The sequence below is a fragment of the Ixodes scapularis genome, unplaced genomic scaffold (assembly GCF_016920785.2).
Source record: "Ixodes scapularis isolate PalLabHiFi unplaced genomic scaffold, ASM1692078v2 PGA_scaffold13__105_contigs__length_92229423, whole genome shotgun sequence".
NCBI classification, from domain to species: Eukaryota; Metazoa; Arthropoda; class Arachnida; order Ixodida; family Ixodidae; genus Ixodes; species Ixodes scapularis.
The window spans coordinates 33,415,630-33,703,987 of NW_024609839.1; the positions used below are offsets into that span (position 1 = coordinate 33,415,630).

The following is a 288,358-nucleotide window of genomic DNA, read 5'->3' on the forward strand; positions in this document are numbered from 1 at the left end:
TCAGAATTCGAAGCAAAGTTCAATGCAGAGAGGTTCTGCGTGGATCTTCAATGAAGACTCTCTTCAGTTTGTCTCCGTGCTGCCGGCTATAGAACCATTTGGCTAAGTTTAAGTAGTATGTCTCCGTCTGTCAAATATACTTTTATTCAGCAGCTCACCTAATAGCTAGTCAACTAAGCTCATATTTCAACCCGAAGGATATACTAATATTGCGTTAGTTTGACCCCCCCCCCCCCCCCATAGTACGTAATATAATACATAACCCGCTCGTCAAAATGACTTCTCGATTGCTACTAAAACCTGAATTGAAATACAAGTATCAGCTGCTTAGTAGGGCGGCGGCGGGTTAACATGGTCCTTGGCTCAAGAAGCGGTTGCTTAATTTTCGTGATTTTCCTGCAGCCTGTGTTGTTGGCCGAGCAGACGACTGGAGCTGTTTCGTAAACGCGAATACGCACAAAAGCTCGATTTCGCGGACAGATAAGTCGCATGGTCGAGGCACGCGAGTTAGCTGAAAAGTTACTCTCTGTGGAACAATTCTATAGTCATCGCCGCTTTCCTCAGATGATCAATACTGATTAGTATATTACCGTATCTCCCGAGCCCATAGTTTCGGTTTTGAACGAAATCTCCGAAACGAAAGTTTGACATGAAAAAAAAACAAAAAAAAAAAAAAACACCGGCAAAACAAAACTATGCTTTGAAAGTTTATCTGCACCGGCTACACTTAACCGTCTCAGTCCAAATACCTATAAAATTGGGCATTAAACAAAAGAAAATCTGTTAAATTGAACGCGCCACCTGTTCAGGCGGCCCGGCCGAGCCGCCGCGACCTGGACTCAGCCGCCATGTTTGTTTGGTGGTAGCGCCCCCTATAGGTCGCTGGAGTCGCGAATAACGGTTCATTGACTATCAAAATTTATATGCATAATACAGGCCATTAGCTAATGATCGTCACTTATGGTAATCACTAGCCCACCATGTATTAATTTATTATTAATACCTCAAATATGCACAACTAAAATTATAAATGAGTCACTTTAAATTTTATGGCATATTACATGTATAATTTTTTTAATATGAATGATGTCCTGCCGAGAAGAATAAAAACATAAAAATTATGTAAAAAAAGGGGAAAGACAAGAAAAAAACAGAAAAAGAAAGAGAAAAAATAATGTAACTTGCCTAATTCATTTAGATTCATTTGTTCATATATGTAGACGGTATATCTGTAAAGAGAATAATAAAAAACAAGTCCTTAATAAATGCAAATCATTCAGTTCATCCTAGGTGAGCCGCGGTGTTTGGGCTGCTGGCGCTTTGCCCTGCCTCGCCCCTGGTTTGCGCAATAGAGCGGGGGGCGGGGCTGGGCTGTGCGCCCGCGGCAGTGCCGTCGGTGACGCGGCGCGCTGGGTGCAAAGCGGGAAATAGATAACACTAAAATTACGATCCTTCCTCGGCCCGTCTATTACAACGGACGAAACAGAAAAGGGAAAGAAAAATAAAAAGGAAAATGAAAACAAAATTTGAACTGTAAATTAAATTAAACCTCAACTAATAAAATGAATAAACATTCATTCTTTAATAAACTCAATATGATATATTTGTCTTCTTTTATATTACGGATAAAAAATAAGAATAAAACAAGTAAAAGAAGCTAGTGAAGAAACCTCGTCCTCGTCTCAACCTCGTCTCGTCCTCGTTTCGTCTCGTCCCGTCGATAAAAGCCCGCTGACAAAACACAAGCCTGTTCTCGATCTAGTAGTTTCGCTGCCTCCGGTTTTTTTTTTTTTTTTTTTTTTTTTTTTTTTTTGATTGGCTTTTAAATTAAAGTTTTCTTTTCTGGTCATATTGGACCTTATTTAAATATTTTCAATTGGTTTAAACCCATTATACCGTTTTGTGGTGCAGGTAGAGAGACACATTTTAGTTTCATTCATCGTAGTTCTCTCTTAGAAATTCTCCCAATTGTCGAGAAAAAGAAAACGCGCACACACGCAACGTTTCGCCTGTCGAAGTTGCTCTGGAGAAGAAACAGAATATCGTCAACATGAACGGATTCCAGACTAGTTCTCCTCTCTTAAATTAATACCCGCTAATGGGAAGTCTCTTTCCGCTGGTGCACTATATAGATGCTACTGGGGTGGCATACTCGAACTGCGCTACAAGAATGAGGTGTGGAAATTCGTGCTAGCTTAAGTTCCGCCACTCCAGAGGATCGAATTTAGTGTCCGCGATTCACTTGTAGACGAAGAAGCCACTTGCAGGCTTTTACTTTCTTGTGGGTTGTACATTTTGGATTTTATTTCCCAAAGAACGTTTTCCACTCCTTCCCGGCTAAACAAGAACACGTTTTCCCGGGACGACGGATGCTCCTGCACTCGTCACTTTTTCTAAGGAGAGCATTTTTGGCGCGAGAGAACGTTCTATAGCGATCTTCGCTGATAATCAAATCTTTCTTGACGTAAAGAATAAATTTCTCTCCGACTGGTACCTTTTATCTAAGAGAGTTGTTTGCTCTGGCAATACAGCCAATGAACTACTTCATTGTATCAATCACTTATTAACTCTACACTGCGCGGTCGCACCCATTTATGGGCCACCTCGGCAAAAATATAGATCCGAACCCGCGGATATCCGCATCCGATCCGGATCCGCACCCCCTGGCATCCGCATCCGATCCACAATCTGCCAAATCTGATTTATTTTATCCGCATCCGCCAGTTTACTGCGGATATCGGCGGATGATCCGCAGGTAATCCGCAGATATGCAGGGCTCTACGAATCAATTTGTTAGATAGGAAAATACTATAAAATTTTCAAAAGCCCTGATTTTCTAGACAGTTAAAGGGCCTTCTTAATACAAAAAAAAAGTCTCTTCTAGAGCAAAGAAACTAAACAGTACTACTTTATGGGACAAATATTTAGAGTATTCCAAAATCTGTAAGCAACCATTTGAAGATGCTAAACAACGATTCTTGGGTGTAACACCCAAGAATCGTTGTTTAGCATGTTCAACTGCCTGCCTGCTTACAGATTCTCGAAGATCTCAGTAGGTCATAGAGACCTATTGAGATCTAACCCTAAAATATTTTGAAAGATCATTAACTCCCTGAAATATATTATAACGCCCCTGGTGAGCGTTCTGATATTCACGGGAGCACGCCATCTGATTTTGAAAGTGCAGCCGCTTTCAATCAATTCTTAGGTGAGGTTTGCACTGATGCGTCATTTACCTTGCCTGTCTGCGATGATAATTATAATGATTCTTTTCTCGATCGAATAATCGTTGACCCTAACGGGATTAGCCAGCTTATACTCAAACTTTCCAACTTATCTAGTCCGGGGAGCGATGGAATAACGTTTAAACTACTAAAGCTCTGCCGGTGCAGTATATGCTTCTGCAAATGTTGTTTCAACAAAGTTTGGATCAAGGAAAACTACCAAAAGATTGTAAACACGCAAAAATTATCCCCGTTTTAAAATCTGGTGATTTTGCATGCTCTGATAATTCCATTTCCCTAACAAGTGTACCCTGCAAATTTTTAGAACATGTGATCTACAGCCATATCGTCAATTACCTTTCGGAAATTCGGATATTTACTTCTTTTTTCCCAACCAACATGGTTTCTGTGAAGAAAAGCTAGGTGAAACCACTGTTGTACACGTTCCTCAAAAAAAAAAAAAAAAGGAACGATAGATCGTTCCTCGTTCCTTCTGATTTCTGAAACGCGTTCCCATTACAAGTTCCATATCAAAAAGGAACTCGTTCCCGTTACATTAAAAAAAGGGGACGTATCGTTACATTTACGTTACTGCATTTTGCTGATTACCATATTTAGTTAGATCGCGGAAAGTTTTTTTTTTTTTTTTTATCTATCCCATTAGATGGGAAGATAAGAATTTGAATGCCGTGACGGAAGGGCACCAGTCGAAGAAAACAAGAGGAATCAGGGTGTCATTTTGTTTATTACATTCACCTTTAAAAATCTCAGCTTTTAACCACATTAATGTTTATGGTGGGCGATTCAGACGAGCCAAATGTACTGTCACCCCACACTGCACGAGTATTTTACAACAAACTCAAACGTTTCAATCTACCAAAATCCCTAGTTCGAACTTAACAACAGTTCCTTTTCGATTTTGCTGTCCGCAAGACGAGCAAGTGGAGAAGAGGGTAGTGCTTTTGGAAGGTGAGTCTTGAAAACTACAAGTTGTTCTTCGTGGAGGCTGGATTCGCTGATCATTTTGAAGGTGGGGGACAAGAAGAGAAGGAAGAAAAGTTTTTTTTTTTTTTTTTGCATATTTTAAGTGAGAAATGTTCGGTATACAAGGGTGTGTTCGATGCCTGCTAACTTTTTTTTGTTTTTTTTTTGTAACTGTAGTTTTTTTTTTTTGTGGAAGTTCAGTGATGGCTGTAGTCGGCCTTAGATCTTGGGGCGTATAAGGACTTGTGGAAGCAAAGAAAGCAGCTGACCATTGTGATGTTAGCCTGAGACTGAGGCAGGAAAAGAGGAAGTTTCAAAGTAGAAGAAAAAGGAACAGTCGAGGATCCTCGACTGTTCCTTTTTCTTCTACTTTGAAACTTCCTCTTTTCCTGCCTCAGTCTCAGGCTAACATCACAATGGTTAATTTCCACCAGCTCGCCTGCGCACTCGCTACAATATCAAAGCAGCTGAGTTTGAAACGCCCCTCTCTCTGTGTGTTTTCCTTCAACTAAATGTTTTGCTTTTTATACCGCAGTCTTGGGCACTGAAAAAAGAATCGATGTCCACTAGCTGTCCTGCACCCGACTGTTACCAAGCGAGGACCACACAAAATAAACACTAAGATAAGCTACCAAAAAGTTAACGAGATCCTGCTCTTCGTAAAGATGTTGTTTCTATGCTTAAAAAATCTCCCGCTTAGAAATAAAATAAAAATTACCCCACTGGACGGAAAAAAAGAAACGCCGTTCCTTTTTCCGTTCCAGTAAAAGTGTAACGCGTTCCCGTTCCAGTTCCATCGATCCAAAATGGAACGACGGCGTTCCTTCGCTCCTCCTAAAAGGAACGCGTTCTAAGAACGCCTTTCCTTGGAACGCCGTTCCGTACAACACTGGGTGAAACTCAGCTATTTGAATCGATTACTGATATTTATGATAACATTCGTTCACAGACGCAAACGGACGTTGTCTTTATCGATTTTTCAAACGTCTTTGACAGAGTCCCGCACCTGCAATTAATAAAAAAAGAACTTGAATTTCTTAATATTGACAAGTCTCTTGTCAGTTGAATGAAGAATTCCTTTCTGAGAGTACGGAATCAATCTTAGTTCGTAAAGCCTCTTCTCACAGAATTGCAGTAAAATCCTTAATTCCTCAGGACTCAGTCCTTGGTCCTTTTCTTTTTTTAATTTACATAAAAGATCTTTCGACTTTAATTTGTTTGAAAATTCGGCTCTTTGCAGACGATTGCGTAACATATAGGCGCATCGTTACAAAACATAAGATAGCTTGACCCTTCAGCGTGATTTGGATTCCTTATCATCAGGGTGCGAGAAATGGAGCAAATTTCTTACTTTTGCTACGCTAAAGTCAAGATATATCTTTGACTATAAAGGTAATGTTTTAATTCTTGAAAATGTAACATATTATAAATATCTCGGAGTAATTCTAACTGAGAAACTCGACTGGAAAATGTATAATGATCATATTGTGAGCAAAGCCAATCGCACTCTAGGGTACTTTAGAAGGGTTTTATTTTTGGCCCCCGGTGACGTCCGATTTTTAGCTTATACATCCTTTATTCGTTCACGGGTAGAATATGCTAGCATTATTTGGAGTCCCTGGAAGGATTGCTTAATACTAAAATGTAGTCTGTTCAGATTCAGAACAGGGCTGTTCGTTTTATTTTTAGAGATTATTCGTTCATGCCTATGACAGCATTAAAGTTCGGAGCTGCCTCGATTCCTTATGCAATAGGCGAAAAGTATCACGGCTAACGTTTTTTCACCGAATGTATTATTATAATCCATACCTTAAAAGTGAACTTTTACTTCCTCCGCATCGAATCTTTCCTCGGCACGGCGCAAAATCCCTTATATCGCACGAAACAGTTTTCCGGATACCCCTTAATGTTGGGCATTCATGAGTGGAATGAGATCTTTGAAAATGTTGTAAGAATATAAGATTGCACACAGTTTAGGAGTGCATGTGTGGAATAATTTAAATCCTTTTGATTTCATGTGCTCTTTTGGCGTGTAGCTATTATGTATATGCTGATACGTTTGTGTATAAATGTGCACGATCTGTCACATCCTGTTTTCTATGCCAAGTGTTTCTGTCTTTTTGCTACAACCTTTTCTTGTATTCTATCCCCCCCCCCCCCCCCCCCCCCCCCCGATGCAATGCCTTCGGGCGCTTCGAGGGTAAAATAAATTAAATGAAATTCTTCCTGTCTATCAATCTCCTTTCTATCAAACTGTTTGTTTTATGGTTGATTGTTTTTCGAAGTATACATGTTTTAGACGTAAAACGAATTTTTTCTCTCTCTCCGATGATCAGATTTTATAAGAAGTAGCTCGGAAACCGTGAGACCTAGACGGAGTTCCCTAGGACTTTAAGGGCCGAAGCACACTTTGCGCTTCCCACCTTCGCCCGCACCCTCCTTTCCTATATCCTCTCCACTTTAATGCTTTCGCCCTATGCGGCATTTCTCTTGCAACAATTTAATTTCCTGTTTCTAGTTGTGCAACGTACGACTACTGCACTGTTCATAGGTTCACGACTCACGGCAGAAATGGTTCATAATTTAAGACGCACAAACTGCGAACATCCACGTAGGCAAGATTGAAAATAGAATTAGAAAACCGAGCGGGATCCTTAACAGAGATATTAACTTAGGACAATAGCCTACTTTGCACCGGGGGTGGGGGGTCAAGGAATAAAATAAAAGACAAATGTAAAAGAAAACACAATACGTAAAAAAATGCATGCTCACACACACCGTTTGGAGGGTAAACGAAATGATTTAGAAGAAAATGTCGATTGAGAAAAAGAACGCTATGCTGTGGAAAGCACACATTTGGTCACGGTACTGTCCTAGTAATCATGAAAGCACGACTAACGTTCACAGAGGCAATGGAGCCAGCAAAATACGTCAGTACTGGGAAGTCAATCGTTCTCTCAATTCGTAGACCGGCAGAACTTTTCCCAATTCGCCATCCATGAAGAAAAAAAGTAATTAGATTATTATATATTATAAGTGACTGACATTCGAAGTTTTTGTTTTCCTTTCGTGGAAAAGACAGTACAAACTTATGCTGGTGAGCGGGGTTCGTTGTCCCTTTCTGTAGGGTTCGAGGTCATTGCAAAACTAAAGCGACATACAACCAACATAATACGAAAACAATTTTCTCGTTAATTTTTTTTAAATTATATTTTTATAGCTTGTACGGCGCCAACAAATAAATAACTTAATTCGCAACATGAAAAGAAAATGAATAATGTTCCAAAAGGCGCCATTTTTTAAACTATTTTTTAGTTGAAGACGGCTATACTTCGTCTCACCCTAGCATGGACTAACCGCGAAGGCTGTGCTAGCGCGAGCGGCCAGCCTTGACTGCCTTGTCTATACTTCGTTTCAGCTTCCGTCCGAGCGCGGCAGATGTTACGAGCAAAAGGGCCAATCAAACAGCGTAAAGAGCGCAACGTCATGGTGCGCGCTCTGCGCTTGATAGGACTAGCCGGCGAAGGAGCACGCACAGAGAGCACGCTGGTCCTATCAACTGCAGAGAGCACGCCATGACGTTGTGCCTCTTTCGCTGTTTGATTGGCCCCTCGGCTCATAACATCGGCCGCGCTCGGACCGAAGCTGAAACGAAGTATAGAGCACTTGCTGCACGAGCGCTCGTGCAGCCGCCGCGGCTTCATTCAAATCGACTAGCTCGCGCTTTTAGCACGCGCGGCTAACAATAGTTCATACTAAGGTGAGACGAAGTGTAGCCCTTTTACAGTCAGGGTCGCCTATCTGCGAGTTGTCGTCAGCGTCGGGAGTTTCGAGTGCAGAAAAAAATGCGGAGGGGTCTGGGCGAGATAAAAGCGTCCACGGTAGGCGCTTTCAGACCTGGGCTTTTTTTAATCTTTTCCGAATAAGCTGCTTCTTGAAAATAGTTTTTTCTTCTTCTTTTCTGTTGCTATCGTGAAATTTTTGCGAAAGTGTAATCTACCGAGATGTTTTTCTCACAAAAAAAAAAATAATAAAAAGAAAGCACGCATCGCCGAAGGCTTATTCTCCACTCAATGTTTGTTTTGGGGGAGTAAGAATCAGAATCCCTACTCCCCCCTTCCCCCCCCCCCCCCCCTTTCTTGTGTATGGCCCTGCTGAATCACTTAATCATTCCAGGGCAATGACACTGTACAGGTTCAAAAAGAACTGTTCTCGATATTCTTTCTTGCCTCGGACAATTCACGATTGAAATGAACTCACAAACAACATTGTGATTGGACATACTTTTGATCAGTTTGTTACGGCAGTTGACTCGCATTCTTTTATAGATTGTTGTTTGGTTTGACTAGCATTTTGTTTAATTTATGTTGTAACCACTCCTACTATGGCTCCTAGAGTGGAGCCAGTGGTACTCTAAATAAATAAATGAATAAACAACATGGGTATAGCAGGAGCACGGAAAGAGCGCGTGCGTGCAAGCAGCTTTCGAAGGTTCTGTTGTGACATCACAGGTAGGCCAGCTACACTGTTCAGAAACCGCACTTTCGGTCATACAAACAACATCGCACGAACATCTGCCCAGTGTTGTATACCTCTCCTCCAAAACAGCAACGCAAAATTGTTCCTCGTTCCTTCTCAATCTGAAAACGAGCTCCCGTTGCAAGTTCCAGTGGGTCGGAAGGAGCGCGTTCCCGTTAAATAACTGACATAAGAGCGTGTCGTTAGATTAACGTCGCGTTTGCGTTTTTCAATTAAGTATCGTGCTGGATAATCCGTATATAAAGTAAACCCAGCGATTGAAAATATCCACATCCAACGACGTGTCGACTCGTCACAATCACATTTGTACCAGTTCTTCGTTTTCGACTGTCACTGGGACACTTCCTCATACCGAATGCCCACAAACGAAAGTAACATCGCAAATAAATGTGGAAAAAAAAGAACACTGTTCCTTCTGTCATTCTCCCGAATACGAAACGTGTTTTTCCGTACCATTTCCACGGATACAAGATGGAACGGCGGCGTTCTTCACCTTCTTCTAAATGAAACGCTTTCCAGGAACGTCGTTCCTGGAACATCGTTCCGTACAACACTGAATTTGCCCCTTCAAAACAACGCAATTTGGATTCTCGCGCGTGCGTGCGGTTCGCGTGCGCATTTTGTTCCCGCTCGAAGCGGTAGTATCGTACTGTTTAGACCGATTTGGGAAACATGACTCTTCACTTTTTGTTCATTATTTTCATTCAATCTCTTCTGCGTGCAACGACGTGACACGAAGCAATGCGTTGGAGCAGCGGCGGGAACGAACGCGTCTCAGACTCGTCCTGCGGAGAACAATAAGTCGTCTGCTTTTTGCGCAGGAGTTGAGGTGATGTCAGAACGACGCCTAGCTCTGGCTGGCTTGCATTGAAAGGATAGTGGGTAGACCTTAATGTTAGATGCCTTGATGTCTGCCCACTATCTGTGTCATTCAGCCAATAGGAGCTCGGTGTTTTGACATCATCGCAACCCCCGTGCAAGAAGGACACCTACTTGCGTTCCGCATAGACCGTTTTGGAAATACGTGGTGCCCCCAGAGCCTTTTATACTAGGAGAGTTCGGCGGTTCTTTGATCCAGCCGCCAGTCTGGCAGCACTGATCAAACAGTCTGGCAACTGTGCGCATCCACCATGATGTGCCTTGCCGTCTAGCTTGATTGCACCTTTGCATTTAATTGCATTATAATTATAACCTTAAATTGCAAGCTTCACCCTTGTTTGGTGTAAGGCTGGTGGCGGCTGATAAAACCCGTTTGCCCTACTGACTCGAGCCGGCAATCGGCTCGCTAGAGTCCATGGAGCGAGAGACGACGACGAAAATGATCGTTCTGCGCTGCGCTCTGCCAGACGTTAGATGAAAAAGAAATGGGGGGCTGCAGTGCCGTTGGGTGCTCGAACAACGCGAAAAAGGGGTTCAGGATGTACCGTTTCCCGCAAGGAAAAGAAAACCGCGCAAGGCACAAGATCTGGGAAACCAAGAAGGGCTGACTGGAAGCCGAGTTCTCGATTGTGCGAGGTAAGTTTAGGATTAACGTATGATTAACGTAACAAAATGCTTGATTTTTCGACTTTCTCCTTACGCCAACAAAAGCGCAAACGGCAAAACCTACACGCGTATAGACCTTTCCAAAAAGAGCGCTCTGGCCGCCGCCGGTGGTGGTGGTGGTGGTTTGCGGCTGTTCCCTTTTGAATCGGGCGGTCCCGTAGAGTTTGGAACCTAGCCAGTGGGAATTCGGTTATCCCCGTTGGTGAACTAGCATCCACCAGTTCTCTAATCTTCGCTTCGTGGCTTCCACCTGCTCACGCCACCCTCCGTTGGTTCTCGGTGTAGCGTCGGTGTTGTTGTTGCCGTTAGTCCCACCCGCAGAGTCTGCCACTGAGCTGGAAGCAGACCCAAAGCCGAGTGCCTCTGCCAGTGCGAGCTCCCGGGTTGCCTGTCCACACTCCGCCGGTTGAACTGGTTGCAGACCGGTGCACGACAGCACAATGTGTTCAATTGTCTCATCCGCCTGACCACACACACGGCATGCTGCAGATTCCACCGTCTGGTCGAAGCGACGGCGATACACCTGCGTTCGCAGCCCTCCTGCGCGTGACTCAAAGAGGAGCCGGCTGCCCAGGCTGTTGTCGTATAGTCTGGTCTCTGCCGAAATGTTGTGCTTATATCGATTGTAGATATATAGCGTCGACTTGGACTTCGCCGTTTCTGCCCACCGAGCTGCCTCCTCCTCTCTCACCCTGTTTCGAATCTCCATTTCCCACTTCCTGTCTGATGTAATAGTTACAGGGGTTGAAAAGAAGCCGTATTTCTTCTCTAACTGATACAGCCGCTTCCTCCAGCCAGTCTGCATTCCCGTGAGATATGTGTAGACGAAGAGTCTCTTGGCCCACCGGCCGCGGTCCATGAGACGGAGACGACTGTCGTAGGTTATCTTGCTGGTCGCCTCCCTGGCCTCAAACGACGACCACCCAAGATCTCCCTGGACAGCTTCGGTGGCCACCATTCCGTGACAGCCCAGAGCCTGCCTCCTGACCTCTCGTTGACGACGTTCCATTACTTCCCGCACTGTGCCAGGGACACAAAGAACCGCGTTGGCGAAGGTTAGTCCAGGCACCACAACCGCCTTCCAGAGTTCGCGAGTCACCAGAAAACGATTGCAACTCCAAAGATTATGTTTTCGGAGTACATTCGTACCTCGCACGGCTGCCTGTCGGAGGTGGGTGTAATGATCAGACAAGTACTCCGGCTTGTTGACCAGTACAACTTCCAGGTATTTGTACGACTCCTGTATCTGTGCTTGCTCGCCGTTCAGCACCAGACTGTTTAATTTGGCCTCATCGGACCCGGCTAATTGAAGGACTGCCGACTTTTTGGCGTTGAAACGAAGGCCCAACGTAGCCGCCTCCGTCTCACATATACATATTAAACGCTGCAGGTCCTCCACCGTCTCCGCCGTCAATACAATATCGTCCGCATAGGTGAGGCCCGGCAGCATCCACCTCACCTCTGCGCCTCCTTCCATGTGTGTCAGGGAAAAACCCACCTCCGACTGGATCAGGCATTCCTCCAACCCTGACACATACAGGATATAAAGAAGCGGGGAGAGTGGGCACCCCTGTCGGAGACCCCTCGTCACTGTGACTTGCTCTGAGTCGACTCCCTTCAGTTGCGTCATTACTGTATTGCGTGAGTATAGGCGCCGTATGACAGATAGCCACCGATGAGGAAGGTGGAGCTCCTCCAAACGTCGCACGAGTTGAGCGTGCGGCACACTGTCATATGCTTTTGCCACATCTAGAAAGCAGCACAGCAGTCTTCTTTCCTGTTTTCGGGCAATTTCAATACACTGCGTGAGGGTGAACAGGTTGTCTTCCAACCTTCGACCCCTCCGAAATCCGCCCTGAAGTTCGGTGAGCAGTTGGTTCTCTTCAGCCCATGCTGCCATATGTTCCTTGATAATGTGGGCGAAGGTGCGGTATACCGTAGAGGTCACGGTCAGGGGCCGATAATCCTTGAGGAACTGTTTGTCGCCCCCTCTCTTCGGGATCAGAACCACGCGGCCGACCCTCCAGTCTTGGGGCACAGGTTCCTCTCCCCTTAAGATTGCTCCAAAAATATCCGCCAGCTGCTCCACTGCATCTTTTCCCAAGGACTTGAGAACGCTCGCCGGGACCCCGTCCAATCCCTGGGAAGTAGCCCCTTTCAAGCGTGCCAGTGCACGCACAACCATCACTCGGCCGATATCCCCCTCTTGGTTGGATTCCGATTGATCCGGGGCAAGTCGGCCTTGTGGTGTGGACACCTCCTCAGGAGCAAACGTCTCCGTCAGGTACTTGGTGAGGTGGGTTCCAAGGTCTTCTGGCGGATTCCCCGTGCTCTCGTCAATTATGGTAACTTCTTGGTCCTTTCCCTCCAGCGATCCAAGGTACTTCCAGAACTTTCTCGCTGCGTCCCTTCCGCTAGATCTAATATCTCGGACGGTCTCCAGATCCGCTGTTCTCATCTTCTCTTGGGTTAGTCGTTTAGCATAGCACTTGCAGTCGTGGTACATGGTCCATCTTCTAGCAACCTCACTCCCAGATTCAGTTCGGAGCGATTGTCGATGTTCCCTGTTGGCTTTCTGTCTAGCCAGTATAGCTTCTTTAACCTCTGTGTCCCACCACCTCTTCCTCACTCTCCGTCCACTGGGCTGCCTGGATGCATGTTGCTTGATGAGACGCTTGAGCTCTGTGATGTACTGTCTGTAACCAGACGCTTGTATCCTTATGTTGCTTCTTTAAAATTTCTTCGTGACCCTTTCCACCTCCTTCTGAGCCAGATGTGTTCGTCTCTTGTACTGAGGACGGGTTTTCGCCTTTGTCCACATGTTTTTACTGAAGTCCAGTCGCAGGCAATTGTGGTCGCTGCCGACGCTGTGCTCGCCTTCCTCGTCGATGGAAACACAAACTAGGCTCTTACCAAGGCGCGAAGACACCAACGCGTAATCTATGCAGGTTCTGCTTCCTCTGGCACACCACGTGTATTGACCCTTGCATGATGCCCGTAAGTTAACTAGTTCAAGTTGAAACTCGTCTGCTAGATTCAGTAGCCGACGCCCGTTAGCATCTTCCCATCCGTCAAGTTCATGGAGATGGCCGTTAAAGTCCCCCATGATCAAGACATTTCTGCCTTTCTCCAGTGCCTTAATATCTTTGGTGACACACTCAATAGTAGCTTCGTTCTCCTCGTCGCGCGCACTCCCCACCGAGAGATAGACAATACACACAGACACTTGGGTTTGAAGCAACTCTCCCTCCACCCAGATGTGATCTCTGCACTCGTCAAGCGTCCTGAGCCACACTGTCGTGTCCCGCCATAGAACCCCAACACCACCACCTCTTCGTTGACCCTCTTGGCGGTTGCACCCAGCCCAGTGCCAACCCGGGCGCACCGGGGGCTCCTCTAGGTCTCTAAGGTGCGTTTCGGCCACCCCAAAGATGGCCATTCCTTCAGACTCCAACTGGGTAAAGAGTTCCTCCCACTTTTGCTCCCGTCGTGCTCCTTGCAGGTTGAGAAACCCTACTGTCACTGTCATGCTCCTGTAATGTTTCTTCCGTTTCCTCCTCGCAGCTCCACGTTGCAGTGCGCCTTTGTTGGAGCCGCGTTGCCGCTCTACTACTTCATGGGTACATGAACCCCGATGCCCAGCTGCTGGCGCACCGTCTCCGCTACCAGGCCGCTGAGCCACAAAGGAGGCATTGCTGGAGGGCTCATGTGCATAGGGTGTCGGACAAGCGGCGGCGGGTACACGGGGGTTCGTCCATCCTGGACTGGCGTCAGTTCTGCAGTGATGTCCTCGAGGTGATATTGAAGATTTGGGTCTTCTTGGATCCTCCTGGAAGCGTCTCCCATTGAAAGGCCGATTCTGGTCGGATGCCGCATCAGCCCCGGGTGGACCCAACCCCGCTCTGGGTACGCCGATGTTCCTCCCCTCATCGACGGTTGCCAACCACTGTGGGCATGCCGCTCCTGCATGGTGGTCCCCTGTGGCGTGGATTGGTCTTTCTCTTCTCCACCCTGTTGGCGTCGGACGTATGCTCCCTGCGACAGTCGTTGTTGCCACAGCTCTCCGCACGGCACGTGACCCACTAGCAGTGGGGCAGTCCTGGTCTGCCCACACTCTGTGCCAGCTGTCTGGTTCATGGGTTCGTGTATTAGCCGTTGTTGGGCAGGATTTACAAGTCCACCCTGCTCGCGGTCCTGTTGTGCCTTCATTCGTCTGTCTTTTCCTTGCCTGCCTAAAAAACGGTTGGCGAGTCCTACTAAGTGGCCAGTCACCATGTTGATGCCTTGGTTGCTGTACCGGAGCCCGTCCTTTTCCATAAAACCGTCATTTACCAAATTCCTGCTCAGGTCCACGTACTTGGCATGGATCTTCTTGCACATTTTTCTAAGCCTAGAGTTCAGCATCATAGCCGCTGCTTGGGTCTCCTTTCCTCGGCTCGTGACTTCGGGGACAGAACGGACTGTCAGGGCAACTTCTCTGAAGCACCACTTCTTCTCCAGGGATTCTACTATGTCGTCTGGCTGCTGCCCTTGTAACAGGTCCTGCATTCCAACGTGCAATAAATACATCCTGGGGATTTTCCGCGCCGTCGCTTCGTAGTCTGCAATCATCCTGTGCGCTATTTCGACCGTCGCCTTTCGGTTGAGTAGGACGTCGAAGTTTTGACCGCCACCCATCTGTTCGGAGAAAGCCGGGGCAATCCTCCCAACGTTACTGTCTCCTACGATCAGGACCTCTTTCTTCACTCCCCATGGCGGTCGTACCACTGACTTAGCACTAACCTTGCTTTTTGCGGGAGTACTGGTGTCCTTCTCCCCTGGACACTCATCCCTGTTGTCATCTGAACCTGCTAGTAGCTTGACGGAATCGACCACACTGTCTGGTAGCTTATCATCGTCTACCGTGCTCGAGGGACTTCCACTCTCTTTTCTTTCAATCGTCGGTGCGCCACGCCGCTGGTCTTGTGCTCTGTTGCAGCTTTCCGACTTCCTGCTTTCTCCCACCCAGCCACTTCCCCTTGAGCAGTCTTCCAGTGTGTCGGCCAAGCATTCCTGTTTGTCATGGTTGTTATCAACAGCTTCATGTGGGACACTCGGCCGATTTTTTTCTTCCGTAGGCGGTGCATTTTTTCGTCCTCTAGACGGTGGTCCTTCGTGCTCTGGTGCGTTTCTTTGGCCTGGTACCTTCACAAGCAGCCCCGACCATTCTTTCTCTAGCCCTTCGCATCGAGCGAGCAGTTCCTTCAACGCTTCCCTTTCTGCCGCATTTTCTCTCCGTTCCCGCTCAGCACTTCCTATCATCTGGAGCAGTTGGTCGACCTTGTTTTTATCAAGCCCTGCTTGCTGTAAGCGCTCTGTTAGGCTAGTCACCTGGATCTCAAGTTCTTCGATCTTCTTCCGATGAGTTGACAATGACGCTTCCATATAGTTGCAGATCTTGCACCTCTCAATGGAGCTCTCATTTGACGCCATATTTGTCGTCGCATAGTCTTCAAGGGGCAACCCCCCACAGTTGTGGGATAGGACAAAACCTTCACCCACCTCAGACGGGCCTTGTGTGCTCCCTGCGTCACAGTCCTGACGCCAGATTTCCGGGAACCCGACGATCTGTACTGTGTCCAGGAGCGTTCCACTAGGCGAAAACTGTTCAGTTGTCTGGGATTCCAGCCCATCCTGGAGCCTTTTGGGATCAAATGTGGTCCCCGTAGCTGGAGACTCATCAGCACAGTCAACATACTCTTCGGCATCGTCCTGGCTCGCCGTTGGAGGAATCAGCTGTCGCCCAGAGAACACTTCATCCTCCTCGGCCGCTGCGGTGCTTGCCAGGAGTTCCTCGGAGGAAACACCAGACTGTAGATCCAACAGGATATTCTTGGGAGCGTCCCCGATGGCTTGTAAACGTTCTATGAGTTCGGTTTTGTTCCCGGCAGTAGAAAGTCCACGTGCCCTGAGCTCCTTTTTGAGATCCTGAACCTTCCTGCTCGCCATGTTGCGACCAAAGCACCCACCCTTACCCGCCATTTTGCGAATCGAGCGACCCCTATCAGCCAGAAATTTCTGGCACCCGCCTGAGCTGTGGAAACCCGGTCAGCGTGACTCCCCACCTGCATTGTGCATTCGAAGTTCGCCGGCTTTTCTTGGCAGTTTTTACTTTATTTGTCTGTTTAGGATGCTTAGCCTTTGTATGTTATCTTCCCCTGTGAGAACCAGGGAATACCAGGGCTCGTAGCCTGCTCGGCCTTCGAAGGAAACGAACGAAGAGAGCGAACGTCAAGCAGCCGGCGACGCAGGCACTTCGACGTGCTTGGAGGATTATTTCTGTCGAGATAATCACCAAAAAGCCTTCCAGGTTGTGTTCCGGATCTTCGAAAAACTAGCTGATAGGGTCGGGTCCGGGGTGTGGCGACGGAATAAGCACGATCGTTCATTTGCTATGAAGCTGTGCAAAAAAGGAGCTCTCTTCTACATGTTCCCCGAAACACGCCGGATTCCGTCCGATCGTCGTGAAGTGACTATCGTCGACACTGTATATGGATATGCTGTGTTATTTGAGACCTTCCTCGAATCATGTTCGGATAACGCGGCGCCGAGGGGTACGTACAATATATTTTTTGTTCGATTGATGAGACTCATTGAATTTTATGTTGTGGGCGGAGAATATCCATGCAGTACGGTTATCCTGTGTGGTCAAATATTTTGACCTTTATAGATTGAGACGGCTGAGTGTACGGTGCCGTAAAACAATGAACATAAAATGAAACAAACGTTCCAGTTGCATTTGTTCTGTCGCGGACGGACTCACCAATACAGCTTTCATTTCTTTTGTTTTTGTTCCCAAAAATAGAGCACTGCTTTGTTAAAGACCTCTATAAAGTATGTTCGCCACAGAACACAAGATAAAAAAGAAAACGCGGCAATTCAGCCGCCACCAGCGTCCGGAATTGCGCCAACGCAGGCTGCCACAGCCCACTGACGAGAAACTCCACAGCTCAGCGCAGTCGGGCAACACTGACGTACACTCTCAAAACCAGGGACATGCGCTGTAAATCGGTTCGTTCGAGACTGCCGCTGGAAAGGTCTATACATCGCATGTCCATAGGGACCCACTCGCCGGGAGGCACATCATGGCGGAAGCGGCGCCCGCTGAGTCCGCTAGACCTCGGGCCGTAAGCCCCTCCCACCCGCCGAACTCTCCCAGTATAAAAGGCTCTGGGTGCCCCCAGCGCCTGATCTATGCATTGTGACGTTCACATGTACGGCACGTGGAATTATTCAAGAAGCGAAGACGAAGTTGACGTTGGTTTAGTAGTTCGTGATTTGAGGGCGCAGAGAGGGCAGACGGAAAGCAAAACAGAATGTGTAATAATCTTCTTATCCGTTCGCTTCATTTTTTTTTTTTTTTTTTTGTGAGTTCTGAGCTAAGCAAGCGTTCTTGACAGGCAGCGCTTGTGATCAGAGGGGAAACCGGCGAGCCCCAGCCGAGCCGGCCGGACGCACGTATGACGCAAGGATATGACGCCACGCGCAAGCCACGTATACGAAGAGTAATATGGTCGTCACGCTCAGCGTGAACCGCAGCTGCTCTTTTGTGTATTCTTTTCATCTCTATTGAACTGTCACGTAAAGTAAGGAATACAGCTGTGGCCGTCGCGTCCGTCTGCAGTTTCGAGAAGCAGCACCTCCGAAAGTTCTCACCGCGGTGGTCTGTCCTAAAGACTTTCTTGGACGCAGCGGCGGACGTGCACGGCCTCATTCACTTCGGTCTTAAACTAATAACAAAACAGAAGTACATTGGATAAAGGTGAACTATGGTCTGAATTACATACTTCTGAGAAAGAGAGGCACTTCGTACTTTTTTTGGGACGAGAGGCAGCAAGGTGCATGTTTAATTGGCAGATACAAGCAGATATATCTCTAACCTCCGGGTACATCTTTGCCACCCTAATAAGCCCTTTTAAAAATGGAAAAAAAAGCTCAAATTATCTGGGTTTTTCTATGGCCTCCGAGATTTTGGGCGAGTCAAACTTTCCTCAGGCCCTTCCAAGCGCACATTTGCATAGCACCAGGTGCGTATAGCACAGCTTCTGCCAACATAACTAAAACACTCAGTTGGGAAACTCGCCGTTGAAACCTGGGCCGCTGGCGTCCACCGAGACCGAGCTAAATGCGACAACAGCTCCACTCTTTATCGTTTGTCTGTACTGTGATCACCTTGAGCTTTTTGAAAGCCTGTTTTTGCGTAAAAACAAACGGAAAAGACTCTTTTTGTTTGAAATTTATTGGAGTTTAGTACAAAAAGAGGGGCGCGTTATGTTTTTAAAACCTTTAGTTTGCAGGGTTTTGCGGAACAATTGATATTGTTTTTATACAACCATGCCTCAGCGGTACTTTCAGGTAGCGCGTCCTGACCTAGGTGCATTTTAACTTCGGTAGTTCGACGCGGCGCATCCGCCGGGGAGACGGGGGTGGCACCTCCGTACCCTCTTGCGCTGTATCTGTTCTTGAAGCCAAAGTATATGTCATGTGCAGTTTCTCGAGTGCCCGCTGCGGGAGAAATGGTGGCGTTGTGTTTGTCATTAGCTCGGTGCTCGGAGACAGATTGGGGCCACTTTTCCAAAGCTGTCTCTATGGGAGTTTCCCAACTGAGTGTTTTAGTAACGTTGGCTTCTGCAGAGCTCAAGACGATGCTGATACCGGGCCGGCATCAGCGAGTTTGGAAGACGAGGGGCAGGGTGGGCGCCAAAGATGACATCTTGCGACAAACATATCATGTCCCGCCAAACATATAATAATGTCTTCCCAAATTGCATCGTATCTATAATGCTTCAATGAGTTACACCTTTTGCCAACGTTTTTTATATAAGCTTTTTCATATTTTACTGTTATTAATTCATAACGCATAAATGGGAAATGGGTGTGCGGAAAACCTCAGCAGGGCCAGACTCAAACGCAAACAAATGGCCCAATTGAATCTGACAATCGAATCTGACTGCCAATGGCAGAATCTTAATTCTGGAATGCTGCTCGCGTGAATAATGATAGCCGGCTGCTAATATCCCAACCTGTGTTCAAAAGCGAGTGGCAGTCTCCTCCGGGGCTCAGGAATACGAAGTGCTCAAATCACGAAGCGCTGCAGTTTCTAAAGCTTTAGAGGTTTCTACGAACTGATATTTGTTAGGTCCGTCGAACGAAGACGGTCCCTGCATCAGAAACCCGTTTCTTCGTGCATTCACGAACATGCTTCGAAGTTGACGCCTTTCAATAACTGCCCCAGCAGCCGAAATTTATATGTTCGCATCAAGTCTGCATTACCGTCTTTTTTTTTTTTTGGCATATTCCTTTCTTCAGTACAGTCGCCCCAGCACTGTGTATTTCCAAGGTGTAAACTGAAGCAAACAACATACCTCTATCTGAACCTCTGAACCGCCTAGCGCGTGAAGAGGGCACCGCCTGCCACTGCAAGCTATGCCCGTTCACAAACGTCGATATGCGATTGACATCTCGTCCTACAGCCCGACAGCAAATGCTTGCTCGCCCAACTACACGTTTCAGTTATCCACAGCTGTTCTAAAAACGTTGTTCATTGAGCGTCCTCCGCGGCCACTAAGACCACACACACACACACACACACACACGCACACGCACGCACACACGCACACGCACACACACACACACACACACACCTCGCAGCGCAGCCATCTTTGAATCATCACGTGACTTCCACTCAAAAAACAAAACAAAAATAGCGAAATGCCTTGTGACGTCACTATGGTGCTCCGCCTTAGGAATCAGTTGTTTTCCGCAAATACGGACCCAGGCCAGCGCAGTTGAACCCAATGTTCATTAGCGGCTCAATGACAGTTAGTGCCGCCGTGTAACTCCGGCCGATCGCGATTGTAACTAGGGCACAGGTGTAACTAAAAGTGTAACTAGGGCACAGGGCCTCTCCAGTACCTCTTCTCCACATCGCGTGACGTCAATCGATGCGTCCAGCTTTCCCGGTCATCTCGACTCGGCTCGGAGCCGCCGGGCAACTTCAAGCCTGTTCGCCACAGTGTTCGCCCGTCGTGAAATACGTCGCGTGAAGTTCGTCGAATGCGCAGTCGTCAAAGGTAGAAGGTCAAAGGTACACGGAGCTTAGAACGTCCAGATCGTTGAGTGTTGCACGGGGGTTCGTCGTCGTCTTTCGTAAGTTCTCGTGCTCAGCACGATTCTAACGCTAGACCAAAACCAGTTAAGGTTTAGTCATTTATAAAAGGCACGTATAAATACCGTCACAGGAAGTTACATATATAACTAAAATTAGCGTTATAGTTGTTAAGAACAATTACCATCTGCTGATCTCAAATTTCTTTCTCTGCAGCTATCCAGGGAGCCACGTTCCTTGCACGTTTCTTCCATATCACAGTACACATCACCAGTGGCGTAGCCAGGATTTTATTTCGGGAGGGGTTCAAATGCATTATCATCCCCTCCCCCCTCCCTAATGACGAAGCGTGGTGAACTCGGCGATAGGGACGCTCAAGCAAAGGTTAAGGAGGCGCTGTAAAGATAAAACGGGTAAAGCTGCATTGTTATTTTATTTTTTTTTTACGAAGCAGGCTTCATTTCGGCTCCCTGTTTTACTGTCGTCCGTAGTTGCGGCCCACCAACTTTAAAAGCGTCCTCACAGCACACAACTCACTCCGCTTTTTGAGGTAGCACTGCATTACCAACGCATGCCGGCCAGACAAAACAAAAGGATAGCTATACTGTCACAAAAAAATTAAAACAGCAACACAAAAAAAATAAAAAATCTCGACGTTGAAAATCAGAGCAAACGTCCACCCACAAACACTAGGCCATATTGCAAGCCACAATTAAAATGTCTGAGATAGCGGAAGTTGAAATTCAGATGCCGCGAGTAACAAGTCGACAACGTCACCGCTGTAACATCCCCGCTAGAAGCACATAACAGCAGTTTGAGCGCTCCGTGTTCCTTTTTTTTATGGATTACCTGATCACGCAGTTAGATGTGAGATTTAAAAAGCAACGGCGTACGTTGCATTTACTTTTGTCGCTTCTGCCTGCAAAGGTCTTGGAACACGAGACAGCTCTCGGCGCTGAAGAGTGTTTCGAGCTCTCTTCAGGCCTGGTTTCAGTTCCTGCATATAGGCTTTCAAATGCAAGACGGAGAAACGTGAAACGCCCGTCACGTCCGCGCTACAGGTGGTCGCCCTCTGTCCGGAGGCCCTATTGGGGACGAGATGTTTTTGGTTGCGCCACCTCGCGGGCGCCCTCCTGTGACGCAGCTGGTAGGATGCGAACAGACGACGCGCTGTGTCAAAGCACGGAGCGGGTATGTTAGTTCGCAACTATGCAGATTAAAACGGTTTATTAATTAAAGGAACGCGTATAACGTTTTTGTGAGTGATCTTTCTAAAAAATAACAGCGCCTCGAGGTTCCTTTCTTATTAGAAAAACTTTAAAATGTTAAAAAAAAAAAAAAAGCCTGGAGCATTACATTTCAGCGTGCGCGGCGTGCGTCAGGGCTATTCAAAGCCTCTCTGACTCTTGTTTTTTTTTTTTTTTTTTTTTTTTTTTCAGATCTGTGAGGTCGTTTTAGAAAAAGGTTTCGCATTCACCAGAGTAATTGACGTAGTGTTTTCTTAGCTGTACACGTGCGCACAGTTGCGTTGAAAAGCGCCGCTCACTTGTTTTAGCTGCATTGAGTTTGCCGATACCGACGCTTCTATCCAGGTGTGACTTGACAGTTGCTGCCGAGCAAACGCTCGTCAGCAACCGAATCGAAAACGCGGCAAATAGGTTTGTCACATCGCGACTTTTGCTCAAAATAGAAAACATTTTCATAAATTCTTAAATTGTCGGCAATGGTCCGGCAAATTCGGGCGATTGATTAATTTGTTCTATCCTATTTTTGCTAAGAATTGTTTACAAATTAAAAATCGCTCGCTGAGGACCGCATCACGCATTATGCGCATTTGGGCTCGCAAAAACTAAACATAGAAACGGTAGTAATTTATAGCAGATACATTCCTCATTTTCTAGGGCGGTGAAGTGCCACCGTCTTACTAGATTACTTCGATCGCGAGGGGGTCTCGCCCGTTTCGGGTCGGACGGGTGAATAAGGAGGAATTTAGTCGAAACAACTCCGGAAGCCAGCCTCCACTTCTTCCTGACAGTTATTTTGAGGAACAAAACACACTGGAACCAAGAGGATACACGGAGTTACTTTCACTGAAGTGTTCACTATACACACGCGAGAGGTTCTCGCATGTCGCTTTTCCTTATTCCAATTTGATGAGATCTCTCTTTTTTAGTTTTATCGTGTCGAAATCACAATAAAAAAAAATACACCCTATTCGCCGTTGTAGACGTTGCCGTGCGATAAAGCGCTGGATATTCTATTTTCCTCGTTCAGCTTTTTGTACGGGATAGAGAAAAGCACACCACCGATTGACCACTTCGACACCTCAGCTCCACAAGTGTTTGCTGGTACGACTACGCGTGCCACATGCGGTTTAAAGCTTTGGTAAAATATCCTACTACAAATATCACTTTACCAAATAAACACAAAGCGTGAAACATGCTTTGCCGCGCGTTACCCCAACAGCGCATGAATCGAGCTGACAAGCCGAGGGATCCAAGAACGGCGCGGTCTGCCTCAGTCCGTCTTACCCGTGACGTCCCAAACGATGATTATGATAGCGAGAGAAGCGCCCACTGCAGTTCGCCCACGCCGCCAATTCGCAAACGTCCATGCATCGTTTCTTCGAGATCCTAGAGACTCTGCGCGTAACAACGGCGGGAGCTGAGCGCTTGATCTCTTCACTACGGCGGTTGAAAACGACCTGAGAGCGCCCACCTCGAATGAGCGACTGCTCGGTCTAGAGCTTTTGGATCTTCACAGCGACATTGAAGTTCAAGCGGAGGACGTCCTGGGTATTCTTTATTGTGAACGCAGACGGCTCCATCTTAATGTGCAGGCGCTCGGCCTATATGAGATGATCTAGAGAGCCTGTAAATTGCTTTCTGAAATAACTAGTCACGCTTACTTTTTTATTCGTGGTAATTTCTAGTCGAAAGCACGTAATTCTGATCAGTACTCAAGGTGTGCGTGAGCGCGGTGCCACCCCTTGCTCACACTGCAGTTGTTTTTACAAATCATTTAACCCACAACTGACATTGTTTTATATTATAACCATGTGTTCGTTTTATTATGTTCGCTGCGATCATTCACCCCACAAATGTTTCAAAATATCCGTTCTCTATATATCTGAGATCAAGTTCCGCATCCCTTCAAATAAACATGAATGAAGAAATATTGCTTACTTTATTTATTTGAGCATTTTTGCACATAAAGACACCCTAGTCCGCACTCCCCCTTTGCTCCATGCCGCATGCAAAACCGACTGCGTAATCAGGGGAGCAAGCGGGCCCGCGCGGGGGTGGGGGGAGGAGGGTAGATTTGGCATTTCGGGAGGGGTTGCGACCCCCCAACCCCCCCCCCCCCCCCCTTTTGCCTACGCCACTGCACATCACACCACACACAGTCACGTAGGGGTCATCCATATTTCGGTAAAAAATCACTGTAAAAAAAAAAAAAAAAAACGAATTCGAAGAAACGAGTTATTTCATGGTCTCCACTCTCATCGCCGAACGACTGAAAAATATAAATCTTAGGCGATCGGGTCCCTAGCGTGGGAGAGCGCCTTTAGAGCGCGCGACAATAGAGCGCCGACGTTAGAGCGCACGACACGAGGGCGCATGACCAGTTGAGCGCGCGATACAAGAGCGCACCCCATTTGAGCAAATATCGAAAAATCTGTGATGAACCCGCGGCTCCGCAGACAGAACAAAATTGTGCGACTCATCGGATTGAAGCATTGGTGATTTTTGATTAATTAAGTATGCCTTTGATAAAAATAAAAAGGGTACGACTCTTTCTAACTGATTGTTTACTGAGATTGGAGAGAAAAGGGGGCAGGGGAGTGGGCTGGGGCATAGAGTGCCTTCATACACACGCGCGCTTTTGCTTGAGTGGTGACATCTCAGCCATTTTTCCGCCCAATCGTTTTTTATGCATTTTGAAGTGCGCGCAATCCGGTGTCACGCAGCTCGAGCGCGTAGCTTTGGCTAATGCATACACGCCATTTTACCGCCCAAGTCACGCACCGAGTGCGGGAGAACGTCACGCGCTGGCAGATTCAGGGCAACAATGGATGTCTTCACCCTGAGACAGACAGACATGTAGGCACCCTACTGGGGCATATTGGTACCGGGAAAGGTTGCAGTTGAGTGTAGCAGCGAGTTTAAGATTTCTTCACAGTGCTGCGGTGCGCCTCTCGGATATTCTATAATTAGTTTACATTTTGCAATATTTTGTCTATTCTTGGCATGCTTTTGGACTCCGATCTATTTGTTGGCTATTTAGACACCCCTCGCATAAGCTTAAATGGTATTCTGACGTCCATGTCCGTGATGAAGAAATATCCCACCGCTAAAAAGTATCTGCAAAAACTCATCGAAGGAAAGCTCAGCGCAATTTTATCGCATGCAGGTCTTTTCAGCCTTTGAACGGATACAGAAAAACCTCCCCTGAAAATCTGTGATGTACAAAATCAAAGAACTATTGAAGCCCTCATTAGTACTTTGATTTAGAAGACGTTAGAGAAAAAGTAAAAAAAAAAATTAGAGAAAAACATGGCAGTTGACCTTGGCTAGGTCACCGGCATTGTTTTTTTTTTTTCTTTTTTCTTTCTGCAAAAATGCACGCTACAGATATTCTTTTTTTTTTTCTGTTAGCGTTTTGTTACACATTTTGGTTTGTCACATGCTAAATTCCGCTGCATACGTCCCTGCCAATTGTACATAAAACACGCGATGCCCGAAGAAGAGGTCGGTCCGGTCGGGCTACTCGCGCTAGACTGGTTCAGCGCTCTCGTGACGGGCGCTCTAAAGGTGTATTCACACGATGCACCTTGTTGGCGAATCTTGTGTCGCGAAACTAGGTTTCGGGAAACAGATTCCCCGTCTGAACGCGACCGAAAAAGTGGCGCGTTTTCGAAATAAGTGGCGCGTTTCTCTCGCTTCTAGAGCAATTTTTCGCTAAAACCTCACCGAGGCATGTCAATCACCCGAAGGAGAAACGCGGACGCCGCCAATGGGCGCTTGACTTCGCTATGACGTCTGACCTTCGAGGAGGAGCGAGCTTTTGGAGGAGTCTGATTTCTGGCCGATTCCTTATCTGAGCCAAAGCCGAAAGAAAAAAAGCGAACATGGCGACTGACAAGTGGAGAAGCGGTGCGTACGGGCGACGAGTCTTGTTCCTAGTTTCCTACTCAGTTGCAGGTAACGGCGCTTTAGCAGTACGGGATGGTGGCGCAGTGCATGTTCATCAACAATCGCGACGAGTGCAAGCACTGCATATATAGCCTCGTTTACATGAAAGCGACTTCAGCGGATCAACTTTACTCGTTCTTCAAACGAAGCCGACGCGGCAACGTTTACATGAATGCGCACCGATTATATTTTGATGGGTCATTGTTATAACTTTGTGATTTACTAGATTTTGATATATGTATATTTTGTATATCTTGTATTACTGCGCAGCAGTTTTTCCACCATTGTTTTTTTGTTTTATGTGCAACCATTGTTTTTTGTAACGTTATTTATGTTTACCGCCCACCCTGCTTGGACCTCGAAAGGTCCACCAGTATGTACTAAATAAATAAATAAATACACGAAGGTGGCGCCACGCCATGTCAAAGCTCGAAGTTATGCAGTTCCGGCACCAGCCACACCACGTTTCCCGGTGCATCGCACTGGAGGCCTTTCGACGCGTTAGTGAACGTAAAGATCGTGCCTGATGTCTTCGGTGCTGTGGAAAAAGTTACGAGACGGAAAGGACATCAAAACCCAAGCGTTTCGGGCTCGAGGCCGGGCCGCCGGGTCACTCTGGACCAAAGGCGACGTGTGTGCGCTCGCTTTGAGGAAGCCTCCGCGCTTCGCCGCGCCAGACATGGCCGCGACCGGACCAACTGGACCCCGAGTCCGAAAGGCTCCTGCGCAGCCATGGGAACGGCACCGAGGTAGGAGCTGCCCGTTCTGCACTACCATGCAGTGCTATACAGTGCTCGGAGCTCTCGGTGTCGTTCGTGCTTGCGCCGAAGCCTTTGGGACCCCTTCGGACGCGCAAGTCGTATTTCGCAGGCTTGGACGGGGGCCGCCCTCATCGAGCAGCTCCGCTATATTCCGCTTACTTATGATGGCAATAAAAGCTCGCGTTTGTTCTCGGGAAAAAATTGCGGGCAACCATATGGGACCGCTCTCCGCGCCGCCGACGAGGATGGCCGCCACCATGTTCTCAACTGTTCACTAGCTACCGCAGCGAGCGCCCATAATCTTCCCCGTTCCAAAATGCGATGCGACCTCCGCGCGCGCTAACGTCGCGGCGCTCTAGTGTCGCGCGCGCTAACGTCGTGGCGCTCTACTACAGCTCTACTGTCGGCGCTCTGATGTCGGCGCTCAAGTGTCGTGCGCTCTAGTGTTGTACAGCCGTTCGAGAGGCCTTAAAGTATATTGTTGTTGTTGATTGAGGGCTCCGTCAGCGTTAGGCGTTAACTTGGATCCAATCACGCGCTAGGTGCCCCCAAAATGGCGATGGCCATTGTTGCTTGTAGGGGTTTTGAAGAAAGTACCGAGCTCTTAACTGGTATAGCACATAGTGGATCAACTAGCGAGTAATACATCGTTTATTTTATCGTTTTTATAGCGCGTATCGAAGCGGTCGACTTGAGCTCGCGTCAACACCGCGAGCCTCGGGTCCCTCCTATCCGACGGCCGTCTCCTTCAGGTTCTCGAAGAATTTGGAGAAGCAGGTGCGGACGCAGTCCTCGAGCGAGGCGTGCCTGTTGACCCCCGCCAGGCACGGCGTCGTCCAGGGCACGCACGCGTCCCTGGCCTCGTCGAAGTAGGCCTTGTGCACCTTCTGGGACCGCCGGCACGGACCCTCCTGGCGGGGCACGCGGCACGAAGGGTCTCCTCCTGTGTCGTCAAGTTGAAAGTCCACATTTTACGCCTTGCAGACTATACATCAGGGGTGGCCTAGCCGCGGCTCTTCGCGTGTTGAAGTTAATAAATAAATAAATAAATAAATAAATAAATAAATGTTTATTTCTCCATCACATCCATGATGGAAGGAGACCGAGGAAAAAAGCTGCATAAATGCAGGCTCGCGGCTCCCCCCGCCCCTTTCCCGCACTTCCCCAAAAAGAGAAATAGTTGGAACGTGTATTCAATCAAAAGATAGGTTGCTGTTCGGTAGCCTTGTGCTGCTACGTGCGACCTTACGTACAGTTGAACTGCTTTTGACTTGCATAGATTGAAAGTAGTTCGAGTTTTGCATTCGCCTCGAGATCGAACTAAAGGTGGAGCTACTGTCGCGTTATCATCATCATCAATGCGTGGATGGTAGATGGCGGCCCCGTAGGCTAAACGCGGTCGCGACCAAGAACCTGCAGAATATCGCGTTTACTGCCTCGTACAGTACCATTGTGAAAGCAATTTCAACAGAAAATGGCCCCTTACTGTTCATTGGCTCAGCGCAATCTATTGCACCGAGGTGGAGGTCAGTTTTCACCGATATCCAGTTGCCGCCACGCTGAGGAAGCTAGGAGTGGCTCTCGAAGTTGAGATCTGATTCACGCGATGGTTTGATCTAAACATTTCAGCGCCGAAGACTTCAAACCAACGATGCATGACAACCAAAGTAATTGGGAAAATAAAACTGTTTACATATGTGTCACGTGTGGCCTAAAGTATAGTACGCGTACAATGGCGTACCAACTTGATTTTGAGTGGGGCGGGGGGGGGGGCAAACCAAACCCCCCCCCCCCCGCCCCCCCCCCCCCCCTTCCATGGCCGGGCGGTCCCTTGGTATGTCTGTGGCACCGCCGGCTAGTGTTTGCCGTGCCCAGTGGCGACTTTTTCAGGGGGGGGGGAACGCATGCCTTGCCCCCCCCCCCCCCCCCCACTCTAAGGACTGGGAAGCAAGCGCCCCCCTTGCCCCCCCCCCCCCCGGTTGTAACGCCTATGTACGCGTACTCGCTCGCTGCTGGGCAATGTGATCGTTCTTAATATGGGTTCTCCCGCTGCGGCGTTTTTAAAAAGAATGCGAGTGCAACGAACTTATTACTGCGCAAGAAACCGACTTTTGAAACATTGTGGAATTGTCACTCCTACGAGCCCCCCAACACAATGCCACACTAAAGGAGGGATCGACCGCAGCGGAAGTGAATTGCGCAGTGCCTGCGTGTGAGTCGGACGCACCTGGTCAATTTCCTTGAAGTTCGGTCGGAAGTAAATGATAAATAGGGCGGATGGCAACTGGTCAATCTACCGAAGGAGCAACAGGGACTATTGAGCCTAATCAGTTCCTTGTTTATACAGTATACTCCATGGATTTCGCTTACCCTCCACGTGACGAAGGTTCTGTGTCACTTCGCTTGAAAAACAAATTTTCAACGGAAAATCACGCTACATATAAACGGCATGATTACATCTAAAATTAACAGCTTACTAAAGGAGATGGGTGCCACGTCACGTACGAAGCTCGAATCATTCCTTTTCCGAAGTGACTGCACCGCCTACTGCAAAACCCTTCGCGAGCCCCATATTTTCGAGAATTACAAAATTAGCGAAAAATAAAGGCACGAATACCTTTTTCTTTTTAGGCCGAAACTCAAGTCTTTGGAATTTTCGAGTGAGCGGCCGCGAATAGGTTCCTATGCCGAATTTGCGAATAATGGGAATCGCAAAAAAATAAGGGTTTTGCGTATGCAGCATTTAAAACAATCGGGAGGAAGAATAGTGCGGTTCTCTCAAAGACGTATCCGGCCGTTGGTCTTACAAACAATAGTTATTCGGCAGGGCGAGTGCACGGAAGTTCATCAATCGTGGCACTGTTCGTGATTTTCAGATATTCTTTCTTTCTTTCTTTCTTTCTTTCTTTCTTTATTGGTTTCCATTTCATACAGAATGAAGGAGGCCGAGGAAAAAAGCTACAAACGCAGCTTGTGGGGCCCTCGGCCCCCTTTAAATGATGGCAGCATTGGACTCACAAGACACTCACACACACTAACAAAACACTTCCTGGTCAATCAGATTCACTCATTCGATACAGCTCCACACATTAGTATACAGTTGCAATTTAACATGATTAGGTCGGGTAAGGAACACAAAACAATTCTAGGAAATAGCTCGTTTTCATCTCAGGCAGTTCTAAGGGCACCGGTATCAGAAAATGAACATAAAAGATATCTCAGTTCAGAAGGGGTTATAGAGGATATATCGGTGCCAAACTCCTCAAATGAATTTAGTAGTCGAGGCAAAGTATTCTTAAGCATTTGGTCGCCATAATTTGTCCGAGAACGAGGAACTATCCATGGTTCTGGAGTTCGTGTTTTATGCGAAGGTTGCCTTTTTTCTAAGTTTCCTATTTCTATATTCCTATTTCTATATTCAGTGTGGAGATCCTAGCTGAGAGCCGACGTCTGCAGTACGTAACTTCGCAGGTGTACGCTTGTCGACGTGGTCGTTGGGGCCAACGCTGCACTCAATAATGTGCCCGGCATTCGCAAGTTTTTCGCCTTCGATAAGGCACCGCTTTCCGTCGGCAATGTACTACGTAAAAGTATGCAATGGCACTGAAACTGAAACAAATAACCGCATCACAACAACAACCACAGTAGCAACATCATATAAGCATCCGGATTGGCATTCCTTGCCTTACGTGTTTCCACTATCGTGGAACGGTACAATATTGTCGAAGAAACAAGCACTCACAACGTAAATAGCGCAGTTTACCCGAAAACAAGCCTTCATCGTCGCGAGGATCCATGTTTCAACTTGCGCCGAGAGCAGACGACGTGCGGCGGTATCCACACTAGCAGTGTTTCCAACATCGGCCGCACGGTGGGGACTTTGTTCGATCTCGAGGCGAATATTGCTCTGGACAAAATTTGTACCCCCCCCCCCCCCCCTTCCCGCGGTTCTTGGAAGTTTTGTGGTTTTGTTTGCGGGCTTTGGCCGGGTCAGCCTGGCCACCCCTGATATATATAAACATGTGCGGACTACACGAGAATTTTGTTTTTCAATAGCGTTCCTTGTGACGAAACGTGACGAATTTTGTGAATAAGAGAGTATATTTTAATGATCAGTTATTTATGCTGCAAACTGCTTCGAGAGCGAGGAGAGCCGACGCATTTGTCAAGGTGTGCTGTGTATAGACGCTTTACACACGCGCCAGATTACAGCCGCCATTGCTGACCTTCTTTTGTCTTATGGATATGCCGAGCCGCTCAAACGGTTGTTGACGAGCCTCCAGAAAGGTCAATGCTGGGTAGAAGGACGCAATAGAATTTAAGATGGCAATAACCTTGCCTGCTATGGTAATAATGAAGTGAAGAAAATTCAATAAGAGGAAACAAAAACTGAAGGTCAGTTATGGCGGCGCCCATGCACAGCTGCTGCAAAGCGTCTATAAGGAAGAAATTTTCGTGTCGACCAAGCAAGGCAGTTTGCTTTGATGTCTACCCACTATCCTTCAATCAGAGCCAATCAGAGCTCGGCGTCTCTTTGACGTCAGCACAAGCCCTGCAAAAGAAGCAGACCAACTTGCGCTCAGCACAGGAGCGCACTCGTGAACGACGGCACTCCTCGAAGCGCGTGCGGGGAGCTGACCTTTTGACTGGCATCTTTTGAGACAGTCGCTTTGGTCGGCGTATCGGTTGCCTCCGTAGAGGCAGAGGGGACCCGTCTGTTTGGTGCAGTTGCCCTGCTCGAAGGCGTAGGCGTAATCTCTCGTCAGAAAATCAGTTTCCTGACAGAGCTTGGCTTCCACCTTGGCCGAGCAGCCCTTGTCCCTCGGCACTAGAAGAATGTCATTACGTTTTTGTTACACACACAAAAAAAAAAAAAAAGGAAAAAAAAATTTCAAACAAGCACACAAAGATTTCTGCGTTTGAGAGTGACAACTGTTGCGTTGTTGAGGAAATTTGCTTTTGGTCCATGCGTAATTTGCTTCAGGAACTCTGCGTTTAGTACGATGGTTGTAGGAGATGTGCTAGACGCGCCGGCGAATTTTCGAAAACCCCAAAGCAGCGACGGCAGTGGTTTCGTGCAGTGGTGTACCAAGTTGTTCTTGAAGGGGGGGCAAACGAGACCCCCCTCCGGCCCAGGGCCGGGGGTCGGTGTCCTTAATATCCCTTGGGCGCCGCCGGCCAGTGTTTGCACTGCCCAGTGGTGACTGTTTCGGGGTGGGGGGGGGGGGGGGGGGGGGCGAAATACATGCCTTCCCCCCTCTGAGAACTGGGTTGGGGGGGGAAGGGCAAGCGTCCCCTTGCACCCCCTGGTTGGTACGCCCATGGTTTAGGAGCTGCCGCTGTGCGGTAGGCAGCGAAAGAGGCGGAGGGGGCAAGAGAGAGACAAAAATAGAGGGGGAAAGGTAGCGGGTCTAGCTGTGCGAAGGGCGATGGGGACAGGGCGATAGCGGAGCGGCGATAGGACGGCGCGTCCCGCGATCACGTGGATTTTTGCGTATGGACACCACCGGATTGCGCCGGAAAGGGGAACTAACAGCTGCCGCCGTAAGAATACAGTTTGTGGCATTTTGTGAACGTGCACACACACCGACTGGTGTTTGTGACGTCACGGCGGGGAGACCGAGAGGCGGAGATTGCGGGTTCAACTTGCGCGAGACATAATACCGGTGCTGCGTCAGCGGTCCGATTCGTACTCTCACTGACGGAACGCCGCCGTCTTGTCCAATCTGTTATTGACGTAGCGTCCGTAATTTCTGTCCCCGTTGGGGAGAGAAATTCCAGCGCTGTGACCTTAGTATTTAGGAGGCGTTGCACTGGCCACAGCTCTGTGGAATTTCTGCGTCCCCTTTGCCCTATATGTGAAGTATTACCACAACCACGTCCACTCGCCCAACATACCACCCACGCCAATAAGCAAGCCATGCTTAGAGCGCAGGCCACTCCATTCGCCGAGTTCTTGGTGGGTGGCAGCTCTATACTGCAACGAACTGTTTACAAGCAAGCCCGCGTTATTCGCCCGTCGGCGCATGCACAGAACTTCAGATTTTCGCGAGGCAAAGCTTCTGCGCATGCGCGCTGCCGACAGCAGCGCCACCACAGTGCCGTGACGTCAGAGAGTTGAGTTGTTCTATATATGAATAGGATGTCGGGAACTACGAGCGATGTGACTTGACTATGTCGCGGATTTTCGTAATCCTTCTGGAAGACGGAAAGCCGTTTTTCTACATACTCGAGTGGAATTATGTGAAAGCGGCCGATTTTTTAAGTCGCAGTTGCACCGGTCTACATCGTATACAAAAGGCGCTGTGTTCGCGACAGACGTGGCGATACCCTCACCTTAAGAATCAAGCATATTCAAATCATGTTTACTTCGTACAGTACAAACATATCTGCTGATAGATTTTGTACCTCCGATATGACCTCGGACAGTGTCGGCAGACTGTCTTTTGTACGAGGTAGTACCAGCGTGACTGCATGCGGCTTAACGTACTAGTTAACCGTAGGCTGTTTCAATGGCTGTAAACGAGGTCGCGGTGCTAAATTTTCTACGCCATCTGGTGGAGGACAGCGTGTGAGACACAGTTGGGACAGACAGCAGTGTTGCGTCGGCGATCAGAGCGGGCTCGTGTTTCGGTCAGTAGAAAGTTTTCGGGAAATGTTTTTGCACGTCTGATACGGAACGATGGGCTCTACGGTACAAACTGCGCATGTGCGAGTTTTCTGCGGTGGGTGACACATACGCAGTTGGTACCGGAGGGCCCATCGTACTGCATCGGATGGGGAAGAAACTGTTCCCTAAAACCCTCCAATGGGGACACGAGCGCTGCGTCCGCGTTCAACTGGGACCCGTTTTGAATCAGTGATGGCACGAGTTCCAGCCTGCCGAACTCTGACGCTGCAGTAGCACTCGTCTGACGCTCCTTCTGTTGCTGGAGAGCCGATCCGGAAACTGCTACAGTCCGTTTCCCTTTATCACCAAGTCTTAGTAGATCGTTTCGTTACCTCCGATACACCCGATAACGACGATGCATGCGCAAAAGCGGCGGTGAAGTATCGGGTATTGTTATCGTAGTAATCGGAACAACGTAACTAAAACTCTCTAAAAATTGACCATAGATGTCGCTGAGAGGCATCGGAGCAAATCCCATGCCGCGTGAGTTTCACGTAACCTTCAAAACGGGCTAATGGCACGTGGCCGGGCGCCTAGTCACGCGATAAATTCACAGCACGAGATTGGCTTACTTGACTCGTAACAGATTGGGAGTACCCCCCCCCCCCCCTCACTTCAGTCCGCTTCCCATCGTTTGAAGTATTATCTAGGTTGTCGTTGCAAAAGTGTGCATTCCATAGAGTACTGTGAAACGCCATCTATAGACGCTGCGCATTAAAACTTATGCATTTCCTAGAGTACACTGCAGCTACAATAGTGGCATTCTCAAACCAGTGGCATTTCGAACGATGGGAGGCGAGCCATGGGGGCAGATAGCATCATTCGTGCAAGCAGCGTCCATTAGTAACGTTTTTTAGAGCGCAGCTCTTAGGCACCCGTTTCCGGCTTAAGCGGCGTCGCCGTCGCCGTCGGTGTTACCGCGCGGTGCATTATGGGTAAATTTCCCCGCTAAATCTAGTGGAAAAAATTCCCCGCTAAATCTAGCAGAAAAATTTCCCCGCTAAATCTAGCAGAAAAGTTTCCCCACTAAATCTAGCGAAAAAAATTTTCACCTGACCCCCCCCCCCCCCGACAACACGTGACACGCCCCCTCCCCAAGGTAAACGTGAACACCCCCCCCCCCCCCCCCCCCCCGAGAACAGGTGACCCTCAGCACCCTTCCCTCCTCCTCCTCAAGAGCTGCGCTCTAATTCGGAGTTAGAGGGAGTTGTAAACGGCTTTAATTTTTTTTTTTGTTGGTCTTTATACTTTTCTGGAGACAGTCCTGTTCGCATTTCTGCTCGCTTTCGAAGCGGTTGTCTCCCGCCAGGCAGCCGGGGTCCAGCAGCCATCTGGCCACGCAGACCCCACGCGACGGGTCGCTGTAGTACGGCCACTGCTCGGTCTGCGAGTCGCACGAGGTGAGCACGGCCGGATCACGGCACTCCGGGCCAGCTGCAGAGACGGCAAGACGTCAGAAGAACGGGCGCGCGGGTCAGATGAACCAAGAGGCACTTTTACAGTCAGTGCCATGGGCGTACCAACCCGGGGGGGGAGGCAAGGGGGATACTTGCTTCCCCCCCCCCCCCCAGTTCTCAGAGGGGGGGGCAAGGTTCTTTCCCCCCCCCCCCCCCCCCCCCCCCCTGAAACAGCCGCCACTGGGCAGGGCGAACACTGTCCGCCGTCGCCCAAGGGATACCAAGGGCACCGCCGCCCGGCCCGGGGGAGGGGGGGGGGTTCAGGTTTGCCCCCCCCCCACTCAAAAACAAGTTGGCACGTCACTGGTCAGTGCCATCTATAGAAAGTATTCACTGGACGCCATACTTGAGTGCGCTGTTTGTAGCGCATGCTCAGAATGAGCTCATATTACTATAGGCTTCTACGACCGGAACTCTTGATGCTTTGAAGTGCACGTTGCAAAAGAACTGCGGATGATCACCGTTAGCACGCGCTCAACAGTCGCACACGCATCTATGGCCGCCAGTGAATGCTCCCCATAGTAGCTCAAATATCGCTCTAAATTTGGGTATGCTAATGCTGGTTCAAATCTACACCAATCAAAACAAATTAAATGATTTTATTACCAACATCTATTAATCAACGGCAGACGTACGAAAGTTATTATTTCTTGATTTGTTTTAGTTTCCATGGTGCAAAGAGACTTTACGAGGCGATTAGTTGAGTAAAAGTCTCCATAAAATTGCTTACATTTTATTGTAATGAGCCGTCGAGGGCGTGCCGAAGCTGAGCATTCCAAGGATTTATAATGAGTCCCTCAAAAGCGTAGCGCCTGGTTAAGATTCAAAGACTCGTAACGACGACATTGAACAACGATACAGCCAACAAACGTCCGGTATGTTCAGGCTCCGTATCAGTGCCAGTCTTTAAAATTCTCGCTTCACCCATTCATCAGAGCACGCCATTGGCATGTACAGATGATTAGATTATGATAGCTATCGATCTGGAAAGACGGAATTTCGGAAAGAGTCTATACCACCTAGAAGAGAAGCCGTGCGTATGACGTCATCGCTAGTGGATGCCCGACCCGCCCCAAGCGGCAAACCCGCTGAAGCTCGACCAGAGTGCGACGCAAAGCGGCAGACGAGTCCGTCTTGGCGTCGCCGCGTGATAGCGTCGCGCACGTTGTGACACTCTGCGAGATGCGCCGGCGACGACGCTGACGCAAGCTAGGCGGCGCTACGTGGATCCACTAGGGATGACGTGGGGGTGGACACCCGTTGGGCCATATAGACGTCTACAAGTAGTCACGCTTCAAAAGCTAGCCTGACCACCATGGGCGGAAAACGCTTCGTTTGGGTGCCAGTCTGGAAACCATGGGCACGCTTTTAGCAGGACGGCAAAACGGCAGAAATAGACCATGTAGAAAAATACACATATCTGGGAGCATGTCTCAATGAGGGAAGGAAATATCTAGAGAAACATAAAGAGATCATAATTAGAAAAGGGGAAGAAATTCAGCTATCATGAAACTCAAGGCACTGTGGAATTATAATAGAAACCAAGTAGTCAGTGGTATATGCAAAGGACTGATGATGCCAGGACTCTCTTTAGGGATACGGGTACTGTGCATTAGATGCTGTGTTCAATCAGGATTCGAAATTCGACAAGAGAGAGGGGGAGGTTAGCACTGGGAGAGCGTGGGAACATCAAATGAGGGGAGTGCATGAGGACATAGGCTTTTCGTCATTTGGGAACAGATTGAGATTAGTGAATTAAAATTTGAAGAAAGTTTAACTGAAATGGATGATACCCAATGGGCTCGAAAGGCATTCCAGTATCTATACATGTAGCGTTTAAACACAAAATGTACAAACCAAACCCGAAAGCTGACATTTTGAATACCAGACACGAGTGATGGGGCTGAGAAGACTAGATGACTCAAGAAGAGAGTGAATTGAGCAGAAAGAAAAATGTAAAAAGGAAGAATGCAAAAAAAAAAAATAATAATCAGTTCTCAAAACAGGGCGTAAGAAGGAAAAAGGTGTTTGATCATTCACGTGGAAGTTCTTTTCTTTTCCATGGGAGAACGGGAGTGTTAAGAACAAAGACGCATACGCTTAAATTCCAAGAGGCGGCACATTATGTGCCGCCTCTTGGAATTATGTGCCGCCTCTCACTATGGCAGGCGGCACATTATGTGCCGCCTGCCATAGTGAGAGTGAGACACTAGAACATTTGATTTAGAAGTGCACGGGGCTTTGCCCTGCCATCCCGGAAAGGGTAACGGATCTGTTAGGGGCACTGGGTTTTACTGGTGATGATGGAAAAATGGAGGAGAAAAAGATTGCAGTCACAAGTAGGATGTTAGAAGAGTGGTGGAAATTACCCAAGGAAAATTAAATGAAGAAAAACTACCTAGCACAGCTGAGGACAGGCGGAAGAGAAAAACATCGGGACTCCCGAAGTCTCAACCATGTCTCCCAGTGGGCTCGGTGTTGGAGTCACGCCTACAAGGTTTGTTCATAAGAAAATTGACGACTCCCTCGCCAAAAACAAAGGGAAATTTTTTAAATTTCTTTTTTGCCCCATTTATTAGAGATCATTTTGCCAATATGCCTGTTGATAGTTGAAAGGTGCAGGGGGGGAGGAAAATTGGCTTGCAAGGGCGAGGGAAGGAATTATACTTTTTGGTATTTTGACATTTTGGTTTCTAGGCTAGGTGGTACAAGCTATCGCCCATTATAAAGAGTATAACGCTTTCCGTATGTATGTTCATCCTAAGTCATTGACACTGAAGCCTAGTGGCGTCCGACAAAACCACCGCCAGATCAGAAAATCATACTTTGCACCCTATTGGACTATGTCCATGACCCCTCCCAGGCTGTCTTCCAGGGTTTGTCGCAGCCAAAGACTTCCCCAACCTTTTTAGGCCTCTCATTAAACGCGCCATCAATCAATCAATTTTGTAAGTGGAGAGGATTCGATGGTCTGTGGTGTTGTCCTTATTCTTGACTGCCTTAATGAAGTATTACTGAAAAACACGCTGAATGGGGGATATTTTCTGCTTTATCGTTATCGTATTATGCTTAAAAACAAAAAGACTCAGAACAAAAACATAAAAAACGCACTTACTTTCTTTTACAACCGTCGACGTTGCTAGACAAAAGCGAAAAGGAAAAAAGATCGATGACGTCAGGTTTGTTTACACTTCTACTCGTATCCACCTCAAAAACATTATAAAAAAAAAAAAAAAAAATCCGACTCCTCGCGGAAGTCTTTTTTTTTTTCATTTGCTCAATTAGATATATGCACGCGAATTTCAAATTAGATCTATAATATTTTATCAAGACGTACGCGTTTCAAACACCAAGAACGTCGTCCTTTCACTCGACAACCAAATCTTGTAAAATCTACTTCGTGCGGCGCATAAATAGTGTGCAAAAGCTTAATTTTGTTTCTTGTTGTGACAGCGAGTATAAGTAACCCGCTTTCGTTTTAATCAATGAGGCATGATAATTTCGATCTATTGAATTAATGAACCATAATAAACTAATTAATAGAATTCATGGCATCGCAAACACACATTGCGTCTTGATATCGTTAATTAAAAACGCTCTCCGTCCAAAATAGTACAGGGTCTCCTAAAAAAAAATACAAGTACAGTGTTTTTGTCCTCGCAAAAATAAACCACGCTTATCCAAACGCTCAGTCTCTGCCAAAGTGCAGCGCCAGCGGTTCAGACTAGATGCCAGAAAGTTTCAGAACCAAGCGTTATAGTCTTCAAATGTTGTATGCGATTTTTGAAGCTTTTCATGGGAAAATGGGAACCCTTCCCGGTAGCTGACAGCAATCATCTTCGTGTAATCCTGGGCTCCGTCGCCCATCTAATTCCCATTAAAAATGTCCGACAATCATAAAAAAAAATATTAAAATGCACAACCACAGCATCTGTATTACAGTTACACTACTGTAACACCGCAGCAACATTACAGCAACGTTAAGGCAACATTCTACACTGTTAGCAAAAATAACACGCCCAGACGTGTAAACCGTTGTCCCATAGCGGACACGTCGAAACGTGTTCATTTTACACGAGGCTACTGTGTTTTTCGTCTACACATGAGTTGCTGTGTAAACTTAACACGCTACACCGTGTCTGCCTTCCGCAAAACCGTTTCGAGCGTGTTCCTTATGAAGCATGGCGGCCAGCGGCCGAGAACAGGCGAGAGACGAGCCCAGCGAGCCGCGCGTCTTTCAGCCGAATTGAAAGCACACAGGGCGCGTTAGTTCTCGTTCGATGTCTTTTATACACAGTAAAGTATCCAAGCGGCGGACGTAGCTACTTGCAAAGGTACGTACGTGCGTTGTCGGCGGTCGGCGGCGTCAATAGCTTCAACGAGCCGCTAGACAAAAAAAAAAAAAAAAAAAAAACGAATGCCGAACTCACATGGATAAATAACTTGAGCAAACTAACTATTTAGAATCGGGCGGTAACTTGCGCCACCTATCGAAATTTCTAGCAGCCTGTTTTTTTTTTAAAAAAGACGGGTCTGTTAACACTGGGAACGACCACGGCCACACAGCAACCCTACATACAACGCAGGCAACACAGCACACAGCTACACGACACCGACATATACACAAACACAACAACCGACACACCGCCCGACACTTCCTACTCGATATCCATTTCTCCCCGCGGCGCATATAAGCTTGACATGTGCGGGTGAGCTCCTTGGTCACTGACCATTACAGATTTATAGAAGAATACACAAAACACGGCGCAATGGACAGCCGTGTGTTAGAACTGTTTGCATTTAAAAAGTATGGAGGCAAAATCTATAATGCTAGTCCGTTGCAATAAATAATGATATGTTAACAATAAATCTTAAACCGGTCATGAAAAAGTTCAAATTTTTGTTATTTTCTTGCTTGACCAGTGTTATGAGCAGTCCGACTAGCATGAATCAGGTAGAAAAACAAATTATTGGGATTTTGTCATTACGTATACAATAATAAATGAAAATGATCCTTGCGCAAAGCATTTTTTATATATTTTTGTGAAGGACATCCGGACATCCGCCCAACACTTCACTTCCGCTAGTTGCAGCAGTTGCAGTACGGGAGCAGACGCCTTCACTTTTGGGGCGTTTTGATGCAGTTTGTTGTCGTATGTCGTGTCGGTGTCGAGAAGAGCGGTGGGGCTTGGGAGTTTGTGACCGGTGTTATTCGTGAACACTGGTGTGGGGCGCTGATGCGTCTTTTTTTTATACTGCCACCACCCCGAACTTTGAAGATACACGGGCCCGCAGCAGTGTATTATGCTGAATCGCGAGCTCCTTCTCTGTTGACGTCGCTTTCCTGGTACCACTCGTGGATACTGCAAGCGTTTAAACAGTGTGCACCGTCTCGCCTACATCCCCGGTGACGTACTCGACCTGTTGAAACTTATTGCTTCCGTCATTTTAGAGTACGCAAGGCAGATATCTCGTTGTTCTGGTTTCGGTTATAAAAGCAAGGCAAAACGCTCGTAGTTCCCGCCCTCAGTACACGTTGGACATCTTGCACACTTTGACACCGGATAACTGAATGAACGAGGATTTACATTCACTTCCGAGGTTACTCTTGCCGCTTCCTCACCGTTGAGCAGCAGGATGAGCTGGCGACAAGCCGCGGATGAAAGGCTGGAGCATCAACAGCCCAAGCGCACTCGGTGCCGATGCGGGCGACGCGGGTTTCTGTCAACCGGGAGGCCAGCACAAACCGTAACCATTCCAGCTCTTTGTCATGACACGGTGTTGCAGAGAGCAGGGTAAAATACAGCTACACGGATCACCGAAGCAAACGACTGCTATCTTAAATCTTGGCTTGTGATTGCGCCTTTGTAGTAGATCATCTTATTGGTTTTGCTGGAGAGACGCAAACGACGGGCGTAACAAAATCGCTTGCATATTCCGCATATCTCACAAAAGCATTTACCCTGTCACCTTGCGAAAAGCACGAAACACGGAGTCCGCACCGTCCTAGCTTCCCGTTTTTTACCTGCTTTAGAGCAGTTTGTACCTGCTAGTAGATATGCCTACTGAAACTGAAACAGGGCAGTGCCAAAGAGAAAGAGACAAAGTTGAGAAAGCTTGCTCGCTCTCTAATTTCTCAACTCTCAAGTGATTGTACCATAATAAATGCACCAACGCGTCTTCCAAAATAAAGAAAGAGCACTACGTTCACAACATAAAAAATGGTCTCAGTACATGCATCTGTGGGCAGGTAGGAAACCTTGCCCTTATTTATTCACGCCGCATGATTGCCGCAACAAACTCGTTGCAGGACCGAATCATACTCGAGCGGTGTGCGTCGCTATGCAAACGCAGTCCAACACGAAGCATAAAAAACGGCAGATTTAAGACAACAATCCGGAGTCCATTATTCAATTAAAACAACGTAATTTTGTTGAAAACGCCCGCTGCTTCTTACTCACGGTATGTGTCGGGATACTTCCACAGTTCGAAACGGAACGAGGGAAGATTTACTTTTAAAAACGCTCGCTGCGTCCTCCAGGACCAGCTGGACCGGATCAGCTGACGACGACGGGACTGTACCCGTTGAACCTCCACCACGCAACAAACAATTTGCGCTCCGTGTTAAAAGCGTGGTTCAAACAGACCCGGAATACAAAGCACCGCACCACACACGACGAATGTTTCAGCTCTTTTTCGCATCGCCGGGTTGCACCAAACAGAACGAGATCGCCGAAGTCAACGCCGCGCTGTCGTGAACCTTGGCTTGTGGTTGCGAACTCGTGGACCCTGTGACTCCCTTCGCTTTCAAAGCACACACGACGATTACGAATGCTACTTTCCGTCTTCCAGGAACATCACAGGGGCACTTCTCCGGTCACGTCTTCACTATGTGCTCGCAAACTCCGAAGCTCTATGCGAAGCTTCTCGCGTCCCGTCAAACCAAAACAGTAGCGACGCCATGCGTACTTGCCAGATTTTCTCCGGTCAGACAAAAACAACGAAAGCCAACCGGCGCTTGCTTCCAGCGTACATCGGCGTTGCGTTAGCGCCGTGGCCAGATCGCTTGCAGTTGAAGGTTGAAGCAAAAACGAAACCAACTGCAATGTCACGTGTTCACATCGAGGACACGCTTTTTATATCCATTTTAACTGTTTGGAACGAATAATTAGACCCATAACTTTATTTGTGGTGTCTAAGAAACTGTTATCAGGACCCCTAAACTAAATACAAACATGGGCGACATGAAGCAAGCCGCATTGCCATCGACCAGAAGATGGCGGCGAGCCCGGTAAGCGTGGGTTTCGCCAACGTCCTGCGACATGGCGCAATTGCTTTTGGTGCATATCTGTCTCCGAGACATGTTTCTTTCCGCGGCATTTGTCTCGACGGTCCTTTCTAAGTGTGTCCCCAAGCATTCCGGTGCTTCGATAGCCGGCAATGCCGCGGTCGTCGACGGGGGCGATGCGTGTTATCGAGGTCGGCTACACGGTTATGCGTGTATGACCGAACCAAAACACGTTTTTTACAACCTCGCGTGATTTCTGAACGAATTATCCGTTACTCATCGTGTAAATTTATGGTAATTTATGTAAATGGCGTGTTTTTCACCCCAAATATTCGCCAAATACACGGGACTTGCTAACAGTGTAGTAAAGCAGAAACGTATTTAATAAAATTTCCGTAAAAAAAAGAGACATGGCAGCAACAACGACGGTTTAACATTTCAGCAGACTGAGCATCGGAATTCGGTTTAGTAAACTTATGGTTAGAGTTCGCAATTTTCATCTGATAACAATTATGCAGGGTATTTTCCGAAGGCTTTAAATATCTGTTTAAAAAAAAAAAAAGCAGTGGAAGCAACCCTGACGCAATCTGTACGGTTAGGGGCACATAATGTAAAAGGATCATCATCAAGATAAGTCGAATAATTAACTAAAATTGGTTAATACCCTTTTTTCAATACTTGAAGATGAAGATGGGTTCCCGTCAGAAACTTGCTGAGCGATATTGAACACCTTCAAATTACCAAATTCTGGACTGGTTTGGGGCGCGTGGGAAAAGCGGTAGTTAACATTCGTGCAACGGTGACAACTACCGCATTTTGCACCGTCAGCATATGGTAACTTTAGCTTACCACCTCGTTTCCCATGCACCCCAAATCTGCCATCAAACTCTAGGTAATTATGCGACTTATCGTGACTCTTGGCCCCATATACTACGTCCTACTCGTCGTATACTTCACCTGCACAAATAGCATTGGTGTAGCTTTCATGGCTTTCAACGTCAAACGTGCTTTGGCTGGGAGTTCGGCATTTTTTGAAACCCAGATAAAAGCGTGGCCGCGAGGCTCGCTACTGATAGGTTGACGGGTGGGAAAGGAGGAGCGAGGTGCTCGACGCTGATTGGTTAACGGAGAGGTCATGTGAGCTGAGTGGTAGGCGAGGAGGCCCTCGACCACCTGTGCGCACTGAGGGAGAGGGGCTCGAGAGAATGGAAAGCTCAGGAAGGTAGCCAGGTTCGTCAGCCCAATTTCCGGTAGTATCGCCGAATTCTAGGAACGACTATCAAGTGTACACATGCTACACGTTAAAGGGATGGTGAACCGTAATTTGGATTTAAAAAAACAACAACAGAAAAACAATGCTGGAGATTTAGGAAGAAGGGCGTCCGCGCGAAACGTCGTGTATACCTCCTTGTCTGCGTATTTTTTCGAGAAGCACAACCTTATTTCTTGTGATTACGTATTTTCGACGCTACAATCCCTAGAACACTACTAGTAAGGCGATATCTCAAATGGACGGCCGTATTTTCGGAAAAAAGAAGTAGAGATTGAACCAGGCCGACGAGGCGCGTGACGTCAAGATACCTAGTTTCCTCCTCTTTCGCTTCGCTCCCTCAAGGCGGCGAGGCGGAAAAGACGCGAGGACGTTCCCTCTTAAGTACAAAACGAGCGTGTTGGTAACGGTAATTAGACATGAGGAAGATACATAGAAAGGGGGGACGGACAACGAAGACTTCCAACTAGCAACAACATTTATTGACCCGAAGTTTGCATATATAGGTGAAGGAGGGGAGGGTGAAAGACGCTACACTGGAAAGTGGGAAAGCGATGGGAGTGGGTGTAGAGCCAGGGAAATGAGGGACGATCTCGTGGGGTAGACATCTAATCGCTTGGAGCCGCGGAAACGTTCCCTCTCCTTCTCGGAAAAACATGACGTCAACATTCCTGCCAAATGCGCCTCTTTCTTGAAAAAAATTCGGTCATCCGTTCGAGATATCGCTGTATGAGTGATGTTTTGGTGTTTGTAGCATCCCGTTGCACGCTTTTGCGGCGTATTTTGGGGAATCCAGATTTCGGTTCAGCATCCCTTTAAACGATTTGATGCGTCTGGCGTCTGAAAACTCAGAGTATCGCTAAGCGTTTCTGATGCTAGAATGTTTCACGTGTGCAATACAATTACCTAGTAATTTGCCTTAATTAAAAAAAATTGTAAAGTTTAAAGTATATCGTAACAATATTGCGGCCATATTGGCAGCACGAGTTGAGGGTTACCTGAGCCGATGATGTAGACGATGAGTCCGGCCAGAGCGATGAAGACGGTCATGACCAAGAAGCACGAGCCGAGGCAGATGAAGCACACATTCCTCGACCCTTCGTGGACCGAGACGCTGCGCGGCACATGAGCCCGGTCAACACCTGCCTACACGAAGAAAGGCCTGCGAACATCCTCCTTTTCCCCCATGGAACATCATCACAGTTGGACGTCGCCAACTCGGCGATTGGACCCGAGTCCGATGCCGAGCGGCCTTCGACGCGTTGATTGGACACGAGGTCCAGCCGAACGCTGATGCAGCGCTCGTGCCTATGGCTCAGCCCTTCGCTCGATCTCGAGGGGGCAATCCCTATGGATCGAGGGGGCGGTCCCTTCTTATAAAACGGCTTCGCTTGTTTTTTTTTTTCTTTTTTTACATTTGTTTTTAAGAATGCAGGAACACTCTTGTTTACCGGAAGTGACCAGTTGACTTCGCGATGTACAACAGCCAAGCCTCATGGGTTATTTCAAGTTTTGTCATTTCTCTCTAGAGGGGAATGTTAGCCGCCGCTCTGAGGTCTTTTTGGTTTAGGCGGCACCATGTGACACGTCTGCGACGGCCGCGACGCAATCTCCTGGGCGCCCTCCGCCGCGACTTTCATGGTCGCTCCCGCCGCCTTAATTATACCCCCCCCCCCCCCCCCCCCTAAAACCAATGTCTGGGACCGCCTATGATCCGGAGATGGCGTCACAAGTCTGATAGAAGAACTGGGTGGTTTATTTAGGAACGGTTGTAGTAACGTACATTGGTACAAACTCGGAAACTTGGGTGCAAGCCGGATGCCCATCCGACCACCTCGATGGTCTCGGTCAGTGCTTCCTCTATAAGTTACACTATGCCTGTCAGCTCCGAGCACTGGCCAGCGGAAGGGAGAGGGCAAAAGTACGTGTGGTTGCCGTGCGGTGGAGCCACCTAGGCGTACAAACGTGCCGTGTAGTGAAGCCAACGATCTCTTCAGTACGAGATTCAATGATGTCGCCCCAGCAGCACCGACACCAAGAAATCTAAATGTTTTTGACTGACAGCTCGGGACCAGCTCGTCGTTTTCAACGGAATAATACTTATTTTCCTACCTTTTCACCCCCACACGACCCGGCGCCAACTATTTCTATGCACGCGATGCAAGGTGACCGCCAAAGCCCCAAACTGCCGCAAAGCAGACGGTCAAGCGGCCAAGCGTTCTCTGCGTTCGCGCTACAAAAGCGAAGCCTGGCCGTGTTTGTTTCGTAGTTTCGTATTTTGTCTCAGCGAAACTCGTTTGAATCAGGGCGGTCACATCCAGAACAGTGTTCGGCATGTTGTTGAAAAAACGTATATATGATATATCTTCAATAATAAGGTAAAAACAACATGCTAGCAAAATAGACAAAACGAACATCCGCCAGGCGGCGCTACCTAGCTGTACGTGCGTGTTGTGAGGTGAAGCATCGGGCCTGGACACGTCCTGGAGAGAAGCTGACAGGCATAGTGTAACTTATATAGGAGGCACTGTATCGGTAAACACAATACGGGGAATACTTAAAAAGGGGGGGGGGGTGATGTCCATCATGCTTATGCTGAAGCTAACACAAGTTACATTCATCCCTAACTCGGTCGTCTGCGAACACATTCACCATTGGCCTTGGTAAGTTTATTGGTTTCATTCATTTCACAAAAGAACTACGCCTCGACATTTCACAGGGCAAAATCTGCCTCTCCCATCCACATTCAGTAAAAGTTAGAGCTTTCTATGCTCAGGCGCCATTTTTTTCGGTTTGTTTCAGAGCATAGCAACACTTTGGCCAACCTTTATGGTGTTTTCACGGGAAGTCAATCTGCCATTTGGTTGTTAGAGGGAGAAAGAAAATGTTCTGTTTATCAGAAGAAGAAAGAAGCTCGACCAAACTTATAAGCTTTTATGCACTACCGATTTCAAATGACGCTATATTTGAGTGCACTGTTCACTGGGCAAGCTCAGAACGAGATCGCATTTAAGGCCCGTACACACACTCGTCTCAGTCGGTCGTAGTCAAACGTAAGTATGTGAACGCGTCTTTATAGGTTCCCAAGTTCGGCAGTCCTGGTGACGTGGAACGCCTGTTACAAAAGCACTGTGAAAGCTCACCGTCAGCACGCGCTCAGCTGTTATGCACTCAGCTATGGCTGCCTTGACTTGCACGTGACATCAGTCCGCCCTCCTGGTGGCCAGAAACGCCTCGCTAACGCAGCGAAAGATACGTGGTGGCAAGAAGCGTCTCGTCAACGCAGTGCAAGCACGTGCCCTTCTCCCCATCATGTCTGACGTAGTGTCACTGAATGCTTTGCCGAAACCCGAGCCGCGCATACAGAGAGAGTTTTGCCATTCATTGAGGAGGCGCCATTGGCCGAAAGCGGGCTGGGCGTGTTCCAGGGTGTCTGTAGAGGACGCTAGTGTAGCGACAGAACAAGTATGAATCGTGGCGCCACCTTCAGGTTTTGCAATGGTGTATTTAAACGATGTGCGGAATAAACCGGGGGCTTTTTTCTCAACCGACCCACGTGGCGGGCGGGTCTACTCACTTTCAGCCGCCTCGTCCGCTCGCGCCTGATCCTTGCGCGCTCGGGTCTTCTTCATGGTGTCAGACAAGCCAAGATGCCCGATACCCAGGAAACTTCCGCTTTCTCGCCGCTCCTGTCGTCAGCTGCTGCCTTCTCGCTACGGGCCCTGTCGCCGTTCACGTTCGACGAAGCCAGCCTGTGGACTGCATGGCTCCAGCAATTTGAAGATTACTCCTTTGCATCGGGCCTGTCCGCCGCTTCGGAGGAAACCAAAGTGCGCACCCTCCTATACTGCATGGGTCCCCAAGCTCGCGTGGTCCTTTCGTCCATCATGCCGGACGACGAGGCCTACCGCTCGTATACGCCGACGTTGCAGCCAAGCTCATGGGCTACTTCGTGCACCCCGTCAACAAGGTGTATGAGTCAAGTCGCTTCCACAAGCGCACGCAGTTGGCGAGCGAGACCGTCGACGCGTTCTTCACGGCGTTGCGTAGTCTCGTCAAAAAGTGCAACTACCCGGCACCGGAGGTGGAAGACCGCATCGTACGAGACCGGTTGGTCGTCGGGCTGCACGACTCGCGTCTGTCCGACCAACTTTGCCGGAACCCGAAATTGACGCTCCAAGAAGCGCTCCTGCTGGCTCGACAACATGAGGACGCTGAAAACGAGAAGAAACGTCAAGCAACGACTTCGCAGCCGAGTCCCCTCAACGTTGACGCTGCGTCGCGAAAGTCAACCAAAATGGCGCCTGCCTCCAAAGTTCGAGAACCTTCTCGAAGCCGGGACCAGGGCCTGGACAGCTACCCTCGTGGGTCGAAAGCGTCGTGCGACTACTGCGGCAACGCACCACACTCACGTTCTGAGTGTCCAGCCAGGAGGGCTACATGCAACCATTGCCGAAAAAAGGGACAGTTCGCAGCAGTTTGCCGCTCCAGAACGAAGCGACTCAGCCATATCCAGCTGCACTCCGTTGAATCGTCGCAAGCGTCCGGCCGGTACGTCGTTGTACGCGTCAACGGCCTCCCCCTACAGTTCAAGATGGATTCCGTCGCGGACGTTTCTGTTGTCCCCCGCTCTTTTCCGGGATGTCCTGCCTCGTTGGACCAACCCACGGGCGAGCAACTCGTCGGTCCGGAACGCTGCCGTCTCAACCTTCTTGGTACGTTCCCGGCTACCCTGACATGGCGAGGTCGGACAGTGCACCAGAAGCTGTACTTTGTCGGCGGCGTAGACACTCCTCTGCTAGGCTACGCCGCAATCGTCGCTCTAGGGGTCGTCAATTTTGTCGATTCGATAACCGACGCCGACCTGCCGAAGACGACACCGTCGCCGCCCGCCCCGTCGTCGCCCGCCCCGACGCCACTTGCAGCTGCGGCTCCGCTCTTCACGGGACTTGGTACAATGCCTGATCTGTACCATATTCGCATCAAGCCCGGAGCTGTGCCCTTCTCGCTAAGCGTACCCAGAAGGATCCCCATTCCTCTCCGCGGGGTGGTGAAAGATTAACTCGACAGAATGGAGAGAGAAGGCGTCATTCGGCGTGTTGAGACGCCTACGGCGTGGTGCGCCGGACTTGTTGTGGTACCCATGGCTGCTGGTGGCTATCGCCTCTGCGTTGACCTGACCAAGCTTAATCAGATCGTTCTGCGGGAGAGACACCTGATGCCGACCATCGACCAGGTCCTGGGACTACTGGGAAACGCTGTCGTCTTCTCGAAACTCGATGCGTCGTCAGGGTTTCATCAAGTTCGTCTCTCCGTAAGCAGCCAGGAATACACAACATTCATCACGCCCTTTGGGCGTTACTGCTACAGGCGCCTTCCCCTCGGCATCACCTCGGCCCCGGAGGTGTTCCAACGCCAGATGTCGCGCATTCTCGAGAATCTCGACGGGTGCGTCAACATTGTGGATGATATCCTCGTTTTCGGCAGGGACAGACCGGAGCACGATGCTAGACTCGACGCCGTCCTCAAGAGACTCCAACAGTCTGGCGTCACCCTTAACGCCTCCAAGTGTCAGTTTGGTGTGTCGTCCGTCAAGTTCCCGGGGGTGATCGTCAGTGTCAAAGGCATCGCACTCGCACCAGACCCAGACAAGGTCTCCGCCATCACGAATATGCAACCTCCGACGGATGTACACGGGGTGCGACGCCTCCTGGGCCTTCTAAACCACGTTGGACGATTCTTGCCGAATGTGTCGGCCACGACTGCTCCGATCAGACTCCTTCTCAACAAGGATACAGTATGGAGCTGGGGATCAGCCCAAGCTTCCGCCTTCGAGTCGCTGAAGAAGACGGTGGCCTCCAGCTCTTGCGTCGCCCGCTACAACCTCGAGTACCCCACGACTGTGTCTGCTGATGCCAGCTCGTACGGCCTGGGCGCCGTACTCCTACAGGAGCAACCGTCAGGGGAACGCCGAGCGGTCGCGTTTGCGTCGCGTGCCTTGACAGCCGCTGAAGAACGGTATAGTTGATCAGATCGAAAAAGAAGCGCTCGGAGTCTCATGGGCGGTGCAGCGCTTTGAAGAGTTTTTGCGTGGCCTCAGCTTCACTGTGGGGACTGATCACCAGCCACTCGTCAGGTTACTAGGCACTGCCGACCTCGACCCCTCCCCGCATCCAGCGTTTCCGCATCAGACTTCTGCGGTACCAGTTTTCAGTACGGTACGTTCCGGGGAAGTACCTGGCCACTGCCGACACGCTGTCACGGAATCCCGAAGGCCCCTCTCTAGCTGCCTCTTCCACCGACAGTGTCGAGCTCTTTGTGTCGCAAGTCGTGACAGCCCTTCCTTCGACTCTGGCGATGCGCCTCGACGACTTCAGAAGGCATCAAGCGTCAGATGCCGAGTGCTCCGCGCTGAGGGTCTACTGCACTAGAGGTTGGCCAAGACGGGATAGACTCCCCTTGAATATGACCCGTTACTGGGACCACCGGGGCGACTTCTCCATTTGCGAAGACCTGCTGCTCATAGGTGGACGACTCGTCGTGCCTTCGCTGCTCCGCAAGGACATCGTGGGCCTGTTCCACGACGGACACCAAGGTGTGAACCGGTGTCTGGCCCTGGCCAAAGACTCTGTGTGGTGGCCGGACCTCAAGAGTCAGGTCAAGACTGCCGTTGAGAACTGTACTGCGTGTGCAAGCACCCGAGTTCAGCGGTGCGAACCCATGCTTGCCACCGAAACCCCTTCAGTGCCATGGGAGCGGGTTGCTGCTGACTTGTTCTACTTAGATGGCCAGGACTTCCTTCTCGTTGTGGACTACCGTTAGAGGTACCCCGAGGTCTTAACGCTCCGGTCAACGTCTGCGGATGCAGTCATCTGTGCCATCAAGAGCATTTTCGCGCGGCACGGCATTCCACAGACCTTCTTTAGTGACAACGGGCCGCAGTTTGCCTGCAAAGCGTTCCGGGACTTCGCGAAATCCTACGGATTCACACACCTCACGAGTAGTCCTCGCTACCCTCAATCGAATGGTCAGGCTGAGAGGATGGCCCGCACAATCAAAGAACTGTTCCAGAAAGCGGAGGACCCCTTCCTGGCACTGCTAGCGTACCGGAACACCCCCGGTGTGTCGGGATACAGCCCGGCCCAGCTCCTCTCTACGAACACGCCTACCCGTCACCGCCGCAAGCCTGGTTCTGGATTGGCCTCAAGTCAAGGACTTTAACGAGCGCGGCGCTGCCCAGCGTCATAGACAGCAGAAATACATCAATACTCGCCACGGTACGCGGGATCTTCGCCCTCTCCAAGTCAGGGAGGAAGTGTGGGTACAAGACGCCCAGTCCACAGCAACGGTTCTGAGTCCTCCTCAGAGGCCACGGTCGTATGTCGTCCAGACGCCCAGCGGTGTCCTCGTGCGAAACCGCAGACACCTCGTCCTCTGCAGCAGCCCTCCATCATCTTCTGCAACTCCTCAAACAACTGACGAATCGGCAGCTCTGCAGCAGGCTTCCGAGGACAGCGACAGCGGCGGAGCACCTCTTGCATCTCCGCGAGCACCTCCAGCTTCTCCAGCTTCTCCAGAGACTTCACGACCGCACTACTCCCGTTACGGGCGGCGTGCGATTACCCCTAAACGACTGAACTTGTAGGGCATGTTCTTTTTGTTCTGCTGTGCATAGAGCAGGACTATGCTGAGCATATTTCTGTTGCTCTTTTGTATTTAGGCATTGCTTCTCTTTACGGACTGGGGTGCGTAAAGTCTGCCAAAGGTTTCATCGTAAGGCTTTCCTTTAAGCTTCTAAGTTTCGTAAGCATAGGGCTCCCGAAGGGGGGATGTAGAGGACGCTAGTGTAGCGACAGAACAAGTATGAATCGTGGCGCCACCTTCGGGTTTTGCAATGGTGAATTTAAACAATATGCGGAATAAACCGGGGGCTTTTTTCTCAACAGACTCACGTGGCTGGCGGGTCTACTCACTCTCGGCCGCCTCGGCCGCTCGCGCCTGATCCTTTCGTGCTCGAGCCTTCTTCAGCGTCTTCTCAAATTCGAATGTGGCCAACTAGAAGCCGGAAGTAATGCCCTGGTGGTGGCCGCGAGAAACGAAATTAATAAGTGCGTCGGAGTAACTCTCGGTGACTGAAAATATGGTGCACGTGATGTTTCAATCACGGTCATCTTAAAGCACGGTGGAAAAGCGCGACTAGCGGACCGATTGACATAACCCGTACGCCAGGCGCCGGCCGGGAATCTGCCTTCCGAGCGGCCACACTGTGTCCGAGCGAAACAGAGTTCGAGTGCATGATCGTTTCTTACATCTTTTTGCCTCATTATAATCGAAACATCACTTGCACAATATTTTCAACCACGGAAAGTTACTACATTTAACCCTTACACCCTTATTAAAACTGTTTCTCGCTACACCGCTAGAGGGCTCTTCTCGTCTTCTGGTTGGCCGGGAGAGCATGCCAAGCCCTCTATCTGCGTGTGGTGCACGCCCTGGCTCTGCTCGCTCCTCCGAAACTCTCTCTATACATGGCCCTGCCGACAACAGCCTCACTCTAGCCGAGTATGTTTTAATTTCCTGCAGCATCATTTGACGGCAGCGGTCACGTCGTACATGCACCGTCACTATCATCATCGTTGTTTCGAATCGCCGCGTGAGCCAGCATATATTGTGGCCAGCCAGCTTCTGCATGCATCAGTCCTTGTCGCTTCTCAGCCGTAACGCACGTATTTTTAGGGAATCGCGTCGTAACGTTTCGTATTTCATGGCCCCTACATGCCTGCTCTTTGTGCCTTCGGATGTAGAAGCCTTCGGGAAGTAGATGCAGAAAGACTCTCCGCTTCCTGTCAGTTTAGAACGCTACTGAGAAGCAGATGAGTGCCTGGCTTGCCATTCGAAAACGAAATAATTTCGAGACTACTTCAGGAAGCAGGCTTTGTGAGGTGAGGGAATTCGCTGGTCTCCTCCGCGTATCGCTCATCGCTTCGCAGCCGACTGAGCTTGCTTTGGCCACGAACGATGCTTGGAAGAATGGCGACTTCTGAATACAATTTCTATACTTCGTTTGAGCTTGAGTTCAGACACAGCCGATGCTACAAGCGCGAGCATGTGGCCCCGGACAGTGTTTGCACTGCACGAGCGTGCTTGACAGGGACTGTGAAAGCCCGGAGCTCGCGCTTGTAGCATCGGCTTCGTCTAGACTTAAGTTGAAACGAAGTATAGTGCAGTGTGCTTTCTAATCAAATAGCTTAAAGGCCTGTTCACACATGCAGCGGAGCGCTACAAGCACAGAGCTGACCTCGCGCTCAACGCGTGCTGACGGAAGCGTTCGCCAGCTTTGTATCGCACCGTCAAAACAGTCGCACATGGCAGTCGATAAGTAGCTGACGACACGTGAGCAGCTCTACATCTGCGCTTTGCTGCATATGAGAGCCGGCCTTTAAGGTGATGTAGTTTCAAAACCGCTTCTAGAATCACTTTGACGATACACAGTTTGAGAATAAACTAACCGATGACAAAAAGAAGGCCAACGTACAGTATGTTTGTGACTAACAGGGCGGTTGTGTAAGGGGTAGCTTTGCACACGAAATGGGAAGCGCTGATGTCCGGGGGACTTCCAATGTAACTAAAGAAAACGTAAGCAAATGCTTCTGTGTGAAAGCCATTTAACAAGAGCCTTTACTCACGTTTTCATATGTAAGGCTATGAGTCACCGGGACATCCGCACTTTGTCGCATGCACAGCTACTCCTTGAATTGGTTGCTTCTGGTGCAAAAACACTAAAAGGTAGTAATTGTGGAGACACGAGCACAAACATCCTGGATGTTTTAGATTTAAATATCCATTGATATCATATAGATCCATGTTCGAGACTCACCGTCAGTTCAATTTGTCTTCACAAACTATTGGCAGATATCAAATCCACTGCACCAACTGTCAAGTACCTTGAGCAGCGTTATGAGAAAGTTGTCACTGATCTTCCTTTTGGGAAACAAAACAATTGTCACGCTATCGCAAGAGGTTCAGCCCCTTGAAGGTGTCATGATTTGTAGCTATAGTGAGACCCTGCAGCTGACTGCCGACCCAGCAGCAAATATCGAGACGTGGACGTCCGAATATGACGCGGGATTCACTAATCTCGGGAAGTTGTCGGCTTACCTCGGTGCCTCCTCTGAAAAGAGAAAGCGGCACACTGCGTTGACTGCTCTGCTTGGGAAATACCTAACAATTTACCTTGGCGTTCGGACATGGCTTGTAGTGCTGGGTACGTTGCTTCTTCTTTTTCTTCCTTCTGAACGTGCTGAGATTATCCCTTCCTTGTCATCGTTTTCGGTCGTGTACCACTACCGTGTGATGCATGTTAAAAAGTTGTGGTGTTACAGAAGATTTAAATCACCTACTGTGTGATTGTAATAAGTTCGAGAGTCGTTGAAAAGACTTCGCTCAAGACCTTAACAGACATAACTTCATGATCAACGATATTACAGACTTAAAGGGGCCATGAAACGAATTTTGGGTTGGGATGAATGATTTTAAATTGGGACTTTACTAATCGCATATCGTTTAGTTGGTCAAAAGAAAGAGGCTAGAAAGTCAAAAGCCAGCTTTTCGGTACGAACTTTTGAAAATATAGCGGACTATTTTGTACCTTCTTGCCTTCGAAAGCTCTCCGCCTTTTCACAATAATACATCCGCGGTTCCAAAAGCGCGTCACCGGCGCCAAACTGACGTCAGCAGAGCCCAGTTCACGCATTGGACACGAGAACTGCGTCACTTGGACGTGTGCGCTCGTCAACAATCAATCTGTCGACAAATATTCGGATTCGCGTTCGTGGCCAATGAGTGCCCCGACGGAACTTATTGTCACTGTGGAATGACAAGTTCTATGGTGTGCATAAAAAGCACGGTGGAATCTAGGAGTCATCGCACCGGTGCCGAAGGAATGTTACGACAACGTGATTTCACAATTCGCATTTGAGTTGAGGATTAAAGCTAAGGAGGAAGAAGTAGGAAAATCGTTTCATGACCCCTTTAATATATCCAACTGTAAGAAGAGCTCGGAGAAAGCTACTACAGACCCTTCTCTTAAACTTCCTCCAGGAGACTTGACTACAAGCACAACTATAGAATGAAATACTGAGTGCCATTTACACTTCAAAGACCGGAAGTGTGCGTGACTGGGCCTGTGACTTATCTTCGAAACGAGACAAACACAAAGTTTTTTTGTGCGTGTGTGAGTGTGTTCTTTTCTTCTTCAATCATCATTTATTTTAGTTGGTTTTATTAATTTTATAATTTCATTTTCATTTCCGGGCAAGACAATGCCGGCCTAATCGGCAAGGCTAAGTCAGCCCTAATATTTTTAATAAAATGTCTCCTCTCTCTTTCTCTCAGCCCACGCTTGCAGTCATACTGCAGTGGCCAGATTTCTCATATGGCGTATAACAGTATCGTCATACCCCTCAGAAATATAGACCAGACTCACGCACTCTCAAAATCGAACGTCTACTTTCCATTTTTCATCTGGTTTATTTGGCCTTGGAGAGTCGGGAGTTTGTAGAAAGGCCAAAGGCCCGTAACGGTTGATCTGCAAGCGTACACAGTTAAAATTTTTAAACTGGCTTTTTTCACTTATAGGGGGATTGCTGGCTGAGGAGCACGTGTAGCAAAAGTTCGCGCTGCAGAACCCAGGGATCCTGGGCTCACAACGTACTGCCTGGGCTAATCCACCCCCTCCCCTCCCTCTCTGGATGAGCCCCGTACGCTCGTGTTATCACGACTGTGTGGTGCACGTTAAAGACCAAGGCTAGCAATCATGCTGCACTGCCGAAATTTCGCTGAGCCTTGGCAAACTGAGGTAGGTCGCTCTGTCTAACAACAAACGACGAATTTACTTTTTTTTCGTCGTCAGACTTTGGCAGACAAAGATCACACTGCCTAAACCTTTGTTTTAGACGGGCGATTAATTTTTTTTTTTCGGCGTAACAAAGGCGCTTAGCAGCAGACGCACAAACTAAATGAGGCCAAAGGCCTAGCTGGTTTGGTTCCAGTCTCGCGCAACATATAGGTTTTCTTTTCTTTTTTCTGCGTTGACTCGTAAACTAATTGCTTTATAGATCTTTTCAGCCTCGGTCTCATAGGCGCTGCCTTCTTGGAATCACGTGACACGGTCGCCATAAGGCGGCTTCAACGAGCAGCTCCGGCGGCCGTTCTCCCCCTCCGCACCATGGCGAAGGCGTTGTATTCGTGTTTTTCTTCGCGTTTCGCCTCCTTTCTCGCCTTCTTTTGTAAAGTGTGTTTCGATGCTTGCATTCACTACAGAATTGCATCACATCATTATGGGCACAGACTCGGCAGTTAATTTTGTTACACGTTCTGGCTACTTTCACCGTCGGCGTACCGGATACGTGTGAGGAGGAATAAGGACATATAGAATCGGGCGTTGTCCCTGGCGCACATTGAGCCCAATTACTTATGACAACTCAAGTTTATTCAGTGATAGTGGCGCAACACGAGAAATAAGTAGCGTAATGTGTATTTCTGATCGCGCATTTAGAATGCTAAGGAAGGTGACAAAAGCTGGAGAGGAGGTCGCCTCTTACCTGTCACCGACTATAGGAATAGTGGTCACTCCAACATCAGGCAATGTGTTTGCTCATGATATTAAGACAAAATTTGTTAGACGTTCTTAGTGGCTTTTGCGATATAACTATTCGCTGCATCGGTGTATTTATGAATTCAACGAGACTGTGCACTGCGCTCGGCTACACGTCTGCAGTCGCTCAAACGTTTTAGCGAATTTCTTAGAACGTACAGTTCAATTAATTTATTTCAATTATTTCAACTTAAAGGCCGTGACTATCTCGGTGAAAGAAAAAAAAAACTGTCACGGGCAGTTTGAGAGTGTTTAGGGTCCGCAATATGTGATGCGGAAGAAAACCGTATGGACGAAAATGAACCGAGTAGAGCGTTGTCGATGGCATGCAGGTACGGCGATTTACTTTGTATGGCTTGTGACGCCGAAATGTACAAAGCGGATCTACTGTTTCAATAAAAATCAATTCGCGCCGGTTTATAAAGTAGTGCCTAGCATTCAGCTTCAGCCAAACTTGCCGGAGGTTACTTCTCGAACCCCCTTTTTATTTATTTATTTGTTTATTTATACACACTGCGACCTCATATGAGGTCATTGCAGGAGTAGAAAATTGATACACGAACAAAACACAGAAAAACAAAATGACCTTGAAAATGTTCATTGAAACCAACATGGATTAAGGAAAAGAAAAATGGTTAATTGCGTTAATAAAATCAACACTAAAGATAATAGGTATCTGTACGTCAATTTCATTCCCGTCATCCATAGTTTCCGGGAAAAGGGAATTTTCGAAACAATTTATATGACACTGAAAAATAACAATATTTAATGGATGAGATCGTAAGGTGCGCGTAGTAGTGGAAAACGAAATATATTTTGTTCGCTCGATGCCGCAGTGTTTATTAACCATTTTGTGGAACATTTTGAGTCGATCTATCTTTCGCCTCCAACATTCAAGGGATGACAAAGATGTTCGAGCCCAAGGGATGACAAAGCTGATAAAGGATAGAATTTACGGTCATGCCCATTAAAGATAAATCGGACAGCCTTAGCTTAGATAGATTCAAGCAGATCGACATTTTTTTCTTCTTCCATGCTCTAGAATGGGCCTACCAAGGAATTTGTAGGCGATTAGTTTGACTTCCCCGGTGGAGCATTTGAGAATCCGCTCGACATATCCGAACTTGTTAAAGGCTCGGGAGCAGATAACGTCGACATGGCTACCCCATTTAAGAATGGGCGTAAAGAAAACACCTAAGTATTGTTGTGGATGTGCTGCGAATGAGAAGACGACGAAAAGGAGGACAGGAAGAAGGCGCGAGAAAAAGGACGGATGGCGATGAACGTTGAGCGCCGAACGCTGGGATTTTAAACCGTCTTGATTTTCCTAAGAATTGGTGTCAGAAGTGGGGTTATGGAAGATCCCAACACCTCTCAGCCTGACCTGGTCATGAGAGCTAACGGCGCGCTACAAGCTTCGTTGGCCAGCTTGCGAGAGGAGCAGAATCGTCACCGAGACGAAGACCGGCGAGCTTTAGCAGAGCTACGTCGGGAGGTTTCCGCGCAACTCCAGCATCATCCTGGGACCGGGTCATCACGCCAATCGACGGGACCTCGAGGAGCGCTGCACCCACCATCGCGGTCCGGCGAGACTACTGAAGGTACGAGCGAAGGCGGCACTGCTAGCGCGGCAGATCTCTCCTTGCAAGCCCCAGCAGAAACCAAAAATGGTGACAGACAGCAGATACTTCCTTCGGGGGATGCTAACGAACAGCTGGCTTTGGCTTCGCAGAAGATGATTGTCAAGCTCGACACCTATGATGGACGCAGCCCCTGGAATGCCTTTCAAGTGCATTTTGATTTCGTCGCGGACTTAAACGATTGGACTACCGCATCGCGAGGAGCGTTCCTGGCATCTACAATCCGAGGACCAGCTTTGGAGCTGCTTCAGAACCTTCCTCTTGGCAACCAGCGGGACTACAAGGCGCTTGAGGAAGCACTCGAAGGGCGCTTCGGTGAGAGGCACCTCGGGCGGCTCTACCACGCCACTCTCCGAACGCGGATACAAGGACGAAACGAATCGTTGTCTGAACTGGCCATGGACATCCAGAGGCTTACGCGACTCTCGTATTAAGGCTGCACAACTGCGACACTGGACTCTGTGGCTGTGGGACGCTTTTTAGACGCAATCGGAGACACTGAAGTACAACAGTTTGTCCGCCTGTCGTCACCTGTCTGCATGCGTGACGCTGTTGCACAAGCTATGGAGGTGGAGGCAACGACGAGGGCAGCAAGAGCCACCCGGTGGGTCACAGTGCCAGGTGGTTATCAGCCAGGCACGTCGTCTGCTTTACATTCAGTGCCGCTTCTCAACACGGATCGACAAACTTCTCACGAGGCAACAGGGATGCCACCACATTAGAGGCCATCTCCAACATGCTGGCGCTGCGGCCAAAAAGGCCACATCCAGAGATATTGCAGCTGGCCTAGTAAAGGAGAAAAAGGCTATTCCACTCCGGAAAACTCCAGCTGAGCTTACCGGCCAAATCTCGGCTGAGAAAGAAAAGAGAGAGCCGGTTCCAACGCTGCAAGTTCAAAAGTTACGAGCTGACAAAGACGGGCTTTTTGTGGATGGGGAAGTACAAGGTGTACCATGGAAGATGCTTGTTGACACTCGTAACATCATACAAACGCCTTTCTGGGTGCTCACTGCACACTGTCACAGGAGAAACGGCGTCATGTGAACTTACATTTCTTTTTGGCACGCAAAGGTTTATGCAAGTTGCCTTTGTGGCTGGAATATTTGAGGAATGCATCCTTGGACTCGATTTTCTACAGGCGAATGGTTGTTCACTGGATCTCAAGAGTCACACATTGGACGTGAGTGACGAACACGTCATCTTGTACAGCCAGCGAGCAATTTTAGAAAACGGCGGGGGTTTCCTTCTATGCTCCAAGTCCACTTTGATTTCTCCACAAAGCGAAAACGTTATCTGGGTGACGGACAGCAATAACTGCTCGGATGGTATTGTGGTCGCTGAAGGAGACGCCACGTGCGATACTGTCCCAAAAATTATTATAGCAAGAACGCTAATAGATTTCGGCAACGAAAAGGTTCCTATCCGCATTGCCAACCTAACGGATAAACCTATCAACCTAAAGAAGGGGTGTCGCATTGCGAAGTGGTCCTGTGCTGTGAGCTTTACTCCCCCACGAAAGGATCTTGTCCATATGACACAAGAGGAATTGCCGGCTTACTTGCTGGATCTAGCAGACCGCTCCAAATGCCAACTTGATCAAGCACAGCAAGCACATCTCCTGAGTTTACTCAACGAATACAAAGATGTGTTTGCTTCTTCTTTGAAGACCGGACGGACAGGTGCTGCTCAACACCGCATCGATACAGGAAATGCAGCTCCGATTAAGCAACAGCCCCGGCGAATTCCGTTGACAAAACGTAACAAAGTCGGCCAGATGATCCAAGATATGCAACAACAAGATGTTATTGAGCCTTCATCGAGCCCGTGGGTGTCGCCGGTCGTCTTGGTAAAGAAAAGAGATGGCAGCACGAGGTTCTGCGTTGACTACCGACGATTGAACGATGTCACCAAGAAGGACTCCTATCCACTCCCTAGGATTGATGACACATTCGACACGATTGCAGGGTCTTCCTGGTTTTCCACATTAGACCTCAGGAGCGGATACTGGCAAGTTGAAATGGACCCAAGAAACCGCGAGAAGACGGCATTCTCTACTGGAGGTGGTCTGTGGCAATCCAAAGTAATGCCATTTGGCCTTTGTAATGCCCCTGCAACGCTTGAGCGTCTCATGGACCAGGTCCTAAAGGGCCTGCCGCTCGATGTTTGCTTGGTTTATCTGGACGATATACTTGTGCACGGCAAAACTTTCCAGGGAGCACTTTGTAATTTGTCATTCGTATTTGACCGTCTGAGAAAGGCAAACTTGAAGCTAAATGCCAAGAAATGCATTCTATTTCAAAAGAGAGTGCATTATCTCGGTCACATCGTTTCTGAAAAAGGAATGGAGACGGACCCTGAGAAGACTGAGTGCGTCAGAAACTGGCCTCAACCTCAAAATCAGCGCGACGTTAAAAGCTCCCTTGGACTGTGCACCTACTACCGGCGATTTGTAAAAGGTTTCGCCACAATTGCCAAACCGCTGTACGCTTTATCAGAACAGAATACGGCGTTCGAATGGAGTGTACACGCACAAGATTTTTTCCTGCACACTCAAGAATTCCCTTAGCGCCCCTCCAGTTCTTAAATTTCCTCGACCAGACTGCAAGTTCGTCCTCGATACCGACGCGAGTAACGTCGGTTTGGGTGCTGTGTTGTCCCTGATTCAGGATGGCTCCGAAAAAGTAATTGCGTACTATAGCAAAGTTCTAAACAGGGCAGAACAAAACTACTGCGTTACGAGAAGGGAGCTCTTGGCAGTTGTAAAAGCCGTGACCCATTTCCATCATTACTTGTACGGCACAAAGTTCCTCTTAAGGACTGATCATGCATCCCTCACTTGGCTTTTAAACTTCAAGAACCCGAAGGCCAAGTAGCTAGGCGGTTAGAGCGGCTGGCACAATACGAGTTCAGGATTGAGCATAGACCCGGCAAGGGACATGCAAACGCCGACGCACTTCCGCGGCGACCTTGCTTGTCTGGCAACTGTCGCCCATGCCTGAAAAGCGAGCAGCGCCTTCCATTGGACTGCCAACCGTTGTCGTCCTCCCAAACGACTACGTGCCCTGCGATGGTAGAACACCAGCAAGATGACCAAGACCCGACAAACTGGACTGCAGATGTTCTCCGTGTGCTTCAAGAAAACAATAGCAATTTGCAACCTATTTTGCGGTGGAAGCGGGTGGGAGAAGTACCCAGCTGGGAACGTGGTTGCACCATACAACAGCGTCGTGAAAGCATACTGGGCACAATGGGATTCCCTCATTCTACAGGATGAATTGCTGTATCGTTGCTGGGAGAGCAAAGACGGAAGAAACCGCACGCTTCAGCTCATTTTACCTCAAGTCCGTGTCGACACCGTCTTGCGAGAACTTCATGACAGCCCTGCTGGCGGACATCTTGGGATATACAAGACCCTACAACGAGTTCGAGAAAGGCTCTATTGGGTTGGATCAACTCGAGATGTGCGCGAATGGTGTAAAAATTGTAACCTCTGTGCGTCGCGTAAAGGACCACCATCACGAAACCGAGGGAGGATGGTAACCTACAACGTCGGTGTCCAGTTTGAAAGAGTGGCCATTGATGTTGATAGGTGCACTACCGAAAACGACGCAAGGAAATCGGTACGTCACAGTCATTGCTGACTACTTTACCAAATGGCCAGAAGCATTTCCAGTACGAACGTACGACGCAGACACTGTAACCAGGGCCTTGACGGAAGACATCGTTCCAAGATACGGGGTACCGCTGGAAATTCATTCTTATAAGGGTCGGACTTTTGAGTCGCAAGTGTTCAAGAGCATGTGTCAGACACTCGGAGTCAGGAAGACGAGAACCACGCCCTTGCATCCTCGGTCAAATGGCATGGTAGAAAGGCTCAACCGCTCACTCAAGCAATACCTTTCGCTCTTCGTTGACGAGCACCAGGACAACTGGGACACTCTAATTCCATTCTTCCTACTTTCCTACCGGTCAGCCGTTCATACAGCGACAAGCTACACGCCAGCGATGTTGTTAATGGGCCGGGAGCTAAGGCTACCTGCGGACATTACTTTTGGCACGCCAGTGCTTCCATCGCGTGAGACAACACGCAGAGTTCTTTACTCTGACTACTCCCGCCACCTGCGAACGAAACTGAACTGTGTGCACGATTTTGCACGAAGACCTTTCCACCTGAGCAGTGAAAGTGCAAGAACCCGCTAACCGAAGCTGCTCGGGTCGCATACTCCAGCCTGGAGACAAAGTGTGGCTGCACCAGCCACGCCGCACCAAAGGTCGCTGCCCGAAACTTCAGGCCCCTACGAAGTTGTCAAGCGACTAAACGACGCCGTGTACCGGGTTCGGCACCTGCTAAGCCGGAAAGTTCACGTAGTTCATTTTGATCGGCTGGTTCCCTATCAACCTGACTGAATATTTTTTTTTCACCACCTCGGGACGAGGTTCATGTGTTGTCGGGGGGCAGTGTTGTGGCGGTGCTCTGAATGAGAAGACGACGAAAAGGAGTACAGGAAGAAGGCGCGAGAAAAAGGACGGATGGCGATGGAACGTTGAACGCCGAACGCTGGGATTTTAAACCGTCGATTTTCCTAACGGTATTTAAACTCGCTAACTTCGTTTAAAAGTACATTATTAATACCATAACCAAAAACAAGGTGTGATGTTTTATGTATAAATCTCATATAGTCTTGTCAAAATTTAAGTCTATTTGCCATTCCATACTCTAATTAAGAAAGTAAGAAAGTGCAGGAAAGATTCGTTAAGTAAGAAGTGATCAATAATGGACGTAATATCATTGTACAGAACGCTGTCATCAGTATAAAGACGAACTTTGACCCGTATGTTTTCAACAACATGATTGATTATGAAATAAATAAAAGAGGACCTAACACCGATCCTTGCGGCACATCTGAACTAACCGAAACCTCCGAAGAGATGGCATTCGCAAACGAAGAAAACTGCGACCTGTAATTCAGGTACTCAAAAATTCAGTCTAGTAAAAGAGGATTGCTTTAAACTTCAAAAGTAACTTGGGGTGCGATACTTTGTCCAAAGCCTTTGACTAATCAATGAAAATGTCGTCAACTTGTCCTCTTTTATCCAAGGATAAAGCGATGTCATGAGTGAGTTCCACAAGTTTCGTAGTGGTTGCAAAATGTCGGCGGAAACCAGGCTGTCGACAAATAAATTAATTGCTCGTAGGATACTAGGAAATGTATTCATATACTATGTGTTCAAGAATTTTACTGGATGAGGGCGTAAGATAAATTTGTCTATAATTATTAAGGCTCTGTTTGTTACCATGTTTGTGTATAGGGACTATTCTTGTTGATATCTAAACCAGAGATACCGTTCCGGAGGAAAGTGACTTCTGGAAAATAATAGCTAACTATCCCGATGTCCAATCAGAATAACGATGCAAAAAGGAATTCTATTATCCGGGCTTGAACAATTTTTGTTGTCAAGCTTCAAGAGCAAATTGCGCACACCGTCAACACTAACCTGGATATTTGCTAACGAACTAAACACAATATCTGAACGAAAACTAGGTTAAATGCAGTTGTCAAAAATAAAAACTGAGTAAAAATATTTATTAAAGCTATTAGAGATAACCACAGGGCCACTAACACACTTATCTTGAATAATAAAACTACCAGGAGTGTCATTTCTGTAAAGGATATATCTCCAAACCTTCGCAGAATTTGACATCAAAAATCGAGATAAAGTAACACTAAAATATTAATTATTTTATATTAAAAAAGCGTGTCCTGTTTGGACAGCTGTATAGGGGGAGGGGGAGAGAGGAGGAGGGGGCGAGACAACAATTTAACGCGCTTTAAAGGGGCGGTGCAACAATTTGCGGACTGTGGCTAATTAATTGCGGGAATTGATCCCGGCCACATATAAAACGAAGGACCGAAAACTATTCTTTCCTGCTTGCCCTAGTTTTCATTAAAAGAAATAAAAGAAATTGGTATCTCTGGCACCTCTCAACTCAACATTGAAGCGGCACCAGCTTCGCCTGTGACGTCATTCGGAGTGGCGTTGGCTTCCGGTTGGGTTCTTCTGGCTTCCGTTTTCCTAGCGCTCGTCGGCTCGCCAGGCTCGCCGCTCTCCCGCTCTCCCGCTCTCCCGCCGATTCCCGACCAACATGGCGGCATGGGCGGACGGCCTCAGCGACGTCGAGCGCAAGATGTTTGCGACGCGGCGGGCAGTCGAAGTCGAAGTCGAGGTCGAGACACCAGTAACAATAACGATACCACGATACTACGGACCACGACCAATGTACTCCGTCGAGCGAGGGAAAGACAAAACGTCCGGGATGCTCGTGTAGCCGCCGTAGGTGCCTCAGGTGTCGACGGATGACGGCGACGGCAGGTTTTGTTGACTTGCGGTAGATGGCGCCACAAATCATTCGTACCCTTTTAGCGGCAATATTAGGCTTTTGAAGCGTTTCTGCATGCCTAAGCAACAAGATTTTTTAAACTTAACCTTAAATCAAACTTAGAATTGCCTAACACTATCACTTACAAAAACCACTCCGAATGATGTCACACCGCAGGTTCCATTTGCGGCCACCACAGGCTCCATTTGCGGCCACCATGCCGCAGGTTGGGAAAAAAAGCGTTTTTTTCTTTTGCGATTACGCAGCGAAATAGAGGTATTTCGGGGTATGGTGGCACTTTTTCTCTTACTTATGCCGAAGTAAACAATATAAAAAATACAAGCTGCACATTCGTTCAGTGTTAAAATCATTGCACCGCCCCTTTAATGGTTCCCCCTCTCACAGTCGGGCTAACAGCATAGGAGACACATCCCTGATAATGACGTCATCGCTAGTGGATGCCCGGCCCGCCCCAAGCAGCAAACACGCTGAAGCTCGAGAGTCGACGCAAAGCGACAGACGCGTCAGTCTTGGTAACGCCTCATGTTTGCACAGCGCTGGTTGTAAAACGCTTTGAGATTCGCTGGCGGCAGCATACTGACGCAAGGTAGCTGGCGCTGTGTGGATTTACTAGTGATGGCGTTCACTAATGAATCCACTGGTGATGACCCGCTGCTAGTTGCCTCCGGCGTCCTTCCCTGGCTCCGTGCCGGGCGGCAGCAGCACTCCGTTGACGCAGTGCACGATGCCGTCCCTGGCCAACAGGTCCGGTCGAAGGACGTGCACCCCATTCACGGTCAAGTTGGAGCCACGCATCCGCACGCGGAGTGGGTGGGCTCGCTCGCTGACCAGGTCGTAGCTCAGCTTCGGGGACTGGAACGAGCCCGTGGGCACCAGGCCATCCACGATGTGGCTGAGCACCACCTGAAGGGGTGGAGACACCCCGGTCGTCAGAAATCAATCAGTCAATCAATCGGTAAGTAAAGCTTGGGAGAAGAGCGTGTTGGTTGAAGTGATGGATGAAGAAACAATAAAACAATTCAAACTGGGGCAACACAACCACATCTTTCAACTAGCAACAGATCTCGTCTGTTGCTAGTTGAAAGATGTGGTTGTGTTGTCCCAGTTTGAATTGTTTTATTCTGTCTTCGTCCATCGGTAAGTTACAACATTTCCGCTGTTGCGTTTTATGAAACGGTGCCACTTGCCTCTATGTTTTTGTTACCCATAACCCCGGCAGCAACTTCGAGCACTTTCGTTGGTACTTATGGGCCATAAGTACCAACGGAAGCGCTCGAAGTTGCTGCGCGGGTTATATTCGTCCTTCCATTCCCCGACGAGAATATTGCAACTGGCTCTCGCTTGTGTTTTTATATAGCGATTTCAATATGCAAATGCGGGCTTATGGATGGATTTTTGCTGCCCCGACCTTTCAGTATACATGGTGTTTTTTTAGGCTATGCAGATTTGTTTTAAAAAGTCATGAAAGATACTATAATGCCTTTTGTGCAGGTGAGTTATGTGGCCAGAAACATATAATATTGCCAGGTGTGACAGTGATAATATTTATTTTTTTATTTATTTCAGAATACTGCCAATCTTTCTAGGGATTATAGCAGGCACTGGGGTAAAAGAGAAATCACAAATATACAATTTGAGTTAACCAAGGTTAAATAAAGAACGAAAAAAAGGCGCGCGTCTAATAAATAACATACCAAGTCTTAGATTGTCGAATTAGTTGGTTTTAAATGGCACCAATAAACATGTTAACACTTGCATAACTAAAAGAAACTGCCTTTGTTTTGTTCAGATATCTTATAGTATCTGAAACTGTTAATATTAAAGGAATACTCAGCGAGCGTATTGTTGTGCTTGTGTCTAGTGGTTCTTACTTCCGAATGCTTTACATGCTTCGTTTTGTCAATTTTATATAAGTCATTTAACAGAGGTAGAAAAAATTTAATCGACCAAGTTTTGATTGAGCAGCAAGTCAGGCTTTTCTTATGAGCTTTGTTGGCGAATCATGGCGAATCATGAAAAATCTATCTTGCCGCTTTCTTTGATTATAGATCGATGAATCAGTGGGATCAGTAGATTTTTATATAAATTGTCTAAATTGAAATAAATAAAAAAATATTCAGGTCATTCAGTAGGTTCATCAGCCACAGTAGGTTGATATATCCATTCACGTACAAAAATCCACAAAGCAATTAGTCAATAATCAGTAAGTTAATAACTAAATAAGCTAGTACCGAAATAACTAAGTTATCCAACATTCATCTTCACGTAAGAAATTTAAAAATGATTATTCAGTCAATTATATCAGGGGTCTCAAACTGATTTGAGCGTACGTGCCAGACAGCCCACCCCCAAAATGTCGAGGTTCAGCGTAGAGGGAAAGGGGAGGGAGGGGAGTAAGTCAGGAGGTTTTATAGATAAGGTGCCTCGTCGTCTCTACGTTTATGAACTCGCACTTTTGCAAGTGACATCATTAGCTTTGATCTATTTATTGGACTGCTTTAGGCCCTTACCCATGTGATGACAAAAATTAAACGGGCATCGCCCCGCTAACGTGCTGAAAATTTTTTTTTATTAAATCAAGTGAGGAAGCACGCTGTCGTTCCCGTTGCTCAATCCACTCGTGAATGAATCGACCTCAACAAGTGTAAAATAATGTCCTCATGTGACATATTAGGGTTTCTTGACGATTTAAATAGCAGCAGCGTGAGAGACTAGATGCATTTTAATGGTGATATTTTCTGTTTTGAGGTGACAATCCCAAGCCTGTAATTTTATCTTTGGCAGAATTGTTCCCGCTGGGCGAGAGTTCGTGCATTCGACGAACGTCCTTGAGCAAAGAGCTCGCGCTTGCAGCCTATATAGTAGCGCATTGGCATGCAGGTGATTAACATGACAAAAAGCTAGAAAGCACAAATTGAAAAGAAACACAAGGAAAATAATAAGAGAACATTATAAACTAGGTGGATACGTTAGAACAGCAGAGCCAAGTTTCGGGCAGAAATGAATCGGCGCCATGAGATCATTATCGCGCGTGCCATTAGTGCTCGTGCTTAGCCTCCTCTATACTCACAAAGTCCGTAAGTTCGACGACATAGCCATAGAGTGCCAGTCGCAGCTTTGGAGCGCGAGGATCTGGTAGCACGGAGCATTTCTTGAGGGCACTGTAGTCAGCGCACAACTTTTGCAGCGGCGAGTACCCGAAACATGGTTTTCAAATCTGACGAGAAAAGAAGCAGTAACGCGGAGAACACGAGAAGCACGAGCGGACATTCCATCGCTCGAAACAAGTGTGTTTCGGCGTCTCGCCGCAGTGGGGCGCCCGTTACATAGCTCTCCTTTCATCCGTTGTTTGCCGCTCTGCCTTTTCACTTTCAGCGGCCACGTTTCGTGGCGATCTGCCAGGCTTTATCAGTATAGATGAGGCTATGACTCGAGACATGGGAACGGGGGCTCGCAGCCGGCTTCCTGCGGGCCGCGTCCCAGCGAGCAGAGGGCCACGTGCGGCCCGCGAGCTGCAAGTACGAAACCCTTGAGTTATATGATATGTCGGTAGTAATCCAGTTCATTAAGCATTATTTAACAGGTCGGCTACGATCAATACGTTTTTGATAATCAACCAATTAGCCAATAAGTTAGAGAATTAAGAACCTATACCGGTCAAGTAAGTTATTCATCTTTTTATAGTTCATTTTGTTCACAATTTTTATGTGCCTCGTGTGAGGGGGATGCGTTTGCTCAGATTACCCGCTAGTCGCTGCACAACTTTGACGTGAAACACAATCGTGACTGCCTCTTTAATCTCAGTGTGGCAGAAAACTGTAACCAATCGGCGACTATTTCCGATGCGTTAACGCGGCCGTCACAAGAGATCATTGAAGAAATTATCAGGAAAGCGAGGAAACGGTACCCAAAAGCATAAAATAACTTTTGCCAAAACCGACAGAAGACGTATATCACGTCATAAAAGAACAAAAGCTCGAATAAAGGCCCGTTCACACCCTGAAGTCTCCTTAGGACCGTATGCCTTGAAGCCTCTTCAAACCTTTCACGACGAGAGAATACAATGGCGCCACCTAGGGTGCCTACATGTTTCCGCACATGTAGGCACCCTAGCGCCTCCTATCGCGTTAACACACCTATCGCAAAAAAGGAAATTTACGGAACTTGGCAGTTCCGTAAATTTCCCTTTTTTTGTTTTTATTTTGTTTCGCGTATTATTATTATTATTTATCTTTTTTTGCTTGACGAACTTTGGTTAATATTATGAACGACCGCTTTTCCAAGGTAGTACTAGAGCCACTAAATGAGCTGCGCTCACAGTAACATTACTCCGTTCCCCGATCTGATAATGGGCGCCTCCATATTGTGCTTAGTGCAGAGCAGACGCAACTGCCGATCATCAAAATTAAAAAAAAATGCGAGTTTCTTAGCTTCAGTAGGGTGTTAGGAAGCTCAGACGAAATAGCTTTGTTCTGTCAAGAAGTATTTCAACATTTCTGGAAGACGGAATAGCGTTTCCTGCGATTTTTGTTAAGGCTTCAGATAACTGGCAACCAAAGTGTCGTTTACTCTGAAGGGTAGCTTAGTCAGTGGCTCTACGTAGTTCGTACATCTAACCTCGCATATACCGCAGAACTTGGTAAATCCTTCGCTCTAGTGAAATGCAGTTGCAGGGTCTCCGGATGGATGGCGCCAGCGTGCCAGTGTGTTCTCTCGCCGAACATCAGTTCGGCGAGAGAACACACTGTAAGTAAACACAAGTAAACACAAAACGCTGCCGCGACCAGGATTCGAACCTGGGTTATTGCGGCCACAACGCAAGGTACTAACCACTATACGATCACGGCTGTCCGGGGGACGAAGATGGGCGAGATTCGTGCCTGCGCTCTGCATATCGGCGCTCTTCTCCGAACCGGTTTCACGCCATCGATAAGGGAGCCCTGGTACTGCGTATAAATAGACTGAAGGTTTTGCGCTACTTGCGAGTTCTAATCTACTTACAATTCACGAGAAGTTTTCGCTCATAACATTGTCAGAAGTATTTCCAGCCCACAGTGAAAAAATGATGAAAGAGAAATTAGGATATGTGTTTCTTATTTAGTATTTTGTTGCACCAAACCCTTTTGAATCAGCGTGGTCGTCCCCGAAGGACACGAACGATAGATGGTACCAGTGTGACAGTGTGCTCTCCCATTGTAAGCGGTTACAGGCGAGCATAATGCACTCGATTACACTCAAACGCAGAGGTTCTAATCAGCTTTCATTTGTCCATTCGAGTCACGTGACATTGTGGGCTGGTGACGTTTGTCCGCCGCCATTTGCTTACCTAGGGTGGCGCGGATGTCGTTGGCCACACTGTTGTTTCTCAACATCGAATCTGAGCTCCGGCGAAATTTTTATTGTTACACTGATTTGCCTCAAACTAGGTTCAGCGCATTTGTACACACATCTGAACTAGGAACTTAAATTGCGAGTGACAATAATTTCTTTTTTCGGCAAAGTTTTTAGAGTTCCGAATTGGGTTGGAGGGACTCTACGGGAAACTGAAAACGTGATGTCAGACGTCGTAATCCAGGGTCAGTACAGCTTGTGCCCGAAGAATAACAAGATGCTTTATGGTGCGAAATAAATGATGGTTGAGCTCACGCCGGTAAAACAAAACAAAATGCGCAAAATACTGCTTTTTTAGACTGTCTACTCGACTTTTGCAAGTTATACAACGCTTGACGTCATCCCACTCGAGAGCGCGGAAAATTTGGATGTTGTCTTTGGCATAACCTTTATTTTCCGCTTTCTGAATAACTATCTTTGAATTTAGAGATAGTAACTTTCCATGCCGGGACGAGCAAAGCCTGCGTGGTTATTCCGAAAATGTGCTTAGTTTTGGGTAACTCAATTGAGACACCACAAGCTCTTGACATGGCGTGAGAAGATCAGCGATATTGTCTCGCTGTGATGTGGATTGTTTTAATTATTATAAAAGTAAATAAAAAAGGTCGGAAAGCACTTTTTACGTCCCTCACTTGGCACCTCAGTGGAGCCTGGTGATAAATAGAGTCACTGATCCGACGAAAAAAAAAAAAAACTGGTCGAAGTGACGTTACTTTGACTGCTGCTTTAGTGTCTAGTCCAGACTTGTGCCTATCTCAAATACTGTACTCAAGATGCTGCATTTCAAATACTTTTTGAAGTATTTTGGTATCTTGAAAATGCTTTTGATCGAGAGTATTTGATACTGTATTTTAATTACAATTCCAAGTATCTTGTACTCATTATCTCAAATACATTTTTGACATTCCGCCATTTTCACAGTTTTTCGGTATGAAGTGGCGTCGGCGTGGCACGAGCAAACGTGAACATTGTTTCGAGCAACCAAATCCTGTTGTTAGCACCGATAAGCTACGGTGTCTTCGATAGAGCTCGTGAAAAGATCGCTTTTGTGCCGATTGTGACTGATATTTCGCCCCAAAGTTCATACAGTGAAGGTTTTCCTCTCTCCTTCCCAAAGGCGTCTTTTGTTTCCCAAAGTTTCTTTCCAAATATCATGAAACAAGCGGGTAATTTTACGGAAGTAAAAATTGCCACGGCTGAGGCGCAACACAGAACGGAAAACAACCCAAGACAGCAGTGTAGACTTCAGTATCAAGAAAATAACAAATAGAAAAAAAAAAATAGAAGTGAACACAAAAAGAAGACTTTTTTTTTTGCTTGTTGTACATTTGACCCCGCTACAAGAAAACGTCGAAGTTATATTTTTCTTCGTTTTGCTGTCAGTCCGGCACTTATTGCTCTCGGGAACACTGTCGATAAGCGAACATTGATAAGCAGGGAACAGGACAGGAAACGAACTACGAGCAGGATCGGACCTCTCAAAATGCCAACAAAGCGTACCCCAACGTTGAGTGCTTTTCTGAACGCAAACTACTTGAAAAAGGCGGAACCCACACTTGTACACGCTACTGAAAAAAGTAATCGATTACAATTACGATTACTTCACTGTTAAAAAGTAACCAATTACGATTAAAATTACAGCCTAAAAATAATAAAAAATTACTCTAAAGTAATCGATTACTTCCCACGTACGTTACTTTTCATTCAACTCTTTCTTTATTATGATAGCATAATTCTTGGGGTCTCGCGCTTAGTTGTTCCGAAAATAAGAAAAAAAAAAGAAAGCCTTGACAGTTTTTGTTTAGTGCTGAGTGAGTGGCACCAACACGCCCAATCCGTCTCGTGAAAAAAATAAAATAAAAATAGCTCTCTTTAAATACATTACTCACAAGAGGCTGGATAAGGTCATTTTTCATACCCAGACATAGTCACTGGTGTATCCAGAAAAACAAAAATACCCAAGAAACGTAGCATAGTGAAGTGGCCTAGTAATGCTGAAGGTCCCGAGCTCAGTAATTTCGAAAAAAACAACAAAAAAACTTGAACGTTACCCAGAGCTGAGTACTCCAGCACACCTACCCCCCCCCCCCCCCCCCTTCCCCCTCCCCCCAAAAATTGAGAAAAATTGAGTTGGGGAATTTCGGGCGAAAAAGTAATTCAATTAGTAGAATCATTACTCCTTAAAGGAAGTAATTGAAGCGTTACAAAACTGCGGTAAAATGTAATCGATTACAAGTAATCCATTGCTTGTAACGCGTTACGTACAACTCTGGAGCGACCAGTGCTGTGGCTATTTATTATGTGGGCTATCATTGTTTTCCATTCACTGATTTCCGTATCCTAAGTTCGTTTACAGTTAACTCCTCATATAGGGAATATGGACTGTAGTTAAACGATGCGCCTAAGGTGCGCCGCATGCCGCAGGGCGTGATATTCAACGATGTCATCATAACTGAAGTGACCTTTTTTTTCTTGTCCCAGAAATGTCTTATAACATGTATCAGTGATACCCTGCTCCTTATAGATGGACTGCATAAAATAACCCTGCAATGCTTTTTTTTTTTTTTGCAGTTTTGTTATGTTGTTTGTTAATAAAATATTCTGGTAAACTAGATTTCCGGAACTGTATAATTGTGCTTGTCGCTGACGTCGTTACAAATTACGCAATGCGGAAGTATCTTCAAAAGTAATTGAATTACATTTCTAAGTATTTGTACTCTCCTCAAGATACTTTACAGTGAAAGTAACTTGAGTAGTATTTTAAATACTTTATGAAGCAGGTGTTTAGTAACTTAACTTAAATAGTTTTATCGAGTATTTCGTCAAGCACTGCTCTAGTCGCGTCACATGGTGAAAAAAACACCTGGGAAACCGGGACGTTTTTTTGTAGGGGGGTATTTTATATACAGTTGAGTAACCAGTGCGCTATGAAATAACGACATTAAAGCGATAAGGTCCAAAACCATTTGAAGGAATGCCAAAAAGGTGAATTAACTAAGAGAACTATTAAAAAAATAAAAGGTAACAAATTGTTCAGACGAAAAACGTCATTCTTGTCCAGTTCGCGTGCACCTAGCATTAATGACATTATCACCGTAATCTTAAAATGTAGGCCGTTCACCCGTGTCGATGTTGGACTTGTGGCAGCTGATAAAACCTGTTTGCTCTACTGACGTCTAGTTTCTGGTTAACTCAGTTGGTAAAGCGCTGCACTGGAAATGGAGAGGTCCCTTGCTCGATACCAGGACCACGTAGATTATTTCGGTCGCGCACCAGTCACCTAGCCGTGTTTGGAGTTTTGTGTTTGTTTTTTGTCCTTCTTGTTGCCCCTTCTCTAGAGAATATTATTGTCATCCTTGTCCAGCTCGCTTGCACTTTTGCATGAATTGCATTATCACCAAGCAACAGATTGCTCAGGTTTTCGCAACATAGTTATTTTGAAGCAATAAGTAAACGCTTTAATTTTGAAAGTACTACATAAAGTTAGCTACACGCCTTTTTATGTGTATCTTAAGTACCGTCTACGATGTGCCCAAGCGTGCATTTTTTCCCCGGCAAGAAAGTTTTGTTAATGTCGAAAATAAAACTATAAACGCTTTGCAGCAGCTGTGCATGGGCGCCGCCATAATCGATCTTCTTTTTTTGTTTTCTCTTATTCCGTTTACTTGCCTTTACTAGTTACCACAGCAGGAGGGGTTACTCCCATTCTAGGCTATCCTTTGTCTTTTTCCGCAGCATATTCCTTTATGAAGCATCGCTAACGCCCGATTCTGTAACTTGGTTTCTCGCTAAGAGGTCAGCAACGGCGGCTGTAATCCGGAGGGTGTCAAAGGGTCTATAGAACGGATAAAACAAAAGGAGTTGGTGTGACCAGGTTTGGAACTTCTTGAGGTCAAAACAACGCAAGGTACTAATCACTATACGATCACGACTATCAGGCGAACGGAGGTAGAGAAAACTCGTGCCATTGAAAAGAACGTGACTTGGGAACTGGGGAAGTTTTTTTAGTTTTTTCTCGATTGTCGTGAACCAGTCAGATTCGACCTATTGCTATATTACTCAAGCATCAAGGAGAATCTAGGGAATAATGTTCCACGCGCCGCACGTGCTGGTCTCAGCAGTAGAAAATTTTCTCAAGCAAAAAACTAAAACAAATTGCATCTTGCATGGGCGTTCGTCAACCCTTTATTTTGGTTATTTACTTTGAATCTTTTATACGGGGAAAGCGTGCGCGTGTGGCATGTGGAACACAAATGTCTGTATTCTCCTTGATGCTTCGGTAATATAGCAAATGGTCTATTGCCGAGTGTGTCGATTAGAAGATAATATAAATCAGAGAAAAATAATTTTGTTTTGTTTGACCATTCTCTTTTTTTTTTCTCAGTTCTTGATAATTAAACGTCGGCCTCACATCTGGGCCGTATAGCCGGGGTCCCACTCCTTATACATCATACAAAAGAGAGCATGCACTGCATACAGATTCAAACGCGAGTCACCGCGAGATCCGTGCTTCGAATGCCGCATGGCAAGGAGTTCTACGAGGAAACTTGGCACGGCGGCATTCGAATCACGGATATTGTGGTGGCCTGTGTCTGCAGACTGTGTTTTGTAAGATTTATGAGCTGTGCGACCCCGGATTTAGTATTCCTTTTGTCTTCGTACCAGTCGACGATAGAATGCCTCGAGAGTGAGAAACATATGCATAATAACATTTTCATCGACGTCAATACGTTGGAATTGTATGACAAATTTTAATAAACCTTACGGAGATGACCATCTGAACGGAATAATAATGGTACACACAGCGAAGAAGGGAAATAAGCATACACATGGAATAAGCTTTGTTCGATACAGAGCATACCACTTGTACTGACCATTTCCGCAAGGATCGATAAGAACAAACTCAACTTCAGCCCGTTACAAACGTTAACAATACCATATAATTGGAATCTATCAGGTTCTCGTGTCTTATTGAGGGGAGGCACGTATAGAATAATATTCGATCATGCGGCGGCTTGTGTAGTAATTCGAAAAAAAAAATAATTGGGAGTAAAAAAAAACTTCTGCCGTGACCAGGATTCGAACCTGGGTTATTGCGGCCACAACGCAAGGTACTAACCACTATACGATCACGGCTGTCTGGGAAACGGAGGTGGAGGAAACTTCTACCATTGAAAGACCTGCTCAGAAACTGGATCGCTCTTTATTTTCGCGTCCGCTTGCTCCATTTTGTTTCTTGCTTTAATTCTCTCGTAGTGAAAACAGAATAAGAAAATCGTTTGTCTACTCAGTGGGCAACTTTCGCTACACAAAGCTGAGTTTCAGGAATGCACGATAGTATTCATTCTTTTGCAGGCTACTTTTGATAACCAAATGAAGGTTGTACGGCCCTTGGATTTTTACTTTAGAGATTTGTCCAGAAATATGACAGTTTTATATAATATTAAATAAATATCTCACTGTCACATAATATTGCCGGGTGTGACAGTGACAATATTTATTTCTTTACTTAATTTAGAATACTGCCAATCTTTCTAGGGATTATAGCAGGCATTGGGGTAAGATATAAATCACAAATATACAATTTGAAATGACCAAAAGTAAAAAAAAAGGTTGCGCGCCTAATAAATAACATACCAAGTCTTAGGTTCACAAATTAGTTGGTCTTCAATGGCACCAATAAACATGTCAACACTTGCATAACTAAAAAAAACTGCATCAGTTTTGTTCCAATATCTTATAGCTGGAGGAGGAAGTGAGTATCTGAAACTGTTAACATTAAAGGGGGTACGGAAACGAAATTCTAGCGCCGATCTTTCTGCATAAATATGGGCTAGGGACAGGCACCACCTCGGAAATATCAATATCGCGGAGTAAAACACAGGAGAACTAATTTTAAACCTAATTAAACGATTTCAAATTCACATCTGGTGGATGGTGGGAAGTTCTCGTGACATCCCTTGTGGCATAGGAGCAGCGCCGTTCTGCGGCAATACGGCATGCCGGCAGAATTAGCCTAGGCCTGAACGCGTTTGCAAAGCCTTGGCGGAGAAAGCCAAAGCGTAAGTGGCCACAGTGAGCTCGTTCTCGTTGCGGCTCTTTGCACGACAAGACCCGAGCATGCTTCTGGCACGGCCGGTGTTAGTTGCTGCGAGTCGGGAGCTGCGAGCCGACGTTAAAAAAGATACGTTTGAACTACGAGAGTGTCAGCAAGAGCCACGCAAACACCTGTTCACACTCGGAGCGGACACGCGCGTTTGATCGAAGTGCTGAATTCGCTCTGTTAGACCGCGTTTCGGTAAGCTCTCCTGGTCCGATCTTTTACGACTGAAACTCGATACTGACATGACACTCGGCAAAGAAAGGTTGAACCGACATCGCGTAGCTCCCGCGAACTGCTATAGCTCGACAGTGACGTAGCGTCGTGTCAGAATAAAAATGGCATACTAACAACAAAGTGTACATAACGTGTTGCGAAGGTAATCTTTATGGCGTTTATTTGAGCTCAATATCACACAAAACAAGGAGATAGAATCGATGAGAGTCCCTTTTCGACGACAGCGTTCGTCACCGCTGTCTCGGAAAACAAGGAGATCGAGATGACTAGGGGAAAAGATTAACCTCTGAAATTTAGCACAGGGATCAAACTATTCATCCAGGAAGGGTCCACAAGGGTCATGCGGCCATATTCCATTCAGCAGGCCAGTCGGTCATGGGCAGACGGTCTTGGCCAAGGACCGCCGGAGCAACGGTGCGCCGAGTCGGTGTTGCTGCTATGCCTACTATATTCTGCCGAGCTCGCTTGGTCGGAGGAATCGTGGCCGCTGTAGATCTTCTCGGGTGTTTGTGGATCCTGCGTTCTTGATCGTCGTCATCTGTTTCAACTACTCCTTCCCTTTTTTCTTGCTGGTTGAAGTCGGGACGCACGAGAAGAGCACGTAGAAAAATAAATGTCCGTTGGTCGTCGCTACCAAGTAACTGAGCGACGCTGTCGGCCATGTTGATTTGATCGTAAAAAGTGCGTAAGACAGCTGCCGAGCTATCGTAGGATTCTGTCGTAATCTGTGCAAAAGTTACGACAATTTCGTTTCGAGAATACGGGTTTTCTCTCAAATTTGTCGTACGCACTTTTTTCGTCGTAAGTTCGCTTTGAGAATCCGGCCTCAGAACTGGTTTTGTCAGTGGTGCCGTGGTTGCCGACTAGCCGTGGTGCAGCGTGCGTGCAGCCCTTGCACATCTCAAACAGCCACGTTGTCACAGGTCGTAAATCGTCGACGCGCCACCAAGTGGCAACGCTCGTAACCATAACATCCACGCCGTAGCCTTACCCGGCTGGCACAAGTGACGTCACGAATGCGCCCAATATCCCAAGACGCATCGCGCACTCCGATGGCTGATTTTTGAGCGCGCGCTCAATCGGGCCCCTCAGGGTGAAAAATATAGCCATCCTTTCAAAATACAAACGCGCGATTATGATTTACGGATATCTTTGATCATATTAAACCTATTTCTGACCATAACAGGTGTATTTCAACTTTCGCTTCAGTATCCCTTTAAAGGGATACTCAACGAGCGTATTGCTGTGCGTGTTTCTAGTGGTTCTTGCTTCCGAAAGCTTTACATACTTCGTTTTGTCAATTTAAATTAGTACTTTAAAAGAGTTACAAAAATTTCAATCGACCAATTTTTGCTCGATTAGCAATGGACACTAGTCAGGCTTTTCTGAGGAGCTCTGTTGGCGAGTCATGACGACCGTATTTGTGAAAAATATATCTTACAGCTTTCTTTGAATATAGATCGATGAATAAGTGGAATCAGTAAATTTTTTTATAAATTATATAAATTCAAATAAATGAAAAAAAATATTCAGGTCCTTCAGTAGCCTGATCAGCCGCAAATGGGTTGATATATCCATTCACGTACAAAAATTCGCAAAACAATTAGTCAATAATCACTAGGTTAATCAGCAAATAAGCTGGTACTGCGTTGACACGTGTTTAGAGGATGCATGGTTTTCCTTAAAAACAAAATATGCTACTGTTGTGTTTCGCGACTGTTACAGACCTCCTGATTATAAATTGGGCTTTGTTTTAGCTTTTCATGATATACTTTGTGATTTGTCATTACGGTTTCTTGGCTGCTGCTTTATAATTTCCTGTGATTTTAATTACCCTTCTATAGATTGGTCTCAAAGTCAACCTTCTTGTCAGGGTAACATTGCTGAGTGTGAAAGTTTCATCGAGGCTTGCCTTGACTTCAACCTCTCGCAGCTTGTAACGATACCTACACGCTCCACTCCTTCGACCTCGAATATTCTTGACCTCATCTCGACTACACAACCCGACTTGTTTCATCCAATTACTCCCCTTCCAGGGTTATCTGATCACAACGTCCTGTTTGCGCAAATCACTCTCCCAGTAACAAGGAAGGAAACCATTCGGAAACCCATTAGAAGTTATGACCGGGCTAACTACGATAAAATAAACAGCGAAATGGCACTTTTTTTGAACAGGTTTTCTTGCATAACTTCGAAAGCCGCACATTGAGCAAAACAGGGAGCTATATAAAAATAAATTGAAATATCTTATTTATAAGCATATTCCTGTTATTTTCACGAAGACGTCAAATGTTTCTCGTGGTATGATGCAAGCCTGAGGCGCCTAGGGAATAAGAAAAAACGTCTATTCAGGCGTGCCTAATGCAGTGACAGTTCCTCCGACTGGCATGCATACGATGTGAGTGCGAAGCAGAATATAAGCAAAAAGTTGCTCTAACTAGAAATTTTTACTACCCAATCACTCTCCCCAATATGTTGCGTACAAACCCCAGAAACATTTTCAACAGTAATAAATCCTAAATCGGCTGATGCATTAAATCTTATTGATATATCAGGACATTATTTATTTGACCTCGAAAGTGCTCGTGTTTTGAATTCTGCTTTTTCTGCAGTATTTTCATGTGAGAATACAGCCCTGCCTATTTTGGATACGTTTTTTTTTTTTTAACAGGATCAACTGAAAAGTGTAACGATTAATTCATCTGGTGTTGTAAAACTAATTGATAACTTGAAGGTTTCTTCTTCGAGTGGCGAGGACGAAATTAATTCGAAGGTTTTAATGAATACTAAAACAATTTCCAGTGTCATATTGTCCGCAATTTTTTCAAAATCTTTGCTTTCTCATCCAGTTCCTAGTGACTGGAAGGTCGGTAAAATTATCCGGTTATTTAAATCAGGTGACCGCAGCTCCCCCTTAAACTATCGGCCTATATCCATTACAAGCATAGCCTCAAATATTTTGAACATATAGTACATTCGAACATCATTCGTTTTTTAGAGGGAAATCAATTAATTCTTAATTACCAGCATGGGTTCCGGAAGGGTCATTCCTGCGAGACTCAACTCGCAGGAATTCATTCATGATATCCATCTTTCTATTGACTTCGGTTTCCAAATTGATGTTATTTTTCTTGATTTCGCCAAAGCGTTCGACCGGGTCCCACATAAGCGTCTGTTGCAAAAACTTACCCATCTGAAATTAGATAGTAACATCATCCTGTGGATCAAAGACTGGCTTTCTGATCGAAGTCAGTACACGGTCGTGAACTCTCAAGGTTCAACTTCTATTCCTGTGTCTTCGGGTGTTCCTCAAGGCTCTGTCCTTGGACCCTTGCTTTTCTTAATATATATTAATGACTTACCTTCGTGTATTCCCTCCCGCATCCGTATTTTTGCGGACGACTCCGTTGTATACAGGCAAATTTCTAGCGAAGAAGATAGCATGAAACTACAACATGACCTCACTAACCTAAAATTGTGGTGCTCGACTGGACTCATGAAGCTTAACCCTTCTAAATGCAAGCTCACATCATTTGTTAGGAAGAGACCTTTTTTTTTCATAACTATTTTAGTGATTCTAACGTTGTTGAGTCTGTTTCCTCTTATAAATACTTAGGCGTTCACGTCGACTCGCATCTCCTGGAAGTTACATATTCGGTCACTGTTATCATCGTGCAATAGTTCTTTGGGCTACGAAGGAACATACACTTCGTTGTGCTCCTCCTCACTTAAATAAAACTGCATACCTTTCATTGATTCCGACGAAACGTGAGCACGCATCGAGCATCTGGGATCCTCACCAAGCATATTTGATCACTGAAATAGAAGCCTTTCAAAACCGCGTCGCGCGTTTTATTTTTTCTGATTAATCTCGACATTCCTTATTAAAACAGAAAGCCGACCTTCCAGAACTGGCCTTAAGACGAAAGCTTTCTTCCTTCTGCCATTTTCATCGCATTTATTATGCGCCATCTCTCAGTCAAGGCACCTTAATACAGTCGCATTTCGTTACACCTCGTCTTAATCACTCATGTAACATTGACCGTTTCACCTGCCGCACTTCTTTTTTTTTTTTTTGTATTCTTTCTTTCCCAAAAAAGCAGTGCGGTGGAATGATCTAACAGAGCGCATCGTCACCGAGACTAACCCTGATAGCTTTCGTTCTCTTATCAGCAGCCATTTAGGTATTGTGTGACACGATTTCTTGTATGTTGGCAATACTGTAGAGGATTTTATTTTTTGTTGCTTGATTTATGATTTTTTATATGTTTGCAATGCTGTGCATCTTTTTATTTTATTATTTTTTGTGTGTTTCATATATGATGTACTTATCTCCCCCCCCTTTATGTAATGTCCTTCCCAGAAGGAGCTTTAAGTTATTTCAATAAACAAATAAATAAATAAATAAACTCACTTGTTCAACATTTTTCCTCAAATAAAAAAAATAAAATTGATTATTCAATCAATTATATCAGGGGTCTCAAACTGATTTGAGCGTAGGTGCCAGACAGCCCACCCCCAAAATGTCGAGGTTCAGCGTAGAGGGAAAGGGGGCGAGGGTGTAGATCAGGAGGGTTTTATTGATAAGGTGCCTCGCCCTCTCTACTTTTATGAAGTCGCACTTTTGCAAGCGACTTTATTAGCTTTGATGTATTTAGAGGACTACTTTGGGCCCTTACCTGATGTGATAACAAGAATCAAACGGGCATTGCCCTGCTAACGTGTTGGAATTTTTTTATCGAAACATGTGAGGAAGCACGCTGCCGTTCCCGTTGCTTCGTGAATGAATCGACCTCAACATGTGTAAAATAATGTCTTCATGCGATAGCAGCTGTGTGAGAGACAACATGCATTTTAATGGTGATATGTTTTTGTTTTCAGGTGATAATCCCAAGCCGGTAACTTTATCTGTGGCAGTTGTTCCCGCTGGGCGAGAGTTCGTGCACCCGACAAACGTCCTTGAGCGAAGAGCGATCGCGCTTGCAGCCTGTATAGTAGCGCATTGTCATGCAGGTGATTAACATGACAAAAAGCTAGAAAGCACAATTTGAAAAGAATCACAAGGAAAATAATAAGAGAACATTATAAACTAGGTGAACCCGCTACAACCGCAAAGCCAAGTTTCGGGCAGAAATGAATTGGCGCCATGAGATCATTATGGCGCGTGCCATTTCTTGTGCTCGAGCTTAGCCTCCTCTATACTCACGAAGCCTGGAAGTTCGACGACATAGCCATAGAGTGCCAGTCGCAGATTTGGAGCGCGAGGATCTGGTAGCACGGAGCATTTCTCGAGGGCACTGTAGTCAGCGCACAACTTTTGCAGCGGCGAGTACCCGAAACATGGTTTTCAAATCCGACGAGAAAAGAAGCGGTAACGCGGAGAACACGAGAAGCACGAGCGGACATTCCATCGCTCGGAACAAGTGTGTTTCGGCGTTTCGCCGCAGCGGGGCGCCCGTTACATGGCTCTCCTCTCATCCGTTGTTTTGCCGCTCTACCTTTTCACTTTCAGCGGCCGCTTTTCGTGGCAATCTGCCACGCTTTATCAGTATAGATGAGGCTGTATGACTTGAGACATGAGAAGGGTGGCTCTCAGAGGTTCACGTGCAGCCCACGAGCCGCAAGTACGAAACCCTTGAGTTATCTGATGGGTCGGTAGCTGATCCAGTTCATTAAGCATTATTTAACAGGTCGGCCAGCCAAGTAATCGATCAATACGTTTTTGCTAATCAACCAATCAGCCAATAAGTTAGAGAATTAAGCAACTATACCGGTCAAGTAAGTTATTAATCTGTTTATTGTTGATTTTGTTCACAATTTTTTATTAACTTTAAGAGACACTGATCTGACTCGTGTGAAGGGGGCGCGTTTTCTTAGAGTACCCGCTAGTCGCCGCACAACTTTGACGTGAAACACAATCGTGGCCGTCTCTTTAATCTCAGTTTTTGCAGAAAACTGTAACTAATCGGGGACTATTTCTGATGCGTTAACGCGCCCGTCACAAGATTTCATTGAAGAAGATCTCAGGGAAGCGAGGAAACGGTACCCAAAAGCATAAATTAACTTTTGCCAAAAACCGACACGCGACGCGTACCACGTCATGAAAGAACAAAAGCTCGAATAAAGGCCCGTTCACACCTTGAAGTCTCCTTAGGACCGTGTGCTTTGAAGTCTCTTCAAACCTTTCACGACGAGAGAATACACTGGCGCCACCTAGGGTGCCTACATGTTTCCGCACATGTAGGCACCCTAGCGCCACCTATCGCGTTGCCGTGGAACACTTGGCAGTTCCGTAAATTTCCTTTGTTTATATTCTTTTTGATGTTTCGCGTATTATATATATATATATATATATATATACTTACATATATATATATATATATATATAAATATATATATATATTTGCTTGAAGAACTTTGGTTAATATTATGAACGACCGCTCTTTCAAAGGTAGTACTAGAGCCACTAAATGAGCTACGCTCCCAGTAACATTAGTCCGTTCCCCGATCTGATAATGGGCGCCGCCATATTGTGCTTAGTGCAGAGCAGACGCAACTGCCGATCGTCACAATTAAAAAAAAAGCGAGTTTCTTAGCTTCAGTAGGGTGTTAGGAAGCTCAGACGAAATAGCTTTGCTCTGTCAAGAAGTATTTCAACATTTCTGGAAGACGGAATAGCGTTTCTTACAATTTCAGTTCAAGCTTCAGATAACTGGCAACCATGATTTTAAGCACCAAGATCGCTGAAGTGTCGTTTACTCTGAAGAGTAGCTTATTCAGTGGCTCTAGGTAGTTCGTACATCTGACCTCGCAAATACCGCAGAACTTGGTAAAATCTTCGCTCTAGTGAAATGCAGTTGTAAGGTCTCCGGATAGATGGCGCCAGCGTGCCAGTGTTCTCTCGCCGTACATCACACTTCAACATTTTCATTTAAAATAAAAAAAAAAAAAGAAGTAAGCAAAAAAACGATGCCGTGACCAGGATTCGAACCTGGGTTATTGCGGCCACAACGCAAGGTACTAACCACTATACGATCACGGCCGTCCGGGGGACGGAGATCTGCGAGACTCGCGGCTACGCTCAGAATATCGGCGCTCTTTCTCGAACCGGTCGAGCCCTGGGGCTGCGTATTAATAGACTGGAGGTTTTGCGCTCTTTGCGAGATCTAATCCATAATTCGCGAGACGTTTTCGCTCATAACATTGTTAGAAGTATTTCCAGCCCACAGTGAAGGGATGATGAAAAAGAAATTAGGAAAGGTATACGCACGTCGGATATGGGTTTCGTATTTAGTAGTTTGTTGCACCAAACCCTTTTGAATCGGCGTGGTCGTCCCCGAAGGGCACGAACGGTAGATGGTGCAAGTATCACAGTGTGTTCTCTCATTGTAAGTGGTTACAAGCGAGCGCAATGCACTCGATTACACTCAAACGCAGAGGTGCGAATCAGCTTTCATTTGTCCATTCGAGTCACGTGAGATTGTGGGCTGGTGACGTTTGTCCGCCGCCATTTTCTTACCTAGGGTGGCGCGGATGTCGCTGGCCACGCTGTTGTTTCTCAACATCAAATCTGAGCTCCGGCGAAATTTTTATTGTTACACTGATTTGCCTCAAACTCGGTTTAACGCATTTGTACACACATCTGAACAAGGAACTCAAATTGCGAGTGACAATATTTTATTTTTTCGGCACAGTTTTTAGAGTTCCGAATTGGGTTGGAGGGACTCTACGGGAAACTGAAAACGTGATGTCAGACGTTCTAATCCAGGGTCATTACAGCTTGTGCCCGAAAAATAACAAGATGCTTTTTGGTGCGAAATAAATGCTGGTTGAGCTCACGCCGGTAAAACAAAACAAAATGCGCAAAATACTGCTTTTCTAGACTGCCTACTCGACTTTTGCAAGAATACAACGCTTGACGTCATCCCACTCGAGAGCGCGGAAAATTTTGAATGTTGTCTTTGGCATAACTTTCATTTGCCGCTTTCTGAATAACTACTTCTGAATTTAGAGATAGTAACTATCCATGCCGGGAAGTGCAAAGCCTGCGTGGTTATTCCGAAAATGTGCTTAGTTTGGGTAACTCAAGACAGCACAAGCTCTTGACATGGCGTGAGAAGATCAGCGATATTGTCTCGCTGTGATGTGGACTGTTTTAATTATTATAAAAGTAAATAAAAAAGGACGGAAAGCACTTTTTACGTTCCTCGCTTAGCACCTCAGTGGAGTCTGGTGATAAATGGAGGCACTGATCCGACGGAAAAACACTACTCGAAGTGACGTTACTTTGATTGCTGCTTTAGTGACTCTAATCGTGTCACTCGGAGAAAAAAACACCTGGGAAACTGGGACGTTTTTTGTAGGAGGGTATTTTATATACAGTTGTGTAGCCAGTGCGCAAAGAAATAACGATATTAAAGAGATAAGGTCCAAAACCATTTGAAGGAAAACTAAAAAGGTGATTTAACTGAGAGAAGTATTAAAAAAACATAAAATGGTAACAAATTGTTGAGACAAAAACGTCATTCTTGTCCAGCTTGCGTGCATCGTAGCATTAATGGCATTATCACTATAATCTTAATATGTAGGCCGTTCACCCTTGTCGATGTTGGACTGGTGGCAGCTGATAAAGCCTGTTTGCTCTACTGATGTCTAACCCCTGGTTAGCTCAGTTGGTAGAGCGCTGCACTGGAAATGGAGAGGTCCTCTGTTCAATACCAGGACCACGTGGATCATTTCGGTCGCGCACCAGTCACCTAGCTGGGCTTGGAGATTTATGCTTGTCCTTTGTCCCCCTTGTTCCCCTTCTCCAGAGAATATTATCGTCATCCTTGTCCAGCTCGCTTGCACTTTTGCATGAATTGCATTCTCAACAACCAGCACGTTGCTCAGGTTTTCGCAACATAATTAATTTGAATTGTTAGATAAACGCTTTAATTTTGGAAATGCTACGTGAAGTTAGCTACACTTCTTAGGTGTATGTTAAGCACCGATTTGCGATGTGGCCAAACGCGTATTTTTTTTCCCGGCGAGAAAGTTTTGTTAATTACGAAAATAAAACTATAGACGCTTTGCAGAAGCTGGGCATGGGCGCCACCATTATCGATCTTCTTTTTTTGTTTTCTCTTATTCCGTTCACTTGGCTTTATTAATTACCACAACAGGAGGGGTTACTGCCATTCTATGTCATCCTTTGTCCTTTTCCGCAGCATATTCCTTTGTGGAGGCTCGGTAACGCCCGGTTCTGTAACTTGGTTTCTCGGTAAGAGGTCAGGAATGGCAGCTGTAATCTGGAGAGTGCGCAAAACGTCTATAGAACAGATAAAACGAAAATAGTTGGTGTGACCAGGTTTCGAACTTTAGTTATTGCGGTCACAACAACGCAAGGTACTAACCACTATGCGATCACGACTATCAGGGGAACGGAGGTAGAGAGAACTCGTGCCATTGAAAAGAACGCGACTTGGGAACTGGGGAAGTTTTTTAGTTTTTTCTTGATTGTCATGAACCAGTCAGATACGGAGAGAATACAGAATTGCCGAGTGCGCCGATTAGAAGATAATATAAATCAGAGAAAAAGAATTCTGTTTTCTTTTATCCTCATATTTTTCCCCAGTTCTTGATAATTAAACGCCGGCCTCACACCTGGGCCGTTAAGCCAGGGTCACATCATGCAAAAGAGAATATGCACTGCATACAGATACGAATGGGACTCACCGCGAGATCCGTGCTTCGAATGCCACATGGCAATGGGTTCAAGGATTTGGTACGTGGCATTCGAACCACGGATATTGCGGTAACTCGTGTTTGTACATTGTGAGATTTATGAGCAGTGTGACCCCGGATTTAGTTTTCCCTTTGTCTTCGTACCAGCCGACGAGAGAATACCTCGAGAGTGAGAAACATGTGCATAATAACATTTTCATTGACGTTGATTGAATTGGCAAATGCTGACATAGCGTTTCGAACGGAGACTTAATTATGTCCAGAAATAAAAGATATAGAAAAGTTCCTTCGCAAAAAAACCTGAGTTTCGCATTGTTTAGGTGTGATAGAGACGAAAGAAGGGGTGGGGTGTTGGGCGTTCTTATCGCCGTAAAAAACACAGCATCTTGTAATCGAGTAGCAGTGCCGTCATCTTTGGAAATGGTTTTAGTATTTGAATCATCCCGATCTCATCAGGCCTTACTAGGAGTTTGCTATAGACCGCCACATTATTCGCATGATTTTGTTACGGAACTTCATGACGCACTTTTTTTTTCTTTCTGAAAAGTTTCCGAGAGCTAGTATGACACTTGTTGGTGATTTCAATTATCCGCATATTGACCGACTTTCTTTGTCGTCACGATGTGCTACGTCACGTGCATTCATTGACACATGTTTCACCTTCAACTTAGTTCAAATGATAAACCAACCAGCCAGGATTCCAGGTTCTTCTTGCAGCGCCCTTGATCTATGCCTATCGTCTCATCCCAGCAACATCAACAGCATCTCCTATCTTCCGGGGCTGAGTGATCACTTAGGAATACATTTTTCGCTAGAACTCCCTACATCCCAAAAGTCTGCATATCATACATACATCATGGATTATAACAAAGCAAACTATCAGGCAATAAACGAGGGCTTAGAATCGTTTTACTGTTCGTTTATGTCCATTTGGACCAGAACTCAATTAATGAGATCTGGGGCCGCTTTCAAAATATGTCTTCAGTTTGCAATTCCTACGTACCACGAGTATGAATACGATCAGATAACGTCAATCCATGGTTCACGAAAGCAATTAGTCGTATGAACAACAACAACAACAACTACAAAAAAAGATGACTATTTAAGAAAGCAAAATCATCGTCTTCGAATAACAGCCTTTGGGATAAATATGCAAGTCATGCGTAAATATATAAAAATGCCGTCGCGCAAGCAAAACTGAAGTTTTTTGAACACGACTTGAAGAATATTCTTACAAACAACCTAAAACTTTTTTTGAAAATTATAAACCCGACGCGTTCGTTGACGACGGTGTGAAATTTGAGGATGAAGAGAGCGCACAAGAGCTTAACACATTTTTTAATTCAGTATTCACACCAAGAGGATCTTGACACCATACCTAACCTGGACACATTGGACCATGCACCAATGAACTCAATCGATATTTCGTATCCCGGCATCATGAAAACAATTGAAAATCTAAAAAATTCTTCTAGCGCTGGCGATAATTTGATAAACTCAAAGATTTTGAAAAATACAAAGCAAACAGTGGCTCATTACTTGTGCAAAATATTTAGCCGGTCATTAAGTTCGGGGAGGCTACCGGATGACTGGAAAGTAAGAAAATACTGGCGATTCACAAAACGGGGGACCGGACCCAAATAGCCAAGTATCGCCCCATATCAATCACCAGTGTTCCTTGCAAGCTTCTCGAGCACATCATATATTCGAACGTAATTAACTACTTGGAATCTAATAACTTGCTATGTTCGAACCAGCATGGGTTCCGCAAAACGTTTTTCTGTGAAACCCAGCTGTTACACTTTACACATGACCTCTTTTCTAACCTAGATAACAAACTCCAAACTGACGCCATATTCATCGATTTCACGAAAGCAGTTGATAGGGTACCTCATCAACGCCTCATTAAAAAGCTATCTTACCTTAAACTTTCTCCAAACATAATAGACTGGATCAGAGAGTTCCTCACAAATCGTACGCATTATACAGTCATCAATAACAAAATGGCATGCAGGTCCTCTGTCACCTCAGGCGTCCCACAGGGAATCCTACTAGGCCCATTATTATTCTTAGCATACATCAATAACTTAACAAAGCTTCTATCATCCCCCCGTGCGTCTCTTTGCAGATGACTGCGTCATTTACAGAGCCATCAAAACACCAGATGACCATATAATACTTCAAAATGACCTCAATATAATTAAACAGTGGTGGAACGGTTGGCCGATGAGCCTAAACATGAAAAAAGTGAAAGCCGTTTACAATTCCCTGTAACACCGAATTAGAGCGCAGCTCTTGAGGAGGAGGAGGGAAGGGTACTGGGGGGGGGGGTGAAGTGACCTGGGGGGGGGGGTCACGTGACCTTGGGGGGTCACGTGACCTTGGAGGTCACGTGACGATGCCGATGATGTCATCAGTGACGTCACTGATGACGCCATCAGTGACGATGACGATGCGGACTCCGATGACGTCATCAGCGATGATGACGATGGCGATGCGGATGTCGCTGACGTCATCACTGACGTCACTGATGACGTCATCCGTGGTGATGACGATGACGATGCGAATGCCGGTGACGTCATCGTTAACGTCCCTGATGACGTCATCAGTGCTGATGACGACGACGATGCGGATGTCGGTGAGGTCATCAGTGACGTCACTGATGACGTCATCCGTGATGATGACGATGACGATGCGGATGCCGGTGACGTCATCGTTGACGTCACGGATGACGTCATCAGTGCTGGTGACAATGACGATGCGGATGCCGGTGAGGTCATCCGTGATTATGACGATGACCATGCGGATGCCGGTGACGTCATCGTTGACGTCACTGATGACATCATCAGTGCTGATGACGATGACGATGCGGATGTCGGTGAGGTCATCAGTGACGTCACTGATGACGTCATCAGTGATGATGACGATGACGATGCGGATGCCAGTGACGTCATCAGTGACGATGGCGTCATCGGGGAGGTCACGTGACCTCGGGGGTGTCACGTGACCTCGGGGGGAGGGGGGGGTCACGTGACTTCGAGGGGGGTCACGTGACCTTGGGGGTCACGTGACCTTGGAGTGACCGTGGGGGGTCACGTGACCTTGGAGTGACCGTGGGGGTCACGTGACCTTGGGATGAACTTGGGGGGTCGGGTGACCTTGGGGTGACCTTGGTTACGCCGACGCCGACGCCGACGCCGCTTAAGCCGGGAACGGGCCCCTAAGAGCTGCGCTCTAAAAGTACAATTTACTAACATTCACTCGTCGAACCACCTCGTCTAATTTTAGAGCGCAGCTCTTAGGGGCCCGTTCCCGGCTTGAGCGGCGTCGGCGTCGGCGTCGGCGTCGCCGTCGGCGTCGGCGTAACCAAGGTCACCCCAAGGTCACGCGACCCCCAAGGTCATCCCAAGGTCACGTGGCCCCCAAGGTCACGTGACCCTCAGAGGTCACGTGACCCCTCCTCCAGGGTCACGTGACCCCAAGGTCACGTGACACCCAGTCACGTGACCCCCGGTCACATGACCCCCTTCCAAGGTCACGTGACCACCCCCAGGGTCACGTGACCTCCCCGATGACATCGTCACTGATGACGTAACCGGCATCCGCATCGTCATCGTCATCATCACTGGTGACGTCATCAGTGACGTCACTGATGACCTCACCGGCATCCGCATCGTCATCATCACTTATGACGTCATCAGTTACGTCACTGATGACGTCACCGGCATCCGCATCGTCATCGTCATCATCCCGGATTACGTCATCAGTGACGTCACTGATGACGTCACCGACATCCACATCGTCATCGTCATCATCGCTGATGACGTCATCGGAGTCCGCATCGTCATCGTCACTGATGACGTCATCAGTGACGTCACTGATGACCTCACCGGCATCCGCATCGTCATCGTCATCACTGATGACGTCATCAGTGACGTCACTGATGACGCCACCGGCATCCGCATCGTCATCGTCATCATCACGGATGACGTCATCAGTGACGTCACTGATGACATCATCGGCATCGTCACGTGACCTCCCAAGGTCGCGTGACCCCCAAGGTCACGTGACCCCCCAGGTCACTTCACCCCCCCCACCCCACCAGTACCCTTCCCTCCTCCTCCTCAAGAGCTGCGCTCTAATTCGGTGTTACAGGGAGTTGTAAACGGCTTTCACTTTTTTCTTACCAACTAGGTATCAATAACATGGGTCACTGAACATCATATAAGCACTTAGGACTTCTCCTCACCAGCGATCTCGCATGGAACAACCACGTTAACGAAGTTGTCCTAAAAGCCAACCGCACACTTGGATACTTAAAGCGTAACCTCAGACTCTGTTCGCCCGAAATTAAAAGGCTAGCCTACACAACTCTCGTTCGTTCCCAAATGAAATAAGCATCATCGATTTGGTCACTATTTCAAAATTATCTCTGTAACAAAGTAGAAAAAATTCCAAACAGAGCACTAATTAAGGTACATTCACTCCGACTCCTCCTCCTACACTAGTATTACTTCACTTCGTAATCGATCTGATCTCGAAACACTTTCCCTTCGCTGAAATCTCTCCCCACTTGCCCTTGTTCATAATATATATATTATCACAATCCGCAGATGAAAATAGCCCTTCTCAGCGCCCCAGATCGAATTTCCGCTGGGGTTGACAATGTGTGTAAATACAAATTCATCGGCTCTTCATCGTTGTTTTTCGCAAATGCCATGCTACCTATTGCTATTGATGATTGGAATTCATTACCCAACGATATTGAACTAGAAATTAACACATCTAAGTTTTGCGAGCTTGCCACTGTTTTTTTTTTTTATGAAATGAGCGAGTTATAAATTTGTATAGTGATTTGTTAACTGGTTATTGCCATTTAACATTTGTACCATATTTTTTTTCTTTTTCCGATTTTTATTTTTGTGTCAAAACAAGTGTCTTTTAATTTACCCACCCTTGTGTAATACCCGGACACGGGTCATCAAGCTAAATAAATGAAATACGTTGTAATTGTATGACAAAGTTTAATAAACCTTACGGAGATGACCATCTGAACGGAATAATAATAGTACACACAACGAAGAAGGGAGATAAGCATACACATGGAATAAGCTTTGTTCGGTACAAAGCATACCACTTGTACTGACCATTTCTGCAAGCATCGATATGAACAAACCCAACTTCAGCCCGTTACAAAAGTTAACAATACCATATAATTGGAATCTATCAGGTTCTCGTGTCTTATTGAGGGGAGGCACGTATAGGATAATATTCTATCATCCGGCGGTTTGTGTAGTGATTCGAAAAAAGAAACAAAAAAATAAAAATTGGGAGTACAAAAAAAAAAAAAAAAAAGCCTGCCGTGACCAGGATTCGAACCTGGGTTATTGCGGCCACAACGCAAGGTACTAACCACTATACGATCACGGCTGTCCGGGGGACGGAGGTGAAGGAAACTCGTAGTATTCAAAGAGGTGCTCAGAAACTAGGTCGTTCTATTTATTTTCGCGTCCGTTTGTTCTATTTTGTTTCTTGCTTTCGTTCTCTCGTAGTGAAAACAGAATCAGATAATCGTTGGTTTTATGAAGGATTCAACCGCTCGTTACTCAATGGGCAAATTTCGCTACACAAACCTGAGTTTCAGAAATGCACGATGGTATTCATTCTTTTGAAGGTTACTTATGATAACGTAATGAAGGTTGTACGGCCCTTGGATTTTTACTTTGTAGCGCTGGAGATTTGTAATAAAGTCCAGAAATATGACCGTTTTCACTGTTTTTAGCGCGTTTTGAGGCATTTCTGAAAATACAATTATTTAGAAGACAAACGTGACAAAACGCTTGGCCGTACGTACTAGGGGTGCCTCTAATCTTAATTTTAAGACCATGACGAGAAAGCAAAATATTGTTGTATTTGCGTCTTTGCGTAAATAAAATCACCCTGTTCATTTTCTTTCCAACTTGTTAAACGAGATGGTGACACTAGTACTAAATGCCTGAAACCGGAGATTTTCTTGCTGTTCCTGTTGTTGTTTTTCTCTCAAGCTCGAATTCGATCGCGATGTCTCGTTGCTCGTGGATCGGTAGCACGTGTAGCGAAAGCTCGCGCTGTAAAGCACACTGATCGTGGATTCAGTCCACCGCCTCTGTCCGTTTCAATCTGGATGAGCATCGTACCGGCGTGCTGTCATGTATCACTATTGCGTGGTGCACGTTAAAGACGTCAGACTAGCCGCGATACACTGCACTTGGTTTCATCTCCAACGAAGACGCCAGATGCCCTCAGAGCTGGCTAACTTCCCGCTGTATAAACATAGACACAACAGAATTAAAATTGATGGTTCCGTTGGTCGGCACTTTTTGAACGTTGCCAAAAAGAATAACAAACGTGCCCATTAGTTACCGACCTGAGGTTCCGCAGCTTTGTCGCGAAGCTGCCACACACCTGCGACCAACTTAGACCCCTCCTTCGTGATGCCTCATCGTGCATTATCAGTGCCTCAGATTATATCGCACTGTATACCCCTTATACGGGCCTCTCCGGCATTTATTGTACGGGCTACGTGCATCTCTGTGGCGCCTGTGCTTACGAGCACAAATAAGTACTTACCTACCTACAAACGAATATTTTGGTTTTATGTGACAGCGGTCGTGTTCTTTGATGACACGGGGAAAATATTGATGCCTGCAAGTGCTGGCGAAACCAGATTCTGAAGAACAGTAAGAATTAATGCCATGCGTAATAGGTTGTTTAAACGCCCATACACGCAGTTGCGTTTTAGTGCGTTTGACTGCGCTGTGTCAAGAAACGGAAGCGAGTCACTTGCACATCTATACTTCGTATGAGGCGTGGCATTCAATTCAAAGAGTATCTTGGCACGTGACATACGAAGCAGGGATGTCCTGGTTTTTCGCAGCCGCAACGCAGTCATACTGGTCAAACACACCTAAGCGCTCTCAAACGCAACTGTTTATAGGCTTCTGGAAGAGCGTTACCGTGTCCGCGGTAGGCAACGGTAACACTCTTCCAAAAGCCTATAAACAGTTGAGTTTGAGAGCGCTTCGGACTCTGAACTTAAGTCCAGATAAAACCTTTTCTCAATGGTAGCGCTTTCTCGTGTGACTTCCTCGGAGCGAGTGGAACTCGGCCTGATCGGGCGGTATTGACAGGCGACCCACAACCTCCTCAAAGAAATCAACGCGACGAACCTTTTCGAGCACCCAGAAATATGGATGTTGGCAGCCAAGAACGTTGGCGACGCCGTCGAGCCCAAAAAGGTGTTTACCGTGCGGTCGGTACGCGAGCGGTGCGACCTATTGCTTGCATACTTCCAGGCAAATGACTAGGCCAACATAAGATAGGGATCCCACAACACACTGGAGCGAACCATAGATCAAACTGCTGGTCGCACAGCCCTAAAAAAAAAAAAAGGATAAAACACGTTCACAATAGGCAACTGGAAAAAGATTCACGTACTGGAGTTCCCCAGGGTTCAGTTTTAGGTCCGCTACCTTTCCTCGTCTATATTAATGATCTGTCTGAATGTATCTACTCTAATATTAGTTTATTTGCTGATGATTGTGTACTATATAGAGAAATAACAAATAACTCGGACGTCTCTGTTTTCCAATCTGATCTTAACTCTGTATCTAACTGGTGCGACAAGTGGTTGATGCAACTGAACCTTTATAAATGTAAATCAATGAGAGTTTCCCGTAATACTAACATGTGCTCGAATTACTACATTCACGACACTCCGTTTCAGTCTGTGTCCTCATAAAAATAGTTAGGTGTTTACACAACTTCTGATCCTTCCTGGGAAACTCACACTAACTACGTAACTAACAACGCCAATCGCATGTTTGGATATCTCAAACGAAATTTCTCACAGTCACCAGTGTCACTAAAGCTCCTCTTATATACTACTTTAGTACGTAAGCTTGAATATGCATGTTCTATCTGGGACCCCGGTTATAACACTATCATTGCAACATTACAATCAGATCAAAATCGCGCAGCACGTTTTATACAGTGTAATCACCATCGTTCATCCAGCGTTACTTCAATGAAAATAGCCTTGGTTTACCCACACTAATTAACCGTAGACGCATATTCCGCCCGACTTTATTTCATAAGATTTACCACAATGACCCTTTCATGCGCCGTGAACTTCTAATTCCACCTAGTTATGTTTCCTCCCGCGTAGATCACCAGTACAAAGTCAGTATCCCCAACTACAAAACTAACACTTATTATATAACTCCTTTGCTCCTCGCACTAGATCTGATTGGAATCGACTTTCCGCTGACATAGATTCCATAGCCAGTATTATCAATTTTAAAAATGGCCTGTTCGTTAGTTTTGATTCACCATTTACTAGTTGGTATTACTGTTATAACATTGTATGCCGAAAGAGGTGCTGTTCTGTCCGTCCTTATGTTTCTTCTTTCCGTTTCTATTGAATTTCACCAACGCGCTGACGTCGAATTATGTCGGAACAAGCGCGCATTAATTATTTTTGCATCAACAACTGTAGCTTTGTCACCTCCAGCCCCCCACTCCCCTCTGTAATGCCCTTCGGGGCCTTGAGGGTAAATAAGTAAATAAATAAACTACTGCGCAGGGTGGACACCCACAAAAGCTTTGAACTATATACCGTTTGAAGTTAGGATTCACCCAGCGGAAGCTACGGGCCATTTCGGTCAATTCAGCACTGCAAATGTGTCAGGTGGACCCGAAGTCCACGCGACACTCACGTGGTTTTGGATTGGCTCGGACGAATCGTGGTACACGTCATCGTTCGGTGAAACAGACCTCATACGAGTAACCTGCATGCGGCGTCCAGGGGTCTGTCTGCAAGCTACAGATAAGGAACGAGGGAAAAAAAAAAACGCGTAATAAACGAGGGACGAGAACAAGAAGAAAACCAGCGATGTGTCCCTTTACTTCTCGTTCTTTTCCCACGTTTATTTTGCGCTGTTTTTGTGTCATTCGACATGCACCAACTAGCCCAACTACATGCCTTGCTACAAATGAAGGGTATAGTGCAACGTGCCTCCGCCCGTCGGAATACATGATTTTGCTCTGTCGAGAAGCGTTTTAATATTTTTGGTAGACGGAAAAGCATTTCCTGCGCTTTCAGATAAAGCTTGAGATAACCGGCCACCATGACGGCTGAAGTATTGTTACTCCGACGTCTCATCGTTCAGTCGACCTTCAAAGTCAAGCGAAAACACGTCGGAGACATGAAAGATACCAAAACGTTTACGTGACCACTCAGTGGATGACCATGCGAATCAAGATGATGACTCAGCACTTTGAGAAGGATGACTCAGCGCAGTAAGAGAGATGACTCAGCGCATTAAGAGAGATGACTGAACGAGTAAATCATGTTTGTATGCATCGGCGCTTGCGCTTTCGCCTTCAAATTGTCTTAGGGATATTATTTAGTGGTTCTAGGCAATACGTACATCTGACCTCGCGAATACCCTGATACTTGGTAAAATCCTTCGCTCTAGTAAATGCTGTTGCAGGGTCTCCGGATAGATGGCGCCGCCAGCGTGCCAGTGTGTTCTTTCGCCGTACACCATACTTCAACATTTTCACTTAAAATTAAAAAAAAGTATAAACATAAAAATGCTGCCGTGACCAGGATTCGAACCTGGGTTATTGCGGCCACAACGCAAGGTACTAACCACTATACGATCACGGCTGTCCGGAGGACGGAGGTAGAGGAAACTCGTGCCGCTGAGGAAAACACGTCTTGGGAACTACGCTGTTTTTTTTTTTTTTAGTTTATTATATAGACCGTTTTCTCGATTGCCACAAATTATGTCCCTGTCGAATTAGGGGGAAATGCAAAATTGCTGAGTTGGCCCACCGCAACGAGAGACAAATTAAAGAAATAAATGTTTTACAACTGGCTCCATTTTCTGCCCGATCTATGGTTCTTGGCCAATCGCATGCCTACTTCAAATCTGGGCCGTTAGTTTTCGTTTTTTTTTCGTAGCAATTACGGCTCAGATACTATATGCCTGATAAATTGAAGGGATTGCCCCGTCATATCCGGAAGTTAATAAGTGTTTGCGCTGGTTGCAAAGAGAGGGTCTGAATATAGTGATATTCATTTCATTAAAGGGCGCCTATATATTCGCTAAACCAGTTATGAATATCAATACGAAACTTCACGCAAAATTTTTCAAGTATCCATGGCTGGTCGTGTCGGGACGTCACATCAGACGAAATCACGTCAGAGTCGCGGGCATTGACTTATTCCCGGTTTGGGTCAACATGGTTGATGGTGCGCACAGAGATCATCGTCGAAGAATTGAGCTTCCGTCAATACCGTAAATCTTGTCTTAGAACGAAGTTATTTTACTGAGACAGCACTCAAGAGCTGAAATGGCTCTCTGTGCCTGATGTTACATCAGAGCTTCCGTTGTTGCCAACAAAAACGCTCTGTGTATTGCAGGTGTATACTAAGCACGTGTGCTCTGTTTAAAATTGAATTATTCGTACGGCGGTGGATTCAAAATTCGGATCTTGTGCAGATCATATTTCTAGGAGAAATGACACAAAATTTAATTATTTCCTGAAAGAAAAAAAAATTACCGTACGATCCCTTTTATTTATTCGTTCTTGGTGGCAACCATACAATTCACTTATGTCGGTTTGCCATAGAAAACTTCGGCAGTGAGAGACACGTGCATTCTAAAACGTTTAAGCGACGTCAACACGTTCGAGTTAAAAAAAAAAAAAAAATAAGCCATGCATTTGGAATTTTTGGGTTACATCTTCTTGAGCGGAGGCAGGTGACCAAATGTGTTCGGGCCAGCTAAAGACAAAACAATTTAGGATCCCCCCCAAAAAAAGCCTGCCGTGACCAGGATTCGAACCTGGGTTATTGCGGCCACAACGCAAGGTACTAACCACTATACGATCACGGCTGTCCGGGGGACGGGGGTGGACGAAACTCGTGCCTGCGCTCAGAATATCGGCGCTCTTTCTCGAACCGGTCTGGGGCCGTCGACAAGGGAGTCCTGGGACTGCGTGTAAATAGACTGAAGGTTTTGCGCTATTTGCGAGATCTAATCTACTTACTATAGTCACGAGAAATTGTCGCTCGTTACGTTGTCAGAATTCTTTGCAACCCATATTAAGAAAAAGTATCCGAAGAAAACAAATTAGGAAATGTATACGCACGTCGGATGTGTTACGTATTTAGTATTTTCTTTCAATAGACCCTTTTGAATCAGCGTGGTCGTCCCCGAGGGGGACGATAGGTGGTGCCAGTGTAACAGGGTGTAAGCGGTTACAACCGAGCGCAATGCATTCGATTACACTTTAACGCAGAGGTGCCAATCAGTTTTTATTTTTCCGCTCTCATCACCTGACATCGTTATCTAGTCACGTCTGACCGCTGCCATTTTCTTAGCTACAGTCGCGCGGATGTCGTTGGCCACAAAATCAACGAAGAGCTCCGGCGAAATTTTAATTTTCACGCTGATTTGGCTCCAACTCGGTTCAATTCATTAGTAGACACAGATGAGGTTAGCGATATGCCTTCTTAAGGTGTATGCTAAGTACCGTCTTACGTTGTGCCCAAACGTGCAATTTTTTTTTTTCAGGCAGGTAAGCTTTGTTAACGTCGGAAATAAAACTATCGACTTTGTAGCAGGTGTGCATGAGCGCCGCCATACCCGATCTTCTGTTTTTGTTTTCTCTTATTCCGTTTACTTCACTTTATCATTATACACAGCAGGAGGGGTCTTGCCATTCTGGGTTATCCTTTGCCCTTTTCCTCAGCATATGCCATTGTGGAGGCTCCTCAACGTGCACTTCAGTAGCTCAGCTTCTCCGTAAAAAGTCAGCAAAAACGGCTGTAATTTGGGCGTTGTGCAAAGCGTCTATTTTGTAGGCCGCGAGAAGGTTTCGGCGCAGGAATTTTGGAACAATGAGTGGCGTTATACCTTCCCAGTATAGAGTGACCTTAGGTGCGACCACTACCGTGACTATTATGTGGGTTCTCTTTGTTATCCATTCACTCATATCCGTATCCCAAGTTCGCTTATACACCAACTCATATTTACAAACAAACCGGAGCGCCCCTAGTGGACACCACCGGCGCCGCGCATCCGCGATGGAGTGTGGGCAAGAAGCTCGCCGTCGCCGATAGACAAACCATTGGAATACGATTTTGTCGGCGTCGGTGTGAGTCCCCGTGTTCTTTTTTGCGTTGAAATTGTTGATTCTACGTCTTCCTGGCAATGTCCGACTACTTTAGCGGCTTAAGCAAAATTAACGAGGCTCGTTACACCACAAAATTTCGCGTGAATAATGTGACATATCCGGCGATTTATTCCACCTGGACGCCGCAAGAATGGACGCTAAAGCCTGATTCGCATGATCAGATTCTGCTCGCTATTTTCAGTCGCGACAACGCTCGGGCTGCAAAATTGTGAACCGTAGCTGAGATGGCAGACGTCGATATTAGAAATCGCGAGCAGAATCCGACCAAGTGAATCAGGCATAACAAGTCGGTGATGGCCACGGGTAACAATTATCAACATCTCCTTGTATCTTCTGTTTACACCGATCCTACTTACCCCAACAAACCTTCAAACTTAGAAGTCTTTTGAGGCCTGCACTTACTTCTGATCGGAATTATCGGGTCAACGAACCGTCTACCGGACGTTGTCGTTTGAACAAGCAGACGACAACAAGCAGAAACGTTTTAAAGAGCAGACAACAGTTCGAGCGATCAGGCGGCCGTTTTAACTTGAAGGCGCACTGAACGTAGTCCGCAGGCGGTCCGTGTACCTTGGTGGTTTTCCCGCCTTCATGTTGGAACAAAACCAATAAATCTGACGACCACAAGTATGCGTGAATTCAACCCAAAGTGCTTTCAGCATCAGCAATCATGATCCGACGGCGTCTGGTTGTCCTGTTTCACGGCACCTATCCACGTTCTCGGACGAACCGAGCAGGCAGAAAACACATGAAAACTGATCTTCAAAACTTTCCCGACTCTTTTGGTACAGTCCCAGCCACGGCGTTTCGACGAGAAAGCGGGTTTTTGCATGGTTTCTTCCAAAAGAGCACAGGAATGCACGTCCCGTATGGTGATTTCTGGTGACTTCCGCCCACAGATCCAGACCGGAAGTGCGCCCGACGCGCCACCACCACACCGTGACGTAACAAAGCTCAATTCATGTATAGAACAGATAAAACAAAAAAGAGTTGGTGTAACCAGGATTCGAACCTTAGTTAATCCGGCCAAAGCAACGCAAGGTTCTGACCACTATACGATCACGATTCTGAAGAGGTAGAGAAAGCTCGTCCCACTGAGGAAAACTTTTTCTATTTACCTCTTTTTTTATTATCGCGAACCAGTCAGATTTTGGGAAAATATTAAGTTGCTTAGTGTGGCGATTAGAAAATGTTATACATCAACGATATTTTTTGTTGTTGTTGTTTTTACTACCAGCTTTGTTTCTCCCCATCTTTTATTCTTGGCAATAAAACGTCGGCCTCAAACCTGGGCTGTTAAGTTGGGGTCACACCACTTATACATCCCACAAAAGACCGTCTGAATAGAGATTCGAACGCGAGTCACCGTGAGATCCGTGCCTAGAATGCCGCGTGGCAATAAGTTAAGGAAGAAAACTTGGGAGGCATTCGAACCAGGGATATTGCGGTGACTCCTGTTTGCAGACTACCTTTTGTATGACGTATGCTCTCTCATGCGATCATTAATGCATCGCCCGGTGTGCCCAATCTACTTTCGGCCGCAAGTTAGCGGAACGTGGTACACCACCTCTTTGTCGCACGGGGCGCAGTATGACTGGTGAGCTGTGCCACAACCGTTTACGTTGTTGTTTCTCCGCGCCTGGTTTGCCTTGCGGAACAAGGGATAAGCTTTGTTCGGAGCGGAGCATACCACTTGTACTGGTCATTTCCGTAAGCATCATGAACCAAGTAAGCTTCAACCGGTTACAGAATTCAATAAACCACATTAGTGGAATCTATCAGGCTTTTGTGTATATTTGAATGGAGGCACGTGGATAAGTGCATAGAATAATCTTTTATCATCCGGCGGTTTGTGTGTCGATTCAAAAAAAAAATTATATCGATAAAATAATTTGAAACACACACACACACACACACAAATAAAAAAAAATTGCCGTGACCAGGATTCGAACCTGGGTTATTGCAGCCACAACGCAAGGTACTAACCACTATACGATCACGGTTGTCGGGGGACGGGGATAGAGGAAACTCGTACCACTGAAAAAGCTGCTCAGAAACTGGGTCGTTTTATTCACTTTTCCGTTCGTTTGTTCCATTTTGTTTTCTTGCTTTCTTCCTCTCGCAGTGAAAACGGAATCAGATAATCATTTGTCTTAAAGAGGCCGTGCAACAATATTCGCTTGAAATGTTTTACTTTTTTTTTTTTACTTTACAGCAGCTTATTGGCACAAGTGGGACCCAAGTACTCTCGCACGCAATGCGATGTCACTTCAAGAACAAAAGCGAGTGGTTTCTTTTATTTCCTCCTTCGCAAAACCTGGTGACGTAGATGGGGGATCGCAGTATGTCCCAGTGACGATATTTCATTGCGGCTCATAGATTGAACCCGAGCATCGCATGAGCTAGCTAAATATGCTGCACTGCGAAGTTCTACAGAACTTACGCGTGAACAGAAAATGAAAATTTTCTTTTCATTTTCTGGTCACGCGTGTGTTCTGTAGAACTTCGCCGCGCAGCACATTGAGCTATGTACAATGGGGGAAAATGAAATGCGAACAGAGGAGCGCGTGGCTCGTGGTACTGGCTGCGCCACCTGGAAGTGAGTCTAGAGGCCGAGGGTGTGTGGCCTACGTGCCGAGCTTCGGCATTGCGCCGAAGCTTGAGGAGCGCGAGGCGCGAGAAAGCTCGCCGCTATTAGCGCCAAAATGTTTCGGTGGCGCCCTCTTATGGTTTCCATCCGTGACGTCACGATTGGGATTTGCCTTGCCGTGACGTCACCAGTTGTTATCCCGGCTACTTACCATCAGGTGCGACGACGAGTTCGGTGGTCTGTTTAAAAGAGCACAGTGGAAGCTAGGAGCCATCGCAATCCGAAACTAACACCGTCGAAGTTGAGAACCTGACAATGCACATATGCCCATGGTTTGGCCAACCGCAGCGGCGTTTTCGGTCGCGCACTTCGCTAATACTGTTTGACCTTATGACGTACCAGAGGAAAGCCTACAAGCACGAGCTACTTGCTCCGGGGCACATCTCGGTGGCACAAGCTCTCGTGCGTTAAGAGCAGCTCCCAACGCTTTGAGCTCGCGCTTCTAGCCTTCTCTGCGGTACAGCATAAGGTGAAACGGAGTATTGGCGACGTTAGTGATCGAAAGCGTCGTTGTGGTCGGCCCTCCACAATTGGCCGAATGCTGACTATACGTCAGCAAAGGATTTCTCATCGACGCAAATAAGAGGTATGAAAGAACTTCAATTTTGACGGTGTTGGCAGTGTTGCTTTGAGAGCGCTATGATTTCAGGCTTTCACCATGCTCATTACAAACACCATCGAACTGGTTGCTCGCAAGGTAATGACGGCACGAAAGGTAACCAAGCGAGGGCGCCACCGAAACATCTCGCCGCTAATAGTAGCAGCTAAGGAGCCTTTATGTGTGCTGCGTAGTAGCAGCTAGAGCGCGCGAGCCAGCGCGCGCTCTAGCTGCCATACCAGGGACGAGCTTCCTCGCGCCGCAAGCGTCGAGCGAGCAGAGATAGCGGGGATAGCTTTCAGCGTACCGAGAGGCGCAATGCCGAAGCTTGGGAAGCGCCGTGTGAGGTAGGCCACACAGCCAACGTTACTGGAGCAAGCTCAGTTTCGCAGCTCTCGCAAGGAGAATAGAAGGGTAGGAGAGCCCCGAGAAGTTCGCGTGGCGCCCCCTTACGGCGAACCGGGGTGACGTCACGGCGAGGAGAGAATTTTTCCCCGACTCGCCCCGCTCGCCCTGTGGAGGCTGTGACGACGCTAGCTGTCGGCGCGCTCGTTTCTGTTTAATTTGTTTTGGCGTCTTTTTCGTAGGAAGTGTAAATTTTTATATGTGCCTTTATTGAGGTATGGCCTGTAGCTACAGGCGAAACTTCAACCAACATTTTAAGCATATTTGACAGGGCAGGCAACGCATGAATCACAGCTGGTATATGAAAATAAAGAAATATGGCCACAATCGCAGGAGCATCACTATAGATTTACGTCTCGCGCAATAAATGCTGCTGATGGTCTGAATGACTTGGCAGGTTATGTATACTATTTCTTTTGTATCTCTGTTTTTAAGCAAGATAGCCGAAGCAAAAAAGCTGCATGCTGCTCGAGCAACATGTTAAATACAGTCTGGGCCATGGGGAGAGAATCACAAGTAAGACAACCCAAGTGCAAGGGCAAAGTAAAAAAAAAAAAAAACAAGGAACATTTATTACATACATTGCTCGCATTTGACCTTTGCTGGATTCGGATAATATTTCAATGGACTACACGGGTCTGTGGACTTGTTTATATAAACCCTCAAGTAATGTATAACAAACGTAAGCGAAGGTGTCTAGCTCGTTATTAGTCCCTTAAGCCCTAAAATTTAGATTTTACTTAAATCGAATTGTCTGAAGCTAAAATACCAGAAGCTTTTCTCACGCAGACTGTTGCCCTTCACATGCTCCACATTTTCTGCTACTAGTGCTGCTTCTACCACTAAACAAACGTTCGAATGCTTGCTTTTACTCCTGCTTTCCTCTGTTGTCAGAGAGCCCAGCTGTAGGGAGTTTGGAGGCTGAGGAAGCTTTTGGAGACCTGCAGCAGTGTCTCTTTTAATTTGAAATGACAATTCAGTCTAAACTGTGTATTTTCCGAATACCCAAGTCTGGAATAAAGAATGTCAGAAAAAATTATAAACATTCTAAATTACGACACTATTGCTGTGCATATTTTGGGCAGTTCAATACATATCCTACAGGCAACTGGGGGCAATCCGGCCGTTCTTGCTGCTACCATGCAAACTAATTTCCAGTAATTCTGCATCTTCTAAGAAATATGACTGAATACGTGTATAAACCATTCAATTAATTCACGAAGAAGCTACATTTATGTAAAACAACCCTGTTCCACGAGCACTTCAAAGATCATCAGACGCAGGGCTTTCAAAACATCTGCGAATCAGCGCATGGAGAGTGGCAGCGCAGAGTCGGGGTCGCGAGCTAATTTGCCGACCACTCAAAGGCCCATGATATAAATGCCACTTCAAATGCTTTGAAAGCGGGATGTAATATCGTCCTAAATCACGAACATGCAAGGAACAGAATTCCAGCGTCTGAAACACTTGCGCCACCGCCTTCACCGACCCCTCGCAAGATTGCCTTGTGTCGTGTGGACGGACGGGGAGGCTCATCGGCGGAATCGCCTCCGCCGATAGCTTTCGGGATTTGTAACCCAACTTTAAAGGTAAAAGGGACAAGCAGGCTTATAAAATGTACGGAAGCACGTCAATATCTGCCTAACTCAACGTCTTGTACACCGAGTAAACGAAGCCCAGCACCTCGAAGAGCATGCGGCACACAACGCCAAACCAGGAAACCGGTGCTGGGAAGCGAGCCGATGCGAGATCGCGGAGCGGAGTCCTCCCCCTGACGTCACGGTACACCTCACCGAAACAGGGCGCGGCGACCGCAGCGACGCTTGTGTTCGCTCTCGGGGCTAATAGCTACCTACGGTAGCAGAGTTGCGCATTCAGCCTCGGTGCGCGGCCGTAGCGCCGGCTTTCCCGCACGAGCTGGATGCTTTGCTCCTCACATGACTAAATTCGGCGAATAGCGGCGCCGCGCGCGCCGCCGCGCATGGAAAACAGGAGAGGGGGAAAAGGAGGCGGAAAGCAGGGAAACATACGCCGGGGCAAGAGAAACGTCGGCGGAGCGACCGTAAAAGTGGCTTTCTTGCACGCCACCGGATGCTTTGCTCCTTACGTGATGGATCTCGGCGAATAGCAACGTGGCGGCGCGGGGAAAACAAATGCGCAACTCTGGCTCCCGTAGGGAGCCTATACACCAACTCATGTTTACAAACAAACCGGAGCGCCCGGAGCGCCCCTAGCGGACGCCACCGGCGCCGCGCATGCGCGATGGGGGTGTGGGCAAAAAGCTCGCCGTCGCCCATAAACAAACCATTGAAATGCGATGTTGTCGGCGTCGTTGTGAGTCCCCCTGCCCTTTTTCGCGTTCGAATTGTTGGTTCTACGTCTTCCTGGCAATGTCTGACTATCTCGAGCGGCGTCAGCGAAATTACCGAGGCTCGTTACACCGCAAACCTTCGCGTGAATAATGTGACATGTGGCGATTCATTCCGCGTGGACGCCGCAGATTGTACGCTAAAGCACTATTCGCATGATGAGATTTCGCTCGGAATTTTCAGTTGCGACGCCGCTCGGGCTGCAAAAGCGTGAACCGTAGCTGAGATGGTCGACGACGATACTGAAAATCGCAAGCAGAATCGGACCAACTGAATTAGGCATAACAAGTCGGTGTTGGTCACTGGTAACAATGACCAACATCTCTTTGTATCTACTGTTTACATCGAGCCTGCTCACCAACCTTCAAATTTAAGTCTTTTGAGGCCAGCACTCACTTCTTATCGCAAGTACCGGGCCAACATTTGGTCTACGGACCGGCGTCGTCTAAGAGAGCAGACGACAAGCAGAAACGCTTGAAAGAGCAGACGACAGTTCGAACGATCAGGCGGCCGTTTGAACTTGAAGACGCACTGAACGTAGTCCACAGGTGGTCCGCACAACTTGACAGTTTTCTGGCGTTCATGTTGAAACAAAACATATAAATCTGATGACCACAAGTATCCGTGAATTCAACCCAAAATGCTTCTCGCCCAAGCAATCGTTGTCCGACGGCGTCTGCTTTTCCCTTTTCACGGCACATATCCAGATTCTTGGACGTACCGAGCACGTGAAAACTAACCTGCAAACCTTTCTCGACACTTTTGGTACGGCCCCAGTCGCGGCGTTTTGACGAGAAGACAGGTTTTTGGCTGGTTCCTTTCAAAACAATGCAGGAATACACGTCTGGCATGGGGACTTCTGCCCACAGCCCTAGACCGGAAGTGCGACCGACGCGCCACCACCGCGCCGTGACGTCACAGAGATGAGTTCGTGTATACAGGAACTCTAGGAGAGAGCATGGCGTCAGCCGTGTAGCCTCCACAAGCCATGCTCCCTTGACGCCTCGCCTCTTTCTCATTTTCCTCCTTATTCTTCTCACTTACCATGCCAACGTGATCACATCACGTGACCGTAGCTAGACTTCGTCTAGCCTTCGATCTGATAAAACTCCCGGATGGACTAAAAGCAGAAGCTATGAACCGTCAGATCCAATCACGAGCCACTTAGACATTGTGAGTATTTCGCTTCGAAGCACGTATCGGTGCCCACGTCTCAGATCACTGATGGGGATGGGTTGACAGTGGTTCGGAACCAGAAATGAGTGACTCAACAATTTCACATTGCAAAGAAAGCCATGGCTTACTGGCTCATTGCAGTGTCGAAGCTATAAAAATGACGCAGCGTTTTAGGATTCGGAGCATTATTCGTCCAAACCTAACCAATGCTAAGCGTGTCATAGTTTAGCGTGGAACGTGATTGGACCTGGCGGCTCGTGGCTTTGGCCTTTGGTCCATCGTAGGATGAGACGAAGTATAGGAATTCTACAATGAACCATCCCTCTCGCAGGTGACATGTCATGCGCACCAATCGCCAGAGAGATCTGCGGTCACGTTGGGTACAATATCGTTTAAACTTTTTATGTATAGGCTTCACCACTATTGCAACGTGCCCCCTCCTAGTACTTATAACCTCCTTGTATTCTCGCCTCCAGAGGCGAGTGGCCCAGGTGGCGGTCACGAGAACTAACGGCGCTGCAGTCGGATCTTGCTTCCTTGTCTCGCGCGTTGTCTGCTACCTCTGCGTTGACAGCTACTTTTTTTTCTTTTCTTCCTTTTTTCCCCTTCCATGTGTATAATAGAAAAAAAAAAAAAAAAAAAGATGATGATGAAGGTGAAGTGTAATACACCACAGAGATCAGAGTCGGCGCATTGTGAGTGTTTGAAATTTATTTTCGTTTACGTCTGTTTCCTTGCGCTGTGAAGTGTTAGTATGAATCACCAACTCGCCCAAGCTCAAGTATTGCTATTCAAGCTTGGCTGGCTGGACAATCCGGAGGCAAGACTCGACTGCAGCGCTGCTAGTTCTCGCGACCACCACTGAGCCCACGTCGCAGGCGGAGCTGTGAAACTGATCTTGCTCCAGTAACGTTGCACTCAGCCTCGCCCCTAGGCTCACTTCCGGGCGGCGCAGCCTGTACCGCGAGTCACGCGCTCCTCTGTTCGCATTTCATTTTTCCCCGATGTACAACCAGCTAGCCAAACCCAAGTCCAAGCTTTATTAAAGGGACCATGAAATGACCTTTTTACTTTACTGATTACTGATCACACCGGGCTTCTCGTTCTGGGTCATTTCGTCATGGAACACTCGACACGGGGATCCGCTCGTCGCCGGAACACTGATCACAAAGTCATCTGTGTTTTGAGGTGAACAGGGTTAACACGCAAGAGTACCCGCAACGCCCGGAATTAATTCTACTGTGCTTTTACCAACAAAATTAATCTGAACCCGGCTTAGAAATACGCGGGAAGACTTCGCTTAGGAGAGGGGTTTGAAGCCAAGGAACGCTTAACGTACGTGACTTCAGTGCTGTTGTACCAGACATTGTCGTGACAATGTACAAAGAAATTCGCATACAACTAGTAGAAAATGCAGCTCTGTATATTTATTGGGAATGTTGGTATAAAAACTACTGCAAGGCAATCAATAACTTTTATTGAGACCGTTAGTATTGTGACTGTTAGTGGCACCCATACTTATTTTGGGGATCCAACAGACCACTCTACTGTGGCGCAAGTACAACAAAGCATATAAAAAAAGCGCGCGGTGAACTTGTTTTTTTTTTTTTTGTTTTATAAGCAGGATAGTGAAAGTGCGCTCTTCCTTTGGTTGTCGTTTTTGTACCTGCTTCCTTACTACTTTACGCGCTTTTTTTAAACTAAATATAATAAAGCTGCCTTTCGCATAAAAAATTCTACGTGATGCCGGATGTTTCTTGGTATTCAAAATCATTTCCGTAAATCATTTCCCCATTCAGCACACCCTGAAATGTTGTAAGAAATATTCATTTCTAAATCCGAGACATTTGTATAATCTGCTAAGTTCAATGAAGACAGATTTGGTTCCATGATGTACCTTTTAATATGTAATATGGCCCAGCTTAGCATCCTAACATCAAGCCTAATTGTTGATACAATAATCATTATAAACACACACACACGCAAGGACGGACGCATGCCCTCACGCACGCACGCACACGCAGAAGTTGTTTCGCGTGCTATGAAAACGAGGGCTCATGCGACAAGAGTTATTCCTCAAAGGTCTACGCCTGACCTGTGGTTTTTGTTTCTCAGTGTATAAATTAGAGTATGATCACGAGCATATCAATTTATTCGCTGCGTTATTTCAAGTCGGCGTAAGATGTCCGGGAACGCACATGCCATTATAATTATTTTGCTTGCAACTCAAATGGTGGATCTTACTGTTTTAGACGTTGACTAATCCTATTACAAAACCCAAGACACTCGCGACGCTGCTTAAAAAACGAAGTCCTAATACGAGTGTTTCGCGTGACGAGTATTCCGGCACGACCAGAATTCCTCGTACGAGATGCCCTGTGACGAGTTGGCCTACCGGACGGGTTCGCCTGTGACAGGCACGTAGCCAGGGGGAAGGGGGGGGGGGGCATGGCCCCCCCCCCCCCCGAAGTTTATTTTGCTGAACCAGCTTCTTGTACACGTTACTAAAAAAAAGTAATCGATTACAATTACTATTACTCTTGGCTAGAAAGTATTCGATTAGATTACTTGATTACTCGACGGAAGAAAAAATTGGACATTACTTAAAGAAGTAATCGTTACTTTTCCGATTACTTTATTGTGTGAAGACATATCTTTAGCGCTCATAACAATGAACTACTTTAAACCTATATTTCACATTTGCACAAGTATTCAAGAAGAAAAACTGGCTTCCTCTTCGTGGTCGTTGCACCTTCACAATGCGGACACAAGCATAGAATTCGTTTGAAGACATTTAATGATTTGGGCGTTCGCCAGTGTGTGTGTGCGGGGGGGGGGGGGGGGGGGGAGCAGAGGGGGTTCTAGATCTTGTTAAGCTTGAGGAAGGGTTGTCAATCAAAGTTTGCGTCGCTCATTTTATTATTCACATGTGGATGAGCTCGCATGTTATACAAAAGAGCTGCTCTAGGATTTGAAACCGATCATGTGTAGTATCCATTAGCGGAAGAGATCGCTCCGACCACTTCTCCACTCGAAACATTGCTTGTCACAAAGACCACGTAGGGGAAATGGGAAAATATTTCAACTGCCTTTTGCATCCGCTTTAGGCATTCTTCGGTTCTGGTTCTCCTACGGGCTGCGAGTAGGTACCTAAGCAGGATTTTTTGATTTTTTTAATTTCTGTGTGTGTGTACGTGAGGGGGCTAGTTTGAACGAAGGATTCACAAAGCTACATTCCGCTTCCTCAAACTTCGCCCTGAATGGCCTTTGTCACGCACTGTGCTTCCCTGGGGCTTCCCACTCCCAGTCCCAGCTCGAAAAAAAAAAAATAAACGGACATTCCACAGAAACTGTACATAGAAAGAGATTGACCTCGTTTCCTACAGCTCCGCAAGAATCTTTCTTTTTTCCGTTAAAAAAAAAAAGCAAATTTTATTTTTGCCATTTCGTAAAAAAAAGGCCTGTGACCGGAAAAAAAGGGGGGGGGGGGGGGGTCCCGTGGGCAAGTTGTAACGGTTACAGGTAATTTTATTACTTCAAAAAGTAATCAGATTACTCTTGTGATTACTGCCAGTCTTGTAGACGTTAATAAAAAAGTAATCGATTACAATTACTATTACTCTTGGCTAAAAACGTATTCGATTAGATTACTTCATTACTTGACGGCAAAAGTAATTGGACATTACTTTAGGAAGTAACCGTTACTTTTCCGATTACTTTATTGTGTCAAAACTTTTATCTCTAGCGCTCATAACAATGAACTACTTCCAACCTTGAAACCTTGCTTGTCACAAAGACTACGTAGGGGAAATACGGGATCTCGACGTGTATCTGAACTGACTTGGTTATATTTTGCATCCGTTTTAGACATTCTTCGGTTCTGGTTCTCCTATGGGCTGCGAGTAGGTACCGTAAGCAAGATTTTCTTTTATTTCTGTGTGTGTGTGCGTGAGGGGGCTAGTATGAATGAAGGACTTACAAAGATACATTCTGCTCCCTCAAACTTCAAACACTCACTACAATATCACTCAAACTTCGCCCTGAATGGCCTTTGTCACGCCCTGGGGCTTTCCTGGGGCTTCCCTATCCCAGCCCCAGTTCGAAAAAAAGGACATTCCACAGAAACTATACATACAAAGGGGGTGGACGTTGTTTCCTACAGATCTGCAATTTTTTTGCTCGAAAAAAGATGCAAATTTTATTTTTGTCATTGCAGAAAAAAAAGTATGTGCCGGGGGGGGGGGGGGGGGGGGGGGGTGTTTCGTGAAAAAATAGTAACGAATAGAAGTAATTTTTATTACTTCAAAAAGTAATCAGATTACTCTTCTGATTACTGCCTAATAAAAGTAATCAACTGATTACAAAATTACTCCAAAAAGTAATCGATTACAAGTAATTTGATTACTTGTAATGCGTACGGTTCCAGTCTGGAGCCTGGGACCTCCTCTCCCCCCTTGCCCTCATATAGCATTTTGTCATGGGCGCCCCCCCCCCCCCCCTTCCCTTCCCCCCGAAAGAAAATCCTGGCTACGTGCCTGACCTATGACGAGATTGCCTGTGACGACTGAACCTGTGACGAGTTCTCATAGACACGGGCCGAAGATAACCCCCGATGAGGACAAGGGTGAAGTTGGGAAGAACCGTATCTAGGTCACAGCGGATCAACGGGCAAACAGCATGTAGCTGACGTTTTAAAAGTCGAACAGCCTCGAACCCAGTCGCGTGTCTGGGTGGCAGCACATATTTGGAAGAAGGTGGATTATGGGCCTGTCCATCCGTCGTGCAGCGGCCCGCGGCCGCCGTCGCCACGGGAAGGCCAAAAAGGCCCGGCCGTTCGGGGTTCCGCTCGCGCGAAGGGGCTTGGCCTCCTCGCCTTCGTATCTTTCCCTTTCCCGTTGTACGGCAGTGGAGGCCTTGACTGACAGTGATAGCCAAAAGAGGGTGTGAGTGGAAAATACAGAATACTTCTGACCTCGCACATACCGTAAAGCTTGGTAAAACCTCCGCCTCCGGGTAGATGGCACCAGCGTGCCAGTTTGTTCTCTAGCCGTGCATCACACTTCGTCATTTTCAACTAAAATAAAAAAAATAAAAAAAGTTGCCGTGACCAGGATTCGAACCTGGGTTATTGCGGCCACAACGCAAGGTACTAACCACTATACGATCACGGCCGCCCGAAGGACGAAGATGGGTGACACTCGTGCCTACGCTCAGAATATCGACGCTCTTTCCCGAACCGGTCTGGCGCCATCAACAAGGGAGCCCTGGGACTGCGTATAAATAGACTGAATGATTTGCGCTATTTTGGATCTCTAATCTACTTACTATTCACGAGAAATTATCGCTCGTTCATTGTCACAATTATTTCCAGCCCACGTTAAAGGAATGATGGGTAAAAATGAGAAAAACTAAACGCACGTCGGATGTGTTTATTCTTGAGTATTTTGTTGCACCACACCCTTTTAAGCAGCGTGGTCGTCCCCGAGGGGGACGATAGATGGTGCCAGTGTAACAGGTGTTCTCTGATTGTTAGCGGTTGCAAGCGAGCGCAATGCAATCGATTGCACTCAAACGTAGAGGTGCGAATCAGCCTTTATTTGTCCGCTTGCATCACGTGACATTGTGCGCTGGTGACGTTTGACCGCCGCCATTTTCTTACCTACAGAATCGCGCGGACGTCGTTGGCCACGCTGTTGCTTCTCAAAATGAGTGAAGAGCTCCGGCGAAGTTTTAATTGTCACCCTGATTTGCCTCAAAGTCGGTTCAGCGTATTAGTAGACACATCTTAACTAGGAACTGAAATAACGAATGACCACAATTAATCTTTTTTTTTTTTTTTTTGGCAAAGTGCTTGGAGTTCCGAGTTGGGTTGGAGAGACTGTATGGGAAACTTTGAAAACGTGATGTCAGACGTTGTATGGGGTCAGTACAGCTGGTAATCGAAGGGTAACAAGATGTTTTGTGGTGTAAAATGTTATGTTTTGTGGTGTAAGTTCCGCGAGTGCGCCACTAGCGTCACGCACAAAATTCCCCTGTCATGCGGTAAGGTGTACGTTTGGCGAGATGGGGAGGTGCATCAATGATAAGGTCAGAGAGCATGCGTTGGCGATTAGGCAGTCCCCGTCTGGCCACCTAATAGACCACTGTGACCGTTGCGAATGTAGGCCCAACTCTGGAAAGTGCAGCCCCATCTTTGGTGACACCTGTGCCGTTACAAAGCAAAAACGGCCAGAGAAATTCACGAAGCTTTCCTGATTAAGTCCTACCATGACAATTCATGTTATAGCGCACGCTCTTTGTCCTTGTCTGGTAAAGAATTCTACTATATGAAGAACCAATGACGCTGGTATTTGAGGAGTGTGTGTTTCTAGACCATATCTTTGTGCTCTGTCAAGTGTGCCTGCTTTTATGCTTTTTTTTTGTTAATTGTGTCATCGAAATAAACCATTCAGTTGAAAGTTACGCCGCGTCCTGTCCAGTTATTCCTTCGTTTTCTTCCTTTTTGTTTTGGCGTATTACACCATGAATAAATGCTGGTTGAGATTACACCTGCAAAACAAAACAAAATTGCGCAAAATGCAGAGTTTTCTCGACTGCCTGCTCGACCTATTCAAGTTACAGAAGGCGTGACGTCATCCCACTGGAGACGCGGAAAATTTTGAATGTTGGCTTTGGCATAACCCTTATTTGCCGTTTTCTTAGTAGCTATTTCGAATTTAGAAATAGTAACTGTAGTATGCCAAGAAGAGCAAAGCATGCATGGTTATTCCGAAAATGGACTTGGTTTGGGAAATTCGAAAGACCACAAGCTCTTGATATGGCGTGAGAAGATCTGCGATATTGTCTCGCTCTGATGTAGGCTGTTTTAAGGAACCTAAAAATAAATGAAAAAAGGGCGGAAAGTACGTTTTACGGTCCTTTCTTGGCACCTCAGTGGAGCCTGATGACAATTGAGGAAGTGATCCGAGGGAACAAACTGGTCGCTGTGACGTTACTTTGACAGCTGCTTTAATGACCCTAGTCGTGTCAGTCGGAGAAGAAAGCTGCTGAGAAACCGGGACGTTTTTTGCAGCCCGGGTATTTTATATACATTTTTCTAACTAATGCAAAATGAAATATCGATATAAAAGAAATGAGGTGAAGAAACATTTGAAGCTATGCCGAAAAGGTAAATTCACAAAAATAAGTCTTAAAAAAAAAAAAAAAACGACGTGAAAGGTTACACGTCGCTCAGGTTTTCGCAACATAGTTAATTTGAAACAACAAGTGTGCGCTTTCAGTTTGGAAATACTACTTAAGTTAGCTATTCGCCTTCTTGGGCGTATGCTAAGTACCGTCTCATGCTGTGCTAACGTAGCGATGCAGGCGAGTTGGTTATGCACTTTGAAATGCAGTGAAAGGGCGCAATAAAGACGAATACGAAGACGGAGCAGGTACGTCTTCGTATTCGTCTTTATTGTGCGCTTTCACTACTTTTCAACATGCATAACCAACTCGCCTGCATCGCTACGTTAGTTCAGTTCATTTATTTTACGGCAGTCTCTTTTACGTGTTTCAACGATAACAGCAATCAAGCCATCGCAGCTGTGTCAACTTAATCGCCAGATCAACGTGCCGTGCCCGGTGCCTTTTATCCTGCATAAGGAGCGGTCAAGCACCACCTGAGGTGTACAGCCTCTTCGGCTGTCTGCAGGCTTCCAGCCGACACACCAAGCCGACACACCAGCGGACACACTAAGCCACCTTCAACTGGTGACACAGGTGACTGAATCCATGTGGCAGCGCGTGAGACTTGGGATTCCCAAAAAACACTCGGTCAGGAACGACAAGTCAAAGCGGTCTGACAATTCTGGGGGATGTTCACGTTCCTAAAGATGTCGCAAGCATATTAGAAAAAGGACCCAAGTGCAGTGTTGAGCCCCGCATGAAACCGCATGAACTTTTAGCCGAGGTGCGGGCTGTTTCTGAGAATGCACCAACAGAACAGCGGAGGAGATGCGCTTTAGAGGGTGTATAGACCTTTCCAGCGGCAGTCTCGAACGAAGCGACCGGGCAAAAAATGGTGAGTCACTGAGCTGTGGACGCATGCGCAGCGTCCGATATACCGCACAGCAGATCAACAGCGCATGCTTGGATGGCGTTCCACAGCCCAGCAGCGAAAGATGGCAGCGCGCAGGAGGCGATTTCTGCAAAGGTCTATAGATTGCCTGATACGGTGTGCCTCACAAAAGGCCCAGGCACATATAATGGCAGGTTAAACAAAGTCGTTTCGTTTTTCTAGAGCAGTAACCTAAGCCTATTACAGGCAGACAAAGAAGGGGGGTTCTTGGCCCTTCCAGTAGACATGATGGAAGTCAAGTCGAGGAACGCGATCCAGAAGAACTCTAAGATCTTGAACCCAAAAAGATCAAAAGTGCTGCGCTCAAATTATGCAATGGTATTGAGCTTGCAACGTTGCAAAAGAACGTACGGAAATGGAAAATCGCGCATCTTGATGTTTTTTTTTTCTCGGCAAAAACCCAGAAACCGGATACGCGGTTTCGAGCAATCGTCACGGAGCGGGGATCGTGGGAAAAACACGTTAGCCTCTATTTGCGGAAGCACCTGAGCGCTCTAGATATCAGTGACCCATTTTTGGTAAGAAACTCTCAATCGGTGGTGGAGTTTCTTAGGAAAGATGTTCCAGGGGATGCCGTGGCGTTTTCTATTGACGTAGAAGATCTTTATTACTCTATCCCCCACGAAGAATTGTTTAAGGTAGTGCGCGATTGTATTGAGAGAAACGGCGTTGTTGGTTTCCAAAACGCCTGTGGTGGGGGGGTTGACGGTTTTTTGGAACTTTTAAAGTTTTACTTGGAGTCGACTTTCGTTTTTTCTTTTTCTTAGGGCCACCATTACCTGCAGAACGAAGGTATCTGCATTGGTTCCTGTGCTGCCCCTGTGCTTTGTGATATTTTCTTGTCCAAGTATGACCGAGCCATTCAAAATGCCTTGGAAGGTAAACCTGTGACCAAGCTGTTTAGGTGTGTAGATAATTATTTAGTGATTTCGCAAAACTGTGAAAATATTACTGTATGTGAAGTTGTTGAAGACGTGAAGAGTGTGTTTAAACACAGATCTAGAGGCCTGAAGTTCACCCTTGAACGCCAGGATGGACAGTTTCTACAGCTTCTGTATTTGAGAATGCAATTCACAGGGGAACACGTGTGCTGGAGTTACAAACCGCGTACCCAGAAGGGAATCCTCCCATATGATTCGGCGCATTCGAAGTTCGTGAAACGGAGCATTGCGTCGTCTTGTTTACAGACGGCGATGGAAAAGTCGTGTCACCATGCCATGCACGACAGCTTTTGTTGTCAGGTCCAGAGACTTGGAAGCGCAGGGTATCCAACTTCCCTTAAGCTCGCAGTGGCTGAGAAACTTCTAATGATGTTCAGGAGCAAAAGCCAAAAGGACAAGCAAAAAATGAGAGCAAGACTACACGTGGATGCCATACTTGCACAGGGTTTCAGACAATTTAAAAAAGTGGCGGAAAGGTTCGAGGTACAGTCAGCACAGAATGAAACCCGTACTTTGGAACGCGTGGCCGTCGACGCAGCTGTTCTACCCGGGGGGGGGGGGGGGGGGGGGGGGGGGGCCTTGAGAACTATTGAAAATGCGCCGGGGTGCGAGTGTGCGTGTCCTACTAAGATGTGCTCGACCCTCTCGCGGCGCGTTTGGGACTTCCGCGTTTCGCCGGTGGTGCGCTGTAAGCGCCGCCACTCGGGGTTCTTTTGTGTCGCCGCACTGTCGCCCGGTCAACACCTGCGGCTTGCGCGCGGCGCCAGTAGGTCGATGCTAGAACCAGCAGCAAGATGCTTGCGTGCGCGCCTGTAGAGCAGGCCCATTGTGTCTTCTCCTCCTGGCGTGCGCAGTGTTTGTTTGTTATAGACCTTTTCACCCTCCGCCGCATGGGCGCTGCCATCTTGGAATCACGTGATGCGGCCGCCATTAGGTTGCTTCAACTTGTTGCTCTGCTCTCCCGTCCGCGCCTTGGCGGATGCGTTGAATTCGTGTTTTTCGTCGTGTTTCACCGCGTCTCTTGCAAGTTGCCTTACTCCGTCAAGTGTCTTCCATGCAATTGCATCACATCATTATTCGCACAGTTCTGTGGTTGATTTTGTAACACGTTTTAAATATTTTTTACCGTCGGCGTGCGGGATACGCGTGAAAAGGTTTTAGAGGAACAGGAATCAGCGTTAGCACTTGCGCACATTGAATATCGAGGGTTCAAAAACCAATAACTTATGAGAACTGAGGTTTGATTACTAATAAGGGCGGCACATTTGCAATAGGAAACCCAATGTTCTTATATATGAGTGCGCATGCATTGGTGTCAAGGAAGGAAAGAAAAACACTCAGCGTAATTAGCCACGTGTTTTTCCTGAAAACATGGTGTTTTGTAGTTCCGACAGATCGAAAACAGTTTCTTTTGATTACACCAGGGAACTTGTGAACAAGACGCGCGGGAACAAAAATTTCGTTTGAATTATTTTTTATGCTAGGAACAATGGTACCTTAACATTAGGCAACTTGTTTATTCGCAATATCACACCTATATCTGTTTTACGTTCTTAATCGCGTGTGTGATATGAGCATTCGCTTCATCGGTTTATTTAGGAATTCCACGGAATTGTATATCGTGCTTGGTCCCATGTCCATAGTGTTTCAGTTGCTTGAGTCATTTTTTAATAGAACCATGCAGTTTCAATTAATTTATTTCAACCCAAATATTTGAACTTCCCGCGTAAGAAACTGTCACAGACAGCTTGATAGTGCCTATGATTCACAAAATGCGGCGCCGAAAAGAATCCTTCTGCATAAAAATCACCCGAGTGCAGCCGGTTGTCGACGGCGAATAGGGATTTACTTTCAGTAGCTGGCGACGTCAAAATGTGCAAAGCGCATCGCTTCAAATCAGTGAACAGCTTTCTACACAGGTCCTTGTCTACGTGATTATATGAAACTTTTCTAGTCATAATAAAAGACGTTTCGAGCCTCGAAGTTAGAAAAGGTTGGTGTACGGAAACCAAACATCGAACAGTAAACTTGCGAGTTCATCTGTTCTTGGTGATTCAGCATATTGTTAATCATGTTGTCGACCTGCTTTTTCACTAAGCACTCATGCAATTTAGTCTGTTGCAATATAAGATGATCAGTTCAATATCTGACTTGAGCGCGAGCTATCTACCTTGCGTACCGCTCGGTGCACGCACAGCCAAAGCACGGCGGCAGGCAACGAGCGCACGCCGGATACCGTAGCGGAGGAGAAAAACGGTCTACTACAATTCCCTAGTCACTATGCCGCTACGTAAGACGATGCGTTCAAGGTGCGTATCATAAAATCAGCTCAGAACTGGGGTTTTCGCGTCCTAGAAATATTAATTGAAAATAAGTTTATCATCTTGTAAGATGTACCAGAGATACCATTCGTTGTACAGGTACTGAATAGAATAATAGAGCGGTTTTGTCTGCTTCTGTTGAGTGCAAATAAATCATTGTTGTGTCACCGAAGCGGATGCAAATTGCGCAATGTGGGAATATCTTCAAAAATAATTGAACTATATTTCCAAGTATTTGTATTCTACTCAAGATATTCTGCAGTAAAAGTAACTTGAGTAGTACCTAAGATACTCTACGAGGCAGGTATTTCGCAACTTATCTTAAATACTTTTGTCAAATGTCTTTCATCCGAAGTAGCTTTCATCTGGTACGGTCTAAGAATAAATGCGAAGAAATCTAAAGCTATTTCATTTAGAACCACGCAAAAACAGTAAGAAATATTAATGCATTTGGTACTTGGTGACACAGAGATTGAAATAGTCGTTAAACATAAGATCCTCGGTGTTACTTTTTCTTCAAATATGGAATGAACAGATCAAATAGAATCTTTAGGTCGCTTTATCAGCCAGATCAGCATTAGCACGAACTCGTTATTTCATTTCCGGCAATGCGAAACTTCAAATAAACCATGCCTTGTTTACTTCAAGTATAAATTACCGTGCGCTTGTCTGGGGCGCAGCCATGGGGGAAAGGATACAGCATTCTACTTTTACGGAAGGAATCCCCGATCGCTACCTTGCTAATGCACCACGATAGCGTCAAAACATTATAAGTGTTGAAAATATTTATAAATTTCGACTGCTTTACTTTTTCTCCAATTAAAATTTCAAGACCTGAAATTTGCCTCTCAATTAGCAAAAAAAGTGACCCTCGCATCGGCAGCCGTGAGAGGTGGCTAGTGCCACGCCAGGGCAGTGATTATTTGGTTGGGTCAGTAACATATGAGGGGCCGGTTGTACTAAACAAATATAACAAACAAAATATTGATTTTAACGCGAACCGGACATTACATCGAACGTCATTTCATTGAACGCCGTTTCGTCGAATAAGTGGACATCTCATCGAATGCCGATTCATCGAACTCCGTTTCATCGAATCACTTGACGCCGTTTCATGTAATCACTTGACGCCGTTTCATCGAATTTCCCTTTACTGATTTTTGGAGGAATACAATACTTTTTACATAATCCTATCGCTTTTGAAATAGTTTTGACGCCGCTCTAAATTCACCAGAAATAGTATTACTACCCGGTTAATTTTTTGTCGACCTAAACGTTGCCTATACTGAATCATAGAAGGTAGCTATCATATAAATAATTGAGCGGATACGCGACTTATTCTGTTCTGGCGAGGTAGGCGGCTGTTCTCGGCCACAAACTATTTCCCAATTCATCCCCCTATTTATTTACGCGTGAAAGGCGATTTCCTAAAAGGGAAACGGCTATTCTCCGCGGCGCCTTTTTTATTTTGTATTTGTCGATTTACCCGTGTTTTAATTTTATCCCAGGAGAATAGCTTTATTTTTAAGAAATATAGTTAATTCTTAAAAAAAAAGACGCGTCTCCCCGCTTCGTTAATTTATTATAACCGACAGAACCGTGAACACGTCGGATCTTCTACATGCAGTATATACTGTATGTCGAATATCCGGCAGGTCCATATGGTTCCGTCGGTTATAATAAGTTAACTTTTTTTTCCAGTATCATGGGACGCGGAGACAGATCACTGCATCAAGGACGGCTTCATCTTGAAGCAGAATAGGTCTTTTCAAGGGCGAAAATAAAAAAAAAAAAAAGAGAAAAGATGGTGACAGAAAAAAAAAAAGGTTTCTTCATTTTATATCTGTATAAGTTTATGAATTATAATAAATATCAAAACACTGGTATCCACCCGGCGCTAAAAAGAAAAATATTTCCTAGGTATAGAATTTCTACTGCTCAAATAGAGGCGTTCAATGAAACGGCTTCGATGAAATAGCGTTCGATGGAATGGCGTTCGATGAAACTGCGTTCGATGAAACGGCTTAGATGAAGCGGTGTTCGATGAAACGGCGTTCGGTGAAGTGTCCGGACCCACATTTCAACACCATCACCCGAAAAAGGATGCGAGAATATTTCGTTAACCAGAGTTGGTCTACTTATCATCTGTTTATTATTATTATGTATAAATATATGTTCAAAGGCATGATTGTTTGCTTGTCAGACTTCAATTTGTGTAATGAATAAATATCACGACTGTTTTATTATATTACTTTACATATACACAGATATATATATAGTTATTGATTGTTTCTTTGTTAATTACTCCCCAAAAGTGTCAAACTCGTGCTATATAAATTTTTGTGGTTGAAACGCGGCTGCTGGTACAGTCAATCAGGCATTCCCAAGCAGTCCGTGACAGCTTTTTGTCTGTAGGCCCCCAGCGCCGTGTTTGAAAAAGAAGTTTAATTGAATTGATATGACAAATCGCTCTATGGCGTTATCATTTTGGGGGCTTTCTTTCGTTTCTGTGGGCTTCCAAATAACCAAAAAGCGTCACGTGTTGTCTCAATAAAAAAAAATAAAAAAGAAAGGCGTTTACGCGCTAGAGCGCAGCTCTCTAGGAGGGGAAGGGAAGGGTATGTCTCTCTTCCCCCTCCGTACCCGCCCCTGCTCGCCTCCCACTCCCCTACCATATAGCGGGAAATTTTCGCTAAATTTCCCGCTAAATTTAGCGAGGAAACTGAATTGGTGTTGAGGTCACGTGATTTCGATTTCCCCGCTAAATTTAGCAGGTAAATTTTCTGCTAAATTTAGCGGAAAAGTTTTTCCGTTAAATTTCACGTGACGTCACACGTGACGTCACTGTGAGGCAACGCAACGCAGTCGATGCAATAATGTGTGAACGAGCCTTAAAGGGACACTTCAACGAAATTTGAAATATTCCCGTCGTGTTCAAAATTAGGTTGAATATGATCCCCAATACCCGTAAATGACAATCGCACGTTTTATTTTGAGCCTGGTGGCTGTATTTTTCGTTATAAACGGCCCACTTTGTCAAGCGCTCGGAGGAGGCCCAGCGGAGACCAAGTGACATCCAACGCAATCGTGACGTAGGTCGTCTCAGGACGAGCAAAGCTACGGCGAAGCTGACGTAGAGAGGATGGCCTAGTCGTTCCAGCCACCGAAGCGGCTGCTTTTGTACGAACTTTGAGTGACGGGTGAATCTTCTATAATCCTGTAGGGGAACAATAGCGACTTCTGCGACACACAAAAGGCATTCTCGGGAAGACTGGAGTTCCTCCTTCCCCTCTTCTCTCGTCGTGGCCGGAGGCGAGACACTCACCGTCACTAGCCGTCAAGGTTCCTAGACGGGCATTACAAGCGAGGCGTTAGCGACATCCACCAGGTGCTCTTTGCTAATCGTTTAATTAGTTTTAAAATTCCTTATCGAGACTTTTTTAACGAGACATTGGTATGTTCGATGTGATACTGCTCCTTTGAACACATATAGAGCAAAAAATGAGCGCCGAACTTGCGTTGTAGTATCCCTTCCCACAGAACACGTATTCTACTGGGTACAGAAAAACAACCATGCACGCTTCTAAAAGCGAAACATGTGAACGCGCACGGTTTCAGCGAGGGCAGGAACCAAGCAAACACAACCGCTTTCCTCTTCCCCTCTCCGCCGTCAGCTCCTCTCCTTTCTTGTTCTCGGAAGGTTCGGGATTGATAACAAAAGCGGAGCAAGCTTCCGTCCTGCAAATGCGGTGCACAGCACAAGGTGCGTCCTCTTTCGACAGCCTTTAAAACGAGTTCACTCCCGCAGCGAGACAAGGACAGATGGAGCATCAGATTTAAAAATCGTGGGTGGTCCATTTTCGTGTCACTTCTGCGTGCGAAATCATTAGGCCGTTTTCTTCATGCATCAATTGATCATCTATGACTTTTAGTTATGTAGTGTATTAAATCGTTTCTTTTCCCCATTTTTTCTTGTCTTTTGCTCTTTTGTTAGTTTATACTACCAATAACCGCGTTAGCGTGCAGTTGTATTCCATTTCACCTTACTATCTACCGAAGCGGACGCCACCAGCCACTGGAGTCAATCCATAGCTGGGAGCAGTGTTCGAAGTCAGAGCAGTCTCGGAGAGTCTCGGACCCCCCATCAGTATGGAAGGGTGGTTTGAGATGACCCGCCATAGGTGCGGCGTTGGGCAAAACGCCATCATAAATACTGGATGTCGTAATCAGAAATGTTAGGATCATCCCGATTAAAGTTTTGTTGAGTAGCCATGCCTACTTCGTGTGGAACGAAATGCGGATATTTCTGAGCCACCATAATTCTTGGCGAGAAAAATATTCGAAATTCAAGTAGTTCTGGTCGATTTTGTTTCCTCAAACACATGCCGGGTTGCGCATACGTTTTAATCAAGTCGGTTTTACGTGCATCTAATATGAGCCCCCCCCCCCCCCCCCCCCACCCCCCCCCCCCCTACTCTTCAACCTCTCTCTTTACCACAGTTGTAGAAACCCCCTGCAGCTTACGGGAGACTTTAAAGGGGCGGTGCAACAATTTGCGGACTTTTGCTAATTAATTGCGGGAATTGATCCCGGCCACATATAAAACAAAGGACCGAAAACTATTCTTTTCTACTTGCCCTAGTTTTCATAAAAAAAAAAAAAAGAAATTGGTATCTCCGGCACCCCTCAACTCTACATTGAAGCGGCACCAGCTTCGCCTGTGACGTCATTCGGAGTGGCGTTGGTTTCCGGTTGGGTTCTTCTGGCTTCCGTTCCCCCAGCGCTCGCCGGCTCGCCAGGCTCGCCGCTCTCCCGCTGTCCCGTCGATTCCCGACCAACATGGCGGCGCGGCGGGCAGTCGAAGTCAAAGTCGAGGTCGAGACACCAGGAACAATAACGATACCACGATACTACGGACCACGACCAACGCACTCCATCGAGCGAGGGAAAGACGAAACGTCCGGGTTGCTGGTGTAGCCGCAGTAGGCGCCACGGGCGTCGACGGATGACGGCGACGGAGGGGTTCTGTTGACTTGCGGTAGATGGCGCCACAAATAATTCATACCCTTTTAGCGGCAATATTAGGCTTTTGAAGCGTTTCTGCATGCCTAAACAACAAGATTTTTTAAACTTAGCCTTAAATCAAGCTTACAATTGCCTAACACTATCACTTACAAAAACCACTCCGAATGACGTCACACCACAGGTTCCATTTGCGGCCACCATGTGGCCGCAGGATGGGAAAAAAAGGGTTTTTTCTTTTGCGATTACGCAGCAAAATAGAGGTATTTTGGGGTATGGTGGCACTTTTTTTCTTACTTATGCCGAAGTAAACAATATAAAAAATACAAGCTGCACATTCGTTCTGTGTTAAAATCATTGCACCGCCCCTTTAAGCACTGGCCTCAGACCTACGCGACCTTCCGGCTGGACGAAGCGAAATCGAAGATCGTGAAGTCACGTAGCACGCGTAGAGAACTGGATAGGCTAAGATGATTCATCGCGCCAGTTCTGGTACATCGTGAGGTGAAAGGAACTACAGCTATGTTCTTCTAACCCTCGAAACTCCCGAGCAAGATAGACTGTCATTTCAGAGCGGCTGAACTTCGGTTGGTTTCTCCAAGTAGTACAAAAACTAAAAGTGGGTTCTTCTGCACAACACTAGTCGGGGCGTGAATCACTGTGTTCACGCTTCTCGCTCGTGATTGGTTCTTTGGCGGTGTTATCAGTTGATGTCGCAACCTCATTAGCTGCGATAAGAAGATTCCCGGAACTCGACACGCCCCGCGTTTATTAAGTTTTCGGTGACTCTAGGCAGAAGCGCTGATAGGACACCAGACGCTCATGGGAAGCGGGTCGTCTGCACAGTGTTTACAGTCACTCTCGCAACGCAGGTGGCCTTCCACCTCTCCAAGGGTCTTGCGGGAGTTATGGTCTGGTACATCGAAACAGACGACTTCGGAGGACCTTGTGGGGATACCAAGAATCCACTCCAGAAAGCCATCAAGGAGGCGCATGCGTCTTACGCCTAACCCGCCTGACTCAGGTGGACCATGTGGCGGTTGTGGCGGCTGCCGTGAAGGTGGCGGAGGTAGCGGGGGTGGCGGTTGTGGCCGAGGTGGTGGGGGTGGTGGTTGGGGCAGAGGTGGGGGAGGTGGCGGGGGTGGCGGTTGGGGAGGAGGTTGTGGGGGTGGCGGGTATGGCTAAGGTGGCTTATGTGGCCCATGGCTCAGGTGGCCACTGCAAGGGCGCGGGTGGTTACTCGGTCCACGAAAACCAGTAGCGGACCATCCTCCGACATTAAATTCAAGCGTACGTCAAGCGGTTTGTTCGCCCACCCAGAATCGGTCAAGAAGTACATGTCCTTAAAGGGATACTACAACGAAATTTCGGCGCTCATTTTTTGGTCTATATGTGTTCAAAAGAGCAGTATCACATGGAACATACCAATATCTTGTTAAAAAAAGTCTCGAAAAGGAATTTTAAAACGAATTAAACGATTAGCAAAGAGCACCTGGTGGATGTCGCTAACGCCTCGTTTGTAATGCTCGTCTAGGAACCTTGACAGCTAGTGACGGAGGTTGTCTCGTCTCCGGCCACGACGAGAGAAGGGGGGAAGGAGGAACTCCCCTCTTCCCGAGAACCCCTTTTGTGTGTCGCAGAAGTCGCTATTGTCCCCCTAGTCCCGTATTGTGTTGAATCATGGGGTTTCACTGTCCCGTATTGTGTTGAATCATGGGGTTTCACTTACGCGTCATATCTAGCGAGAGTTACCATTCTGCAAAGAAGGGCAATCAGGATAATAGCAGCAGCACCTATACATGCATCAGCTAAGCATCTTTTTAGTGAATTAAACATACTCCCGATCAACTTAGCTCGCGACCATAAGACTGCCACTTTAGTCCAAAGAATTTTAACCCAGAATACTTCATATCACTCTTCTATATTCAATTTTCCAAAACGTGAAACCCGACAACTACATTATAATAACCTTAATTTGCCGATAACTTACAATGCCTACGGGCGCCGCTTAATATCGTTCATTGGTGCGAAGATATGGAATAACATTTCATGTAATATAAAACTAGCAACAAATTTTGTACTCTCATTAAAACGATTTATTTCATCTGAAGTGTACAACTCACCCTGTTAACTCCGTACTAGTAGTTACATTATTTGTGCAGCTATGTATAGATTGTGTGAATGTCTATAGGATTGTTTTAAATGTGAATGTTTTTTAATGGATCCATTACTAGCCATGTAGGCTATGGATCCAGATGACTAATCAGACATTTCTTTGTACATCTTTACGTGAATAAACATTGATGATTGATTGATTGATGACTAGGCCATCCTCTCGACGTCAGCCTCGCCGTAGCTTGGCTCGTCTTGAGACGACCTACGTCACGATTGCGTTGGATGTCACGTGCTCTAAGCTGGGCCTTCTCCGAGCGGTTGCCAGAGTGGGCCGTTTATAATGAAAAATACAGCCACCAGGCTCAAAATACAAACGTGCGATTGTCATTTATGGATATTGTGGATCATATTCAACCTATTTTTGAACACGACGGGAATATTTCAAATTTCGTTGAAGTATCCCTTTAAGACACGATGCTTATGAGCGCCCGTTCCCTAAAGGCATCACCTTTATCCTCGAGAAGCGGGAGTGCATGCATAATCCAAATACGTATACCGTAAAGAAAGAAAGGCGTCATAAAGGAGTGTAATTTTTAATAATCGTTCTTCACAAAGATGACCCAAGTTCCAATTGTCTTTTATGCGGCTTATGGGGTGAACGAATGATAATGTTTAATAAAACTCGGAAAACGTCTTCTGACTATGTCCTCGACGTATATATGTATTACTATGGAGCGACTAAAAAGTCCTCCAGCAGTTGAGCTTGCACATTGCTCAGGAAGATCTGAGAGACCGTGAAAAAAATGGTCCAAGTTTTTAGCAGCACAAGGCCCTCAAATTGTTTTTTTTTTTTCTTCTGTTCACGAAACTTGACCGACGCCGTTCCAGTTCTCATTCAAGGCCAAGATCAGGTAGAGTTAATGCTCATATTGTAAGCGTATGCACTTTAAAGTCGGTGTGCTGTGCAACGAGAAACTACTGTAAAATGCAACCTTATCTGCCGTCAGGCGTTCATAACAGTTCTTGTAAATCTTTAACTGAGAATTTTAACATTTTGTCTATTCATAAACTTAAGAAGCTGGCTGGCCTCCCGATTTGTGTACCAACAATCATGCTTTGATGTCAAATAAAGGATTGATACAGCTCACTTAATTGATTTCTAATCACTAAAAAATGGTGGATGATTCGTTGCCTTCTATTGCCCCGTGTGCGTTTTGATGATGCCGTTTTTGTATTTTAATATTCATTTAGATTACGTTATAGACCGTACACAGGAAACCAAAAAAAAGTAATTCGTGGCACTTACATCAAACACGTTTTTCCCGCGAAAAAAATTTTTTTTTTTTCACTTTTCGCTACGTTACATTTTTTTCCCCTAATGAAAAAGTTTCTTTTTTTTTTTGTATAGTTTCATTTAACCTACACCGCTAAGAGGGCATCATTGCAAAAAAGTAATAAAAGTACAAGTATACAATATATATAAAGTGCAACCCGCTTATAACGATGATGAGAAAACCCAAATTTCAATCGTTATAACCGATTATTGTTGTATCTGGACTAGAAAATGATCATTTAGAGTCTAAAAACTCTAGAAACCGATAGTTATAAGCGCTACATAATTATATGTGCTATCGTTCTAAGAAACATCCATGAAAACATACACACAAATATACTCAAATACACATGCATTTTAAACTTTACAATTAAAGGTAAAACTTATAAAATAATAAATAAAGCATTATTCACTCTCGTTTAACGGAAATTGTAAACAACTTAATCAAAGTCAGTGAAAAAATATTACTCGGTAGATGATACAATTCTTTGACTGTATCAGCCCTAGCGTTTTGGTTTTGGGTATTTGTTTTTTTACAATCAGTCCCACGAATATCTAAACTACCTTTTTATGTTAGACACATAAAAAAATTCGTACCTGCTCTGAATATACTGTGATATTTCATTAAACGCCTCGCATTAACACAAAAGGGTGGACACGAAAAATATTAGAATAGTAACAATATTTAGCGGGCGCCAATGTCACCGCGTTGAGAACGGCGCCTTGAAACGAAGGCTCTAGGCCTACTTAATTATTCTATTAATTAATTCATTGGTACATTGACTGAATAATTGGAGTCTTTTTGTTCCAACAGCGACGTGGCCGTGCTGCGCCAAACTTAAATATTTAGTCAAAGTACAGAGGTAGAAAGTATTATTTAATGTAAAAGTCAGATAGCCTGCTTGAAAAAACATTGGAATGTAATATGTAACTACCCGTGGGGAAAACATACAATAAAAAGTGCATGTTGAAAACGCGAAAACTTGCGGAAAAAAACACATTTTCTCGAGGGACGTGACAACACGCACGAAAAGAATTAACGGCTGCGCATCAGTCAAAAGTGCTGGGAGAAATGGATTAAAATACCTCGAGAGTTCCGTAAACCAAGAGCGGCTTTGCTGCACATGGCCGGAGCAGAGACAAAGAATATGACAGACCGTCAATATATCACTGACAGTATTCACAGGGTGGCTGATCTGACCCATGCAGCAAGTATCCAGGAGTGGCATAAGGATGACCACGTCTCAAGCGACAGAGTAAGATTTCACGAGGCCGGGTTTTAGGGGAAGAGCTCTCCCATGTCCATAAAACGGGCTTGATGAAGTGCAGCTCATTGTTCTGCCGTTGGTCCCATCCTGGTTGTCATATTGAGAAAATGGCTGCCATGAAAACTGTTTCAGGTCTTGCTGTGGCAGGTTGAGAGCTGTTTGCACCATGTTCTTGGAGGAAGACGCAAGCCTTTCGACCTTTTCGTTGCCGTTCAGCCCAATTAACGTGGCTGGATACCCAGCAAAATACGATCTCAGGACCCCTTTGTAGGCCCCTATGTATTTTTGCACGCACGAATTGGGTAAGATTATGCTTTGTGTCTTTTACGCAGCAAATTGCACTTATACTGCTTTGAAAATAAGCAAGCGCACGACGGCCTTCATAATATGACTTTCTCAAATATAGTCCACTGCTGTCAAAACACCTTGAAGTTCTGCAGTAAATACACTGGCGACACTGATCGACCGTTGAACTCTCGGGAATGGTTCAGACTACACAGCGGATCCAACAAACCAGGAGGTTTTCGTTCGGTGGGTATAACACTTGGCATAGTCATTGTATTTCTTTAGTGCCTCGTCGAACTCCAGCTGGATGACTATTGCAGAAATGTTTGTTGAACTTGCTAAACACCAAACGCAGCTGACTGGCTGCAAGTCCAAAGGAGCAACACTGTCAGTACTTTCCAGTCAGTCGACCTCAACCTGTTCTAGGCTATTGACGAAGGTCATCTTCAAGGCGAATGTTGAGTGGCTGCACTATGCTAGGCTTAGTTTTAAAAATTGAGGGAAATCTAAAGTCATGTTCACTACAGTATGTTAGAGGGTTAGGGTCGGACAAGAGTTTGTAGGCGCAATTCAAGCTAATATATTGCCCTTTTTTTTCAGAGACATATGGTTTATTGTTTTCAAATAAAGAGAGCGTTGATGGTGTCCAAAAAGCTCCTGTGGCAAGTCGTAGGCCAAGGTGGTGAACAGGATCCAACACCTTGAGTGCCGACCGCCTTGACGATACATACACTATTGTTTAGTAATCGAGGCCGGACCTCACGAGGGAATAATTCAGGCGTAGCAGTCATTTTCTTTCAGATCCCCATGACGTCATGATAAAACTTCGAAGATATTAGCAGATTTTAGGCATTTAGGTTTTAACTGTTTTAAATGAGAGACATCTAACTTCCTATAAACACTTAGGCATTTAAAAATGTGTTCGTATAGGATACTTATAGGACATCTTTTGATCTCCAAAGCAGGATTCAAGGTAGGCAGACTGTTTTCTCAGGTGAGGATCGGAAACCACTTTCGTCCGCCCGCTTACTCATTTTATTTATTGCGAGCTGTAGCTGGTGTTAACAGCGGAACAGATGCAAGGACACACTGAAAAGTGAACGCAATCAACGTACAATGAGTAAAAAAACGGCGCGTGGTTTTAATTTCAAAAGAGAGTCGATCTTCACAGCAAATAATGCAACGCGAAATTACCCCCCCCCCCCCTTTCCCCATTGGGGCACCCCATTCTTCTAAATAAAAATTGCAGTGGCTTAGCTCGGCTATGCCAGGATATACGTAGCGTGAGCTTAGGTTCAGCTGGTTAGGTTTCCGCTCTTCTGCGTCGCTGAGCAGCAATTTCGCTCTCCTTCTCTATGGCTATATCACACTGGCAAACACCCCACTATATGCATACCCCCACTGATACCTCTGCGCATGCGCACAAAATGAGAGGCGATATCAAGCGGCTCCGGTGCAGCGACTTGTATACTGCGCAACGGAGGCGGACAGCTGGGCACGCGGCGGCGCCAGTTCGTCTGCCGCGGCTATGACGTCACTCCTCTGGAATGCGCAGACCGGCGAGGCGCGCGCGGCGGCGGCGGCTCCGGTGCGCCAGCTGTGCGCCGTGTGACGTCACTGCTCCTCGCGCATGCGCAGCACGGCTCTCCAGGAGCCACGCGAAACTGCTCAACCTCGGCCAGTGTAGCTCACGCTACAAAAGTTCAGAGTATGTACCCCCTAATGTAACCCTGAACTTTTGATCAGACAGAAAGTTTTCTATACACCAACTCATGTTTACAAACAAACCGGAGCGCCCGGAGCGCCCCTAACGGACGCCACCGGCGCCGCGCATGCGCGATGGGGGTGTGGGCAAAAAGCTCGCCGTCGCCCATAAACAAACCATTGAAATGCGATGTTGTCGGCGCCGGTGCGAGTCCCCGCGCTCTTTTTCGCGTTGGAACTGGTGATTCTACGTCCTCCTAACGATGTCTGACTACTTGAGCAGCGTCAGCAAAATTAGCGAGGCTCGTTACACCGCAAAAACTTCGCGTGAATAATCTGACATGCGGCGATTAATTCCGCGTGGACGCCGCAGAACGTACGCTAAAGCCTGATTCGCATGATGAGATTTCGCTCAGAATTCTCAGTCGCGACGCCGCTCGTGCTGCAAAAGCGTGAACCGTAGCTGAGTTGGTCGACGACGATACTGAAAATCGCAAGCAGAATCGGACCAACTGAATTAGGCATAGCAACAAGTCGGTGTTGGTCACTGGTAACAATGACCAACATCTCCTTGTATTTACTGTTTACATCCAGCCTGCTTACCAACCTTCAAATGTATGTCTTTTGAGGCCTGCACTCATTTCTCATCGCAACTACCGGGCCAACATTTGGTCTACGGACCGGCGTCGTCTAAGAGAGCAGACGACAAGCAGAAACGTTTGAAAGAGCAGACGACAGTTCGAACAATCAAGCGGCCGTTTGAACTTGAAGACGCACTGAACGTAGTCCGCAGGTGGTCCGCACAACTTGATGGTTTTCTGTCGTTCATGTTGGAACGAAACAAATAAATCTGATGACCACAAGTATCCGTGAATTCAACCCAAAGTGCTTCCCGCCCACGCTATCGTTGTCCGACGGCGTCTGCTTTTCCCTTTTCACAGCACATGTTCAGATTCTCGGACGAACCGAGCAAGTGAAAACTGACCTTCAAACCTTTCTCGACTCTTCTGGTACGGCCCCAGTCCCGGCGTTTTGACGAGAAGGCAGTTTTTTGTCTGGTTCCCTTCAAAACAACGCAGGAATACACGTCTGGCATGGGGACTTCTGCCCACAGCCCCAGACCGGAAGTGCGACCGACGCGCCACCACCGCGCCGTGACGTCACAGAGATGAGTGGGTGTATACAACACATCATGCAACCATTTGCACTACATGCGAACGGGTCTTTAAGGATTCCGTGTCGCCATTTCGTGTCGCACACTTTCTCCCGAACATAGATGACCGAGAAGCAGCGCTGCCTATCTCCGGCCGCCGCCATTGTGCGAATCGAGCGACCCCTATCAGCCAGAAATTTCTGGCACCCGCCTGAGCTGTGGAAACCCGGTCAGCGTGACTCCCCACCTGCATTTTGCATTCGGAGTTCGCCGGCTTTTCTTGGAAGTTTTTGCTTTATTCGCCTGTTTAGGATGCTTACCCTTTGTGTGTTATCTTCCACTGTGAGAACCAGAGAGTACCAGGGCTCGTAGCCTGGTCGGCCTTCGCAGGAAAAAAACGAAGAGAGCGAACGTCAAGCAGCCCGCGACGCAGGCAGTTCGACGTGCTTGGAGGATTATTTCCGTTGAGATAATCTCCAAAAAGCCTTCCCGGCTGTGTTCCGGGTCTTCGCGAAAAATAGGTGATAGGGTCGGGTCCGGGGTGTGAGGACAGAGTAGACACGTTCGTTCATTTGCTTTGAAGCTGTGCAAAACAGCTGCTCTCTTCTACATGTGCCCCAAAACACGCCGGATTCCGTCCGATTGTCGTGAAGTGACTATCGTCGACACTGTATATTATATACGCTGTGTTATATGAGAACTTTCTCAAATCCTGTTCGGATAACGCGGCACCGTGAGGTACGTACAATATATGTTGTTCGATTGATGAGACTCATTGAATTTCAGGTTGTGGGGGAATATCCATGCAGTTGGGATATATTGTGTGGTCAAATATTTTGACCTATATAGATTGGCAAGTCTGAGTGTAAGGTGCCGTGAAATGATGAACATAAAATGAAACAAACATTCCAGTTGCATTTGTTCTGTCGCGCACGGACTCACCAAAACAGCTTTCATTTCTTTGTTTTTGTTCCCAAAAATAGAGCACTGCTTTCTAAATACCTCTATAAATTATGTTCGCCACAGAACACAAAATAAAAAAATAAAACGCGGCAATTCAGCCCCTGCCAGCGTCCGGAATAGACTACTTCCATAAAGCCCTGCATGCAACACGGCGCGCGTTGCACTCTGGGAACTAGTTGGCCAGGGAGGAGGGTGGCATGGTTTCGGTTTCGATCGACACGTCGACAAGAGATTGTTTTCGGGTCCCGAGAGCGTCATTTGTGGTCTCTAAACTAACCTAAATGGTCAGACCTCGAAGCTTTAGCACATGCCCGAGACGTATAGCTTGTCTTAACACACGTTTGTTGTATTTTTGTACTTGAGCCTTCCTGTTAGCGTTCCAATCGAGGTATGTGAACGAGCCAGTGCTGGGAGTCTCGACGCTGCGTAGCTCGGGTGCTCGGGGATCTTGCTTGTGTACGAATCAACAAGCTGTAGCAAACAATAAGTATGCATACATCGAGCTCGCGCCTTTACATCAGTGTTGCTGATCGGGAAGTTTGCTTCGTGCGTCCATAGACGAAATATTACTTTTTACAATTACTGTTTTTCTTAATGTGCCTGAGTATGCGAGGTAAAACTCGGAGGTGCCATTGAAAAGCTCAATTTTAACACACTTATCTCTTATCTGTACTGACCCGCAGCACTGCACGAAGTGAAGTCCCCACCCGCTTGCATTCCACTAATATTCAACATCGCGTATGCGCATAAAGTTATCCTGCAATCATATAGGCAAATTCGCGCATACAGTCCGTTTTAAGAATGCAAAAGTCGAGCACTTGTGTGAAGAATGTCGCACCGTTCGCCGGAAGTGCGTCAGACGGGCATGAACCCCTATGCGCACCGCATTGGGGTTCATGCCCGTCCGGCGCACGGTGCAACATTCTTCACACAAGTGCTCGAACGAATTCAAAGCGCGTTTGACAGTTGCTAACGGCAATAATATTTGTTATGTTTTTGCTTCCTTCCTGCCTGAGTATGCCGAGATAATTTCAGACACACCGTTCCCGGCACAGATCTCGGGCAAGCTCGTCCAAAAAGGCTTAGCGAGGAGTAGGGGGACGCTTGTTAGGGCCTCCGTCGTAGCTAGCCGATCTCAGCGTTTGCGGAAAGTTAATCTTCTATCAGCATAAAATTTGAGTGGGAGATATATGATGACACGAGGAAGACATTATAGTAACTTTTGTGCATGCGTAAACGCTTGCCTCAACTTTGATACCCTGTGAGGATGCGGCTTGCTTTTCGCCCAATGAAGTAACAAGAAGCGGACGTTTGGCAAACAAAATGCGTGTAAGGCTCCAGACGAACAAATTTCAGTTGTAGTTCACTGGTACTAGACGGGATTACTGACATTGAGCTCAAAGATGCACTCGTCGGGTGAGGTGACTAAGCCACGACTATACGTTCGCATACGCACGCACAATATCCGGTGTTTCGGGAACCAAGGAAAGTGCCCCGGTCTTCGTTTTGTATCGCTCGAGAATGAGTGTATTGTACGTTCGTGAAAAGTCAGATAATCGAAAACGCAAGCAGCGCGTTCGGTCGCGGCGTGATAGCATGAGATGAAGCTGCTCAGTCGAAACCGAAACTGAGTGGCCAACTAGTTCCCAGAGTGCACTGCGTGGTATTTCGCCGCGATGGGGCGCGTCGGTTTTGGAAGAAGTCCATTGCGCCTACGCAGGCTGCCACAGCTCACGGACGAGAAACTCCACAGCTCAGCGCAGTCGGGAAACACTGACGTACAGGCTCTCAAAACCAAGGACGCGCGCTGTAAATCGCTTCGTTCGAGACTGCCGCTGGAAAGGTCTATACACCAACTCATGTTTACAAACAAACCGGAGCGCCCCTAGCGGACGCCACCGGCGCCGCGCATGCGCCGTGGATGGTGGGCAAGAAGCCCGCCGTCGCCCATAAACAAACCATTGAATTGCGTTGTTGTCGGCGTCGGTGGGAGTCCCCGTGCTCTTCTTCGCGTTGGAATTGTTGATTCTACGTCCTCCTAACAATGTCTGACTACTTGAGCGGCTTCAGCAAAACTATCGAGGCAAAACTTTGCGTGAATAATGTGACTTGCGGCGATTCATTTCACGTGGACGCCGCAGAATGGGCGCTAAAGCCTAACTCCCACGTTGAGATTCTGCTTGCTATTTTCAGTCGCGACGTCGCTCGGACTGCAAAAGCGTGGACCGTAGCTGAGATGGTGGACATCGATACTGAAAACCTCAAGTAGAATCGGGCATTACAAGTCGGTGATGGCCACTGGAAACAATGATCAACAACTTCTTGTATCTGTTTACACTTAGCCGACTTACCCCAACCAACCTTCAAAAGTGTTTTGAGGCCTGCACTTAGTTCTCATCGCAATTACCGGGTCAATGTTTGGTTTACGAGCCGCTGTCGTTTGAACGAACTGACGACAAAAAGCAGCCAAGTTTGAAAGAGCAGACGACAGTTGGAACGCACGCGCAATGGAGTACGGGCAAGAAGCACCGCGTCCCGCGTCAACAAACCATTCGAATGTCACGTTGTCGGCGTCTGTGTGAGTCTGCATACTCTTTTTCGCGTTGGAGTTGTCGATTCTACGTCCTCATCGCAATGTCTTACCACTTTAATCGCCTGAGCGAAATCATCAAGGCTCGTTACGCTGCTAAACTTTGCATAAATAATTTGACGTGCGGCGATGTATTTGCATGACCACCGCAGACTGGACGTACAAAACCATGATGAGACTCTTCTAGCTATTTTCGGTCGCGACGACCCTCGTGCTGCAAAAGTGTAGAAGGTAGAGGCGATGATCGACGTCGATACTGAAAATCGGAAGCGGGAACAGACAAAGCGTAACAAGTAGGTGATGGCCACCGGTACCAATGATCAACATCTTGTATCTACTGCTTACACCGAGCCTACTTAAGTCTTTTGAGGCCTGCAATTACTTCTTATTGCAATCACCGGGTCAAAGTTTGGTCTACGGGCCGCTTTTGTTTGAACGAGCAGACGACAAAAAGCAGACAACTTTGAAAGAGCAGACGAAAGTTCGAACGATCAGGCGGCCGTGTGAATTTGAAGACGCACTGAATCCGTGGGTGGTCCGGACAACTTGGGGGTTTTCTCTCGGTCATGTTGGAACAAAGCAAATACATCTGGCGACTACAAATTGTGGCCCGCACACGCAATCGTAGTTCGACAGCGTCAGGTTTGCCCTTTTCATGGCTGCTATCGACGTTCTCGGACGAACGGAGGGTGCAAAAACACATGAAAACTGATCTTCAAACCTTCCCAGACTCTCTTTGTAAAGCCCCCATCGCAGCATTTTGACGAGAAGGCAGGTTTTTTGTCTCGTTTCTTCCAAGGGAACACAGGAATGCATGTCTGGCACGGCGACTTCTGCCCACCGTCCCAGACCGGAAGTGCGTCCGGCGCGCCACCACCGCGGCGTGACGTAGGAGAGTTGAGTTGGTGTATAGGTGGTCAACAGCCGACCGCCATCCCCGGAAGCCACACTGATTGCGATCAAATAAACCCTGCACACTAAAAATTTCAACACCCATGTTCGTGTTAAAAGGGTGTTTTTCCGAGCTCACACCCTTCCTACACCATTTTTACATGATTTTTGAATATTCAAGGGTGTACGGAAAGGCCTACACCCTTCGTACATCCTTTTTACACCCTACGGCTACCGAAATCGTGTTAAGAGGGTGTTGCGGTGGTACACCCATGATTTCCGAATCGTCGAACTCGGAAACCGCCGAATTGCAGACATACGCGCCGACAGCAGAAGTCAAGAAGCAGCCTGCTCAATTTAGAGGATTTCGTGAAGTTCAAGTAAGCACAATGGGCAGCTGACATCCAAGCCAAGCCAACGCTCAAGTTGTTTTCAAGCCAGATGAATGCCGGCGTTGTGTACAAGCTCCTTGGTTGTTTACGTGCAAGCGACCACGAAAATAGCATCGGTTACTCACGCACTTCTGCTCAGAATGGTGAGACCACATCGGTTCTATTATGATACATTCCGTCTTATCCTGAGATGTACTAAAGCGAAGGCTAGACGTGCGAGACGGTTCGGGCTCACAGCTTTACTGTGAGCCTGTACCGTAAAGGTCGGTTCCGACACTTGCGTTTGAGTGTGTTTGTCTGCGTTGCGTTTAGAACCGAAAACGAGTCACCGGCACATCTGTGCTTCGTATGAAGCGTGGATTCCAATTCAAAGAATCATCTTGGCACGCGATATAAGCAGCAGGGATGTCCTGGTTTCTCGCAGCCGCAACGCGGTCAAACGCAACTGTTTGAACCAGGCTTTACGTGGTTGTCCTGTGCTTGTCCCTCGCGCTTTATTCTTTCGATTTTAAGTATTCATTTTCAACTCGCTCGCTTTTAACAGTACTAGTGGATACTCAGGCTGCACGAGGGTTCGTGCAGTGCGACCATCTAGCGATGCTATGAGCTTGTGCTCGAACCTTGGCTTTAATGGGCAATCATCGGGGATATATGACACACGATGATGCCAAGTCTGTTCACGGCGGACTCTCGTGCTGTTCTGATTGGAGGAGAAGGGGCGTGTAAAAAATTGGCAAATGGAACATGGTTAGCGACGGCGCAAATATATGTTGGAAAAAGTTCAGAACATTGAAGTGCAGCAGCCTGAAACTTTGGAGTTAAGCAATTAGAGAATCATTTGAAGACATCTTTAGAGGTTCAGCCTTCTCTCCCCCCACACCAATATCGAAGGCTGCTAGGATATTGGTTCAGGCTGAGCCCTCTGTCTTTCAGTCAGCGAACTCGAGCCGTTCCCCCGTGACCTTGTTATTTCATAACAGATATGTTAGAAAATGGAATGCAGATTTTCTTTACACGGCCAAAACATAAAGTGTTATCAAATAATACCTGCCATATTCATATTCTACATTTACAGACCGGGGCTGCCCCGCCTGTGGAGGGTGAAGATGCGAGCAGCCTCGAAGCCCACCAAAAGTGGCTGTGTGCTGAGAGCGAAAGCTGGTGCCTGACGAAGGCCAGATTGATCTTCGAAAGGATGCGACTGCCTGCAAATGGCTTCATGTGTTGACATTGATGGGCATATAGACTGCACAGAATGCTTATCCCTACCTGATGGATGCTAGGAGGGTATGCGTTCCATATTTTTTTACTGATCTCTACGACAATTGCTAAATTGCGCTTCCCCGTTTCGTGATTGCGGCTGCCGGACGACCATCTTGGGACACGGAAAATTAACCTTTTGGAGCGTTGCAGAGGCTGGCCGGCAGCGTGCTGAAGACATGTTTTTTGCTCGTTTGTCGTCATTGGGAGCGTTAAAGTGGCCCTGCAATAACTTTTTGTCTGGTTTTTAATTTGGACCGAACCTGAGCGCATTGAACGTAGTAATTTAAAGAAACTTTTCTTTTCTCAAATTTCGCTTTATTTTAAAAGTTATAGGCAAATTAGACTTACAGAAACAAGCAAAAAATAACATCCTTCATGACGTCGTAGGTCCTGGTTTGAGTGGCCGTGAAGTAGTGAGCTCATCGAGCGCTCACGGCTGCCGCACTCAGTGTCAACGGCTCGAGAGGGTGCCACTAAAGCACGTGTTGACTAGGCTGTATGAAGCGGGCGGCCAGGGCAGCTCGCATTGCATTTGCCGCGCGATTAAAAACTAATTCGGCATAACACTTCATTGGCCACAAACGACGGCAAACACGGGGTAAAGATCAGTTCAGAACGGGAGCCACTTCGCGCTGCCATACCGCCAAAGGGTCAAATCGCCAGCCAAGCCCGCGCCGAAAGCCTTGGGAACGCTCGGAACCGGTTGGATCCTCGAGCCGGTATACGACCGCAGCGCCACCACGTACATCCGGGACCTTTCTAAGCCCATTGTTCGTCGGAGCCTCATCCCACTACGCCTTTCTAGTATGCGCCGTTTTTTTCACCGCTTGGTGGCGGGTTTGTCGACGGGTCTTTTCTTGTTTCCGTACTTTATAAACTGCATTTGTTTCTTTTCTGATCTAAAATACTGAACAAAAACTACTTTCATACATAATTGAAACGGTTCGCGACACTTATATTTTGTATCGACTAAAAAAAATGCTTTTAGCGGCTCTGACCAGTAGTAAGCCCAGGACCAAAGACGTCACATATTCCGCGCTTTCGGCAACGCGGGTCGCCCTCGTAGGTGGAGGAGGTTTCCGCCTCGTCCGGTTAAAATATGACTGACTGATATTTAGTTATTCTCTCCGTGCCCGCTGGCTTACCTGAACCCAAAGAGACGTGGAAACCGCAAAAGAGGTAGACGCTTAAGTATGATTGCAGCTCCCCTTTAAGTCCACACTCCTTTACTCCTACTCTGACGCTCCGAGTTTCATACTCCAGGCACAGCAACTAAACGGCGCATGGCGTACACACCAAATCTATTGACGAGCCGCACAAGCTCCTTCCCACCGCACGGTTATGACGAACCTGGCATCCCGTGGATACGGGTGGGAGAAGCCAAAATTATTTCGGTGGTAAATTAATTAAAGCCAGTGTAGAGCGGCAGGGTACAAAGTAAAAGAGACGGCGACGTTATGAAGTTTCTACGAACGTTTAAGTATTTCTGAGAGGTTTGGAGACTTGCTTCGAGCACGTGCGGGGAAAGGCACCTTGGCTGATCTATTTATTGACCGTGCAAGCTGTTTATATTTGACCGTGCAAGCTGTTTTCAGGCGAGATGCACGAACAAACCTTTCCCGCAATGCTAACTGATGCTTCGGCTTTCCAATCTAAGTATCTTTATTCGCTGCAGCTGGACTAAGCAGTTTAAAAATGGAAGCCGTCCCGCTGTCTTCTCAGCAACATTTCTGTCGCCGAGCTATCAGCACGCTCGTTCGATAGATCACTTTGTTCTCAGGCAAGGCACATGAACAAACCTTTTCCGGAATGCTAATTGCTGTCTTGGCTTTCAAATCAAATTGTTTTTACCTGCTGGATTAACCACTAATGGACTGAAAAGGAGCAGCTGTCCGGCTACGCCTTTTGTTGCAACAATCTCAACAATGGCACAGCCATCTTGTTTGTGGACGTGACATCACGGAGCGCAAAGAAGTCACTAGTGCTCCAAGAAATGCTCGGAGCACGAAGAGCACGCTCGAGTGTCAGTCTCCGGCGGCGCTCCCCTCTGTTTAGTGAAAGGAGCGCCAAACGCTCGCAATGTGTAAACAATAAGAATTTCCTTTGAAAACACATAAAATATTTTGCAACAGCGCGGCACCGCAGGAAAAAGGCACAACTTGTCGAACGTCGAGTCTCGCCGGTCTTGCGGCGTGATCAAAGCTTCCTTGGCCTGCCAAACTGCTGCGTCTCTGTGCCTTTTCACGCTTGGATACTTATCAAGAATCAATGCCATGGCAGAGCTTTGAAGGTATGTCGCACATAGGCGTCTTCTCTATCACCCAGCTGTTCCAGCGAGTTGCTATCAATAGGAAAAGAAATCGGTGGTTGCTATTATGGATTAACCATGGCTATGTTCCAAATCTACTCAAATGGATCACATGACAGCACAAATAGAGCAATGCTGTGGAAGAAGGTAGGTTTTCGAAGGCAAAAGTATGAAGCCCGTCCATATAGTTGTGTGCAATCTGTCGCCGTCGCCATAGCCTCCTACCCCTCCTTTTTCGCCACTGGATCATGCCCGCTTCTGGACTGCAAGTGCCGCAAGTTACAAATACAGTCATAAGAGTAAAGTAAAATGCTGCTCCAGAGGCACATGCATCTTCATGCTCTTTGCACTCACGAAACAAATCCACACGGCGTTAATTCTTGATCGGTATTCAAGCGTGCGAAGACAAAGATGCCGCACTTTGGCATGCCAAGGAAGCTTTGATCATGCCGCCAGAACGGTAAGATTTGCGTTAGACGAGTTGCCCCTTTTTCTTGCGGTGCTGAGCTTTCGTAAAAATTCCACGTGTTCTCAAACGCAATTCTCACTGTTCGGGGTTTTAACAAACTTCTTCGGTAAATGACAACGAACGAGCAGAAAACATGTCTTCAGCTTACTGCCGCCCAGCCTCCACGACGCTCCAAAAGGTTGACTGATAATCTTTGTCCCAAGGTGGCCATTCGGTGGCCGCACCTGAGCTGCAACGACCAAGCGGAGACACGCGATCCAGCAAATTGTCGTGGAGATCAATGGTGTTGCTTGCACGGCGTACTATTAGTCTTCAGAGCAAACACAAGTGTCGCTGCGGTCGCCACGTCTTGATTGGGTGAGGTGTACCGTGACGTCTGGTGACGGACTCCGCTTCGCGTTCTGGCATCTAGCTGGCATCTAGCTGGCTTCCCTGCGCCCGTTTCTTCACGATCGGAGGTTTGTGATCATGCTGACCTACTGTTCAGCGCTGCAATGCAATTTCCAAAAAGAAGCTGGTATCATATTCTACCACCCGAAAACTTCGAGATTAAAAAGAGCATGGACAGTCAGACTAAGGATGGGAAAGGCACCGTCAACATCGGCCGTTGTGAGCTGTAAGCACGTTGAGAAGCGGGGCTTCGTTTACCCAGTGCACAGGGCGCTGGGTGAGACTTATGCCGACAGAATTTTCATAGCTTTTCCAACCGTGTTTGTCACGTTTACCCTTATAATTGGGTTATAAGTATGGAAAGCTATCGGTGGAGGCAACTCCGTCGATGAACCCCCCCGCCCCCTCCACACGATATAAGGCGGTTGTGCAAGGGTTGTGGAAGCGGCGGTGTAAGTGTTTCAGACACTGAAATTCTGTTCTTTGCAGATTCATGAGTTAAGCACGAGACACATGCGCGAAAAATCCATCCGATCCGACGTCCGAGCCGACAGCACGACTGCCTGATCCGAAAAATTTGGTCGCTTCAGGCGTCAGATCGGCGATCCGACATGCGTCAAACGCGCCAGATAGTTTCGCACGGCGGACGGATTGTCGGATGCGTCCAGCCAATGACAGCACAGCTAGCGCGAACGTCATGATGACATACTTGGTCTGTCGGGACGAATAAGAAAACGGGACGGGCGACGGGAAGCCGGACGCGTAGATCCCGCTGATCCATTCGAGAAAGATGGCCCCGGCAAAGAATGCACGCGCTAACAAGAACGAGCTCCTAGCTTCGCTCGTGCGAGCTAAACCATCAATCTGGGACCAGAGATCTATGAACGCGGACCTCCGCTGGAGTGCTTGGAAGTTGGATCTCCTGGGCGGAGCCGAACGGATTGTTGTGTCGCTTGCAAGGTCGGAAGCATGTGCGTGTGTCTCATTTCGGAGCGGCGTTCGGACTGTCGGATCGGACGATTCTGCCGTCCATTTGTCTCGCGCTTTAGGAGAACATCAGACCCCGCTTTGCGGGCATACAAATGGCATCTAAGTCAAAGGCCTTTGGGCGGTCTCACTTGTAATTTTCTCCCCATGGCCCAGAATATATTTAACATGTTGCTCGAGCAGAGTGCAGCTTTTTCGCTGAGACGTTTTTGTTTAGAAACAAAGTTGAAAAAAACCTCTTAATTTATTCAAATCAGCAGCAGCGTTGATTGTGCGAGATGTAAATATACTGCAATGCTCCTGCAAGTGTGGTGGCATTTCTTCCTTTTCATATACCATCTGTGATTCATGCACTGTCTGCCCTGGAAACCATGCTCGGAATGTTGGTTGAAGTTTCGCCTGCAGCTACAGACCATACCTCAATAAGGCCGCATATAATAATTCACATTTCCTACGTAAAATGTGCACAAAAAAAAAAAAAAAAACGAAAGTAATATGTTGACAGCTAACGCCTCTCGGCCTTTGTAGGGCGAGTGAGGGGGTAAACTTTGTCCTCAGCAGGACGTCACCCCGGCTCGCTGTAAAAGGTCGCCTCCCAAACTTCTCGGTGCTAATACTCTCACCATACAATGCACCTGTTATTTGTTTGGCCCCTGGTCATGAAATCATTCTCAGTTTGCCATTCCATCTCACCGAGAGCCCGATTTTGGTCATTGAGGTCTCAACCGGCTTGCACTGAAGAAGTATTAGCGAGTTCGTTTCACGGCACCCGCAGCGTGGAGCGGGTTCGTTTCAGCCGGCACTCCACAAGTGGTTGCACTCTCCGAGTTCGTTTCATTGCTGACACCCCACGCGTGCATGCACTCGCTGCACCGAGAAAATCGAGATTGCGCCAAAATGCAATCCCGTCGTGCCTCGCTCCTGCTAGGCCGGCAAGGTGCTGGAGCAGATGACGAAAGTTTGTCTGCTACGATGTGTCGCAGAACTGAAAGGAAAAAAAGTAGATTTCCTGATAGAAATTGCGTCCCGCGGGCAACGGAATCAAACGCGAGCTTGAACTGTGAGCGTCTCCTATTTCATGAAGGAAGCAGTTGACAAACCGTGCTTTATTTGGAGGTTTTAAGTCGCTCTGTTGCCGTAAAAACGCTGAAATATACCAGTGTGTAAAGAAATGCTCAGAACAAATGCATCAGCGGCCCCCGAGATATTTATCACCAACTTGTGCGGGTGAAAAATTGAACATTTGTCGACAAAACTGCCCCAGCAGAAACTTTGACTGCCCAATAAGCATCAGAGAAAGCTAAATTTAGTGATCTTACCCGAGGCTTGGGCGACATCATCATGTTTAACATTTACCTACTTCAGCTAACTTGCCCCGTCATATTTTGTTCGAAAAAGCTCTCGTTCTCGACGCCCTCACCAAAGCTAATATCTGATCCACCTGTAATGACGATCGAAATCGAAAAGTTTTGCTGGGTATTCCAGCAGACTAGTTTTAAGGCGTACCCTTTCAGTGGTCCACGCATAATGCCATGCTGAAATGGATCAAGCTTCTGCTCGGACAGCATCATCCATTTTCTTCAGTGTAAACGGTTATCAGAATTGAAAGATCGCAACCAGCTGCTTTGTAGACAGCTGGTTGCGGAAATTTACGCCGTCTGTAACTATCCCTATGACAGCCGAGTTGCTTGAAGTCATCGCAACTATAAACTACAGGCCGCAGCGACCAACGTTTGTAGATAAACGTTGGTAGCGACTGTACTCTCGCATTCCCACCCATCACTCCAAACAGCAAGGCGCCAGTTTCGGTTTGAGGTCAGTATTCTTTCTACAACATAGAGGCGGCAGCATCAGTCTTCCGCACTTGGTGCATTTGGCGAATTCGTTTGAGTCCAGTTCTCAGTGCAACACTCTGCGAGTGCGATGCATTCTGGGAGAGAACTCGAACGGTGCCAGTGCTCGTGAAGCGAACTCGCTATAAAATACCGCTACCAGACGCATCGTCTGCTAACATGAGGGAATAATAATGAGTTTGTTTGCTACTAGGTAGGTATCATTCTCTGACAGAAACAAAACGACGAACAAACTGGCAAGTCTGTTCGTCGTTTGACGAACAGACTTGTTCGTCGATTGCCCCTTTTTGGCTCTGTTCGCAGAGCCAAAAACTGACAATCGTCTGCTATGAATTGTGTGCTGCGCACAGTGAGATCAAAAACTAATTGAAATATGGAACATCGGCTATTTTACGGATGCAATTGTCCTGTGCTTCGTTTGGCTATGCTGATTTGTTTTCTGGCTGTGTGTAACTTGACACCCACTGGTGCTAAAACAAGAGCTTGGGACAAGCACCCACCTTACCACGATATCAATCTCACTATCCGAAAGAGTATTGGATTTAATTACTGAGTGCCTTTTCCATTGACAAGAAGGCCCCAACATTTTTTAAGAACTCCAGTAGGGTTTTGTTGTTGCATCTTTATACTCGCAACTCATTCACTTTGCCAATTTCGTTTTTCTAGCCTGGCTCAGCTGGCAAGCTGAGTGGCGAGTCTGAAACTGTACCAATATTGTTTCCGGTCAGACTGTCCATTATTATTTATTGTTCTTCCCTGCTATTGTGATATGTCTGCACTGTAGTCATGACAGGGGCTTGAATGGTGGCTCCTACTTTCTACACATGGGTCCTAGGAAACATTTTGTAAGTGATGAGGTGCCCACAATCATGGGCGTCAGCAAAGTGGCGGAAAAGGGGGGGGGGGGGGGGGGGGATTATTCTGAAGGGGTGTAGCTTTCAAACCTATAACTTTGAAAGAAAACAAGGTTTGCCCCCCTCCCCCTCCTTTTCCTGCAAAACGTACTGCAGATGCCCATGCCCGCAATCTAGGCCAACGGTTCTGGAAAGAGGGTTTGTGGAACCTCTCCGTAAAGGCATTTTAGGAGTCTGCAAAACTCTGCCGGCAATAATTTTTTTTTTAAATATGATTTGGGGCATTGAGTTGAGCCCAGTCCGGCCATGGCACATTCACAGCTCCGGGAGGAAGAGGAATCTACAGAAGAATACCTCCTTTCACTCTTCCCCCTTTTTATTACTGGTAAACACGTTTGCAGTCCACCCCTTCCCCTTTTTTTACACTGCCTGGCGTCTCCCATCACTTCTGCCAGTCCAAAAAGGGTTTGCTTGCCACGATTGGCGGTTTCCTTCTTTTCTCTATAGCATCCTTTCTACTAAAGTGGAAAGAGTGTAGACGGAGCTTCTTCCCCTCACCGTACCGTCTTAACCTGCAACATACTATACTCTCGGGAACAAGATCATAGCCTTGTATCTTTTCTGCCGCCACAAATGCTGTGCTTAGCATGTTTTTGGCAGAGCCTTTTGCTGCCACCACATGCCACGCTATGAAGTGGAGTGCCACGGTGTGTGCGTGCCACCTGTCGCATAAAGCAGTGCACTTTCAAGCTGCGCGGATGCAATGACGGCAGAAAAAACACCAGCAGAGCGGACAATACAGAGCATGTTATTAACAGCACTGGAATAAATCACAATCTGGATCATTACTGTAAAACCATTTATTTTTGCAAATCGGTCACAGAGGACATAATCGCGGCCACTAAATTTTGCGAATTCCAGACGCCTGCATTCAAACTCTTAAAGAGATTATAAAAGCAATTTCGAAATTTTATTTGATGTCTGAAATGGGCGTCGGGCTCATCTCAGACACTGTTGACCAAGTTCCAGCCCGAACAAAAGTTTGTGTGCCGCACCAATCAATTAAACAGTTGTGGTAATATTTGCGCGGGGACAATGACTGAGACCCCCCCCAAGACGTCGGCAGAAAGGTGAACTAAAGTGCGCCGTCAAAGCGTGACGACAACGGGCTCCTCGTCAGGCGATTGCTTCAAACGGTTTAAACGAATAATGCGCTCTTGGTTTAGAATTCGGTAGTGAGATGTCATACAAAAAAGTAATTTGAATGTTGGATAATTTTTTTAAAGCTGTAGTTCGGAATTAATAGGTTTCATAGTGTGTATAGGAATAGGTTCCATAGCATCTGTAGCGTGTGGGATGACAAGGAAGATGACTTGTGGAAATAAATGACAGCTGTATGCTGTGCTGGTTTTGAGACGGTGGTGTGTATGTTCCTTTTTGTTTTCCTTGTCTCAAGGAAACAAAATTTTGACAGCAAATTTTGGACCCTGCTAGTGTACACGTTTCTGATCCAAAACTGACTTCGAGACCCAGTAGGTTTCAAAGCCGGTTTCAAATAAGAAAACCAACGCAAAAGTCAACTTCGAAACCTGGGATGTTTTTAAGTGATTTTTGGCATTAGTTCCCGAAAAGATATGTCATCAGTTTGGTGGCCGGGAGCTAAAAGCATTTCATGCTTAAAATCATACTCATCAGTGCGGCCTTTATTATTCTCTGACTGAATCAATTCTGCTTTAATATGCAGGAGGGAACCATTTGGCTTTTCGAAGGCTTTACTGTGGTCATGGCGGCCTACTGGCTTTTCGGCTTCGCCCATGGCCAGAAGACGTACAATACGAGCTGCCTTCTTGAGAGGCTTTGTCTTATTCTAATCTACTCACAGCTACGGCCAGTTACAATCAAGGTGATTAATACAATCAAGAAAACACCTGTAGCCTGATTGCTGATCACATAGTGCAATCACCAAAGTCTGTGAAACTCCTGCCAGGATTGTTCCAATTTTCGAAATCATTAAAGGCTTTGTTTGTTTTTCTTGAGATGGCAGCTGCAAGTTGTGTGGCTCACATACCTAAGTATGCTTCAATTCATGACCAGCTTTATTCATTCATATTCATCACATTTCTCTAGTCCTCCGTGTTGTTTCCTAGTCATCAAACTATTAGGCACCTGTATGGAGTAGTTACATTTTGTTTTTACGTTTTTATCAAAACGGTTTGTGTCACCCTGTCTGGAATTCATCACCCTTGCTACGAAATGTCAAATTAATCTCACGTTGAGATACTTTTTAAAAGTGGAGATGACCGGCATTAAATGTTGTGTTTCTTTATCACTCCTGTTCATACTTTGTATATTACTTCAGTCAAAAGACACCACCAGTGTTCAATACGCCCCGTCCGAGCACAAGCTTTTCAGCCTGGATAAGGTGAGCGTGAGTGAGCACGTACTAAGCAGTACCGAAGGTAATGAGCGTGCACTGCTGCATTTTCAAAGTTTCATAAATGCTCTTTTTTAGAAAAAAATAAAAGCCAGGCATTGTTGTGGTATATTCATAACATTGTGGCTTTCTTGAAGAATGCGGGCATTCTGAAGGTGTTGCCGAAGGCTTGCCAGGGTGACAGCGCGGTCGAAGGCGACAAGTGCGAGCTAGTACACGCTCTATCGCAAGCTCTTGTTCTGCGAAAGCGCTTCTCAAAGTCGCTCTTGCATGCCTGTAGCCTTTGCTGCCCTACAGTGGTAATGGTAGGCAACTCCGGCTGACACAAGAAATCATCCAATCGCTGCCACACTCCGTTTCCCTTTAAAGGGCTGGTGAACCGAAATTTGGATTTCAGAAAACGATGCAGAAGCCGGAGGCGGGACGCTACAATCCCTAAAACACTACTCGTAGTCACAAGGCGATATCTCTAATGGACGGCCGTATTTTTGGAGAAAGAGGTTGAGATTGAACGAAGCCGATGAGGCGCGTGACGTCTAGATATCTCGTTTTCTCCTCCCTGCTTCGCCCCCTCAAGGCGGCGAGGCGGAGAAGACGCGAGGTCGTTCCCTTTCCTTCTCGGAGAAACAAGACAAACAAATCTGTCAAATGCGCCACCTATTTTTAAAAGTAAGGTCATCCATTCGAAATATCGCTGTATGAGTGATGTTTTGGTGTTTGTAGCATCTTGTTACACGCTTTTGCCGCCGTGTTTTATGGAATCCAGATTTCGGTTCAACATCCCTTTAAGTGCAAGTGAAACTGAAATGCCAAGAATGAGCACGTTGTCCTGAACGACAGTTGCACTGCACAAGCACGCATGCTTAGCAACATTCAAAGCATGGAGCTTGCTCTTAAAGCCTCTGCATCAGGCTTCCTGTTGCAGCTCGTGGTACCGAAGCAAGCTTTTGGGCAGACACTTTTTTATAAGCAGAAACTTCACCTGGCACTGCAGAGCTCCGACCGGTACTCGGAGTACTTAGTTGCGGTACTTTAGATAAAACAGAAGGGCAACAGGTGAAGTAGAAACTTCACCTGCACCGCAGTGCTCCGACCAGTATTCGGAGTACTTAGTTGCGGTATTTTAGATAAAACAGAAGGGCATTGAGCAGTGCAAACTATGATTATTGTCAGGTGAGAAGTATTCAGTTGCAGTAATTGTTTTGCTTTACATACAAAAAGGCTGGAGTATGCTTAAATGCTGGGCTAGCAACCGATTGCTACCAGGGGCCCTATGCTACACGACGGGACCAAGCGGAATCAAGGGACCGGGAGCCATCCAGCGACCTGGATGCAAAGATGGGTTCAGCTTTCACGGGATTGGTGCCACCTGGATCTTGTCCCAAAGGGCCAGCAGCAGCTGGATAGCCTCGCATTGCGATGCGGGGATGGAGATGCCGAGCGAGCTCGGGGCATGCCGCCCACTCAGTGTGAGGGCCAGGTGCTCCCACTGACTGGCTAGGTGCATGTTGATGAGTTCCTGGAAGGTGTTGTTTACACTTAGCAGCCGGAGCTTGGCGTTCGACGCGTACGGCGGCACCCCCAGTGCCAGCTAGTACCCCTTGCGAATAATCACGTCCATCTTGCCCTTACCTCTCGACAGCAGGTCAGGTTGAGATACGGATTTGCGCAGGCGATGTGGCTCACGACGAGTGGTTGGGTCAGCCGGATCAGGTCCGACTCCTCAAGCCCGTGTCTGTGACTCGTTATCCTTCTCATCATGCGCATGACTTGCGTGGTTGTCTTGACGAGTCGGTCGACCGTGTACTTGGCTCCGCCGTCCCGCTGGAGGTGAAGGCCCCAGTATCCGAACCCGCTTCACCACCGGCACGGGGGTACCATCCTTTAACGTGAGGCGGATGTCCGCCTTCTTCTTCTTCGGGAATTGGCTTGCCCGCGCGGAGGAGCAACAGCTGAGACTTATCGGGGGCGCGCTGGAGGTTGCCGGCCTCGAGGTAGTTCTGCACCGTCTCAATGACTTCTTCGAGGAAGTCTTGCCTCCCGCTGTCCGATCCCGACGTAGCCCAAATCGTCAGGTCGTCCACATAGAGTGGCATAGAGTGTATGCTTCATCCGGGGAATCCGTTCCAGTAGAGGAGGCGGCTTGCACATCGCCAGGTAACAAGGTGGGTGACAGGACCGAGCCTTGCCGGTTGCCCTTGCTCGGTATCGGGATGGTGCTTGTGCGGATGGACTCGATTCCGATAGTGGCCATCCAGTTGCTCAGGAAGTCCCGCACATAATCATACATCCGGGGCCCGCACCCAGTTGAGGCCAAGTTCTCGAACACCAGCGTGTGACTGACGTTGTCAAAGGCGCCCTTTATATCCAGGGCCAGGACCGCCCGCGTTGTCGTACAGGAGATTCTGTCAAGGATATCCTCCTTGATCTGAAGCAGGACATCCTGCGTGGAGGTGTGACCAGAACCCGAAAATGGTGTTCATGGTGGCATTGAGTTCAATACAGGATGGTCCCCTCAAATATCGCTGTAAACAGCTCATCAGGGCATGGGCATTTAAAAGACTGAAATGGAGTGTCCAGGTCTGTGACGCTCGGCGGTATACCTGATAACCTCTATTTCTTTTGGATCCTTTTCAAGGGAGTATATTTTCCACTTCGGGGCACTTTTCTTGTTTCTGGCACTTACTACTGCAGGAACTGTTTCACCCTCACTTTCTGCTTTGCTTTCACAGCACTCATTTGATGTTAATGTGGAAGGGAATTGGCCGGATTCCAGTCTTCGTTCCTACGTAAAATGTGCTGGCGTCCAATACCTGCCACAAAAAAGGTACTTAAGATTCCAAAAATGACTAAGAGTGTGTAAACATATGATGCCAGCATTTCTTTTTTTTATTTCCAATGAGCAACATTATATTATGCCAAAACTCTCCCTAAATGCACACTGCATTTCACAGCGCGCTAAAATCTGCCGGAAAAATCGGCGCCTGCACGCAAAGGGGCGTCGTTTCCTCAGCAGTGTATTTTACCTTGTGAAATTTTAAGGCGCTCCTTTCTTTTGCAGCTAGAACATCCTTAAAAATACTAAAAATGCGTTCGCCACGGACGACCGAGTCTTCCGCTGGCAAACGCTGTCGTTTTCGTACGATATGCCTTGAAATTTTCACCCTATGGTCGATCAGGCGCCGATTTTTCCGGTTGCTTTCCCATACCTTGAGCCACCCAGAAACACCGCGCGCCCCCGTAAATAAAAAAAAAAAAAAAAAAAGAATGGAAATGCATTGAGTGTTTTGTTTACTTACCGACTTTGTGCGTGGACCGCGCCACGTTGCGCTGCCTGATGCACCCGCGTTTTGGAACTAATTCAGTTGACAGTTCCCTCCGAAGATGAAGCCACTGAAGCCACGGCGGTAATCGTACTGGTAGGCTGTTCCCTTTCGAACGGGCGGAAGAAGACTACGAAGAATTCGGCAGCGAACGGGCGGAAACTCGATTACGTACAGCTTCAGTAGTCGACGCTTTGTTTTCTCGATTGCGTTCGCGGCGTTCACCGTGGACTCGCGCACTCGGCCGTAGCCGAACCAGCCGAACGGCCGAACCAGCTGGACGGCTGCCGGCGCGCGTACCGACAGCGTCGCCATAGCAACCACGCCGCGAGTGCGGTTGCCAGACAGAATTCACACGATTTTTTTTTTTCTCGTCACTCACGTTGAGTTACTAGAAGTTAGGCGCGTATCATTATAATACATTATGCTGTAAGAAGTTATTAAGGGATATGTGTACCTACATAAGACAAATGCAGAAAAAATATTATTGAAAAATAAAATTGGCGTAATCTTTTCATATCTTGATTAAGACTAGCGTGGTCACTGGGCTAACCGACGCGCGAAATAGGAGGGCATATATACCGCTCGGGGCAGTTCCCGGTTTGTATTAGTAGGTTGTATATACTATTTGTTGTGTGTTGTGCAATTGATCAGTGCTTGTATGCGCGTGTGTATGTAGAGTGTTGTATGTATGTCGATGTCGTGAGTGAATGTAACCGCGCGGTGGGCAGCTAAAAAACTGATGTTTTCTTTTTTCAAATGTTTATCACTTTTTGTTTTCGTCGCTAGATGGGGGTTGTCGCCGCCCAATTTGAAAAGTGTGGCGGTTGGTCATCTATAACTATTAGAGGGCTCTGGGCTGGATGCCATTAGTCCATCCGTCGTGTCGATCGCTCCGAGTTGTTCGGTTCCGCTGGCAGCTGTGTCGCCGTGTTATGCTGCCTGATTGCAACAAAAGGAGGTTAGGCGGCTTCCCCAGCGCGTGTTCTAGGTGCTGAATGCCGCTGTTCACGCACAAACGTTCATGAGTGGATAACGCACGTAACAGAGGTGAGCACAGGCAATAGTTAATCGAGAGCCACACGGAGCGCGAGTGCGATACCTCCTAGCCGCTGTCGACAGAGGGTGTCGGAGCGATTCGTTGTCAACTTGTCCACGGCAAGTGGGCGTTTTGTTCAATAAAGCCAGCCTGTCAGTGTTTTGTAAAGCTATCCCTTCTTTATAAGCGCTTCTGATGCGATGAAAATGCGACCGGCATTGAGCAGGCCGAGCGAGACTTCGGCGACAGTCTCGGCTGTTCAGTCTCCAGCGGTTTCGGCCTTACTCGTATTATTTGCGGTGTTGGCGCTTGGACATAGAGATGTTTAGAAAGTTTTTTGCGCCTACAGATTACACCAAACGAGCGTGCGAGTCGTATGCTCTTGCTCCGGCGAGAAGCCGCGTACGGCTCGCCAGGCTCGTATCGCCTGTCGCATACTGGCCGCCATATTGTTTTTAGGGTGTTAGCAGTTAACACGATTTTCACCACCTCCGGCGGCTAACACCCTTACACGAATAAAGGCGTTAGCCAGAGGACGAGCCATTTACACGAATAAGGGTGTAAAAATTTTAAGTGTGTGCGCTTTAAGGAAGTAGATAATTCTCCTATTGATCATCAGCTTAAACATTTTGCCAAGGCTGCTCATTACTGAGATAGGGAGGCAGCTAGATGGGACCGAGGGGCCTTTACCAGGTTTCAACAGGGTGCAACATGGGCCTACTTCCAGGCTTGTGGAAAATATCCCTTTGTCCTTGGCTGGATGAACATACAAAGTCCCAAGAGATTCTCGGGCCAGGTAACAAATCACCACATAATAAACACTGTCAGGGCAAGAGGCAGACTTTCTCTTAAAAGTAAGAGCCAACTTAAGTTCGTGCATCGTGAAAGGTTTTTTGTATCCTACAGAATTTCCACCAGAAATACTAATGTGATGATATTCTCCACGAGATTTGAATTGCTTACATTCTGCAGAGTAATTATCGGAGCTAGAAACTATGGAAGTGCTCTTTAGGGTCATTTGCAACATCTCTTAGTTAGTCGGCACGAAAATTGAAAGGAGGAATCACAAATGAATTGTAATCATACTTGATTTTCCGATACCGGTCCCATACTTCCTTGGCCGGTACAAAATTGTTCCCTGAAGAGACATATTTCATCCAGGAGCACTGTTTAGCTTGTTTCCTGGTACCATCCAGCTTTTGCTTTCCTCCTTTTAAATTGAATTTTATTGGAAGGATTGGGGGCTACCGTCGGCAGGTATCCCGGGCCCTACGCTGGTTTCTTCTTGTAGATGTACAGTCTCTATTCCACCACGGCTTACGCACACCGCTTCGAAATATTTTTGGAGGTCTGTAGAATAGCCCCTTATGCTTCACATATAATGTGTTTTGTGACATAATGTGGTATAGTCTGGAAACAGACTTAACAACAGGAAGGCGTTAAGTGTTGAATTTAATTTTAAGGGGAAACACTACCCAGAAACGTCAACTTCTGTACCGCTTGCTTGATTTCAATCAAATATGCAGTGGCAGTTTGTATGAGTAGCAATAGCATCCCTGCCAAATTTCTTTGCCCTATGTCAATTCTGTAACTTGTTACGAATGTTACAATATGGAAGTCAGTGTGTTCGCTTAGGAGAACTATCATTTTAAAATAAAATAAAAAAACTGATTTTTATGTGTAATATTGTCATAGGAATACCCATAGCAGATACCCAGCTAGTTATATTGCTATATCGCAATGTATTTTGTAAGTATAACTCCACTAGAAGATAAAACTTTTTTTCATGTCTGTGCTTTTTTACAATTGTAGCTTTTTAGAATTAAAGAATGTTAAAGTAGAAGAACTAACCAGCCAGGCATGTTCGTCACAAAATTCTATCTCAGAAAACCACCTAAGAATAATTCTCTATAGCGAATAGCAAAACGATAGTTTTCCTAAAGTGAAAGTTTCAAACCTTTTCTTTAGCATCGGTGGACCGAAAATAATGCATCAAGAAATAACTATGCAGTCTTAACTAATGGAACTTTCGGGAAAGACTCTATAGATGTGGGTGAATGTAACTATGTCATTTTTCAAAATCAACTTCTTTTTGCAGAAATTGTTTTTCCTGGGTTGAGAGTCTGCCTTTTCTAACTTCAGCCTAGGAGGGCGTTTTAAAGCAGTTGGGTGTGCGACGTGGCTTTATAAAATGACACGAAAGTGGTCGCTCCTAAAAGTGTTGTTTAAAACTTCCCGGAAGAACAAGGGAACAAGGAAGGCAATGAAATATACAGGTCGCTGGATGTGAAAGAGTCCTGAGGTGCGCTGTAAAATGTTGCTACTTTGTTATTTAAAGCAGGGACCCAAGCCGAAAATGTTAACGTTTCGGCTGCGGTTACGGTTAACGTTTCTTGTTGATATCGGTTTTGTTTCGGTTTTTTATGGTTTTAATCTTTACGGTTTCGGCTGCCAATTACACGTTCCTAGAAGCAGTTCTTTTTTCGGTTTCTCCAATAATTTGTTTTATGAAAATGCTAGACAGCCGTTTTATAATAAACGGTTTAAAGTAGTCCTAGATACCCAACAACGTGAAATTCAGAGAACTCAGAAGCGTCTTAATACTTCTAATCAATCAAAATTTGCACAGTTTCTAGCTCCAACACTTGTTCACTACACCCATTTGCATTATATAGTTTGATACTCAAGCATCCATGATACCACCGCTACTACTTGGGTATCATCGCATTCTATACAATAAAAATAAACATTTCTGCTTCGTTGTTCGGCAGCGTTTCTAAGAAAACCCTCAGAAAGTTCCCACTGGGTGCTAAAAAAAAAAAAAAAAAAAAAAAAGATTCGCACTTTTTGATTGCTATACATGATATTCGGGCCACTTCTGGCCGCCATGACAGGGAGCCGAGAAAACTTCCGGTTCGTGTTTTCTTTGCATACTTTTAAAGGGCTACATCACGGCTGTACGTGGCTTGCACATGACGTCACTTCCGATGACCTCCAGAGAAGAGGGGAAGAAGGAGCTTCCCTCTTATCAGGATCCTCCTTTGTGCCTCCCGGATAAGCACAGACGTCGCTGTTCTCCTCCCAGAAGATTATAGAAGATTAACCCGTCACTCAACATTCTTACAAAAGCAGCTTCCCTCTCCTCCTCTTACATGGTGTTCAAAAGTGTGCGATTTGACGTCAGTGCTAGGAGCCTATATTCCGTGTGTTCCGCAATTAAATCCGTGTTTTGTAATGTTTTCCGCATCCACTGGCTTCTTGAAGTGCTGTAATGTTTTGCATTTGACTGGGCAGCTTCGCTGCAGCAGATCTCCGCGAAATAAGAGATGCAACGAGCAGCGACTCCGCGGCCGTCGAACGCAGACAGTCTCTGTCACGCGTTGATTTCGCGCTCAGCACTAGGGTCGCTTAGTTTTGAGATCAAAGATGCACACCACCGACTCTTTCCGATGGCGAAGAAACTTGATCGAAAGAATCACACTTGAGTTCTTACGCAAATAAAGGATTGACTCAAACATTAGTTAATATTTGCCCAAATATAACTATACTTTGTCCTGGACCCAGGTTTTCATAACAGAAACTACTGACACAGACCAACTTGGTACTGCATAATATTTAATAATTAAAAAAATAGTGTTTATCGTTCTCTTTTCTTTAATCTTAGGGCAGTATCTTTACTGACGTTAATTTTCGGGTGCATGCGAGCTTGTAAACAGGGGGTCTACGAGCCGTAACCGCCACTTTTTATCTGACTGGTAGAGTTTTCGGTCATGGAGTGTTTGTGGTCTTCATGGCCATCTCTTAATGAGATGTTAGCCATTCAGGGTATTAAGGAGAACGGAAACCTCGAGTCGTATGTGAGAGTCCTTAACAAGCTCCAACTAAAACCCACAGACGAATTTAAAAAAAAGAATATAAAACAAACGTAAATTTTTAGAGTATATATCAGCGAAGGGAATTCAGATCTTCTCAGAGGGAACCGAGCCTGGGGTTCGGTTCCACGTCAAATTAGAAACGTCAGTTTAGAAGTTCGAGAGCCATATTCTTCTTTTCAGCATGCAATAAACCGTCTGTTCGTGGCACAGTTAAAGCCACACGTGGAACGTAGCACGAAACAAGTCGATTTTAGTACTCGCCCACGTCGTCAAACACAACAATGCTTGTGTATGTCTTGCCAAACAGAATTCAGTTCGAACAAACGGGCTCTGCCCCCCAGAAGTGTCGCGTGATCGTCACAAGTCGGACGTGAAACTAGTTTATTTACCTTATCACCCGGCGTCTAGAATTTCAGGCAGCATTTTGGCGTCCGCGTCTGCAACCTTATCCACGTGAATATCATTCACGGGATCGCCGCGGTAGGTCGACGTTGTCACAATGACAATAATTCTACTCGTTGTCGAGATCACGCTGCTCGTAGTTTTTTTTTTTTTTTTTTTTTTGTTTTGTTGACGAGCGGCGCAATTGCGCAGACTGCGACAGCTTTGTCGCAATCACGATATCTCTACTCGTCGTCGAAAACGCATCGCTCGATTTTTCCGGGACACGATCGGGCACGAGTGGCACAATCCTTCGCGACTACATCCGACAGGCGTAGCGTAGTTTCGTTTTGGCCAGCTCGGGAACACTTACGGCGACGACGCGCATTTGACGAAGCAACGTTGTGCTTGGACACGCTCACCGATGCACACACACACAAAAAAAAGGAAACACCAAACAGTTACATGTCTCGGCTGATTTGTGGGTATCTTACTTTGTAGATTGTCACACGTGTACACAAGTTTCCGCTGGGACGTCAAGTAGGGTCATGTAACGTTCGCCACGGAGTCCAAATGAAACGAGATGATGTGCTTTTTTTTGGCGCCGTATGGTCCAGAATTACACATCAATCTATTTTACGTGCTGTTTTCTATATACCTTTCTCGATGTTCCGCCAAGAATAACTTAAAAGACGCCCGTGCTCTTTCTTGCTCATTGAAACGTACGCGAGAAGATGGTCGACCCGAAGTTGTATCGCCCACAGGAAGTACCGCCATTACTTGTTTATGTTTATTTTAAAATACGATGTATATTTTGTGCGACTGTAGAAGTCTGGCAGATTTAGAAATAAAAACTGTTCATTATAAGTTCGACCAATGATTGCAACTAAGTATTCTTAACCTTAAATTTAGATTGAATGAAAATGTATTAGCAGATGCACCACTCGCTAACGCTAGCCCTGTCAAATGGCCGTGACCGAAGCCATGTATACACTCCGTGCGACGCGACCGGCGCGCCGCCGCGTGGCCGTTACTGAAGGTAGGCAGTGAGAGACCCTGCGGAACGGAACCACGCCGCGTACATTGGTACGCATTGAAGTCGGAGCGGTGCGGTTGCGCTGGGTTAACAGCACGAACTGCTGCGTGGTTAAGTGCTCCAATACTTATGCGTCGTATCTTGTGGGGACCAAGTTTCACAGCTTTTCACCTTGCCGATGTTTTGTGGGACAGCGACAACGATGGACCCGTGCCGTACGACGCGAGAAATTTGGTCTCCCGATCATGTCTGCCACTGTGTCAGCACGGCTGACATATTACACACTGCCGCTTTGCGCTCTGCGTTTGTTTTCGTACCAGTAACGCATACATATCTCAGCTCGAACTGAAATGCCATCCCACACTCGCGAGCATGCAGCGCGAATTTCGTTGAAGGAATGCCCTCGAAAGAAGTTTCGTCCCTATTGCACGTGTCGATGATCTTTCCGGACCAGTATGGCACGCGGTCTGTACTTCATAAAGAAAGATTCGGACGGTACAAAAATTGACAAATATGAGTCTAAGGAAAACTACAATAAAACTTGGAATCACTTGACAATTGATGTTTGAGTATGGAAGTTTATGTGGTGTGCTTTCTTTCTTGATCAACCTCCTTTTGGATGTGGAAACGCTGACACCCCGAGTCTTGTAGACAACAATTTTTTTTCTCGGCTTTAGAGCCATCTATCGCAAAGTTATTCGAACTGGAAGTACCGTCCACTGGTCCCTTCCTACCCAGGGCTTACAGTTTGGGGGGTCTCAGGGGGTCTCGACCCCACCACTGATTTTAACGGATGGTCTGAGACCCTCTTCCACAGCCCCAGCATTAGTGAAATCAAAATCATATCTTGCAATAAGATAGCTTGTTTTCAGGGATGTGAAATTTGAGGTTGAGGGTTGCAGGTACAGCGTGGACAGAGTCAGCAGTGGAGTTTATTTTATGTGCATCTATTACATCTCATCAGCCCCCGCCCTTTCCCCCACCTTTTTGTAGGAACCCCCCTCAATTTACGTGGACTTTAAGCACTGTTCCTACCTGTAAAGTGTGCACCTCCCGGCCATGATGAGTGGTATGCTCTTGACAGCCTTTGACGGTCAAAACCGGTTCCCATTTAGTTACGCCGCCCAAAAATATTTCCACCTGGTTAAACTATGCTACCTCTTTTAGGCATAATAAGTGTTTTGTCAAGTTACGGTTGTCAAAGTACCCGTGTGCCAAAAATCAGCACCTCGCACAACCAGATTACTAAACAACAGCTGACCGCAAAAGCCTTTGACGGTCAAACCGTGTGTTGGCCGGCAACTTGGTTTTCTCGGCTTTGAAGCCACCTTTCGTAAGGTTGTTTCAATTGGAAGTACAGTCCACTAGTCCCTTCCTACCTGTAAAGTCTCCATCTCCCACGACGCGTCGTATACTCTTGAGAGCCCTTTCACGGTCAAAACTGTCTCCCCTTCAATTACGCTGCCCAAACCAAATGTCCACCTGGTTTCCCTAGGCCACCTATTTTTGGTATTATAACTGTTGTGTCAAGTTACGGTCATGTCCAAGAACCTGTGTGTCCAAATCTGCACTTCGCACAGCCCGGTTATAACAGAACATTTTGGGTCCAATATTGGATATTCCTGACAGCTTTATTCCTTTATTCGTTCGAACCATAACTTTCACACTTGCTGTCTTAAAAAAACTTGGCCCACTTAGCGCACAAACTTAGTGAACATCTCACTCGCCTCCAAATATCATCGGCCCAGCAGTCCTATCTTTACAGCGACGAGCGAAACGAATTTCCCACTGAGAGCAATTATGATGACGGCCGTCTTGCTTTTCGGAAAATTGCTCAAAACCCTTTTTCGACCGCAACTAAAGAAATTACCCCTAATAACGACTCAAACTCAATATGTAAGAAGCGGAGAACAGCTAACTGCCCTTCTTAAATCTGCTCCAGCACTCATGCAACGTCACCATCAACTCATCGGCTCAAAAAGCAAAAGTTCCGTCCGTGCGCGCTTCCGCCGCCACAGCTTCGCACGCGAAAAGGCGCCGCAGGCTGCTGAGCGCGCCTCACTGTCGAACGCCAGCTCCTCCGCTAGCGGCGCTACGCGCGTTTTTCGAAGCACCCCCTATACACTCCGTGCGACGCGACCGGCGCGCCGCCGCGCGGCCGTTACCGAAGGTAGGCAGTGAGAGTCCCAGCGAAACGAAACCACGCCGCGTACACTGGTACGCATTGAAGTCGGAGCGGTGCGGTTGCGTTGAGTTGACAGCATGAACTGCTGCGTCGTTAAGTGCTCCAATGTTTATGCGTCGTATCTTGTGTGGACGAAGTTTCACAGTTTTTCACCTCGTCGATGTTTTGTCGGACAGCGACAACGATGGACCGGTCGCGTAAGACGCGAGAAATTTGGTCTCCGGATCATGTCTGCCACTGTGTCGGCACGGCTGACATATTCTACACTGCCGCTTTGCGCTCTGCGTTTGTTTTTGTACCAGTAATGCCATCCCACATTCACGGGTATGCAGTGCGAATCTCGTTGAAGGAATGCCCTCCAAGGAAGTTTTGTCCTCCTCGTACGTGTCGATGATATTTCCGGACCAGTATGGCACGCAGTCTGTACTTCATGAAGAAAGGTTCGGACGGTACAAAAAGCGACCAATATGAATCTAAGGAAAACTACAATGAAACTTGGAATGAATGGACAATCGATGTTTGAGTATGGAAGTTTATGTGGTGTGCTTTCTTTTTTGATCGGCCTCCTTTTGGATGTGGAAACACTGACACCCCGTGTCTTGTTGACAATTTTTTTTTCTCGGCTTTAGAGCTAATTATCGCAAATTTGTTCGAACTGGAAGTACCGTCCAGTGGTACCTTCCTATCTGTAAAGTGTGCACCTCCCGGCCATGATGAGTAATATTCTCTTGACAGCCTTTGACGGTCAAAACCGGTTCCCATTTAGTTACGCCGCTCAAAAATATTTCCACCTGGTTAAACTATGCAATCTTTTTTAGGTATAATAAGTGTTTTGTCAAGTTACGGTTGTCCAAGATCTGTGTCGAAAATCAGCCCCTCGCACAACCAGATTACTACCCAACAGCTGACCGCAAAAGCCTTTGACGGCCAAACCGTGTGTTAATTGGCCGGCAAACTTGGTTTTCTCAGCTTTGAAGCCGCCTTTCGTAGAGTTGCTTCAATTGGAAGTACAATGCAGTAGTCTCTTCCTACCTGTAAAGTCTCCATCTCCAACGACCAGTGGTATTCTCTTCACAGCCCTTTCACGGTCAAAACCGTTTCCCATTCAGTTACGCCGCCCAAACCTAATTTCCACCTGGTTTCCCTATGCCACCTATTTTTGGTATTATAACTGTTGTGTCAAGTTACGGTCATCTCCAAAAAACTGTGTGTCCAAATCTGCACTTCGCACAGCCCGGTTATAACACAAGATTTTCGATCCAATATTGGATATTCCTGACAGCTTTATTCCTTTATTTGTTAGAACGATAACTTTAACACCTGCTGTCTTAATAAAACTTGGCCCACTTAGTGAACATCTCACTCACCTCTAAATATCATCGCCCCAGCAGTCCTACGTTTACAGCGACGAGCGAAACAAATTTCCCACTGAGAGCAATTATGGTGGCGGCCGTCTTGCTCTTCGGAAAATTTCTCAAACCCCTTTTTCGACCACAACTAAAGAAATTACCCCTAATAACAACTCAAACTCAATATATAAGGAGAGGAGAACAGCCTAAATGCCTTTCTCAAATCTCTCGCAGCACTCATGCAACGTCACCCTCAACTTATCGGCTCAAAAAGCAAAAGTTCCGTCCGTGCGCGCTTCCGCCGCCAGAGCTTCGCACGCGAAAAGGAGCCGCAGGCTGCTGAGCGCGCCTCACTGTCGAACGCCAGCTCCTCCGCTAGCGGCGCTACGCGCGTTTTTGAAAGCGCCCCCTATAGTTCCCGCACGGAGCGTATAGACCTTTGCAAAAAGAGCGCTCTGGCCGCCGCCATTTTGCGAATCGAGCAACCCCTATCAGCCAGAAATTTCTGGCACCCGCCTGAGCTGTGCAAACCCGGTCAGCGTGACTGCCCACCTGCATTTTGCATTCGGAGTTCGCCGGCTTTTCTTGGAAGTTCTTACTTTATTTGCCTGTTTAGGATGCTTACCCTTTGTATGTTATCTTCCACTGTGAGAACCAGAGAATACCAGGGCTCGTAGGCTGCTCGGCCTTCGCAGGAAACGAACGAAGAGAGCGAACGTCAAGCAGCCCGCGACGCAGGCAGTTCGACGTTCTTGGAGGATTATTTCCGTTGAGATCATCTCCAAATGCCTTCCCGGCTGTGTTTCGGGTCTTCGTGAAAAATAGCTGATAGGGTCGGGTCCGGGGTGTGGGGACAGAATAAACACGTTCGGTCATTTGCTTTGAAGCTGTGCAAAAATGCTGCTCTCTTCTACATGTTCCCCAAAACACGCCGGATTCCGTCCGATTGTCGTGAAGTGGCTATCGTCGACACTGTATATTGTATATGCTGTGTTATTTGAGACCTTTCTCAAATCCTGTTCGGATAACGCGGCACCGTGGGGTACGTACAATATATGTTGTTCCAATGATGAGGCTCATTGAGTTTCATGTTGTGGGTGGTGAATATCCATGCAGTTCGGATATCCTATGTGGTCAAATATTGTGACCTATATAGATTTACACGGCTGAGTGTACGGTGCCGTAAAACGATGAACATAAAATGAAACAAACATTCCAGTTGCATTTGTTCTCTCGCGCACGGACTCACCAAAACAGCTTTCATTTCTTTGTGTTTGTTCCCAAAAATAGAGGACTGCTTTCTTAAATTCCTCTATAAATTATGTTCGCCACAAAACACAAAAGAAAAAAGAAAACGCGGCAATTTAGCCTCCACCAGCGTCCGGAATTGCGCCTACGCAGGCTGCCACGGCTCACTGACGAGAAACTCCACAGCTCAGCGCAGTCGGGCAACACTGACGTACACTCTCAAAACCAGGGACGCGCGCTGTAAATCGCTTCGTTCGAGACTGCCGCTGGAAAGGTCTATAGACCGACACGCGGAGCGGCTCTGTTTACCAACACGGCCGGAAGGCCGCGCATGCGCGGTAGCTGTGTGGGCAAAAGCAGCCCGGCTCTCCGTGTTTTCCCCATTGCGTTCTATGGCGTGCGCTCGTTGTTGACGTTGTACGGACTGTTGTATTTTTATTTGTGCGTCGTATTTTCTCACAAGGTATGTCATATGCTATGCCCGACTATTTGAGCTCGCTACACGAGCCTGAACGGCAGCGGTATCGAAACAAACTGTGCGTGAGCGGCGCTGCCTACGAGGATCCGTACGCCGTAAACAAGGCCTGCTGGACTTCCGACGTAAAGTTGCTGCCACAGAAGTCGACGGCTCACGTCGTCGTATATTTAGTTTTTTCGACAAGTCAGTTCACGGCCGACACGGTGAAGGCGTACAAGTCTCTCGAGGTCTATGATTACTTCGAGTCGGTTTCCGCTCTGCCGGCAGGATCAGCAGACTCTGGGTCTACGGAAGAGTGTGTATTCATTAATTGATTAAATACACACAGCGTCTTCAAGTCAAGGTATGATATTTTTTTACCTTCATGACCACAAGGCATGACAAATCACTAACGGTTTGTCCGTTCTGCAGTCTTGGCGGTAACAGGTTACAAGTAACGGCGTTGTTTGTAACGCGTTACTTTTTTCAGTAACGTAGTAACCTACTCGTTACGTTTTCGACACAGTAACGCGTAACGTATTTATGTTACTACTTCAAGTAACGTAGTTACGTTAGTCGTTATTACTTCCCAATTCTTAAATAAATTACACTTAAATTTTTTCCGTATTTTAGGCGTCAAGCCATGTTTCTCTTTGCGTTTTTTCTCGTAAGTATTTAGGTAAAACCGTAAAAAGAGATAAATAATTATGTTCAGTTTCTGCATGAACGTAATGTTTCTTGATATATGACCTGTATCGTCAAAACCGTAAAATGTGTTAATTATAATTTTAAAGAAGTAACGTGCGTTACTTTTTATCGGCAGCGGTAACGCGTTACTTTTATTTTTAAGTAACGTAGCTCAGTAACGCGTACCTTTTATTTGCAAGTAACGAGTAGCGTATCTCGTTACTCTTTTTCGGTAACGCCTACAACACTGCCGTTCTGTCGCCGATCCCCTTCTGCTGGGTAGCACGGGCGTAGCGAGCCTCCGACGAGCGCTTGGCCGGTGCTTTGTGCGCGAACGCCGTGGGATCAAATTCCGAGTGGTCTCGATCAGACAACGGTTTCCCTAGACATAAGCAAGCCTCGGGACGGAGATTGAAATGGAAGCCGCACATGCCTTCAAGAAAGTGTTTGCCGCACAAACGGTCGTTCGCGCGAGGCGACCATTCTTTTCGATCCACGGATATTATCTCGCTTCTATGCCTTTCAGAGTCTGCCGGGAACTTGCGGAAACTCACTCCGCTGCTTTTCTTGTACATTTCGGTCCAATTAACGGCAACACGGCTTCGCGGCAAGCTGAAATGCTATGACGCCCATGCGAAACGTGCGCGCTTTTGCCCACACCCCCCGGCTCCGGCGCGATCGCAGCGCCGCCGCAGCTCCGTGACGTCAAGCCCGCGTGTCGGTGTATTCGCGACTCCAGCGACCTATAGGGGGCGCCACCACCAAACAAACATGGCGGCTGAGTCCAGGTCGCGGCGGCTCGGCCGGGCCGCCTGAACAGGTGGCGCGTTCCATTTAACAGATTTTCTTTTGTTTAATGCCCACTTTTTTAGGCATTTGAACTGAAACGGTTGAGTGTAGCCGGTGCACATAAACTTGCAGAGTATAGTTTTGTGTTCCCCCGGTGTTTTTTGTTCTTTTCATGTCAAACTTTCGTTTCGGAGATTTCGTTCGGAACCGAAACTATGGGCTCCGGAGTGACGGTAATATACTAATCAGTTTTGATCATCTAAGGAAAGTGGCGATGACTATAGAATTGTTCCACAGAGAGTAACTTTTCAGCTAACTCGCATGCCTCGACCATGCGACTTATCTGTCCGCGAAATCGAGCTTTTGTCCGCATCCGCGTTTACGAAACAGCTCCAGTCGTCTGCTCGGCCAACAACACAGGCTGCAGGAAAATTACGAAAATTAAGCAACCGCTTCTTGAGCCAAGGACCATGTTAACACGCCGGCGCCCCACTAAGCAGCTGATACTCGTATTTCAATTCAGGTTTTAGTAGCAATCGAGAAGTCATTTTGACGAGCGGGTTATGTATTATATTACGTACTATGTCCCACTAAAGCGATATTAGTATATCCTTCGGGTTGAAATATGAGCTTAGTTGACTAGCTATTAGGTGAGCTGCTGAATAAAAGTATATTTGACAGACGAAGACATACTACTTAAATTTAGCCAAATGGTTCTATAGCCGGCAGCACGGAGACAAACTGAAGAGAGTCTTCATTGAAGATCCGCGCAGAACCTCTCTGCATTGAACTTTGCTTCAAATCCTGAACGGAGAAAATTAGTATTTTTTTTTTTATGGCCGGTCAACCTGACCAATGTAGACGTATATTGCTGCTGGCTTCGACGTCCTCGTAATATAAATATTGGAGGCGCGATAGGTGAAAATGCCGTGGAAGCATCTAACGTTGCGAGGCTTGTCTCCCACCTTTTGAAAACAGATAATTTCCCACATTCATCATTTGCAGCGAGCAAGTTTTCCTGAATCAAGTAATTGCGAAATCAGCCCAACTCTTTCCGTGTGGTCCAGAGGCTTTTTCGGCGAAAAGCAGCCAAGATGAATAGCCAACGCACCGACCGGCGTGGGTGGCTCAAACTTGAAGCTAACCGAACACAACCAAACTCAAGAAATGCAGCTATCGAACCTTCCCATTCACTTGACTGCAACATTGATGTTCCCTCCAGTATCAGTTACCAAGCAGTTGTCACTTTGAATGTGAATCGAGACAGACAAGAAATTAAAAAAGTATTTCCGTGATTCCTCCCCATCCAAGAAATCGGAAGCACGCGACAGTGTGCTGTGGAGGAAACGGGCTTTCAAACACGTAATAGAGGAAAACAATCTACTGAGGCTTCACCACACTAATGATCACTCAGGCAAACTTAAGAAATATTCGGACCTTCGTCAAATTACATTGTTCGCCACCGCGCCGACAACACGTCTCCGCGAAAGCCACCAGAGACGCGGAGGGGCGCGGAGCGACCTGGACCGGCTGGTTCCCGGTTTTCCCGCTTGGCGGCGTCCGTTTTGCTGGAGTCGCGATGCCGCCGCCATGTTGCTGATGCTGATGGGGATGGTGCGACTCTAGCGCCTTCTATCAGCTAGAAATTTTCTGCCACACTCTGGGACTGTGAAGACCTGCTAAGCGCGGTTCTCTAACTACGTTTTTTGCGGTTTTGCATTCAACTTTTTCTCGCCTCTCTTGAAAGTTTCCACTTAATTTTTTTTTATGCGTGCTGCATGCCCTTCTTGTGTCATCTTCCATTGTGAGAAATAAGGCTGGTAAGTGCCTGCCATTCAAGCTTTTCTGCTCGACAGTCATGGGAAACGAAGGAGGTGAAGGACGTCGAACGACCCTCGACGCGATTTTGCGAACATTGATTGTTCTCCCCCCTCCCAGAGATAATCCGCGTAGGATCCTCACTCATCTCCAAAAATAGTTGTCCGGGTTGGGGTGAGAAACGGGTCAGTCGCGTTTGTTTCTTTGCCTTGGTGCGGTTGTGAGAAAAGGAAACTCTTCTCAAAACGTGCCCCAAAACGAAGTCATATCGGATTCCGTCCAATCGTCAAGATGCGACTGCCGTCGACTGTGGCTGTGTTATTTGAGATCTTTCTCAAATAATTTTTTTTCGGATAACGCTCCATCGTGTGGTACGTACGAGATATTGTTCAAATGTTAGGACTTCCTCAATTGTCCGTGTCCTGTCCGTCGGTAAACACGTTATTTGTGAACGTGAAAAATGCATAACTTTGGGCCATCTTCTGTTGCAATTTATTTTTGACAGCAAAGCGCTTTGTCGTTCCACATGCGGCGAATCCCGCGGCACCGCCAAAACTTATCGTAAGAAAGAAACAAATAACTAGAACTATACATTCTAGTCGCATTCGTTCTGCCGCGTGCGTACCCAACAAAAATAGTTTACAGTTTTATTTTGCTTTTTTTTTTTTTTTTCAAATGTGGCACAATGCTTTCTCAATGTCCTCGGGAACATACATGTACCATGAAACACAAAATATAGCGGGAAAATACGAGAATTTAGCCGCCAGCAGCGTTTGAAACTGCGCCTACGCAGGCTGTGCCTATTGACCTCACAGTCCACTCGGTTAGGGTTAGGAGGGACGCCGGTGAGAGTCTAGCCTCAGACTCAGTGACTGGGCTCGAAAACGGTTTGTTGCCCCTGGGGCCGAGTGTTTTTTGGAAAGGTGTATAGTTCCCGCACGGAGTGTATAGGGAGAGTTTGGTCAATGGGAGAAACGGGTAGAGCCAGGGGGTGTACCAGACGCACAAAGAGGGATTGAAATGCTCTCTTGGCCAACCGGAAGCCGAAAATATTTCCCTATCGGTGCTAGCGAGAAACAGTTTTAATAAGCGGTAACAGTTAAATGCAGTAATTCTTCATGGTTGAAAGTATGCTACACGTGATGTTTAGTATATAATTTTCGTACAAAAAGATGCAAGAATCAAATGTGCCGCTCGAACTCTGTTTTTCTCGGACGGAGTCTGATCGCTTGGACGGCAGACTCCACCCTCGGCGCCCGGCGTATGAATTACGTCGATCGTTCTGCTGGATTGTTATTTTGCATGGCCGTGATTGAAAAAATACGTAGACCATATTTTAAGTACCTGAAAGTTAGTGCGACGCACCTATTATCTTGTTTCTCGCGACCGCCACCAGGGTTAATTCGCGGCTTTTGGTTGACCAAATTCGAATTTGTGGAGACGCCCCCGAACACGCCCAGCCCGCTTTCGACCAATGGCGCCTCCTCATTTGGCTTCTGTGCTTCCCTATGTATGGCCAAACTCTCTCTATAAACGGCTCTGGTTACGACCACTGATCTCTATGACAATTGCTGCATCGCGCTTCTCCGCCCCGCGAGTTCGGCCACCGGACTGCCATCTCGCGTGCCAACAAATCGCCTTTTTCAGCGTTGTGGAGGCGAGAGGCAACGAGCTGAAAACACGGGTTCCACTCGCTCGTCATCATTCGCCAAAAAAAGATTTTTTTTTTTTTTTTTTAAGTTTGTGTAAATAGTGAGACTTGTCTTTGAGAACACGCGAAAATTTTTACGAAAGTGCAGCACCGCAGAAAAATGGCACAACTCGTCGAAATTAAGTTTCGCCGGTCTCGCAGCGTGATCAAAGCTTCCTTGGCACAGCGAAGTGCTGCGTCTTTGCGCTTTCGCACGTTTAGATACCAATCAAAAATCGAAGTCGCGAAAATGGTTTGAAGGTGTTTCGCGTGTAGATGTCTGTGCATCACGTATCGGCCACAAATTAAATTCTGGATCCTCCAACTGTTTCGTCCAGTTGTTATAAATAAAGGGGAAAAACATATGCTGTTGCTGTTATGCACAATTAGCCATGGTTGTGTTCCAAATCTGCTCGAATGGATCAGGTGGCAGCACAAACACAGCAACGCTGTGGAGCAAGCTACGTTTTTGAACACAAAATTTCATTGAAACCCTGCCGCCGTTCACCCCTCCCCCTCTTCCGTCACCACTGGATCAAGCTCGTGAAAGGACCGCGAGAGCCACATGTGACAAATATAGTTGTCATAGTAAAGTAAAGCGCTGCTCCCGAAGAACATACGTTTTCACACACACTGCACTCGCGGAACACTTACACAAGGCGTCGGTTCTTGATCGGTATTCAAGTGTGCAAAGGCATGCGAAGGGAGCACTTCGGCTAGCCATGGAGGCTTCGATCACGCTGCGATACCGGCGAAACTTGACTTCGACGGGTTATGCATTTTTCCTGCGGCGCTGCGCTTTCGGAAAAATGTTTACGTGTTTTCAAGGGCAAGTCTCATTGTTCACGCAAGGTTTCAAAAAAAAAAAAAAAAAACTTATGCGACGCAAGGAGACGAACGAGTAGAAACCGTGTCTTCAACTAGCTGCCGCCAGCCTCCGCATACGCTCCATAAAGGCAATTTTTCAACATGCAAGATGGCCGTCCGGTGGCCGCCCATTTGCGGCTGCAGCGACCAAGTGGCATGCTCGATCCAGCAAATGTCATAGAGCTCAGTGGTCATATTTCAAAAACGAAACCGTGACTGTAAATCCTTTACCAGTAACCGATACGAACCAAAAATTAGATTTATTAGTTTTTCTCTAGAATGACCTCGAAAGGGGTTTCGAGGTCATTCTAGAGAAAAACTAATAAATCTAATTTTTGGTTAGTATTGGTTGCTTACTGGTAAAGGATTTACAGTTACGGTTACGTTTTTTATAAATTTCATATTACGGTTTCGTTACAGTTACAGTTACTTAAAAAGTTCCGCTCTTAATTTCGGGTTCGGTTACGGTTTGAGTCCCTGCTTGGGCATGCCCTAGGATCCAGGCTGCCCCCTAATCACCAACCCAACATCCGAGCAGTGGGAAGCTGCGCTGAGCTCGGACCCGCATGACCAGCGCAGCAAAGCGCAGCGCAGCAAAAACTACAGGAGTTCTGGATTGAGGGCTCCTTTCGCCTCGGAAGAAAACGAGCTACCTGCTTGTTCAATTAAAGTTATTTCTCTTTCTTTCTCTCTCTCGACGATGTCCATTTGGGCGTTAAGTCTTCAAGGACCGTGTACTTTGGAAGGCCCGTGACCACCCTCATCGATTAACAAATCAGCCTTTCTAGCTATTCTTTCCATTGGGATCTGCTCAGCTGGAGCCAGTTACAACTGCACAAAGCCCTCAACGTGAGAAGAGTTTGGCCATAAGCTTGAGGGGCTCCTCGTCAGCTCCCTGGGACTTGTTCTTCGAATGAAATGGAGCCCTTGTGTCCACGTTTTTTTGTTTTTTTTTCTAAGTCAGGTATCCACCTTGTACAGCGGGCGGTCTCTTCGAAAGTGCCCGGTATCTGATGTGCTTTCTTTTACATATATTTTGTCCGTTCATCTCCAGTCGTATCATATCGGCAACTCTTTTTGTTTTCTGTGATCTCTTAGTCTGGCATCGACCATATATTGAGTCTTCTCAAAATGTGGTGTCTCCCCGACCTTCGAAAACTGATTGCTACTTCGTTAATGCTATGTTACTTCGTCAGTTCTTGGTATCCAAGGTAGCCTCCCCGTGTTTAGAGCATTGCCTCAAGTGTTCAACGAGGTAGAGAAGCTTAGATCGATAAACTGGTATCTCGTTCACCAGGCAAAAGTGACCCCTACTTGGCAGCCCCATTTTGTACAATTTTGACCGCTAGACACGTTACCGTATTCCTGAGGGTTTTACGCAAAACTGAGCCGAGATTTGTATTTCGATGGCTGTAAAAAAGCATGATACACTATTTTTTTTTTAATACTGTTAGCCCCAGAGATCAGCCTCTAGCTCCGATAAAAACCCCAAATACAGCACCAAGGCTGACCGCATCTAGCGGAGGCATTGCGAAGCTGCCCGAGTTTTTGTCGTAAAAGCACAATCGGGACTTAAAACAAACAAAACATAACTTATCTCGTCAATACTGTTCTTAAAGGTCAACGAGCAATTATTTGTGCGCGGAACTTCGTTGAAATCTAGACGTTCAACTACAAGGTCTCGTGCCTAGTGGTCAAAAATCTGCAACATGGCGGCGGACAATTCGGGGTCAATTTCAGCTGCCAGTTTACCGCTCCAAGGCCCTCTCTACCTCGTTGCAGGTGTTACATTGTGATAGTAATGATAGGCCAACCAAATTCGCTAAAGTCAGTTGGCGAGGCATCGTCCGCCATAATTAGCAGACGGTGATCACGCGACCTCCATTATGTGATTAGCGTGGCGCTCGAGCTGGTTCCGAGGAATGTAACAAGCGTGACTCTCGTCACATTACAAAAAATTTAGAAGAAAAAAAAAAACGTTGCCGTGACCAGGATTCGAACCTGGGTTATTGCGGCCACAACGCAAGGTACTAACCACTATAGGATCACGGCTGTCCGGGGGACGGAGGTTGAGAAACTCGTACGATTGACGAGAGCGGGGATTCGAAACTGAGCCACGTTCTATAAAGTCTGTTCTTTTTTTGTTTAGCCATATTGAAGGAAACTCCCGAATCCCTTACTTGCATATTAAAACACACTCTACATTTAAGAGCTCCTATCGCTAGCACTATTTTGTACCTGCAGGTTCTTGAAATTCAAGCGCCTTATTGAATACTGCGCCTTTCGTTTTCTTTTTTTTTTTAAGCTGACGATGGCGTGAAGCCCGCCTTGAGGGTAACTTACGGTCATTGTACTCCGAAGCTCACCATGGAACAAGTAGGCAGTCTAACATAGTTAAACAATTCAGATGCATCCATGGATACTCCCGAAATCACGAACTAATGTTGAACATCCAAGTATTCGACATACGCTTTCTGTACCACTAAATCATATTGAATCCCCAAGACTTAATGTCATTTCACTAAAAAAAAAAGAGAGAGATACCGAACGTTGTACAAAAGCTCAGATCGTTTGCTCGTTTCATTTTCTATTTAATCTCGTGTTTTTGTTTGCCAAGACGTATGCCGTTGGCTTGTCAAGTGGCATAAAAGCGGCTTTTTTTTTTTGTACTCTTTATTTTTGATGGTGGAACTCCGGACCCAATGAGATTGCAGCATTAGCTGATTAGAAGAAACAAATCATGAAGAAAAAAGCGTTAGCATCATGATTGCGTTTCCTAAACTGTCAGTAACTACAAATCGTTTAATCCAAGTTAACGACCGGAAATCACGCAGAGAAGTGTAATAAATCATAATTAATTCATTAAGTAGGATGTTGCGGCGCTCTCTTCCGTGCGAGTATCTTACGCTGTACCCAAAATGGTGCACATTTTATTTGATGTAAAAAAGTTCGTGTAATAATAAAAAAAAAAAATTGGGAGACGCTTAAGTTTAATCTTTAAGAGTGGAAGGCGATAACGTTATCGCGTCCCGTTTGCAAAGCTTACTCAGATAAACGCGTGCTCGTTGCAAAGCCGGGAAGGCGTGTGTGCGTGGTATGGTCGGTTTCGTCACGTGATGTCACCCGTGGCTGTGACGTAATGACCCTGTCGATCCGCTAAATTTGGTGGGAAGAGTTTCCGCTAAATTTGGCGGGAAATTTTCTGCTAAATTCGGCGGGAAAGGTTTTGCGAAATTTGGCAGGAAAGGGTTTCCGCAAAGTTTGGCGGGAAACTTTTTTCGCCAAATTTAGCGCGTTGCATTTTGGGATTTTTTGGTCCCACCAACACCGACGCCGACACCGACGCCGGATTTTCTGCGACACTGACTCCGAAACGCTATCGCGTTAAGAAAAAAAAAAATAAACAGTCACGACACAAAAAGTGTTGCCGTGACCAGGATTCGAACCTGGGTTATTGCGGCCACAACGCAAGGTACTAACCACTATACGATCACGGCTGTCCGCGGGACGCGGGTGGAGGAAACTCGTTCAATTGAGGAGAGCGCGGACTGCAAACTGAGCAAGGTTCTATAAAGCGTGTTTTTTTTTTATTGTTAGCCGCGAGTTGTTGTTTAGCCATATTGAAGGAAACTCCCAAATCGTTTATTTGCATATATATGCTCCACACTATGCATATGTTCCACACAAACACACTATGCATCCAGGAGGTCCATCACTAGCACTTTTTTGCACATTTTTTTTTTATTTATTTATTATTTATTTATTTATTTAGGAATACTGCAGGCCAATTGCGGCCCAAGCAGGATTGGGGGTTACAAAAGTAAAGTAAAAAAAAACCGCAACACCAGGTAATCCGTAAAATGAGAGAGGGGAACAGGGGAAAAGTATACAAAAATTGTAATAAACCACATGTAATAGCTCACAACAAAGTTGGGAGGAGTGGCGGTAGTGGGGAACAGGAAAATAAAACACAATGCAAAGAGTTACACATCAAACAAACGCTCAATCGACTCCAAAACACGAGGTGCCCGCAATATGACGGAGGCTTATTGCGGAGAAGGCGCCGTGTAACCGAGCTTTCGGGTGCACGTCAAAAGATCCCCAGATGGTCGAAATTAATCCTCAGTCCTCCGCTGGGGCGTGCCAGATGCCCGTCGTAGGTTTGGCACGTAAAACCCCCAAATTTGACTTTTTTTTTTACTCCAAAACATTTTCAGATATTAATATGTGATGAGGTAGGTTGTTCCATTCTGTTATGGTTCTGGGAAAGAAGGAGTATTTAAATGCATTTGTTCGAGCGAATACTGGAGTCATTTTATGCGGATGGTCATGCCTTGTGTGCCTAGTCGAGGATGGGTGAAGAAAGGACGACGATTCAAGCCGGAGTTTTTTAGAAACAAAACACATGGACTGGTTCGTAACATTCAAACGCCTGATTGGATACTGGGCCTTTCGTTTTCTTTTGTTTGCTTGTTTTTATGCTAACGATAGCGTGAAGCCCGCTTGAAGGACAACTTGCGGTCATTGTACTCGGAGGCTGGTCGCGGAACAAGCAATTCAGATGCATCCATGAATATTCCCGAAATCACGAACTAATGCTGAACATCCAAGTATTCGACATACACTTCCTGTACCACTAAATCATATTAAACCCCCGGACTTGATGTCATTTTACTAAAAAAAAAACAAGAAAAAAACATATCGAACATTGTACAAAAGCTCAGATCGTTCTCGTGTTTTTGTTTGCCATGATGTATGTCGATGGCTTGTCAAGTGGCATAAAAGCTTTTTTTTTTTTTGTTTTTTTTTTTTTGTCGGTACTCTTCATTTTTGATGGTGGAACTCCGGACCCAATGCGACTGCAGCATTAGCTGATTAGAAGGAACAAATCAGAAAGAAAAAAGTGTGAACATCAAGATTGCGCTTCGTCATTAACTACAAATCGTTTAATCGAAGTTAACGACCGGAAATCACGCAGAGAAGTGTAATAAATCACAATTAATTCATTAAATAGGATGTTGTGACGCTCTCTTCCGTGCGAGTATCTTACGCTGTACACAAAATGGTGCACGTTTTATTTAATGTCAAAAAGTTCGTGTAATAAAAAAAAAAAAAAATTGGGAGACGCATAAACGGATTGTCCGGTCAAATTTCCTATTCGAGAAAACAATTGAATATTATTGTTATTGCCTCGAGACGCATCTTACGTGCAATATCTGAATGTTATATGCCCCTTGGCGTGAGTAATTGAATTTATACTGCTCCAATCGCATTCTAGCGTAAACGCTGCTTTCGTTGGCAACATTGAAGCTCTGACGTCACAAAACACAAAGCGAGCATTTTTGTCTCGTCGTTTGCCTGCGAGTGAACGCCTCAGCGTGCTTCGTTTTTGTTGTTGTGCTCGACTTGTTTCGTGGTTGGATGAGATTTTTGTTGCGCGGTCGGGTGCCACAACCACCGGGCAGCACATGCGACCTAACACATGACGTTCCACACTTTTCCGCGAGACGTGCAGTGACGAGCAAAGTGGATCGTCGTCGTGCGTAGGGACTGGGTTCCCGTCAAGATCGAGATCCCGCTTATGCAGCAATCATCTCACAAAAGAGAGCTACGAGCTGAGCTCTAAGCGGACAGAAGGCTTGTAAGCTGAGGTGTGATGCTGTGCCAACGATATTAAACTACGTCCACCCACTCCTCGCCCAAATCGGATCAGTCAATTTAGGTCTGTTCAATTCGTCTAACTGGCTCAACTAGTTCAGCAGTGCAGGAACTGGTGCATTCGATTCAACCGGAAGTTGCACGACCGCTGCACTGGCGCGTTCGATTCATCCCACTTTTTAACGAGTTCAGACCCAGCTCCTCAAAATCTTGCACCGGCTTCGGGCTCAGTTCAGCGTCCGTGCAGAAGCAGACGACAAGAGCAGACTGCGATAGCAGACGACACTACTCATCCGTCTCTGCTCGCGGTGCCATTTTTCGCAGCTCTTACTCAAATGTCTGCGATGTTTAACAATAACGCCGATACGGAGGTTGCATTTCCTTTCATTTATGATAATAACGTACCCGTGGTGGAGGCGGGATTGAGATCATAAGCGAGGGTAGGAATTTGCTTGATTATGATATTCTGAAAGCGTTTTAGGCACCTGCTCGCGTAGGTTTGGCTCCCTGTGGTGAGTGTTGAAATATTGGCTCACGTAAATTGTTTCTTTTTGATGCTATGTGGGGATCCACAGTGTTGATATTCTTACTTACAGACACGGGAAGGGTATTGCCCTCTTGATAGTCTCCGCCTTCAATTGCTCTTGGATGCATATTGACGACTCCGACACAATGCAGAGGTCTGGGATTTTGTGCGTTGGCTATCGCATGTCCCCGTAGCTGAGCATAATACTGCATGCTTTGTCCACTGGTATTTGTGGACGCCCATTAACGGGCTTGGGAAAAACGCCGAGAATCGGCATTTTTGCCGATTCTCGTTTCAACTTCACGCCGAAGTTACGGTCGATAACTGGCCAAGACTCTATCGTCAGGCCTTCGTCTTCGAGGTGACCGGTATACCGGCCGCGCGCTGCCGCCAGTGACTCCCGACGAAAAATCATCCTGATGCCGCGAACCTATCGTCGAAATGCAAAGATTCCCTTTTTTGTCTTTGAGGGGCATTTGCCGCTACCTTCTTGACTTGTAACCGACTATAGTTCAGAACTTCCTGGCCGAATCGAACAGACCTTGATTAGGCAGCGACACTGAAACCAACAGCTAGGCCATCTCGAAATGATACCAGAAGTTTTATTTAGCACGCGTGCAGCCCGATATCTGTTTGACCCGCGTGTGAAAATGGAGCGTGACTATAATTCACCAAGCTCGTCCAAGTCAAGGGACGACATGCATTTGAACGGTTCGCCGTTTGCCTTCGACCCGCGGACATCGCCTCTGAGGGAATGACCCGCAGCCTCATCACCGATCCAGTGGACCCGCCGAAACATATACCCAGATGCCGCTTCGTGTAGCTAGGTGCCGCTTCTGAGGCGAAATCTGCATCCTTTGCATTGCAAGCGTCCCTAGTTCGATCGGCGTCCGTCGCAGTTGTGTTTGCACGAAACGGCAAACGTTTGTTCGAAGCTTATGGCTGTCTGCGAGTAATATCCTGCTGAAAGGCGCGACTTAAATTTTTTGCACGTATACTTGGGAACTGCATTAAAAGAACCGTATTTCAGTAGGGTACTGCCTAGGAGACGAAATAATTCGAAACAAAATACAAGATATCCATCGACCAACGCTTGGTATCCCGACCATCCGACAAACCTTTGCGTTTTGTGACGTCACGCATCACCTACGGATGTCAGCCATTGACACTGGCGAAATTCGGGGTGCAGTTTCGTACATAGGCTCATGAAAGGTTTAATTAATAACGGGAGATCATATATCAAAATAAAAATGGCATTTGTCTATATAAAGGCTCCCTCGACGTAACGATTTCGACCGGTTTCGACCGGAAAATCCCTTTAAATCTCGCGAACTCAGCATGTCTGCTTTTTCTGGGCTGCTGTCTGGGCAGACCAGGCAGACGACCGGCCCTGCTTGGACGTTCCGCCGGTTGCAGTTCGTCGCCATGGTGGCACGCGAAGAAAAGGAAGCACTTATCGAATGGGTGAGCGGAATTTCAAAATTAGGTTAGAACACCGGCGTGTAGCATGCATTAACAACACCTTGCTTGTTCAAATGGTATTTTATTTTCTTCGTCAAGGATTCATACACAGGCGTTTTCGGAAACATTCAAAGTATGTTAAGAAGTCACTAACTCCGAAACGCTATCGCGTTAAAAAAAAAAAAAAGTTGCTACACAAAAAAAGTGTTGCCGTGACCAGGATTCGAACCTGGGTTATTGCGGCCACAACGCAAGGTACTAACCACTATACGATCACGGCTGTCCGGGGGACGGAGTTGCGTGAAACCGGTATGACTGAAGGAGCTGCCAAAGCAGGTCACTCGTTTCATGCATACGCTGTTCACTTTTCCTTCCATAGCCGCGCTTCCACGAATGCCACGTAGTTGGATCGAGTCGGGCTTCGACTATTCACACGCACCCAGTACCCCTCTTCCTCACTGTTCTACCCAATGGTTGTCCTCCTTTTTCGAAACGTACGCAATTGCGTTAATTCGTGTAGACGGGGGCTTATGCTGGCAGTTATGCGCGCTCAGAAAGGAAGCGCCACATTAATCTAATTAAAAAAAAAACGGCCAATTGACTTTTTTTTTTTAAAAGGATGCGCAATTTAGTGCCTGCTACCCTTATGCCGTAGGCGCAGTACGCGCAGTACGCGTATATGCGTACTGCGCGTACTGAAAAATTCGCCAAAAAAAATCATTTCCGCGCGTACTGACAATTCGCAAAAACTTCATTTGGTCACCCCACGAACAAACTTTTTTAAAATTTTTACCATTACAGTTAGCTAGAAACGAATGGTAATATTGTAATCATCCAAGAACCCTTTGGTTTCAGAACTTCTCGTACCACTTATTTAAACACATAGCAACCGTAACACCTGTTCTCTTGCTTTATTTTTTTTTATGTTTGTGTTTTGAATTGATTATGTTGTACTTGCCCCCCCCCCCCCCTTTTTTTTGTACAAAGCCCTATGGCTGCTTTAAGGGTATAATAAATGAAATAAAATGAAACAGGCACAAAGCTTGTACGCGGCGCTCAAAAGCGAGTACCTTATGATGATCTGCGATCATTGTATCGGGGGTTTGAATACCGAATTGTTGATTGTCCAGTGGTCGAACGCAGATTAAAAATAACATAAAATGTACCGGAGCACCTTTGACTGTGCCTCCGTTGCTCGCTTCAGTTGCTAAATAAATGACACGTTCGAGCAATGAACGACAGGCTCCGAGTTGCGGTTTGTCACAGAAGCCCTCACTGCAGTTCAAAGCAAAAAGCTTGCACGAAACGTGCTCTGTGCAAGGGCCTGAAACGATGTGAAGGTCCCCAGTAAAAGCCTTCCAACTTATCGTCTGCTAAACTCTGTTCACTTTGAGATCGCGAACGACTCCATATTGACTCTCGACAACCCTCGTCTCATTGAACCCCATTGCAGTTTCCAAAGTCACAGTCCTCGAACCTCAACAACAAAATATTTCTTAAAAAAAGATTGGTACTCTGACGCTTTCAATATTTGCGCCCAGAATATTAGCTGCCAATCGAGGAAAACATGATAAAAGTTTCATCGTCGGGAACAACCTACTAAGGTAAGAAATTTCAGTTTTCCCCGTTTGTTCCAGAGAATCCTATGCATTAGCTTGTGTCAACCGATCGCTGCCGACGGTGCCGTGCGAACTTAGTAAAAGAAGATCCTATCCGTGATCGCGCCAATACTACAATAGAGATCACTGTTCGGGTTCTAAAAACTCGCGACCTCCAATGTTGCTTCATGGCGTTTTGAAAAGGGTCTTTTAAGGTATTGTTAAATTTGTTACGACTATAAAACGAGTAAAGATTTTGTTTATACTTTTTTATGATAACCATTGAAGTTCTAGCACGGTAGAGCAGCGGACTTACAGATGTCCCTAGTGTTACATGAATGTGCTGTATTGCCGTTGTTGTTTTCACCTTGCAATGACTCCGTAGTCACGTGGAACTGTTTTTAGAGCTTTTGGTTTGTTTGTTTTTCACTTAGTCAGAGTGCGTACAATTTTTTTTTTTTTCAGCGGGTGCCCAGCGAATACTTTCAAAAATCCCTAAGAATATTGTGGCTGAGCAAAACAGAAGACTTTTGATAAGAACAAGCTGCCAGCCACAGCGGACGTGAGGGATTGGAGAAAAAGCATAGAAGTTAGCCAAATAATTAAACACAATTTCTAATTAACCTCTTAATTAGTGAAAGTAGACATTTGGTTCCAATCAGAGACATGCTGAGCATCACCGAAAGCCACTGAGTCAGCTCCTTTTGGAAAGATATGCGCCGATAAACTGAGGAAAAGAAGGATACAATAGCGCTCGGAGACGTCAGAACGCAGAACTGTGATTGGACAGACTAATGGGGTGACCCATAGCCTCCTCTATACGAGCCTATGGTAGACCTAAAGCTGGCTGCATTTGTCTCCACTGCACTGGGCAAAAGCGTTAGAACGCGGAACGCCGGCGTCCGACGTTTGGCATTTCGCATTCGAAAGCATTCAACGAGTGCATTGGAGACAAATGCAGCTAGCTTGGTGTCTACCGAATAATTATTCCCCCCCCCTTTTCTTGTTTTCTTTTCTCCCTCAGTTTCTCGGCGACGCATAAAGCATGTACAACATTTACAGCGTTAAAAAAAATAGCTTATTTTGGGCGCGTTTTTAGGTTTTGGGTTCCTATCGGAGCGCATCTTCGTGCCAGTGGCTCTGGCCCCCCGTGGTCGAGGCGCGCAACGGATGTGCCCCAGACTTCTCTCAATCTATACTAAATCTCACGAGGGAGGATTAAGGGAAATATCACGAGGGACGGAAAAACTGTGGGATCGTTATACGATGTGCGCTATATATGGCTGCTCTTACCTACTTGCGTGCTCTGTGCAGCCTGAAAGCTGCGCGATCTCTTCTCCCTTATCGCTGTGAGCTCGGAGCACACGAAGAAAACGAAACGAACGCGCACCAAAGCCGATATGTACACTGTTTCGTTATCGTCCTACCTTCCATTGCGTTATAAAATAGAGTTTTAGTCATGCGTAAAGGAATGCAAGCGCTGTGCGTCGCCATGCGCCAATCCAGGACTGCAGTTCGAGCTCCGCGCACGCGCAGTGTGGAACACGAAACGCTAACGCAAACGGACAGTGCTTGCTGTCACTCGTATACGAAATACCGAAGCCAACTAAAATCGCAAAACGACAAAAGCAACACGAATTACACTTTTTATTCGCGGGCGCTTTTTCACGCGCCGAACAGTCAGCACAAAAAGGATTAGCGCAAAGAACGATTGCCAGGGGGACAGAAGCGCAAGACGTGGCGCTGCAGTCCCGCAAATAGAGCTGGAGAGGTGGTAAATAACCCGACAGTGGCATCAAATACTTTATTAAGATAATTTCTTATATTAAGCTCATTTGCATTAGACTGACAGAGTATTTCGAACTGCTCTACGGGAGTCGCGTAATTTATAGGCCGCATTTGCAAAACGAGCTGCGAGGAAGCGACGAAAACGATGACCAAACGTTGGTCGTCTACGAGCGCCTCCGCCTTCACGCCTGCTTTCCTCTCCGCCACGCGACAACGCAGCGCATGCGCACTTGCGACCAATCCCTGCGGCGGGCGAGGCGTCCATTATTAAGTTGCAAACGCTCCCCGCGATTTTAGATGGACCCTCTCTTCAATCGAAGCTCTCTAATTAGACAGCGCGCCTCCTGCGCTAAATCTTCCCCTAGCGGTAGGGAAACCCCGCGTCCGAGAGGACGCACGTTGCGTCGCACAGTCGCACTTTGGGCTGCCACCAACGCCCCGAGACACCAAATTCGCCGTGACAGCAAAGACGACTGTCTCCGCTGTCTCGACTGGTTTCTGCGACAGTGGACTGCGGCAGAAACCCCTCCTACTTCAAATGAGGAAACCGCCGAGGCTGCGCACCCGTCCAGCCGTTCCAACTACGTGAAAGCTCCCGGCGCCAAAGTCTTTGGATTTTCGCGGAGTAAGCGAAGACATCGACTCTAGGTGTCTTCGGTACGCTGCAACGCCACGTGCGACTATTTTCCCGCTTCGTCTGTCGACCACTTGGGTTAATCCTTTTTAGTTCCCACTGTATATCAGACTGACGTAATGTGTCTTAAAGACACTGGGGGCGCTGCAGGATTTTGGAATGTAGCGTAACTCTCTCGCAGCCGATTATCGCAATGGTCCCTAATTTCGGCCTTTAAGTATAGCGGAAACCGACCGTTGCCCTTGCAGGAGTTGCGGCGAGCGAGAAGTGAGGCGGCGGTTCACCGCGCATGCGCCGTCGTGTGTATCCCGTGCCCCTCAGAAGTGCACGTACGCGCGAGCTGCGTCGTCGACGTCACCGCGTCGTCTACGTTTTCACGGCAGCTCTGAATCTGCGCTCGCGTTATGGAAATAACGCTATTAACCAAATTCATGCTTCACGCACAATGTCTGAAGGTTCAAGATTATTCCTCCATGTCATATACTCGAGTACAAGATCTGTATTTCGCGAACGCAGAGCGAAAAATATGTCCTTCCCCAAACACGACGCTCCGCAAGGCCTCCTCCCCGAAAAAGCTTCGGACGTATTTGGCGCATATGACAATATAACCCGTACTCCGTAAGTCAGGACTTTGTGACGAAAGCAAAAGGAAGGCGATACTCTGGTTTTGCCATACAGTTCCTCTACCGGACTGGTGTACTGGAAGTCGAACAACTCACATTTTCGAGGATACGTGGGTTCTCAAGGTCAGTGGCGTAGTCGCTCAGCGCTTCATTGGTGGGTGCGAAGACGGTCTGAGTGTAGTTGTTCACCAGCTGTAGCTCCCGTGCACGTTTTAGAGCCTGGGCGAACAAACTGCGAGGAGAAAAGAAGGCAAGCGATTGGCAGGGAGCGATGGTGTAGCACCACAGGTGGATTCGTGGGAATACCATTGCGCGATGCGGTGTGAACTACCATTCTGCAGCAGAGATGAAGTAAAGAGTTGCATTTTTTATTATTAATATACTTCGCTTTAAGTTTAGACGTAGCTAACGCTACGAGCTGATGGCATCAATCAGGCAGAGTCAAAAGCGTATCATCATGGTGTTCGTTGTGTTTTTGTGTGTGTCCTATAATCGCTGATCAACTCATAAGCAGAAAATGTCCAGTGAATTGCGCTTTTGATGCTACTATTTGCGGAGCGCAAGTTCGTCTGCGTCTTTGCAGGGGTGGCGATGATGTCAGAACGCCGATCTCTTATTGACTGATTGACAAAAAATTGTGGGTAGACCTGAAGGCATCTAGCATTGAGGTCCACCCCCTATCCTCTCAATCAAAGCCAATCAGAACTCGGCGTCATTCTGACGTCACCGCAACTCATGCGCAGGAAGCAGACGACTTTCTGTCCGCATTGGTTCCATTAGCTCATAGCGTGGGCTGCGCTTGGACTTAGGGAAACTGTAGTGGTTCTGCATTTGAGAAAAAAACACCTAAATTGACTTTATTTCGTCTCTATGATTACGAATACCAAAATTATAATTCTGATTTATGCCCCAAGTATATACAACAGTGGTCTTTTGAGAGCACTGTTGTATCCACTTAATAATAGTAGTAATAATAATAATAATAATAATAATAATAACATTCACCATCATCATCTTTGTTTTCATCGATTATGATCGGTGGCTCGAGGAAAAAAATTGCGGTGTGCAGCTTAACTAGCCCTTGGGACCTCACAATGGTCAACCGCTAGCGTGCAGAAGATACCGCTACATAAAACGAAAAATGATGCACACATGCAAACGGTCTTCCCGCCGCCTTTGGCGCGAGGAGGGACTCGGGACAAACAATAGATATCTCAACATTTCCTCGCGTTCCGCAATCCTTACCCGAGCAGTCAAATGCGTTGCACGCGTTCCGTTACATGTGACACGCGCGAGGCAGCTGAAACCTCTGGCTATGAAGTCACACGCACCGGTTGGGTTTTCGCTTTTTTCTCGCGTCTATGTTCGGGACAGATGCTCGAGATATTCAAATTTTCAGGACAAAAATACGCTAAAGTTCACCCATAACTCTTTTTTTTTTCTTCAACGCGAAAGCATTAACTGTCTCATGCAGCGAGCTGACGTCATCACATTAAAGCGCGAAAACGGCTTCTAGTTTCCGCGATCCCAATAGCAGCGATTTGCCTTCGGTTCCATTGGCTGGCGCGCGTCGATCGCTCCCCATTGGCCGCTGCGCCATGTCCTCCGAGATCCCGAAGCGCGCGCGCACTAGTACAATATTGACTCTTTTTTCTATCCATAATTTCATTCCAACGCTCACAACAACAACGCACTAGTACGCAGCAGATGACAAAGGGAGCCGACAAGCAGACGACAAAGGGAGCGGACGAGAGGCTTGCATGCTTTCGCATTCACAACTCATAAGACATGCTTAGGTGTACCTCGAGCTTTTTTCTTCAAAAACGTCTTTAATTTTTGTTTAAAGGCCGACCTGCAGGAGCTTTCTTCTTTTTTTTTTGCCAGGATAAAAGCTGGTTCTTAATGTCCTCATCTCTATTCACTGTTGCACTCTTGTGTCCTTGTCTCCCCACAGGAGCGGGTCTCAAAACAACTCCAGACCCTTTACAACTCCCCGCAGAGTGAGGGTCTCCCTCTTTCTCGAATGGAAAGGAGGAATTGACGGAGGGTGTCCTCCTTTCCGCTTGTTGGTCGGCCTTTAAGCTGAAACGAAGCTATACGGAGTGCAAGTTTGTCTGCTCCTCGCGTACCTCGTGCGTTTGTTTACCCAAGACCTGGAACCTCCACTGCCGTATACCACAGCCGCTGCATAAGCCAGCACAGCACTCGCGTGTTTCGCCCTTCGGAAAGTTAGCAGACGCATGAGCACGAACACCGAAAAATGTCATCTCGCTCGCAAGTAATCTTTCTATTCTCTCGTTGGCCTTTCAAAAATAAAGCTTCTGCAGCTGTTGCTTCTTCCGAAACGGTATAGAACGTTCTTAGGTAAGGCCCGCCGAGAATCACCGGTTCTAGCGTTCGTGAATTTCAAACACAAACTCAACCTTTCGACAAGTTCGACTGTTCTTCTGACGTCACACCATTGCGGTGGCGCTGCTGTCGCATGCAGGATGCGCGGACCACCTCAGGCAAATCTGGTTTCCGCGCACGCGCAGTGCACGCACCTGGTCAAGCGAACCGCGGCTGTTCTTTAACAGCGCGGTAGTACATAGAACATAGTTGCAGTGCCGTCGGACTAGGGTGCGTCGGACTACTGTGAGAGCAGCGCAAAGAACCGTATATTTTGCTTTTGTTAATAGCTTTAGTGAGTCGCTTTTGGAGCGCACGTTCCGAAATCATGAACGATTCAGATGGTCCGTCCTGTCAAACCGTACGCTAAATTTAACTTATTTTAGCGAATCGTAAAGCTGGCGCAACCTTGTAAATGATGATGATTATTGTGTTTGACCGGCAGCGCCATCTTGTGGTAAGCATGCGATACATTCTGCACCGTGAAAAACTGTGGCGGCTCGCGTTTCCAGCGTACAATTGATGTAAACAAGACGGCCGACGTAACATTTAGCGTTCGGAATTTCAAGACCTGCGAAGCTAGATAGAGTAAATAGTGTCTGAACGACAGCGAAGTTAGGTGGAGTGTCTCCATCATCTTACCCTTGAACGATCGTTCACGTTGTGTCATGTCGAACCAAATAATTTCGTCTGCTCGCGGTCGCCACGGCAGCTAGTCAGCCCACAGATCGCAAAAAATTACTAGCACGCGTAGTTTACAGCATTTGCGATCGCTTATCCATTGTGAACTGTCCTCGAAATGATTTGGTTCAGCCTCTCAAATGAAGCAGAGTAACATGGATGGTAAATCGCCTCCCGCTGTCTTAAGCCTAACGCTCGGCTGCGGCGGCGAACAACCCGACCGCCATCTTTTTGATCCGAGTCGTGAACGGTGCTGGCTACGTTCCGGCCGGTGATGACTCCGGCAGCCGAAGAGGGAGAAACGAACGAGAAGAGCCTCCCGAAGACCGCAACTACCTGCGCGCGCATGCGCAGTGGCGTCGCCGATGCGTTTGAGGACGAACCGTTTGTGTGAGCCGACTCGCTAGAACTTCCTATTAGAGAGTGGTTGGGAACCGTTTTTGCCTGTCCCATACGGTACGTTGGGCCCTCCGGTATGAACTGCGCATGCGCTACCGCAGAAGATTCGCGCATGCGCAGTTCGTGCAGGAGGGCCCATCGTACCGTATGGGATCTGCAAAAACGGTTCCCTAAAACTCCCTAATCTCAGCGAGCACGTTTTACTGTCTCAAATTAACAAACCTGAAGCGGTCGTCTTTCTCCAGGACTTCCATGACGCTGCCCTGCGGTGGCTCGAGCACTCGATTGACGACGTGCACCACGCCATTGTGACCTTCCACGTCGGACTCCGTGATGATGGCCGTGTCCACTCCTAGGCTCTGTAGTAGCGACGCACAGGTAGGTTTATCATGATGATGATGACAGTGGTGGCGATCTAAGCCCGAGGATTGAGTCGAGAAGCTGATGACGCGCTCGAACGGGCTTGAAGCTCACTCACAATCTTTTCATAACAGAACCGTTCACTGAGAGTTTGGTTTCTTAATTAAGGGGATTTTTAGTGTCTGACAACCACAGCAGCGCAGTCTGACAACCTGGGCATGGCTACTTCCGACCGCCATTTTGGGGCTCTGGCTCGGGAATTCTACGCGATTTTTCGGGAATAAAGGAGAGAAAGAAGTAACGCCATTCTGAGTTATCGCGAAATCCGCTGGTTCTAGCGGGGAACAAGCTCCGCCCATTGGCCAAACTCTCCCAGTATAAACGACTCGGTTGATGATGATGATGATCATGATGATGATGCGGCTTTTCCCTTTATACCGGGCGAGCTCGAAGAGTCTTCGTGCCCTAGCCAAAAAAAAAAAAAAAAAAAAAACTATAAGCTATCTGTTTTAAATTTTCTTCCACCAGTGTTCCAGTCGCGCTTTCGTCCTTCGCACGCACTGCATGGTAGAAATGTCATGCCTGTCTTGTGGAGGGTCGTCTGCTTCGCCCGTGTAGGGGTTGTTTGAGTCAGCCGTCGTTTTAAAGCCCAGTGCATATGCTAGCATCGCCTCTGAGTGAAGCCGGCGATCTACCAGTGGGGTTGGCGGCAGGCACTCACAGTAGAGCACTAGGTGTTCAACTGTCTCAGGTTCTTCTCTGCACGCGCGGCACATCGTGAAAACCACCTTGGGGTCAAACCGCTCCCGGTATACCAGAGTTCGTAGAGCGCCCGCTCGCGCCTCGAACAGAAGGCGGCTGCCCAAGCTGTTGCCATAGAGCAGGGTCATAGAGTCATAGAGCGCGCCATCTAGTGGCTGCTACGCCAACTATCCGAGTCCGTCATTGTTTTGGGCCTGTATTGCACACGATCGAGGTCCGCGTCATCGTTCGGCGCGGACTCGTACCCGGTCGGACGCTTCGTGTCCAAGAGATGGTTGCCGCCAATGTTGCTTGATGGGATTTCGAAAAAGGGTCTATTGAAAATTACGGCAATGTACCCAGCGCGACACCGTTAGCGCAAACATGCAACCACTCGTTTTTGTTTTTTTTAATTTGGGAATTGATACATTGTCATTCGAACTACAATAGTTACTAAGAACTTCAGAAATACATAGCCAGCTTATTATGATCGCGCTTCTTGCTTCGTGATTCCTTTTTCGGCGCTTTTATCAACTGATGCCGCGTTCTGATTGGGTACGTAAAAATATTAAGGTGCTCCCGGCTCATCACAAGTTGTCATTGATTGTGGTGTAATGGCAGTTGCTCATTTTTGGCACTAACTGGAGCTGTAAAATACAATGCTCGACTCTATCTTTCAGCAATAAAATTAAAAAAAAAAAGCGCCACTATCGTGTTCGCGCTAACAGTGGCGCTCGGTGTATGACGGATCTGACTCGTCAAGCGAAAGATCGCCACCCGTACTACAAATTCACGGGGAATAACCTACTTCCATAAATCTCTTACCGCGCGCGTTGCATTCTGGGAACCTGTTGGCCAGGAGCGGAGAGCGTGTGGGTCTTTGCTTCCCACTGATTCCCACAATGCATTACGTGGAATTACGCCGCGATAAGGCGAGTCGAGTTTCGGAATAAGTCTATACCCTCGGTGCATAAAAAGCTGTTTTTCAGCGTTTTTTTTTTTCGTTACCATCTTTTTGGGAGCGCAAGCCAGGGCTCGCATTCATTTACCGCACTAATGGCGCGAGCATAGAGCGCTTTTGTATCGCACCGAATTCCCCGAGGGAATAATACGGGGAAGGCGAGCGCGCGGCGCGCAGACCTACATTCTCAGCATTCTTTTTTATGGTAATTTAGCAATAGGGAGTAATCACTGGACGCCATGCTTGTGGGTGCTGTTTAGAGCGCATGCTCAGAACGTGCTCACATCAATAGGCTGCTAAGACCGGCACTCTTGATGGTGGGAAATGCACGTTGCAAAAGAACTCTAGAAGCTCGCCGTCAGCACGCGCTCAGCATTCGCGCACACAGCTATGGCCTCCAGCGAATACTCATTATAGGTCTGTTCCACGTGATATTCACTTACTAAGGAAGTCGAGATGTTCCCGCCAGTGAGGTGCCAAGATGACCTTCTGTACTTGTTAACTAAGCAGCAGCCGCACTGCTCATCCATGGTATGCAATAGATACGATCCGCAGACACGATGACAGAAGCACCTGCGGACACGTTTCAAGTATGTTTATGGGGCCTGGAAGGCGTCTCCGACTGGTGTGTTTACCGCGTCCAAGAAAGGGATACCTCGATTTCCGCCTGGGGACGTCATACAAGTGTCGTACTGTCACCAGTCGCGACCCTGGCGGCGTCAGACCAGTTGTGGTTTATCTGGCAGACGCCTGTTCTGCTGCATGTCGCTGTCCAGTAGGACAGTTCACGAAAGCTTTGGGAGCCAAAAGTTGGAATGCCGTGACGACAGCGACACTCACGTTCGCTTTTGCTACTCGCAGCCTCCTTGTTAGCATTTCTAGGGCCAACCGCCAGGATCGCGACACGCAATAGCATGGCATTCGTGCTTGTGTGACGTCACTTGTTGCCACTTCGGGACCAGTTTGGGCAGCATCGGGCGCTGAACACACCAGTCGAAGACGCGCTCCAGGAACCATAAGCATGTTCAAGCAAGTTTGCTTCGCACACGATTCGAACTTGTCTACAGAAAGTTTTATACGCGATCGTCATACGAGGAATACCTCAGATAGTGTCTACATGCTGTCTCCTGCGCGACCTGTTGGCAGTGCGACCGCGTCTTCGTTTCGATGCTCCGATTTTGACCATAGCTGTTTAAATTGGGTCCAGAGGAAGAGCAAGGGCGGGGCCCCAGCTCAATGCCTCCTAGAAAACGAGGCCATGCTGAACTTTCTTCTTCACCTACCGGAGGCACAGTTTGGACCGGAGTGCGCGTCACCGTTGAGCTGGGTCTCGTGGCCTCACTCTATTCGAGCCCCAGCCGAACGCTGACGCGGCACCTACGTCAAATTTGTGCCATGGTGTGCTGGAGGCGATGTACAAAAATTCAACACGATAGGCTTGCTGTGTATGGAGAGCGCAAGTTCGCCCGCCTCTTGAGCAGGGGGTTGGGTGACGTCAGAACGCCGAGCCCCGGTTGACTGAGCTGGAAGGATCGTGGGCAGACCTCGGGGCAGCCAGCACTGAGCTCTACCCACTGTTCTTTCCATCAAAGCCAATCGGAACTCGCCGTTGCGACGTCACCGCGACCCCCGCGCAAGAGCGGGCCAACTTACGCTCCGCATAATCACTCGAAGCATAGAAAACCAAAAAAGAAACAAAAAAACAAAACAAAAAAACGCAGGGATTTATTATGTCCGTTTGCTTGGCATTCTTCACCTTCCTCGTCGGCTCGCAATCTGATTGGCCGAGGAGCAATCGAAAAAAGGTCGGAAATCGTTACGCCCTGATTCTCTGAACCTGCGAGTGACTCGAACCCATCGCAATAACCGCTCTCTGCACGCCGCCATTTTTGTCTCCGGGGCTGCGGAGTGCGTTCTGAGCACGCGTATCTCGCGCGGAAGATGAGACGACGCGCCGCACGCGTTCATATTGGGTTGTGTCTGTGTTTATACAGCCTGTTGTTGTTGAAAAACTTTATTGAGTTGAAAGATTTAGGAAAGGGAAGGGGAGAAAGGGGAAGAAAAAGGAGAGAGTGGTTGTGTGCCCCTATTCCGGGGCTCCAAGTGCGGAGTGAACTCGGAGTGCTCGGGCCACGAGCAGCCTCTGCTCGCTAGCCGTCGCGTACTTGAGTCCCGCTTCCCACTCCTCGAGTTTGGGCTCCTCGACTGGAGCCAGTCCTGGGAGGTTCTTGCATGCCCAGACAACGTGATAAACGCCCACCCAGGGCTCACCACAGAAAGGACAGTCCGCCGTGGCGTACCGCTCTGGGTACCACAGATGTAGCTGGATCGGTGTGACGAACGTGTCCGTCTGAAGTCGTCTCCACGTGAACTCTTCTTCTTTGCTGAGACCTTTGGCCGGCCCAGGATATTCTGCCCTATGTGTTCGTAGAGCCTTTAAGGCCTCACTGTAAGTGAGCGCACTGTCCAGATCCCTCTGGGGCAGAACCGAGTCCCGGTATAACGCACCTCGGGCCGCAGCATTCGCCGCCTCGTTTCCGACTTGCCCATATGGCCGGGGGTCCAGATCAGATGTACTCCCTCTACTGCGGTTTTGCGGAGGAGCCTTAGAGCTGGTTGACCCACGACCCCTCGCGCAAAGTTTTGACAAGCTCTTTGTGAATCCGAAATTATCGTCGCACGAGGATTGCAAACCACCGCCAATGCTATGGCCGCCTCCTCCACTTGTTCAACCGTCTGTGCTCGTATGGAGGCGAGGCGTCTGATCTGCCCTTGCGCACTGGCCACCGCTATTGCAGCCACCCCCAGCACCGGACCGGCTCCATCCACGTACAGGGTTCCCTCTCTGCTGTCCCAGGAACGCGCTAGGGCCACCGCTCGCGCTTGTCTCCGTTCCGCATTCCTATCCGGGTGCATGTTGCGGGGGATTCTACTGATCGTGAATCTCTGCCGGGTCTCAGCCGGCAGCTCTTCCCCCGCGTCTCCGGGCCCGTGAGAACCGCCGGGTACTGCCGTTCCCAGTTTGTCCAGAAGCCACGCTCCATTCACTGTGGAAGAGAGTCGCTTCAGCTGTGACACTAGTTGAGCTTCATGAAGTTCTTCTATGGTGTTATGCACCCCAAGTTTAAGCATGTTTCTCGGTCGCCGTACGCTCCGGTAGCCCCAGCGCGTTTTTGTACGCTCTCCTTATCAGTACGTTTAGCTTTTGCATCTCCGCCTTGTTCAAGTTCAGGTACGGAGTGCCGTACGTCAGTCTGGCAATAATGAAGGCCTGGACCAACTGTATTGCCTCTTTCTCCTTTATACCGTGTCTACGGTTCCTAATTCGCCTCATCATACCGCACACCTGCGTGGTCATGGCGTCCAGTCTGTCGATAGTCGACTTGTTCCCCCTCCCCTGTTGTAGAAGCTGGCCCAGAATCCGAACCTCCGCTGGTTTTGGGACCCGGACCCCATCTATCACCACGTCAATGTGATCGACTAGCTTATCGCGAGGGTTTCGGAAGACAAGAAGCTCAGATTTCTCCGGGGCGCACTTAAGCCCGCATCTCATAACGTACTCTCCGACGATATCCGCCGCCGCCTGAAGCTTCTCTTCTATTTCCGCGTCACTGCCCTCCCTGCATCACAGGGTGATGTCATCCGCGTAGATGGCATGCTCCACGTTCGGAACCGCCCTCAGCGCTTCTGGTAGACCCCGCAGCGCAAGGTTGAACAGCAACGGGGAAAGTACTGCCCCTTGCGGCGTGCCCCTGGAACCCAGTCTGTATGTCCCAGATTGCATACTTCCCAACGTCAACGTGGCTGTCCTGTCCGTCAAGAAACTGCGGACATATTCGAAGGTTCTTCTCCCGCAGTTAACTGTGCTGAGACCCCTAAGTATGCTTTCGTGCGAAACATTATCAAACGCGCCTTTCAAGTCTAAAGCTAGAAGGCATCTCGTTTGGCCGCTCCTCGGATTCTCCAGTATATCCTTATATATCCACAAGAGTATGTCCTGCGTCGATGTGTGAGGTCTGAACCCGAACTGCGTGTTCGGAAGGAGTTGTTCCTTGTCTAGATATTTCATAACCCTGCATGGAGTTTATGACTCGTTCGAACGCCTTGCCCAGGCAAGATGTAAGCGAAATCGGCCGCAGATTTTCTAGCTTGAGCTCCTTTTTGGGTTTTGGAATGAAGCGAATGTCAGCAACCTTCCAACTATCTGGAGTAAGCCCGCGCTCCCAGAAATGTTCGTTGAAATGGCGTACCAGCTCTTTCAGGTCCCCTTCCCCTAAGTTGTAGAGGAGTTTCGCTGTGAGGGAGTCCGGTCCGGGTGCTGCGCCCTTCCTCATAACCCCGAGCTCATACTCCAATTCCGCGACAGTAATTGGCCTGTCTAATTCAGGGTTTTCCTGCCCTTCATACTCCACGATTTCTCCTGTGGATTCCAAACACAAATACCTTTCCGCCAGCCGATCCATGATCTGCTTGCGGTCCCCGGGTAACTTATGTATCAGTTCCGCTAAACGGCCGCCCGTCACCACCTTTGCCCTACTCGGATCGATTAAGGCCCTAAGCATCCTCCATGCCTGAGCCGTGCCTAGGCTTCCCCGTATAGAGTCACACAGGCCATACCAGTTCTTCCTAGCCAAGTCCACCGCATAGTCCTCGGCCAGCTTTGTGAGTGCTTGAATCCTCTTCCTCAGCTTCTTGTTGTAGCGCTGTTTCTTCCATCTCCTGGTCAGCCCGCGTCGTGCTTCCCAAAGATGAAGTAGACGCGTGTCCACTGCTGGGGTCTTCTCTGAGAGTTCAACTTCAGCCACGAACGGCTTGACACTGGCGATCACCTCCGAAGACCAATCCTCGATGTTCTCGATGCTAGCTGCACCTTTCCCTCTCTGTTTTCGCCATCGGTCCCAATCCGTTATTCTTGCCTTTCCCGTCTTTCTTGTGTATCCGGACTCGTGAATAGTCGTTTCGAGGATACAATGATCGCTACCGAGTTGCTCCATGAGGTTAGTCCACTCAGCGTTCGCCACGTTCTTGACAAGCGTCAGGTCCGGACAGGTGTCTCTGCATGAGCTCGTGCCCGTCCTGGTTGGCTGATCAACCTCGGTAAGCAATGTTAGGCGTTCCTGGTTGATGCTTTCCGCCAGCCTTCTGCCTTTCGGAGAAACGTACTTGTAACCCCATCCCGGGTGAGGGGCGTTGAAGTCTCCCCCAATAATCACAGGGTCCTTCCCCGCCTCCTTGACCACCTTCGCGATGAGCCGCCTGTAGTCCGTCTTATGGTTCTTTGGATTTCCATACACGTTCACCACATGTACACCCCGATCCCCTTTTTTCACTGGGATGATCACAATGTGACAGCACGACACCTCACAGCCATCCAAGTCTAGTCTCGTGGCTGCATAGGTCTTGTGCACAAGCGTCGCGACGTATTGGTCGCCCTCAATTGTAGCATAGTCTTTGATCTTCACTGGTTTCTTGCCCGGCTCCTGCAGCAGTATCACCGCCGGGGGATTGGGTTCAAGCGACACCCTCAGGCTAAGGCTCGCCTGTTTCCGACCCACCCCCCTGCAGTTCCACTGCCACACTTTCAAACTTGGCTTCGCTGACTTGCGCATGATTCTGCGTCCGAAATTTCTGCGTCCCGTAGATGCTCGCCCGTTTTTCTCCGCTTCGAGACGAACTGCCTGAAGAGGCTCTCTTGGTTTTGCTCAAGAGTCTTTCCTAATTTCTCCAGCTTGGTGACCCTGCATGTCAGCTGCATCAGTTGGCTGGTGAAGAATTCTTGAAGTCCCTGGATCGCCCGCTGAACGGTCGTCTCCACGATCGCTTGTACTTGCTCTGTCGAGACTCCCCCGGTTCTTTCTCTTTTGTTCCAAAGTTCCTCTATGGTCTTTTTGCAGTGGGTCACGTTCCTCCGCAGGTCTTGTATCGCTCCGTTGCTGCTCGCCCCTCCACCTTTGGGCTGGGACGTGCTCCTCGACTCCTGATCCCCGACCCTTTGGAGTTCCGGCCACTTCTTGCGATTGCCTGGATCAGTGAATATCCCTTCCATAGAAGTTCTTCGCTTGCTCTTTTTTCGCTTGACCTTTTGCGGGCGCCGCTTGGATGTAGTCATATCTCGAGACGCGCTTCTCCCACAGCTGGCGGACCGGCTGCGCGAGCGGGTGCGCGAGTCTGACACGCTCCGTCCCGACTCTCTCGAAAGCCACCGCACGTGCTGCGCGCCGTCGCGACGTCTCCCCCGACTCCGTCTAGGCTCCCTGCTTTTAGTCTCCTTGTAGAACTTCTCCGGGCAGTGTCTGTCGTAGGTCTTGTGGGCCCCCCCGCACAAGGCACACTTCGGCACACACTCATGGTCCTCACCGACCTCAGTGGCCCTGCACGCCGAGCACGCAAATCCTTCCGGCTTGCTGCATACGTCGGTCCGATGGCCCACTTCACCACAGTTCAGACAAGCCGCCCTAGTCTTCTTATAGATAAAGCAGGGAGTCTCAAGCCAATTGAAGCTCACCGTGAACGGTACCTTCTTCCCCGCAAATACGATTACCGCAGACTGTGACTTCCCTAGCCTCCTTGCTTCTAGAACTTCGTATCCCACAGCTCTGGTTTTCTGTCGAATCTGTTCGTTAGTCAGGTCAAGCCGGACACCGTGTATGACGCCGCGACACGCATCTTCGCTCGGGGAGACATGATACGCTTCGACGTCTAGCACGCCGACAGGAAAATTCAGTTTCTTGATACCTGCGACGGCTTCCGCTTCGCTCCATTCGTCCGTACAAACCATGATTGTGTTCTGTGCTTCCAGCAGCCTTACGACCGTCTTCTCGTCCAATCCTCTCGGCAGGGAGCTCTGGAGCACTTCCCCGATCAGGCTCCTGTACCGCTTCAGGTCCACCGCGACCCGATGAGGTTTGATAATGACCTTGTGCTTGTAGACTCTGAGACTGGGCAACCTCAGAGTTTTCCTCGACTTGAAATTCTCCGCCGTTGTTCCCCCGGCTTCATCTCGAACTTGTTTCTCGAGGCCTTGTGTCTCCCTCTTGCTCTTTTTCTTCTGCATCAGTACTTGCACCCAGCCGTTGCCGGGTCCTCCGTCCTCCTGGTCCCCCAAGGTGGCATCCTTGATTCCATCATCCCGGAGTGGCCGCTGCGCCGGGTTGATAAATCCATGCGCCACCTCGTCTGGGTTATAGCCGATCACTCGACCGGTACCTGGAGTTTCTTGGGTCCTTGTATCCATCCTCCAGCCTTCAGCCCCCACCAGGACGGCGACCGCCACGCGATAGGCCTAGCTAGGCGGCCGCTCCGAGAAGCTCGGTGCGGCGCGCCCTGCGGCGCGAAGCCTAACGAGTGTTAACAGGCCCTCCGTGGGCCAGAATCGTGACAATGTCCTTGAAATGAGAAAGATTCGGCTCACCGGCATGAAAGTGGTATCGAGCGAAACCGGAACGTTAGCTCTGTCTTCTAAAACACTTTTCACCGCACAGAAAAGGAATTTTCCAAGAAAAAGGACGATTTTCTGCGGAGCCCATAGAACATGCGTCCGCTCTCAGCACGTGCGTGCACGCGCTCTCCATACAGCCTAGAACTTGGTCTGTCTCAATGGGCGACGAGTCTCCCAGCTGTATATGAGAAATTTAGCCAGTGCGGTACAACCGCTAGCCTGGGGTCTTGAACGTGCATCACGCAGTAGTGATACACGACCGCACGCCGGTACGATGCTCATCCAGATCGAAACGGGCAGGGGTGGTGCTCGAACCCAGGATCCCTGGGTTCTGCAGCGATCGCTCCACGTGCTCCGAGCAGGTGTGCGCTAGACCACTCGGCCACCGATCCCCCCCGTTCATAGGCCAGTAACTTGGCATTTGTCACCTGGGCGATGAGAGCTGGAAACGTGCATGGACGCTTTGCGCACGCGCCAGATTACATACGGCGTTGCTGACCTCCTCTTGTTTTACCGATATAACAAGCCAGTGAAGTTGGCTTTGACGAGCCTCTACAAAGGCCAATGCTGGGGGAGAGGGACGCGGTAGAATCTATAATAAATGGCAATAACCTGTCCTGCTGCGGTAACGATGGAGCGAACTGATCAAAATTAGAGGAAACAAAAGCTGAAGGTCGGATGGCGGCGCTCGTGCAGAATAGCAGCAGAGACTCTGCATTTTCTGTTTCACGTTGAGTCCGATCGCCGCCTATGCTACGATCCGATGCAGCCAATCAGGAAGCGTCAAAAGTGCATCGTCCCGGCGTTCGTCGTCTTTGTGCGTCTGCTACCACCGGCTGGACCAATCAGGCGCGGTGAATGCACCGCGATCCTGCGCATCTTTTTTTCTGCGCGTGATTGGTTCAGTTAGTGGTAGCAGACGCTCAAAGACAACGAGCGCTGGGACGATACAGTTTTGGCGCTTCCAATGCTAACCAATGCTACACATCGGAGTGTAGCATTGGCCGAGGTCGGACTCAATTTGAAACGGAGTATCGACAGACAATCTGTTTACAAACAAGCGAACGTTTATCCGTACGAGGTGTGGGCACAGCGCGTCCGCAGAAACCAGATTCGAACGGAGTGAAGCTCCTGCGCATGCGCCGTGAAGACGACAGTGCCACCACAAAGGCGTGTCGTCATAGCCGCGTATAGGGAGTAATCGCTGTCGGCCACGTCTGCGGGGCGCGGCAGCTGAGTGTGTGCTGACGGCGGGCTTCCACAGTTCGTTTGCAACATGCATTCCCCACCATCGAGACTACCGGTTTTAGCAGTCTATAATAATGCGAGCTCGTTCTGAACATGCGCTCTGAAGATCACCCTCAAATATGGCGTCCAGTGAATATACCAGTCAACTTTCCAAGGGAGAGGGGGCCGGTCAGGATGGTGACGACCGATGATGATATTCGCCCGATGCAAGTCCCTCGGGAAGTCGAATAAGAAAAAAACTAAAAGTTGTTCGATCCCGCTGGACACATTACGACGTGGTTGGTTTACGATGGCCAGTGGGGCCATGTTTTTTTTTTAAACAAAACGACAACAAGTCAACAGTAATTTACAGAACTTCCAAAATTAAAACCCATACTTCAGTCCCCCGTCTCAAGAGCGGACCCTGCATGATCTCAAAAGCCGAATCCCCGAGAATCCTCTCGGCACCCCTTTTATAGACTCGTAGGGGCCTCCTTTCCCTCCAGAGACGGACCAACCACTTCAATTTGCCCATTGTCACTTGGTACACTCTTACACAATGATCAGCGAGCTGTCAACGTGACTCCCCTCCGACACTCCAACGGTCAAACCCGAATTCTCTGTAGATTAACCACATGCTTTCTCAGCCGTCTGGCTGGCGCCACCAAGTTAAAGGGGCCCTGCAAGCACTTTTTTACTGGTTTTTAATTTGCACCGAACCTGAGCGCACTGAACGTAGTAACCTTTTCTTTTTCTCGAAATTCGCTTTACTTTAAAAGTTACAGGCGAAATAAGTTACAAAAACAAGCAAAAAATAACCTCCTTCATGACGTCCTTTGTTGCTTGAGAGTCCGTGAACTAGAGGAGGGGTAGTGAGCTATGCGAGCGCTCACGGCTGCCGCACTCCGTGTCGACGGCGCGAGAGGGCACCACAAAGGCATCTTCTGTATAGGCTGTATACAGCGGGCAGCCAGAGCGGCTCTCATTGCATTTGCTGCTCGAATAAACGCTAATTCTACATGACACTTCATCGGCCACAAACTACAGCAAACACGGGGTAAATATCAGTTCAGAATGGGAGCCACTTCGCGCTGCCGTACCGCAAAATGGCCAAACCGCATGACAAAGCTGCTCGCCGAAGGCCTTCGGAACGCTCAGAGCCGGTCGGATCCCCCAGTCCGTAAACGACCGCAGCGCCGCCGCGTACATCCAGGACCTTTCCGTGTCGGCACCAGATCCCATTACTCCTTTCTAGTATGCGCCGCCTTTTCCACCGCTTTGTGGCGGGTATGTCGACGAATCATTTCTTGTTTCAGTACTTTATAAACTGCATTTGTTTGTTTTTTTCTGATCTAAAATAGTAAACAAAAACTACTTTTATAAATAATTGAACCAGTTCGCGCCACTTATATTTTGTATTTCGACTAAAAAGAAGCTTTCAGCGGCACTGACCAGTAGTAAGCCCAGGACCTAAGACGTCACATATCGCGCGCTTTCGGTACCGCGGGTCGCCCCCGTCGGTGGAGGAGGTTTCCGCGTCGTCCGGTTAAAATATGACGCACTGATATTTAGTTACTTTCTCCGTGCCCGCTGACTTGCCCGAACCCCAAGAGACGTGGAAACCGCAAAAAAGGTAGACGCTTAAATATGACTGCAGGGCCCCTTCAAGTTATTGCGTCGACTAAATGCGAAGTTTTCTACACTAAGCGGCAAAATACGCCGGACACAAGCACACCCGCTCAAAAGCCACAAGTGCGGACAGAAGTCCAAGACAGGGGTGTTCCGGCGCCCCAACTGAAGCCCAATCCGTTTGTTAACGATCGGGGTCCGACTCTTCTCTACCGAGCCCCGCGGCTGCTCGAAGCCCCCCGCGCTTGAGAGAACAAGACGACTCCCCGTTCACGCTCTCACCCCCTGCTGCGGGTCTGCGAGCAAACGCCCAAAAATGTGGACACAAACATAGGCAGATAAAAAAAAAAAACGATGCCGACGCAACTGTAGAAAGAGAGACTTTTCTAAAACAAATCTTACTTTTTTCTAACAAAATCCTTCGTTACTTAACATACCCCCTATATGATGAGCAATAGTAAGTGTTGGTTTGGAAGCCGTGCTGTTCGAACAACCTCACCTTTCGGTACACCTTGAGACGCAGCGTTGCCCCACCTTCCAGGGTGTCCAGCTTTGCATCGTCCCAGAAGGACTCGCTCATGATTTTCCGATCGGGCACCAGGTGGCGCTGGAGGAGCTTCTTGAGGGCTTCAGAGTCCGTGGGCAGGAACACACGCTCGAAGGCATCGTCGGTGGGTGCGAAGACGGTGAAGCTTCCCTCGGAGAGCTCGGATGCCAGACCGGAGTCGGCCAGCAGGGACACGAACGTGGACAAGCGGTCCGACCGTTGGGCCATCAGGTCGACCAAACTGCGAGCTGCGCGGCAATGAGCAGTAGGCCTTTTTTTCTATATAATTCTTGAATGTCCATGTCCAATGGCGGGATGCACGCTTGCCATTTCCCATTCCCGAATAAGCCCCGAGGAAGCCTGGAATCGGAGTCACTCTGCTTATCTGCTAATACATCACGAGAAAGACACGGTGTTTCCTACATACATGATGACCGGTTTATCTGCGCTTCAAGCATGTTTACTTCATATATGCTTTGACCATGGCTACAGACAATATTTGACGAAAGGACCCTCATATACAAGGAAGAGACACGTTTCAAACAATGTCTGCCCTCTCTCCTTTATATTATGTAGCGACAGTGCGACCGCGGCTTTAAATGGCCATGTACGGCGTGTCACTGAAATAAAGTTTACAATGTTCCTTTTTTCAACGATTCTTTCATAGCTGCCACTTGTTGGACATTGTTTTTAATAACTGGTAAGAATGCTTCCAGTGTACAGGACAATGACACCGTATTTCAAGTTGTTATTTTAGTGTTAATGTTTTCATCTGACTCACCCTGGCACGCGCGAGTTCAACCAGCCCCCCCCCCCCCCCCCCCCCTGTTTAACTATACTTTGTCTTCGTGAATGTTGATCGGCGAATCTAGAGAGCATAGATTGAAGAGAGGGTCCAGCTTCTATGGCGGACGCCTCCCGCGGAGATTGGTCTCTAGTGCGCATGCGCTTCGTGTTCACGTGGCAAGGGGTAAAGCAGGAGGAAAGGCGAAAAAACCTGCCGGCGATCCACACTGCCGCTTCCTCGCAGCTGGTATTGCAAACAGAGACCGTAAACCACGTGAACCACGTAAACCACGTGAACCATGTAAACCACGTGAACAACTCCAGCGAAATTCGCAGCAATACAGCGACTAGAACAGAAAGCTGTGCCGGCAGGCTCGCTCGACAACCATCTCGTGCGAATTAGCGTGCCTACATGTCTGTCTGTCTCAGGGTGAAGACATCCGTTGTTGCACTGAATGTGCCAGCGCGTGACACTCTCGCGCACTCGGTGCGTGACTTGGGCGATAAAAAGGCGTCTATGCATTAGCCAAAGCTGCGCGCTCGAGCTGAGTAACACCGTATTGCGCGCACTTCAAAATGCATAAAAAAACGATTGGGCGTGAAAATGGCTTAGATGTCACCACTCAAGCAAAAGCGCGCGTGTGTACGAAGGCACTCTAGTGCGAATCAGAAATGCACAGCCCCTGGCGGTCTAAAGACGAAGCCATGAAAGTGGGTTGGAAAACGCGCATTGAAAATCGTCCATAGAGCGAGAGGTGGATCTTTGCTCTAGGGTTGGTGACACCAATTCAGTCAACGCTACGGAAGAGCACATACCTTTGTCGGTCATGAGGATGCCCGTAAGGACGGAGATGTGTCCGTTGCCTCCGAGCATCATCTCGCCGGTGAAGCGGTGCTCGTTCGCGTAGACGCCGCTGGCGTTGCAACTCAGCTCCAGCTTGTCCCCGCTCAGGCTCTTCACGCGGTGCTCAGCGATGATCGCCGGGGCACACAGCGATCGCGGCACGACGTGGTTGCGGATCAAGTCTGCGGCAGCAGAGAGTTGCGTCCGCAGGTTTGAAACAAGGGCAAGAATTGAATTGAAGTTTATCTGGATTTTCACGTGCCAAGCTTGGTAAGGGGTTACTGAAAAAGGACATTTTTACGTGACTGAGACCACTACATACTAAAGACGTATAATTAAAAAAAAAAAAAAAAAACACAGGTGAAAACATTTACTCACTCATGCGTGCGTACTAAAACATACACTTCTAAAAGAAAAAAATGACTCAGTAGTAAAGACAGAGTAAGAAATTATCAATATGTTTAGCGAAGGGGGTAGTAGTGAGCAGAGTAACAAGGTAACACTGTTCAGCGAACGGGCTGTTAAGTGACCAGGGTAAGAAGGATGCGCTGTTCAGCAAACTGGGTGTGATCAGTGACCCGAGTAAGAAAGGGCTACTCTGTTCAGCAAACGGATCAGCAGAGTAAAGAGGTCACTCTGTTCAGCAAACAGAGTATAATCAATGACCCCAGTAAGAAAATGTGACTCTGTTCAGCAAACGGATGAGCAGAGTAAAGAGGTCACTCCGTTCAGCAAACACGTTGTAATCAGTGACCCGAGTGAGAAATGGTTTTTCTGTTCAGCCAACAAGGTGTCATGAGTGGACAGGTAAACATGCCACCCTGGTAGGTCAGCACTAGAATAGTAATGACCTGTGGATTATCCTTCTCTTCCTTCATGGAATGTCATCCACGCATCGATTGGACGCAAGGCCCAGTCAAACACTTCCGCAGTATTCATGTTCGAGCTATGTTCGCACTTAATCTCACCGTGATGATGTCGAAATGCTGAAGCACAGGATTTGATTACCCAGGGCGGTGTTGGTTTGGTGCTGTTAACGTGCCATTCTAGGTCCTTTTTATTACCCGCGGTGACGTTGAGGTCCTGGCTGATCCTCTGCAGCTGTCCCGGTGGCATGGCCTGGAAGGCCTCGTCGGAGGGCGCCAGCAGCGTGAAAGGCCCCGGTTCTCGTCGCAGCTGGGCCACGAGGGCCTCGGAGCGGAGCATCATTCGAGCCATCTCCCGGAACCGGCCATCCTCCATCAGCAGCTGCGGAAGGCTCGCTGTGGACGCCGGGGACAGGATGCCTTCCAGCAGGTGCACGAGACCGTCGGTGGCCTCGTGGTCACGTCGCAGCACGGGCACGCAGTTCACCGTCGTGATCTGGGTGGACATAGAGATCCTAGATAAGAGCTTCCTACAAGTCGCTACATTCTTTGAAGCGCCGACTGCGTGACGGTGCAAGTTTTAGGAAGCGAATGGTGGTTAACAGCGGAAGACTGAACTGAATGACGCCGTTTTGTTTCAATGGAATTTGCTTCGTCATTTGCATTGGTTGTCGTTACTTGCAAAAAGAAGTATAAAGGGATTTTAGGTGGACATGGCTTCCGCGTGACGTCGTTTGATCACACTGGTTTGCGGCGAACAAGTGCGTCTACTTCCTGCTGAGGGAGTGTGGTGACGTCGGAGTGCACCGAGCTCGGATTGGAAGGATAGTGGTTAGACGCAAACTATACTTCGTTTCACCTGTCCAGAGCAGCCGACGCTGATTGCTGATGGGACCAATCAGAGAGCGTCAAAAGCGCACCATCATGGTGTTGGTCATGTTTCTGTACGTGTTTTATCATCGCTTAATTATTCATAAACAAAAAAAAAAAACCTAGTGACTTCTGCTTTTGAAGTTGCATGATTAGTCTCATTACCTCATAGCGTCGGCTGCGTCTAGCCTTAAGATGAAAGAAGTATAGACGAACTCAACTCACTGACGTCTCGCCACTGCGGTGACGCTGCTGTCGGCACTGCGCATGCGCAAACGCTACACTCCTCCCGAATTTGGTTTCTGCGCACGCGCAGTGCCTACACCTGGTGTGGGAAAAGCGGGCTTGCTTGGAAACACTGTGTTGGTGTATAGCTGCCCTTGTTTCTGCTTACCGTTCGAAGGCGTTCAATCGCCGCACGCCGGCGTTCAGCGTTCGCGTCTGACGCGAAGTTCGAACACTGTTTCTCGTTGAATTTTGAGATACGAGTAAAGGCACGTGAAAACGTACCGTGGGAGAAGAGAAGAACGTACCGCTCTCCTCTTCCGGATTACCTGTTGCGTATTTTTCCCGGTCGCTCTAATTTGTTCGAGGAGGCCCCCCAGCCTTCGCTCCTTTTAAGTCACCGTGGGTTCACGCTACCGATATGTTTCCGCCCCCCCCCCCCCTCACACACACACACACACTTTGATCGCACGCAGTCAGCATCGGGTACTACAAAGAGTGCACTATCACGATAAAAAGAACATTGAGTTTTCAAAACATACTTTTGCGATATTGGTGTTCAAAATTCATCTATGTGTTTTTAGCTTAAACCACAACAAAGGGTATAAATCGAAGTTTTTTGTCTCTGAACGCTCCTCAACTTCACGAGCGCAAGTTCAAGGGTGGAATTCGCTAAAGCTACACTCTGCCTCTTGTAGGCCTTGCTGCCTAGCTTGCAATCTGTTTCCTCTATCAACTTGTTTCGTGGTTAAAAATTTACCTGGCTTAGACATTCCGTCAAATGCAATGTAGGGGCGATAGCACTAATACGCAGTTCCTACCCTACCACGCATACACCATTTTATACTCGGAGGAAAGAGAGGAGAGTGTTAAAGCTCCACTTACCCCCCCCCCCCCCCCTCCAACTTCTCTTCGTACAGGGCTACACAATTGGTCGCGGCAACTATGTCGTCAAACCAACAGCTGCCGCACTTTACCATGGCCCTGCTGCGGTGAGACCACCTAACAAGGCCGGAGGGTTGAATTTTCGACGTCACCGCGTGCTTCGTCGGCGTCCCGCACGGCCTTGTGCTCTCACTGCCTGAACATGAGTCTCAACCGAACGCTGACACAGGACTCATGTCAAAATCGTGCCCCGCGATTGCCTCTTTAGACGACGTCGAAAATTAAGCACTTCGCCCGAGATTGTGAGACGCGGGACAATCTCCACCGCAAAGATCTTCACTCTTTCCACCTTCCACGAGAAAGAGCGAGTGGACTCGTCTCCTCTTCACCGTTCGCTCTGCCAAAGTGGAAAAGGAGTTTTGTGGGAGGAGCACCTGCTGCTTTAACCTGCAACACGGCATAGGGGGCGTTGCACAGGAGCAAGAGAGGTTCGTGCTCCCATAAAAAGCTATCGTTTTGGGAGAACTGCGAATCACCCCGTTGGAGTATCGGTTCACGTGGAGGAATCCCCCCTGCATGTTTGGCAGCTGCGGCTCGACTTCGTGGATTTTGGCTCGTCCCCGGACGACGTGCTGCAGAAGGTTGTCCTCCAGATGGGCCTCGAACGCTTCTTTCTCTCGTGGAGTGAGAGCCTAGAAGAAGAAAAGAAATCGATTGACCATGCTAACAGACCGATTCGATCCCCAGAATGCCCGACGGACGATGCAGAACGGTGCCGTTTTATAGTCCACACCGTGTGTATATTCTACACCCGGTGCATGCTCCAGGCTTAAAGAATTCTCGTACACAGCAAATTTCGAAAGATGCCTGCTGTAATAACGCACAAAAGAGCATGTTCCATACAGAAATCATCGGTAACATAATCTGTGCTTTACAATATCCGCCAGTCTTGTCATGAGGAGCGATCTTGAAAAACAAATCCTCGTATATTTGGCACCTCGAGGCTGTCCGGACGCACCGCGTAATATTTCAACTCTTGAACATGTATAAACCTGCCCAGCGCTTAGCACCCAAGCGAAAAATGCCGAGTCACTATAGGCTGTGGGCGCATGCGCGACATGTCACATTTTGTAAAAGATAGTTTTGGAAGACGTTCAGAGCGCACGCTCAGAACGTCTTCCACAACCCAGTAGAAAAAGATGGCAGCTCGCTGAAGGCGATCATTGGGAAGGTCTATAGTCGGCGTAGTCCGAAGAGCACGCTACCAACTACCATAGCCTCCTATATACTGATAAAGTCTGGCAGATCCCTATAGAAAAAAATCAAAAAACATTTGGCGCCTATATGAAAGTAAACGGGTTCATACCATTAACAGCCTAGCCATACCGGCCACCAGTTTGTCAAAGGGGTCGCCCGTATTGCTCAAAGGGGTCCCCCGTATGAGCCACCACGGTCACCTAGTTGGACAAACAGGTCACTCCTTTGGCTAACGGGTCGCTCGTCTGGGCAAATGGGCGACTCGTTTGGGCAAATTTGTCGCACGTTTGCTCAAACCGGTGACCATGTTGCACAGACGGGTGACCGGTGACCGGCAAACTGTACCGGTTTAATAAAACGGCTCTCCGGAGCCCGTTTGATATTGAACGTACAGATCTGCGGCAAGGGTACGCCTGTTTCAGCCGTGGCAGCCAATGTTTCCGGAAGGCCGGGAGTGCCGATTCATCGATTTCAAATCGTCCGCGTAATGCAAGCATTTATATATTAATATAAATATACATATATTAAATATATATATATTAAATATATAGAGTGTCCGTATAAGCGCTGATGCTTGCTTATACTGACACTAAAACTGTCACTTTTTACGTAAACGGTCGACGTTGATGAGCCGATATTTTTGACAGAACTTTAAAACTTTTTCCATCTTTGTTGCCTCAATTTACTTATTCAGCTCGAATCTCTCGCAGAAGACGCGGCCGCGTGAAAGAATATACTTCTGGACTCCGTTTCACTTCAATTCAAGACGCAGCGAAGGTAGCGCTCGAACACGCGGCTGCAAGAACATCGTGCATTGCGAGAGCACGCCCGCCGTTGCAGCAGTCAAACTGCTAGCTCGCGCCGAGTCCTTTCTTCGCTCGGGCGCGGACCGAGCTTCTGGCCGGCGCCATTTTTAGCGTTCGAGCGTGTTCAAATGTGCGCGATTCGCAGGCCTGCTTTCCGAGGCTACAAACACGTGGTACTGGAATCCCTGAGGAGAGGGTACGGGGCTGTCCCAATGTCGTGCGCCTTCCTCGCGCCCCCCTCCCTTCTCTCTCGTCACCTCTGTAACGCGACCCGAGGGAGGGTAGGGCACCAGCAGCGCGCGAGATACACCCGTATAAGCATTGGGCGCGTTCAGTAACGGCTCCCTCAGCTCCGAACGGAGCAACTCCAGTCGCAGTCCTCGAAGCGAACGGCAAAAAAAAAAAAAAAAAAAAAAAGAACCGCGGCTTGAAACTTGCTTTTTTCCCTGTGCCAGACGGTCTCCGAATAAACTGGAAGCAGACGATGGCGAGCACGATCGCTTTTATTTGACGCCGATATTGAGCAAGTCTTGACAAGGTCGTTGAAGAAAAAGCGAGTGACTGTATGTACACATCAGCGCTGATGTTCGAAGCGATCCCACGCGATCGAGCCCTTCGCAGGGCGGTGCAAAGGCTGCTTCTGTATAAAAACCGACAAAAACGTCGTCAGCACATGCAAAATATAGAGCTCGGCGAATCTATACGCCGCCGTTTGCGATACCTTAATACGGCCATAAGTTTGTTCTGCCCTACGTAACGAACTTCCTATAAAATGTGTTCGTATACACACGGGAAGTTCGGCCGCGCTCGGCGATCAAGGTTTTGTCGGCCGAAGCGAGCCTCAGCCAACGTGCACCCCGATTTAGCTACGCAAACAAAACATCAATCGGGATCACGCTTTGCGTGAGTGTCCAACCGGCTTCCAAAGACGCGTTCCTACCCTGCTTTGCTCTGTTCAGCGCGGACAGGACTATCGTCGATATTACCGAGTTTCCGTGAATCGGCGATCAAGACACGGCGTCAAATGAACGTTTACGTTGTTTATAAGCATATTCATACCGAACGAAATACGGCCCAATGCATTTTCCGAAAAGAGCCTTACCTCGAAAAGAAATTCGAACGTGTTATTCGTCTTACCTTGATCACAAACGGCACACCCACGACAGGACTGACGCAGCTTATTCCGCCATTTCGTTTTTTTTTTTTTTTTTTTGTTTGTTTTTTTTTTTTTTTAGCGCCGGAAATCGTCCCCAATCAGGAAATGACGTCATCTTTAGCTCCTTTGAGTTTACGTGCACCGTCTCCGAGCTCGGTGCTTCGGAGCTTGACTCCGAAGCCCCGGAGTTAGGTGCACCGGAAGTGACTTTCGGCTGTCCAGTGGAAGGAGTCAGTGACAGCTTGATTCCGGGTCCGCTACTGAACGCGCCCAATGCCTCCGAGATCCGGAAGGGCGCGCCTGGCAGCCGGTTTTTTTTTTTTTGGTCTGCTTGTTGTCCGCTACAGTTCGAACTTCGTTCGTCCTGCCTGCTTCGATATGTCGCCTAACTCTGCGGTCTTATTTGAATGTCTCGACAACGTATTCGATGTACACCAAAGCTATCAGTGTTCGAAAAGTCCTATGCATATATCGACAACAAGCGATTCCTCAAAGAAGACGGGAACTCTTGCGGTTCGGTTGGGTTCGGCAAATGACAGCTTTTGCGCCGTATCCTGTTGAAACTTCCAAGGAACGTTCCCTCTCGTTTTTGTGTTTGTGTGGTTGTCCTGCTTTGACCGTGTCGACATATATCACGGATTACATCTTTTAAGTACGCTATTATTATGGTAAGTGCACTGCAACCTACTTCTTGGCAAGGATTAACCGTTCTTCTACGCGTACTCTTCCAGATTATGCAGCGCCTATTCTCACGGCAGCCGGGAGAATAATTTCCCCGAAAGTCTACCTTTATAGTCTAGAATCACCTCGGTTCGTGTTTGCTTTGCAATCTTCTCAGTTGTATAAAAGCTTAGAGTCTCTCCCACATTTCACAGATCGCTTGCACGTTTGTACTTGTCTACAGAATAGGACATAATAAATTTCTAGGAGAATTGAAAACAATCATTTGTGTCTCTTTCCCGGGCCATTTGCAAGCACCTCCGTGACCACATTTGTTCTACGTGTCTCGTCCATGTTATAAATAGGTTCATGAGTTTCGGGACGTCTTAAATAAGTTTTAAGATGACCAACCTTCCAGACGATACCCATTTAGGGCTCGCGAATAATTTGCCTATCCGAATGGCGCGTTCAAATGTGTGGTCACGTGCCAGGTCGAACGGGCACCCGTATCAAACGGGTATCGTTTCAAACGTGTACCCGTATCCCATAATCACGTTTAATCCACACGAATCGACAAATTCACCACCCATTTGATTCCAACGGGTCCACCAGTTTGCGATCCGTCGGAATTTCAAACTTTTTTTTTTTATTCAGTAGGGGTCGCCACGAGAAGCGGCCGCCGAAATGGAAAAGGTGGAGCGGCAGACAACGGATGAGAGGATAGCCACATGACTGGCGCCACGCGGCGGCGAGACGCCGAAACACATTTCTCCCGAGCGAACAAGCGTGTTCCGGGTCCTCGCCGCTGCAAAAGCTGTGCGCTGACGTTCAGGTTCCCCGAGAAATAGCTCGTTGATGCTCTGTGCTACCAGATCCTCGCGTTCCAGATCTCCGACCGGGCTCTCCATGGCTCCGTCGTCGAACTGCCAGGCTTTGTGAGTATAGAGGAGGCTATGCAACTACTACGCTCTGTTCACGTCCAAGCTGAACGTACGGTAGAAGCGTTCCTTGTATCAGCCATACGCCTACTATTCGCCGTGTGATCGCGCTGCTTCCCCATAGGCAGAGAGCAGGGTCAGGTGATAAAAAGGAGGCGGTTGACTGGTCGGCCAGCGCGTAGTTGTCACCGCACTGTCAGCTTAGGGGTGAACTGGGTATAGACGTCATTACAGTTGAAACATCTGGGTGAAGGACCAACAAAAAATTGCACGAAACTCAGAACTCGACGAAGTTCCATGGCGTTTTTTTTTCTGAGAGCACAGCTCTTAGCCGCCTGTTTCCGAGTTTCGCGGCGTCGACGTCGGCGTAACCGCACCGCTAAATTTAGAAGGAAATTCAATTGGTGTTGAGGTCACGTGACATCAATTTCCCCACTAAATTTAGCGGGGAAACTTTACCCACTAAATTTAGCGGGAAAATTTAACGAGAGGAGGAGCGGTAGAAGAGAAGGAGGGGGAGGGGCATGCCCTCCCCTCCGTAACCTCCCCTCGTCCTCCTCAGGAGCTGCGCTCTTTTTTTGTATTACAGAGATTTGTAAACATCTTTCATGTTTTTTTAACGAACCAGGCGTGGGAAGTTCTGTAAATAAATTGCAAATATGCTCTTCAAAAGCAGACTAGCAGTCCTACTGCCAGACCAGTAGGGCAGCTAACCTGATGTCTTTAACATACATCACGCAGTAGTGATAAAACATTGATTCAGACTGAAAAGAGCAGAGGCGGGAAACCGAGCCTAAGTAAGCGAGCTTCCGCTCTTTGTTGTGGTCCAAGCTGCGCGTATCCCCTGTGGGAAGCGGCACTGAAATTACGCTTTGATAATTTCTGAACAGACCGCGAGAGAATCGGGGTAGTTAAATTTTTAGTCACTTATCTAAAATGATGCAGCCGGAGTAAGAGTGTTGCCAAAGTTCTAAAAAAAGTAAAATGCGACCACGTTGCAGAAATGACAGCTAAAGTACGTTCCTCGCGCCCACTATACTCACAGAAACAAACAAACTTGTCGTTCGTTCGTTACCGAAAAGCCTAACGTGTGGCGTAATGGGTTCGCCTAATGCCCGCGTCCCACTAGAGCGACAGACAGAAACAAACGACAGCGACAAGCCTCAAACCAGAGTCTTTCGCGATTTGAGAAGCTTTGTAGAACAAAAGAGGCCATGCTCAAAACACGAGAATCACGCACGCGAGGGTTTCTTTGGCAGGCTTGCAACCGCTCGTGTTTACTTCACGAGCACCGAACGACTAAACGGCTGCCAAAGGTACCATCGCGAGAATGCCGCATGGGTTGGAAGCTTGTCGCTGTCTTTTGTTTCTGTCTGTCGCTCTAGTGGGACACGAGCATTAACGCGTCACGCGTACACGGTCTTGCTCGAATGTTGATGAAAAGGTTCATCCATTAAAGACGTCCCAGCCATGCCGAGGTTCCACGCAAAAGCTCTCGGCACTACGGGCGACGCAGCTGGACCGAGAGGCTAAATCAACTTGGCAGCTGGCCAACTCTTCGGCAGCTGCCGTTTTCAATTCGCTTTTCCGACAGCTCTTTTGACACCCAAGGTTGTTAGGAGTTGATTTCAGTCTTGAAAAAGTTTCGCGGTCGCTTTATTCGGATGTATCTACCAGAAGTGCGGCGTCCCTCGGCGCAAACAGGGTGACCACGGGACCAAGCTGCCCTTCCAGCCCGCTCTGCTGCAGGTAGTCGGCGAATATGGACGCGCCCAGCTGGCGGCTCAGCCGAGTCACGTTGGACAGCGTCATCACTGGGGTTGTAAATAACGTTGTACACAGTCAAAATGCACCTATCCACAATATTCACATTTCAGCTTTCGCGTGCGCGTCGCCCATTGGGCTGTTCAAACAGAACACCGCTTCTAAATAAAACGTGTACTTTGCGGGGCACGCGCGCGTTTTCCGTGAGGAGAATAATCGCGTCAACATGATGGCTATCCTCCTCCCTTCCTGGCTGCGGTCTTTTTTGCCTTTATTGTTTTTGGGAAATTAGGGACTGACAACCACAGCGGAGGCCATGACGACAGCCAGCAGAGCGTGGGGGTGGCTGTCCGGACTTCCTCACAGCAGGCGCTGTGAGTGAATCCGAGCAGGCTTTAAAGGGGTTGTCCGGTCAATTTTTGTATTCGAGAAAACAATTGCACATCATTGTTATTTCCTTGAGACGCATCGTACGTGCAATATCTGAATTTTATACGCCCCCCTGCGTGAGTAATTGAATTTATACTGCTCCAATCGCACTCTAGCGTAGACGGTGTTTTCGGTGGCCACATGGGAGCTCTGACGTCACACAACACAAAGCGAGCATTTGTGTCTCGTCGTTTACCTGCGAGTGAACGCCTCAGCGTGCTTCGTTTCTGTTGTTGTGCTCGACTTGTTTCGTGGTTGGATGAGATTTTTGTTGTGCGGTTGGGTGCCACAACCACCGGGCAGCACATGCAAGCCAAAACATTACGTTCCACACTTTACCGCAAGACGTGCAGTGACGAGCAAAATGGATCGTCGCCGTCCGTAGGGACTGGGTTCCCGTCAAAATCGAGATCCCGCTTATGCAGCAGTCATTTCGCAGAAGAGAGCTGCGAGCTGAGCTCTGAGTGGACAGAAGGCTCGTATGCTGAGTTGTGATGCTGTGCCAACGATATTAAACTACGTCCATTCACTCTTCGTTCAAATCGGATCAATCGATTTGTTTATGCAGCGAAACCGGATCCAACAGTTACACCACCTGGGCCCGTTTGCTCGAAGCACTAACCGCGGCTAAAGTTAGCCGCAGTACCTAGGAGAGGGATTTTGATATCACGTGACTGGCTCGGTAGGGATGCGGGGAAACGTGGCGGTGCCCCATTGAGTGAGCGCCGCTCGCTTTGGAACTAATATGTCGTTGTACCTGCAATATCGGGCGCGTTAGTCAGCAACAAATGGTGCAGGAGGCTTTCGCTTTGCCCTATTTCACTTAAACCGCAAAACATGGGCAATGACATCGCCGCATTTTTTAGATAGTGTTTCGATTCTGGGCACTCCTAAGCCTAAATGAACGCGATAAGTGTCGGCATAGCAACGTCTTTGGAAAGCGGATTGTTGATAGCACACAAAAGCAGACGGCGTCCCAACAGACCGTTTCTCTAAAGTATTCTAGCACCGAGGTGCATGCTACATAGGACTGTAGTTGCAGGCGTCGCACGTGCTGGCGTCTGCAGTAGTAACCGTTCCTAAGCAAAAAGTATAAAACAAATTTTGCCTTGCACGCGCGTTCGTTAAAGCCTTAGTATGATTTTTTACCTGAAATCTTTTATAAGAGGAAGGCCAGCGCGCGTGAACCGTAGAATTACACTTCCAGCGTTCTCCTCGCGATGCTTGGATAATTTAGAAAAAAGTCTGTCGGGACGCTGTCCGCTTTTGTGTGCTATCAACAATCCGCTTTCCAAAGACGTTGCCATGCCGACAACTATCGCGTTCATTTAGGCTTAGGAGTGCCCAGAATCGAAACACTATCTAAAAAAAGCGGCGATGTCATTGCCCATGCTTTGCGTTTTAAGTGAGGTAAGGCAAAGCGAAAGCCTCCTGCATTATTCATTGCTGACTAACGCGCCCGATATTGCAGCTACAACGACATATTAGTTCCAAAGCGACCGGCGCTCACTCAATGGGGCACCGCCATGTTTCCCCGCATCCCTACCGAGCCAGTCACGTGATATCAAAATCCCTCTCCTAGGTACTGCGGCTAACTTTAGCCGCGGTTAGCGCTTCGAGCAAACGGGCCCTGGAAACGATACCAGAAGTTGTATTTAGCACCCGTGCATCCAAAGTCTGTTTGACCCGCATATGTAAACAGAGCGTGGCTACGATTCACCAAGCGCCTCCAAGTCAAGTGACGCATTTGAACGATTCGCCGGTTGCCTTGGACCCGCGGTCATCGCCTCTGAGGGAAAGACCCGCAGCCTCATCACCCATTCAGTGGATCCGCCGATATCTGTACCTAGATACCGCTTCGTGTACCCAGTTGCCGCTTCAGAGGCGAAATCTGCATCCTTTGCTTCGCAAGCGCCCCTAGTTCGATCGGTGGCCGTCGCAGTTGTGTTTGCGCGAAACGGCATGTTTGCTCGAAGCTTATGGCTGTTTTCGAGTCATATACTGCTAAAAGGCGTGACTTTTTTGCACATGCATGGGAATTGCACTAAAAGGACCGCATTTCAGTACTGTACAGCCTAAGACAGTGGTTCTCAACCATTGATGTTTCGCGGACCCCTTGTGGATCGGCGGAGATGATGGAGGACCCCGTTCGTGGTGAGAGGAGAGAAAAGGTGTAGGTTAAATATAATAATTATTTAATAAATGGATATAACTAAGACTAGTGTGAAGTAGACCTCTCTTATTGACGTCCACACGAAAGAACTCGCCCGAAAACTAAAGCATTTATTTTCGACCTGAAAAAAAAAAAAAAAGAAAAAAAGACAGCTTTTATTGCCGTGCTTGACTGATGAGGCAGGGCTTCGCGGACCCCCATTTGAGAACCACTGGCCTAGGAGACTATATAAATCGAAACAAAATACAAGACATCCATCAACCAACGCTTGTTATCCCGACCATCCGACAAACCCTTGCGTTTTGTGACGTCACGCAGCAGCTATGGATGTCAGCCATTGACACTGGCGAAATTCGGGGTGCCGTTTCGTACATACGCTCATAAAAGGTTTCGTTAATAACGGGAGATCATATATCAAAATAAAAATGTTGTTTGTCTACATGAAGGCTCCCTCGACGTAACGAGTGCAAAAATTTAAGTACTTCCGGTTTCGACCGGACAATTCCTTTAAGCCTGTGTCCAAGGAGGGAAGCGGAGGATAGTTTTTCCTCCGTCAAGGAGCACGCCCCAAAGCGGACGGGAGCTGGAGGGAACCCTCTATTTCCGGTACAGCAAGTGCTGTGACTGCAGAAAACGTGTTCTGATTGGACAGCCCTTATTTTTTGGGGAAGAAAGTGGTATGGGAAAGTTTTCATTAGCTTCAATGTACGATATCGCTTACACGCGAAAAGTAGCTGCAATAAGGTATTTTCGCCACCTACCAGTTATTTTGAATACCACTGTATATAAAGGTATTATTACATTTTTGACCCGCGTACTGCTCTTATTAAGTGCCGGTTTATTCTTAAAACCTTAACCGGGCGAGCCTTGGCATAGAAAATGATAAAACTCTGACGTATGCCGAAGCGAGAGTCACAAAGCAAAGTTATAATTTAATAGTCACCAGGAAAACTAACAAGACCTTTTCAGAATTTTGGTCGGTTTGCTTTGTTGGGGACCAATTAATACGCGGTTTTGACGTCATGCCGTTGCGGTAGCGCTGAGGTCGGCACGACGGAAGCGCAGACACTTCAACTTACGCGAATGTGGTTTCAATGCGTTCGCATGCCCCCCCCCCCCCTCCCCCCTAGCTTGCGTGGGCGAACACGGCCTTGCTTGTAATGCAAACAGCGCGTTAGCATGTAACGTAGGATAAATGATATTCCGAGTCACTGAGCTGCGGACGGACGTGCGGTGTAACAATAGACCTGGTGGAAGAAAGACGTACTGCACATGCACGCAACGCAATTCACATAGTGAACAAACATGGCGGCGCGCAGAAGGCCATTTTCAAAAGTGGACGCTATGTAGTATAGTTGATGCACTAATTACCCGAGTTCGGCATTGTTTGGTCACGTACCCAGAGCGTCTATTTGTCATTAGGGGCTGTGACAGCGTTCGGGGAGGACTCAGATCCAATAACGCTTATCGTGCCCAAGAAATGGCGACCACCATTGTTGCCCGATGAACTTTTGAAAAGGGTCTATTGGCGCAGTTTTGAAGCGAAACAGATTTGTATATATGGGGTATTCCAAGTAACCAGGCTCGATCTAAAATGGACCGTAAAATTCGACGCCTGCAACGGAGCAATCTAAAATTTTCGTCCATAGTGTATTTCACAGGGAGGATTTTCTTGTAAAATTACAAAGTGTAGCTCGCTTTTTGTACAAAATAGGGCCAAGAAACTTGCCAGGCTCAACGGCGGGCTGCGACGCAGACGACGAAGTCGAGTAGCGGGGCGGGCTTGGTGCTCGTATTCATAGATGGCGCTGCCTTCTTAACGAGGCTGCTCGCGACCACCATGGTTTATTTAAATGAACATAATTTTTTTTTCAATGTACCCTTGGTTCAAAAAATTAATGCGGACAATACAAGTAAAGCTTAAAGGAAAAAAAACGCGTTTGCATAAGACGGCGCTTTTGCTGCCAACGGATTTCGTCTGCGTGTCGTCTACTTTCTTTTGCTGGTCTGCCACACCTTCGGAGGCTGCTCCAAGCGCCATCTATCAATACGCGCGCCAAAGGCACCCCGCAACTCGACTTGGTTGTCTGCGTCGCCGCCAGCCTTTGAGCCTGGCAATTTTCTTGGGCCTATTTTTTACACAAAGAGAGCTACGCTTTGTAATTTTACAAGAAAAAACCGACCTGTGAAATGCACATTTGACGAAAAGTTTAGATTGCTACGTGCAGGCGTCGAATTTTACGGTTCATTTTAGATCAAGCCTGGTGACTTGGGACACCCAATACAATTGCTTATGCGGGCTTACCGGCAGTACATCCATGCTCCCCATGAACTTGACTGAAGCCTTCGCAGCATTCGTAGCGGATTAGTCTGTAAACAAATCAGCGCGTGTTTCAGTGGGAGTTGTTAGCCCGATGTCGAAGCGGGCGAAAACGCGAACAGGTGCGAAGTGAACGTCCACCAAGTTAAAGGGCACGGAACCTCGTGACCTTTCAATAGTGAATCGGTCTGTATCTGAAATGCATTCTATGGGAATGTGTTGACAGGTATGGCACGCACGTCTTGAATCCGCAGACTTTGCGGTGCATCCAGTACTTGCATTCAGTGTGGAGTTTCCAATCCAGCGCAGGAACTTCTTCAACAGCGCAGGTGTTGGGGCTGGAAGCGAAAGTGGCAGAGTATTTATTGACAGACAAGGAAATGCCATTCTTGAAGCCAGTTCTAGCAGGTCAGGTTGCACAGGTAAACAAACACGACTCGCTTCTAGTGAGAGTCATCGGCTGTGTTTATATTGCGTGTTCATACCTATAGTATAAACACAGCTGATAAACGGTGTTAATCCGACGTGTAAGGAGTTAAGATTTCCCACCCACTACTGCCATATCTGATAAGCTACTTGTGTATACAGATGATAACGACTTTACGCCCCGTTGAAGCTACACCCTGTGACGCGTCATGATGCTTCGTCTACCACTGTTACAGATTAGTTTTGGCAGTTATTAGAAGTAACGTCATTAGTTTTAATACGTGGCGTATTTAGAGGAATTGAGAGAAGTTCGCGGTAAGTTATGAGAGCGACTTATTTTTTCAATAACGTCGTTGCTTTCAATTATGGGGCCGCTGGCATTCTTCGCTCACCGTGTGATAAACGGAATTAACTTTACTAAGCCGACGGTGTATTGGCGCTTTTTTTATTCACTGGTCGGAAAAGCTTTGGATGGCGTATATTCATCGGTGATTTTCGGTAAATATCGAAAATTAGACACAATATGTGAAAGGTATTGCTTATACGTCACTGGCCATATGTTATTCGAAACATAACAACGTATCGACGGTAAGGTGGTTCCTGTAGATCCACAGTTATGAAAATCGAAGCTATGCGGAGCGCAAGTTCGTCTGCTTCTTTTGCAGGAGTCGTGGTGATGTCAGAACGCTAAGCTCTGATTGGCTCTGATTGAAGGATAGTGGGTAGACCTGAAAGCAGGCTGCCTTGAGCTCTACCCACTATCCTTCACTCAGAGCCAATCAGAGCTCGGAGTTCTGAGGTCACAACAACCCCTGCAAAAGAAGCAGACGAACTTGCACTCCGCATAGACGTCTGAAGTTTATACCAACACCAGGTAGAATAATCAAAGCCTGCGCACAAGGTTCGAGGCGACATCACGTTGAGATCTAGCGGAGACGCAGATTAGACATAAGTGCTGCGTCAGTGTCTGAGTTGGCGCCTTGCGGCTGCGATGACGTTCTATGAAAGAAGCGGAGGATGTTCGAAGGCCTCGATTATTATACGTGGTGTTTGTGATACAGGCTCCAATAATTAAGTACGGGGTCCGAAATGGCCTTCGGCAATTTCAACTTAAACCTGCAATCCACCATGTTTGTTCAAGAATAAAAAGAAATACTCACCCCTGCTTCTGCGCCATACGAAGGTGCCACCTGGGAATCCTCCGTCTAGCAGCCTGGCCTAGTTCAGCACATAGCAGGAAGCTGAAAGTACACAGGAGGCCCAGGAACAAGCAACGCTGCAGCATGGCCGCCCTCGGAGTCAACGAGCCCAGAGAGACCGAGACCGAGCTAGCACGGCGCCCCTAATGTAGCGGCCTTGTAGACACTCCCCCGCGCTTGTTGAATAATCGTAGATCCGGCTCTGCCCCTCGGACTCGGCGTTTGTCTTTCGTCTGGTTTGCGCGTTCATCTTGGTCTGCGTCTTTCGTCGCCTCTGGTGACATAGCCGCTCGGAAATGCCCCAGCGTGCCGCCGCACGCCACTGTCTGAATGAAGTCGTTTTGATGCTTCTGGAAGCCTTCTTGTAATTGAAGCATTCTCCTGGAGCGGTGTCAGTTTAGTTAAAATTTCCTACAAGTCACTCTTTCTTTGTCTGCTTGTTGACGTTCTTTTGAAACCTCCTTGCAGGGTGTCGAACCGGAACCGAACCGTTATTTTTAGCCGAACCGGAACTGAACCGAACCGAAATCTTCGCCGCCATCTTGGAACTGAACCGGAACCGAAGCGAAAAAAAAATGTAACGGTAACCGGTTCAAAACGGTTCAAGGTATTCTTTTTTCGTTTTTGTTAGTATCACAAAACGAACATATGGGAATATGAAATTGGCGGCTGTATTTCTATCTATTGTTCGAATTGTCACATACAGAATTGCAATGTATGGTAAACTGTGGGTTTTCGTGGCGCTTTTGTACTGGCACTATGATTAACCATGTGTCACGTTGTCACGTGACGTCATGGTGTCAATACATGCTGTCAAGTAGTGTCACGTGACCCTGTGACGTCACGTGACTCACTACGTCAAGTCGATTTAATTTGAGAAAGTCCCTAGATGTATTAACCTTGTTGACAGCGTGACGTAACATGATATCACGATTTTGCACCGAGTCACGTGACACCGTGACGTAAACAATTTTCATAGCCCCGAACCGAGTGCTCAAGTTCATGCCAATCAGCATCGCTGAACATTCGGGCAACGGCTTGTGTTCAATTAAAGATGATAATAGCCCAACTCTAACAATATCTGAAGCTCCAGCCCAAGCTTTTGCTTTCTAAACCCTAGCGCTTGACTATGATGAACACTGACGGTATATAATTAGCGTCAGATCACGTGGCTGCTTGTTCAAATTGCGAGTTGAGGAGGGGATCGACAGCTATTTGTTTCTTTATTTTCTTTTGCATCTGCTATTTTTTTTTTTTTTTTCGTTTCGCAAGCTATCAACGTCAGGGGTTACTTCTTAACAGTATTTATTGAAAGTACAAAAACAAATGTTGCACGACCAATTTTACATTATTGAAGCACTCAAAAATGTTTTCGTTATTGGGGAGGAGGAACGACCGTGACGCCCCAAGCGGTTAACTTTAGAACTACACGGATGGGGACAATAAATGCAATGACTCAGCGCTCGGCCGACATAACCGAACGCGGCGTCAGCGTTCGGCTGGAGTTCGTGTTCTCCGGTGAGGAAGAGGACAAGCACCACGGATTCTGGCCAAGCAACGGCCAATGTCTGGCGATGGTCTTTTGGCCAGTGGCCAGAGAGTGGCCATTCATTGGCCAATGCTTGGCCGATGGCTGATGGCCAGTGGCCATTGGCCAATGGCCAGATAAAGGCCAGTCACCGGCCAGTCTCTGGCCACTGTCTGGCCACTTGGCCAAGGACCACAGCCAGCCACTGGCCGATGACTGGCCAACTCTGTGCTGCTTGGGGGGGCTCGTTTGTTTCCACTCCGGCCTGCATGAACAATGCAGCATGGATGGTCCCAGCCCAGCACAAAAGCCGAAGTGGGCCCAGCTCGCATTCTTTGAGGATAGATCCGACACTTAACGTCGCTTCGTCGATTGTTAGTATTTTTTACATTAAACTGCGCCTTGCGCTTTAATGTAGAAGATGACATGGACATGCAAATAAGGCCTGTGTGCACGTGCAGAGGCCTTGTGTTGAGTAAACACCTAGGTGTGTGGAAACAAACGGGTAAGAACGCCCCCTATAGTTCGATCGCCTGCCCAATTTTTGAACTGTACAGAAAAAAATACTTGAAAGAAAAACAGAAAAAAAAATATTGACCTCAGAGGGAGAGCCGAACATTGGCAGTCGCTTTAAGGCTGTGTTCCAAATCTTACCCAAATGGATCCGAGTTACTCCCGCGGGTCATGTCACGTGACATCACAGATTGAAATGTGCTGGACGCGGCTAGGTTTTGGAACGCCAGAAAACAAAACCCTTACTCTGGAGTAAGATCATGTGAATTTTAAAACACGGCCTAAGTCTCACACGAGCGTCGTTCTCAAGGTTTCTACCACCTCTGTATTTTGCTTAAAGGAACAATACAAATATTTCTATACATTCACATAACGCTGCTTAAAATCACTTCCTAACGTTAATAACTAAATAAACTTGGCTTTGCTTTTTTTTTTTAGGCAATGGCAGTGGCGAAAAAATTAGAGAAATATGAGCATCGTTGATCCCCTCAACTCGGAGCCAGAAGCGGCCACGAGGCCTGGTACCTATCTGAGGCCGCCAACGTTAATCATGCCCCCTGGTGGGGTTGGAAAGGAAGAAAACGCCTGCTGGAGCTCCAGGCATTTTTAAAGTTCGGCTAATCTCATCACCGCAGTAGTTGGACACAAGCCACTGCCCGAGTGTCCGCCGAGGCATTGATTGTTACGAGCTGATGTACAGTGCTCACGCAGTTCTCGTGTCTCATCCATGAGCCGCGCTCGACTGTCGTCAGGCGGGTGGTTTCGATCCCCCAATTACGTCGTCAAGCTTTGCGAAGACAATACTGAAAGATATAGTTCCCTTTTATTCTCGTAATTCCACCGTGACAAGGGAACTTCTGAATCAGTGGCGGCCTGTGCGAGTATACTTGGGTCAGACTAGGACGAATACGCCTCTGAAAATTCATGAACATTCCAACCCGATATCATTTGATGACCGCTTTAAACTTCGCGGGGTGCAAAATAATACAAAAAAAAAAGCAATGGAGGGTTGCTGTTTACAAGTGACAAATAAAATTGTGGATTTAGCACACACAAACGGAGGAGGCAATTCCTCAGGAATACTTTCAGCCTTTCCACCTTGGTGAAGAAGGAACACCAGCGAAGCTGTACTATGGTGGGAATGAAGTAATGGGCCGGCCGCAAGTCGGCAAGCCAGAGTGCAAAGACTGGAGAGGTTGTCGCCATCAATGCGCGACGGCGGCAACCAGACAACCGGGACGCCGGTTGTCTGGTTGCCGCCGTCAATTATAGATGGCGGTAGCTGTCAAGAGTTTTGTGTCATTATTTGTTTGCTGACTGACATGATGGGAAACTGACCCTTAATAGCTCCGCTGTAAAAATCAGCGCGTGTGTGTGCGTGAGTGTGTGTGTGGGGGAGGGGGGTAGTTTTAAAAACATACTCTGTTGTAAAGAGGTTCCTCCTTCCCTCATCTTTGGCGGAGACCAAAAAGCGTGGGCCCGGAAACTACTTTGTTTGCAAAAACACTCTTGCCAAAAAGCACGTTTTTGTCTTGCCAGACGGTCGCGCAGTTCCTCGCGAAGATGCACTACGAATAATAATACGTGCCTTTCAAATACTTGGCTTTCACTGAGCTTGAACCTCCTGCAGCGTGCATTTTGCATCATCGAATTTGATTTTCTTAGCAAGAAGCCACAATGACTACTAGCATATAGTATGATGACGTCACGTGCATGCCATGCTAAACAGTTCAGCTTTCTGGTGAAATGTGATGTTCGCAACACTAGCAATAGATGTCCTACTTGCAAAGTTTTCCAGTATTTATTGCAGTCTCGCGATGATAGATGGCAGCCCAGCAAAATGTTAGAGCGCATGATTATTGAAGCACAGTGTTGTAAAGCGAGGGCCCAAAACAAGTGCAGGTAAAACCGAATGTAACATTAGCCTCGCGAGGTAGTGTTTTGCGAAGTTTAGAGCTCATGCAAGCTGATGAAATGAGATTTATATTAAGATTTTAAGAATTTCATCGGTCCTTCGCCCTATTCGTGCAAAATTATTAATTTCATTGCGTGCACCTTTACGCATCTCTTTTTGCGGTAAGGCGTTCTGTAAGAGATTATTTAGGAAAATACCATTATTTTCTCTTTTTTTAACATTTCGAGTATTTGCTTTTAGATCTGTCATTTGAACACAGAGTCCTTTTTAGCGTACCCTGCAACCCGGTGTTTCACACTGCCAATCAGCAAACAGAAAAACACTTTTACGCAGACTCAACAGCTCGCGTAGTTTCGAGTATCTTCCTTCCGTGTCGGTCTGAAGCGGTTATGTGAACTTTTAAGGTAATATTTATTGATCATAATAAAAATATATTGCATTGCTAACTGAATATTTGACAACATAAATAAATGGCCGACCACCCAAAAGCTATGCCCCCCAAAATTATTTGAACTGTGTTCTGCCAATCTTTTCCGGCGTTTTTATCTTCGACAGGCACGTTGAAGGTTATTTGGGACAGCTTTACATACATTTCTGATTTTAAAGCTAATTTAAACAACAATTTGTTCCTCACAAATATAACTTCTTAAACATATAGAAGCCTGTTATTGCCTCTTCTATATGGTAAACATTGCTTTAATGTGTCTCTGGGCTGGACAAAAACAAAATAAACAGGGGCGCGCGCGGCTGAACCATGACGATTACGCACGCAAACTGTCAGAAAATATACAATTAAGTAGCTGCCATGCCGAGAAAAACTTTAAATACTACTTCGTTTTACTTAATGAAGAAGGTACTTTGGAGGACGCTTAAGCTTCGGCTTTAAAATCGCCTCCTTACTTGCCGCGCAAGCGTGCCTCGGTTGCCTAGTCGGGAGTGTCTGACTCGCAACCGAAGGGTCGTGGGATCGAATCACTCCTAAAATTCTTTTTTTTTCTTTAAGGCAAAAAGAAATTATTAGAGACATACGGCGACCTGCAATTCACGTTACATGTCATGTTTTAATCACTTTCATTCCATGCGTGATGTCACGTTTCACGTGAGCATTGTGAGTTGTTTGAAATTCTTGAGCGAGGGCATGTAGCTCTGACGTCATGACCTTATCGACCATTCAGGATTTTCCAGTCACGTCACCGAAATCGGCTTTTCTGCGACATGAGCTTCTCAGTGCTATTGCGTTAAAATAATCAATTAGCAAGGGTGATACTCATTTGCAAATTAAATTGACCGGCCTCTTGTCAAGAGCAAGCCTCAATAGCCAGGCTATGCCAGCTTATCCTGTATAAGAAAATGTGAACTAACGTGGGCAAGCGCTATTTTGGGAATGATTCGATCTGAGTGCGAATGTGCATATAGATTAGACTGAACAATTTTGATTGCTCCTTGCTGCATGATTAGCCGCATGCATGGCGGTGCTGAGTGTAAGCAATGTTTGGTTAAAACAACAAGCATTTTGATTGACGCTCGGCATTTCTTTAAAAAATAGACTGAAAGGGATTATCCTCGAACTTTCGTGACATTTTGAAAATTTCATTGCCTTTTGCTTAGTTGTGTTGTCATCATATACATATATATATTGTGAAACATATTTAGTAAACAATATTTCACGATATATATGGCCACGAGGCGCCCATTTCATAATTTTGTGCAGTTATTAATTCCTTAGTTCGAGGACACAATCACGATTTAACTTTTAATACTGCGACACAAAGTTGTACCAATCAAGGGTATTTTTGGTGACCATGCTACACTTGGCGTCAACATTTTATACTGTGTGAATAAATCAGCTTGAATTTTAGAATTTTACTTAAACACAAAGAAAGGACAGGAAAAGACAGTATAGTACTAAATTCCAAGCTGATCAATTTTTTAGGTATGTACCAACAAGCTCAGCTCCTTACTGTTATACTGAAACATTTGGATTCAGGTAAATATATCTTACTGGTAATGTGTATGTTATGTCGTATGAACACGCCGTTATGTATGTTAAGAAATTAAAAAAAAATGAATTTAATACTTTTGGTATTTGAAAAAAAAGTTAATTGCACAGATGAGAGGAGAAACTATATAGTTGATTGTTTCACGGCGTAAATAGTGTATAGTGTCAGAACAACGCGGAAAATATATTATCAATTTAGTGGTTCAAACCGGTTCGAACCGGTTCGAACCGGTTTTAACCGTTCTTTTTTGCTCCCCGGAACTGAACCGGAACCGAACCGAAAGCCGTGAACCCGAACCGGAAACGAACCGATAAAAATTTCGGTTCGACACTCTGCCTCCTTGTGTACCCCCCCCCCCCCCCCCCCCCCCCCCCCCCCCCCCCCAATGCACAAGGAGGTCTGGTTTAGTGAGGGCCAGTTCACACATATGCGTTTGGGGGTGTGATTAACTGCAATCGCTTCCATGGATGCATCTTTCGTGGATGATACCTTGTGGTATTTGCATTTGATGACATGCGGATGCTTTTACGTAATATGAACAGAACAACTATTTGTAAATAGGAACGCGGCGTGTAATTCACATATAAAGCGATGTCGGTCAAGTGGAACCTTTAGAAAGAGTAAACAAGAAACTACATAATTATGAAAGCTTGCTCAAGGCTACCGCAGGAACGAGGTAGGTGCGCAAATAGGACATCGTGCTTCGCTTGGGGAATCGCCGTGTAAAATAAATTACGATGACTATCTTCTATTGACTTAAGCCGCCTCTATTTCTCCCAGTATCTGAGTGTGCAATTTATTTTGTTTTAGCAGTCGTTGTCAGCCTGAAAAATGAAACCAGTAAAGATAATAAGATACTTTCCCTGTTAACGATTCGAACCCAGTCGCAGCTGAAAGTAGTAACCACTCTATAATCACGGCTGCCCAAACTTATGTTTTTATTGCATAGAAGAATCACGGAAATTCCCGTAATTGTAAAAACGCCGTGCAAAATGTTGCGCACCACATCAAGACTTAACATTTACAGCATTTTTTTTAAATGCCGGTTTACTCTTGTTCAGGCCTACGGTTCAAATAGTAACTTGTTTTATCAGGCTGAAAACAATATCACAGCTGTCTTAGACGCGCACTGTGTCTTACATGATCAAACAGCTGAACAAACCCTATTTGCAGTACAGGGTGTCACAAAAGAAAATTTGCGGTTTTTTGTTTTTTTTTTACCACAAAAATAAACTAGGCATCGCCAAACGATCCTTTTCTTCCCAAAGGTAGCGCTAGAGGTCACAACCAGATGCCAAAGTTTCAGCCCGATGCGATGCCTTATTCAAAAGTTATAAGTGATTTTCTGAAAATTTCATTGGGAAAATGTAGGCCGACAGAGTTTTTGAGTACATGGGGCTCTATGGGTACCAAAAACCGAAAACGGGCAAAAATGGGCTCCATTTTCCCATTGAAGTTTTCAGAAAATCACTTGTAACTTTTGAATAAGGTATGAGATTGGGCTGAAACCTTGGTACCTAGTTGTGACCTGCAGCGCTACCTTTGGGCGGAGAATGAGCGCTTGGCGTTGCCTAGTTTATTTTTCCGGTGAAAAAAAACCTGTAATTTTTTTTTCGACACACTGTACGTTAACCTTGTGGGTGTATGCTATAGTAAAATACTGGGGCCCCGAGCCAATATATCCTGGGGCTACTTTTTTTTTTTTTTCCTTTCAATTTGTATGTGAACGATATATTGTAAATATTGGCGAAGACACAAGTGATATTACGAATGCGAATGACACGAGGACATTTATTTTCAGGGGATGATACTGATCAAATTATGTAGTGCAAATAAATTTCTTAATAAGCTTGATTGGATCATATCAGATTCTTTGGAAATAAATGTCGACAAAACATCGGCCGCTTTGTTCAGAGAACAGAATACCAAGTGTTCGCTCACAACTATCCGTTCTTCTGGTGCAAAGAGCATATAGTTAGAACATAACACTGCTAGAAACAGTATTTAATCAACACATGCTTTGGCATGAAAAGGTACATGTATGGAAAAAATTCTGGAGGTTTATCTGCACTATGTTCAAATATTGAAACATGATCCCCACTTCACTTTCATGTTTACAACTCAATGTTTTGCTCACGTTACAATCACTTCTTTGTAGCCGAGGGAAATACGACTTTCACAAATCTCAAATAAATAAGCATACTTTCCAGAAAAAGTGACTTCGAGCCATGCCACCAACGATGGTCGAATAAAACTATTGTTTAGATGAATAGATTCAATATTGCGCAATTCCAGATCATTATATCTAGGGTTCCGTGTTTTCGGCGAATACCGATAAACCCCGATAAATAGCCCCCGAAGTTGTTTTCATCCAAATGGGGATACAGAAAAACCCCGAATTGGAGCTGGCCTTGAATATGGAAACCCCTGGTCTTGGGGAAGACAATCTTCAGCATTGTTTTTGGGACCCTAAACACAACACGTGCTATCTGTCCTTGAGGTTTCTTATTAGAGTACAGCTCTTAGGCGCCCGTTTCCGGGTTTCGCGGCGTCGGAGTTGCCGTCGACTCAACACAAATTAAATTCCCCGCTAAACTTAGAGGGGAAAATGACGTCACATGGCTTGGTATGACGTCACGTATGGACAAATTCCGTTTTTCCGATAGATTTAGCGGAAAACTTGACGTCACGTGACCTCAACACCAGTTAAGTTTTCCTCTAAATTTAGCGGGAAAAATATGCCATATGACTTGGTGTCACGTCACCTATGAACAAATTCAACTCAGCACCAATTCAGTTTCCCCACTAAATTTAGCGGGAAAAATGACGTCACGTGACTTGGTGTGACGTTGCCCATGAACAAATTCAGTTTGTCCGCTGAATTCAGCGGGAGAATTGACGTCACCTGACCTCAACAGCAATTCGATTCCCCGCTAAATTTCGCAGGGAATTGAATTGCTGTTGAGATCACGTGGTGTTAATGGAAACTGTGGGAGGAGGGGAGGGTACTGAAAAGGAGGAGGGGAAGGTGTGGAGGAGGAGATGGAAAGAAGGAGGAGGGGACAGAAGGAGGAGCAAGAAAGGAGGAGTATGGGAGAGGAGGAGGAAGGGGGAGGAGCAAAGGAGAAGGAGGGGAGCAGGAGAGGGTACGGAGGGGCATACCCTCCCTTCGTACCCTCCCCTCATCCTCCTTAAGAGCTGGGCTCTAATTTCGCGTTACAGAGATTTGTTAACGTCTCATTTTTTCTTTGAGAACCACATCCCTTGTCCCGGACTCCAGTTTCTTGCAGTTGTCGGTACCGTAGTGACGTTTCTCAAGTATGTGTGTCAGGGGCGTAAGTTGCATGAACCCTGGAAGGGGTCACAAATTTATAGGTAGGCAGTCGTTTTATGACTTTAGCCCAGATAAACCCCGATTTCTTGCCGGCGGCGCTCAAAATAAACAAAGAAAATCCCCGGAAAACACGGAACCCTAAATATAGCTATACACTTGCACTATCACGTATCAGCTTGGAGCGCTATGGCCTTTGTTGCTGCTGGGCCACTAAACTCCTAATCATCATGGTCACTTTCACACAGATTTCATCATTGACAATCAGGACATTTACCTTAAAATTCGCACCTTAAGATCAGCTAAGCAGTCTAGGAAACTCGCTCTGCAGATAGATGGTTAGTGTCACACTCTCGAATCAACAATGCAACGAGATGTTAGGACGCACACTTCCCCGTCTTTTATTTTTATTATAAGAATTCTGAGAGACACCACACAAAAAAAAAACGATCACTTTTTGTCCAGGGTTATCCCTGGGGTATTGTGAATTATGAACTTCTGAATTCTAAATTGATTGGGTGCTTTCACTTTCTTTGAGGTCTGTACAGGCGCGTAGCCAGGATTTTGTTTCGGGGGAGGGGGGGGGGGGGGGGGGGGGAGGGCGCCCATGGCAACATGCTGCATGAGGGGGAGGGGGTAAGGAGGTCCCAGCAAAGTAGCAGATTTTGTTGTTTTTTTTTTGGGGGGGGGGGGGGGGCGGTGGGGGCGGGCTCCATGCTTCCCACCCCCGGGCTACGTGCCTGGGTCTGTATGTGCGTACTTCTTTGGTTTGTGTGTCTGCGGTAATTCAAGCACCATTTTGTGAGTCCTTATTGTTGCTGTGTTGCTGTTAGCGAAGTTAGTTAGGGACAATCGGCGCAGTTTTTCGCCGGAAACTCAGACATTAAACCAAGAAAACGAGTTTCCTGGTGTTATCGTTACGATCTCTCGCCAGCAGGCCTGCGTGTTGTCCTTCCATTTTGCCGCGCTAGGCCACACAGGGGCTAGTGGCGCCATCGAGCGACGAGGCATCAAATTAATGCCCGAATTCGGCGGAGAATTTGATTTTTGGGAGCGAGAAAGATGGAAAGGAAACAAAAAGCGTTCCGAAACCACTCCTGATACGCTGGCCGATTTCGCCATAGCACGGCGCCACCGCAGCAATACGACATATAAGACAATTCACGCGTCCCTTTCTAAAGCAAACGTCATCACCAGTGGATCAAGGCAGCGCCACGTGGCTTGCATCAGCGTCACCGCCGGCGCATCTGGCAGAGTTTCACAACGAGCACGACGCTAGCAGGCGACTACGCCCAGACGGACGCGTGTGCCCCTTTGCAGCGACTCGTCAAGCTTCACCGTGTTTGCCACTTGGGGCGGGTCGGGCGGGTGTCCACTAGCGATGACGTCATGCGCATGCCTTGTCATGATACTGATTAAGGCCGCGTGTGTCCGGCTCTTTTAACCTCCACAAACAGTGCGCAATGTGCTCAAACAGGCTGCCAGTTTTTCTTTTTAGTTTTTTTTTTTAGTTTCGACGTTTTTTGTTGTGCCCGACGTTCGGCTGGTTGCAACGTAAAAAAAAGCTATGGATGTCGCGAACTTTTGTTCAACCTAATGTTCGACTAGTTCGGCGAACCTGCTACAAAGATAGACTTAAGAACAGTGTGGCCCGACCTCTGCACACAAAAAAATTTGAATTTTCGGAAACAAATTATTTTACATTTTGTAAAATGATGGCTAACATTTACACAATGTAAAGGTAAACTAACAAACTTTGAATACTTTAGTTAGTTTATTGATGTGACACAATAAAACTAGCTACCCAATAACTATTGCACTTTTCCTCCGCCAGGTGGTGTAAGCTAATCTTCAGTCTTTGCGCATGGGCACAAAACTTTGACTCCAGTCGGACTTCGCGTAAAATTTCGAAGAAATTGAACCTGGTCAAACTCGAACCTCGGCAGGTTAGGGCCACTTCTAATACGAACCGTAGGAGCGAGTCCGGCCCGAAGCAAACAGCGCACCGCGCAGTAAGCGAAGCTTTTCTTTCTGTGCGTGCATTATTTGAACGTGAAACTTTTTTTTTTTTTGGCTAGGTGTTCGGCATTTGGTGAGGCCCATATAAAAGAGCAGCCTGAACAAAGGAGTGACCGCGAGGCTGGACACTGCTTGGAGTCGAAGTAACAAAGCGTTTGCGCCAGGCGACAATCAAACCAGACCATTTAGATTACTAAGTGAGTGTCTTTTCAGCATGTCACGACACATCGCCGTGCTTTAACGTGAAACATTGTTTGATTAGCTGTTCGCCACGTGGTGAAGTCCAGATAAAAGAGTGGCCGCGAGGCTCGAATCTTATTCGTTGATCGGTGGAAGAGGAGGAATGAGGTGTTCGACGCTGATGGGTTAACGGGAAGGTCACGTGACCAGAGGGGTAGGCGAGGAGGAGCTCGACCACCAGTGCGCACTGAAGGACAGGAGCCTCGCGAGTATGGAGGGCTCTGGAAAATCGCCTGGTTTATCAGTTATCAGTTATTTTAGGAACACCTGACGAGTGGATGCATGGTACACATTAAACTATCTGGTGAAGAGCGCCGTGAACGTATAGGCGCCTAGCGTCTGGAAATTCACAGTATCACTAAAGGTTCGTTATACAAGCTATATCGTTTGACGTATGCAACATGATTGCCTAGCATTTTGCCATAAATTTTCTCGTGTTACAGAATAGGATACCTCGAAGCACGAGGTTCTTTGGCCACTCGAACGCTACGTGAAAGCTAACAATACATGTAGACCGACTTTTTGACGATGAATCTAGCCGTGCGGAAACAAACGACGGTAGGATTATTAGCTGTGCATTGAGCTGAGGAATACGATAATTCTTCTTATGAGAAAAATAAATAAAAATACGTTTGATTTTGCGGTGATGTACGAGACTGGGAAGTAGTAAAGTATATTTCATTTATGAGACGCTTGCAGTGCGATCATAACTGACTAGTATAATGCGCGCGGACCTGCGCTGAACGGCTTCAAGTAAGTCAGTAAGATAATTACCAAAAAAAAACACACCACATACAGTGTTTTATGTGATGTATTGGCAGTGTCACCTCGCAGTTCTAACCTTCGCTGTGGTGCAAGTTCAGATAGGCCAGTATGGTCTCCATAGTTCCGCTCCTCACCGCATTGGGCGTGGCGATCGCACCTTACAGCCATTTTTGTTTTCTGTTATACTTGTGTCATTCATATTTGCAACGCGGTAACCCCCCCCCCCCCCCTCCCCCCACCAACACATTGTTTTGTGTCAGTACCCTGTGAAGAAGCAACCTACGTAAAAGGCATTGTCGTACAATTAAAGAAATAATAATTCAGTGTCACGTGGGCATTTGATTCCCAGACACCAAAGAGTTTTTTGAGTCCGTTAAGATATTTGATCTCTCTTACCGTCTCCAAGCACGCATTTCTTGAGGCCACTCTTAAAAGCTTCCAGCAATTATTGGCTATGCTCGGAGCTAACTATAAAATAGTTAAAATTACGTTGTCGAGGTTAGTAAAGATTCTACAGTGCAGCAGCTCCTTTTTTTAATTTTAAATTGGATTAAACTTGTTATACCGCCAGGTGTTGCAGGAGAGAGAAACATTTTATTTCATTTCTTTAGCTCTCACTTAGAATTTGAGCAGCTCCGCACTGATGCGAGAGTTTAGCGTTGGAGCAATGCGGAATCTACGCTAGTCTTGACAGCATAGCACAAAAAAGGGCACGCCTTTTACGGTCCCCACATAATAATAAATCCTTTTATTTCCATTCATTAATGGCGGACATCGAGGGAAAATGCCACCCACAGGCAGCTTGACGTGCCCTCGGCCTCCCTAAAGTGCAGCATTAAAAATGATAAAAACATCTCAGAGGAAGCACGCTACAAAATGAAGATTCACCGATTTCTAAAACATTAACTTAGTTACTTTACGTGATAAACAAACAATATCAAAGACAGAACGGAAACACTTCAAAGACACCTTTGTCAGAGAATGTAAGTATATATAAAGAGTTTCTAAAAGCATGCATCATAGTGCAATCTCGACCGCAAACATGCTACTTCAAGCACAAAAAAAAAGTAACCAAAAGCAAAATTATTCACCTTCTTGTAATACACAAAATATCTCTTTCATGTTGAAAGATGTAAACACAATCTTAGCAAGCAGAACCTGATAAAAGTACAAGTACATTGACCTTAGGTTGTATAAAGTAGTATTAATCAAATCTGTTTTGTAATCAATATGATCGTTCAGAGTTATGGAAAGGAAGTATTTCAGCATTGGGGTTCCGGGCATTAAACCCACACTATAGTCGGTTACAAGTTAAGAAGGTAGGAGAGGCTCCTCCCACAAGCGTGGTGCGCCCGTTTGAAATCCCTCCGCAGTCGAAAAAAGAGTCCACTGGAAACGCTCCTTGTTCCGCTTCAATGGATAGATATTGGCTACAGCGTGATGCCCAACTTGTCTCCGATCCCACTTTTTAAGAAAGCGACCAATTCGTATTCATCGGAGGGGGAACCGAGCCCCTGAAAGCAGCCTTTGTATTCATAGGAGGGGGAACCTAATCCCCGGAAGTCATATTTGTTTTCATCGGAGTGGAAAAACTCTATCTCCCTCTCGTGGCTTCCACGATACTAAGTCAAAGTCGAAAGATAAAGCAATTATGTACAGGAGGGCAAGACCCTCCTCGCGCGTTGGCCGCGACGTCACGGAAACGATGGGACGCTATTGGATGCGGAGGTGGCGGAGGGATATATATAATTCACTTTGAGGTGCATTTGCCGCTACCTTCTTGACTTGTAACCTACTATAGTCACGGGCAATGTCGAACGCACAAACCTTCTATTCTGCGCCCGCGTCACCAAGCGCCCATAAAAGAAGAAACCTCTTTTTGTAGGTGAACAATGTTGCTTGCTTGTTTGTCAAGTGTGACTAGGCCACTAGTCGCTACGTGCCTGCAGACGTTGTTGGCCAGTCTTGAACAAGTGCTAAGCCCCTCACTGAGCAGGGCTTACATTCGCAAAACAAACGTTCAGTGCAGGACGGAACGTTTATTTCGTGCTCATGTGCCTGCGTGCGCAATGACTGTGTCTGACGGCGTTTTTTTTTTCTGTGTATTCTTCTGTGTCTACGTGTATCTCTGTGTGCAAATTTCAGCTCACCTACGTATATCTGTGTGGGTGTTTATGTGTGTATATTTGTATGTGTGTGTAGCATTTGCGCACACCTGTGCGGATGTTTGAGCGCGTATATGTGGTACGCTTTTCTCGTGTATGTGCGTATATGCGCGGAACGCTTCAGTTCATCTGTGTTAATGTTTTTGTGGAATGTCTGTCTGTACATATGTGTGGCTGTGCGCAAAGTTTGTGCACATCTGCGTTGGCGTTTATGCGCGTATATGTGCAGCCCATGCGCGTTAAATTTGTTTGACTATCTGTGTTCATGCGCGTATTCGCTTTGGCGTGGGAAAAATTGTGCGCGTGTACCTGCGCACGCAGAGGCGTATGTGCGTGCTTGTTTTGTGTATGTGTACATTTGTGCACATGTCCGTGTGTGTGTTTATTCGTGTTTCTATTTCGTGTGTCTTTGTGTGAGAATTTATATGCATGCAGCTGCTCTCGTACATGCGGACATACCTGACTCTGTGCGTCTATGTGCACCCAATTGTGCGCACATTTGTGCAAGCCTGTGTGCGTGTTTGAGCGTATATATGTGTAGATGTGTAGTATATATGTGTGCGCGTTCGCCCGTGTGCATTCGTGCGTGTAGGTGCGTTTGTGCACTCTGTCTTTGTTTGGCTGTGTACGCGAGCGTGTCGGAAAAGATTCGGGCGCCCGTTTTCGCGTTGTTAGTGGAATTTTCTCGTCGTCCACAAAATTACGATTGGGGAAAAAAAAAAAAAAAAAAAAAAACAAGCGAAAAAGAGAGAGAAAAAAACAAACAAGAATAGCTTGTTAAAGAAGAAAACCGGTCTGGCTCCATCTCTGGCGCCTGCAAATATATATTTAGATGTGGCGCAACTGTTTGGTCACAAAACTGGGTCATCGTCGAATGCGCCCGCAGCGAGGTTTCCTATAGAATCACCGCACGATTCTCCCCGCGCGAAAGGTCCCCGCGGCTGCGCGTTCTGCGGGGAATATTCTGGCCGATAAAGAAACAAGACGCTCTCACAAAAGAAAAGGGGGCCTCCGCACGCGTGGCGGAAACAACCGCCATAACGCCGCGTCTGGACCTGTAATGCCGCGCGAGTGCAATCGAGGACGCAAGAGGAAAAATGTTATCCCCTTTTGATGCCACCTCGCTCAAGTTTCGTCAGGCGCGCGCGATGGAGGAGAGCTCTTTGAAGTCTGGAAAAGTGCGGCTGCGTCCGCCTACAGTAGCGCTGGGCGAAAGTTTTGCTTTCTCTTTCACTGAGCCGTAGTAACACCGCTCGAACATGATACGAAAAGGTAGCGTGGTCGCTGCAGGCATGGTGGCGTAATTATCCAAGGACGCAACTCGAGCAGAGTGTCGACGCTTATTTGCTTCATAAGTATGTTTCGAACATGGCTGCAGCCTGTTTTTGCGTGACCAATGTGACGTGACCAGGTAGAAATACGCCTAGGACGGTGTCCGTAGCATCTGCGTAAAGCGAACACAAAAGAGGCGCCTCTGCTAGCGTGCGTGAGCGTCCTAGCGTCCCATCATGGACGCTCCACGAGCGTATATACTGGCGTCTGTCAGCGTCCCTCCGTGTCTGTTTACGTGTACGAACACAGCGTTTGAAAGGATTCAATGTGACGCACAAGGGAGACGCAACTTAAAGCTATCCGATTTTTCTCGCCAAGGGCACTGTTTAAAACTTGAAAGATACGGGTCTATGGTCGTCGACTGCTTAAGAAACGGAAGGCGTGGCTTGTAATGTTTACGGAGCCTTGCTTCGTGATTGGTCCTTCGACGTTCGGATCGCCTGACTTCGTGATCTGATTGGCTGCGAAGCCAATCAGATCACGGAAGCTTCTGACTGGACTGCATGCTTGTGACTCTAGATGCTTGTGAATGGACTTTTTAAAGAGTAACTCTAATCAAAAGTCAGACCGAAAAAAAATGATTACTATTGATTCACAAAGACTAAACACGAGCACTGCCAAAATATAACACTCAAGGTAAACAGAGATCCACTCTAAAACCGATGTTAAAAATGCTACCACCAGCTTCTCAGCGGGCATTCAGCGGGCTGGCTGAATGTCAAGCAACTTTGTGTCTTGACGTCATGTTCATACTCGAGGAGGTTACTTATTCGAACTGCCACTATTTTCGCCTAGCTTTTTTGCAGGGGTTGTGGTGACGTCAAAATGTCGAGCTCTGATTAGTTCTGATTGAAGGATAATGGGTAGACCTCAATGCTAGGTGCTTTGAGGTCTTCCCACTATCCTTCAATCAGAGCCAATCAGAGCTCGGCATTCTGACATCACAACAACCTCTGCAAAAGAAGTAGATGAACTTGGGCTCCGCATGTGTTTAACCGGCCACCGTTTGTAAGCGCTCCACGGCGATCGTGCACGAAGATTATTGACTCCCTGCTCGGCTGGGGCGTGTCGTGGGGCCGAACTGCAAGGAGCCCAAGGTGCTAGCATCGTTGTGCAATGCCGAGCACGCCTTGCTGTACTGGAGCTCGCGTAAACAACCTGCTGCACAACCCGGACGTGAGTTTTTACCAGACTTGTGCCTATCTTAAGTATACTCTACTCATGATACTTATTTCAAATACTTTGGGCAGTATGTTGGTATTTTGGAAATACATTTGGTGTAGAGCATTTGCTACTCAATCTGAATTAAATTTTTCACTATCTTCTACTCAGTATCTCAAATACGTTTTGCAGCACTGAAAAAAAATATCGTCGGAACAATCTACGGAAAGGGGGATCATCATACTACAGGGCAGAGCTGAAGCGATAGCAGAGTGGGAGCCAAGTGACGGGAAACAGAACAGGAAACAAGCAAAACGCAGACTCCAAATGCCAACAAAATCCCAAATGGATAGCCCTAGGGAGCCTTCATGTGCGCTTTGCTAGGGTGATGCCACCCTTTGTAAGACCACTCGCCGACAAACCAGCAGCCATTTTGTTCCTCGGCGATAATCCGTGGGGCTTTTAACCCTCCCGGAATCAAGCACCTTATCTCAGAAGTTCGGAGCAGCGTTGTGGAACCCACGGAGGGAGGATTAGCATTTTCCCCCTCGGATGGGATTACCGATGGACACAAAGGCCACTTTCCGGCGCACGGGGAAACAATGAGAGAAACAAAATGGCGGTGGAAGAGGGTGTGGGAAAGGGAAACAGGCAGTTGGCATCACTCTATGCGAAGCGCACATGAAGGCACTCTAGATAGCCCCAAGTACGCCCGCCTTTGTGCGTCCTCTTGTCCTCTTGTCCACATTTTTATTTTTATTTTCAAGTTATTTTTGAATGGTACACATCGCGACACTGTTAGCTCTTTCCGTAGCAATAATGACTTGGATGATATCCCCTTGGTTTCAAAGAGAAAAACTGGAAAAACCGGCGATCGCTTGTTCGCGCCAACAGTGTCGCGCTCTGGACGTCACGCTTGGAGCTAACAAAGTGCTGGTGATGTCATCCGGATTTTACACGGAGGGAGAACCACCTTTTGTCTGGAGCTAGAGTGGTTCCGTCGGCAGAGGATTGTGACACAGACGCCCGGTACGATTCAACAATGAACCATTTTTGGAAATCGCAGGTTCGGGATGTTCCAGTGTGAGAATGCACGATCACGTTTTATGCAAGCACAGGCACTCCCTCAGCCGAAGATGCCAGGTCCTGCTGACTTTGTTGAGCTGCAGTGACCTAGTTTGGGCTTCCCCAAAGCTCCGTGTATGCCTATTGTGGTTTAACTTTTGCACCGAAGAACGTCCAAAAGCGTTTCTTTTTTATCCTGTTAAATGTGCGAATTGTTTCGTCCTCAATATCCTCAAAACCAGTTTTCCGCCAGGTGGAGTCGACCATCTTGACCCCAGTGCGTCAAGAATGGTTTGAATTGGGGCAGAAGAGGGCAGGGGAAATAGTCTAGAAGCGGTTTTGTGGGCACTCTCATCTGTTTGAAGTGTTTCCCTCTTGACCTTCCTAATATATATATATATATATATATATATATATATATATATATATATTTTTTACAGGTTGAAGTATGCAGGCGGTCCTTCTCGCTTTTGACTGGGGGGACAAAGCAGTCTCTCTTGGCTGTTAATCAGCGAGATATCTCTTCTGGGCGTGCACGCGTGTCGTCCACTCGCGTGCTCATCAACAAGTCTGGCTTCCCCATCGACTTCTAGTTCGGCTGTTATGTTTATGGAATGCCGGACTACATTACAAGTCCCCCGCATCACGGCGTGGCATATAACAAACTTATTGCGGAATGCGCCATGACCACAGCCTGCCATCAAAAGCGCGGCAAGTGCCATGTCTTGAGTACATGAGTCTTGTTTGTTCCTAAAATATTACGGCACGCATTAGGCTGAATATCCCAAATTATTTCGGAGTAAACTTCGATTGCAGCAAGCTAAGGCACTTTTTGAAGGTCATAAATATCACCGAAAATTGTGATTTTAACAGATGCCATCACAAATAGAGCACCTATTTCTGACTATTTATTCTTATGTTACCAGCTTGTAAAACTTGCCAAGTATGTTCGAATGTAATCCAATTAATTTTCTAAAATGTTTGTACTCTACTCAAGATAGTTCCTACAAAAACTAACTTCAATACTACTCTAAATACTTTTTCAAATGGATATTTAGCATCTTATCTTAAATACCTTTGTTGACTATTTCGCACAACGCTGGTTTTACCGCTTTCCTCAAAACGCCAAGTTCATGAAAGTGTGGGTCGACCGAGGAGATTATGGAAGACTGTGGTCTCCAAAACCTTCACTAGATGAGTTCGTTCCCGCTCAGCGCGAGCTTACGATAAACTTCCATAACGCCTCTGCAACGTTCATTGCACATCACCAAGGTTTTTCTTCTCAAAAGATAAGTGGGTGGCTCGTGGCAAAAGATCAAAAAGATAAGTGGGCTGCGCAGCAAACACGGCGGTAAATTATGTCGCATAGTAAATACTATTCTTCGCGGCGAACTCGTATTTCGGCCGATGTTTGGCATCTACGAGGCAAAGCACTAAAACAGCCATAGCATCTTACCTGGCTCATCGTAGCTGCTCTTGTGACTAGCCTCTAGATGAGTCGCAAAAAGCAACCGATTAAAATTGCAATTACTCTCGCTTAAAAAGTATTCAATTAGATTACTCTATTGCTGGAGACGTAAAGTAATCGGCCGTTACTTGAAAAAGCAACCATTACTTCTCTCCGATTACTTCAGGTTTTCAAAAGAGAGAGTTTTCGTCCGGTTTGAAACCGGGTCTTTCTGGTTTCAAACCAAACTACTCATCTTAATTTACCGATATTGGTAAACCATACTCCTGTCGCAGATTTAGTTCGATGACTTCCTTATAATCAACTTGTCCACACAAATGGCGCCATTACTTGTAATCGAATACTTATTGAATTGTGTAGTCATTTAATGACACTTTTTTATTCCCGGAAAAATCAAAGTAATAGTTACAAGTAATTTTAGCACTTCCAAACGTAATCGATTACTCTTGTGATTACTATAATAAAAGTAATCTATTATTGTATTAATTATATTACTAAAATTACTAGGATAATAAGTGTCATCAAATGAGTACACAATTACTTCAATAAGCAATCGATTACAACCATTGAGTACCCTACAATCTTGGTACCACGGTAGAAACTTTGAGTCACACGATGGCCGCGCAGGTGATCACCAGGGTTGCAATTTTCTCTAGCCGGTAGTTCCGGTTTCGTCGTACACCCTGGAAAAAAACTTTGAAATATCTACAAAACTACACGCGGCTTTTAAAAATAAATTACACCTCCTCATTCAGGTACGTTTCCTACACTAAAAACACTCGTAACCCTAAAATAGAGAGAAAAAGTATCAAAATTACCCTTTAAAAAGATAGTATTTATTATTACTATTCAATTACAACGGAATTTCAGCTCCTACCTCTTAGTCTTTACGTGTTGCAGTGAACAGTATCGCATCGGACACGCAAATCTCTGGTTGAAAAAGACACAAAACTGAATTTTAAAACAAGTTAAACGATTACCAAATCGCGCCTGGTAAATGTGGCTAAAGCCCCGTTTATAAAATACTGTCGGCAGCAAAAGTTTGCGGGGCAGCCGAAAAGACTGGCGGCGCCTTCGTATGGCGCGTTGCCGCTCTCAAGACTCACGCTTTGTGCATGCGCATCCTTTCTTGTTCGCGGTCATGCATTTTTCGCTCGCTTCCGTTGGACACCCACGAGATAAGAGGGACTAGAGCAAGGTGCCGCGAAATGTTATCTGTATCATGCGCGAGCTCCGTCACCCATCAGGTGACTGAGGCAGACGCGTGGCAAAGATGGCTGTCATAGTAGCACGACACTGTAGTGGCACGTTGCGCCGGTCCCGGTTACCTCCTGCAAGTCGGGCGGAAGCGAGTAAAAAAGACATGGCTTCGAGCACGAAAGGAAGCACATTGACGAAGCGTGAATCTTGAGAGCGGCCGCGCGCCGTCAGAAGGCGCAACCAGTCCTTTCGGCTGACACTCCCGCGCCCCGCAAGCTTTTGCCTCCGACTGTATATCTAGGAACATTGACAGGTAGTGACGATGCCTGTCTCGCCTACAACTAGGGGATCACGCCTATAGTCTAGTCCTAAAGTAGGTGAAAAGCGATAATTTAATAAAAAAAAATGTAATTCAGAGCACCTACTTAAATGGTAAAACCGAAGTTTCGATCATCGAAACTTCGGTTCCGAAAAAGTTCGCGGCATCCCTAAACAAAAGCACTTCGAGAACATAAAGTTAGAAAAGGTGGCGATATGCTTGTTCACGAAGGACATTCCTAGACTTGCATTAAGGTTAACGAAACTACGTGGTATTGGGCCTGCCGGCAAAGAGGAGTTTGTAGAACTAAAATAGCTACTGATCACGCCAAGACTCGCGTAATCTCTTATTCCAGTGACCATACGCATGCCGGTGACCCCACCGAGATAAACGTACTTCGGGTTCCTCATCAGATGAAGGAAAAGTCCGTGTGCGCTAGCAAAACTACTGTTCAGTATGGTTCACTTTGAGGCACAAATGGTTGCTGCGGTGTAAACAGGAATATCTGAGTTTTGGCACAGACCAACTCCGCTCTTTTACGTCACATCACTGCGTTGGCGCTGCTGTCAGCACTGCGCAAGCGCAGTGCCTTGCTTCTCCCGGGTCTGGTTCCTGCATACACGCTGTGTGGGCAAACGAGGGCTTGTTTTGTAAACACTGTGTTGGTGTATACGGTAGATAAAATGAGCGCGAATTACTGCCTCAGGGTATTCAAAAATAATGTGAAAGTAATTTAAAAGTAATTTCATTACTTTCAGAAAACAATTGTAATGTAATGTCATTACCTTTAGTCTGAGATAATTTGTAACGTAATTAAATTACATTTTGGCAGTTTCCAGAAAAGTAATCAGTAATGTAGTTTAATTACTTTTTTAAAGTAATTTTGCCATCTCTGATACAAATGCCCACAGAGCTTAAGGTAAAGCGTATTGCAGCGCAAAATCACAATGCGCAACATAATGTCGCCCTGTCCACGACAGCGATAGAATCCTGATCTTTGCTACCGAGCGCAACTTGAGCTGTCTCGCTCAGACTATTACGTGGTTTGCGGACGGGACCTTTAAAGTCACCCCGGCACAGTTTTACCAACTGTGCACGGTGTATGCCACAGTCAATGGCGTGGTAGTGCCAATGGTTTACGGCTTGCTGCCCACCAGAGCTCTTGAATGCTTACAGAAGGTAAGCATTCTTACAGAAGGTAAGCTCTGATAAACGTATAAACGAAACGCTCCGTAGCCCTATTATTGGATATGTCTTCAAACACTTCAAAAATATGTTCGCTCTTTTCAAGGTTTTTCAAAGTCGTGCTAAGTCGCATGGGGGCCAACTGCCTTGAAGTGGCTTACACGGACTTCGAGATAGCGGCCATCAAAGCTATACAAGCCATGATTCCCTGCAGGCTGCGATACAGGGGTGCCTTTTTCACTTATACCAGTCGGTGTACAGGAAGGTATGCTCCAGGAATCCCGGAGAAAAGCTCACCGGACAAAAGTGACCAATGCGAATTGTGTTAAATTGCCACGTTTGGCTAAGAATCTGGAACGTTAAAAAAATTGGTGAGCTTGTCTCCACATCCGCTCAAAGGCCGGTGAGCTTTTCTCCATTCTGCCGGTTTTCCGGTGAGCTTTTCTCCGCCGACCGTGCTCCGGTTGTCACCAGAGTCGCTACAATTTAGATGAAGAATTTGCTGTTCAAGTATGCGGCATTCTATTTATATGACTTATTGTTGTCTTCAGTAAAGCCAATTGGTTACTTCATTTCTTGTAGATTTTCAGATGAGAATGCTTCCAACATTGGCCCTTTTGCCAATCACCGACATTCCCGAGGCCTTCCAGGACCTTCTCGAGGTTTTTCCCACCGATGCCTCACTCGTGGCGGTCTACTTCGAGGACGTGTATATCGGGAGGCCCCGTCGAAACGGCTTGTCGTCGGCCACATTCCCTCCTCTGGTTTGGTCAGTCAGAGAATCAACACTAGCAGAAATTCCAAGGACGAACAACAGCATCGAAGTGTGGCACCGGAGACTGGAGGTAAGAACTGACCTAATCCTCAGAGAACTTGGAAGTTTTCTGTAGCACATTTTTGCATTTGTGGCTCAAACTTTCAGTACGGTGCCCGCTCAAAAAGCTTTCTCCACGAGTGTGTGTGTGTGTGTGTGTTCTTTTTTTTTGTTTTATGCCAGAGGAACGTGGGTTGCAGTTCTCTAATTATATGGGCGTTCCTGGGCTGCATCAAAAGAGAGCAGTCGTTAACAGAGATGACGCTCGCTCAAGCAGAGGGCGGCACGACATCTCCGAGGGTGTCCAATAAGCACGCCGACTGCAACCGGCGTTATCAGATCATTTTGAGCCGCTACGATGGTAGCAATTTTCTTGAAACCTTGAGGGCGGCAGCTCGAAATATCGCTTTTTAATTTGTTTTTATTTCGGTCAATAAACGTGTTGTTTTCTAGCAACGATGACTTGTTTGTATGTTCCCTCTCTTCAGTAAAAATGAAATATAACGTACTAATTTTTACTGCATGCAAATCATAATGAATATACGTTGCGCAAATTCGAATATTCGATTCGCACAGTGACAAACTTTCCTAGTGACAAATTCCCCTGTGACAAATGTTCCGCTGTGACGAACGGGCCTATTACCAGTGGGCCTATGACGAATACGCACATGACAAACGGGCCTACACTCAATTCATCCAAAGGCTTAAGGCCCCAACATCGGGAAATTGTTCAGCTTAAGCACGCTGTGTCCGTTTTCACTTTACTCTTGCCAAACACTGTTTGTATGGACAGATCATGATACATAATTTCAACTGTCTGATATTCACGCTGCACCTCTTTGCTCTGCAAGACATGATTTTTGGTATTGTGCAAGCCAAGTGCAAATACTTCCACATTATTTTTGTTTATCAATTATTATTATTATCTTTATATTGCAGGCTCTTTGGGGTGTTATAAAAATCTACATGCTACTAGTTCCAAGCACAGACTGCATTAGCATAGAAAGCATATATCTAATTTTGATGTGCTTTTGGACAACTGAAAAGGTTACGAAACATTAATGTCAGAGGCCGTTGTGTGCAGGTGACAGCGACTAACCCCTGAATCCGTGGTTGCACACCAATTCCTCGCAACCCCAATGGATGCTGTGCTGGTCCAAGGCCGAGCTTAACAAAAAGCATTGCTTAAGATTCTGTTGTGGAGAGTGAATAGGATGCTCAAAAGCATGAGTCCAGTGGTTGCAAAGGTACGGGGCACAGCAACATCATTCGCCTTCCTGCACAAGGCTGGCTCGTATAACAGTATCTTCCCGAGCCCCTTGCTCCTGAAGAGTTCAACCCGGAGGACGGTGTGATCTTTGACAGCAGAGGACAAGCTGTGCAGCATTGAAAAATTAAAGGCCGCCTTTGCACCCCAAGTATGTGCTGCCTGCCAGGGTAGCCCTCCTCAAATTTGAAGACTGACAGCTGTTGAGCCTGTGGCGAGCTTTGTCTTTCGACTTGTCACATCCGAAATATACTTGTATACTTTCTAACTTGCCCAATCTCATAAGCATGGCAAGCCCCTTTTGACTGCAGAGCGACCTACTTAGCAGACAGTACAAGCGGCATTCAATTTTCCTGGGTTCTTTTATCGACTACCTACTATAAATTGAGCAGTTTGATACGAGGACACTTTTCTTGATCTGAAGCAATTGCACACGCATTGAAACGACTTGCTCCAAGCCCATGGCAGACAAGTCTGGTATTCCAGAAAATTCTGTTTCACGTTAGCAAAAGATAGACCTTACACGTACCTTTCTTTTTATTGCTCTGGTACCTGGGCTGAAGAAACACCACGCCAAGCATGTGCTGTCAGAGATTTTTTGCACATAAATTAGAACTTTATATGATTGTGACAAGTTGCTGTTTCTAAAAAAAGCTTCTTAACGCAATGTTTATGGCAAGGGTAACCTGGCAAAAATGCAAATTGCCTAAGTTAGACTCCGAAGCATTACGAACGAGAACAAAAGCAAGGCCCCCCTCACGGGTGGCATCTCGTTTTTCATCGACTGTGTAAGCATTCCGGCTCAAACCGTGTGTTGTTCTAAGTATAGAAAAAAAAAAGTGAAGAATCAATTGTGGTTGCTGGCATCTGGATGATTGGAGCTACACCACCGTGCCACCGTTAATTGGGAAATGTCTGGTTTCTTGTATACGAAATTCACATTGACACCAGAAGTTGCGGTACAAGTGTCGGAACATAAACAATTGCACTGAGATTTGCTGACGCAAAAATTTTATTCTATGTATGACAATTTTGTCAGGTATGACCAAGGTACTTCCACAAATCTTGTTTCCATGCTGTACCGAAATCATGACAGAAGTAAAGTAGTGCATGGGGAGCACTTTTATTGTAGATGAAAATTCTGCACCACCATGAGGTGCAGCACGAGTGTGGTCAGTGAAGATGACTGCTGGGCATGTGCAGCTGCTTGTCCCTACACAGCCTGCAGCCAAAGTACACAAAAGGGGCTAATGCTTACAAATACATACATCTTTAAACAACATGTTACAGAACTTGCATAGAACAATATAATCCCAGTGGTGTGGTGAGCAGTAGTGTATGGCATACCACTGCTTCTACCTTCTCTCATAACTCTCATGCGGAACTGGAAATAGCAAGAATGCGAGACTTTAAAAAGACGTTTAGTTTATGCCAGCACCTTCCTAGCCAAGGAAGTGCTCGACCAGCACACTCATGCTGTGGGTTTCCAACTACAACATGCAACCTATGAGACAAGCAGCCCTAAGCAATGTGCATTTAGCTTGATCTAATTGCTTTGCAGTAAACAGGCCTGCTCCGTCGATCACATAAAAAAATGGACAGGGGCAAGCTGGTGAAAATCGGTCAATTCGAAACCCAACAGGAGGTCAGAAAAGAAAAAGCAGGGAAAACACAAGACTGGCTGCATTTGCCTTCCTTTCTGCTGTAGCTGTCTGTCATAGCTGATTTCCAATGACACGCTATTCAGTGTTCGCATCAATGCACTTGGTGCTGTGGAAGTCCCGCTCTTCAGCAATGCGCTGAGCGAGCAACAAAGGATGTGAGCACGAGCTGCTCTAGATGTAACTGAATAAAGCAGCGATGCCAGAAACTCGGCCTAAAATAACTCATTATCGCCATATGATGCAGGTTTTCTTTCCACGGTTCTCTACACAATGCCTGCCAGCCAATTTCGGACCTTGACTGCACTTCTCTAAAATTAGGGCATTCATGCTGCACTTTAGCAGCATGTGCATTGCAACCAGCTGTTCCTGCTGAGTGGGCGAGAGGTCCCAAACAGTGCAGTTGGGGGCAGTTCAGGCCCTCACCACCCAGGGTGGCAGTTTACCTGATGACTGGTGCATGGCTGACATGACATAGTTTTAATAGCACGGATACGTGGTTTGCGGGTGATGTCATGTTTAGGCGCCATATTTTGTCCAAGTGGCCCATCTATGCCCTTTAAAAAAATTTTTTCCCTTGCAGTGTCTTTTGAAGATTTTTACAAAAGATGGCGGTCTAAACGACAAAGCCGTGGAAGTATAGGCTCGGAAACACGCGGTGAAATAACTTCAGATAGGGCGAGTTGGTTGGTCGACGTTGTAGCGCACTAAAAAAAACTGCCACTCAAGCTTTCACACACACAAGGAACAAAACTCTCACACAGCGCTGTGTGATAGTTTTGTTCCTTGTGTGTGAGAAAGCTTGAGTGACAGTCTTTTGAGTACGCTGCAACGTGGACCAACGCGGTGAAAATCGTCAATAGTCGCTGCCTGAAAGACTAAGAAAGGAAGGCTGTGGCTTATTATTTTCAAGCCTTTTGCTCCGTGATCGGGTTGAGTCAATGGCGGATGAGAACGCGGAGGAACGCATCAGGAAGCAAAAAGCGTGAACGTAACAATAATATGGGGCGACCTTTACCTCACGGTCTTATAATGCATCAAATGCAGCATAGAATTATTTAGAAGACATTTAACTCTCGTTTTGGGGAGAGAACTTCTTTTTATCGATTTCCCCGGTACATTGAGAGGGGAAACTGAGCCCATAAGTCACGTGGCGTCAATTTTCCCGCTAAAGTTAGTGGAAAAATCAAATTGGTGTGTAGATCACACGACGCCAATTTTCCTGCTAGATTAAGTGGAGAAATTGTATTGGTGTGCAACGTGTCGTCAGGTCACGTGACGTCAATTTTCCCACGTAAATTTAGTAGGACAACTGAATCGGTGTATTGGTCACGTGACATGGGGTCACGCGACATTAATTTCCCCGCCGACTTTGGCGGGGAGACTTAATTAGTATAATGATCCCGTGACTTCAGGTCACGGGATCAATACCCACGTGACATGAATTGATGTCACGTGAGTTAAACACCAATTTAGTTTCCCCGCTATATTCAGCGGAAAATGCGCGTACGGGCGGACAAAGCTTTGGGATTGGGGGTTCCGTTGAAAAGCGTGATTTATTAAGCCCCGAGTTTCTTCAGCTGTTAGTAAGTATACAGGGAAGCCCCTTGGACGGGGATGGGGCGTAACCCTTAGCGTAACCGACGCTAGCTGACGACGCCGCGCCGGCGACTCCGGCGTTGGACTACTGCTCGAGCGGGTGTCAGTGACCCCCGGAGGGCCGCACTGCGGGGGTCAATGAACCCCCCAGCGCGCGCTCGCTCCGGCCCGTGCCGCCGCCTGCCATGCTCGTTCAGTGAGCGCCGCATCGGCACTGCGTTCGATGGCTGCCGGCTCTCCCCGAGGAAAGGACTGCGGGCGAGCCGTCTGTTCTCAATGCCACCTATGCTCGTTTTCACCTCAAGAACGGTAGGAAAAAAAGTCCGGCTCCTCGCGGATCATTACTAATTTCTCTCTTAATGTAGAGAATTAATATATATGTAGGGTACATTTTAGATTAGACAGATGTTGTCTTACCAACACGTACACACTTCAAACGCCGTAAGAATCGCCACTTACTCCAACAACCAAGTCTTGTAAGAACTGCTTCGCGCGGCGTATGAACAGTGAGTGAAACATACTATTTTTTCTTGCCACCCTACCTAAAGGTCCCGCTAAGAAGTACGTTTGAAGCAAAGTGTCGCTGTCGTTGCCGCATCCCAGCTACTGACTGCCGAAGCGTCCGCCAACTGCTAAGCTGGAGGGCGATTTAACGGAAGAGCAGGCCCCTGTTATATACCCACCACCGCTGGCTGCGACTCTGCCAAGTTAGCGGCCGGCGACAACGTGACACTTCGATGACCTAATCAGGCGGAAATCGAGGGAAGACATTTTAGGAAGCGGTAATCACACGCAGGCCAAGACATGTTCCAGGCAGCATACCACAACGTTGAACTTTTGGCGACGATCCCATCGGGTTTTATTTCATTCCAAATCAGACGAACTTCGTATACTACAGATGCCAACTCCTCAGGCCATGGTGCTGCTATACTGATTCTGATTCTGACCTAATGATATTATTTTAGACAGTTCTTGGCTAGACTAAGTTAAACAGGTAACCAGGTTTTTTCTTACCTTTCTTCGCATTCTAATAACGCCATTAGTTTCTTATTTTTTTAAAAAGATTTTTGACGATTTTTGAATGACGGAATATTACAGTATACGTTGTTCGCGGTGGGCTTTGGTTTCGCCCGTCCGAAGGTCCGAGGGATCGGGCAGAGGTCCATTCTATCGTTACCGAGGCCTCGTTGGCCAAAGTGCAGGCGGGGGACAAAGCAGAAGGAAAGAAAGGCTAGTTTATTTACATGGATATAGAGTATACACCAACTAATGTTTACAAATAAACCGGAGTGGCCCTGGCGGCACACCACTTGCCCCGCGCATGCGCGACGGGGTGTGGCCAAGAAGCGCCAAGTCCCGTATTAAACATACCATTGGAATGTGATGTTTTCGGGGTCGGTGTGAAACTCCGCGCTCTTTTTCGCGTTGGAATTGATGATTCTACGTTGGAATTGTTGATTCTACGTCTTCCTAGCAGAGCCTTACTACTTCAGTGGCCTGAGCGAAATTAACGAGGCTCGTTACACCGCAAAACCTCGCGAGAATAATGTTACGTGCGGCGATTCATTCCGCGTGCACGCCGCAGAATGTACGCTAAAGCCTGATTCACATGATGAGATTTTGCCCGCTATTTTCAGTCGCGACGTCACTCGGACTGGAAAAAAATGTAGACGGAAGCTGCGATGCTCGACGTCGATACTGAAGATCGCAAGCAGAATCGAACCAAGCGAATCGAGCATAAAAAGACGTTTGTGGCCACTGTCAACATCTCCATGTATCTACTGTTTTCATTGCGCCTACTTATCCCCCTTCCCCCCTTTTTCCAAAAGAAAAAAAATCAAGTTAAGTATTTTGAGACCTGCACTAAGTACTTCTTATCGGAACGTCTGGCCTACTGGCGCTGTTGTTTCAACGAGCAGACGACAATTTGAACGAGTTTGAAAGAGCAGACGACAGTTCGAACGATCAGACGGCCGTTTGAACATGAAGACGCACTTGACGGTGCTCCCGCGTTGAAGTTGGACAACTCGACGCTATTTCCGCTTTTATGTGGGAACATAGCAAATAAATCTGACGACCAGAATTATCCGTGAATTCAACACAATGTGCTACCTGCACAAGAAAACACATGGAAACCGATCTTCGCACCATTCCCGGCTCTTTTGGTAGAGCCCCAGTCATGGCGTTTTGACGAGACGGCAGGATTTAGTCTGCCGTCTCGTCAAAACGCTTGACGAGATGGCAGGAATTATTCCGAAACAGCGCAGGAATGCCCGTCCCGCATGGCAACTTCCGCCCACACTTTCAGCACAAAAGTGTGCCCGAAGCAACACTACCGCGGCGTCACGTAACAAAATTGAGTTTGTGTATAGGTATAGAAACATCGGCATCGGACAGGTTTTTATATAAAAAGAGGCAGGGTTCTGGAGCCGCTGTGGCATGGTCGGTCCGTCAACGCACTGCGAAACTGGCCTTGACGTCAGCAACCTCCTCTCTGCGTTGGTGTTCGGTCGTTGTTCTCAGAATTGAAGGCGTCTAGTGGGGGATTGTCTTACATGCAAGAGACGCAGATCCGTTCACGATCGGATACTGTCGGACGTTCCCGTTGAGTGTAGACGCCGTACACGCCACTCAGTCAGTGACGTCCATCCTCATGCACTTGAAGCGAGGCCGGAGAGAAACACTGTTTCGGCTGCAGGTTAGACAGGTCAAAGTACTCAAAGGCCTAGAATCTCACGCCAACGCGCTCAATGTTCCCTGCTCGTTGTCCGCACAAGAATGCAAGTTCGATCTCAACAACGGGGGCAAACTGAGGGAGAGCGAGAGATGAGATAGAACGGCGACATTACAGCGTTGAGCTCCGATTAGATTCACATCAGAGTGCCAAGCTTCCCTTCTCCCTCTGCTTGTTCTTGTATGCGGCAACGTATTACAGGAAATTTCACCGATGAAGTAAAAAAATGTTTTCTTTGTTGTGGCGGCTGTAATTGACAAATCTTTTCATTTAGCTAACACGCCAAAGGCGGCAAAAGATTGTAACACCCCGATTAAGTCAGCAACTTCGCCAGTTCATTCAGACGTGTACCACTATGCGCTTTTTTTGTCCTCCGGACGGCCGTGATCGTATAGTGGTTAGTACCTTGCGTTGTGGCCGCAATAACCCAGGTTCGAATCCTGGTCACGGCAAGTCTTTTTTGATTTTATATTGTTCTGTCTTTACCTGGCGTGAACACATTTGGACACGTGCCTCCGCTCAAGAAGATGTAACCCAATAATTCCATATGCGTGGTTTATTGTTTTTATCAAACTCCAACGTATATCCCTTACAAATTCTGTAGTTAAATTCTTTTGAATTTTTGTTCAAAATTTTCTGGAGTCGTATTGAAATTCTTTTTAAACTTTTTTGATGTTTTTTAGACTTCGTTTTGACAACTTATTTAACCCCTAGTTAAAATTGGCCACTTAAATTCTTTAGAATTTCTTCTTACATACATTCTTTTGAATTCCTTCTTACATAAATTTTGTTGAATTTTGTTGAACAATTGAGTTAAAAGACTCAATTGTTTTAATATATTTTTAATTTTGTTAGGAAATAGTGTCTTTATGGTACATACACATCCCACAAATAAGCAATGTAAACCAACACAAACACCATTTACTCCGAAACGCGATAGCGTTTCGGAGTAAATAGGTAGTTTTCGTAGACCGCGTTTACCCCTCCCCCCCTCCCCCCCCCCCCCCCCCCCCTTCCACCCGTTATGCCCTCCGCAACGAAGCAGCCGCTACTGTGCCGGCGTGCCGATGGCCTTGACTGTAGAGTTCCGGCTAGCGTAGCTGGTTGCGGAGAGCGTGGCGGGACAGCGGAAACGATCTTCGAAAACTCCCTAGTGTCGCAGAAACTCCGGCGTCGGCGTCGGTGTTGGTGGGACCAAAAATTCCCATTATGCGACGCGCTAAATTTTGCGAAAAAAGTTTCCCGCCAAATTTCGCGAAACTTTTCCCGCCGAATTTAGCAGAAAATTTCACGCAAAATTTAGCGGAAAGTTTTCCCGCCAAATTTAACGGATCGACATGGTCATGACGTCACAGCCAGGCGTGACATCACGTGACGGTACCGACCATACCACGCACACACGCCTTCCCGGCTTTGCAACGAGCTCGCGTTTATCTGAGTAAGCTTTGCGAACGGGACGCGATAACGTTATCGCCTTCCACTCTTAAAGGTTAAGCTTAAGCGTTTCCCAATAGGCCTCCTGCATTGCCCAGGAGGCGCCGCGAAAAATGACTTGTCAGGACTTGTTTTGGGTAGTACAAACTTGAGCGACTCAAACTGCCACACATATAGAAGCGTGCCTGCTCTGGCCCGAAACATGATAACGAGGAAAATAGAAAAAAAAAAAAAAAAAACGAAAAACGCTAACGCCGTCGAAGCTAGGACGATAAGAGCGTGAATCAAGAAACGCCGTATCACGCGTGCCAACGAAACATAAAGGGGAAGAAAAAATAAAAACGTCGGGACGCCAGATATTCTAACGTCACCACTGTGAGATACGAGACGCGTACCCTAGCGGTGGTGGCATGAATCCGGAACTTTCGATTGTGTCGCGACGTTGAATGTAGCCGATTTCGGACGTCCAAAGGTGTTTTTTCCGTTCGTCTCTACTACACAGAAGGAAAAAAAAAAAAAATCACGGCGAAGGCGGCATAATAGTGGGAGTCCCAACCAGGTGAGCTTGTACTACCCAAAACGAGGGCGCCACAGTTTGTTCAAAGCTTCAGCGCAGGAGGCCCATGGGTTTCTTTTTTTTTATTACACCAACGTTTTCACATCAAATAAAATATGCACCATTTTGGGTACAGCGTAAGATACTCGTACGGAAGAGAGCTCCGCAACATCGTAATGAATTAATTATGATTTATTACACTTCTCTGCGTGATTTCAGGTCGTTAACTTGGATTAAACGATTTGTAGTTACTGAGAGTTTGCGAAACACAATCACGATGTTCACACATACTTCTTCGTGAATTGTTTGTTCTAATCAGCTAATACTGCAATCTTATTGGGTCCGAAGTTCCGCCATGAAAAATGAAGGGTACCAAAAAACAAAAAAAGCGGCTTTTATGCCACTTGACAAGCCAACGGCATATGTCTTGGCAAACAAAAACACGAGATTAAATAGGAAATGAAACGAGCAAACGATCTGAGCTTTTGTACAATGTTCGGTATGTCTCTTTTTTTTAGTGAAATGACATCAAGTCCGGGGGCTCAATATGATTTAGTGGTACAGGAAGTGTATGTCGAATACTTGGATGTTCAGCATTAGTTCGTGATTTCGGGAATATTCATGGATGCATCTGAATTGCCTACTTATTCCAAGGCCAGCCTGCAAGTACAATGACCGCAAGTTGTCCTTCAAGCGGGCTTCACACTATCGTTAGCATAAAAACAAACAAACAAAAGAAAACGAAAGGCCTAGTATCCAATCGGGCGTTTGAATGTCACGAACCAGTCCAGGTGCAAAATAGTGCTAGTGATAGGAGCTCTTGGATGCATAATGTGTTTTAATATGCAAATAAAAGATTTGGGAGTTTCCTTCAATATGGCTAAACGACTATTCGTGGCTAACAATAAAAAAAAAAAAAAAAAAACATAACAAGAACACGCTTCATAGAACGTGGCTCAGTTTCCAATCCGAACTCTACTCAATTGAACGAGTTTCCTCCACCAGCGTCCCCCGGACAGCCGTGATCGTATAGTGGTTAGTACCTTGCGTTGTGGCCGCAATAACCCAGGTTCGAATCCTGGTCACGGCAGAATTTTTTGTTGCCGTGTATCGTGATTACTTTTACTCCGCTTCACTCGAAGTACCGTACTTCGAGTACCTGACGGAGCCAAATCAAACGGCGCTTGAAGTGTATATGTTCATGTCGCTCGGTTATATTTATGCGTTTCCTAGCACCGGCTAAAACCTATCAGGCGCAGTGAATGCCCCGTGACACCGCTTTTCGATTTCTACTCGTGATTGGTTTGGCCGTTGATAGCAGACGCACAAGGATGACGAGGGCCGTGACGGTGCACTTTTGCCGCTGCCTGATTGGCTCCGTCTGATCGTAATGGTGGCCGCGGTCGGACTCGATGCTAAGCGGGGAGTAGACCAACTCAACTCTTTGACATCACGCCACAATGGCGGCGCTGCTGTCGGCACTGCGCATGCGCAGACGGCTCACGCGAACCTGGTTTGTGCCCACACCAGTGGCCAGACTTGGTGTTGGGCAAAGAAGGCTTGTTAGAGAACACTGTGTGGGTGTATACGCAAGCCCGCAGTTTACAAACAAGCCCGCAGTCGCCCAACACCAAGTGTGGGCACTGCGTGTGTGCACAAACCAAGTTCGCGCGAGCCGTCTGCGCATGCGCGGTGCCGACAGCAGCACCGCCATTGTGGCGTGACGTGAGAGAGTGGAGCTAGTGTATATTTTTCATTTTTAACGAGCCCATAGGTGCCGGCTTGAGAAAGTCGCGACAGATTCGGGAACGACGTCATATGACCGACGCCACTTACGCGGGAAAGGACGCCACGACCTAATACGTACCCATTGCGGTATTTGTTTCGTTTGTTGGACCGTTCTTCGCAGGAACCCAGGCTCTTTGACGCTGCTGAAAATGTTTCTAATGCCGGAGGCCATACTATTACTCTAAAAAAAAGGGGGTGTAGACCTTACACTCTTGTCACATATACGACAGCCCAAAATCTCAGTTGGATGTACAGCGCACTGACGTTGTACCGACGCTACCAAACTTCACGAGCGGTTTGATAGCCGAGTTGTACAACTCATTAAAATAGTTAATGCAAGTGTGACTGACTGCAAAAAAAAGTTATCGAGGTTTTCTAGGCTCAACTGCAAAACCTGCGTGTTTTTTGCCTGTAGACTTCGATACATATATACTTTAGCTGTTTAATATGTCACATCGCACAGTCAGCAACGATCTAGCAAAAGTTGGGCCACTCAGTTCGACGTCAGCGCGTTGTACGTCCAACTGAAGTTTTGGGGTGTCGCACATGTGACAAGGGGTGTAACGTCTACACCCCATCTTTTTTTAGAATGTAGAGCGACAATCAGAAACAGCAAACACCGACAGGATCCTAGCAAGTGCAATATTACACACAAATATATCTTTATCAGGCTCGCAATCTCTCGTACACCTACTTCGCGAGCACCGAGTGTCTACGAGACTGCGAAAGGTACACTATGAAGGTGAACTGCCCTCTTCTTGTTTTTGACGCTCCTGCAAGTTTTGGAACAAACCCTGTTCTAGACGAGGGCTACAACGCAAAGTTAAGACCCCAAGCCACGTACCATTTGAGAGGTTGAGAGTTAATATAGCTTTAGGGAGCCGTAAAACAGTCAAGAAATCAGGTAAGGTGTTCACTACGTCTGTGGCGGAGGCTGACATCGATATACGGCTATGACTTACGAACGACGCACCGCGCAGTTGCCATGGTAACTCGAGATAATACACAATACCGTAAGCGTTTGCAGCGCAGTCTATTGTGTCAAACGCTAAAGCATGAATGGCGCTTTATGTTTCGAAATGCAAGAAATTGCAAGTTATTGAATGTATGTAGGACAGATATAAATCTGGTGCTATCAGGCCCACGAAAAAACAAAACGGGTACAAAGCGAGCTGAAAACACGATATTAGAAACACGTTCAGTTTGCCTCGTGTACTTTCCCCCAGTGTTACCACTTTCCTCGACTCGAAGGCACTTCTGAGGAGAGGGGGAATGTGCGTGCCTAGCTTTAAGTGGCAACCAAACGCGCGCGCTCGCCTCCCTGCGACCGCCCTGCCAGGGAAAGTTGTCCCCGAGAATGTACCCCCGTCGCCCAGACAGCCGTGATCGTATAGTGGTTAGTACCTTGCGTTGTGGCCGCAATAACCCAGGTTCGAATACTGGTCACGGCAACGTTTTTGTATCGTAATTACCTAGTTTTTGTTCGTTCTTGCATACGTGGATTGATCGCGACGCCATCGCGCCATGTTGGCGGTAATTGCGTGCCATTCTTACTTGTTCATGCAGAGCGAAAAAACTGCCGTGGTGCGGAAAGTATGCTGCTGAATGTGGTACCAGACATTTCCTTGAATGAGTTGGCATTTCAACGAACGCCGATTTATTGAACGCCGTTTCATCGAATTTAACTTCCCCGAATTTGCTAGCATTAGAGTGATATTAAATGTTTCACTCTTGCCTCTGCGCTTTTTTCACGTTACTCTCGAATTACCAGAAATTTAATTTCTACCCTGGTCACTTTTTCACTAAAAGTTTGGTTTCTGAATCGTAGAACATAACAAAACTTGACTGGGCATGCAATTTACTGTTTTCAGGTAAGATAACCGGCTGTACCTCCGCACATACTTTGTTCCCTATTTGTTCTCGAATGAAAGGTACATCTGGAAAGGAATATTGCTGTTCTTCGCTGTGCCTATATTATTTTGAATTTATGTATTTCGTTGTGTTTCATTCTATCATAGGGAAACATCACTCCCTTCAAAGAACATAGGTTGAAAAGCCGGCAGGTCCATGGCTTTGCCGGTTACGAAAAATTAAGAAACTTTTTTTTTTGTTTCATGCAACATGGAGACATTCCATTGCTTCAAGGACGGCCTCGCTCTTGAAACAGAATACGTATCTTTAAGGATATACCCTGAAAGGGACAATGTTCGTCAAGGCACTCGATGATCACAGGTCTTATAAAATGTGAATGCGGTTTTTCCCGTCTATATTATTGGCCACATTAGCAGTGCAGGTTATCAGTTATGGCAAAAAAAAAGGTAGGCGAGAAAATAAAATTTCTTATTATTAGTTCACGTTTCTGTAGGAAACAAAAGATGGGCCATCTGTCCGGTGTTAAAACAAAACTATTTATTAGATAAAAAAAATCCTGCTGCTTAACTAGTAAATGTTCGATGAAACGGCTTCGATGAAATGGCGTTCCATGAAACGACTTCGACGAAGCGCTATTCGAGGACACGGCGTTTGATGAAATGTCCGGACTCAGCCCGGCATAGATAAGGGTGCTCATATGTGCGAAAAAAAGAAGGCGAAGCAACTATTCGGATCGAAGACGAAAGTGACCTTGAAAAAAATAATAGATACGTCTGCTAGCTGCTGTTCCTATTTGATTTGTCACGGACCGAAAAGAAACGCATTATATTTTCAGAAGTGGTGGGAAAGTATAAACGATACTGTAAACGAGTTTGGGGTTGTTCTCCCACACGACAATGTTCGCAGTCCTAGGAAATATTTCAATGAAATAAACAGCTTGGTAAATCCATACTTGGATAATATAGGCAAAATTGTATTTTCGTAAACTAATACTAAACCAGATGAGGAAACCTTGTTTCTAAATAATTTTGAGGCGTTTCCACATAATAGATAAGAGAGGATAGGAGGAGAAACCTGATTATGGTAAACCAAATATGGAAGATAACCAAAAGCGATAAAATTATGTTCTGTTCAACGGAGGCTCTTCATATTCAAACTGGGTATAAGTTATATAACAATGAAAAAACTTCTATACCAGGCATGTACAAAGCACTTCGTGATAATGTGAATAAATTTCTAGACAACATCAATAACTGGTTAAATGACGACAAAGACAATGCCATTAAAGGTGTAGGGGACATTAACATGGACACCAGGAAACCGAGCTTACAGACCAATAAATACCCAGATGGCTTGGCACAGGCGAAGTTGAAATCGATGATATATGAGTTTAAAAGAGAAAAAAAAAAAAAAACAACATCAGGAGGGAAACTAACACAATAGTGTAAAGATCATATACACGTACAGACTAGAGAGGGTAAGTTCAAAGGGCCGGTCATTTTCGAAAAAGTGGCCGAACATTACTTTGTAGCAGCGCTATTGCGGATTTGTTTGCATACCAGAACTAAAAATATCGATCGCTCATTTATTAACAATAGCAAAGTGGATTAGGATGTCGAAGGAATAGACTGGAACGAAGTTGCTAAAGACCAAAACGCAGAAAAATTATACGATAGTTTTGTTAGCATATTTCAAGATATTTACGCAAAGTGAACTGATATGCACCACAAAAAAATCGCAAACAAGAGAACCAGTGGGTGACTAAAGAAATTGATGACTTGATTAACAAAAAAATTAAAGCTTGGCAATTGCGTCCTAATCATGACAAATACAGAGAAAAACACAAACACAAAAAAATTAGGAACCAAGTTACAGCGCTGATAAGGTCCACGAACGGGAACTTTTATTGGACTAAGTTTTCCGAGATAATGGATACTGCACCATGTTGGACTTCAGTAAGCCAACTGTTAGAAGGAAAAAAAAAACATTGAGAACAAACAAACTTTGGTCCAGAGCAAGACTTAGAAGAACTAGCAAATGGATTTAATACGGAATATGTAGAACCAATCAACACCCTTTGCTGCATAGAAATAGAAAAACAAAGCAATCAAATAAGAAATAGTAATTCGTTACTTTTTCCCGATATAAATGACGGTCATCTTATTGAAATTGATAAACATATTAATGCTATATTCGGCTGGTCACTTTCGAGCATTCCAATCATCCGAGTCGTAGCTACCAGATCCCGGAGCGCCTCTGCATCGGAGCGAGAGAATCGGCGCGCCCAGCCGAACGCTCTTCAACTTTTCAGAGCGGCAAGCCGAGCGGATAGAGGGTGGCGTGCGCCACTAGAGGACGCCGCGAGCCGCCCTCTAGCAGAACCTTTGCTCTTTGGATTCAAAGGGCTGAGCAGTATTCAGTGATCCATCCATCCGTAAATCCTTGAAAAATGGCAACCGTCGACGCGGACGCTGATAGGGCCATCGCAAGTTAGCCGTGCCAAGCGGAAGTTCCTGCGAAACCATCAAAAAAAGACAACATTACAGCTTGAAAACTCTCGTACTTTTATACTTACTGCTTTGTCCGAGTAGGTTCGCACTATAAAAACATAGGCCTTGATCTTGGGCACCGTACAAGGCAACGTTGGTACAAAGCAACGTTGGTACAAGACAACGTTAGGTACAAGGTGCGTCAAACAACTCGGCAAACTTCGCTTCGCAAACACGGCCCTCGTCGTCGTAGTCCGAGCTGCTGGTGTTGTCGCTGTCTGCTAGCTTCGCCAGCAGCACTGACGGTGCCACCCCTAACATTAAACGTCTTCGTTTCAACGACATTTCACCTCAATTCGGGGAGCACAACACAACGGTGACGGCTTCGAGACTGACGGCTATTTTTTGCAGCCCTCTTTTTGCGGAGTAGCTGCGTTCTCGCCGTCCGCTTCCGACACAAAAGCAAAATGGCGGAATGGCTGGAGTCACGTGACCGGTCGGCAGCCAGATCTCTCGCGCGCTCCCAATTCCAAGTCAGAGCGCCTCAAACCGCTCCGATTCGGAGGCCGGCGAGAGTCGGAGCTTCGAGAGCGCTCCGAAAGAACCCAGCGAATATACTTGGAGCGCCTGGCATCGACCAGCCGAATGCACACCGGCTTTTCAGAGCGCTCCAAGAGGCCAAAAAACGACCAGCCGAAGATACCATAAGACTAATAAAGCAATGGGGTTAGACCAAATAAGAGCTAGAGATATTAAATGTCATGTCAATATATTAAAACCTGCACCACTCCAATTATACAATTGTATATTTTCTAGTGGCAACATTCATAAGAAACTTAAAACATTCATTGTTCGGTCAATTTACAAAAAGAGTAGGTGATCAATTATTTAATGTAAAAAATATATTATTAAACTACTACGGAGCTATATTTCAAAATATAATCTATTAACAAGCACGCAATCTGGATTCAGAAAGCACAAAGAAACCAGTGTCCTGTTAGAAAAGGTTTTGATTCTGTAAATAAAAATACAGACAGAAGTAAATATGTTCGAGCTTTATTCATAGACTTCAGTACGGTCCTTGAAACAATAAAACATTATATATTACTCGATTGATTACACCGTATTGGTATTCGGGAAAAGGTACATGACTTCTTCCAGAATTATCTTAATGACCGGTCTCAGATGGTATCCCTAGGCTCAAAATATAGCAGAGAAATCAAAGGCAAGCAGGCAGTGCCGCAAGGTTTACTCGCAGTACTTGGTACACTACTTTTTTTAGTTTGTGAGTAAACGAGATAGCCCAAGTCAAATTAAAAGTGAGCTCTTTCAATTTGCAGACGATGCAATAAGTGTATATGCACACAAACATTACGAAGTAGCTATAAAAACGATACACGAAGACATTCATAAATTCACAAAATGGTACCGAAGCAATCAAATTGTTGTAAACGGTCATAAAAAATATGTATTATGCTTCAGAAACCCGGAGAAACAGAGTTTAACTAAATTACCAATAAGAATGCATGACCAGAATTGCAATAATTGCTCATGCGTTCCGCTGAAATGCGCTGATAATGTTAATTACCCATGGGTGCAAATAGATAAATATATTAAATGGGGTATTCATGTAGAACAAATTTGTAAATCATTAAGGGTATTAATGGCACAGATGTGTAACATACAAGATCTGGTCCCTCAATCCAGACTTGTACACGTTACTGAAAAATAGTAAGGAATTACATTTACAATTACTCAAGGCTAAATTGTAATTTATTACAATTACAATTACCCTCCCATAAATGTAAGTGACCGTTACTCCCAAAAGTAATCCGTTACTTTCGTGGCGTTACTTTCAACAATATTTTCCTCAATTAAGAAACAAAGAGAAGAAGGTTATTCAAGTTCTTATTGTTGCCACCTGTTCCATTTATTGACCTTGCGTATTTTGAGCAATAGCTGACTCTCGAAAGTCTCGTCAGACATTTTGTGTTATTTCTTAGTCAATATGTCGACTGCTACGCTGAACATCATTTGAACTGAGGCACTGGATGGGAGTGCCATATTGTGCCTCACGAATGTTTTATGCTCTTGATTGAGCTTTTTCACCGAATCAATGGAAGTACCATTTACCTCAAGGATAGAGCTAAGCTTCGCCGTTGCAGCCGTTGCCGGATATTTGAGAGTTTTAGCAGAGTTGGTAACAGTAAGGTGATAATTAAATAATAAATAAGGTGTGGCTCCATATTCTTCTTCCTTTGGTTCTGAACAGGTCGAGCCTCGGTTGAGACGTTGGTGAATTACAAAAAAAGTTTCCAATATTTAAATATAAGTAATCCAGAAGAAAACAACAGGACACTCATAACAACAATTAATTAGAACGTTGGTTAAAACAAGGAAATGTGAACGCACGTTTACCATGTGTACTTTTCTTGGTGCCGTTCAAAAACGCACGGAGCACGTACCGACCGCAGTTTACTCCGGTGTTCTGCAGATGGATGTCCGCTAATGCCACTGGCAGCGAAGGGCAGAAGACTAAGTAAGCCGCACTATGGCCCCACTCACGACTTTCACTCTCTCCTCAAGCCCAGAATATCAAGTCTACGTTAGCCACCATTATGTTTTATTTGTAAAAATATCTGCTCGAGATAAGATGCGTCCTGCTGGGGTCAAAAACAGGAAGAAGAAAAAGGAAGACTATTAACATTTTCGAAGTGCTCGCAAAAAGCTGACTCACAAAAAGGGTAACTGAGATGCAGATAACCTGGCTGGAATTCACAAATAAAGTGGGCCAACCGTAAAAGTTGGACTACAAAAAAAGTAAATAGCTTTTAAAACATGATCAAATACGGTGAAAGAAGCAGGAAAAAAATACATCCTGTTTTCCAGCAGAAGATGATACGTGAGCATCGACGAACGAGGATGATTGTAGCAATAACACCTTCACATATTATCACATCTCTTTTAGTGGATTTTAGGGTAGACGGCGCTTTGCCTCGTGTTGTGACATTATGAAAATGGTCCTAGAGCGACATTGTTAATTCTTGTCTGTGCACTTAACGCCTTGAACTTCTCGAGGAGCCACACAATTCCTTGGTGTCTTCCTCTCCCCGCCTTCGATCGCAAAGAAAAAACAGACACAAAAAAAAAAACGGATATAACTTCCCCCCCTCTCGCCCCTTTTTTTTTGTAGAAATGTTTATTTGGATTTTTTTACATTGTTGTTAGGTTCAGGGGCTTGGTGTAGCAAAAAAAAAAAGGCTTTGCGGAACTGAAGAGTGCCAAGCCTCCCTTTGGGCTGGTCAATTCGCGTGACAGTGTCACTGCGCTCAACTTTACCAAAATGAAAACAACTTTTTCTTTAGAAGGGAAGGGGGGGGGGGGGGGGCTGGTCAAAAAAAAAAAAAAATGTAACGGATTACAAGGAATCCGTTCCTTAAAATATGTAAAGAAATTACTTTAAAATTACTCTAGCCATAGCCTCCTCTATACGGAGAAAGCCTGGCACATCGACGACGGAGCCATAGAGCGCGCGGCCGCAGGAAAAAGGAGAGGAGGAGCGCGCCGAACGGTGACCCATATGGTAGCGCAGAGCAGAAAAGGCAGACCTAGACAGCGAGCGCTTGGGTCATGAGCGGCCGCTCCCCGAACCACGCTTGTTTTTGTGTTTTCGTCACCGTCGTTTTCGTACTCCGGGAGAAACGGGCGCGGCGATTCGAAAGGGCGCAGGGAGAAACGGGAAAGGGTGGACGTTGAGTTTCTCCTCTCCACGATAGCGACAAGAAAAGAGAGAGAAAAAAAATTGTTTCTGCGTTTGGCCGCTCGCTCTTTTGTGGCGCTAGCGGATAAGGTTCTCTCCGCTCCCGTTTCTCCGCCCCTCCTTTCCCATTTACGGCGGCCGTCTTTTCACGCGACGCGCCAGGCTTTCTCCGTATTCGCGTCTCCAGCTCGACGCTCGCCCTCCCGCGGCAGAAACGGGAAGCGCTCTAGTGAGGGTCCCCCGATTCTCCCGCTCAGCGGGCGCGGCGGAACTGCTCGCGATCATGGCTCGCGAAATGTCGTTTCCGAGGCAAACAACACTCTTCACTGTCCCAACGTAGTGCTGCAGCCGGTATGGGATTGTACTTTACTGGAGGGTTTTAGTATTGCGCATAGAAGCAAACGCAAGCGGTGTGCGTTTGCGTTAGAGTTGTGCGCCTACGTTTTGCGTGCGCCTCATCGCCATGCACTATTCAAGAGCGCAATTTTGGGCTGCGCGCACGCGCAGTGTGGACCACGCAAAGCTAAAGCAAACACACAGCGCTCGCGTTCGCTCGTATACAGAATAATTAAACTCACTACTGTTTCACCGGCTTTTAACGCCAACTAAATGTGCTGCAGTCAGCAGACGTGCAAGCAGGTATAGGCGTTCCTTCTACCGGAGAGGCTGAGAGTGGCAAAACGACGCAGCATTAAAATGAAAGTAACTAAATGTTATGAAAAGATAAATAATTACAAATCTTTTTTTTTTGGTTTTAATTTGGGGACATTTGGTTTGTAAGGATATTGGCGGCGACTTTGGGACGTTTTGCCGATTGTCAAAAGTCGCGACTTTTATAGCAAAATATACTTTACCCACAATTAATGTAATTTTACATGAATTTCTCGCATTAGCTAAAATGTTTTCATTGATTTTAGACTATCTTTATTTTTATTACTTGATAATAAAAAATGCTGCAATGGCACCAGTAATGATAATTAGCACGCTTTTAATTGTCATATTTGTTGGTGCGTTTGAAATTAGATCATAAGCAACAAATTATATTAGAGCTTAAAAATTACGTATTACAATAGCTGAATTTTAATATTATTATTAATACCAATCGCGGCAATGTATGCGCCCAATCAACGCCAAAATAACGAAAATACGCCATAATAGTATTTCCAGAAACATATAATTTTTTTTTTTTTTTAGCATATGAAAACCTCTGACATCGTTATGAAGATAGACAAACAGTCATACACTGAATGTAATATGAAGTCCTATGCGCCACGCGTTGCTATAAAACACACACACACACAAACTTCAGCTCTCTGACTCGGATTCCGTCTTTGGATTGTTGCGGTGAGAACAGTGTTTATTAATTTATACGTTTTGTGGACATATTGCGAAAATTTAATTATTCTCTTATTCTTGTGCTGGGAGTAATGTTAAACCAATTAATCATCAAATACCCAAAAACCCATTAAAAGGCCCGCAGTTCCTTATTTCCCATGACAATTATCTGAGCGAGAAAAGGCAGCAAGTACGCACAAATATCGGCACTGATTTTTTCAACAACTACAACAACTACAAATAGCAGTCTAGATTGAACATGTATGTCACAAAATAGTCTCCGCGAAGAACTTCTCTAACTAAGAATTACGATGTGAGACACATCTTGAGGTATAAAAGAATCAGAAATTAAGACCTATATTGAGAAATTAAATTCAAAATAGAGGTCAGTTTCGGTTTCGCTCCAGAATTAAAATGCGCATCCTGGCGTAAATATTACGCTAACGACCGTTTTAGTTTTCAGAATAAAGAGGTGACCTGCACTCATAACACCCTAGCTTCCTCGTCTTACCAGAAATAAATTGTGGCGCTCAGTGAAACCAGCACTATAGATAGGCTCAACAGCGGCAGGAATCTCCGACCCTCACTATAACCGCCATTTTGATAAATGAGTGGCGCCACCTATAGTTAGTTGGAGTCGCGAATAGAGGAGGCTATGCTCTAGCAGATATGTAATTATTCCGTTACTAAATTACCCATAAATGTAACGGATTACAAGTAATTTCGTTACTTGTAACGGATTACGTACAAGTCTGGACTAGCAATAACACCTTCACATATTATCACATCTCTTTTAGTGGATTTTAGGGTAGACGGCGCTTTGCCTCGTGTTGTGACATTATGAAAATGGTCCTAGAGCGACATTGTTAATTCTTGTCTGTGCACTTAACGCCTTGAACTTCTCGAGGAGCCACACAATTCCTTGGTGTCTTCCTCTCCCCGCCTTCGATCGCAAAGAAAAAACAGACACAAAAAAAAAAAACGGATATAACTTCCCCCCCTCTCGCCCCTTTTTTTTTGTAGAAATGTTTATTTGGATTTTTTTACATTGTTGTTAGGTTCAGGGGCTTGGTGTAGCAAAAAAAAAAAGGCTTTGCGGAACTGAAGAGTGCCAAGCCTCCCTTTGGGCTGGTCAATTCGCGTGACAGTGTCACTGCGCTCAACTTTACCAAAATGAAAACAACTTTTTCTTTAGAAGGGAAGGGGGGGGGGGGGGGCTGGTCAAAAAAAAAAAAATGTAACGGATTACAAGGAATCCGTTCCTTAAAATATGTAAAGAAATTACTTTAAAATTACTCTAGCCATAGCCTCCTCTATACGGAGAAAGCCTGGCACATCGACGACGGAGCCATAGAGCGCGCGGCCGCAGGAAAAAGGAGAGGAGGAGCGCGCCGAACGGTGACCCATATGGTAGCGCAGAGCAGAAAAGGCAGACCTAGACAGCGAGCGCTTGGGTCATGAGCGGCCGCTCCCCGAACCACGCTTGTTTTTGTGTTTTCGTCACCGTCGTTTTCGTACTCCGGGAGAAACGGGCGCGGCGATTCGAAAGGGCGCAGGGAGAAACGGGAAAGGGTGGACGTTGAGTTTCTCCTCTCCACGATAGCGACAAGAAAAGAGAGAGAAAAAAAATTGTTTCTGCGTTTGGCCGCTCGCTCTTTTGTGGCGCTAGCGGACAAGGTTCTCTCCGCTCCCGTTTCTCCGCCCCTCCTTTCCCATTTACGGCGGCCGTCTTTTCACGCGACGCGCCAGGCTTTCTCCGTATAGAGGAGGCTATGCTCTAGCAGATATGTAATTATTCCGTTACTAAATTACCCATAAATGTAACGGATTACAAGTAATTTCGTTACTTGTAACGGATTACGTACAAGTCTGGACTAGCAATAACACCTTCACATATTATCACATCTCTTTTAGTGGATTTTAGGGTAGACGGCGCTTTGCCTCGTGTTGTGACATTATGAAAATGGTCCTAGTCACTATAACCGAGAGCGACATTGCTAATTCTTGTCTGTGCACTTAACGCCTTGAACTTCTCGAGGAGCCACACAATTCCTTGGTGTCTTCCTCTCCCCGCCTTCGATCGCAAAGAAAAAACAGACACAAAAAAAAAAACGGATATAACTTCCCCCCCTCTCGCCCCTTTTTTTTGTAGAAATGTTTATTTGGATTTTTTGACATTGTTGTTAGGTTCAGGGGCTTGGTGTAGCAAAAAAAAAAGGCTTTGCGGAACTGAAGAGTGCCAAGCCTCCCTTTGGGCTGGTCAATTCGCGTGACAGTGTCACTGCGCTCAACTTTACCAAAATGAAAACAACTTTTTCTTTAGAAGGGAAGGGGGGGGGGGGGCTGGTCCAAAAAAAAATGTAACGGATTACAAGGAATCCGTTCCTTAAATTATGTAAAGGAATTACTTTATAATTACTCTAGCAGATATGTAATTATTCCGTTACTAAATTACCCATAAATGTAACGGATTACAAGTAATTTCGTTACTTGTAACGGATTACGTACAAGTCTGCCTCAATCCATACTTAGAATAATATGCAATTCACTGGGCAAGTCTACATTTCAATATGGAATAACAGCCTACAAACAACGCCAAATATCTACCACCAAAATTTTAATTTATCCAAAAAAGGGAGCCCGAAAATTTTGGCTACATAAGTGAAGAAACTTATCTGTACAACTATGTACAAAAAAGAGAAAAAAACAACTAGAAATACAGTGATTTAGAGACCAGATGAAGTATATGGTATTACAATAAACCATTTTTTTTTTCAACAACAAAGATAAAGTGGAAAATGCCAAAAAAAAGAACGTTAAGACCGAATAGAAATTTTATTGAACCATTTATTTACACCAAATATGGAGACGGCACAATAAATTATTAAGCACCCAAGATTTTTAATGCAGTACCTGAGGAGTTTCTTAGGATAAAATCCCCCTAAATAAAAAAGCTGTCAAAGACGTGGATACCTGAAGAGAGTAAAAACAAAACACCCCTAGAAAACTGGTTCGCTTCGACAAGTTGAATTATAGTTAGGGCTCCGTGTTTTCGTATCAATCCCAAAAACTACGAAAAGCACCAGCCGGTAAAATGGTGGTCAATTCGGATTTATCCGATAAACTCCAAATATTTATGTGTCAATGCCACTCCCCCCCCTCCTGCCCCCCCCCCCCCCCCCCCCGGCTAAAGAAAGAAGTAAAATACTTTTTTTTTTTTTTACAGTTTGAACACCACAGGGCCAATGGTCCTGGGAAAAAATCCACCATAATTATCTTTCAAATCTCGGACCGCTGTCAATAGGGGTCTTGCCGTTTGTCTCTTCAAGGTTGATTCAGGGCAACAGGTCGTTCGTTGTACATTCGGGTCACGACAAAAGCCATTCTTTTGGTTTCCAGTTTGGGCCATGCGATTTGTGATTTAGAGAAAGGAAAGTGTATCTTTTAGTAGCAGTGAAAGCTAGGGACCTTAGGGATTGTATAAAATTGGGAAGAGGGGCAGTTCAAACTCTCTATTACCTCCTCCACTCCACCTCACGCGGCCGCGGGCTAGATTGATGGAATAGAATGGATGACTACGGCCTTCCTAGCCACTACCTCCGGGAGTTTATTGATTTTAAGGTATCGGCGTTTATCGAAGCGACACTTGTGTGTGACTTTTGTCGTGGATAAATTAGTATTGCCAATGGCAATGGCATCAACGCCAAATTCAACTGAAGATATTTCAATTGATACAAGCGCGTTTTATTTTTTATCTGCTATACGTTTACATTGGGTTATTATTTTTTTTATTTTTAATAGGAAACCAAAATTAAACTCCGAATTTCGGAGAATTGGGAATCAAAAAACTATAAACTCCGATAAACTCCGAATCTTCGGCAAAAAATAAACTCCGAGAAACACCCTCCGAATGTGACGAAAAATAAACCCCGAAAACACGGAACCCTAATTATAGTTAACAACGTGACATGAGTAGTGCCAAAATCTAACATATCTCATACATTACTGCTGTTTAATGAATTAGTTGAATAGAGTAACTATATTTTTAGCCAGCTAAAAAATTCGCTTTTTTTGCGATGGCGCGCCCTAGTGCAAGTTTCATAATTTTCGAATAAAAAGAAATGCGGAGGAATATCTGTCGCATCCCACGCACAACCCAGTATTATCTTATGTGGGGATTATATTTAAACTGTATTTCAAGATTCAAATAAAATACAATAAATAAATTTCGGAATTACGCCCTTGTGAAAATCTTTTGTTACTGATGAACTTAATCCTTGGTAGGAGTTCTATTATTTTGTATTCCTTGTTGTATTGTTGTTCTTATTGTGTTTTCTTTTTTTGTTGTTATTTTGTTTATGTGGTTCACTTCTACTTGAACTTGGATAAGCCCGCAATATTAAGTGTAAAAGAAAGGTCGTTTTGTAATTGTTTCAACTACAAAACGAAAGCGAACAACGGCCCAGGTTTGAAAAAAAAAAAAGCAAGTGTTTGATTACCACGAACCAGAAGCCCACTAAACAATAGAGCTAGAGGTAGGAGCCCTTTGATTGATAGCGTGTTTCAGTCAGAAGTTCAAGCAATTTGGAATTTTCCCCACCAAGCGAAGTGATAAATGGCCACTGTCACGAGAAGATGGTCTATAAATAACGGGCCTGTTCAAAGACGTTTTCTCCTCATGGCACGACTCTCCGCCGTTTCCGTCCTCCGGCCAGCCGTGATCGTACTGTGGTTTGTACCTTGCGTTATGGCGGCAATAACCCAGGTTCGAATCCTGGTCCCGGCAGCGGTTCTTTTTTTTTATTATTGCTTTATTTCCTTTTTTTTTTAAAAAGAGGTGCGAACATGTTAGATAAAAACCAAAATGGTTTGAAATTTCAATGGAAAAAAAATGGAACTGTAAATTTGGGCTGCTGCGTTAAGAGTCTGTCAAATGTTGTCGTCGATTTTTTTCACACAATGGCGAGAGGACTCGCCTCAAATTCTTGTCAAAGCCACATCCCCTTCACGGTGAGCTAGAAATGAAGTTTAGAAATCACCTGTTACAGCTACAAGTGATTTCTACGAGCGATTGCGAGCAAGAAGACAATTGTTTGCTACGCACAGAACGACATTATGACGCTGACAACATGAAAGGTAGGTATACTTACAAATACCTAAGGTTCTTTAATTTTGGGTTTTATATTTTTTTAAAGATTGGTGGGTAAAGAGCGGGCTCTTTGTTCCATGTTGATAATCAAAAATAAATCGGGGTTTCTAAAACAAAAATGGCAATTCGTTTTTTTTTAAATTTTATATTCATAAATAAGTATGCATAATTAAAAATATAAATTATACCGATACACATTTGGCAAGAGCGACTCTTGCTTAGTTACGCATCAAGCGCCACCGTCGTCTTTACATGATAAAAAAAATTTAAAAAAGTGTTTGTGTGTTTTGCTTACCGCAAAAATAACCCTCGCATCACCGGACATTCAGTCTACGCCCCAATGTACCGCAAGCTCTGCGGATGAAACTCAAATATTTCAGAAGTTACAGTTATTTTATTAAAAAAAAGATTAAGTAATTTTTTTTTAAGCTTTCAACTGAAAAAATTGAGGCCTGTTCCCAGTACCTAGTTCGTGCCATTCGACCCCTTGTATTCGTGAGCTTCGCTGGCCCCCGCTTTACAATGAAAAAATGTAAAAACATCCGTTATAAATTTTAAATAACACAACGGTTCTTTCGGAAACTGACGAAACTTTAGATGAAAATTGAGCACGAATATTTGAAAGGATAAAACATCGAGGACGGGGACTGAAACAGGACTTCTTTCACTTCCCCTCTGGAGGAGGGGTGTCCAGAAGGGCTTAACGTGGGAAAGGTTCTGTCATTATGCTTGAAACAGCGCATCAAGGGCGCATCAGGGCGCATCCCCGAAGAGCGCATCAGGAGGTTGGTCATAACGATCAGTTGGCTAATTAAGTAAACTTTGTTAATTATCTTTTGAATTAGTGAAAATAGATATATGATTCTAATTAGAAATTTGCTGAGCCTATTCGTAAACGACTGAAGAAGTAATTTTCAGAAAGACTTTAAGAAAGAAGCGTAGTAGTGCGCTAGAGTTACCACTCGTGGAGCAGGTACAAGGCTGGAACGCTCATAAGAGATGGAAAAATCGCACGGGCGCCTTACCGCAAACGCTACCCTTGTACCCGCTCCACGAGTGGTAACTTTTGAGCACTATACTTCGTCTCACCATAGCATGGACTAACTGCGAAGGTTGTGGAGGCGTAAGCGGCTAGCCTTAACTACCTTGGCTTGAGCACTCTCTGCGGGAGCGCTCGTGCAGCCAGCGAAGCTTCATCGAAAGTAACTATCTCGCGCTTTTAGCATGCACGGCTAGCAATAGTCCATGCAAGGTGAGACCAAGTGTACATACGCTTCTCACGCGCTCAAAGTGTTTTTGAATATAACTGATTTAGTGGTTTTCGATGAGGCGCAGCAAGTTTCTAATTAGAACCATGTTGAACATGATTGTAAACCTGAGACTGGGGCAGGAAGAGAACACAACAGAAGGTAGTAAAAGAGGAGGCAACGTCTGAGACGTTGCCTCCTCTTTTACTACCTTCTGTTGTGCTCTCTTCCTGCCCCAGTCTCAGGTTTACAATCATGTTCAACTTACACCAGCTCGCCTGCACTATGACTATTTTTTCATCAGAACCATGTCTATTTTCAGTAATTAAGAAGTTAGTTAACAAATTTTATTTGATTAACCGACTGATCGTTATGATTAACCCCCTATACTATGGCCCCTTGGCAGTATAACTCACGTGCACAAACCGTATAAGTGTAACTTTCACGTCTTTTTTCAAGCAATTCTGTGAAGCCTAAAAGAACAAAAAACACTGTCTATGTCTTTTTGATGAGTAAACCTCAGTTGCAAGTAGCGCTCCGTGGTATTAGTCTCTTTCACTTGTCCATTGTTTTTTAGCGCTTTTACCCTCGAACTATGAATTACCAAATAAGAGCATTCAATGTTCGTTGCGGAAACTTTTTAAAACAGCGTTTAAAAAGCAATAGTCAGTAAGCAAACTCATTCACGTCACTTCTATATTTTTCAAATTCCAAGCCGCGTACGATCTAATGCCTATGCGGGATCCCAATGAGAAGCGACTTTTTACATTGGCTAACGTAAAATAATCGTAAGCACCAGTTGCGGTAGAAAAAAAAAAAAGAGAAGACGAGACGCTGCAGTTATGAGCCGCTTTGTAACATGACGCATCGCGAGAATTGTCTGGCGTCGCAGCGACGCAATTGCATGCGGTTCATCAAACTTGATCGCGTGATTGAAACGACAAATTTGGTTGTTATGCGTTTACACATGAAGAAGCGACTAGCTAAGCAGCGCTTTAGACAAACGATACCTCAGGCATCTCGGCGCCTAAAATAGTTTGTTGCTGCAGCTCTCCGAAGCTTGATCGGAAATCTCTGAAACGCTTTTTCGTGCTCTAGAAAATTCAACGCAGTTCATAGAAGACTGGAACCATATTACCTGAGCTTCCTGACGGCGTATAGCTCAGGAAGTCGCATTTTCCAATCACTACGATCACCAATGGAGCCAGATATGCACCAAGGACCAGAGTGAATGCGCCCACAGCAAAATCAGGGAATCCACGGAGAGCAGTCACTCTGAAGCCTCAGCCCCACTGCTACAATACGTCATACACAAACACGTTGCTTGCTCCAGATAAAATAGGGAGTTTTAGGGAACCGTCTTTGTCCGTCCCATAAGGTACAATGAACCCTCCGGTACGCACTCCGCATGCGCTACCACTGAAGACGCGCATATCCGCAATTGATACCGGAGTGCCCAGCGTACCGTATCGGATGTGCAAAAACGGTTGTCTTAAACTCCCTAATAGGGAGTTTTAGGGAACCGTTTTTCCGCGTTCTTTACGATACGATGGGCACTCCGGTACTTACTGCGCGTGCGCTAGCACAGACGACTCACATTTGCGCAGTGCGTACCGCAGAGACTATCGTATAGCGCATCGGATATGCAGCAACGGCTCCCCAAAAACTCCCTCATAGAGAGTTTTAGGGAACCGTTCTCGCACATCCGATACGGTACGATGGGCCCTCCGGTACGAATTGCGGATATGCGCGTCTTCTGTGGTAGCGCACGCGCAGTAAGTACCGGAAGGACCATCGTACCGTATCGGATGTGCGAGAACGGTTCCAATAAATCTCCCTAATGCCAGAACCATCTGTGGAGACGTTTCACGAATGTCAGAAGCATGTTTTGTTCGTACATATACATTGACTCAAGCTTATATATATATAACCCAACTATCTTCCAAGGAAACTAGAACCCACCACGAGTTTTCCCTTCATCCAATGTTTGCTCGAACTCACTTTTTAATTTTTACTTTTTTTTCTCACGCCCTATAGGGATTTGGAACGCCCTGCTCTACTGTTAACTGATCTTGCTTTAGTAAAGCGCTCGATTTTAATTCTGGCATGATGTTATTGCGTTCTTATTTCTTTTTTGTATCCGGGCGTTGCTATTTTATTCCGACGCTCATTGTATAAGGTACTGCTAACCTGTTCACTATTACTAATGTGTGACGGTAGTTGAAATATGTCTTCATTCAATTTTATGCACATTGGATTCGTACCCCACACTGCTGCGGGCCTAATAAAAGGCCCGCAGCAGGTAACGAATAAATACAAATAATACTCTTCGCAGTTCGAGCGTGTCTAAGGAGAGCTTTTGTATGATCAATGCGTTAGCTAAAACTTCATACAAGGAAGAAAAGCACGCCTCATGCAGTATCTGATAACTGTCCTTCGCATGGTGCATTAGCATTGTGACTGCTACTCAAGCGTAACTTAACTTAGCATTGTGACTGCTAACAAGCGTAACCACCCCGCGGCCCTGACGTCACGTCGCTACGGTGGCGCTGCCGTCGGCAGGGCGCAGACTCTGGTTCCTGGGCGAAAGCGCAGTGCCTATGCGGAGAGCAAGTCGTCTACTTCTTGCGTAGGAGCAATGTTATTAGAGTAGCTCACTTACGGAACTGCTCCTATACGCCAGAGCCTTTTATACTGAGAGAGTTCGGCGGTCTATTGATCCAGCCGCCAGTCTGGCAGCACTGATCGAACAGTCTGGCAACTGTGCGCATCGCATTCCGAGTCTCGTCGTCCGCCATGGTGTGCCTTGTCTCGAGCCGGCAGCCGTCTGACTAGGGCGGAGCGAGAGACGGCGGTGAAAATGATCGTTTTGCGCTCCGCAAGACGTTAGAAGAAAACGTAATGGGCTGCTGTAGTGCCGTTGAGTGCTCGGACAGTGCGAAAAAAGGGTCCAGGATGTACCGGTTCCCGCAAGGAAAAGAAAACCGTGCAAGGCACAACATCCGGGAGGCCCAAACAAGGAGGGCTAAGTGGAAGCCGACTTCGAGTTCTCGATGGTGCGAGGTAATATTATAATTAATTTATTTTGTGAGTTAAACGCGTTTTATTTTGACTAAAACTGTGCAGCGATTTGACGCGGCAGCGTCAGGTGGGAGTGTACGTTGATCACGAAGCCGTTTCCTGCCGCGCAAGACCTGATACTTGCGAGCGGCCTAGCTTGCGGACTTTGAACTGTGTATATTGTATTTCAGTATAAGTGCGAGCGGAGTCGATCGCTGCAAGAGCGTGCACGTCGCGCTGAACGACGCGTGCACTGTACGAGCGCACGCGCTCCGTCGACACGTTCAAAGCCATTCATCTCGCTCTCGTAGCTTTCTCTACGCTCGAGTTTTTAGAAGCGGTTTCGTATATAGCTCCGCTTCCCCGTCTCGCAAGCACTTTTGTTTCGCTAGCGATACCTTGACTTTTTTTTTTTTTTTAATACGCGTAGTAAATACTCACTTGTCATGCCTTCTTTTTTTAGGTGCACTTCGCAGACAGTGAAATCGAAAGCGGTTGTCGATCCCAAACAGCTCAGGCCCAACGCGATGCCGACGCTGCTTCTTCACAGCAAACCAAACAATGTCAGAAAAAAAAGAAAAAAAGAAAAAAACACAAAAGACCGGCAGGTGAAGAAGCACGACGGAAAATCACAATCGGTCCGCCGTATTTCGTACAACGGTGCACAAACCCTGTGATGTGGTAAACAGTCGGGGAGCGATCCAGACAATCGAACTTACCCACTGAAAAATGCGCACAAGGCCGCTGAGCTGTGTCGGACGTCGGGCGTTTTTGAGCGATTCCCTATTTATAAATGAGTGCCGTTCGTAAATGGGCGGTTTGTTTGCTAATGTTTATATGAATAAAGCACCGAATCACAAAATTGTTGTTTTCCGACCTTCTTCTCACGGCAACAAAAGCGCGAACGGCAAAACCTACGCATGCATCGCACGTCAATGGAGACCCACTTGCCGGGAGGCACATCATGGCGGGAGCAGAATCCGCTAAACCTAGCGGGCCGTAAGCCCCTCCCATCCGCCGAACTCTCCCAGTATAGACCGTTCCATTAGGGTCATAGCAGAGAGGGTAAAAGAGAAAAAAAAATGCACTCCCTCTCTCCCCCGCAAGCCGTCCGCTCCGCCGAGTGGGCTGTAGCTGGCGTCCGGCTGGCGTGCAAACTCTGTTTAAAATCGCGTCATTTTAGAACTTTCAAGCGCAGATGCGCAGATTTTGGTATGCCAGTTATCGTGTAATACTATGCTAGATAAAAAGACTCACAGGGTCCAATTGCACTGTTACCTGCGTGCATATAAAAAACAAAAATAGGGAAAACTGTGTCAGATTGGCCGGTCTCTTTGGCGAAAAGAAAATCCGGTTGATGTACCTTTTTTACTATACAAAAGTTCGTACTGGTGTAGGCCTTTAGCGACCGTGAGTGGAAGTCTGAAATAATAAATAAAAACGTGCTCTCCTGCCGCAATACACGCAGTAGTTGAGGGTAGTACTGCCGGCTGGCTCAACTGCTATTTAAGTAACGGAAAAAAGATATGCTAGTTTATCATTTAGCAAAATAGAACAGAGAGCCATAGGCTGATTTTGGAGTAGCCACAACTATTCTAAGAACGCGAACCACTTCACAACGGCAGCCACGAGCGAGAGTTCGGTGTTCGGTAGAGCCCGCCGATACAGCCCAAAGATGGAGAACGGCAACCTCCCGGTTTGTCGTCTGCTAGCGGAGTCGGCGGCGTGCCCTCTCTCTCGTTTTACCCCGCCGAACCCGCTGAACTTCCCGGATGTGTGGAGAGGGCGCTGCGGTGGAACAAAATGGTGCCGCCCAGAGAGCGCTAAATGGAATGGTCTATAAAAGGCTCTGCTATACACCTTTCCAAAAAACACTCGACCCCAGGGGCAACAAACCGTTTTCGAGCCCAGTCACTGAGTTTGAGGCTAGACTCTCACCGGCGTCCCTCCTAACCCTAACCGAGGGGACTGTGATTTCAATAGGCGCAGCCTGCGTAGGCGCAGTTTCAAACGCTGCTGGCGGCTAAATTCTCGTCTTTTCCAGCGATATTTTGTGTTTCATGGTACATGTATTTTCCCGAGGACATTGAGAAAGCATTGTACCACATTTGAAAAAACAAAAAAATAACAAAAAAAAAAAACTGTTAACTATTTTTGTTGGGTATGCGCGCGACAGAACGAATGCGACTGGAATGTATAGTTCTAGTTTTTTTTTTGTTTTTTTTCTTACGATAAGTTTTGACGGCGCAGCGGGATTCGCCGCATGTGAAACGACAAAGCGTTTTGCTGTCAAAAATAAATTGCAACAGAAGAGGTCCGAAAGGCATGCATTTTTCACACTCACAAATAACGTGTTTACCGATGGACAGGACACGGACATACAATTGAGGAAGTGTTCACATTCGAACAATATATCGTACGTACCACACGATGCAGCGTTATCCGAAAAGAATTTATTTGAGAAAGATCTCAAATAACACAGTCACAGTCGACGACAGTCACATCTTGACGATCGCACGGAATCCCAGATGACTTCGTTTTGGGGCACGTTTCGGGGAGAGCTTCCTTTTTTCACAACCGCACCAAGGCAAAGAAACAAACGCGACTGACCCATTTCTCACCCCAACCCGGACAACTATTTTTGGAGATAACTAAGGATTCTACGCGGATTATCTCTGGGAGGGGGGAGAACAATGTTCGCAAAATCGCGTCGAGGGCCGTTCAACGTCCTTCACCTTTCCCGTGAATGTCGAGCAGAAAAGCTTGAATGGCAGGCACTTACCAGCCTTATTTCTCACAATGGAAGACAGCACAAAAAGGGTACGCAGCACGCATAAAAAAATAAGCGGAAACTTTCAAGAGAGGCGAGAGAACTTCGAATGCAAAACCGCAAAAACGTAGGTAGAGAACCGCGCTGAGCGGGTCTTCACAGTCCCAGAGAGTGGCAGAAAATTTCTAGCTGATAGAGGGCGCGAGAGTCGCACCAGCCGCATCAGCATCAGCAACATGGCGGCGGCCTAGGAGCGTTTTTTGGAAAGGTGTATACGCTGCATGCACCCCCCTCCAGCAGTACCCCGCTCACTCACCACGACTCGCCCCTTGTTGTTCGACGCGCCGCACGGCGCTGTGGTAACTGCAGTTAATTCTATGGTATACTAACGTTTCGAGCCGCACCACCTAGATGGCGTTCCACAGTACTGTATGGAACACAGCTCGTAAAATAAAATCTAGATGGCGCTTTGAACAACTGGGAGGCGGATTTAAACCCCATCCGCGAGAGTTCCATAACTGAGGTAGTTTAGTAACGTTGCGTAGGAGTTGCGGTGATGTCAGACTGATGCCGAGCTCTGATTGGCTCTGATTGAAAAAATAATGGGTAGGCCTCATTGCTAGATGCCTTGAGGTCTACCCACTATTCTGTTCAATTGGCAAATAAGAGCTTAGCGTTCTGACATCCTCGCAACCCCTGGGCATGAAGCAGACGAACTTGCGCTCCGCATACACCTGGTGTGGAAACTGTGCGTTTGCCCGCACAGGAGGTGGCAAACTTACCTTTCAAAATTAATTAAACTACATTACTAATTACTTTTCTCAAATTTTGTTTTCGATGTTCAAACAGCCAAATTTATCAAAAGCACAAAGGTAATTAGGGATTACAGTAAAGGCGCATTCACACCGGCGATGTAAGCAGTCGCGAGATGCCACTAAATCGCATGCAAAAAAAATAAAAAATAGATGGTCACATTAGCGTGCGCGATGACCGAGTCCAACGCCTTCCTTGACGAGTAGTTTCTCGAAAACTCTCGCTCCGAACGCCATTGATTGGCGCAGCCTCTCCGCGACTAGATCGCATCGCAAAAAGTTGGGTCAGGAAGCTACTGCTCAAAGCGCGTCGCTTTTTGTCCGCGATGGTCGCTTTTGCGACGAAAGTTATCGCGCGACTAGATATCATCGCCGGTGTGAACGCGCCTGGAAGCCGCTTTTCCAGCTATGAATGACGAACATTGCACATACGTGGACGTATTTTTGCTGTCATTTGAACAGCGGACGGTGCAATCCAACTGGAATATATTTAAAGAGACCTTCGCAAGGCTTACTAACATGGACACCTCGTGCCGCGTGGTTAAATTTGACGCACCGTCACCGTGGTGTAAAGGCACGACCACATTGGCCTCGCGGAGGCCTGCGGCGCGGCGGTCGGCGCTGCCGTTTGCCGACCCAAACCAGTTTTCGGCTTCAACGGCGCGACGTACGGCGCCGCAGAGTCAACCGCTCCGTGCGCGGTTCAGAGGCCAGATTCACGAAGAGCTCCTTAGTTTACGAGAACTTAGTTAAGAAGTTCGTAAGTTAAGAACATCGTAAGAAGAGGAGAAATCGGTATTCACGAACGCGTTCTTAAGTGAGAGGAGGAAAGCGACGTTAATTGTCGTACGGAAAAACTAAAACTTATACCGGTGCTGTTGCTATGGCGACGGCGTCTTCGGCAGCACGAACAACCAATCGGAGAGCTCGGCATTTGTTCGGAGCCGTTCGGAGCCGTTCGGAGCACGTGGATTTTTCATAACACAGGCGGCCTAATTCTGCCACCGCTGGTTTGGAGTTCGTATCCGTGCAGTGATATGTCGACGCTAACACGATTTAAACTCGCCGGAATGCCGAGGCCGGGATGCGTAACCACCCCCATTGACTGCTACGAACTCGATCGCTACCAAGTCAACACAACTGTCATCGTTGGTAAAAGACGGCCCGCAGTCGTTTGCAGAGCGACGTAGATGGGAACAAATTGCCGCGGCGTTTTTTGCGGCCTCGGAGATGCAGGAGCGAGCCGACGTTAAAAAAGATACGTTTAAACTATGACAGTGTAAGCAAGAGCCACGTAAATGCCTGTTCACACTACGGAACGGACGCGCGTGTTTGATCGAAGTGCTGGATTTGCGCTGTTGGACCGCAAATTGATAAGCGCTTCGGGACCGATCCTTTACAATTGCAACTCGATGCTGACGTGACACCCGGCGAAGAAAGGTTGGACCGGCATTGCGACCCACGAACTGTTACAGCGATCGACTGTGAGGTGCAGTCGTGTCAGAATAAAATGGAATACTAATAACAAAGTGTACATACCATGTTGCGAAGGTAATCCATACGGCGTTTATTTGAGCTTGATATCACACAAAACAGAGATAGAATCGATGAGAGCCCCTTTTCGACGACAGCGTTCATCACCGTTGCCTCGGAAAACAAGGAGATGACAAGAGGAAGAGATTGACCTCTTAATCTAGAATTGAGGTCAGCGATCAAAGTATAACACGGGAAGGGTTCACAAGGGTCGCGCGTGCATATTCCATTCAGCACGCCAGCCGGTCGTGGGCAGACGGTCTTCGCCAAGGACCGTCAGATCATCGCTGCGCCGAGTCGGAGTGCCTGCTAGGCCTATCTGCCGATCGGTCGGAGTCCGTACTCATGGCCCTTGGAGTTTTTCCCGGGTGTCTGTGGATCCAGCGTTCTTGTTCGTTCGTCGTGGTCTGTTTCAAGTACTTTTTACTTGTTTCTTGCTGCTTGAAGTCGGGACGCGTGAGAAGCGCACGTAGAAAAATAAACATCCGTTGGTTGTCGCGACCAACTGAGCGACGCTGTCGGCCAAGCTGATTTGATCGTAAGAAGTGCGTAAGACAGCTTCGGAGCTGTCGTAGGATTTCGTCGTAGCCTGCGCAAAACTTACGAAAATTTCGTTTCGTGAATACGGATTTGTTCTTAAGTTTTGTCTTACGCACATTTTTGGCGTAAGATCGTTTCGTGAATCTGGCCTCAGAGCTCGGCGCCGCACGCCGCACAAGAGAAAAGCCAATAGGAAGTGGCGTAGATAGTGACGTCGCGATGCCATGGCAACGCTCAAGCCGGTCCTCGACGCGTGTTTCACGTACCGAAGGACGTGTTTCCTGTCGTCTGCTCTCCCTATTTCCCCCCGATGCCTTCCCCAACGGAGCGGTTCCTTGAAACTGTGCGACTGTTTCCCTTTTTATATGACAAGACGCAGCCAGACTTCTTAGATAAGGACGCTAAGAACAACCGCTGGGAAATTATAGGAGAGGAACTCGGAATTACAAGTGAGTTTCTCCGTGGCACTGGTTGCATGTCATCTGTGTTGTGACGGATGTCGTTTTGATTTGGTGAAACTTCCGAAAGTAGCCGTCATCTCTGGCCCGCCGCCGGGGCAGCAAAGCCCCGGCGGCGCGCCAGACCTGTCCTGTCCTTCGGTGTTTCGGTAGAACCAACTCGGCCGGACCCAAAACCTGCGCCTCCTTCCCTTCAGAGCACGGCGACGTCGCAAGATCAACGAACAGGCTAGAATAATCACATTCACGCTGATCACCAGGTCATTATGGACTCCTACCATGTAGGCAGCGAGTGCGGAGCGGAAGAATGTAACGATGAGCAGACGACGAAAGAGGGGGAAATCCGACGGGCAGTGTTGCCAACTCGAAAATTGAAAACCCGCAGTCGAAATCCTGAAAACCGCTAAAACCCGCTAAATCCGAAACACAGCGCAAAAAGACTTTTGAAACATTTTTGTTTTGCGTTAATTCTTGCAAAAAGATATAATAACAGTATAGATCATGTCAATGTCATCTGAAAGGAAGCTTTCCTTTTGTTTTGACTAGAAATCTGTCACGCCACACCACAGTTCACCCAGGTGATCCGAAGCCAAAATCGCAGAGTGAGCGCATACGAACATGGACCCTTCAGCAGTGCGTGACTGGTCAGACTTGCGTTGAACTCGTAGAGTAGTCGAGTCGTCTGCCTGCCAGAGGAGAAAGGTGCAATCGGCCGAAACATGCTTCTTTGTGGCAGCTTGCGCGACCGAATCCTTGTGCTTCGCAGATAGATCAGCTCTGCAATAGTGGCACCTGGCTCGTCTGCTATCACTAGGAGCCTCCAGTAGGACTAGGCAGTCTTTAAGTTTGGGGTCTTGTAGCCAGTCTCCTTTAAACTGTTGAGTAGGGGTGTTGCGAACCGGCCGCGGTTCGAGTTCGATCAGGTTCGAGTTCGATTAGGTTTGACTTTTTCGACCTTTAGTGAAAAGGTCGGCGAACCTTGTATTGAGGTTCGACTCGTGTGCGCATGTGCGACAGGCAGGCCAGTTGGCTTCGGATTGGATGGTGGTGGCTAAGGGATGAATCAAGGGCAGCGCTGATTGGTTCTTTCAGTTAATTCAGTACAAAAAATTAAGTTATTAACTTCTTCAGTGATAAGAATTGATTTCTTTTAATTGCAACTGTTCATAAAATAAAATAACGCATCGCATACAAAAAAAATTCTCCAAACCTAGACGTGCTTGTATCAAGGTCTGGCCACAGTGTCCACAAAGTCGAACCGGTCGAATCTGGTTAAGAGGTCGAAGGTTCGTCGAACCGGTTCGACCCAGTCGAACCCCGAAAGTTTGACCTAAAAATCCGGTTCGACAAAAGTTCGCGACACCCCTACTGTTGAGCGTACTTCACAATGCCGATTTCACGAAGCAGTGACAAAAACGTCAAAGGAACATTGGAACATTCATGCTGTTCAAACTTGAGCGTGCAAAACAAGGAGGCATGTTCCGATATTCGATGCCTTAATGTTTTGATGACGTCACAGGCGTTACTTTCACATAAAAGAGCATTACTGAGAGTAAGCGAAGACAACTGTGGCTGATTTGGGATATGACAGGTGCATAGTCGACAGTAAATCGATATAAAACTTCTATACCTCTAAAAAACCGTCAAGATTACATAAAACCGGCTAAAAATCCCGCCTCCCGCAAAACAATAATTTATTCCGCTAAACAGAACCAAAAACTGCTAAGTTTGGCGGGAAAGCCGCTAAATTGGCAACACTGCCGACGGGAGGCGCGATCGCGGGATCCAGTGCTGTCACGTGACGCCTGCAAAACGGAGGCCAATGTGGACTCCTCGCGTTGGGATGCCGGACGGCGGTGCCGCCCGGCGGTGCCGCCCGGCGGTGCCGCCCGGCGGCGCTGTTCACGCTAGTGTGATCAGGCCTTAACGTAACTCTAAAACGACTAGCAAATAAACGGAAACGTTTGCTTCGTGTGGCGAAAAGGCTCGTCTTGTGAAAGTTGCTTGGCAACCCAGAAGCTCGCTGCCAAAATCTGCAAGAATGCTGTTAGCCAGGATAAACTTACTTTTTTTGCTACAACATTGCCATCATAACTGATAGAAAACCCGAAACAGTTTTGGAATACTGTAACGGGAAACAAACCTGTTATGTCACTAACCGATGAGGACGGCGAGGTGGCGCCTAACGATGTATGTTCTAGTTTGTTGAAAAAAAAAAAAAAAAACACGCTTTTAAGGTCTTTTTAGCTACTGGAAACCATCCTAATCTTGTCGGGCCAGCTGTTCGTGTTCAGCTAACCCGATCGCCAACCATAGTATCACAGACGCATCCAACGTGTTTTTTTTTGTTGTTGTTTTTTTTTACTACGGAATTACCTGGGTTAGCTGGTACATTTATTTTTCCACCGCCAATAAAAAAAAAAATAAAAAAAACGAAACACAACAACGTTGAAAGACCGTTTGATCGCCTGATAAATGTATTAAGAATGGCGCTGCAGTGTGGGGTAAAGCCCTTTTATCCTGGGAAAAGTGGCGCCATTCATTGTAGAAATTCTCGAGGCACATGCCGCGCGCCACTTCTGGGAAGAACATGGCGTCTGAAATCTAGCTCAGTGCTACGCTCAGAGGGCTACGCTGTGCCGCCATGATCTTTCCAAGGGCTGCACGTTGCACGTGCCTCGTGCACCGACGTCCTTGCGCTACTTTTGAAACATGAAGTTAAGGGCGGTAGCATGCGCCACCTAGCATGCAAAAGCTCAACTAGGCTAGACTTGGCTTGACTAAAGGGCGCGACACCCTCATAGTTCCCATGATGCCCCGGAGTGCTCACTGGTGGCGCCGGCGTTTTCAGAAAGGTCCATTGGTTAACAGGGTACCTTGCTGGGCTGGTTGGTTGAACGACATAATGAGAAACAGCGCAAAAGGAACAGGACACAAAGTAGAAGAAGGACACAGGACATACGCTGACTATCAACCACGGTGTAAGACTGTAAGATGATACTCTTCAGGTGAGGACAGCGCGCTTGTCGCGCAGTGCAAATAAAGTTCGCTTTTCTCACTCTCACTATGGTTTCAAGCGGCGCCGGCAGATGACTTGTCGACCCGTGGTCACGGCAAAGACGGCTCGTGCCGCCTCATGTACGACACGCACAGAGCTCCAGCGAGGTTGTCGCTAAAAATAATTGGGTTGTGTGTGTGTTTATACAGCCTAGAACTTGGTCTGCCTCACAGGGGCGACGAGTCTCCCAGCTGTAGATGAGCAATTTAGCCAGTGCGGTACAGCCGCTAGCCTGGGGTCTTTAACGTGCACCACGCAGTAGTGATACACGACCGCACGCCGGTACGATGCTCATCCAGATCGAAACGGGCAGGGGTGGGGCTCGAACCCAGGATCCCTGGGTTCTGCAGCGCGAGCTTTCACTCCACGTGCTCCGAGCTGGTGTGCGCTAGACCACTCGGCCACCGATCCCCCAGGTTGTCGCTCGTGCAGAAAGACCACGGTGTACCGGGGTGTCATGGCAACGAGATAATTTTTTTCGCTCTCACACAGTTTCGCTGTTTGGCCGCCGGCGACACTAGAGAGTTTTAGTAGATCGTTTCTCACTCCGATAACGATACCCGATACTGCGCCGGAGCCATCACGCATGCGCTAGAGTATCGGGTGTTTCGGGCGCAGGTATCGGGAATATCGGGAAATATCGCGCGCACTCTCGTGCATCGCGAGAGTTGACGAGATCCGGCAAAAGCTGAACGATCATGGCCGCTCCACTCGAGCCTCTTTCTGCCCAAGCGGGTCGAAAACGATTCACGATCATCGCGATCAATGCAAGTCAAGAAACAGAGTGTACAGATGGCGTGGTTTACCGCATTCCGTTGTCCTGTGGCAGCCACTACGTCGGGCAGACGGGGCGCTGCCTAAATGATCGGCTTCGCGAGCACAATAACAACGTGCAAAAAAGGAACGGTGGCTTTCTTGACTTGCATTGCAGGACATGCGGTTGTACCCCACTGTTGGATGAATGCGTAAAAATTGGGAAATGCAAGTCAGCGGTAACACGCGAAATCATAGAAGCCGAGCACATTGATTATTTAGGAGACATGTGTGTTGCTATGCCGTCGATCGCATTATCGGAAAAGGAATTGTTTTTCCTGAGAACGAGATAGTGTTGTTTCCCAGTTATGCTCTGTCATGGTGTTTTTTCCTTTTTTTTCCTTTACTTTTGTCTTTTTGTTGTCATTGTAACGATGGTTGAGTCTATATATATATACCGGAACACGTTTTCAATAAAATTCAGTTGAAAGTTGCGCCTTGTTGTGTCCTGTTCTCTGCTTTTGTCCTCGTCTTTGTTGCGCACAAGATTGTATAAGCTCTGGTTGATAGTCAGCGTATGTCCTGTGTCCTTCTTCTACTATGTGTCCTGTCCCTTTTGCGCTGTCTCTCATTATGTCCATTAGTTAAATTCTTTTATCACACAAACGATCGTAGTTCATCGTCCCGTTGAAGAAGACGAGGACGGCGCGCTAAGTGGTGTTGCTCTCGCTTTCGTTCGTTACGCTTTGGTAAGCCTCTTTAGGAACTGGGCCAAACGGTCGTACCCCCACCGAACTTCCAATACGTATTACCGGCTCTCGGGTCACCCACAACTGCAACGGTGAGGTATATCGGCACTATTTCAAAGTGATCACTGTCTAGCTCTTCTTCGGGCTTCAATATAGCCTTTAATTCGCTCCAGGGTTCAGATTTAGGACGGCATCAGCATGGAGGCCAAGGGACTCCATGTTCTAAGCATCCTGTCTCTGCTTCTCGAAACAAGCACGTCGCACTTTCTCGTGTCCAGGTAAGCAGCCCTCTTGGAAGGCATTGTCGGTGAAGGCCGGAAATAGACCCCCTTTATAGGTCACGTGATCTTGGTTGGTTGTCTAAATATATCCACAACTTGGTGGATTATTGAATTAATATGCACGAAACGTCCCTTACGAAATCCATAGAATTAAAGATTGGCGGATTGCAAGCAAGCCCTAAAGGCCAGTTCACACATTAGGGTTCGAGTACGCTTGATTACGTTGTGAGGACTAACGTCATGCACAAGAGATCCGTCCTTCGTAGGAAGCCTTGCAAAGAGTCCAAGGAGCATAGCTTTGCAGACGAAATACGAAGCATGGGTGTACGAGGAACTCGCGATTTGTACCTTAGTGAATCGTACTCAGAACACTAATGTGGGCACTCACTGAACGCCATATTTTAGTTCGTTGTTCACAGCGCTTTTACTTATTATCTGCTAAGAACCGCAATCCTTATGGTGTGTTATGCACGTTGCAGAGCTACTGTGGAAACTGGCCGTCAGCACGAGCTCAGTCGCCGCTCCCACTAGAGCGACAAACGGAAATAACCGACACCGAAAATCCTCAGACACGCCCAGGGGTGCTATGTTGCGCTTTTTGCACTCCCAGGAGACTTGGAAGAAGGAAGTGACGTCAACGACTAGAGCAAACGCAGATTGGATGTTGACAGAAGAAAACAAAATCAACATCTAATCTGCATTTGCTGCGTTGTTGACGTCACTTCCTTCTCCCTAGTCTCCTGGAAGTCCAAAACGTGCAACATAGCCTCCCAGTATGCACCCGAGGGTATTTCTTGCCATTTGCTTTGGCAGGCTGGCAGTCACTCGCGCTTACCTCACGAGCACCGGGACATAGAAAGCCTGCCAAAGATAACAGCCTGTGCATGCTGCGCGTGTTTGATGCTTGTCGGTGTCGGTTGTTTTTGTTTGTCGCACTAGTCGGACTCGGGCACAAGAGAACACCCCTGCCCTTCAGTAGAAGGCGGACTCTTGATCCAAGTGCTGACGAGAGAAGGTCCACATCGCTTCCGCAACGTGCATTGGAAACCATGAAGATTGACGTACAGCCAGGGTTATTCTTGCGACACCCCACTATTGTGAATGTTCGCACGACCTATACACTAACTTTGATTAACAGTCCCAAACGGATACAATTTTCCTATATATTTCAAAATCGTTCAACCACGTTCCTCACTTTCGCCTCTCCCTAAGCTGTCCCAAATAAATATTGATTCCTGAACGTTTACCTGAATTTCTGTTTCCTTTCATCGAGAGTTCAATACGCGCTCCTAAACACACGAGTATTTAACCTCACCAGTGTCCTATCGGGTGTCCCACAAGGCAGTGTCCTGGGTCCCATTCTGTTGATTTTCATTAACAATCTTCCAAATTCTGTCTCCTCTTACATACGTCTGCTCATGGGATAAAAAGCTCTTCTACTCGTCCGCCATTTTTTAGTGCTTTAACCCCTAAAAACTAGCCCAAATTCAAAACCTTTTACATCTGTTCGCCGATGATTGTGAAATCTAACGCAAAATGATCTCCAGAATGATCTCAAATCTGTAACCAAAGTTGTGATCAAAGGCTAACGGTAATAAACCACTCAGGGCGTAAGTTCGTTTGTGTTTCTCTTAAACTTTCCCCGTCCATTTTTCAATATTTTCTAGGCGCAGCAACCATCAAGCGAGTTCGATCACATAAATACCTCCGTTCACATTTCTTTTCTCATATGACTTGGCCTAACCTCATTTTTATCTGCCGAAGCTTCTAAATCCGTGGGTTATATATGACAATACAGCACTCTGCACTTTTAGTCCTCCCTGTGGGGAGGAACAGTCTTGTGTTCTATGTTCCTCTAGAAAAGGAGAAATGTTCGTCCCTGAAGCAGGGGAGCAAATAGTTCCTCCGTCGCCTGCATCTCATTATGGCGGCCTGAATCGAGCAAATCGAGCTTAGTGAGGCTTAACGAGGACGCTACGTCTCTTGCACGGGACAAGAGGAGCAGCAAATAAAAGCGCAACACGAGCTTTCCGCAAACTGTGTTTATTTCCGAACCCAGACTCCGCCCGCAGGCACAGAAACTTTCGTTAAGAAAGCAGTTACTGAGTCTTCTCGTCGTCAGCACTGCAATGTTAAACGGAGACAACCGATACCCAGTTACTTCGCGCACTTTGCGTCTTGCCTTTGATGTTCTTCGAGTCACAACTCCTTCGTCAACCTTACAGCACGGAGGAATAACAAACCGATCCGCGAAACCAAAAGCCGCTCTTAAAAGAACAAACTCGAAGCCGCTGTTTATCGCGTAGCGTGAAAGAAGGTTAAATCGCTTGCCACCAGATGGCAGGGTCAAGCAGAGTAATTGCAAATAGCTAGGCTAGGTGGTGCTAGGTATCGCCTAATTCATGTTCAACAAAAATTGTTTTTTCAGGCGATTATTGCGTTTTGGGAACCTCTACTATACACACATTTAGACACATTACGCATACTAATAACGTCAGGTGAACATACATTGCGCGTATACACATACATGCACATACAAACATCAATACAACGACACACTAACCCGAACACTACACCTGTCCTCTGCGTTTCCGTCTTTTATACTGGTCATTTTGAACGTACGGAATTTCTCAGTGACTGCGTAGGCAATAAAAAATATGCCGAGCACGTTGATATGTTTCTACCAATGTCATGCCTCTGGGAGTATTTTGAATGGCTCAGGGGATGAATCTCTTATTAAAAATGAAACGCTCAATCATGCCGTAATTATTTGAAATCCAATAAATCAAGCCTCTCCGATGTGGTTCAAAGCCATGAGTTCGTTTCCCCGCACGGCACGTCGTAGCCTGTATTTCTATTGTAGTGTTTGCTTTTCTATTTATGCTGCTCGCGCACGGCTGCAATTGCCGTCTTGAATTAGTCACTGTAGAGCAGATATTTAATCAGCTGGAAGTGATGCTTCACGGGCTGAGAAATCGCTTTTCGATCAACTTGAATGGAGTCAAAGCCGCGACTTGCGGCAGGTGTTAAAGGAACGATGCAACAATTTTTGTACTTTGCGCAAATACCGCTTAAAACGGACCCCTAATGTTAATGACCTATGAAACACGCGTTCGTTTTTCACCCCACGCAATAGAAGTCCCAGAAAAAAATTAAAGAAAAACGAGCAGCGTTCACCCCCTCAACTCGCAGCCAGAACAAGCGGCCACGTGATCTGGAGCCGATTATATGCCGCCAGTGTTGATCATAGCCACGCGCTGGGGCTGGCAAAGCGCAGGACACGCGCTGAGTTCCAGACATTGTTATGGCTCGGCTGTTGTCGTCGTTGCAGCGATTGGACACGGGTCACTACCCAAATGCTTCTCGAGCTAGCAATTATCACGAGCCCAAGTCGAGTGCCCACGCAATGCTCGGATCCAATCTATGAACCGCATTCAAATATCGTCACTTGGGTGTACTGCGATCCCCACGTTACGTCATCAAATTTTGCAAAGGAGAGATTGAATGAAAATGATCGCTTTTCTCCTTGAAATTACACCGCAACAAAGGAGTTTCTTGGCCAGTGGCGTTGCGTATGAGTATCCTTGAGTCCCAGGTGTGCCAGTAAGCTCGTGTCAAGTGAAAAACATTCCAATTGAATATCGTTGCACCGGTCCTTTAAGTGTGCGGAGCTACGCCGTGGCGAGCTCGAAAACTTCTAGCGCTCATTCCAGTGCGCCACTTGGAGAGCAGTTTCCCAGGAACCGCAGTATATTTGAACAGCAAAATAAAGGGTAGCTTTTTCTCTTTTCCCTACTATTCCTTTTTAATGCCAAAATTCCACACTGTAAATATACGTACTTTCCGTCATAATTTTGTACTGTTCAGTTCTTTACCCAGAGCGCAATCACTCTCGGGGAGGAGACAACCGACAGTCACATTGGTCACTGCACGATAGGAGCTTACTGTTCAGACCAGCGTTCCATCATGACAATCCGCACGTCGATCGATGGCACCTAATCCCTCAAGTAATGTTAAACTCTTTAATGTAAAGCGGAATGTCAACCTGCGATACTCCGCCCCCTCTGATCACGGCCCGACCAGCGGCATCAATGCCCGACAGTTTACGTCATCTCATCCTGTTCTTACACCACTGATACGCGAACACATGGCCACGTCGGCGATAACTCCAGTCTTCTGTTCAAAACGCACAACACTGCCATCACGATGTTGCTGCTATGTTGCTGACACGCAGAAATACAGAGCCACGTTGATTGCCGGTTGGCACTCGGCATCGGAAAACAGAACCGAACACAGCACGGAAGGCACCTAGGCAGCCGGTAGCAGAACCTGCCTGTCTTGGGCGCAGTTCCTGCGATTTCCATTACGTCGAAAACGTTGACGCAGTTCCGCGTGGTTCCGCTACTGGAGTTCCGCGTGGGTCCCGCAATCTGGAGACGGCCATCTTACCTAGAGCACTATATAGCTCCTACGGATCAGAGTAGCGCAATCCTTTGATCCGCGCGTTTCGCCGACAACATGGCCGACAGAGCAGCTCGGCGCGAGTCGGGGTTCCAGGAGGCGGCCCGCCCTATGGGAGAATACATGGAGATCGACGCAACACGGCTGATTAAAAAATGAACGCCAAATTTTCACTTTTCGAAACTAGTCTGTCGTGAAGTTGGTAAAGCACTAAATACTTTATCAAAGTTTTTATAATATTGAATCCGTGTGAAAATTTTGTGAAGGCAATTTTCAAAGCAATAGCGCTTAAAGCAGACGATTGTTTTACGCAGCGGAGATGGACTTTATGGATTGGCCGGAGCAGGTCACGTGAACGGTGTGACGTCGCCGCGTCGTCTGCTGCATAATGATGCTCAGGCAATTTAAAAAAAAAAAAAAATTAAGTTATCTCATGGCGCACAACTTAGCGCAAATTATTGTAAATTACTCCCTTATTATGTCAAAAGCTGTTGTCGTCCCGTAGGTCCCCAAAATAATCAGGAAGCAGCGATTTTCTCGCGTTCCCCATGCACTTGTGGCCGGAGTTGGAACCCCCGGGCGTTCGCCGCTAGTCGCCGAGAGGAGGCGTTCAATGCTTGGGAGAAGAGCGTGTTGGTTTAAGTACACTCGTCAACGTTTAAGTACACTCGTCTGTTGCTAGTTGAAAGATGTGGTTGTGTTGTTCCTGTTTTAATTGTTTTATTCTTTCTTTATCCATAAGGCGTTCTAGATTGCGGTACTCTGCTTCGAAGGAACTATATAGTATTCTAATCTTAGCCAGTGTACATAGCGCTGCTGGCACTGCTCTGGAACTTCACTGTTTCTAGCGGCTTCGCTTGCTCGTTTGATAAAATTAGTGATAAAAACGTCAACGCAGCCGTTCTGCAGGTTTGGACTAGAAGACGGAATTACAGGCGGCCTTCGCTGCCGCTGAAGCTCAATCAACTCAACAGTATTTATTACACAACGTGTGCGACATGCTCGTAAAACGAAACCGAAAGAAGATGAGTCGGGAGGGCGAACCCTTTCTCCCGTCTGCCCTGGAGAAGGAGTAAAAACTCTCGTTCCTCCCTTCCTTTCGTGTCCGTTTGGGGGCGCGTCAGTAGAAGGGAGGAAGACGCGCCGTTGCTACCTTTTTCCCCTATTTTTTTTTAGAGTGTGCTCCAGATGCTCCGTGGCAGCTGGCCTACGAAACCTTCGTACGTCTGAAAATATTGTATGTAGCTGCCACCTGGTCTCTTCATCAAATTTACCTATACTTCGTTTCAGCTTAGGGCCGAGCGCGGCCGATGTTATGAGCCGAAGGGCCAATCAAACAGCGAAAGAGGCACAATGTCATGGCGTGCTCTCTGCAGTTTATAGGACCAGCCGGTATTCGACGTTTCTCTGTGCACTGCTCTTCCGCCGGCTAGTCCTATCAGGCACAGAGAGCACGCCATGGCGCTGCGCTTTTTGCGCTGTTTGATTGGCCTTTCGGCTCATAACATCGGCCGCGCTCGGACGTAAGGTGAATCGAAGTATAGCTAACACCTCAGAATTCATTAAAAATCTAATTGCACGTTTCATCCTACCTAATTTTGATCGGACCCCCCGTGTGTCAGCAATGAAAGCTTCTCTCGATCTCTCTCCCTCTCAATGCTCGCCACTGACTATCACAGATTTGTCTCTTCCATAGACGTTTTTATTGGCACCCTCAACTGAGACAGTCTCCGTTGTTAGACCCCCATCGTTCCCCTCGACGTCATTTTAACCTTCTTAGTGTACGGCGTACCCCCGATTCCACCATCACTATTAACAACTCCTTCCTTCCACTTGCCATAATAGAATAGAGCAATCTGACGAACGACATGTTTAACATCACTGACCCATGTCTCTTTAGAAAGGCAGTCTCATCCATCAAAAGTATGTAATTAAGATCATTTTTGTGTGGTCACTGCTTGGCCAAAAATATTTTATGTTTTCCCCCTTTGTTGTTTCTTTTTGTGTATTGTTTCACATGCATGTGTTTTTCTGCATTGCCCCCCTCCCCCCTCCTTTATATAATGCCCCTCGAGGCCGTTAATGGGGGATGGTACCCCGACATGTGACTTCGAGATGTTCTGCCATTATCTCAACTTCTTCTGAATAAAAACGGTTCAAAATTTCCAGGCATAGTTTGCTGTGCTTCTAGTTATACCAAGCAAAATATTATGTAAAACTATTGAGGTATATTGAATTTATAAAAATATGAAATAATAGTTTTCTTACCTTAGTTAAGGAACATTTAAATTATAACTAATGCTAATAAAGCGATGAAACTTCTCCCACACCTTCTATACAATATTGGCATTTGACTGAACTAAAATAATAAATTTAAAATTTTTAGCTCCTTCAAAATAAAGTTTGAACTTGGGTACTTCAACTTAGGTGCTTTCTGCCTTGAAGAACTTCCAAAGAAAAAAAAAAAAAACGTTTGCATGCAAATATTATTTTTTAGTTCAGTAGATGCACAGGTTATGTAGCAAGAAACTTAGAAAATTATTACAAGAAAAGGCTCATCTGTTGCAGAGAAAACGTTCCTTATACGAGCCAAACCAGTGTTTTTCACAAATAACTTTTGAAAGTTTAGTTGTTCAACACCCAGCCTAAAATGCACCTGGGGCGTAGTCTTCAGCATTATTTTCCTCAGATTTCTTCGCGAAACCTTTCCTGGCACTTGCCTTGGTCTTCCTTCTTCGCTTGCTCTGAGCAGAGATCCGAAACTCACTCTTGACTATTCGGGCCTTGTCCATCCTGTTGAGGGTCACATTACAAAACACTCCAGGTGTGACGCCTAGAGCCTCAAGCACTTGCTTGCTTGCTTGGTTTCCATTGGTGTAGAAGCTAACTGCGTCATACACGGCAGCTTTTACTGTGGATGCGCCCACAAATGTTGTCTTTGGGCACCTGCATTAGATCAGGTTGTTCAGGAGCTCGTTGTTAGCATTCTGCGTTCGCCATGAAGGCGCTTTCGTAGAAGCTTCGGTGCTGCAAGCGCTTGCACAGCTTCCGGGAGAGAGTTCTTGTGTTGGTAGGGTTCTGCAGAGCTTAGCGCGAGACTGCGGTTGTAGTCACACCACGAAGTTTCTCCTGGTAAGCAAAGACCGTGATTGGGATCTTCATCAGTGGACAGCTTGTGGAAATAAATAGCCGACACCGCTTTTCTTTTCGCTTCAAGACTATGGGTATTCTCTCGTATGGCTTTTTCATAGTAATACTGGAGTGAATCTATGCCTTTTTTAGTCAGACGTCGCTTGCCACTAAAAGCCTTACCATCAACGAGAGTCTCACCCTTCAGGCACTTCTTGATGTTGCCAACCCTTGTCCCCATTCTTTTCTGTTAGCGGAAAACAAACAGCGCAAGGACAAGGACAGAGTAGAAGGCGGTAGACACACACAGCGCTGTGTGTGTCTACCGCCTTCTACTCTGTCCTTGTCCTTGCGCTGTTTGTTTTCCGCTAATATGAATGACCAACTAGCCCAATCGTCAACACTACTGAAATTCTTTTCTGCACATGACCGATGCATTCATGTTTCTCTAGCTACCTCCCTGTCGTAGGGTTTCGCGTCTCTAACAGCCAAGAAAGTTTTGCTGTCACCGTCTCCAATGTATGACGTGTACTTCAGCCCACGGGTCTCAAAAGAGCAAGTGAAAATCTTCACTGCGCCACTGGCTTCCATAGCTCCACTGGAACCAGTGCGCGTGATGTTGCAGAGGTACCTGTTTTCATCAGTATGCTGGCTCCTGGCACAAAGAAGACCGTAAACTTGCTCTCAGTTTCACAGTCCAAAACTTTCTCTGTGTCAACAGAAATCGCTGTTGCAACACCACAGAGCGACGAATGCCCTCTCTTCATCCTCGTACCGTCAACAATCCGAACTACTGAAAAAGAAAAAATAATTTTTCCTGATGTCTTGTCAAAAGTATCAGCTAAAAACAATGTTTCTTTCCAGTTGCATTGTTTTTCCAATGAGAGTTGCAATGTAAACAAAGCTTTCAAAAGCCACGCCCACTTTTAAGCGCAGATAGTATATTATGACACCATTTTTAAATTACTTCTGGTGCTGCTACGAGCGCGCCGCTTGGAGAATATGTGCTGTATGACCTGTAGTATTTTTAGGTTCTAATATTTAAAAAAAAACTATTTTTGGGTTGTTTTTAGGGTAAATGAATGAATGATGAATTGAATATGAGAAACCCATTTAACGAGGCACTTTCAGGTGGCTGTGAAGGACACGCATTGGCTACGTCCATATTGCTTGGGGTGAGCAAATAGGGGAACCTCTGTTCTATTCTTCTTGTAAAAATAAAGTGCCTCAGTCCAACTTGTGCTCGACACCGACGCATAAATCACATGGATGAATGGGTATTTCATTTTGTGGGAGACGGTACCCGCAAGGCGAAAAGTCTGAGTCCACTCTGAGCATGTGCTGTGAGTGGTGTGCTCAATGATTGCACCCAGATAATGCCGCCATTATAAAAGCGAAGTTCCAAGGCGCAGCACTCCCCCCCCCCCCCCCCCCCCCTTCCCCCCCTCCGCCGATTCGTAGAATTATAGCTGTACCGATGTCCTTGAAGGTGGATATATATGAAGACCTTGCGTATTTCCATGATGCCTTGTCTTTTGAGCTTCAGAAGAAACTTTGTTCCGGCACGTACACACCGTGACACTCTTACCGCGGGAAAGCCCAACACCGGTTATTTCTTTTTCTTTCAGTATTGAAGAAGTGTCATCAAAACTTTTGCGATTGTAAAAAGTGCACAAATGGGATACTGACCTAAGTGTAAATTGTAACTTTCGATATCTGCCAGTACAAGAAGTAAACGGTGAAAAATCTCTCTGAAGTCGTGTTCGCGCTAACAGGGACGCGCAGTGTAAACACTCTCCATCTGGTTCCACATAGGTTCCCGGTATATTAACATTGCACATATTCTTCCTGGAAAACGTAACATTTGTATGCGGTTCGGGGTTATATGTGGAATGATAGTTCTCTTAGCTTCATGATAATGCTTCACAGCGCACAAGATCAGACACACTTAAAAAGGAAAATCACGCATACACAGGAAGAGCACTCACGCAGCGCTGACTGACAACTCAAATGTATTATGCCTCATCTTCATCTTCACTCACTCCGATGCAAATGGCAGTGAAACAAAAAACAAGGATCATATGAAAAAGAGAAAAGGCAAGAACAGAAAAAGGATTAAAAACAAAATATAGAAGGAAGAAAAATATAGAAGGAAAAAAGTAATGAATTCCCTGTACAGCGGACGTTGCTACTGTGCTTTTTCTATATAGTTCAACTCTTTCTCCGTTAAGGCTAGCGAAGGAGTGCTAACACATATCCTATCTAGCCTTACAATCTTAGCGGTTTCTACTATTTCCCGCGTCGTTTTGTCCCTGCTCTGTCCCAGTATGGTGCATTTGTCTAGGAGGGGAGAACATCCACACGCTCTGCAGTGGAGGCCTAAATGACCCGAGTTGGCATTTATGGCATTGTTGTGGTGCTCACGAAGTCGGTCATTTAGACAGCGACCCGTCTGTCCGATGTGACACTTGCCACATGTGAGGAAGAAGGAATAGATGACTCCCTCATTGCAGGACACGAACTTGTTCAGGTGGTTTTTGATACATCCAACTGGTCGACTAGATGTCCCATTGACCTTCTTGCACAAGCTAGAAAGTCTATTTGGCGCGGAGAAGACAACGTCTACGTTGACTCTATTGGCCATTTTCTTGAGCTTGTGGGATAAGTTGTGGATGTAGGGAACTATGACAGGCCTTGTGGTGCGGTCTCTGGTTCTGCGTGTTATAGCTCCATCCTGCTTAACCTCCCTGAGTAGGACTTCGGCAACGGAAGTTAATAAAGACGGGGGGTAGCCCGCTAAAACCAACCGAGAAATTTGCATGTTGAAACTCGTAGGGACTGTGTGTTTGCAAGATTTTTCCAGAGAGTTTTTTAGGCATAGTTTTACAATGCCTCTTTTTACAAGCTTAGAGTGGGCGGAGCTATGGTTGAGGAGAGGCTTCTTTGCTCGAGGTTCGTACGACCAGCAGGTGTGATTGCTTTCAAAAAAGAGTCGTAGGTCCAAGAATCTTATAGATCGCTCAACCGGAAGCTCATGGGTGAGTTTTAACGGGTGAAGGCAGTCCTTGAAGGTGGACAGAACACTGGCCACTAAGTCGGGGAAGGTTCCATTGTTACTGTCAAGTAAAATCAGGTAGTCATCCACGTACCGAAATACACGCACTACTTTGGACTGGTCAAGGTTATGCTGCAATAATCTGTTATGAAATGCCAGATAAAGGTCACTGAGTACGGGAGCTCAGTGACCTTTATCTGTCATTTCATAACAGATTATTGCAGCATAACCTTGACCAGTCCAAAGTAGTGCGTGTATTTCGGTACGTGGATGACTACCTGATTTTACTTGACAGTAACAATGGAACCTTCCCCGACTTAGTGGCCAGTGTTCTGTCCACCTTCAAGGACTGCCTTCACCCGTTAAAACTCACCCATGAGCTTCCGGTTGAGCGATCTATAAGATTCTTGGACCTACGACTCTTTTTTGAAAGCAATCACACCTGCTGGTCGTACGAACCTCGAGCAAAGAAGCCTCTCCTCAACCATAGCTCCGCCCACTCTAAGCTTGTAAAAAGAGGCATTGTAAAACTATGCCTAAAAAACTCTCTGGAAAAATCTTGCAAACACACAGTCCCTACGAGTTTCAACATGCAAATTTCTCAGTTGGTTTTAGCGGGCTACCCCCCGTCTTTATTAACTTCCGTTGCCGAAGTCCTACTCAGGGAGGTTAAGCAGGAAGGAGCTATAACACGCAGAACCAGAGACCGCACCACAAGGCCTGTCATAGTTCCCTATATCCACAACTTATCCCACAAGCTCAAGAAAATGGCCAATAGAGTCAACGTAGACGTTGTCTTCTCCGCGCCAAATAGACTTTCTAGCTTGTGCAAGAAGGTCAATGGGACATCTAGTCGACCAGTTGGATGTATCAAAAACCACCTGAACAAGTTCGTGTCCTGCAATGAGGGAGTCATCTATTCCTTCCCCCTCACATGTGGCAAGTGTTACATCGGACAGACGGGTCGCTGTCTAAATGACCGACTTCGTGAGCACCACAACAATGCCATAAATGCCAACTCGGGTCATTTAGGCCTCCACTGCAGAGCGTGTGGATGTTCTCCCCTCCTAGACAAATGCACCATACTGGGACAGAGCAGGGACAAAACGACGCGGGAAATAGTAGAAACCGCTAACATTGTAAGGCTAGATAGGATATGTGTTAGCACTCCTTCGCTAGCCTTAACGGAGAAAGAGTTGAACTATATAGAAAAAGCACAGTAGCAACGTCCGCTGTACAGGGAATTCATTACTTTTTTCCTTCCATATTTTTCTTCCTTCTATATTTTGTTTTTAATCCTTTTTCTGTTCTTGCCTTTTCTCTTTTTCATATGATCCTTGTTTTTTGTTTCACTGCCATTTGCATCGGAGTGAGTGAAGATGAAGATGAGGCATAATACATTTGAGTTGTCAGTCAGCGCTGCGTGAGTGTTCTTCCTGTGTATGCGTGATTTTCCTTTTTAAGTGTGTCTGATCTTGTGCGCTGTGAAGCATTATCATGAATTACCGACTCGCCCAAGCTAAAGTTCTGACCAATTTCACTTCTAGTACATCGGGCCCCTTTCTGCATCTTCATTTGTACCCCGACGTCCTTGTGACCCTCATCGCCATTAGCATCTGCCAAGCGCGGACGTTCAGTTACTGCCTCCGGGTCCATCTTCTACCTCCGGAAGTCAAGATACTGTTTGGAGGCTTTGCCCCATCAGTAGGGCACGGCAGAAGGTTGTGCAAGATTTTACAAGCTGAGTGGTACCGGCAGACAAGACTATACCGGAACAGTTTGTACGTACAGTTATGCAACAATTTGAGTCCACCCTATGGAAAACGAGCATCGCGTGAGTACTCCAACCTCACTGACCGCACAACCGAATATCTGTGGCGACTCACTTTGAAGTATCTCAGATCCCTTACTCCTCAAAAGACACGACACCAAAGCCAACCTTTGCATGTAATAGGCGACATCCCTCTTCCACCAAGCGTTGAGCAGGTACTCAGCCTCGGTCCTAAGTTCGCGGTTGAACCCCGCAAGTCGGCACCTGAGTTACTTTCCTTGGTCAGGCAAGTTTCACAGCGAGCCTCCAATACGGAAAATGATCGATGTATTTCAGAAGGAGTGGACATTCTCTCGCGCCATACAAGCCCGATCAGCCCACTGTCCATTAAAAGGACTGAAACCTACTTAAAAGGGCATAGCTTATCTCTCCTGCCGGCAGACAAAGAAGGCGGTTTTGTGCTCATGCACAAGGCCTTGTTTGGCAATAAGGCCTTAACGGCCATTGAGTCAGTCTTCCATCGCCATCAAGATATCACCTTAAGTAAGATCAAAAACCAAGCCAAGAAGCTATGTAGCTCTCTTGACCTCAAGCAACTTTGTTCATCCATCGACAAAAGCAAATTATCCAGCCTTGAGATTTTCTTCAGTGCAAAAACGCACAAGACTGATTGCCCCCT

General features: G+C 46.7%; 1 protein-coding gene and 11 non-coding genes across 12 annotated transcripts; 2 read left to right on the top strand and 10 right to left on the bottom strand.

The window, feature by feature from the left end:
- Nucleotides 1-64,108: 64,108 nt before the first annotated feature.
- Nucleotides 64,109-211,575, bottom strand: LOC115324476 (transforming growth factor-beta-induced protein ig-h3-like). Its single transcript, XM_040211129.3, has 11 exons — nucleotides 211,300-211,575; nucleotides 209,953-210,051; nucleotides 209,699-209,763; nucleotides 204,702-204,841; nucleotides 198,747-198,902; nucleotides 196,373-196,726; nucleotides 195,337-195,610; nucleotides 193,687-193,982; nucleotides 181,054-181,190; nucleotides 177,460-177,595; nucleotides 64,109-64,678 (listed from the first exon to the last, which is right to left on the bottom strand). The coding sequence occupies exons 1-11, from the start codon at nucleotides 211,422-211,424 to the stop codon at nucleotides 64,430-64,432; spliced, it is 2,031 nt and encodes a 676-aa protein (XP_040067063.1). The 5' UTR covers nucleotides 211,425-211,575; the 3' UTR covers nucleotides 64,109-64,429.
- Nucleotides 68,551-68,622, bottom strand: Trnah-gug. The gene has a single exon. It is a non-coding gene; the product is annotated as a tRNA-His (tRNA).
- On the bottom strand, nucleotides 74,231-74,302 carry Trnah-gug. Its single transcript has one exon. It is a non-coding gene; the product is annotated as a tRNA-His (tRNA).
- Nucleotides 82,474-82,545, bottom strand: Trnah-gug. Its single transcript has one exon. It is a non-coding gene; the product is annotated as a tRNA-His (tRNA).
- Trnah-gug lies at nucleotides 90,588-90,659 on the bottom strand. The gene has a single exon. It is a non-coding gene; the product is annotated as a tRNA-His (tRNA).
- Trnah-gug lies at nucleotides 94,870-94,941 on the bottom strand. Its single transcript has one exon. It is a non-coding gene; the product is annotated as a tRNA-His (tRNA).
- On the bottom strand, nucleotides 96,104-96,175 carry Trnah-gug. Its single transcript has one exon. It is a non-coding gene; the product is annotated as a tRNA-His (tRNA).
- Trnah-gug lies at nucleotides 109,776-109,847 on the bottom strand. The gene has a single exon. It is a non-coding gene; the product is annotated as a tRNA-His (tRNA).
- On the bottom strand, nucleotides 168,501-168,572 carry Trnah-gug. The gene has a single exon. It is a non-coding gene; the product is annotated as a tRNA-His (tRNA).
- Nucleotides 172,929-173,000, bottom strand: Trnah-gug. The gene has a single exon. It is a non-coding gene; the product is annotated as a tRNA-His (tRNA).
- Nucleotides 211,576-241,999: 30,424 nt separating the features above from the next.
- On the top strand, nucleotides 242,000-242,071 carry Trnah-gug. The gene has a single exon. It is a non-coding gene; the product is annotated as a tRNA-His (tRNA).
- Nucleotides 242,072-244,627: 2,556 nt separating this feature from the next.
- Trnah-gug lies at nucleotides 244,628-244,699 on the top strand. The gene has a single exon. It is a non-coding gene; the product is annotated as a tRNA-His (tRNA).
- Nucleotides 244,700-288,358: the final 43,659 nt, after the last annotated feature.

Excerpts from the sequence above, each read along its gene's own strand:
- LOC115324476 (XM_040211129.3), bottom strand. The coding sequence starts at position 211,424 with ATGCTGCAGCGTTGCTTGTTCCTGGGCCTCCTGTGTACTTTCAGCTTC. Across the intron at positions 204,842-209,698 it reads GGAGCATGGATGTACTGCCG|TGATGACGCTGTCCAACGTG; the intron begins GTAAGCCCGCAT and ends TTACAACCCCAG. Across the intron at positions 196,727-198,746 it reads TGAACCGATACTCCAACGGG|ATCACGACGGTGAACTGCGT; the intron begins GTGATTCGCAGT and ends ATGTCCACCCAG.